This window comes from Argiope bruennichi, chromosome 9 (assembly GCF_947563725.1).
Source record: "Argiope bruennichi chromosome 9, qqArgBrue1.1, whole genome shotgun sequence".
Lineage (NCBI taxonomy): Eukaryota > Metazoa > Arthropoda > Arachnida > Araneae > Araneidae > Argiope > Argiope bruennichi.
In genome coordinates this window covers 38,526,408-38,814,765 of record NC_079159.1, presented here as the reverse complement: position 1 = coordinate 38,814,765, position 288,358 = coordinate 38,526,408, and the positions used below count along the sequence as shown (strand labels likewise).

Below are 288,358 nucleotides of genomic sequence, written 5' to 3'. Positions count from 1 at the left end.
TTCATTCGCTTGCACAACCCCTTTTTACAGGAGGGCACATTCACACATCTCACAGATAGAACAACAGAAGAACAACCATGCCCAAACCGGGACGCCCAGATCACGGGGAAGACGCGCTACCCCTATGCCAGGACGCCGGCAAATCAAATAAAAAAAGTAATGAATGTGTAAATGCACTTTGAAGCGTTCCAAGGTTGGGGGTATTTATACACTAAATAAGTCAATAATACTGAATGGAAAAATTTCAAAATGATAACAATAAAGTAAGGCAAAACCGAAAACCATTGTCGTTTATATAGATATTTCGTATGTTTAGCTGTCGCTGATTAAAATACATGGAAGCATCTAATATTTGGAAGTGATGTTAAAGAAGTAATAAAAAAAAATTAAGTCAATTCCTACTTTTGCAAGAATTGAACTCGCATTCGTCACCTTCACGTGAAATATACTGTAATCCTTTCATTTTACCCATTGAACCACGTCCTGCTGATTTCAATTTTCATTACAAACTGCTAAAACTCTATTTAAAGCATTACAAATTAATTAAAATTAATAATTAATGAATTAATATTTGAAAAAAACTGCATTAACATCGTCATTCACTACAAGCTTAAAAAAAAATGTATTTGAATTTGAGAGCATGAATAAAAAGTATTTTATTAACGATTGAAAATTTGAACAGGATGCATAAATTGTAAAGTCACGATCCAATAACAGGTAGCGTTATGATCAAATTCTTTATTTACAGCTTTATTACATAAAAACAACTCTTTCTAATCTAGGTTAAATGAATGATGCTATTTACAACACGAAAATTAAACAAGAATAGTTCCTCGAACAATTTCGAAGGAAACAACTTTACAAGAACAGTTAACAGGCTGTTGGCGTCTTAGGCTACTCCAGGGGTCGCTCTCGGAATCCACCGAATTTGCTTCGGGTGGAATTTTACTCAGAAGTCCGATTCACACGAAGCTTCTCTCCTCTCATCTTCCGAAAAATCTCACCTTTTATTTTCCTCTCAGACTCCCTGTTACCCAATCACCGTTCAGAACAACCTGAATCGTCTCTGGTCGTCCGTGGGAAATGTCCATTGATGATCCACCCTCCACAATGGGAAAAATGAAGGACATCTGGAGTGTTTGACACTCTCGCCTTTCTAAGACACGGTTTATTTCCCTGGGAAACGCACGTGTGGTTCCTTATCTGGATTAGTACTAATTGGCCAGATGACCGTACTTAAAAGGAGGGTCTTCCATTTGGCAATCTGGAGGCACTTACCACTGTGGGAGTTTCGTTGATGAAGAATGGCCCGGAATGTAAATTATCGAGTGTGGGAAAAAGGAATGTCACAGTGGTCACCCAGGAAGAAGCTGAATCATTACAAAATATATATAGGGAGAGGGTGAACTAATAGTAGGAATTGAAAAAAGACTTTTAAACTGTAATTTGTTTCAAAAGTTCCGCGGAAAATCAAAAAATAAATTAATAAATAGTAAATAAAATAAATTTTCAAAAACATTATCAATAAGAACATACATTACTGTATCAAGCATGCCCTAAATTACAATTTCAAATAACACAGTAATCTATAATTTTATCATACTAAAGGCTTTTGAAAGCAAATTTAACTAGGAAACAAACATTGAATTCAAATAATGCAACACATGATACGTTTTTAAGCACATGAACCCATTTCAAACAACTCTCAACGCTATAAATATAATATTTTTCTTTCTTTAAAGTATATTAAACAATTAAAGATTCATTCTGCTTTTCATCACCTGCCTCATGAATCAGATTAAATTGGTTGAAATCTTTTACAACACTTTCGCGCCGCGGTGGCCTGATGGTAAGACCTTGGTTTGAAACCGGGAAGTTTCAAGTTGGAGACCTGATTCTACCGAAGAACCGTCGTGTAAGTGGGCTTAATGCTTGCTAAATCAGTCCAGGCCAAACGTCCTTCCGCTGGTATGGTGTGGTGTGGAGAGGGGGGTGCCAGCGCAGGCGTCGTCCTCGTCATATGACCGCGGTTCAAAATTACGTGGTACATCCCAAAATAGCCCTAGTGTTGCTTTGAAACTGGACGTTAATATTATTAAACTGAACTTCAACTCCTTCTTTCTCACCAATTTACCTTCAATTTTTTTAACCAATGAGTTTTATCTCAAAAAGAGTATAACGCCATTGATGCCGAATAAAAAAGTCTCTTTAATGATACTGTACTAATAATTTAGGTACTAACTTACTTTTGAAAAAAGTATGTTCATAACAAAAACAATATATAGGATTGCTTTTCGTAACGTCATCACTGTAGGGTCATGTGTTTTTGATTTCTTCATTTTATTTCGTCTGGGTGCCAAAAATGAGCGAAACGTTGGGGCGGAAACATTAGATCAGACGACACTGAAGAAGAAAATTACTCTCACTTCCGCTTGTTTTCTTTCCCTCTTTCTCTTTTTACTTTCTCGTATACGTAGTATAGAAAAAGTATAGAAATCGTCAAAAAATTCGAACTCGATGGACCAAACCATGCTTTTCTAACATTGCTTTTCTTGATTACTACATTGAACGTTATTTCTAAACGATATTTTTTGTCGTATCGATTGGTGTTATTGCTCCATTAAAACCTAGCATGCTGTGTCTGAAGTTTTCTAATAAATATTGAGAGAAGTTCTAATAAATATTGGGTAATGTTGGAAACAAGAACTGAAATATCATTTTCTTATTCTCCAAGATATAAGATCATTTGAGTTCAGGTACGTTGGAACATTGAAAAGTCCGAATTTATCTTTCAAAGGAAAAAAAAATCCTTACCCCACTAAAAAAAAACAGAAATTACGTCCCATATGCTTCAGGAATAGGCATCTAAAAGGAGGCCTGCCTGAGCTGACGACTATAAATTAAATGTACTCGAACATCTTCTGATAATTCTCAGAAAACTTTTCTATCTCCTGAATCTATCTGGACGAGCATTTCTAACGAAGAAAGCTCATACCATGGGTATTTCAATCCCATCAGACTTAAAGAAAGATGGAGGAAATTTCACAATGATACGAAGGCATCTCGGGCATCGGCCGTAGATTCGTTGGATGGGCGTTTGGTGTCTTTCGGTACTGATAAAGCCTGAAACTTGGGAATTTAATAAAATAATTGCTTTTATTACAGACTAAATTATGTTATTTGCTATTTACAGGTAGTTCAGGTAGCTTGGAAAACTGAAAAGTACGAGTTTCTCTTTCAAAGAAAAAAATTCCTTATCCCACTCAAAAACAGCAATGACATACCATATTTTTAAGGGATTGACATTCAAAAGAGTTCATGTCTCACCTGATGACTATAAAGTAAATTCACTGGGATATTCTCAGAATTCTCATAAAACCTTCCTAACCCCCAAACCCATTTGGGAGAGCATCTCTAACTTAAAAAGCTCATGCCATAGGTACTGCAATAATCACACTTAACAAAATGCAGAAAAAATTTCATAGGGATATCTGGCTGGACGCCTGCCATCGTTTCGTTGATGGGCTTTCTTATCTTCCGATATTGATAAAGAATGAAACGTGGAAATTTAGTAAAATAATTTTTCTTATTGTAGGCTGAATTGTGTTATTTGCTAATTACAAAAATATAAATATGTATAATAGTTTTTGTGCAATAATTATTACATATATGTACAGACATGTTCACTCTGGCTCGAAAAACAGGCCTCTCCTAACCGGATTATATATCAAATCAAATATCTCTCACAGGTCCTAGTGTTGACCCGGTTGAGATGAATGCTTAGAGATGGCTCATTTTACAAAAATCACACACTATATGATAACAAACGAATTTAATGAAATGGACGAGCTGCTGGGTCGTTTTTACATAGACGAACGCTATTACACGACTGAAATACAGAGTTCTATTGGAGGGAATCAGATTACTCCGTATTGGCTGTTGAGTTACGACGCAAGCTGCGCCAGGAAGACACTCCGGACGCCACATATATGCTATTATTTTACCAACTTTGTTTCACTTTATTAGGCAAAAATGAAAGCAGATGTTTTTATCTGATAAATAACATTCATTTTACTCACAATTTTCATAATATCACTCTGACAAATAATATTATTTATATAATTATGTCTATATAATTAATAGCCTGAAGTTTTCCATATATGGTTGAAGTAAAAGCTTCCTGTACAATGTTTTCTTTACAGTCTAGAAAGGAAACCCTTCACATTATAGGTTTAATATTAAGTCTAGACATTGAGAAGTCTGAATAAATCAGTCAGAAACGCAATTAGATAAAGCAGATTTTAAGAAGTAAGAAACATAATTATCTGATTTTTAAAGGAGAGTTTAAAGCCATTTAAGATATAGCATATTAATAATTAGAGAAAAAAAAAATCAGAATAATAAAAGTTGATCTCCATTTCCTATTAAACAATTTCAGGATATGAAATATGATACACAACTGAGTGGAAAATATTGCAGATGATAATTTGTTTCTAAAGCAATCTGATAGACGCCCACGATATTCTGCAAATAACATCATTTTTTAATGTTGTAACAAAATAGGAATTTCAAATTATAGGCAACTTTTTGACTGAATACGGATTTTTTCATAAATATATAAAAAGATATTTATAAACTTTTGAAAAATGTCTATTAATAATAAAAAGTCGATATATATGTCGAATATCTACAGTAAATCAGTTATTCTCTGAAGTCATTCATTTAGAAGACCAAACAATCATTAATTTCTTTGGATTCGATATATTCTTCGTACTTTCTTTCTATTTATGTGAAACAATTGAATTCAAATTCTAATGTGCAGTTACTTTGTATTGCTCGTTTCCTTTTTGTTTTCTAAAGCAAATAAAGTTTTCAGTTGACCAAGAATTAAGGAAAAATGTACGATTTAAAGTAGTTGACTTAATAATTTCAATGCAATAAATTAGGTGGATGAATCAACTAGGCACTGAATTTTCTAGTTTCAAACATTCAATAAAAAGCATTTGGGAAGGCTTTCATAAACCAACGAGAGTGGTCTACCAGAGGCTTTCTTACATACTCTCTAATAAAGATATTATCCCAGAGATCGGCTTGCATGGGATTGGTGCGCATTAGTTACGAAATATTAACATTTGGAGTGAATACAGCATTTTTACTGAATCTATCGTATCATCCTTGGCGAGTTTTTTGGCGATTAATTCCTGGCATGTGGTTGATAAATAAAATGTGTGTCTTAGATGCGATTATAAGCTATTAAAATAAAAATCTGATGTAGAGCAACAATTGTAATCCCAAAATTCCCAATCCAAATTTGATATATTTATGTCATTGTGTCTTTGAGTGTCACATTTAAATGTTTCTGAAAGCACAGACCGATAAATCCCATGCTGGATTTGGCACAAAATTTTAAAAATGTCTTGACTATAGATGTAAATTCTGTGCATCGAATTTTCTTCTATCTATCCCTCTTCGTTTTGTAATTATCTTGTTAAATTCTATTCAAACAGCCGGACATACAAATTACCTCTGAGCAGATTTTGCTCAAAATTTCATAGAAATCTACAAATTTGGTATAAATACTAAATTTCATCCATCTAGAACAAAAAAATTTTTAGTTATTTTTGTCACAGGCAGATAGATGGACGGGCATTTTCCAAAAATATATTTTTCGAATTCATTAAGATCAAAAACGTAGAGATTCGTCGAAATCTCGAGTCCGAATTTTTTAACTATAAATATGCTTTGTTTATACTACGCATACGAGAGAGTAAAAACTAACAACACACTTGGTGAAAATTATCACAAAATGTTTTTGAAAGCACAAAAGCTATTCAAATACCTTATTTTAATCCAAATAAATGCAACGGGAAAGGTTCCAATCGAAGAATTATAATGTCACTTATCGTTCTGAGTTTTCTTAAAGGAACAAAGCCAGGAAAAAATCGATTATTCAAATCTGGATAAAATGGCTCCACAAACTTTCTAACCCAATTAATTCAGATATTCATCACATGTGGAAGCTGCTGTTATCCATTATTATTGCAGCTGTTGTCAAAGACATTATGTTGCATTGCCTAGAAACTATTATACTGACTTCACGGTGAATATTCGTAATCAGAGTTATCTGGTTTTGATATGAAATCCTTTAAAATTGGCTTTATATTAAAATGGCAAATACGCCATTTTGGTAGTAAATTGTAATAAGGTATATGGTTCTGATAAGAAATCCTTTAAAATTGGCTTCATATGAAAATGCCAAACACGCCGTTTTGGTGGTAATTTGTAATCAGAGTACTCATGTTTAGATTAGAAATCCTTTAACATTGGCTACATTTGAAAATGCCAAACATACCATTTAGGTGGTGAATTCGTAATCAGAGTTAGCTCATTTTGATAAGAAATCTTTAAAAATTGGTCTAATTTGAAAATTCCAAATTTGGCATTTTCAAACACATAAGAGATTTTACGTTTGGTTAAATTACAATTGGGGATTGAAAAGATTCTTTCCAATTAGTTAGAGTGGCACTGATTGTTTCACTAGATAGTTCTGCAGTGTTTTGTGTGGTCAGTTAATTCTTCTAGAATATAGATTGCATTCAGTTTCAAATAAATCTCTTTTATTCATAACTTAATATTTATAGTTTTTTTTAAGTATTTTTAACTTAAAATGGAAATTTCAGCACCGTTAATCAAATCCCCTTACACCTGTTCCGCTCTTTGTGTACATAATCATCGGTGGGTGGTAACTAACTGCATTACCTTAAGTGATAATGCTATAATTCTATTTCCTTATATGTTGTTCGTTCCAACATTAAAATTGGTTCGTGTTAATTGTATCAAGTAAATAGATTCAACAGGAAGTTAAACGGATTGAAGAATGCTGATAAAAGAAACGTGCAATGTAAACGTGTGGAAAAACTACTTGTTTATTTTTAAGGTCGTTACAATAAATCGCCAAAAAATTTTAACCGTTACCAACTTAGCCATATTCAACTCGCCATTTGCCTCATCAGTAAAACATGGGAATGTAATCATCTTGGGCATTTTATCTCTAATGGAGTTTGCCGAACTTGGTGTAATATGAGTGTCGCCAAATAAACCCATGATCTTCTCGCTTTAGGCTTAATCATCTGAAAATCGGCCAAGTAATGCAAAGAATGCATTCGTTTTGGCGAAATTTGCCAGCAAAGCAGCAGCAATCACAAGCATACTACGACGATAATATTTTCACCTTTATAATTTGTAGACATAAAAGGTTTTGCTTGTGGGATAATTTATTAAAAATTAATGCTCTGCAACTATAAATGTCAATTTATGAGTTAAAAAATTAAGATTATTACTAGAATCTTTAATTCAATGGCAAACATTAATTGAAATCTGATAGCCAGTCAAAAAGTTCCCGAGTTTCTGCTTCGGAGGACTATACATACAGATATCATTAAATCTCAACTAAATCATAGGCTGCGTCTATGTTAACTTTATCCTAATATGTCACAAACTTTGTCACATTTAAGTCTCATCATATAAGTCACATCACATATGTCACATGAAAGTCTCATCATATAAGTCACATCACATATGTCACATGAAAGTTTGAAGATGGGCCTTAACAGCTTACATTTCGTCCTAGTAATGTGCTTTCATTTTTCAAAATTATGAGGGATATTCTAAAGTAGGTACCTTCTATAAACGAGAGATTAATATAATTAAAACCAAAAAAAAATTCTAGCTTCACATTTGTATTTAATTAATTAAATTTTTAAAGATGTAATTTCTGACCGTATTTTGATTCATTTCCTGGGTTGCAGTTTCAATTCTATAATCTCATGGACAATACAATTTAATAATATTTTAGAACTTAATTATTAGTTAATATATTTATATAATTAAATTTTTATTTTATGCAAGTATCAACTCCTGAAGATAATTTCAGAAAAGAATTATATTCAGAGTTTGATTATATTTACAATATCTTGTTTCAAAGTAAAAACTGGAAAAAGTAATTAAAACAAAAAAAAAACAAAAAAAATCTTTAAGTTAGGCCTCTTTTAAGAATATTTTTATTTGGTTGATTTTACAATTAAAACATTCTCTGCATTTCATACTGCGATATAACTAATCTTTCTCATATATTAAATGTAATTTTAAAATCTTTTTCGCAGCAAAACAAATATTTAAACTAGTAGCATCACTTATATAAGATGCTTCATAGATAATTTTAAAAATAATGGAATAGACGTTTTGCTTTATCAAGATTTAGTATCCATTTACTTACCAGTGCTTCTCTTTCTCATCCTGGGCTTTAGAGATTTCTTCAAAGCTTTCTGAGTGCAAAATGTCCGCCATTAGATGTCTTCAGCTTCGGTGCTCAAGTTTTTATAGTAAAAACAATTCTATCCGCATGGAATAAATCATCATTATCCTCTAAGAATCTTTTATGGGTATTTTTGTTTGGCAGAGAGCATCCGTAAATACAGACAAGCATTTCTGGTATTTAATCTTGTTTTACTGAAAGCAGTGAAGACTTTCATCAGCTTACAAGTGAACAGAAATCATTTCTCACATGTTGAAAAAGCACATAATGAGAAAAGGGATTTTAATTTTTATTTATTGACACTCTTATTTTAAAACGTAAATATCAGTTTTTTTTTTTTTTTTTGCATAATACAACAGCTTTACAGATGCATAGTGAATCCAAATGTTAAATTCTCTGAAATTAGTAATCTCAAAAAAGTTAACACTATGAAACACACAATGGGTCAAAGTAAGGATTTCTAGAATTTTTTTAAAAAAAGAACAATTTTGGATAAGGAAGTAATGAAGGATTAACTTGTAGAAATCAGAAGCATGCTTTCAAAAATAATATGCAATACACTCCCGAATATCCGGTTCTCTCCAGCTTCCGTACTATCCGACCTAGTTTTCTTTTATCACAATTAATTGAGGAAGGCAAGGCATTGGAAGCGGGCATTTGCCACGATCGTCCTACGTGTCATGCGCAAAATACAAGTTGTGACAGAAAAAGAGCAGCGTTCTGCTCGTTGTTCATTGTCATCTATTAAGGACTTTTTCAAAAACTGAAGACTAAGTTTTGACTCTTATCTTAGGGTTACCTTTTCATATTTGTGCAATCATTTATCAGTATCAAAGAAAACCAGTTTGGTCTATTTTCTTAAGAATTAGATCTACGATTTACGTTGATGTTTTGTTTACGTTTCCTGCATTTAAGGCATTACAAAATTTATGTTAAAGTGTGAACAATTAATATCTTTTGATTTACTTTTTCTCTAATAAGTTCTTAAAATGTGCAGTGCAGTATATTAACATATATAAACTACCAGGACAGAGTCTTCTTACCTTAACAAGACACATTACCGGCAGCTGCTTCTATAATTCAACTTGCGCGGTCGCTTTCACATTCTACTTGGCTTGAGATAAATGAAAGGCTTAGTGCTTAATAAAAAGTGAGAAAATACGTATTAAAACAGTTAGTTATGATATAAAAAATATGTCTTCTAGTATTGGCGGATAAATAAATGAGCTCATAGAATTCCGGCCTATCCGATTTTTTTGTTATCCGGCCTGCCCTTCCGCCACATTAGGCCGGATACTCGAGAGTATACCGTATTTTAGATTCATCGCATCTTTAATTACATAAACGAATATTTCACGGATGATGAATTTTAAAAATGCCACCAATAAAGGAGAATAAATGATAAATGCCACCTCAATAGAAACACAATGACCTAGAAGATCCAAGTAGAGATTCCTAAAAAAAGGCAATATCTTTAGAAATAGAAGTAATAAAGAACATCTAGTTATAATTATAGAAGTATTCTAAAATATTATATATTTTATTTTCAACATTTCACTAGTTCTATAAATGGATATTTCATGGCTAAAGGACCACAAAAACCCAATATTAAAAGCGCAATGACATAACATATCGAAAAGGAGATTCTTTAATAAGAAAAAATAGTGCAGTATCAGAAAAAACAAAAAAAGAATCATTTTGTAAAAATGAGAAGCATGTTCAAAGTATTAAACATTTTTCTTTCAATGCATCAGCAGTTACATAAATGGATATTTCACTAGTAATAAAAAAAAATCATTAAGAGGCATCAAGTGATTTTACACTTCAAAATAATGATTCTTAAAGGAGGAAGAAGAATTTGGAGATCGAAAGCAACGAATGTAATTCAATTAACAGTTCACGGCAAATTCCAAAGTAAAATATATCTTGCTTTAAGTATGTTATTTGCTATACAAAAGAAAAATTACCTAGCTGTTCATATACGGAAGGCTCAATATTTGATATTTTAGGCTGCCAAAGATACGCACACCAACATGCTCGCAATAGATTAATTGATACTATTCTCCGAAGTAAGTTTTAAAAAATCTCTTCTCCCTGCCCTAAAAAATACTTTTACCGTTAGATTCACAAAATTGGTCGAAATGAAGCTTTGAAAGTCCAAGCGTTTGGGGATTAAATCAGCACAGTAATTAAAGCTTGTCAAAAATGTTTTGCAGACGCATGACATTTCGAAACTCACTTCGAAGTAATTTTGACATATAATTTTAAAAATTATGATATGATTTACGTTTATTGTGATAGTTCTAATACCAGTTAAGTTGGTGTGACAATCATTTATGACTCAAAGGTTTTAAGAAAGAGCCGTGTTTGTTCCTTTAATAAGAATCTATGTAATAATCTATTTCATTTAGATGCGAATAGATTTGCCTTACAGAAGAATGTTGAAAAAGTAATATTTTGTATTCTTAATTGGAAAAAAATTGTCAATTCCTCAATATCCAGCCCAATCACATGACTGAAATGCACATTATTCAATAATTTTTTAATAAATCAGGTCAGGAGTATAATCAGCGTATAAAAACAAGATTCTCCTTTCTCCAGTTCATACATGGCGTATCACATTCATTCGTTGGCTAATTATTTCGTTTCTAATTATAATAATGCGGTTTCCCACCTCATTTTTGAATAATCTATTAATTAGAATAAAAATATTACAATATAAAATAAGCAGTTCTTTGGAAGTAGTTAGACTGACAGATAATAATAGATAATTTCATGTCTCTAATTTAAAAACATAATGATTTAAAAAACTAAGATAAAAAGAGTTAAAGGACTTAAGAAAAAAAAATCTTTTAGTTCGTCACTATTTTTGTTTTTATTTAAATTGCATCGCTTATAATAAATTATGTTTCACAATTTCCAAGGTATAAGTTATCATTTACAGTAAGCTATGATATGGTTGGCTTAGGAGTTATTCTACAATTTTAGAAAATGTAACTGGTAAGACGAGTATGTCTCCATCATCTGATAAAACCAGCAAGAATGGAATTTATTTCCCTTATCTAGAAATAAATTTGAAATATTATTATAAACAAACAGCCCTTAACAGAAAGCTGGATGAACGAAATATTTACTGTGTTTATTTGTAATCAGAACTTAACTGGATATCATGATTCCCCAGTTAAGTTACAGATATTTAAACATTGTTTTTTTTAAGATCTTTACATAAGTTCTATTTATTGTGCATATGAATATTCCTAGTGGAGTCAAGTCCCACGACATCATAGTGCAGTTAAAAATGTAATTTGGTAATGTCGTCATGTAACTAAATATAATGTCCTCACGTATGTCCTATTTATTGTACACACCAAAATTCTTAGTGCAGATAAGTTGTATAGCATCATAATGCAGTTAAAAATAATAATGTCATCATGTAACTAAATGTAATGTCCTCACGTATGTTTTATTTATTGTACACATCAATGTTCCTAATGGAGTCAAGTCCTACGACATCATAGTGCAGTTAAAAATGTAACTTAGTAATACCCTCATGTAACTAAATATAATGTCCTCACATATGGTCTGTTTACTGTGCACAGCGGAGACAAGTTCTATAGTATCATAGTGCAGTTAAAAATTATAATGTCCTCATGTAACTAAATGTAATGTCCTCACATATGTTTTATTTATTGTACACATCAATGTTCCTAATGGAGATAAGTCCCACGACATCATAGTGCAGTTAAAAATGTAATTTGGTAATGTCGTCATGTAACTAAATATAATGTCCTCACATATGGTCTGTTTACTGTGCACAGCGGAGATAAGTTCTATAGTATCATAGTGCAGTTAAAAATTATAATGTCCTCATGTAACTAAATGTAATGTCCTCACATATGTTTTATTTATTGTACACATCAATGTTCCTAATGGAGATAAGTCCCACGACATCATAGTGCAGTTAAAAATGTAATTTGGTAATGTCGTCATGTAACTAAATATAATGTCCTCACATATGGTCTGTTTACTGTGCACAGCGGAGATAAGTTCTATAGTATCATAGTGCAGTTAAAAATTATAATGTCCTCATGTAACTAAATGTAATGTCCTCACATATGTTTTATTTATTGTACACATCAATGTTCCTAATGGAGATAAGTCCTACGACATCATAGTGCAGTTAAAAATGTAATTTGGTAATGTCGTCATGTAACTAAATATAATGTCCTCACATATGGTCTGTTTACTGTGCACAGCGGAGATAAGTTCTATAGTATCATAGTGCAGTTAAAAATTATAATGTCCTCATGTAACTAAATGTAATGTCCTCACATATGTTTTATTTATTGTACACATCAATGTTCCTAATGGAGATAAGTCCTACGACATCATAGTGCAGTTAAAAATGTAACTTAGTAATACCCTCATGTAACTAAATATAATGTCCTCTTATATGTTCTGTTTATTCTACACATCGATATTCCTAGTGGAGATAAGTCCCATGACATGAAAGTTCAGTGAAAAATATAATTGCCTATCTTACCTGCTTTCTAATTCCACATCACTTTCGTAGTACTTTAATTGAACTTTTTTATCCTTCATCTAAATCACATGCAGATGCCAGTCTTTCTTCCGAAATTTTCAATGATGGAAGTAAATGGCAAAAATATGATATTGAATTTGCTTATTTAATTTCAAAAAAATCAGCAGCTAAAGTTACGCATGAATATTTTGCAGATTTCCCACTCTTTTTCAAATAAATTTGAATCCATTGAAATGATGATGAATAGCATTCCACTGATCTTGATACACTCATAAATGTAATAAAAATATTAATGTATCTTTTTTTACTTGTTTTATATTGCGCAGAGATAGAATTTTATATTTCCTTATCACATTTTTATCTGATTTTCTTATTTTATTATTTCAGTTTCAAAGACATATAAAGATCTGATTTTTGTAATACGGATCTCTGATCTTTAATGCATGGAATACATTTAAAATTTTATTTAAAGAGAAACAGAAAAAAAAATTAAATTTTTCTATTACATTTTTCAACTTATTTTATTCCTTTGAAGTCCTAATATTTAATTCACACTTAGATTCGTAAGAATATTTTGAAAAATAACTGAACATTTTGTTTACAATTAGATGTTTAATTTAATTTAACCAACAATCAAAAACACTGGAAGCGAGTTATTCTCGGAAACTGGTTGACAGAAATACCACGAAGACAACAGCAAGCGTACTACTTTTGCAAAATAAAGAGAAAAAAAAAGCGTACTTTATATTTGCCTTAAATTCATGTTTCTAATAGTGTTTATACATATCTCGTAAATTAAAATTCCTATTTTTAGAAATAAATTTTGAAAATTCGGACTCGAAGCATTTCTTTTACTGTTATTGCCTTTCTTAGTGACGTGAATCAAATAAGCCATTCCGTTCGAAAATGAAATCTTGTAACAGAAAATTGGAAAATATGTTGGCATGTTTGTATTTACATTTAAAACGAAAATTATTTTTAATACTCGAGGCTAATACAAAGTATGAGTGGTATTTTTAAGAGATGCTAAAAGATGAAATGTTTCCATACAAATAGAGATTTCTGTTGAATAAAGAATTAATTGGACAGCCAAATAAATTTAATATAAATATGGAGAAAGGATAGTCATTCCTGTTTCTTTTTTTTTTTATTCTATTCTATATTTTATTTCTTAATACTTGACATTTTCAGGGTGTATTAACATTTTTTATCCAATATGCAATTTCGTTTACATATTTCTTTCTGAAAAGAGCAGTATCTGAATAAGAAATTTTTCTCCAAAATATTCCGATTTTGACACATATGTCATTCAGTTATTAAAATATGAAATAAGATGCAAGCATGCAGAAAAATAAAAAAAATAAAAAATTCGAAAATAACATAGTAGTTTCAAGCAATCGATAGAACTATTCACTGCATTGTAAGTTATTTTTGTTTTGCTTTGGCTGACTTGTGTGTCAAATTTTCGAACTCTTATATCTGAGATACAGATTTATAAAGAAATTGTATTGCTTGTAGTTCATTACTATAAAGCAGCATAAAAAAAACTGCAGATATCTCTACTATGACATCTCTTCTTCCTGACATTTTCTGTAATAAATATTCCAAGGAGTTGTTGCCGTTATTTTCGCAAATTTCCCGAATATTCTCTATATTCTGTGAAAGAATAGAATAAGTATAAGAACAATACTCTGTCGAAAGGCGTTGATTGCACGGATGAATAGCAATAAGATTTGTTTTTATGAAGACAAAAACTGTCAATTTATTGGTTCATATATTAGACAAATACTTTTCTTCAATATTCCGAACGATTATTAAAAAAAATATCTCTATATATGAGACCATAAATATCATAGCATTCACAAAAACGGAAAAAAATTTAGTTTCAAGGTATTTTGAGAAATCATATGAAAAGTAACAAATAAGTGAAACAATCAATACAGATAAGTACAGTGAATACAGATAACTAAAATACAAATAAGTAAAACAGGGTACAGTGAAAAAAATTCAAAACTTTCAAATGGCAACACCAATGTTTTTTATTTGAATATGTTCTTCATAGCAAAGAAACAATAAATAGCTTTGGAACGGTACCTGTAGCACGCAAATCATCAGCCCTAGACACAGTAAGAAGAAAAGAAAGTACAATGGAAGTATGCCTTCCAGAGACATGAAGTTCAACAGATTCCTTTCGGCATGGTACGTGCTTTGGTTCTAGGTACCATCTGCCGCATTCAAATTGCTATTGTAATTGAAGTAGCTGACTTGGAAAACTTGAGAAATATAATAAAATGTTTTGCTTCCTGTTGCTTCAATGCTATTATTGGTTGTTTTCTCTTTTCTTCTTATTCTGTCTATTGATGGTGATTTTCGTTCTGCAGGTACTGTTGTAACGCTATTGATTGTTTCTTTTGATGCGGAGGAGCACATTCTAATGAATAGAATGGTTTTGCTATTTGAAATTTTTGAAATTATGTCACTATAATCGTAAGTGTTACAGTTTAACATTGTTTCTCATAAGATTCTTGAACCAAAATTGTATTCCGTTCTTGTGAATAGTATATAATTACAATCTCATATGTCGATATAACATTTTTAATATCACCTGGTATAAATAATGGTATAAATCATAATAGCGCATTTTGCTGTGTATTTGATATTTTGGTAAAAAATATTTATTGGTTTAAATAAGTGAAGAGATAAATTTGGCAAACTTTAATTTACCTACTGTTAAAAGAACACAATTTTTTACCATAGAATAGTTAAGAAATAATATAATTATAACTCAGTAGTTATTTTCATACATGCCATATACTATGAAAGACAAAGTATGTAGATATAATGTAGCTTAAATTCTCCTTCTAAATTTTGCCCATAGATTGTGCCCTATATTAACAGTAGAAGACGGAATAAAAAGACAAAAAAATACCAGAAAGCTACTGCTTGGAGTCACAGTGGCCTGGTCATTAGGTTTCTAAGCTGGAAAAAGGCCAATTCTAATAAATTTCCATCAAGTATACTTTTAATTTGATTTCGATGGTCAAATGGCCTCTCTTTGGTATAGCATGGAAATATAAAGAAGAAGTAGTGCTATTCTAGACATTCCTTTATTGTTTCTAATAGCCTTAATATATGACTAGACTCATGAATAAATCAATGAAAATATGGTTTAAATCGCAATATTTTTTTAAATTTAAAATTCTAATTAGTAATATTTTGAAACTAAATTACATATTCATCAATATCTTTCATCATACCATCATCACCACCAGTGGATTAAAGATTTGTCCCAAAGATGGACCTACTAGTAATGACCTTGCAAATATTTATCATCATAATTATGAAAAAGATTTAATCGTCTGTACATCAGATGTTATATGTATGTATAATGCTATTCTAATATTTTTTAAAAAGAATTTATTTTAGGCTCACAATTAATTTCAATCCTGATTATCATCATCTACTTACTAAAAATAGTATTCCTTTAATTACGCTAAATTTAACAATAAGATTCAAATAGATTTTTAAAAATTAGTACTTTATATTATTACCCCAAATTGTTTTGATTATTTTATTTGAATTTAAAATTATATATTTTGTACACGGAATATTACTCTTATACCTTTCGCACTTCATCTTTAACGAAACAAATTTGTCAAAATTTTAAATATATTAATTTTACCTATGCAGAATCTGTGACAGCAGTGGACTTTGTTGTCGTGAAAATCATGCAAAGACTAAGTGTAATAAACCATTTTATTCCAATTTTTAATATCAACTCTTTTCCTAACTATTTCAAACAAAAAAAAGCTTTCTTTCAGCTGCATGATGTGTTAGTTTTTCTCATGAATCTCAGAAGCTTATGGTTGCAATGTCAACTGCCTAATTTTGAGCTGCCGTATCAAGTAAAATCATGTCTAAAAGAAATGTATAGTCAAGTTGGTTCTGGAAAAACACCCGTGTCGAAAACGCAGAACACGTTTCCACTATTTATTTTCTATCATTGATATAGGTATTGCTTTGCTGCGAGATTTCATGGCGTAAGACTCCATGTTGGCTAAATTGCACCAAGAGTATAGTAAAAAAAATCAAATCAAATTAAAAATAAATAATTTCATTTTGTGCAAAGCTTCCATTATAACTCAGAATTAAATTTAAAAGAGTTCAATAGGTAATTTAAATCAAAACAGTAAAAGCAATTAGAAAGTGTTTCAATAATATGGAATTAAAAATGCAATGGTTTGCAAAAATGTAAAATATGTAGGTGGAAATTTCTTCCAGAAGAACGCAAATTAAATTTCAATTACTCGATTTAAATCATGAGAACAATAAGATATTTATGGCATAATATATACAGGATACAGGTGAGTATTGCTCACTAAATAAAAAGTGTTTATGAGTAAAACTGGTAATAATGCGTTTGATATCCGTGTTGTGGTACATTCAACATGTTCTTTGTCATGGCTCGGCACATAAAATTAGACATCTAAAATTTGAAAACTTTCCCTGAATATAAAAAAGAAAAAGAAAGATATTTTAAAGATAAATTTATAGATAAAGATTAACTCTCTTGCTCATATAAGCACGTATTTCATGTAAAGGGCCATTTATAGGTTTCTCATTTATCCATTGTTTCATCCAAGTTCCGGTTCCATAACTACCCTGGTAACGACAAGTTAACTAGTTTATGCGATGTATAACTTCAGTTATACATCGTTTTTCCCGCTCATTTTGATATCACTTTCAGGGATTTTATAAGCTATGATAGTAGTAGCTTGACTTTAGAATTATTCATAGTTATTTAGTTATTGGATTAATAAATGGTAAAATGCATGATATTAATTTAAGCAATGATAAAAAAAGTTATTTCGCTTTCCTTGAAATAGGCAATGGTCTCCTTTGCAAAACTTGAATGAAAAGGATAAATTAGTCCTAAATTTGCTATGTTGAACTTTCTATGACTGAAGTCATAAAATTCCGATATCGATCCTTTATAACAGAATTAATCTTTAGTATTGCTTCATATAACACAACTATCTATTTGTTGATCCAATGTATTTTCATAAATATAATAGGAAAGGAAATGGCTTTCTGTTTTCGAAATTTCTTACCAATTTCCTAACTTCAACATTTGCTGTACAGATGCTTGCGTCAACAAGAATTAAAGCTCCAGATGAAGGATTCGTACAAAATAATTTTTCCTTCCACTATTCCAAAGAAGGGAGCCAGAAGAGAATTAATTCACATGACATAACACAAAGCGTTGCTCTGCAACTGAAATATAGATTACAAAATCGCTTCGAGAATTTCTATCAAAATAAAGGCATTGAGACCTTCTTATCATCGAAATGTCTTTTATATTTGTTTATACCGTGTGGTTTGTGTGTTTGGAAAAGGTGGAAATGAAAACATCTGAGAAATAAGAAATGTTTATAAAAGAGTTTGTTACATCATGTTTGGCAAAATGATGCATTATTAGTTCACAACTCTGTTCTGAATTTCTTCATAAAAAGAAACCAATGTGAAGGATTTTGTACAACTTTCTCATATGATCTCTAGTTAAAGTAAATTTATGTTTTTGCTGTGTTTTATCCAAACTGATTAAATCCAAAATTTGACGCAGAATCACTATTATAATCACCAAATCACATGGCAAATTTTATTTATTTAAGTCACTGTGTTTTTGTGTTATCATGTTCACATGATTCTAAAAGTACAGACTGACAGACGGTCAATCATTTTTGAATTCGGCTCAAAATTATAAATGTATCCAATGCAATTCTTAAGTCTGTGTCCAAATTTTATCCATCTAAACCTCTTCGTTTCATAATTATAGTACTAACTTATATTGAAACAGAGAGACAAACAGACTTCCTCTGAATACAGTTTCCTCATGATTTGCTAGAAATATGCGAATTTGGGGTAAAGACCATATTGTAACATTCCCCGTTTCCCCGTACTGATAAGACATTTACAGCCAGTTGTGTTGGCGCTGTTAATGACTAAACTCCTCGAGATAGCCAGATGGAGGATCTTTTCACCTGCGTGGTCTGTTCATTAGCTACTACAGTGAAAGACCACATGTGGTATTCCTCGTCCAAGAGGTATTGATAGTACCTTCAAAGAGAAAGGGATGTCCAAACATCTGGATGCTAGATGTTTCTCATTGTGAAAGGACCTTCCCACGACCCACTGGCGCCGCTGAGAGAGCATATTGCTGAACTAATATTGCAAAAACTTCTTAAATGTAAAAGGAAGTTATACCTTCTGTTTAATAATTTTTCACTTCATCTTATAACTTTTGTATTATACTTTCCTCTGTTGATAATACGTGCACTATGTGTTAAAATCATAACTATTAAGGAAGTTTGGTGAGGACCAAATTCTTAACATTAGGGTTCATAGCCGAGTAACATGACCACTAGACAAAAGTGCACACACATGTCAAGAACTAGTTATCTGGCTTATAAGCTTCACCACACTATTGTATGGTGTTTCTAATATGTATATATCTCATTTTTAATTATTTAATACATGTCTAATTTTTCTAGAAAGATCTGACGATGATTCCGGTGATGTTTGAAATTAAAATTCGCTTAATTTTTAATACTTGTTGATATTATTGCAGCACATTTGAAATAAATCATGAGAGCATATCGATTAACTATACTAATTAGCTGGATTTGGTCTGGACTCAAATAATGCATGCAGATGCAAAATGAATGATCACCAAAGACAATTTCGCTTTACATCTTGCAAGTCCTGGTTAAAACGGACACCGGCCAGAATCAACCTGCCAGCACAAAACTTGTATGGTTGGATTATGCCAGATCAGTGATCAGAAGGATAAAATCAACAGAATATAAACATTTTTTCTCATAATTACCCGAAATAATTGTCAAACATTTTAATATTTGACTAATCTTTCGTGGCAGATCTAGATTACATTTAACTAACCCTCATAATTTTCTGTTAAATACTCTCCATTTTAATCTTAGCTAATTTATAGGCTTCACTTTTAATTTAAATTATATTCATTTTTAATATCTTAATTCTGTGATTCTTACGCTTTATTAAAACAACATGTTATTTCTTTCCGCTTTCTTTTCAAATACAAAGCATTTATAAACCGTATTTGCATTAAATACATTAAGAGTTTTTGAATAAAAGACATTTAAATATTTATTGAAAGATCAAAAGAATTTATTGTCCATTAAATCACATAAATTTATCGCTTTAAGTATTTTTCCATGTCTTTCGAGCCTTTTTTCTGCTGAATCCATTGAGTCGTAAGTGCTTACATAAACTTTTAATGGATATTCACTTGTAATATGTCTAGAAAATGCACGCACTTTATAATAAATGGGTCACTAAGTAATATGTTTTTCTATAAATAAACTAACTACCATTTTATTTAAAGCAAAAGTGTATTCAAGATGGTAAATGATAATAAATATACTCATGTTGTATTTATATACATGAAATTTTATTTTATTTTCAATTTTTTTGTGTCTACTTTTTAACACATCAACGTCAGTGTGATATGATTTTTAAGAGGTAGTCATTCTCTTGCTATTTGTGTATTATAATTATAAAAACTAAGTCAAAAAACATTTCTGATCTCTATTATTGGTTTTCAATATCTCTAATCTCTAGTAATAATAAGTGTCTGATAACATTCCAAATCAAAGTATTAGGAATACCAAATGTTCAGTCTAATTGTTTATCTAGGAAAAATTGTTTGACATAGAATTACCAAATTCGGCATTTTGTGCAATTTGCAGCTTTCTTTTAAATTTCAGCTTATTAAAAATGAAACCGGATTTCAATATTTTTGGTGTTATAACTTCCGATTATATTCGTGAAAAAACGCTGAACAATATTTTTACAGCTTTGAAAAATTAAAAAACATTGGCTTTTTAATAATATCACGTTTTGAGAAAAAAAAATGAAGAAATAATTAATTTTAGGATAAAAACTGTTAATAAAAACCTCTTATGTAAAACATCACTGAGCAATTTTTTGTCCGATTTTGACAAGTTTTAAAAAATAATTCTTTCTGTAATTTTTGACAATACATTTCACGAATGCTTTAAAATTTAAACCGCTTTCATTCTTTCACAAATCACTGAATTGTTTTTTTTCTTCCGTAGTTCAAGCTAAGAAAGACTGGTTCTGTTCAATATCCAAGTAAAAAAGTGAAGTTACAGTGCCAAAAAAGAAAACATGCAATGTAACCTTCCTGTATATTCTAATAGAATTACTAGAAGGTTACGTTTTTAATAATAGTGTGATGTTGAGGGACTAGATTAAATGGTTCTTATAAACAATGAATAAAACAGATATGACTATTAAAATTATACGGCTTTTTTATTTATCACAATTGATGTTTAAATCGAAATTGTCGAAATTATAACTATTATTTATAAGTGATTTAATTAAATTCGACAAGGGACTAAAGGACAGCTAATGTCTTGTATAATGAGGCATTATTATAGCGTCTTTTATCAAACTTTGTAATCCTGATAAAAACACTCTTTAATCAGATCCAGAGGTATATTGAATCAATCAACTTTCTTATGAATTTTCACAGTATTCTCTTCATTTTAACTGAATGAAACAAACATTTGTAAATGTCTGCAAGTTTTGAATAACTCGACTAGCCAAAATCAATTATTTGTTTTGAATTGTTAGTTTAAATTATCTTTAAGTATCCAACTGTATTCGTTAAATATATTTCAAGTATTAATTTCGATAAAAAAATTCCCTAATTCTGCACATTACTTATATAAAATGCAAGGAAGAATTACATGTCTAGAAAGTTTTCTTATACGGTGGTGGTATAAAATTTATACTGTATTTTCATGAAAAGAAATGCCCTGTGTTTTTTGTCTACCTTCACAATGTTCCGCGGGTTGTTGTTTTTTTTTTTTGTTTGTTTGTTTGTTTTTGCAATTTTACATGCGACAATTAATGTTTTAGAAATCAAATTGCTGAATTATATCTTTTTTTAGATATCCTGTGAAGCTTTCTTATTACTTTCAGAATGTTTTGCACTAACCAATTTTCTAGCGAGACTAAGTAAATATAAATTAATAACTTCACATTCAAATTGTAAACTGATTCCCAGGCTAAACAATCCAAAAACTATTATAATTAACTAGTAACGGAACTGGAATTTCGATTAGAAATCTCTAATGCATTAATTCAATTAGCAAAGGCCTTAAGTCGAAGCTTACTTGCAGTTGTTCTCGAAATTCAATATTCCAAGGAAGAAGAAAAAAATTGTTTTTCATTTGCTCATCAACGTAATCTTATCCGCGCGCCATTTTCTTTCTCCGTCGTTGTTTTCAGAGTAACAGAATACAGTGAAATATTAAAATTACATTCTTGCTGTCTGACGTCATAAGCTACCGGATTACATTCTACACCAATCAAAGTTAGGGGAAACTTGCAATGAAAAGGCTTTGGTGTAATTAAAGTGCTTTAATCAAATAAAGAAAAGTTATTTAAAATTATTTACTCAACTGTCCTTAAATTAACATGGCATCATTGTACTGAAAATGCACTTATTTGAAATACGTGCTCTGTCTTTGGCTATTTTGTTTTAAATTATGATTTTCTATAAATCAACGGGTGTAGTTAACAATTTTAAGATTGTTTCGTAATAAGGGTGATGTCTCCCCCTCCCCCTCCCATCCTAAAATTATGTAGCTTGAATGAAACTATGAATGCCATGAATGCTCAAATTTTATAATCATATTTTCGGATATGATATGATATATCATATTTCCGGTTTTGCGCTTCGTAGTATAGTAAAGAAAACCATTATATATTTTGGATGGAATTTTTTTATATAAATGAAAATCAGCATAAGGCACAGAGCTACGACTTTAGTTCGCATATCACATATTAAATTTCATTTATCGTTATCGCATTTTCGCGTTATAGCGTTTGATTGTGAAACGATAAACCGACAAATGATCAAAACTTAAACATATGTGATTCAATATTTGATAAAGATATTTGCTTAAATAGTTAAATTTGTGTTCCATATTTCATTTATCCAAGTGGTTCTGCTCATGAATTATTAGCTTTAAATTTGCGTGAATGTACAGAACAATAAATGATAACCCTTTTTATGAATTTCATTTAAAATCTAATATGAAAGTAGATATAAACTTAAGTTGTGCAACAAATTTTATATACTAGCCTTTTACATTTTGTAATAATTAGGTTCACCTACACTTGGATAAGCAGCTACACAAATTTTCTATGAATCTATTTCAAATTTTTAAAATATTATACACTTTTACAAATTTCATGTAAAATTGAAATATCAAATTTCATCTTTGCTCATAATTTCAAAATAAGTTTTTTTTAGATTCAGAGAAGTCTAAAATGTAGATACATAGAAATCTCAAGTTCGCATTTCTTGACTACAAAAATTTTATCTTTTATACTTCGTATATGTGAAAGTCAAAATAAATAGAAATAAATGCTGCATTGGTCAAATACAAAAAAGTTTTACAGAAAAAATTGTTTCTGTAATATATTCTAAATAGTAAGAGTTAGAAACATTAGCAATTACTACTAACAAAACAGGTGGTAGTTGGGCAAATGCACTTGCTCTTAGAGCAACTTTTCTGTTATCACATTACTGGTAACTTTTTTTTGCGCCCTGTTGGCACATTACAATTCTAAAAAGCCACGATCAATATTCATAAACGGATGACATTTGTGAATTTTTCACGAACTTTTACAGAAACCGATATCTTTCAGGATTCGCAGATATTATTCCAAGATTTTATAGCAAAAGAAGACACGAAAATTGAAATCAAGGCTATGATAAATGCAATTGAATGATATTTTCCAGAATTTAAGATATGAGCATGAAATCCTCTTGGCAATCAAACGAAATTTTGAATATAATTTGAGCAAATCCAAAAAATTTGCCTTTTACTCATTGAGGAAAAGCAAAATAATAAAGAAATAATTTAAAATAAGCATTTAAAAATAGCATGGTTGTAAGACTGTCAGAAATAGCAAAAATAGGAATACTATCAAAAACAAGTCAATTACAATTAAAAATACTCCTCTGGGCAAATTTGAACTGAGTTACTATCTGGCAACATAAAGTGGTGATGTGAGAAACAGTCAATATTAGAGTTTGAAAATAACTTTCCAGCCCCTAACTGAAAAGATATTACAGCTATTGAAAACTTTAAAATACGAAATTTGTTCACCTCAATGAGGCAGTCATTTGGTTAATTGGGTTTATTTTTCTATCTTCAATATTAAGAAAGTTATAGCGCAATGAAAATTTCACCCACACACCATTTCCACTCTTATTATCCTGTTCACAATTAGAGCTCACCGTTTTGATTTCATTTCTACTGCGGAATTCCTCCTATAAATTAATAATTGCTTTGTTCTCCATTTATACCATATAATTGCATTGATATTTTATAATGTTTATTTCAAGACATTGGCTTACCTTTTCCTAATACGTTCTTAAAAAGAAACAGTTCGTTTCTTTCCTGTGACGCTTTGTCAATCACCATTAATTGGGAATATTCACGATTCTACCCTATTAGCTCAAAATAGCCAATAGCATTGTTACGATATCTTCACACCATTGCCATTCGGAATATCGAAATACCTAACAAAGATCTCATACAATACTTTGTGCAAGATGGGTAGGGGCAGGGGCATACAATAGTGAAATTCAAGTCATCGGCTTAAATTCCTTAATGGAAGAAGAATGGAAGAACAGAAGCAAATTTATATGGATTCGTCTTTTAATATGTGTTTGAAATGTATCATTGTGTATTCATTTATATTTTAAATGCCAAAAATAATCAACATTGATTTAATAATAAACAAGATATCTTATTTCCATCAAGCAAGGAACTTTAGAACGTTTTAGATTCCTAACTATTTGGAATAGATTTTAAAAATACTCTCTTAACTAGCCACCATTGGCGATTGGCTAGTTTATCTGGATTAATAATTGCTAAAATTTCCAATTTTACGTTTCATGCAATTTTTCTTTGATAAATAACTCATTAAAATTATTTTAAACTTAAAATTTAATAAACATGTGATAGTATAGTATAACATGAAAAGTATTTTAAAAACCTTGCATCGTTTTGTTCATTGTGCGATACACCAGTAAAATTTTCTATATTCTTACTTTAAATGGAAACATTAATTTTAAAAACGGAAATATTTAAACTTCCGCTGATACAAAAACTTATTAAAATGAATGGCTTCTATTTAAAATATAAGTATAGGCAGTAAAATTATTTAGCATTAATGTTTTATGTATATTACAGAATATTTTTCATAAATTGCAGTAGAAAATGGTCATAAAATTATGTTTATTTAAATAAGAAAGCAATTTTTGAACAATAAAAAATGATAATATACTATTATGTATCCAATTACATTAAAACGAAGCATTGCTTAAAAATGGATACACATCAAAAAATTTAATCATTTTTAGTAATGAAATTGAGCAATGCAACAAATTCAAAAAGTACAACAAATTTCAAAAAGTTTATTGAAAACATATTTTGAATAGAAACATATTTATTATAATCATAATTTATATCTTCAACAAGGGAAAAAAATACCAAGATTATTACCAAAGAAACATTAGTAGCAACAATGAAGACGATTTCAATTTCTCTTTGAACTTTAAAAATATTTTAAGCAAATTTTTACAAAATAGGCTTAAAATTTTAAAAAAAATTGATTTGAAATAAGAAAAAAAAATATACCACCAAACAACTCATATTGTAGAAAATATAAATTTTGAATTTTATGATTTTCTAAATTTCCTTTTTACATTTTTTGTGTTGTAATAATTTCAGAGATTATTTTATAAAACCGCCAAAATATCGTTTAATTATTAATTAATTAAAATTTCAAAAAATAATTAAGACATGCACCCTTCAAAGAATATGTAAGCCATATTTGTTAGTTCTTTGTCAAGCAATTTTACAGATAGAATTCCAAACTATACGCAGGTTATCCTTCAATTTTCGTAAAGTATATTAATGTATATTGAAAAAGTTATTTTTTCAACAATTTTTTCATTTTTTTTTTCTATTTTATACCTTTCTACTCCGAAAACATGGGGAAATGAAGGCATGCTGGGTTATTCAATAAAATGCATTTGAAATATCACTCAATAATTCCTGAAAGGTCAAAGCAAAATTCTTTTGTGAAAAAAAGTCATATTATTTTGCCCTTCACTCTCCGTCATCTGTCTGTCTGTCTCTAAACCAGATTACCCCCTCCCAGTTTAAAAGAACTGACGAAACAATGATATCTTTTAAATAAATCCAAAATGATAAAACTTCTTAAAAAATACAAATAATGATCCTTTGTCCAAAATGAGCTATGACTATTGAAATACATTCTCTTTTCGTAAGTTTTAGTCAAAACATTTGAAAACGAAACCCATTCTGCAATTGTCTATAGGGCTATGTATTTGACATGCTGCACTATCTTTGTCAAAAACATCTGTTGCCGCCAATACCTGGATTTGAGCTTTATGTTATACAAACTGCGTCAGTAAAACGGTTCGAAATCCAAAGGTTAAAGGGAAAAATTCTTTTTCCATCTTTGAGTCCGTCGTAGACGGTTTGCGTTCTTTTTGTATAACTGATCAAAGGAATTCCCTCACCGAGTTGTATTGAATACTTACTTCTTTTTAAAATATTTTGCATCCAACTGCGCACACAGGAGGGAGATGGGATTCTAAACTATCATTCTAGAAATGATATATTTGACTTATTTTTCGATAAATTGGTTTCAATTCAGTTCTTTTGCGAAAAAATTCAGAAGTCATATAATAGTCGTCATCTTTCTTCTTTTTTTTTTTTTCAAGCAAATCAACAGTTTTAAGATTGTAAACACCGATTGTTAAAAGCTGCTTTATGATGATTTAATTAAAAATTTGAAAAATTAAAGAAGTTATTAGTTATCTCTCATACGTAAGTAATATCAGATAAATAGAGTTGTGTTATTTTGTAGTGTTGTTGGAGCTGTATTCTGTGTTTGTAATATTCGAATACACATATATATTATTGTATATAGTATTTTAAATTCAAAGGAATACCATTAACCATTATAGTAATATTATATAATAGATAGAAATATTTCTTAGAATAAAAAATATTACATAAATGATCATTCAATTCACTCTGGATGCAACGGAAGGGCGGAGGTACCCGTTTTATGATTTGAGGTTACTCAATAACTATTACAAAATTGTTAATTGCAGTATTATTCCATCATTCAGAAAATAAAATCAAGTAATTTAAAGCAATTCAACTTTTTACAAATTTTAATGCACGTTTATAATGTTAATACCAAGATTATCTAATATATAAAATGAATTTTTGTTTGTTCGTATTTTATGTGCTGCCGTACCGTAACTTATAGCTTGCACTTACACGAAGATTATATCCATAGTACAATAATTATATATAAAGTGAAAAAATAATAGAATAAATAATAGAAATAATAGAATAAATATTATTTATACTTCTTCTTTATATATCGTTCAATTTCAATGAATGTATTCATTATCGACAAGAAAATAAATTCATTATTTCTGTCCTTCCTAATTAAACAAGATAGTTATTTTAAATTTGAAACGATATTTCCAAAATTGCTTCTTCTGCGGCAGCAACGAGCAGGGCACCAACCAGTATATTATATTTTATTCATTTACTTTAATGCATTAATATATCATCATGTTTACGTAGTTAAAAATAGATTCATGAAAGGATAATGCTATATCTCGGGTATCTCTCCGATAATGCATCTTATCGGATGTAGATTGCAGCTATACGTGTACATAATTTAAGGGAAAATTTCATACACTCAAATCCACCCATTTAACTTCTCCTTTAACCCTTTCTAAGGCCATGGAAAGTATGCTTCCCACCAAATTTATCAATCTTTGTATGAAATTATGTAGGTTGGCATAAGTTTTGACAAATTTTTTTAGAAAGACAGAAACGTAGATGCTTCAGTTCTTTATCTCACACAAAATGATGTGTCTTGGTTTGTCACATTTCACATTCACAATTAATAATTTAATTAACCAAATTAATTGATTAATCAAATTAAATTTATCTTATAACTAAATGAATCCCTTTTCTTATTCCAATTTCAAGCCTAAAAATATTTTAACATAATATGACTAGAAAAAAATGGCCCTTTAACGGATTAAAGTATCAATCTTCTCATAGATTTGATCCTAAATTCGTTGTCTATAATTCTAGTGAAATGAGCTATATACCAAATTGCATCCAAATTACATCCATTCAAATTGAATCCAAATTGCATCCATTCAAATACGAAAAGAAATGATGTTTTCATCATTTCTTTAAGAAAAAGAAACGATGTTTCTTGAAGGAAACAATTCATTTTAATTTTTTGATAATCGAATCTCGTATTTTTCTATGAAGTATTGATAAATATTTTTTTTCTAGAAGATATTAATATTTGGTGTCTACAGATTCTTAAATGTATTGATCTCATTTCGTGTTGACTTTCGATGTAACTTCCGATTAAATCATCATTACTTGCGAGGTTATTTACGTCTACGAATTTCATTACTAAATGAATAAATCCGTAGGTAAAACGACCTTCAAAAGCATATTACTTCTCTTTCGAGAAATATTAGACAAGAGCTGTTTCTCTAATTTCTTCTGTTTCAGAATCCTATAATGTTCTGTTGATTCACTAGATCAACTGGATCACCTCATTCTTATTAGACCATTCGATTATACCCTTGTAACTTAATACCGGAAATGCATCGAGGAAAATCTACTTTGGAAAATCAGATTTCTCTCAAGGAAATGTTAGAAAAGCAGTCTTACATTTCTTGGCAATTCCAGAATTTAATATTTTCATTTGCTCAGGTAATGCATTCAAAATAGAAGACGTCTTAACTGATTGAATTTCGTGCTTATTTTGTTATTATCGTGTCCTTCCAAATTTTCAAGAGACCACACAGATGAAGAATTTTGTTTCTTATGAATAATTTTCAGCATCAAATTTCTGACTTGATTACAGAAATGAAAGTAAAAATTCACAAATAGTTGAATTGTGCAGATCAGAAATTCGAATGGATTCTTAAAATTTTTGAAATAATTTTAATGAACGTTACATCATAATTAATTAAAAAGTTAATAATTTAATTTGAAATATATTTCAATATGCAAAAAAAATGCATTATACTTTGGAATTGCAATTCCTATAGATTTAAAATATTTAAATATTAAATCATTTTATTTACTTATTTCAAGGTGGCCACTAGCAATATTTAATTAATTTTAATATCACTATTTAAAATTCTTTACAATTTGTAAAATAAATTAATTTTTGATCTTTTTTAAAAATTATTTGCATACCACAACTAGTTCTAGAAGAAATTTAAAAAACATTTTGTTCAAAAGATAGTTTAATTTTAATTAAAGCAGAAGTTTGCTGATGATAAGTAGTATCTTGTAATAAAACCGAAAAAGGCATACAAGAGGAAAAATTTACATTATTTTTGAAACTTTGGACAGATAATTCTTTGACCTTCAAGAATTGAGAATTTAAGTTCCCCACCTCTCGGGGGAAGGGGCTATCCCTCTTACTCCTCCTTGGAAATTCGGAAAAAACAGATAGTAAAAAAGAAACAAGATATCAGATAGTAAAAAAGAAACAAGATATCAAATAATAAAAAGGAAACAAAATATCAGATAGTAAAACAAGTTATATCTAAGATTTTTAGAAAATATAGATAATTAATTATTCTACATGTTATTACATTAAATTTAAAAAATTGTTACAGTTTTTCTGTTATAATGTATTTTACATAAAAAATATCAGTATGATATAAAATTTTCTATGATAATTTTTGTATTTAAGTTTAATTAAGTCGAATAAAGAACTAATTGAACTTTGAAGCTTGAAATATGAAAAATATAAATACTATTTAGTTAAATATTCAAAATTCTGTGCTGTTTCATGTTTTATTTTACTTGTGATGTTCTTAGAAGCCTAAATTTGTTAACAATTTTTTAAAATTATTTTTGTGTACTTCAGTTTGGAAGAGAAAATCCATAAGATAATTTAAAATCGAACCTCTCTTTACACCAATCAAAGCAAAACCTTTCGTAAACAAAAAAATGGATCACATTTTTTAAAATTAAGAATTTATAACTATTATAAATATGAAAATACGTTACATTGCACCTCAATATAATTTTTTTTATTTAAAAATACTGTAATCATTAATTTTTTTTTTCTCTTTGGATAATTTAGAATAATTTTACTGTTACTGTTCTGACTATGCCATTTCGATATTTGAACAACTGTATTCTCATAGTTCTCAAAGAACCTGATACAGCGCAGATCTTCTTTCAGACACCTATGTTTATTCCCAAAATTTTATTGCATTTACAGGTATTACAGATATTACTTTAGTTGTTTCTGACCTTTTAATAGCTTATCTGAGTGTCAATGTTCTGTACATTAACTTCCATTTTCAGGCTGATGGATTAAAACTTTGTCCTTACCATGATTGTATTTGATAGGTTCTATGACAAAAATGTCGCTATTGTTTTAAAGGAGCAACAATAGCATTCATTTGACCTACAAGTTTATTAAAATATTCATATATTATAGCATTATTCCTTTCTCCGTAGTGTGCAATGCAAGGAAGAGCTTCTTTTTTTTCTCGTTCGAAGTCATTATGAAAAATAATAATTATTATAGATCTCAGTAATATCTTGCAGGTATTCTAGATAAACAATTTTCTTTTTCCTTAGAACCCTAAAATTGTATCACAAAAACTAATTACATAAAGGAAAAGAATTGAAATTTTGTTAATCGCTTATAATATTAAAATGCTATTGACCTTAAGAGTTAAAAAAAATTTACTTTGTTACCAACTATATATTTTTTTGTATATGTGTGTATGGATGCGAATATTAATGTTGTTCGGATTAAAGGCAGAAGACAAAATAAAAAGAAAATTATCTTTACCAACCACAACCTATTTTTTTTTTATTTGCCTCATATGTTTCTTTTGCAACATTTACAATAGGTACATTAGCATTTTCTGTTATTTTATACATGTGATAGCCAGGTTAGTCAGCAGGTTGCAAAAGAGAACTCTCCATATGGGCAAGATTGCTTCAAAGTTTTCTGTGAACGAATGAGAATGTGAAAACATTGAAAAGATTTTGTCTTTAAATTCGCTTCATCTGGCTCCTCTCTAATTTTGCAGTTCATTGATAAAATTATATATCCATCATCGTAAGATTCTTAATGTAAGATGTATACAAATGTTGTCGATACGATCAGTGGTCTCTTGCTTTGGATTTACTGCTGGATGAATACATAGTGTGTGTGAGCCGCTATTAAGGACAAATTATAGATTTTCAATGCTACCAAATGAGAATTCTAGAATTGTGCTCCAACTTCTTAAAATGCTTCTTTTTATCTTTTTCATAACGCCACTATTCTTAAATAAAATCATGGATATTATTGCTAGCTCGAATAAGTCATCACAAGCAAACTCTTGTAAACTGTCAAGTGAATAAACAATACTCAGTATTCTTTAAAAATGCTGCGTTACACTGAGTGTTACTGTACTGATTGAGAAAGAACCTTACTGGTTGAATTTTAGCCATGTCAACTGTTTTTGGCTTGAGAAAATCAAATTTTATAGTATCAGTTAAGTTTCTTTGCAAAGACTTTTAAAGATACAACTTTGGAGTAATTGATATCATCTTTATGCAACTGCGCCAAATGCCTAATAGACTTTTACAGATAAAACTTCGTAGTAATTGATATCATCGTATGCAACTGTGCCAAATGCCTAATAGACTTCTACAGATACAACATTGGAGTAATTGATATCATTGTTATGCAACTATACCATATGCCAATAAGACTTCTATAGATGCAACTTTGTAATAATTGACATCATCGTATGCACCTACACTAGATGCCAATCAGGACAGATCTTACATAACAATAAAAGTGAGCCGTATTGCAATATTACTCCAAATTTCTTACGGTGTATTTCACTAAATTTCACTTCTTAATTCAACATGTCCATTGCTACTTATTGAGAACATGCAGATGATTTCTTTATATTTGCCACCCAAACATTTTAGTTATGAACTACAAAATCATCTATTAAGAAAGTTATCATAGAAACCTCTCTCATGTAAAATGCCTCTATCACTTTTAAGATTTTTCATTAGTAATTCATCACCATGCCAGAGCCAAACTATACCTGTAAAAATTTAAACACAATTTGCGGAAAAGCTGCCCTGAGTAATTTATAAATTACTCAGGGCAGCTGAGTAATTTATAAATTACTCAATATTTCTTTTCAAGTGCACACATATCTTGCAAGAATAATTGGCAAGTCTTGTTTTAAACAAAATGTCCTGTTGCAAGAAATATTTGAAAAATTTCTCTAATGCTTCCATAAATAAGGTGGAATGTAAAGTTACTAATTCAAAATACTGTAACTATGATTGAGATATTGCCTTTTATTTATTGAATCTATTTTAACGAAAAAACTACATATTTTCCATTTTTGAAGGCGTTGGATTTTTTCCATATAATCAATAACGCCTGGGTTTAAGTCAAAATTGCAGAAAATAATAACCGTCTGCGCTTGAAGTGTCTATTTTATCTATTATTATTACAGAAATAGACCTTAAAGTAGTGAAATGTACGTAGATATTTCTTCCATAAGTGACGTGTCCTTTAAGCATGTAGAGGATTGATTCTTAGGGTATGCATTTTTTCATGACTCAGAAATTCCGCTGTTGTGCATTAAAATGTGGATCGATCCAACATGCAAAGTAGAAGATCCGACAGTCGAAAACCTCCCAATCAAATATAGAAACGAATGTATTCGAAGGCATTTCATTTTCACTGCTGCATAATTTTCGTTGCACTGTTAAGTGAAAAAATTGCCGAAGCCAAAATGATACTCTATATTACCACAGCAAAACGCATTGAAGAAGAAAATAATGATGTTACACAATAAGGCCAAAACAATTTCGTCATTCTTAATTAACTTTACAGGAACATTTTAATGACTACAGTAATTTTAAAAAATTCTTTCATTGATGAGCAATGTAAACTTTTTTTCATGCTTATGATAGAAATGAATTCTTATTTAAAAGGCTATGTTCCAGATTTTACATATACAAAAGATTATTCTTTTCTTAGTGATTAAAAAGCTTTGATTTTAATCTTTCGTACGTCTTTCCTCTTTCAAAATGAAAACACACATTTTTAAAAAAATAAAATGGCTAAGAAGGCATAGGCTTTTAAACGCATCACTAAGGTCTAAAATTCGAATATTTAACCATATTATCTATTTTTTTATTCATAACTATATATTCACTTTTAACTGTATTTTTATATTCTAAGTTTCACACTTCAATTAAAATTTCATTTAATAAAAAAATCTCAGAAAAATTATATTTTCCTATAAAATATATTATTACAGAAACGCTATCCCAGAATAAGTTGACATACAATGTAATAGAATATGGAATATGTAAATAACAATATTTAAATCAAAAATAATAGTTGTAATTCGTTTTATAAATAGTTTACAATGTGTGTGTGCTTTGTTGCTCTCGACAGACCAGACCATTTGATTTACAGCTATTAAATTTGGCGCACTAATATGGACTTCGCAGTGATTTTTTTAAAATTTTAATTGATTGAAAATTAAGATGAATATTGGCTTTTTTCGCAATAAATTCAGAAAATATTATTGCATGAAAATAAATTAGATACTATATCAAAATTTAAAAAATTATCTTTCTAATTATACCAATTTAATAGTCCCTCCATTTTTTTTAATTTTGACATTTTTTTTAATATATTTTATTTTTTAATTTTCAACATCAGATTACATTGTTGCCCTGAAATTTAAGTCATTTTCATTTTTTTATCCAACATTTAGTGCCGTAATTTTTTCCACTGCTGAAAACTAAAGAAGATTTATTCTAGATAATATCTGTGTTGTTTATAAGACAAATAAAAAGATGAATTTACAATACCACCAAATAAAGAGAATAAGAGAATTGAACATTTATGATTTTAATAGTGTTGTGATGCCATGGTCCTGATTCCCTTCAAAAAGATTCATATACTCAGTGAAGAGTATATATGTAAAACAATTAAAATAATATGGCTATGACATGTAACAATTTGGCCGATTCATGACAATGAAAATATATCCAAATGATTTAAATAGAATTGAATATAACCAATATGTCATTTTGTAATTATGTACTAGTCGCCAAACACGATTAGTACATAGTATAATATAACTTTCTCGAATATTATGTACGAAGTCATAATCTTACAGCATGAAGTCATAATCAGCATCTATGAAATTTTAGAACGTGATGTAAATATAATCTTTGTTATGTTATATCTATTTTCTGCGCAAAGATCCCTTTAAGTTTTTCTCACTAATAATTAGCTATAAAGAACATTGTAGAAAAACTTTTGTGGTTATTATTTAAAATATTTAATTTTTTAAGTAAGGAACTAGTTTCTTAATTGAAAACATTTACAAACTTCGTTCCGACACATGTTTGGAATATTCACCACATTAAAATGTGTGAACTGTCTGTGTGTTCTTTTTCAAAGAAGAAATGGAGTAACAGTTTGGGCAAATGAAGCACAGTTTACTTTATAGAGTTGAATTATAATTAATAGAATTTTTTTATTTAAATTTATAAATATAAAATATACAATTAATCCTCCAGCTACTTAACCCGCGATTTCCGCATCTGGTCAATGATTCCATTTTCTGTTGCATATTACGCTTTTTGCAGTTTAGAGCGTTTATTTTTATGATTACAGAATTCTATTATATCATATTATTATTGTGTAACGTATAGTATCAGTTCACTTTGTTTGAAAAATATTTGAACTTATTTGGAAGCATCGCATCTAAATAGGGATTTTTAAAAACTACGCAGTGAGAGGGTTAAAATCGCATTTTCTTCCAGGTTTCAATTTATCTTTAGATTTAAATATTAGAAAAATGTATCACTTATTGAATTTAAATTTTCCCGTTTACTTTCTAAATAATTAAAATTTGAAAGTAAAATTTTTCAATTCAATTTATGACTGTGTTAAAATTTCAGCACCAATATGTAATAATAATCTATTTTATAAAATAGGATTCCTAGAAATTAAACTTTATTGCTGTTGAAATAAAAGAGAGTTTTTTTAGGATTTATAAAATTTTATACTGTTATTTACAGTTTCTTTGAACTGCTCGCAAAACATGTAAAGAACTTAAGAATTATTAGCTTCATTGTTTCAGTCAATAAAAGCGTAACAGAAAAAAAACAATAGTCTAAAATTTCATATGTTCTTCTAATCTTTTAACCATGCATAATAAAATATTTTTCACATAATAGCGAGTAGAAAAGATATCAAAAATCTGCTAGGAAAACTAACAGAATTTGAAGCTTTTATTTCTCTTATTTGAAACCAATCAAAGACTTCCTCGAGCAAATACTTCTCGTTGATTGGAGGAAAAAGGCGTGAAGGTCACTGAAATGTTCTAATATAGCGATATTCAAAGTTTCATAATTCCGTTAATTTTAGTCGGTGAAAAGTAAAACCTTGTGTCATTTCTTTATTAAATATTTTATTAAGCATGAATAACATAAAAGGCGAGTATAAAGTTTTAAATTTCATAACATTTTACATTTATTGTAGCATATTTATTAACCCCGATAACAAAAAATTTAATTCTGTACTTCATTTAAAGCTTTTCTCCAATTCCAAAAATATACCTATCTTTCATGATTTAGAAATTAATTATTAGACTACAAATAGATTGGAACATCCATGTTAAAATAACAGTTAAAAATTTCAAATTTTTTTAATCCTTTTTTTCCTTTGAACAATCTGTGCAATTAGAGCCTGAAAAAGAATTTCATGCAGAATTAATCTGAAAGAAATGGATGCATAATTCTTCCAAAAAGTACGACAACCCATTTTTTTTCTTTAAATTTGCATTTTATTAATATTGTGCTTATCTGATTTTTATTTATTTTAATTTTTAAAAAATGTAATTCCAAAGACCAATCGTCTCCCTAATTATCGAACTTCTGGATTTCAACATTTTTAAAATACTAAATTTTTAAAAAATCGTTTTATCTCTGCGATGTTAGAAATTAAAAATATATCGCACAACTAGTCCACAAATCATTTGCTTTTAATGAATAGCTTATTAATCCAAAAGCTCAAGAAGTTAAATAAGAGCTTTAAATATTCGCTATTTCGTCTGACAGTAATTAAAGCTTGTTTATTCTTTCGCTGAAATTAAAAAATAGCAAATAGAACTTCTTTTATTCCTATTCAAATATTAATCTTATCTTTTGAATGCAAAAATAATTATAAAATACTTTCTAATTTATTTAATTTTTTTACATTTAAGGCATAAAAAAACTTATCAAAATTTAAAATGTTTTCCCATTTGTTAGAAAATGTTTTTTATTATTGTCTTTATTTTTTATTTTATTTTTTTGTCAAACTCTCTTAAATATTATCGGAATATATATATATATATATATATATATATATATATATATATATATATATATATATATATATATATATATATATATATATATATATATATATATATATATATATATATATATATATATACAAAAGTATTAAAATCAAGTTAATAGGAAAATCAAAAAAAAAAAAAAAAACCCAAAAAAAATTAAACCAAAAAAAATATAAAAAAGAATCCGGCCTGAAGACTTTTTCAAGGGTCACCCTCAGGCAGGGATTCAAAGAAAGGGATTTTTTCTGTAAAGGAAATGCAGACCTAGTCTAATAATGATTCTCAGCAGACCAGTTGGTCGTCAAGTACAGCTATTAATGAAAAATGGAATTTGGGAAAAGAAAGTAGTTACAAAAACCTTACATACATATACATTAAAAACATTACATACATAAATATTGTATACAAAAAATAAATACATAAAAGTATAAGAGACAAACATGTTTTCTCTAAAAATTCAACATCGGTTATAATTTGTCTCCTTAAATGTCAGAAAGGATTAAAGAGGCTAATTAAAGAAAATCACGAATAGAAGAGGCAAATTATTGGCTTTGTTGGATTAGGAATATTTTCCATGCAAATGTGAATACTTACATACATAAAGATTTAATACGCGAAAAAGCTTAGAAAGGGAATATTCAAAATTTCCATTAGTTAATAAACCATTTTGTTTCAAGAAACAGCAGAAAGTTAAAAGAAGCTTAATTGTACTTTAAGCCATTTGGGATCTTGGTTTGAATAGTTAAAAATAATCAACGTTGCAAAATGCTTAGCATCGTTAAAGAAGATTTTAAAACATTTTCCATTACGAGGAATGAAATATTCTTATTGAATATTCGAATGATGTTCTTTATTCTTTCAATTTGGGTTACTGCGCAATTAGAATGCATTTATTTGATCAAAAGTAATATTAGAAGGTTAATGATGCAAAGGATTCTTTGAGAAGATAAAGTTTATCGCTTATTTTGATTTTTCAATCATTTTTATATCGAGAAATAATATTAAAAGATTTTATTCAAAATTTCTACTTTATTTCTTTGTACCTTTTAAGCTTCACTGTATGAGTTGGAGTGTACAAAGAAATAAAGTAGAAATTATAACTACTTTAAGTGTTTGTTTTATTTATATTCTCCATATTCATCATGATATTCATGTAATGTTTTGATATTAGGAAAAAATGCTTTTGCTCAGTATTTAATATTATACAAAATATTGTATTTATAACGAAATCATGTTATATTCCTCAAGAGATTTTATACTTGTATTTTCTCCCATACATCATCCATGTTACTTTTATATCAAAATATGATTTTATAATATAAATTTAATAGTAAATAATAAATATTATTTTTATAATATAAATTTAATAATGAATAATAAATATCAATTTTATAATATATAACAAATTTAAACCTAGCTATTTAAGCGAGAATAAAGAAAATAGTAGCAAACGATTCTTTAAAAATCTTTAGTTGTGATAAAATGTACTACGTCATTGTTGATTGGCATAACTAAATCATTCTTATTAATAGTTTTACTAGCTTGTTTTTATTATTATTATCTTAAAGATAGTACAGGGAAAAAAATAACACAGTTATGTGGGCCAATTCTGATAAAATATACTAGGCACGTTCAAAAAGAAAGCTACACTCACACATTTTGGTCATAAATACTTTATTTACAAGTCCGCTACAATGCAATATGATACACATACTAGCACACTATTTTTTTACATAATCTCCCAGTCGCTGGAGACATTTGTCGGAACACAGCACTAATCATTCGATACCCTAACTATAGAAAATCACTCCTTCCCCATCAGAATAAGGAACCCATCGTGAACACAATTTGCGATAATCCAGTTGGTGACAGACGATGGAATAGGCGTTGCCAACAGATATTCCCAAGTCATGTGCAATGTGTGAGATTGCTGAGAATAATGTCTTCCATCAGCTGCACCGTATCTGATGTGCTCACCGTTGCTGGCCTTCTTTGCCGTTCCACATCGGTTAAGTCTGTGCGCCCGTCTTCGAACTGCTGGCACCATTTCACAATGGTTGAACGTGACGTTGCATGTGGCCCACACTCCAAATATTTCACAATGAATCTCTGTACTCGTTAAAAGTTTTGCCCACAAAATACGTACTGTTCCACGTACTTCAACATTGAAATAAGTTTCCAGTTGACGCGCCATTTTTTTTCTCGTACTACTCAGCAACGGTTTTAACTATCCGAATGAAATTGCTGCAGTTGCAAGTCGTGGAACTCAATTATCGTCTGCGCAAACTTAACTTTTGTTTCGCCATGATGCCATCTGTGGGGGGAACAAGTGTAACCTACTTTTTGAATGCCCTTTGTATCTTATCAAAACAAAAGAAAATGCTATTTTTAATTACAATTGTGTAATAATGGTACAGCATTCTTTGTTAGCTGCGCTTGAAAACATACTAGAAATATCTAGCGACGAAAATTGGCGAAATCGGTTCAGTTATTGAGTTTAGAGAACCTCATTTTATTTTGCAATATCTCTCAAAGATGAAGGCGGCGGGATAGATTATCTTTACTGCAGCATCTAGAACTCGTCAGAATTCATGTGAAATAAAAATTGATTAAATTCATATATTAGACATTTATTTAATGATTGGAAATTGGAACTTTCTCAAGATTTTTTTTTCATGAGCATATACAGTGAAATAATGTGTTTTGAGATTATTCTCCTAATGGATGGTAGTCGAGCAAAAAATGAATGGTGGGTACTATCTATAAATCATCGATTTTCATATGAATTAGAAATTGGCGAACTCAATTCAGGGGCTGTGATGTAATAATTAGTTCTTTGATTTTGTCAATTATATTAAATACATACAGCTTATTGACGAAAGCAGTTGATTGTTTAGTTTAATTATATTGACCCTTTAACGGGCATAAGTCATTTTCTTTCAAAATTCACATTTTACAGTATAATTAGAGAAAAAAAGTTCATTTATGACCAAAAAAAGTATTTTTTAAATTTTTTTGTTGTGGCTTATAACGGTGGGGGGGGGTAATATATTTACCACCACCCAATACAAGCAATAACATACTACTGGCTTATTCAATAGAAAAAATATGAAATACAAATAATTTCACAAATAAATATGCATTTTTGCAAAACCATATATTATTAGTTATTTCAAAATTTAAAATATATTAATTACAAATGAAACAAGTGGTAGAAAACCAAATACAATATAAATTATCAAATGCATTATTTTTAATTATTCTGGTGAAACAACATAAATCAAGGAGCTGCACACAAGGGAACATTAGATGTTGAACATGACGCTTTTGTCCGTTTTTGGTTAGATTTTGTGCTACAATGTTTGCAAGATATTTTAAAGCGGTGGTAAGATATTTACCACCACCTTAAAAAGGGTTAACGTCTCGTTTTAAAGCAACACTATGACTATTTTGTGATGGAACTCGTAATTTTGAGCCACTGTCAGATGACGAGGTCGATACCTGAGCTGACATCTCCCCTCTCCAAATTTCCACACCACACCAGCGGAAGGACGTTTTGCCTCTACAGATTTAACGTGCACCAGACCCGCCTACTCGACGGTCTTTCGGTGGAATCGGGTCTCAAAAACCCTCCGGTTCCGAAGCCGGGACCTTACCACCAGGTCACCGCAGAAGTCTAGAAATCAAAAAATAGAGAAGTATTAGTTAGCAGGTAATGGCAAATAATAGATAATCAAAGTACGAAGAACAGTAAAAAAATTAAGAGATGTTTGCAATTTCTCTTTCCAGGATTTGATAACACTGCTAGTATCCAGCTTTGAATAAGTGTAATTTACAACACTTCTATGCAACCAGTTATTCTTATTCCTGCGTTAATCATTGCCGTTAAATTAGGGCAATGATTTGCTGTTTATTTGCGGAAGTGTTAAACTTGCGGAAATTATTCTTCGAATGCAAACTCAGTATGGAGAGAGCTTTTGATCACGAAGCAGGATCTACGAATGGGTAGAGCGCTTCAAACAAGAAAGACCTTCTTTAAGTGACGATGACAGTTCGGGCAAACCATCGGCTCTAGGCTGCAACACCCGCCATACAGTTCAGACCTGGCTTCGAGTGATTTTCATATGTTTGGACCATTGAAAAACCCATTAAGGGGAAGAAGATTTGCAACCGATGAAGAAGTTCTTGATAGGGAACAAAACTGGTTACGGATAAAGCCGGAAAACTCTTTTGCCCAAGCAATCAAAAAGCATGTAAAACGTTGGGAAAAAGTGCGTTGAAGTCCAGAGTAGTTATGTAGAAATATAATGTATAATGTATATTTCAGTTTTTTCAGCCTTAGAATAAATTCATTTTACTTTTTGACTATCGTAGTATCATGAGACATAGTTTTTGACATTCCATTTTGAAGCAACAGGAGAAATTTGGGGGATGGAACGCTTGCCTTTGAGCATTTGCCTATAATAAAAACCGAGGCAGCATTCTGACTTTAAACTTCCACAACAAAACAACAGGAGAACATTTAACACGTTATTACGTTATTAAATGCAACCTGAGTTCCTAAATATAATAGGGTTGTGTTTGGAAAGAGATGTCATTAGAATAATTGCGATCGGATGGTTCGAACCAGAATCATCGAAAAAGAACTTGAAATCTTAGATTGCTTAAAATTGCTTTTCTGGAACTGAGCTTTCAAATTTTATATGACATTCATTGTGCAAAAGTATATGTAAAATTCACGAAGAAAACACCGTCAAATTTTAAAATTTAACACATTTTCAACGTCTCTTTACTTTAATATAAGATCAATAATAGTCAAAAATAGGAAACACTTTCAGATTCTGCTACATCTCAAGATATTTTCACTTGTGGTATCAAAGCAAATGTCTTATTTTCCGTCATGTTTATTTCATCTGTCTTCTTTCATGATTATTTCATGCATTCTTTGAATGGGATTTGAAAATTTGCTGGTAAAATTTCGATGCCTGAATATTGCAGCGATCCAGTAATGTTTCCACAAATAGAAATATAAGGCTTCTTTTTTCTCAGGTTTGTTTGTGTAGGCAATTTACTGTATACTAAAATCTTAAATTTATGAAGTATCCATGAGTCCGTTTTTTTTAAATATTCACTCACGTTAATAAATATTGCAGGAGTACATTTGTTAAAGTTTCAAAGCAGACGCTGGTTGTTGAAAAGAAATAGGAAATTTTAAATATTAATAGAAAGGATAAATAAAGTCTTGGTTTTTAAGCGAACATAGGGAAAAAAAAAGAAATACAATATCAGAGTAATACTGAAACCAGTTTAAAGAAGGGAATAATGAAATTCATGCCGGCGTCCTGGCATAGGGGTAACGCGTCTTCCCCGTGATCTGGGGTCCCGTGTTCGAGTCCCGATTTGGGCATGGTAGTTCTTCCGTTGTTTTATCTGTGAGATGTGCGAATGTGCCCTCCTGCAAAAAGGGGTTGTGCAAGCGAATGAGTGATGCGTGAGTAGCAAAGTTGTACTCTAGGCCCTAGTTGGCGCTACTATAAAAACAAGAGACGCTCCGAACCGGCGTAAATCGACTGTCTTCGTAACAGCGGGCTTGTCCATGACAAGTGCCATAAGAAACAACGACAACATCATGAGATCCATTTTCAAGACGTATGAAAAATAATAAATTTATGTTAACTTTAATTCTAATTCGGAACTTCTGATAAGTACGAGTCGTTATCTCTTCTATTCACCTAAACATCTTCGAAGCATAGGTGACATCCGAAATACAGAAATCTGATTTAGTTTCAGTATGTTGAATTAAATTAAAATGTCGAATAATTTTCTAAGATAAACGCATGAACCTTTTTGATAAGGCTAGGAGAGGGAGAAAAAACAACAGGAGAGCCTCTAGAAGTTAAAACAACACTAGTGAAGAGTTTGTTGTTAAAAGCAATTAAAATATAGATTTAATTATTTAATTTTTTATTTTATTCTTTGCTTTATGTTAATTGCCGATGCTTTATCAGCTTTACACTATGTGATCAAAAGTAATCGGATAATTTTGAGTTGATAAATTTTCTCTCATTTTATCAGAAAGGCTGCATGAACGGCTTTTAAATTTTCATCATTAAAAAATATGCTTGAAAGCCCACATTTTTTTCAAAGATTCGTTCATAAGGGTATTTATAGAACTCAAGAAATTCTGATGAAGATGGAAAGAATTTGTGCTCATCACTTTTCTTGACAAACTAATAATGATTTAAAATTTGTTTAATCGTTTGCTTGTTTTGCCCAATAAGCATAAGCATCTTTGCAAAAACAATATGTACTTTCGGGAAAAAGTAAAGTTTTTTTTAATTCCAAATTGTTCCACATATTTTTACTTTACAGCATGCATAGTTTTACCTAGTTAAATGGAATTTAAAAAAACTTATAGAATATGTTACAATTCTGAATTCAAGAAAGATCCGTTCATGGCTGTATTTGCGAACTTCATCTATCTTAATAAGGGATAACGTTGCTTTATTACAACAATGCTTTTTGAGCAAGAATACATCATAGCAAAAAATAGCCGAAGAGTACACATGAACAGTACAGCATATAAAAAAACAGCTGAAAACAAGTATCAAATCTGTAATAAACATAGTACAAAACACCCAGAGAGAAATCACAGAAGATCAGCACTCCAAGCAGCGGCTTCGTATAACTACTCTTTTTAATTGAATTCAACTGATACACTATTCTCATCTGGAATCTCATCATTTTAGAACCGCCGTGACAGTGCATCGAATGTTTTAAAACAAAAGCTTTCATAGAATTATCGCCAAGATTCTATAAGATTCTGGATACTTCATTTTTGTGTAAATTCAGCACCAAATGGTCGCTAAAGGCGGATATCTTTGATTCGACATCTTTTCAGCATCCATTAAAGCTAACTTTAAAACTACCGTTCTTACAAGAAGACAAACTGCGAAGGTAAACAATATTACGAATTCGTAGCAATACAAAGAAGTATATTAAATTTGAATTAAATGTTTTGAATATTTGAGGAGAAATGAGTATTTTTAGCAAATAATTTCACAACAAAATAAAGGCACATGAGGAAAAAAGCCGCTATTGGAACATGAGAAAATTAGTATCGCAATTCCATTAAGATTTCCAGAGGACGGCTGGCGACACTTTCCCAAGGGTCAGATTATTTGCTAAGTATATGAAAATAATCAACTTTGGAAACTTGATCAGTCCACCCAGAATGCATTCATTTTGAAATCAAAAGGCATGTTTGTGAAAATAATGGGAATGCGAGGAATGAGCACATCTTCATAATTCGACTTTCCAATAAGAATAATTGCCTCAATTCTTACCGCGTGTTGATCTTCTGATTCTGATACGCGTGATACGTTCACACATAAACGTTGCCTTTCGGTTCTTGCCGCATGTTGATCTTGAGATTCTGAAGCACGTAAATTTACTATTCTTCAACGATCTACTTCATTGCTCGCTTGTCGTTCTTCGTGTCTTTGAGAAGTTTATTTCTACATGCTGCTTTGATGGATCTCTAAGTGATGAAATTTTGAGAGGTATATTTTTTGATAAAGCAATTAACACGATATACGCATGTATAACCGAAATATCGTTTGTGAATTCATTGAATAAATTGAAAAATTGATGTTTGCATTGGAAGATTTCCATTATATATAACTTACATTTTTCTTCATCGGTAATAATAATTCTATTTGGTGTGTATGAGATAAACTCTGAATAATATGTGCGATTCGCCGCAGCCTAAATAGTGTGCACATTGAATGACAATATCTTGTGCAGATGATTATTCATTAACGAAAAGAAAAACTAAATATTGTTACGAATCTGTGATGCGGCTTCCCAGCAAAGTTGGTTCCATAGGAGGTCCCGGAGCTTGGCGACAATTTGACGACTTGGCGACGAATTTGGAGACTTTGGCGCCAAATTAGATTATACTCGAAACATAGAGAATTTTCCCGATCCGTCAAGTAGGAACTGAGTTACTCCTCGAACGTTCCTGATTGGTTGAGAGGCTTCTAGCCTCGCCTCCTGAGACCTATAAAAGGAAGCAGCCGCAGCTACCGAGTGATGGTGAACCAGAGAGTAGTCGAAGAGTTGTCGGAAGCGACCGTGCGGAGTCGTCGTGAACCAGATCGGAGAGTTGTAGTCGGAAGCGACAGAATGAAGAGTAGTCGGAATCGACGGTGAAGAACTCGTCTTCCAGGGACTAGTGGAGCAGCGACGGAGTAGAGCTGCTGTGTATACTGTTGTATGCTGCACGTCTCGGCTGAAGATAATAGTCTTCTGTGCTGTATATAGTTGCCGTCTTTGTGCTGTCCTGTGTGTCTTCGTGTAAATAAACGTCGTTGTTTTATTTTCTACTGCCGCCTGGTGATTGAGCGTTCTTCACACCATATAACTCCCGCTATCCAAACGAACCCCGGAAATTTCGTAACAATATTTTCGATTTCATTTCACTCACATTGATTAGCATCGGTGATAATAATTTTATTTTGTTTGATATATGTGATATATGTACAATTAACACCGAATAACATGTGTTGTTTGCCTTTTACTGTTTTTCTTTTCTCGATTGCCAATTGTCAATTTTAAAATAATGTTGAATCATAAAAATGTATGAAGCGATTTGTTTGTAAATTTTATTGTGCTCAAAATAAGTGCTAATAATTTTACTGTAACTATAACCCTCGCGCAAACACCAACAATAAGTTGGCAAAGTATTATCGCAATCGGATGAACAGTATAGTAGCGCATAAAATGCGAATTAACAAAAATTCATTTTTATGTATTAGATTATGCCCATTTAAATGATATAAGCCAAGCCCTTGTAAGGGAAACCCGAAATCCCGGAAACTATTGAAAAAATTGTTTTCGGTGATTCAACTCAGTATATGCTGTTAACTGACACAAAGAACTTTGAATAGGCATTTGATTGAGATAAAAAAAATAGCTCTTTTATCATCAAAGGCAGAATAAAAACTTTTTTTTCTTTACCTAAGAATGTTTGATTCTGAATGCAACAACTTTCACAAACGTTCAGTTGTCGTTTTTTTTTTTTTTTTTTTTTTCCCATCTGACCTTGTGATAAGTTACCTTCGAATTGAAATTCAACAAAGGTGTCCAGACGGAAACTGGTCGATTCCAGAACGCCACCGAGACACTGCTTTAATTAACAATCAGGAATGTCACAAATGGGTTTTTGAAATTCTCTGGAAGTCAAAGCGCGAGAAGGAATAAATAAACTTGAAGTAAAATAAGATATCCCATTGCACCAGTAGACGATCTACTTTCGATTGAGAATTGTTCTTTTCTTCGCATAAATTCTTATGATATTAAGATAAAAGACAGACGAAATGAAAAGAATGTGTGACATGAGGTACTTCAAGAAATAGGATTTCGATTCGCAGAATAAATCTGTGCAGAATAAATGTCAATCTTTGTTACGAATGATTTCTGGAAAGCCAAAAACCAATTCCATTTTTGGAGGTATTTCAGTATTATTATTTTTTTTATAAGCCCTTTCGAGAATTTCACACATCTGAAATATCAGTAAAATAAGACGCGCCATTGCCTAAGTGGATGAAATGCGTCAAGGAATGATTGGGGTTTTTTTTTTCCCTCGTTTAAATTCTTACAGCATTCAAAGAGAAAGGAGCGAAATGGTAAGCATGTATGACATGAGGTGCTTCTGGAAATAAGATTTCGGTTTACAGAATAAAACCACGCTGGATGAACGACAGTCTTTATTTGGAATGATTTCTGGTAAGGTGAAAACCAATTTTTTTTACTTATATATATATTTTTATTAACAGATCAAGGCGAAAATTTCGAACATCGAACCTATCTCCTACACTAACAAAAATCGTTTTAATCTTTTCTTGGATTGTTAAAATTAAATATTCCGCAAATTGTATATGTTGCTGGTCATGTTTAAAACATCGGCATTCTAGAAAGGCCTAGTATTCTTATGCAAAGTATGAAATATGAAAATGTTTTCATTGAAACAATAAAATGTATAATTTCAAATCCTGTATAAAAATATTTTTAAAAGCTTGTAAAAAGCAAAGAGTAATCGACAGTTAAATTCATATCACTAAAAGTATAATATTTGTAGTTTAAAATGGTGTGTGCAGAATGTTGGGATATTTTTACCAAAAAAACATTCCAAAATTTCGTCGAAGTGAATATAATGTTTTAGAAAATGTTGCTGTAGGATTCACAACCCATCTCTTTCAAATGTGTTTGTGTCAAATATGGAAATTAAGAAACAAATGCCTTTCTCTTTTAAATATCAGCTCTGATACTAGAGTAGAAATTCATTTTAATTAGTTGAAATAAATAAATCTATTTGATAGAAAAGAAATCACTAAAAAAAGAAACACTTATGATTAAACCAGAAGAGAGTATTATTGCTTGCTACGTATTACTTATTTCACATATTAGTATGGACATGTTGGACAATACTAGTTGTATGGGACCCGTATTGTTAATTGAAACTCAGTTTTCTTCATTATGTATTTAAATAAAACACTAAATATTCCAAGTAGAGGGAATACACACACAAAAAAATTGAATTAGGAACATTCTCATATAAAGAGTGTTCCAAAATTAACGCAAGATTTGAATTTGCCACCATTCTTGCAGTAAAGTATTGGCAACTATATTTAAAAAAAAAACATTCGACATAATTGGTGTTAGTAAAAATGGAGCGTTATACTATAGGACTACGTGTTAACAGAAGATATGAATTCAATTAAAAAAGTTTTTTCTCTTAATTGTTATATTTATATTGAATCGAAAAGTACACACATTAGGATTATGAATAGAATAACATAGGGTAAAAAACTCCACGCCTTTGTTGGCACATATGCACTCTTTTGTCGAAATTCTCCACGACCATTTTACATAAATGTGGCTGAATTTCATTAATACAGATTTTGCATTTCCTCCTTTAATGCACGCGTGCTTGTAGGCTTGTTGGCATAGACCTTTGACTTCAAATAACCCCATAAAATGAAATCCAATGGTGTTAAATCATACGATCTAAGAGCCAATTCTCAAATTTTTTGAATTGTGGCCGCCGAACTTTCGTTATTTTTGAAATATTGCTCAACAATGGAAACACGTTGTTCTATCTTGTAATATCACATTTTTACTTTAAACTATCAACTGCCAAATGTTTTTAATAAGATTTTCAACACTTTACTGCACGAATGGTGGCAATTTCAAAACTTTTCTTTGATTTTGGGACACCATTTATTTCCAAATGATCTAACGAATTAATATGATATTACTTCTCTAATTCTTAATATTCTGGCTTCTAAAAAAATGGAATTGTTGGAACTGTACTTGCAGTATCCCTATGAGCAGAGCAAATTCTTCGAAAGGAAATTGGTTTCAATTTGGAAAAATGGAATAATTTGTCAATAATTTCAACCTTCCTTACAGATTAAATTAAATGTGTATATTTTAACTGTATTTGTAACAAAAAAAAATCATTCCATTTTTTTCCAACTTTTCTGGAATTTCTCTTATTTTGAAAGCTGGAATGTCAGATAATTATAGCCAAACATTCCCTTGTTTTTAATACAAAAATGATCGACATTTCGTAAATGGAAAATATAAAATAGAAGGGTACAATTTTAAAACAAAATAGATAGCTGCCGTTTGAAAGAAGTAAATGTTATTGCATTATCCGTATGCAATATCTTTAGAAAAGTGAATGTTTCAAACTTGAAATTGTATGCACTTGATTCAAAAAGATATTAAATGGATTCTTTTGTCTTTAAAAATTTTCATGACTTACTTTTTATTTTTAACCCTTCCGTCTTACTGTATTATTGATACATTTGAATAGTTTTATACAATAAATCTGAATAAATAGAAGGAACAACTGGTTGTTTGAAGTCAAAGTACAACGAATAGATTCTATAATATTTAAATTTTTTAAAACCAAAGATACTTGAATGGAACACTAGATTCCAGAGAAATGTATGTTTCTACTCTGATGGATAAAAAAAACTAAATCTGAATTGCATAGGAATATTTAAACAAATATATATTGTGTCTTAAGATTAATATTTGTGTTCTAAAACTTTCAAACATAAATTTTTTGTGAAAGTTTCCAGATTTTTGAAATATATTTTGGATTTGAGCTGCGACATTTACTCCTAACAAAAATTTGGCAAATGTATAAATGTCTTAGAACTATAAGCAACTTTTAAGTCCTGTTTGCATGGCCAATAGCCAACTTTATTTGAATTTAAACAATATTTTGAGATTATCTAATGGTAAAATTTATTAAAAACGACATCACGACAAGCGATAGAAATTGAAACTGAAATACCTTGAACCAATGATAATGACTTCTCGATTTTGTCATTGCGTTTTTGTGGCATCGTATTTATGTTGTTGTTGTTGTTTCTAATGGCACTTGCCATGGAGAAGCACACTGACGAAATCAGCGATTTTAAGCCGAGGGTGCGTCTCTTGTTTTTTAGTAACGCCAACTAGGGCCAAGAGTAAGTCTTAGCTACTCACGCATCACATTCGCTTGCACAGCCCCTTTTTATTGGGGGGGCGCATTCACACATCTCACAGATAGAACAGATGAAGAACAACCATGCCCGAACCGAGACTCGAATCCACGACGCGCAGATCAGGGGAAAGACGTACTACTCCTATGCCAGGACGTTGCATCGTATTTATAAATTTGTGAAAGAACAAACTGACAAAAAGTTTCATTACGATGGTTCATGAACTCAAAAAAATAAACAAAATATGTGTAACGTTATTAAAATAACACGACTTCATCTTCTATCACAATTTGGTGCTGAAAGTTACTTTTTTTTAGGGAATGATAACCATCGAGTTTAATTTTCTAATCCAATGCGTAATTCACATTTTTTTCTTTTACTACAATCATAGCTTAACAACGTGTATTTAAATACTGGGAAACATGTGCAGCAAGGTTCTTATGATAATTGCATGAAAGACTCCACTATAGAGCTTTTTTGCTAGTTTATATTCGACTAACTCCACCAAATATATTTTAATCTTAAAAGAATAAATAAAATAAAATTGACGAAATAAAAATAAATAAATAAAATCATCGAAATTTCACCAGATTCTGAAATACTGTAATGATTACATTTCGATGAATATCTATTAAGAATCGCATAAAAAATGCTTGCGTAGAAAGTAATTAACGAATGTTTTTAAAAAATAATTCTCTCCTTGTTCCATTAAAGTTATAAAAGGAAAGTACTCATTAAATTCAGACTAAAGAATTAAAGAATAGGGGATAGCAGTTTCCAAAGAAATCTTAATTTTTAAGAAAACTACAAGCTAATTTAACTTATTATCGTTTTAATTAGTAGTAGACGTTGTGGAGTAATGTTGATGCATTAAAGTTGGTCCCTAAAACTTATACTTTCTCATTCTACAAGTATTTTTATTCAAAATATTCGGCAAATTGTTTTGATTTCATCATTAAGACAGAAATTAGTATAAATTTAAAAGAATACTTAATTGATTATCGGTGTGTGCGTTTGAAAACTTATTTTCGGTTTCCTCTAGTTAATATTCATTGCTTGACCCGATTTTATTTTGAAACGAAACCTTATTTTAAAGTTTTAAAATATGTCTCTCATAATAGCAAATGTGCAAGGAAAATGCATTATTTGTATTTAGAGCAATTCTTTTTCCCTTGATGTATTGAGATAATAATTATGCGGATAAATGAAAAAAAGAAAAGAAAATGAAATCTACGATCGCAAATTTCAAGTTATGACGTGAGAACATTATTATTTTAAGTCATTACTTGCCTTAATTAATTTAAGCCATTAACCAGTTTAAACCGGTTTGAAACAATCACGAGACTTCTCTGTCGGTCTCTCTCTCTCTCTATGTATATATAATGATAATTTTTTAAACTTTGTTATAGCAATTAAAATTAAGATTTAGGAAATTTTTATCTTTATTTTCTTTTTATATATTCGTTATGCAATTATAATATTTTATACTCTAAATTCATATTATATTTTGTGGAAAGTAATTTAAAATAGCTCATTAACATTTTATAAAATGTTTAGATTATTCTATGGATTTTATATAATGCTATGGGAAAATGAAAACTATAAACTGATATTTATCTATGTTGTATTTTTGTTTTTATATTATTTTTTGAAACACTAAGGCTATTTTTATGAATTGAAAAAGAAGAGCGATAAATTTTTGATAATTTTTTTTGTGTCCCACATTAAAAAAATGATAAATCAACAGTATGAAGAAATGTATATTAATTTTTATATTGTTTATTATAAGGTACGACAAAAAATATTTGTAAAAATTTTTTTTTTAACATTGGGATTTTAAGAATTAAAAAAAAAATTAATTTCTGAAACATTTTATAATAAATCGAAAATTTTAGTTAGGGATCGTTATAGAATATTAACTTAAATAAAAAAAAAACAAGTATAATCTGACTCCAAATATTAAAATTTAAAAAAAAAATGCTTAAATGCTACCCTATCGCTTGAAAATATCTTTTGATGATTAAATTTGGGAAACTCTTATGAGTTTATTTTAATTTTGGTCCGATCTCCGGCATTTTTTTCACATTTAGGAAAAAGGATTTAGTTTAATCTTCAGACAGTTATGAATATTTTTATCCTTAAATGGCTGCAATGCACTTCAAAATGTAAAAATCCGTTCTATTATATTTTTATTTAATATTACCAATTTTCTTTTATAAGTAATTAATCATAGTAAAAATGTAATTGAGTAATCTGTAAGTAAACTTTAAATTGTATTGATTTAATTGTAGAATAACTTTGTAAAAAATGTAGCAGCCCAATTTAGCGTGCTTATCAATTAGATATTGCAAATAGCAGAAAATTAATTAAGTCAACATCTAATTTCAAGGTGCGAAAGAAGATGGAACGATCCTCGTTCCACATAAAAACACGTATAAAGGTAATAAGGTCTGCACTTCAATCAGCGTCTCACTCTGGAGACTTCTAAGCCACATTTACCATTTACTTAACTATGGTTCTTTGGGAAATGATAAAAGTAAGTTACATAGTAAGTAGTGAGTCACTTAGTTAATATCTAAAGAAAGAAAATGTCTATCATAGCTGTAACATTGTTAGATGTACACGGATGAAAGGTATTAAAAAACAATCAATCACTTCGAATTTCATTACAACGATAAATTGTTACAAACTGCGCTTAAAATTAGTTTTGAAAATTCATTAGGATTTATAAAAGACGTTACACGGTAGTAAAATTAATGCATTATTGAAAGATATTTTTTTTAAATTCTAAAATGGAAAAGAATTATTTTTTGTAATGACATAGTATGAAATTATTTAAAAAAACATTAAAAATGGGAAAATATCAGAATAACTGGTTGCCAAATTTTGTCGATCAATGTCCAATGATCTGCGCTAGGAATAAGTTTTCTTTTCGATTGTAAAACATTTTTTTTTTTTTTTGTCTATGCCGAAATTTATAGAAAATATGTCAGCTTAAAATCATGTGAAAAGTAAAAAACATATTTAATATCAACTACTATAAGATACATGAATCATATTCATACTTTAATTTCTGCATGTTGTTTATTAAATTAAATAACATTTTTATTTGTTTTTTAATTTCTTACATTAGTAACTTTTTTAAAATTATTGCTCAAATTCTTTTATCATTAAGAAATAGAACATTGTGCTCTCTCAGACATGCTTATCACTTTCTTAAATGAAAAAGAAAATTGTAATTTTTATTTTTAAATTTTATAATGACTATTTCAGCCATTTTGGCTATCAGGTGATTATGTTTTACTGGTATGGAAAATTGTTTATTATTAAAAGTTAAGTATTTAAATTCTATCATAAATATAAATAATATAAACGGAAACCGTCTAAGAAGTAAATCCTTTCTGCCGTTCCGTTTTTGGAAATAAATTTACATTTTTTAATTGAAACAATATATTCTTTTTTCCAAAAATATCTTAAAAATAATTTTTCGCAATGTTTTAAGGCAAAGCATTGGCATTTTGATTCCATTTTCGACAAATCTATACATGAGTTCCACACAATACTTAATTTACCTTTTTGGCTAAATTCTGAAATACTCTTAAACTTCCGTTCAGTAATATATCATTATATCACATATAAAAAATATAATTCCGAATTTCGTTAAATTCATTTATTTATTTTATTCTTGATCTTTTGAAAAATCTGACTATTTTATAATTCACTTCTATCTGAGAATATTTTAAGTGAATTCTAAAATTTTGAACAGAAAAAATAAGGTGATAATTAATGAAAATTAAAAAGTAAAATTTATTGAAATCTAAAAAAAATAATTATAATTTAATTTTTAAACTATATTTTTATGCTTTTTATTTATAAATAATTGAAATCACAGCATAATTTTTAGATCCTTATTTTTTTAGATCAAAACTTACTGATTTAGATGACAATTGCATTTAATAAAAATGTTATAAATGAAGAATTCTTTATTTTAATCAAGCAAAAAAAAATCAAGCAATTTATTGTAGAAAGTAGATTTGAAAGCAAAATTAAATAATTTAGAATACAAAGTGAAAACACAAGATTACATTTTATCTCATTGTTTAACTTGTGAATGATTGACATTTGGAATATTTGATATTTTGGAATATTTTGTATTTTCTGCTTTTCTCAAGAAGTATTAGCCGAATAAAAAAAAGGCTCAAACTTGTATTTTCGATTTATTCAATTTTCAAGGGGGAAAAAAAGAACAAAGCAAAACATCTCCGTCAGATTCAAAACCGACGTTTTGTGGACATACTTTCCATCCTTCGAACAGTCCAATTTGTTTTCAAAGATTGTCTGGCACTTTATTTGTTGAGCTACGAGAAACATCCTCTTGCTCCGAAGTAACATTCTTTTTCGCCGTGTCTAGAAACTGAAAGAATATTTTGTTGTAGTTGTTGATGATGATAACATGCGGGTTATTCCGCTGACAGAAAAAATGTGAAGTGTGGTGACACTTTTCCAACAATTTCCCCGGAAACATCACTTGTAGCTTTCTTTTTTCGGTTTTTAAATGTTCTGAGAAATATTGTGTTTTATATAGATTTAGATAAAAGCTTTGTGGCTGTAATACTTTATTCCCAGCATAGAGCCTTGGTAAGGCCTTGGCTTTGGAGCCTGAGGGCTTCAGGTTTGAGACCTGATTCCACAGAAGAACCATCGTATAAGCGGGTTTTGTGCATGTTAAATCCTTCAGAGACAAACGTCCTCTTGCTGGTATGGTGCTGGCTTGGAAAGGGGACTGCTAGCTCAGATGACTTCCTCATCATCTGACCGTGGTTCAAAATTACGAGGTCCTTCCCAGCCCTAGTGCTGCTTTAACAACTGGATGTTAACGTAACTAAAACAAAACAAAGCAAATTATTCCTAACATAATAAATTATATAGAAATAGATGATGGTTTAGACGAGATAAGAAAGAATAATTTATACTGGTTAGAGGTGAAATGATAGCATTTCGTTTAGATTAAATTTCTTAAACATAACTTCACGTTCAGGATTCCTTGATAAAGTTTTTTCACACACCAGATTGTGAAATCTTACACTGGCCGTATTCATTTTGCAATTGAACTTTGTAGCGGTTACATAACTGTACTGCTTTCTCTTTTGATACAACAGATGGCGTTACCTTATTAACATCAAAGTATAGTTCCCATGATCCTTCTTGGGGGTCATTATTAGATTGTATTCTAATTGAGTGTCTTGTGTTTTCGTACTTGTTTTGTCTTGTGAATTGTGGAACTTAGTAAATAATTAAATAACTGTTCCTGAAACTCGTCTGTTATTTTCATCTAACTCATAATGAAGTTTTAAAGAGTCTCGTCTCTCAACACTTTCCTCACGTTTGTGAATCATAGTATCAATAGAAAACGAAATACATGAGGCCCGGAATTCTCTTTCATGCCCTTTCCAGAGAGTTAATTTCATTTTCTAATTCTTCACATTCACTAAGCAAATAATTGGCAAAATCTTTTCTTTATAAGTTGAAAAAAATTCTAGCGTTTTAGTATATGATGGAAACATAAAAAAAGTTTGAATTTTGGTAACACTAATGATATCTACAATCGAGAATTATACTATTATATATTTTTTTTAAAAAATTCTTAATATTCAAATTTAATTTAATTTAACATAATTTTGTCGACATAAGTAAAATGACATTTTTTTAAATCTTAAAATATCGTAAAAACGTTTTTGGGACATTATTTGTGGGATTCATCGCGACGGAAACGGGGTGCAGTAGCTTCTGAGGATAAAGACCACTGAACACCCGAGGGCAGAAGTCTGACTTCAAGCTCATGAAACACGCACATTCTCTTGCACAACCCCTTTTTACAGGGGAGGGGGGCACATTCATACATCTCCCAGATAGAACTCAGATGAAGAATAACCATGCCCGAACTGGGATTCGAACCCAGGACGACCACATCACGAGGAAGACGCGCTCCCCCTATGCCAGGATTTCATCGCGATTCATCGCCAAAATGGCGTTTGATTCTCAGTCTATAAAAATTCTAATACAAATTTTAAAAACATCATTCTGAGATGAACAATTCTGTGCTGTAAAGTACATATGTGCAAAATTTTGTAGCCCTAGCCATAAATTATTTATTCTGTGGAGTGCAAAGCTTTCTGTCTTATAACGGATACACATTCTATTGTATAATTATAAGGACAACACAAAACGCATCTCAGAAGATAGGGTTTCTTTAGGAAAAAATTGCAGGAAAAACTCTCAAGTACCTTTTTTTAAATCATTTAAGACTACGGGACATTGTTTAAGAGAATTTGAAATTCTAATTCGAAATTATTCCAAACTCGAAACCCCGGTTCCACACAAGTGAAGCAATATTCGCTGGTCTAACATTTAATTATTTTAATTGTTAGGGCTTGGCACTTCATAGGACAAAACATATCGAATATCAAATTTGGCTCAAACGGACTTGCAAAGTAAAAATATGTACTTCAGAGCAAAAATTGAGCAAAATTTTATAGTTTTTATCATGTTAACGTCTAAATTGTTATATCATTAAAAGGATTTTAATACTTTATTGAAATTAAAAAGTTTATTTAATACCAGTTTAATGAATTGTAGAAATTAATAATTTAACAATTATTTAATGTCTACTATTATTTTAGTTTCATCACACACGTTTCCCTCCAGTGTAAATATTGTTATCTATCTTTCACAGCAGCATTTTTTCATCGTTATGCCGAAATTAAATTTGTTCACATTGTTGCCATAAATATTTTATATCGGAATTTTTTTTCATTATATATTAAGAAGCATAAGAATTTTACAATTTTTCTAGAATTATTTCTTTTTAAAATTAATTTTAAATTTTAAAAATGGATTTTTTGAATTATGTGATAATTATAATTAAAATTTATTTTAGAAGTTAGCGATAATGAAGTTTTATTTTTCTAAAATCGAAAAATTCTTTGTTAGAGAAATCGTTAGGAGCATAAAGTTTAATTGAAATTTTTCGAACTAATAAGCTAAGAAAAATAAATCAGCTTTTGAAAAAAAAATCAGCGCATTGGGAATAATAAAGACAATATTTTGCCGTGATTTGTAAAAAACAGAATCATCGTATAAAACAAATATATGCTCCAAAAGTAAACAAATAAAAGGAAAAACAATTATTTGCTTTTCATTTAATTGTATCTGAATGTTTTATAACATTTACTCAGATATTTACTCACCTGTAAAATGTATCTTCAATATCACAAAAAAACGATTTAGAACAATACCTTGTGTATATTTATATGTTATTAATATTATATCACATGTTATTTTATCTTACATATTTACGCAATTTTTTTAATAATTCTAATGATGGTGCCACATTTGAATATTTATTTTCTAAATATATCATAAGCAATAAAATCTAAAAAATAATTATATTTGATTGAAATGTCATAAAAAAAGTTTTATTTCTAAAATCTTTTGTGAGTTAAATCATTAAAGCTTTATGCTCTTGAGATTATTTTACGCATTCGGTGTGTTATTCTAGAGAGATTAAGCTAGTTTATTAATTTCTGATCTGTGTCCCAAACTCTTATTTGTACAAATTTATCGCAAAAAAAAAAAAAAATCGCAACAAAGGTGTATGAATGAAAAAAAAATGCATTTTTTTTAAATCTGCATTTGCTATCTTTTAACTTTATATAATGGAATGACATTTCGTATTATTTGTATTGCATAACAAAGATAATATTTTTATTGTGAAACAAAATAAGATACATTCTCGTTTCATTAAGAGACTTCAATGTTTCATTTTTCTTAGGCTTGATTAATTTATTAGCCATATTCGATGATCACTTGTTTCCCCACCATATTATTAGCGTTTATTATGTAATAGCAACCACCTTTGATGAATGAATCCTAAAAATAGAGAGTAAAATCTTAAATTATAATTGTACAGTAAACAGGGAAGATTCCGATTTGATTGTTATGAACGTAAATTCGGGAAATTAACTAGCAAACTCGGTTTAGTTGCTGAGATTGAGAATTACATAGCAAAATTTTATTTTGCTGTAGCCCTTAAAAATGGGGAATGGTGATGAGAAGTTATTCATTTATATATTTAAACTTTAATTTTGAATCTCATAAAAATTTCAAACGAAATAAAAGTTGACTAATTCAGTACAATGGATTTTTCTCAAAAAAAAAAAAAAAAAGGATGGAGAACAACCTACTAATTATGATATATTTAATGGAATAAAAATTGTTGAAATCCTTACTGTAGTTGTGGCTGGAGTACTCTATTGTGATTTGCTTCCACAGAGATGAAAAGTAATGCTCCGACATTTCTACCAAAAGTGAGAAAAGGCGAAAGACTCTTGATCTAAATGTCACGAATCTAAAGGTCATAGGCTTTTATATGAAATAAAAATTGGCGAAATTGAAGCAATGCATAGGATTGAGGTATTAATTCTTTCGCGTTTTTTTTATCAATGTAAATATATAAGCTGCATTTTTGCATACACAGTGTGAGAAATTTTCACATTTCAAATCATGAATTTAGTTTCCTTTTATGGAACATTGATACTTTTAATCTCACTTCCAAGTATATATGTACAGTTCCGGGACATTCCATATGCTAAATTTATATAGAGATTTTGCTCTTCACTAATATTTTAAATTAGAATCACTTTAATATAAAATACGTATTTTATTAAAAAAATATGTTAATGTCATTAAACTTTGTTTCAATCCAGCCTAAATGTCGTTTGTTTCTTTTAACACATTCACGGATAGTGTGATTATATCCACGAATTTCATATATGTGACGTAATTCATTAATTAAAAAATATATAAAAATATGATTTTTTAATAGTCACACCAACTAGGGTATTGCCCTATAAATATTTAGAATATAAAAATATGACTATACTAGATCTCCCCACACTTCCACGCTGTCCGTGATTTCCTCAAATTACTGTTTTATTAAATGTAATTACTGTTGTTAATGTGTTAACGAATGTATTAAGTTACTGTTTTATTAAATGTAATTACAGTTGTTAATGCAGTAGCGAATGTATTTAATTACCGTTTTATTAAATGCAATTACCGCTGTTAATGTATTACTGAAAATGTTAAATTACTGTTCTATTAAATGTAATAACCGTAGTTAATGTGGTAAATTACCGTTTTATTAAATGTAGTACCGAGGTGACGATATCATAATTTTGGATTCTAGAAATTCCAGATACCATACCTATCTCTATAAAAGGTTCTCATTTATATGAGGCTTGCGCATGTAAAGTGAAGCGTAAACATCAAATATCCACCTTCTAATGCGTGGAAGTTTTCAGAATACAGAACCAGCTCATGCACTGTCCTCATTATCTCAACATGGTAAACATTAAAGGTCAATCTCAAAAGGACTCTCATGCAGTTTAAGGGCGCGTTACTAATCTAACTAATCTAAATTAATAAATTACATCTATTTTTCTTCTTATTTGATCTTTGATCCTATACATATACTTAAGACAGCTTGTATTAATGTCTGAAAGCTGAATTGAAATTATTTTCTAACCTTTAACGAGCAACTAGGCAAATTTTCTCAATCCCTTCCCCCCTTCTTTTTTTTATCGAAATTTACCAACAAAAGATATTTTTCAACTTATGTTTATTGATATTATTTATTTATAAATATGGTATAAGTTTTCGCTTAAGAATGATTAATTAGTTGCGTCATTATATTTGTTGATCTCCAGTTTTATTGAAATAATTTTCCTTTATTTTGTTTCTTAGGATTCTTCTGATAAATAAATAAAAAAAAATTAATGGAATAGCACTCTAAAAAAATCTATGTAAGCCAAGAAAATGCAATGGTTAGTATTAATTTATTAATTAAAATATAATTTTTTATTCTATTAAAAACATTCCATAATAAACTTTCTATTGTCACTCTTTGATTCTCATTAATCAACATTTATTTGAAAAACTACACTTTAAATTTGCTGCGACAATATAATGTCCTACGTAAATATTTATTAAAAATATTAAAATTATTTCAACAAAGAAGATCATTAATGATAATGTATAATTAATGAGAAAAAATAACAAATATCATAAGTATCTTTTCATTCAAAATGTTGCTGAAGCCTGTATTTGAAGTTTCTCCGTCATCTTTATTAATTTTTCTTGTTATATAATATTACAAAAGAGCGCAGACTATGCGTCTGGTTTATACAAAAGATCTCATAAGATATTTCCCGTTGCAGAATAGTTTGTTACAGCAGAAAGAAATCAGCCTAATGGACCATAGCTGCCAAAATAAATTGTTAGTGTCAAGCAATTTTTAATTTTTGGATACACAATTTTCTATACAAAGAATAATTTTATCTATTATCGTTCATTTAAGTTCGCTCATAAGGCGATAAGAAACACCTGATAGCATCATTACATGAAATTACATTTTAAATTAAAAAACTTTGTTTAAAAGAGTTTGTTGGAAAAAAATTATTTGCTCAGAAAATGCTACTGTGTTCCAATTAGTTCAAGGATATTTTTTTTTTAATTACGGAAAATGAAAAACTGCAAAAAAAAAAAAAAAAAAACACCCGCTTTGGCTTATGCTCGAAGTAAGGTGAATGGCCGTCGCACTGTCGGGGGAAATATGGTCCTACGGTGGAAATCCTCAAGGCCATTACCAGTATCGGTAATGGAGGTAACTTGACCTCGCTTCATTAGCCACCAGAAAAGCGAGAACCAATTTCCATGCCAAAAGCTTCTCACTCCCATTTTGGGTGCCCCTTTGGGGTAACGAGAAAGGATGAGAGGAAGAACAAAAGAAGCACCAGTATATTCTTCGAAGTCACGAAGATATAAAACTATAGAATTTTATTACAATTCATGCAATGTTGAATACGGCTTGTAATATTTTGTAATTATATTCCCCTGAGTTTTATTTGTTGCTCTTTTTCGGAACTTAAAAATCTCTATCACTTCTTCATTCGGCAAAAAAGTCACATGGAGCTAAATCAGGAAAGTAATTTGATTGTTTAAGTTCTAGAATGTGATACTTTGACTCATACCTTGCGCGTATGACTTAGCTTAGCAGAGATCATACTTATGCTCTCTCTGAATCATGCAAACATTTAATAATTTTAACGTATTTTTTAGTAGCTGAAAGGTCATAGTTATTCCTGATGTAAAACCGATCATCGAAATTTTTCTTCGATATTTCAATTACAATTTAATAAAATCTTCTTAAGAATTATTTAATTCTTAAAATTAAAAAAAATGTTTTACTTAAATTAAATAAAACATTTTTTTTAATTAATCACTTGATACTCATCACTTGTTCTACAAAAAAATGATAATATTCATTTACCTTTAAAAAATATTTTTTTATAATAGGGAGCTTTTTGGACGTAATTGTATAATGAATCCTTAAATTTTCCTGCATAAATTTCAGAATTTCTCTTAGAAGTCTGGTTAACAATAAGTTGCATAATAAAATGATTTTTTGTCTAAACCCATTTGATAATGGAATCGTTTGCATAAATAATGTTGCAACCCAATGGGCGAAACAATTCGCTTGCTATTTGTCGTTTCATAAAAGAATCATACCAAAACAAAATTGTGGAGATTCGTTAAAGACAAAAAGGATTCTTTCTTCCTATCGGTTGTATGGTTAAATGAGTCAAGCAACTTAAACTGTTCCTTGGATATTGTTAATAATATATCATTTTTGAGATGATTTTTAAATGGCGTATTTTTAAAAAAATCTACCATATTTATTGGAGATTTTCCTTGGTCAAAGTCAATATCTCCTTGATCTTAACATTTGTAAAATCTTACATACTCACCGTATCTATTCGAAACCTTTCTTGACTACTGTCTAAATTCACATCAGTCTGCTCTGGATTATTTGTTTGACGTTTCTACCCTTTTCTCTCTAACACTATTTTTTGCCATCTTTCTGTATTTCTATTTTTTTTTTTTTTTTTTTTTTTTTTGTCTTATGTGATTTTAGCATGAGTTTGCATTTCCAATCATTTTTCTTACGTGATTTTTTACGTTATGTCGCCTTTCACAAACCATTTTTTTCTTACGGGATTTTAGATACATTTTACATTTCCATCTTTCTCTATTGATTTTTGCAAGGAAGTATTACACCAGTTTATATAAAATATAGTAATATACAGCAATACAGCAATACACCAGAAGTCTTTTTAAGACCTTTTAATCAATCATTTAGATGATATTTTAAGGCACATTGATGATTTTTTGTCACTACATGTAGTTGTCGCTGAAAAAAGAATGCAAATGATATTCCGTAAATATTAAATTTTAGATTCCCTGCCTTTCGTCTGAAGAAGGCTGACAGAATAAGAAAGAATTTGGAGGAATCCTAGTTTCGTATGCGTTTCAATTTTTAGAATGGATGAAAAAAATTGTTTAGCTGAATTTCAAGCTGAGGTGTTTACAGGACGGATTCTGATCCTCTTGAAATGTCCAATTTCTTTCCGAAGGACGGCTGGAATTTTATTCACAGAGTGTGAAGAAACAGCTTTTTACATCAAAGTAGCTTTTCTGTGAGAAGAAATTGAAAAAAATGTATTCGTTCTATCAATAGATGCTGAAATAATATTGTTTTTGTTTTGTAAATTTCAGAGAGGCTGCAATAAGGAATTTCGAGATGTCTGTATAAAAAAAAATCCAAAACAAGGCTGTTCTTGTTATTTTTTTGTCAGAGTCAAATTTTGTTAGGAAATACTGGATTGTATTGATCCAAGAGTAATCCAAGTAATAAGAACAAAACTTTTTGTATTTAATATCATATGCCTTTTGATTTAGGCTAAGTTCATTACAATATGCTTAAACTTTAATCGCGGTCAAATAATTTCCATATTTAAAGTTATAAAATCCCTTCTAATATTTCAAAATCAATCATGGAAGAGCTTTTGACAAAAACAATGTAGTTTTATTTCTAATATTGAAGTTGCTGATAATGTTTATGTATTTTTTTAATTCATTGTTGTTGCCAAGAAAATGGCATTTTTTAATTATAAAATCGCTTCTAATGCTTCAAAATCAATCTTGGAGGAACTGTTGATAAAAATAAGGTCATTTCATTTCTAATCTTGAAATTGCACATGATGTTATCTTAATTGTTAAATTCACCGATGTTACCAAGAAAAATGGTATTTTACAAATAATACAGCTTAAAAAATTGAAACAAAATTTTGAAAAAGTCCTGTTAGTGCAACATGTAGATAATTTCTATTAGTAGACAGCTGAAATTTCAAACCTCTGTCAAAATAAATGCAATTTTAAAAGGACATTACCCTAAATGGTCATGTTTTGGTAGCTTTCGTTTGTATCACAAATGTGAAGTCCAATAGGTATGAGAACTACCACTGGAAATTTATGGCATAAACTGTTTTTTTTTTTTACTTTAAAATTTAAACTACATTAAAAATGCTTGTCCAACGCTGACACTTGAATGACCGGCTTACATGCACAGATATTCAAAGCACCGGCTAAATAAATACATTTCGTGTTTTCATTTAAGGAGTCTACTCGTTGTTGAGTAACTATTGGGAATTAACCATAAATTTTTCAATTATTAGCACGCAGACTTTTAATAATTGTACTCGAAGAGGCCTTGTTAAGATTGATTGTAAGAATCGTCATTCATTGAACTCTTCGTCAAGCAATTGGAAAGTCATCCATCTGACTCTCCGACCCGCCACGATTTAAACCATAAAACTGAATGACCTGACCGCCGCAACAGCAACACTGGCGGGAACTGTGGTTGACTCCTAAGAGCCATCACCGGTCACGGTACAACCCTCCCCGAAGGAAGTACGTCCCGTCATCGATGGGAGGAGTCAGATCCCCCACCTATTTGTGTACCCTCCAGGATGGCTAGATCCAACCACCATGCCGGAAGCATCTCATCCTCATTTCGAGGTGCCCCAACCGGGGGTTAAGCAATTGGAAAGAAGGTAATCCATCCCATTCAACTTTTAGCCCATCTATTTAGTACAGGAGCTCATAACTGTATCCCGCTACACTCTCAAATTTCTCGATGAATGCCATACTAGAATACACTCAAGTCTCAGTGCATCCCAAACTCCTCAGCCAGTACTTGCATTTCTCGCTTTGGAATTATGGACAATGAAAATAATTGAATTTCTATCATTCCGTTCCACACCAATTCAAATATGATCAGATTCCATAGTGATTCTGGATCGGATTAATAGGATTTCTAAGGCGTTCAGTGCTTGTTAATGAGAAGGTTTAAAGAGAGCAGACATGTAAATTAAAGTAGAAAATTTCGTTTTCCTTCTTGAACTCCGCTGCATAGCATGTATTTAAAATATTGACGCATTCTTTTGGAAATGCATGGTGGAATGTTGACTTTCCCAAATTGTTTTGCCATTGATAAAAGCTATTTTAACAAATCCTGTCTTTTATCGTTATACGTAGACATTTCAGCTGAAGTATTAATATGGAAAGTATTAATTTTTTTAGAATTTTGAACCGCGTATTTTCATTTGATGTGCCGAAAATCACATGATTTTCTCTCTCTCTCTCTCTCTCTCTCTCTCTCTCTCTTTTTTGTGTAGTTTGAAATTTCCACAATAATAATTTTTTGATATTTTCGCTAACTCACTAAGATGAATAGTATCCAAATGCAATGAATAAATTATATAAAGGATATCACACTATTTCATATTGGAGATGTTACGTACTTTTTTTTACAAGTGGTTGGTAGGCATGTCTACAGGGCTCCCAGTTTTTATTCCGAATAACAACAGTAAATGTATTCTTGCCTGCTCCGCGGATGTGGTTTAGTGTTCAAATGCGATTCCGTTTATGAATTTCCAGAAATAATTATAGAAAATTATAAATTCGAAACTTAACGACATATTTTAAAAATAAGTAGAACAATCCTAATTTATATAAGCAATTAAATATAATTTAAAAATGTTTTAAATACATTTTTGTTATATACTAACGAGAAGTTTTAAACAACTAATTTTCAATTCTTAATTATGAAATATGTTGCTTCACAAATGATTCATTGCTAGAATACGGAATTAAATTTGCCATTTCTTTAATAGTTAATTGATAACTAACAGAGAAAAGGAACAAAACAGTATACTAATTACAAAATAAGCAATTGTACAACATTTCAATTCGATAGAAAATCAGGAAGTAAACAGAAATTCATTACAAAATACCGTCTTCTCAAATATGAAACTAATCGAGATAAGCAAAATTGCTTAAAAATATCTGCGATATTAGTAAACAATGAAAAGCTGCATTTAGACTTAAATCAAATATCATATTTGTTTGAAATTTCAATTACCAAAACTAAACTTCAGTCATTTAAATATTTTTGATTCTTTATAGCTATATCGCTCATAAAAAGTTTTGAAAGATTTTTTTTTTTTTATGAATATTAAAAAAGTTCAACACATTTAGATTCAAATTCTCGTCTGTAATTTGAATCTAAAATTTCCTCAAGCGATGATTGTTAGAAATAATGGTTTTCCTTACGGATCTAATCACTATCGTATGAAAAACTTTTTGAAAATCAAATAAAAATTTGTCTTGCTCATTAAAATTTTTCAAAGATTGTTTAAAATATTTCCATCAAAAAACATGCTTAAAGACATTCGTTTTAATTTCAGATTGCTATTTTTTTCGTTAAAATATGTCAAGAGGTTTTCTTGTTAAATCTGATTTTAATCATCAGAAAGTCACAGCAACAGAGAAACAAAATTATTCTATAACAAATGTTTTCTGAAAAAAAAAATTATTTCTTCATTTTTCTTTAACTGTTTCTTTTCGGAAAAATGTCATCGTTTCCCTCAGTTCAACTTCTTTATGAGAAAAAAGGAATATTTCTTTTAATATCTTTCTTTTCTTTCCTTGCAGAAAAACGAGGCCACTTACTATTTTTTTTTCTTTGTTTATTATTGAATAGCTGCCTCACTTCTTATACAGAAATCCTCGTTTTATTTTTTTGCCTCGGAGAAATGGCACACGACGCTGTTTCTGTTTGCTTCCAAAAATAACAATATAAAAATCCATTAGTTGAACATTTAGTTGCTATAAAAGAATGGAAATACTTAAAGGAAGCTGAAAGCATCCATACATTATTTAACGTGATTGCAAAACGGAGATGACTCCAAAAACTAAATTGCAGTTTCCTATTGAAATCAAAAAGTACTTTATCAGCAACTTTCTTTTTAACATTTCTTTGATATACGCGTTTTCATTGGAGGTCAGCTGGTTCACCTAAAATATTACTGTGTTTAATTTGCATTAAATTACATATGCAAAACTTGATACGCAAAATTACTCCAACAAAAATATATCAGACATTTAAGCAGTCTTATTTTAATAAACTTACACTTGTTTTGTTTATTATGTTCAGGAATATTCTTGATGGCGTAAATCTATTAATACACTAAGGGAAGTCGGTACCCTGAGGAATTTACGAAAAATCGAAAAATGTTTCCAATTTTGAGTGAAAAGTGGTGCTTGCACCATTGACTTATTAATCTGAAATTTTCAAGTATTGAGTGAGATATGGAATTTTTTTGTCTAAGGCGATCTCAGAGCCACGCTCACTTTCAGTGTTTACATTAAATATATTTCATGTGCAAGTAGCCAAACTGCTTAATTTTTTCCATGAAATAAAAAGTAGGATAGTTTTTGATATTGTAACTGTTAAATCATTGTTTGTTTATAGTTTTACTTTTTTTGCCTTTCGTTTCGGTTGAATTTCTGATTGATGAAGATGATGTCGTGTCCGCGTTATCACGGAAAGGGGGTGCAGTAGCTTGTATGTCTTGCAATATGTCTTGTTTTTGGACAAACTTGTACATGTATTTTTACATGGACTTGTACATAGATGCGCAACACGAGAAAACTCGTGAGTGTTCCTTAATGTGTTAAAAACTTAAGAATCCGGATAATCTATTTTAAACTGCACACTGACTTTTACGGTTATGTATTACCTCTTTCTTAATCCTCGTGTAAACTGTAATGGCAAACCAGCGGGAATACCCCCCCCCCAAAAAAAAAAAACTTTCTCTCATACTCTCTAATAAACGAGTCATGTCAGAGAAAGCTTTAGATGGGTTTGGCGTACAATATTTATATCTACCAAATATTAACTTTTGGTATTAATTTAGCCTTTTTACTGAATCTATCATGTCATCCTTGGCATACGTTAATAGTATCTAAAATCGAATTTATGTTAGACAAGTTTTTCTCAACTGATTAAAACAAAACAGTTGTGACTAAACTGCACTTGTAGTCACCGAATGTAATACCAACTTTGATATACAGGGTGTTCATTAATTATTGTCGGGGTTTCCGTACCTCATAACTTTCGAATAAAAAATATTACGCAAAAACCGATTACGTATTCGTAAATTACAACTCAAAGAATTTTACGTGGCAACAATGCGATCTTAACGCATTTGCAGTCTGGGTAATTATGACGTCATAAATAAAAATGGTGACCGTTCAAGAAAAAGCAATGTGTGTGTGTGTGTTTTTCGAAACTAAATCAGTCATAACTACTCAACGTCGCTTCAGGACCACGTACAAGAAAGATCCTCATTCGGATAATTCTATCAGACGCTGGTTAACACAATTTCAGGAAACTGGTAGTGTTCTACACCGAAAGGGAGCGGGAAGACCGAGCACTTCGCAGGAAAATGTTGATCGTATCCAAGAAACGTTTACTCGCACTCCACGAAGATCAACGAGACAAGCAGCTGTGCAGTTACATATGCCGCATACGACGATATGGAACGTTCTCCATAACCGCCTTCATCTGAATGCCTACAAAGTGCAAATTGTGCACGCTTTACACCCGAATGATAAACGCGTCGTTTTGAGTTCGCTGAACAAATTTCGACTCGAATTGAGGATGATAAAAATTACCTTCGAAAATGGTTCTTCAGTGACGAATCTACTTTTCATGTGTCAGAAAAAGTGAATAAGCATAACTGTAGAATATGGGGCTTGGAGAACCCGCACGATTATCGAGAATTGGAAAGAGATAGCCCAAAGGTGAATGTTTGGTGCGCTTTATCACATACTGAAGTTATTGGACCTTTCTTCTTTGCTGAAACAACAATAAACTCCGTAACATACCTTGATACGCTGGAGATGTATGCGGTTCCTCAGATGCAGCAACATCAGCCAGATGTGATATTTCAACAGGATGGTGCACCCCCACATTGGGGAATGATTGTACGTGACTTTTCAGACGAGAACATTCCCGATAAATAGGGTGGAAGAGGTGGACCAATCTTATGGCCTCCGAGATCACCAGATATAACACATCTGGACTTCTTTCTATGTGGGTTTGTCAAGAACATTGTGTACAAGACCCCTGTGCCTTCCCTTGATAAAGTGAAGAGCAGAATTGTTACTCCGATCCAAAATGTTACCCCGCAAATGCTGGAGAGCACTTGGAGGGAAATCGAATTTCGTCCCGATGTGTTACGAGCCACGAAGGGCAGCCACGTGCAAATTCATTAACCTTTTTATTACCATTAATAAAATTCTTTGAGTTGTAATTTACGAATACATAATCGCTTTCAGCTGAATGCCTACAAAGTGCAAATTGTGCAAGTTTTACACTTTAATATCATTAATAAAATTCTTTGAGTAGTAATTTACGAATACGTAATCGGTTTTTGCGTAATATTTTTTATTCGAAAGTTATGAGGTACGGAAATCCCGACAATAATTAATGAACACCCTGTATATAAGTGATTGCGTTTTTGCATTATCACGTTTACATCTTTCTGAAAGTACAGACCGACAGATGATCAACATTTCTTTGGATTTGGCTCAAAATTTGATAAGTATCTACAAAATAGATTTTAAACTTGTGTACTGAATTTTATCCATCTAGCTCTCTTTGTTCTCTAATTACGGTGTTAACTTATATTCGAACAATCGGATAGAAAGGATTCCTCTAAATAGAATTTACACAAAATTTGATAGAAATCAGTAACTTTGGTGTAACGTCTGTATACCAGATTTCAACCGGCTAGCTTAAAGCGTTTTTCAGTTATCTTTGTCACAGACAGACAAGGAGATATTTTCGAAAACTGTGCTTTTCGAACTCAGAGAGGACTAAAACATGGAGATTCGTCAAAATCTTGAGCTCAAATTTTTTGAAGATTACTAATCTATACTACGTATATAAGAAAGTGAGAATAACAATAAAGCTTTCTTCCTTAGGTTTCAACAATTGAATGAAGTTGTGGGATTAAATATTTGAAGGAATTTATAAAAAAATTTATTGAAGTTGAGGTAAAAATATATTTTTTTTAAAAAGCAAGCAAAAAATTGCAATTTTGGAAAATGTATAATTAAATAGGCGATTTATAAATTTCAAAATAGTATAAATATCTTATTTGTAGAATTGTCTTTTGGGATTTATCATTTTCCTTGCCTAGTTTTTATTTGAAATTTCACAAACAAATCTCGATAATACACGAGGTGTATATCTTCACTCACTAAAGTGTATCTGTGCCAAATTTGGTAGCGTTAAGTTGATCACTCTGTAATACATATATATTTTCCTTTATTATAAGCAAAGGTTAACATAATTGTTTTAAATCCAGACTATTCCTCTTGTCACGTATTATTTCTACCTTTTTTGAAGCAATAATTTACCTTCATTTATTTAGTGAAAAAGAATTTATAGGAATTTAATTGATGAATTAAATGAAAACTCCTATCTCATCTTTTTATCGAATTAGAATTTTATTGAAATAATACTGAATAAGGAGAAAATACTGTTTTATAAAATTTTCATATTATGAAATTCCAAAATTTTTTTTCTTGAATTCAAAAGAGACTAAATATTTGGATATTCATCAAAATTTAATCGAATTTCAAATAGTCTAAATTTTTAATGACACCAATGTCTTTTTTTTATCCTATACAAAAAGATTTAAAAAATATTCAATTAATTAACTAAATTAAAACTCTTGTCTGATTTTTGGTAGAATTGGAATTTTATTTAAATAGTACTGAATGTGAAAAAAATTACTGTTTTCTTGATTTAGATAGTTAAATTGCAAATTTTTTTTTCATGATCAAATATTCAAATATTCATTAAAATCTAATAATCGCTCTATGTATACTTTGTATTAAATATTTTTTTAAAAAAAATTAAAAATTGGAAAATAAGCTGCAATATATTTTAATTCATTAGCAGTAAATGTGAAAAAATTAAAAAACAAAAATATAATGGGTGGTTTTCGATATTTTTGAAAAAGTTAAACGAAATGTTGAAATAAGAAATAATACTCACATGAATATTGACTGTCAGACTACTCATTATAAGCATATTACGTTATCTCAATAATAAAGTACGTAAAAATAGAGGTTTATAATTATCTTTTCATTACATTATTGCAAAAACAGGTATAATTCAAAAATTGGTTTTTTAATGTAAAACACTAGTGAATACAAGCTTGAAGAAATAATATCAAAAGTAGTTGCTTTCATTAACTAAGCCCTTGATGTGGAACTGAAGTCTAGAGAAGGTGGAGCTAACTCAGGTATTATCATTAACTTCTGACAAGTTTAATAGTATGAGGTTCATCGCAAAATAGCTCCTTTAGTAATGCTTCGAAATGGGATGAAAATATAACTAAATTAAAATAAAGAAGAGAAATTTGAATAAATCTATTATTTTAAGAGATTGCATTGGGAACTTTATTTTTTCTAAGGTTACTCTTAAAAAGATGAAATAAATTTTTTTTTAGATTTTTTCGTATTTATAATATTCGAATTTGATATTACTATTCATTTTTAATCATTGCTTTTATTCTTATGACTTTACAAGTGTATTTTTCAATATGACAAATAGGAATATTAATAACTATAAAATTTTATACTCTCTTTTTCCCATTTTTTTCATGCAGTAAATAAAAAAAACACTTTACTGAAAACTTTTAAATTGATTTTTTTATATGAGTAACTGAACTTTTTGATATAAGTATCTCTTTTATAAGAGCGACTGAACTTTTTGATAAAAGTATATCTATTTTATAAAAGTAAATGAACTTTTTGACAAAAGTATTTCTTTTATAAGAGCAGCTAAACTATTTGATAAAAGTATCTCTTTTATAAGAGTAACTGAACGTTTTGATAAAAACGTCTCTTTTATAAGAGTAACTGAACATTTTGATAAAAATGTCTCTTTTATAAGAGTAACTGAACATTTGATAAAAGTACCTCTTTTATAAGAGTAACTGAACTTTTTGATAAAAGTGCCTCTTAATAACAGAAACTGGCTTTCTCTTTCACATTCGAAATACAAAGTGTGATTTGTGAAATAAAAAAGAAAAATATTAATTGCTAAACTTAAAAGATAAAGTTTATATCAAATGGCAGATATACCAAGACAAATGAATTGTTACTGTTTCTTAATAAATATAAATAAGAAAATTTATAAGAAAATTTTGAAAATTCAGTGGTGCAGATATGATCAAGCTATAAAGCTTCAGTTACTATCAATACATTTATTTATCCATGCCAATTTAATTTCAATGCTTTAAAACTGTGTTTTATTAAAAAAACATATCAACAATGTAAACCAATAGAGAGAAATTATAAGAATTAATATCTATTCAAATGAAATCATGTTGAAAACAAATCTTCTGTTGGAAGAAAAGGTTATTATTCCTTGTTTTATTAAACAGAAGTAAAATTCATAATGGAATCAAATATTTGATGCTGCAAAACAAAGGACTATTTGAAAACAAATTACTTCTACTCAACAAATTTTAAAGTATGAAGTTAATGAAACAAATGAAACTAAATCATGGCGAAGCACAAATATTTCCTATTATTTTTCTTTCCAAAAAGAAATTCATGCTATTTTTTAAACGAATTTCCCTTGAAGGAATTTATTTGTTTTGAATTAGTGCAGCAGAATATCAATCCTTACTTTTATGTGTTAGTACAAAAAAGTGAAAATAAATATGAAATAACGTAATATAATGGAAATAGCACTAAATTCTTAAATATTCTTTAAACATAACAAGGCTTGAATCTTAATAAATATATGTTTGGTATTTTGTATATTTCTGCCTTCTTTTCAGTGAAGCGTTTTTCTCTTAATAATGCGGAATCATGGCGTGTTTTTTCTTTCTCTATAATTCAAAAAACTTATAAAAATAAAAAAAATATTAAATTCTAAAGCGAAAAAATTCCAAGTCTCATGATGAGTTATTAATGATTGTTTCATATGCAAAAGCAACTTTTAACATGAGTGCAATAGACCATTCACTGGAAACTAATTTTCAAAATTTATTTTATAAAGAAAAACCGTTTTAAAATGTCCAAATTCAAAAATAAATGTAAAGCTATATTTATTTTTATTTTAATGGAAGAATGCAGAGAAAAAAGAAATAAACATCAGAATTTAATATTTTTATCTTAATATTTCCATAAAAAGTGGCTGAAGGCATTATAATGGAATGAGTTAATATGTTTTGTTTTAAATCTAAGATAAATATTTTAATTCTTGGTAAATAATTTCAAACCTTTATAAAATCTTGACAAAAAATTGTTTATTCTTTTGTAAGTTATTTCTTTAGATTAAAAATTATTTTTAAAGAAATCCTTTGAAAATTCATCTCATTTTTTAATTCCTCCAAATTATTTTATTGCCTAAAATCAGTATCATTCTCCCAATATAAAGCTATTAAACTAATCTAATTTACTAAAGCAGCGTTTCTCAACCTTTCAGTATTCGTGGCCCAGTTTTCAATCATAATTTTCATCGCCTCCCCCCCCCCCGCTTACAATAAAATATATACAACAATAATGTAAACTGAGTATTTTGGATTCTGTTTTTAAATTATTTTTAACTAACTGCCAAAACAAGAGTAAAAGTGAGCCGCCAACTTAGGCGAGAAACCACATCTTGCAATTTGGACAAGCGGGCGGTTAACAGATGAAGCGAATGAAAGCGGAAAAAATTTAAATATTATATTTGAAATGAACGCCAAACAGGGAGATAATGTTAAAAAAATATTAAAGTAGAAAAATTCGTTTTTGAAAGTTAAACTAGACGGGGTGAGCTAGGAATACATTTTTTCGAATAATTAAAGAAATAAAATTTACTAAATGACTAAACAAAAGAGAAAAAAAAATAAGTAATGTTTGTGGAAGGGAATCCACACGACCGATGCCGTCTCGAGCATGCGCGGAGCAAATGTTTTTTCATGGGAAGAAGGAAAATGTTCGATAATGCAAATTTCAATTCCAGCCAGTCTCATTCGAGTCAATCCTTTTATCGCTATCGAATCTATAGTGAATGTGTATGTTATATATGTTTTCGTGTTAATTTCAATTCACCATATTAAATATACACAGCAGCAGATTTATGCAGACTCATGAATACATTTTTAAGCGGAAGTAAGCAAGCATTAGACGATAGTCAAGCATCAACAAGTCCGCAGACGAACGTGATTCCAAAAATAAAATCAAGGAAATATTCTCAAGAATACTTAAATTTTGGGTTTACCAGTACTGAAGTAAATGAAGAAGAAAGGCCCCTGAGTATCATTTGCTTAAAAATGTTGGCCTAAGACAGCACAGTTGGCCTAAGATCTAATAAACTTAAACGCTTCATAGTGAGTACGTCAACAAACCCAGAAAATTCTTCGAATTAAAATTAAAATCATATAGAAAGCAAAAATCATTTTTTAAAGAAACTTTGTCTGTGAATAAAAAAAGCTTTAATTGCATCTTACAAAATTCATATAAATTAGCCAGATGTAAAAAGCCTCACACCATTGGTGTAGAGCTTATTTTGCCAGCAGCAATTGAGATTGTAGAAACTATGTTTGGAGATAATTTTTCAAAATAATTGTAGTCCATTCCTCTTTCAAATGATACTGTTGCTTGTCGAATTGGCGATATAGCTGAAGATGTACAGTGTCAGCTTTTCTCGAAGTTGCGTGACAAATTGTTTTCCATACAGCTTGACGAAGCAACCGATAGTAATAAAGATTCTCATTTAATTGCCTATGTTCGAATTTGTGATATGTCAGTAGTAGAAGAACTAGTTTTCTGCAAGCCAATAGAACTCAAAACACCCGAGCTCGCATTATTTGCTATTTTAAATGATTTTATGAATGAGGCAAACATAGAAGCGGAAAATTGCGTTGGAATATGCACTGATGGTACTCGTTAAATGTCCGGAAGATTCCAAGGTATACAAGCACTTGTAAAACAAAAATCGCCTCAGTGCACACATTTTTTGCGATGGTTTATTTCTGATGAAATTGAGGTACTTGGTCGACATATTCGAGAAATTAAATAACTTGAATCTTCAACTCCAAGAAGCAAATACACATATGTTGGATACGAATTATAAAGTTAATGCTTTTTGTAGAAAATTGGAATTGTTGAACAGAAATTTAAAGCAAAAAACCTAATAATGTTTGCAAATGTGAATGATTGTACTAAAACTTATAAGGCTGAAGAAGAACATGTAAAAGTTGTTTGTGTACCCATTGAAAATCATTTAGCCATGCTGGCAAAGAATTTTAAAAAAGTATTTTCATGCTGACGACAAACTGATAGCAAGTTACGAGTGGATTAGGGATCCCTTTCATGAGACCCGAAGGACTCTCAACTGAGGAGGAAGAAAAATTCATAGACTTCACGACAAGAGGCGAAACTAAAAGACAATTTAGTAATAAATCACTATTTGAATTTTGGGCAGGAGTAAGGATGATTTTTCTGCCCTAAAAACAAGGACATTTCACATTCTATTACCATTCAACATCCTATATTTGTGAAACTGGATTTTCTGCTGTGGCGTCTTTGAAAACAAAATACAGAAACAGAATTGAGAGTGGCTATTTCTAATACTAATTTTCCTCCGAAAAACTTTGCTCTCCAAGACGGGCCCAAGAAAGTCACTAATAATTATTAAATTTGTTTTTAATTTAGTATGTTTTGATTAAGTAAGTTGTTTTACTTTAATAATTTCTTAAATATGCCGAAATGTATTTTGCTTTCTATGTGTATGTGTGCTTTCCTTTCAGTCAGTTAATCAATTTTTTAAAATATTTTTTCTTCGATAATCTCGTGCCCCCCTTCTAGTGTGCTCATGCCCCCCAAGGGGGGCGCGCCCCACAGGTTGAGAATCGCTGTACTAAAGTATATATATTTTATGTACACCTACTTTATTCTATGATGTACTTTAATATATTAGATATGAATGGAAATTAATAATTATATTTTATCTAAGAATAATATTTTAATTCCTGGTAAATAATTTCAAATCTTTATCAAATCCTGACAAAAAGAATTGTTTATTTTTTTATAAATAGTTATTTCTGTAAATTAAATATTATTTTTAAAGAAATTCTTTTCAAATTCCTCTAATTTTTAATTCATCGAAATATTTTTTTATTGATTCAAATTCCCAATTATCATTCACCCAATGTAAAATTATTGAGTCAATCTAATATATTAAAGTATATCTGTTTTATGAATATAGATGTGCTTTAATATATTAGATATGAATTGAAATTAATAATTATATTTTTATTTAAGATAAGTTGGTTGGTTGGTTGAGTGAGTTTTACTGGCGCAAGAGCCAAATTTGGCCATACTGCGCCAAACTTATAGTGGATAATTTATCTAAGATAAATATTTTAAGCCTTGTTAAAAAATTTCAAACCTTTATAAAATCCTAACAAAACCGTTTGTCCTTTAGTAAACACTTATTTCTTTAAGTTAAAAATTATTTTTAAAGAAATTTTTTTTTAATTCATCTCATTTTTAATTTATTTTAATAATTTTTACTGTCTAAAATTAGTAATTATCATTCTTATCATATCTTTCAACTATTGAACTAATTAAATATATTAAAGTACCTCTATTTTATGACGCGAATAGGAATTGAAATTAATAATTATTATAGTTAATAATTATTATTAATCGGAATTATCTTCTCTTATTGTCCTATTAAATATTTTTAGAAAAATATTTTAGACATATTGACATGTCAAATTAGAATTTTTCTATTCTTCAACGAGCAAATTGGACCGTGTTAATAATCTTTTAATATCAATGTTTTAAAAGAATTTAAACCATTTCATTGGCTGCTCCATGTAAGATCATCCAATCAATGGACTCCATTTCCTTGAAGCGGCAATTGATTGGTCAGATATAATTAAATTCAAAGCTCTTTGCCTTGGTCAATTTTGGCTGCAGAAGAGCAGATTTTTTTTTCTTTAAAAGATTAGTCTGTTAAAAATATTTTTCAAAATATAAATACAATTGAGATGGTCATGTAAGCAATACCCCGACCCAGCTAGAGGTCATGCGGGGAACTTGCTGTGACAGCCGAAGAGCACCCCCACCTAGCACGAAGGAACAAATGATCCTTGATGATGATGGACTCTTGTAAACAACAGAGGACCCTCTAGAAAGAACGCATATTGGTCGTTAGGAGGAAACTAAAGACAAGAGCTTTGACAAAATGTCCCTAATAGAAGATTTAATGACTGGAATTTTTAAGACTTCTTCGACATCAAGAGACATTCAATTTTTTGGCTATCTGGGTTTGTGTTCTTGCTATAGTGCACAGGCTTTGGTCACGTGATTTATAGAGTCTTCTTCGGTGCCACTCTGACAAGTCGAACTTTCGTCAAAGAAACGGCTTCGATATACAGAATATACACCATGGCCAGTATATACTTGGTTAAGATAAAAACCACCTTCAATTCGGTTAACAGAAACCTTTTTAAAATGTTGATAGGTTGTTCGCCCCTTGATGGAGTTATTCCATCTCTCCTGCTAATCCATAATTATTATTTAATTATTGAGTGAATCATATCGAAATTTGGATTTTGTAATTGCTGCAGTTTTACATTCGTTGATTGAAACAACCTACATTATAATTATTTACGTTGTTGACAGCATTCTTTTACGTACAAAGGGTAGGCTTTTCTCTAAAAGTTTTAAAAGTTAAGCATTGGACCACAATTATAGTAATCCCCTAATAATTCTTATGGAATGAAAATCATTAACACAATTTTAAAAAGACATCTTTCATAGTGTTCTTTGATTCTGATTAAAACGGCATGTTACTCCTCCTTTTCAGTATTATGAACGAGAACCAAAAAGACAATTATTCTTCGCTTTCAGGCATTGCTACAAAAGTATTCGAAATAAAATAGTCATATGTCTATTTAGAAGCCCATCCACGTCAGTTAGAATCTATTCACACAGAACTTCCGCTATCCATGCATGACATTTTGTGTCGGAGTCATTAATTTTCAAAACAACTCGCACCATGTCTTGTAAGAAATGAATGACTATTTCTAAGATACTGAAACGTTGTTCACCTTCTGGAAATGATTAGATGAATTATCTTTAAAGAAACTTATTCCTTGGATCTCACAGAAATGTATAACTAAAGTATGAAATTATTCCATATATTTAGTAATTTGTATAATTTGTAAATATCCAAAGAATGTTTAAAGTTATTTGCGATACATTTCCAGAATATGTTGAGGGCATTGCTTTTGTCTGTATTCCTATTACTCCGAGTATCTGAATCAAAAATGAATAACTTTGTCCTCGGTTCTGTTTTTCGAAATGACATATTAAAATGTGAATGTACTAATACTTACGTCCTTTGGCAAATGACTGGTCGTAATTCTTTAATGAAGGTTTTATTGTCTCAATAATACCGTTATGCGTGTTTAAATTGTTATTTTTATGAATATATATATATATATATATATATATATATATATATATATATATATATATATATATATATATATATATATATGAAGGAACGGAATCAGGATTTCAATAGCTTTCTGGTGATCACAAAACATGGTCCTATTCGCGAACTTTCCAGTACAAGTACTCCCATTCCTTTCAAAAACAATCGAATCTGGTCTGAAAATTCCAATCATTCATTTCACATCCTCAATCAAAGATGCTGATCGTCCTGATTGGCTCAGTGAACAAAAGTTGGTTACGAAAAAAAGAAAAAATTTCCAAGTCCCTCAATTTACTCAATATTTGAATATTCATGCAGTAAAATCTATTAAAAAACATTTGGCAGCTGATAGTTTAGGGTTAGTAAAACTGGAGCGTTGCACGATGGAACAAAGCGTTAACGCAAGATTTGAATTAAATAAAAAACACAATTTTTTTCCTATAATTTTTTATAGTTTTACTGAATCGTAAAATACACAGGATAGGTTTATGTATGGAATAACACATATGGAGCAAATGGCCTCCAAGGCTTTGTTGGCAAATACGCACTCTTTTGTCGAAATTTTCCATGACCCTTTTGCATAAATGCGGCTGAATTTCATTAATTCAGCTTTGAATTTATTCCTTCAATGCATGCGTGTCTGTAGGCTTGTTAGCATAGATCTTTGACTTTTAATAACCCAATAAAAAGAAACACAATGGTGTTAAATCACACAATCTAGGGGGCCAATTCTCAAATTTTCGAATTGTGGCTGTCAGATTTTCATTATTTTTGAAATATTGTTCAACAATGAAAACACGTTGCTCTATTGTATAACTCTCCATTTTTACTAACCCTAATTATCATCTTCCAAATGGTTTTTAATAGGGTTGCCAACACTTCATTGCAATAAGGGTGGCAAATTCAAATTTTGCTTTAATTTTGGGACACATTTTCTAAAAGAACTGACAGAAAAATGCTGAATGTATTGATTTGTGGCAAATAAAATATTGGTGAAACAGCATGGAATGTTTTTATATATCGATAATCATCGTCTGACATGCAATAGTTTGGACTATTCTAAATTATGTCATCCACAGTGGCCAGGTATTCCCAAAAGGGCTCTCTAGATTAAGTACCATGACTTCGATCGCGCATACCTATAAAGAGACAATATTTAGAGAGGTTGTTGTGAAAAAGGGGTATTACTGATCAAATGCACTGAATCCAATAGAAAGTTCTCACCTGTTATTACCTTGTCATTTTTGCATCTTCATGTATCCTGTACTTCATTCATGTGATATAACCGGTCGTACAATTCTATGTCATCCTTACTTGTTTTTCTATTTCCTATTATCCCAAATGTTAATATGGTGAATTTTGAATCAAATTGCATTTAGATTTTTTTTTCTTATAATAGTCATATTTTAAGATACGAAAGTTATGTAGATATAGATATAGAATCAAACAGCTCACACAATAATGCAAAAATGTTCCGATGTTATTGTGTTTTTGTTCGTTTTCCTTTAGTTAACAAACAAAACGATTAACGAGTGAGTTGCCGATATAATATACTAATATATCTAAGACTAACTCTGGAAAAACTTGGAAACCACATTTTTTTTCTTTCTATCTACTCAGCAGCAAACTGAAACGATTAAGACCGGGAACTACCTTGCAGTGATAAGTGTTCCAACTCAGAAACGGTATTACTACAAACAACCAAAATTCCTTTCAAAATGTCCTCTTTTGTTAATGGACATCGTAAGGCATAGATGCAACTCGAGTTTTCCCAGTAGAATACGTCACGCAGAGGGCATCGCATAGTTCCTCCAAGTCGTAAAACTTGGAGTTCGGACCTAACTTGCGGATTGATGGTCCTTCCACTATTTAAACCCTCGTTGTAACGATCTTATAGCGTGAGGAATAGTCCAACAGATTGGAATTCGTCGTCTCGAGGGGATCTCCTAACATCGTTAATCGTTTAAGATGGAGAAATGTAACGTGATTTGCCAAATCAAAAGGTCGTTTCACGAATATTGTTGCTTGTTGAACCTCCCTAGCGCTATTTTCCTTTAGTTGTAAGACTTTGCAGAAACTGCGATCAAAATTATCCTTTCTTTGTGTTTTGCTCAGAATGTTCCTAACATCTTAATAGCACGCCACTCTATCATCTCTAGTGCTCGCACAGCTGTGTTCATAATGTGTTTTGCAGTTACTTGACAGTGTTCATGACAGCGAAGAAAAGTTTTATATCTAGGACATCAAAGGGAATCAAATTACAAAGACATCAGAAAGATGTGACCAAAAGACAGAACAAAAGTTATTAGTTCGATATTTTATAAATTTAGAAAATTATAGATGAAGCACGATGGAGTAAATTAAACCAAAGTTTGAACTTCTCAATTTAATGCAGAAATGTAATTCGGATGAAAACGACACGAGTTTATATTTAATTACGTTTGAACGTTTAGCCAAACAAGCTGGTATGATAGAAATTATGTACATGACTCATTTATGACAATACAGAGAAGTTTTAGATTTAGAAAGTCAAAAGGAATCATATTACAAAGAGATCTGAAAGATGTGGCAAAAAGGCAGAACAAAAATTATAAATACTATATTTTATAAATTTAAAGAATTATAGATGGAGCACTATGTAATAAATTAAGCCAAAGTTTAAACCAAAAATTTAGTTTCGACGAAAATGAGATACGTTTTATTTCATTACGTTTAAACGTTTAGCTAAACAAGCTGATATACTTGGAAGATCAGGGATTATTCATTCATATCAACGTAGAAAAGTTTTAAATCTAAAATGTCAGAAGGAATCAAATTACAAAGAAAGCAGGAAGATGTATCAAAACGACAGAACAAAAGCTATTAGTTAGATATTTTATAAATTTAAAGAATTATAAAAGAAGCACGATGAAGTAAATCAAGCCAAGAGGATGTTAGAACTTCATCATTTAATGCAGAAATGTAGTTCGGATGAAAACGATGCAAGTTTATATTTAATTACGTTTGAACGTTTAGCCAAACAAGCTGATATACTAAAAAGTACTTGAGTTACTTATTCATAACATCATAGCAAAGTTTTAACCACTTAACGCTTAAACCGGAGTACGATTCGGGTACGAGTTATTGTCAAATTTGTGCAAGCCCGAGTTCAGCTCGGGCGTTTAAAATTTTATGGTTACTCTTCTATGCAGCAACGAGCGTGAAAAAAACGTTTCGTGTTCCAAAGTTTTCGTGAAAAAAATGCGAGTTAAAGGGTTAAATCTTGAATGGCAGAAAAAGCCAAATTACAAAGACAGTTGCAAGATGTGACAAAATGACCGAATAAAATTTGCTAATTCGATATTTTATACATTGAGATAATTATACATGGAAAACGATGTTGAAAATTAAGTCAAAATTAGAACTTTACCATTTAATGCAAAAATAAAGTTCGAACGAAAAGAATATACTTAATAACATTTGAACGTTAAGCTAAACAAGCTGAAATTCCAGAAAGAACGTGGGTTACTCCTTCATGACAACGTAGGAAAATTTTAAATCTAGGAAGTCAGAAGACATCAGATTACAAAGATATGATAAAAATACAGGAACAAAGCTTCGATTAGTTCGATATTTTATAAATCCAGAGAATTGTAAAGGGAGAACGATGATACAAATTAAACCAAATTAGAATTTCAGCATTTAATGCCAACATTTAATTTGGATGAAAACGATGCAAGTTTATATTTAATTACGTTTGAACGTTTAGCCAAACAAGATGATATATTAGAAAATATGTGGATTACTTATTTATGACGAAGCAGAAAAGTTTTAAATCTAGAACGTCAGATCATCTAATATTTTAGCAAGTATGACAAAAAAGACAGGAAGTAATATTTTATTAGTTCCCTAGTTTATAAATTTAGAAAATAATAAATGGATCATGATTGCTAAAACCCAACGCACGCAATTTTGCATCACGTATACCTATTTATGAAGAAAACTTTTATATTTTAGAAAAGTTATTTATAATTAATTAATTGAACGCGAAAGCGTATTAACACTTTTTTTTATTTCAGTAAATTATATGGACATTAAAACAGGGCTAAAGTTTCATTTAAACTTTAAAGTTGCCTAAAAAAGCTAATTATTTTCCAATACTAAAATTTAGCTAAATTTAAATATTTTTATGGTTGTCGGATAAGAATAAAGCCAATTAGGAAAGATACTTCAAAACGTTTTTTAAAAACATGAGATCGATTGAAATAGTTAAGGAAAATAGCATTATTAGTTTGTTTACGAACATATTAATTAAAAGTTATGTTAATATATAATAAAATTTATTTTTATGAAAAACTTAAATCATAGCTATTCTCAATCCTGAATTTCACTAATTAAAAGATTAAATGCTTTAGAGTTCAGAAACCTTACGTTTACTTGAAACATTTTTGTACTTGTCTTTTATTAAAATGTCTTTCTATCGTCGTTAAAATTTTAGAGCTTTTTGAAGAAATATGTTAAGGACGAAAAATGATAAAATTGCTTTTATTCTGTTTAGAGCATTCAATGGTCTTTTTAAATAAATCCACAGTATCAAAGAAAATTTTCTTCGGGTAAATTATTTGCAAAAATATTTCAAACGCTTCTGCATACTATTGTGTTGCTCGGCAACCTATAAATAATGTTTTGTTGGGAAGAATCTGATCCAATTTAAAAAATGGTTCTTCTCATTGAAATTTATTAGTTTCAAAATGTTTTAATGAATAAAGCCAAGCTGTATCAAAAACATGAAAATCTAAAAGCTTCAGTTCTTTTAAGAAGTATCAAGAATTTTTTTATTTCTCTTTTATTAATAAATAACCATAGAGCCAGTCAATCGAATTTTGTAGCAACTTTGTTACAAACTAGAAGTTCTGTAAACTTTTACAAGAACGTCAGAACTCTTTCGTTGAAAAACATCAAAGCTGTAAGTACTTGATAGATTGTAGTTTCCAAACTTTAATTTATCTTCAAGATTTTTATAATCTTTTTTTTAAGTAATTAAACTTTCTAAATATAGTTGCATATTTTGTTCATCACTGATGCATTGATCCGCAATGTGTAATTAAATATATTAATAATAACTCTGTATTAATAATAAATAATAAATGAAATGCATTAATACTAACAATTTTTGTCTCATTTAATTGTATTTCTATGATTCTGAAGGCGAGAAATTTAATTGAAAATAGGAGTCTTAATACTACATTCCACATAAGTCCAAATTCATACCTATTCTTGTAATAACATTAAGATATTTTTTTTATTCTAAAAATAATTATTTTGAATATGCAAATAATGCAATGAATATGTCAGAAAAGAAATTATCCATTATAATTTGAGTTATGTATATAAAAAATTTATGAATATCCATTCCAATCTTTTCATAAACCAAAGAATGCTGATTTTTTTATGCATATAATTTACGAATTAAATTTCTAAATGAAAAAAAAATCTTCCCCGGCAGCATTTTAGTGTTTTGAAGAGATCCTTTAGTTTTCTGTATTTTAACAACAATCAGAATAATTAGAAACTCTGTCGATACAAAGACCCAGAATAATTATTTTACTAAATGAAGTTAGGAAAGAAAAGGAAATAATTTCTTCAATAATGATGGCAGTTGATAAAAGAGGCAGTCGACTCTCTATGGCCGAATGGTCATAGCACTGGTCTTTTAATCAAAAGATCGTGAGTTCGAATCCCGATAGAAGCAATATAGATATAGATACAGAGATGATAGATAGATATTTAATTCCTTGTTTTTATGTTTCCCTTTATTCCATGTTCCAGAACAATTCTGGACATTTCTTTAGTTTACCAGACAAGTGTTCTGAACTTTTCTTACTGTCTCCAGAAAAGTATTCTGGAACTTTCCCTTCTAGTATAAAAGCAGAAGATCTGGCAGTCACTGTGTTCTGAATTCAGAGTTGAGTAAATAAATTGGTTTAGCTCTACTTCTTGTGTGTGTCATTGAGTTCCATACAAAAGTACCTACGTGACAATATCTTTTACCTCTATTATATAATGTATGAAATATACAAAAAAAGTGTTCTGATATGTATTTTAGTAAATTGCCACGTTTCTCTACTGTCTGAATTTAAACGAACATATTTTTGAAATTGTGCGTATTCATCAGTCCATCTAACGTCTGCATATACATAAATACCATACTTCCAAAACATAACAAATTAAACTGATGAAAGGGCAAATGAATATTTTACATAGACGAACATATGTTTGAATTATATTTATTCATCAATTTGTCTAACATCTGTATGTACATGAATACCATACGTCCAAAACATGACAAACTAAATTGATGAAACCGTAAGTGATTTTTTTTTTGCCATTAATTCATAGGTCTGCATTAATTTTTTGAAAAAAAAAGTAAAAGTCAGTTTGTTTTTCCTTGTGCATTTAATCCCCGGGGGGCACCTCGAAATGAGGATGAGATGCTTCTGGAAAGGTGGTTGGATCTCGCCACCCTGGAGGGTACACAAATAGGTGGGGGATCTGACTCCTCCCATCGATGACGGGACGTACTTCCTTCGGGGAGGGTTGTACCGTGGCCGGTGATGGCCCTTAGCTCAACAGTTCCCGCCAGTGTTGCTGTTGCGGCGGTCATTCAGTTTTATGGTTTAAATCCGTGTGCCTTCATGGCGGGTCGGAGAGTTAGATGGCTGACTTTCCTTGTGCATTTGATTAGGACATATTAAAAATATGATGAATTATATTAATAAAATTTGCTATGTGTCATCCGGCTCACTCTACCAATCTATGCCAAACTTTGAGTGGGATTTCTCATCAAAAGGATGTATATTTCCTAAAATAAGCCTGAATTTTCTTCACCATGATAAATCAAGAAATAAACCAAAGGGAGCTAGCTGTCTCCCTGATACTTTCTCGCATATTCTGAAATAAAAGTGTTCTACTTCCTCTCCTCCCCCCCCCCCCTTCACCATGTAAAATGGTTGACTTCCAAAAAGGTCTAAACGCAATGAATGTTAAGTTTTTTATTTTCAAACTGCCGCTCAAATTCTTTGTAAAATAGTTTAGAAAACCGAATTGCATTTTAGAGGTCTTTTTATTTACTAATTAAAACCGAAATGCATACAAAACCACAAATTTAGTGACACGAATGTATATCGAATTTCACTTATTCAAATGATTGCATTATTGAGATATACAGGCATGCGAAAATGCAGAGCCTTTACGCCTTTAATGGATTTTACTCAAAATTTGACGATCCTAAAACTGTCTATTAAATCATATTTATTCAAATTATCCTATTAATCTCGTAAGTATAAAAAATACCGATGGATGGACGATCAACACTTTATTGAAATTCATTCAAACTTCCAGCGCTTGTCATTAAATTTTAACTCCCGGAATGGTTTTCAAAAATGAAACATTACTGTGCTGTGTTCCTTATGTCTAATATATTCTTATATTTAACTATAAGTATTTTTATTGACTTTATTTGATTTAAATTCAACATTCATTTTTAAAAATGAACAAAAACTGTTGACGCTATCGGAAGTTCCAAAATTCAGAGTCTTCCTGTTAATTATTTAATGCATATTTTGACCCTTTTTTTTTTAGGTATTCATTATTTGAATACTATGATATTTTAGTTTATTTCGTAGCGCAAAACTTGGTTAAAATGTTATTAATAAAGTTTCATCAGACTGCAACAGTTTTATTTTTATGCAATGTAGCAATCCGCCTAGTCATCCTATCAAATGCAAAATGAATCTCAAACTTTAATGCAAGACATTGCTGAATTTGAATTTCGAGAAATACCATAATTAAGTGATAAACATATTTACCAACGAACATTCGATAATATTTTTAACCTTAAAGCTCACTGGTAAATATGTTTACTAGTTCCCCCTAAAGGATCTAAGGTACTTATATTTACCACCCTTTATTTCATATATTAAACGTCAAATGAAAACTTTGGATTTTTGATCATCAATTTTTCATGATATAACCCCCAAAAATTTATTTTTTGGATTTATACAGTATAAAGGGTTTTCTTAAAGATGCCAGAATTTCGAAGAATTCCTAAGAATGACCCTGTTCAAAACTGACAGTCTTTCAATAACTGAAACGAAAATAAATTGAGTTTTGTCGAGAGCGAATCAAAATGAATATATTAAATTAATTGAGCTTTACCGAGAATATTAAATCCCAAACATATTCTAAATGAGTATAAAAGCGCTGCATAACGAACACGGCATGAATGCTGATGATATGCAACATCAAAGAAAGCGCACATTTTTCACCAGTGGAATCGATCCTGCGAAAGTGAGCGTCCATTTCCATATTACAACTATTACAGTGTAATCCAGCGATCCAGCAATCCAAAAGCAATCTTCTCCAGGAAAATATTTTGAATCCTTTTTTAGTTATCAAAACAGTAAATTGAATGCTTCTCTATGACCATTATATGTGAAAAAATACAATCACAGAGCTGAGAAAAATACGCAGTTATTGTGTCACCCACACTTCGTTGCATTGTAAGGGAACGAAAAGTAGTTACTGGAGAAAGAAGAGTTATTCTTTTGGCTGTCGTAATTACCTTGATAGTAATGCTTCATGTAGCTATCTATTACCTTGTCAAAGAGGCTTTGTTCTACCCCATGTAATCACTTTCTCTCATTTTTCTGATATCTGAGAGATTTCTTGTTCTGGTAGAAATTCGGTAGTAGAAATTGTAATAGAAATTCATGAGACTCGTAGAAAAATTGCTATGTAACTGTGAAATTAATTATTTCACGTTCTTGAAACCGAATGTAAACTATATTTTAATAATAAATAGAACATTATTAATGTTTAATCGTTAATCAATATAATGTAAATGTTTTAGAATGATTATCAGGGTTATGTGAATCATATTTTATTGGTAATTGACAAAAGCAGGATAATTTTATTTTTATTGTTGTTAGCGAAAGAGTTTATATAGTCGAATGGCAACAGCCAGATGTTTTGGAACTAAGAATACTAATACTGTGGTATTCAAGTTAGGATGAGTACTTTAAGTTGCGAGTGTGTTTTTTTAAATAGCTAATAAATGTTTAGTTTTGTCCTTCTTTAAGAAGAAAGGACAAAGTTATTTGATTAAAATAATTTAATTAAATAACTGAATGTAGTAAATATATGTCAACAAAAATTACAAGGAGATTTTTTGAAACATTCACTAAAAACCGACTTTTTTCAAGTAAATAACATGGAAAAAAAGTTTGCATTACAAGGTATGTTTCAGTGATTTATTAGTATAATATATTTAGAATATAATTCAATTTTATCCTACGAAGAATTTCTCACTTATTTAAAGTTAAAATACATTTAGAATATCGGTAACATTCATCAAAATGTAATTAAAAAATGCCAGAACAGTTATAAAAATGATCGTCTGCTTTATAACTCCAATAATAAATCATCTATTTAGAAGCTCAAAATAAATAAATAATTATTTCAATATGCACTAGAATGTCTTATTTAGGTAAAGCAAAAAAGCGTGCTTTAAAATTATTAGCTGAATAACTGGGCAAAGATGTTAGATTTTCACAGAATGAATGATTTAAAAAAGATTATTTTGGCAAGTAAAGAATAAAACAAAGAATGCGCAAAAAATAGCTGAACAAAATAATAAATGAAAGAAAATAACTTGAAGAATGTAGACTAAATTAAGAAATGGAATTTCATCTGAAAAATTACGCACTGAAGCAGAAGATAAACATGCAAATTCAGTCGCCAGTCTTAATATTGAGAATACGTAAATTAAGCTTAAGTTAGAGCTTCATCATTTGATGCAGAAATTTAGTTCGAACGAAAGCGGTATATGTTCATATTTAATTACGTTGGAACGTATAGCCAAACAACTTGATATGCTAGAAAATAAGTGTGTTTCTCATTTAATTTGTTTTTTACCACATGATATTGCTTAGTTAATCTCCAGAGAAAAGAATGAATTTGCAATCTATCATAAAAAAGTTAAGATGATTTCAAAAAATTAGTATGCAAATTAAGATCAGAAACATTTCTAAAAGTATTTGTTACATTGCAGGCAATTTATGTAAATATTATTCATATGAATTAAGAAATTTCTTTAATAACGGTGTTAAATGGTGGTTTCTAATAAATGGTGTTAAAATGGATGGAAAGTTGAATGGCCTTATTATAGGGTATCAAATAAGGCCTAAAGTATTCATAACATTTACAGAAATATGCATATTTTTTAAATTTACATGAGCAATCATAAATTTAATTTTAAAAAATTATTTCAGGAAAACAAATTTATTCAATGCAGAAAACTCTCATATGAAAACATTTGTCTAGTAGTACATCATTTAATCGTCTTGACTTGGAAACAATTTGCTAATCTCGCATAATGTTGCTCACTTATCAGTTGACAGTTGCAACTGCAACTTTATAAGAAAGGAAATAGATACTGAAAAAATGAGTATTGCAGATATCCTAGGAAAGTACTGAATTACAGAATAAGAATATAAAATTCCTTTTTCGCAATTGGGAATTTAATAATGAGAGACAATTTAATTCAGTAAGTAACATAATACTGACCTAAAAATTGAAACAGAGTTTTTTGAATTCAATACATTCTTCTAGAATAGTTTAGTGTTAAAAACTACAGGATTCTTACTTTCCCAGGGAGGAAATAGATATATCATGGATTATACAAATGATAAAGCGATTGACATTTTGACTTATTGTTCAAGTTACCCTCATGCTGGAAAACGATCAGTCAATTCAAAGTTCAAGATTACAAAAATGATAGCGTAAAGAATATTTCTTAATAACTAGCATCTATAGAGTTTTCGTGAAATCAAGGGATTATTACAACAATTACATGAACAGCTATCTATCAGATTCTAAAATCTTACAATTGAGTTCTAATTCAGGTAAAATCGAATCCTTCTTTTCTGTAAAATGTAATTTGGACAGAAGAATCGAGGAAGGAACATTCATCTTCAAACCGATCTGTTTTGGAGATGGCGAAAATTTATTTTTACAAGAAGTTCATCACAAGTAGCACTTTTCTATAAATGTGTGGTGCGGTATTTTTAGGGTCTTATTATTGGTCCCATTTTGTATAATAATAGTGAATGGTTAACTATTTATTTAATTAATTTTTATTGTTATTATATCTGAATTAAAAGATAATTGCCTCTGTAGATCTTTGGAGACAAATTCAAACAGATTATTTTTATGTCACAAGTGATCAACTAGATAGAGTATACATGAAGTATTGTTAAAAGAATGCAACTTGGTGCAAATATCAAAATGTGTTGTTGTTTTTGTTTCTGGCCTTAATAATATTTCATGATACGCATATTATATTTCAAAATTATGGCGGAAGTATTGCTGAGAGATACTGAAAAATGGTTTAATTCAACATATTTTCCTTTTAATATCTCAGAAAAGTTTACAGAAACGAAGCATGACACTTTTTGTTCTTTTAGGTGAGTGTAAGAAAATACTCCACTCATTCAATATTTTTCGCTGTGGGAGCCATATAAAATTTTATTTTTTGTAACTTTTGATTTTTACATTCTAATAAAGCTGAAATATTTCTACATATTTTGTTGCCTTATTTGACATAACTTTGCAATTGTATGTGTAATTGCATTAAGTAAGAAAATAATACCCACTATACATATATGCATATATATATTTCATTCTAAATGAGTAGATATATGTATTTCAAATATTAAATTTCAACAATCGTAAGAAGATAATCATTGAGGTGAATTCCATGCATTTGATATTTATTACAAATTGCATATTAAGTTCGATTTAGAACTTTAAGTATTAATATGAATACAATAGACTCTTTTCAATAGACTTTATATTAACAGGAATAATTTTTGTAATACTTTCCAGCAGTTTCGATGCCAAGAGGGTTCGATTCTTAAATATATCAAATGAACTTTTACTATTTATTTTATACTGTTCTTTTTATAATTGTATTTTAATCTTTCTTTCTGAAGTTCTGTTTATATAACATAAAAATCATCTCATTTTTTCTCTCTAAGTGTACACAAGAAATTGAATTTCTTAATGAAATGAGAATTTTTCTAATCAAATTTGGAGACAGAAGGTTAAAGTAAATATAAATAATCCTTTAAAAGAAAAAAAACTTTTTTGCTGTTTTATATTTGGTATGCAAATATGTCAATATTTGCATCTCAAATGCGTTAAATTATTATTTTTCTCTTTCGATTGTTATTTTTTCCTTTTCGATTGTTGTTTTCCTTCTTGTATGGAATTTGAAAACAGCCGACAATGAAACTATTTTTATAATTTTTTCTTGTTGGGTTACATTGTTTCATTTTTACATTGTACAATTCAGATTTTTTCCAAACATTAGTATATACTACTAAATTTCAAATCAATATAAATCCTACTTTTTATAGAATTTCTTAAGTCTGAAGTCCAGGATTTTTTAAATAGTTATATATCATCTGACAATCTCATTTATTATTACAAAGGAACTTTTGAAAACTTTTTCGTCTGTCTTAAACGTATAAATAATTAGATTCTAATTATTCTATTGTATATTGCATTTGCGAATAGTTTTGTACTACTAAGAAAACATTTTTACTTTGCCATACATAAAAAAACACTTAAGATTTAATATGTTTTTTTTTCAAAATTAAAGCAGTGAAGGTATTTCAATTTTTCTTACTGAAGGGATATTTTTTTATACTTTTGTAAAATAAATAATATTATTTCCTATTCAACTATTTTGACATAGTTTGTAAATAGGATTAAAAATAAAAATTGGGAGTCTCAATATTTATGTTATGGGAGGGTGAAATCTTAAAATATCCTTTTAAAATGAGGAATCTTAGGGAGAAATACGAGAGTCGTGTGTCCTCTCTGTCATTTTTCAGGTGATAAAATAATAATATTGGCTTTTCTTTCGATTACCTTTTCCCAAATAGTGCAAAGTTATACAAATTTCCTTTGCCGTCTTTGGCGACTCACTGGTTCACCGTCAAATTTCAATAACAGAATGTGCTAACTGAGACGCTTTTGTTGGCCAACTGATTTGAATATAATATCTTCTTATTATTATTATTTCAATTAAAACTCGAGTACATTAGGATGGCCTCAATTATTTTTATACATCAAATGATGGTAAGAATTTAAGTTACAATATTTCACAGCCATTGTGGTGAGTCCGAATTTTTCATGTGCTAATGATTCAGCCGATAGAAAAGAGAAGACGAAAATGCCTTTCTTCCCTTCGCCGCCATGAATAATTGTACGATGGAATTGATAGAACTGATATCTGACTTTGGTGTAATACTGATACTCCATTTACCTGCTACTTTTGTCCAATACAGTTGGTAAACGAATCTTTTTTTGTCGGAAAGAAATTGGGTAATCAACGGGTATTGAATCTCGCACCGGCGCCGAGACTGGTACTGATTCTGATGCGAATATGTTATTGGATTTCAAATTAGGATTTCCCTTTTCACGATGTGATTTTAACATATAGGCGAAAAGAAATAAAGAAAGGTTTTGATGGTATGGTTAGTGTAAGAAGAGACAGATATACTTCAGTGGTATCTGATTGTTACGCAGTATAAAGAACAATAATGGCCAAGAATGAAGTATCTACACTACAGTCAAAAACGAAATATATTACATATTTAAAGCGACGCTGAGGCAGGCTCTATCAACCTAATAATTTGTATCAGATTGATACAATATCATAAGATTCAAGTATTTTGTATCAGATCAACCTAATACTTTGTATCAAATTGATAAATATCATTCGATTGGATCATGAGATTATCACCCGAATGAAGTGAATGAAATCAAGAAGGCTATCGAGTCAATCAATCGAATCCAAAAACTGATACCAAGTACCTAATACACTTTGTCTGCATCAATTTTGTGTATCTGATACAGTGTCATATGAACGAGTTCATGCGAATTAAATTGATATTAAAAATCAGCATGAATCATCAATTCTGATGATAAATGTTTAAGAGAGTATTATAATAGTAGCACAATAACTTAAACGTAATGGCTATTATTTTGCTGTAGCATTTGGCTTGTTCTACTTATTACATGCATGAGCATTCCTAGTAGAACTGATTCCCATGACATCATTATAGCCATGCCGAAGTCATTTACCTTCTAATTACATATTATTCGCAGTGCTAGAACTTCACTTTCTTAATTTGTATATAAATTGTGTGGATCGTAAACAGGATCTTTCTTCTTTAGATTTTAAAATGGAAGCAAATCATGTAGAATGAAATTGAGGACAATGGAAGAAAATGTGATAAAACAATAAAAAATAATGGGTTAAACATATCACTGAAAATTATGATAAAAAATAATATAACTATCTTTCAAAATTTAGGAATAAAGGAAATATTCAATAATACAATTAATTAATTTTAAAAATTAATATATTAAAAAGTTGATTCATTTTGATTAAAAAGAATGTTTTAAATTTGAAAATGATGGCAAATTCATTTTTACGATAGTATTTTCGAAAGTTTTCGCTGAAAAATACCAAAATTTCACTTACATTTTTATTAATAAAAATTTTGAGAAGTGATACATATTTAAATGATCTAAAAAGTTTTTATTCTAAATGTTGCAATCCTATATTCTACTGTCAAAACTGTTAGTTAGAAACAATAGAATGCCAGCAAATAAAAGAGAGTATGCACTCATACATTCTCTTTTGTTAGTAGTATATCCACAATATTTTAGAAAACTGTAACACTGTTTTTGATTATATTGGGCAGCATTGTTTAGATCAGGTCATTCATTCTTCCCTACTTTACTTTATGAACCGTAACAGTCCATATCCATAGAAAACTTTGTACTAATACAGTGTCTGCATTACCTTGAAATAAAAATTTGGGGTATTGAAAGTTTCATATTATTTTTTAAATGGAATGTCTTGCCATAAAAATTGCGAATTTCAACGGTTATAACATCTGTACTTTTTCTACAAAAGAAGTTAAGTCAAATGAGAATTTTGCATGCAATATTTTTTAATGAAAACTTACACTGGTACAATATGTGTATAGCCTACACTGAAGAGATTTGAAAGAAATGAAAATCGGACATCAGAAAAAAAATGGAATAACTTAGTTAAAAAAATTAAAAATTATATTGCTACAACATTTGTTCAGATATCTCTTAAAGAAACAGTGTGTGTGTGTGTGTGTGTGTGTGTGTGTGTGTGTGTGTGTGTGTGTGTGTGTGTGTGTGTGTGTGTGTGTGTGTGTGTGTGTGTGTGTGTGTGTGTGTGTGTGTGTGTGTGTGTGTGTGTGTGTGTGTGCGTGTTTGTGTGTGTGTATGTGCGTGTGTGTGTGTGAAATTTTATACTAGTGTAGCATGTTTACCATTCTGAAAGAAGCGTTTCAAGCATACGAGCATATTAAAAATAGAATGATTTTGCACAAAAATTTGGAAAAAAAAGTGCTGCTGATATTAGTCCACCCTTCAACAAAAATTCAAATTGTCGAAAAATTCGTATACTGTTTTTTTAATGAAAAAAAGTTGGATGATTTATTTACAAAAAACTTCAAAACATTCCGTATGTCTAGAACATTTGCAATCTCTACTTGAACATTAATAGGTATGAAAAACTATAATTTTAATTTGAAAAAATTCTACTCCATAACATACATGACCAAATAAAAGGTGAAATCAAAGCTAATTTTCGATTCGATTTCTTGAAAAAAAAGTAATCATATATCATCTTAAGAATAAGCCTTTCTCATAAAACAAAGCCTTTGAATTTCAAATCCTCACTTCTAGCGCATTATTTCTCATCAAATATATTTAATTAAACATAAAATGCAACGTGACGCTTCAACACCAGAATGCTGATACCTCCATTTATTCCATTAAATAGAAAATGGCCACGCTTTTCGCATTCTCGCATTTCGTTTAGCAGGGTATCAGGCAATCGCTGGGAGAATTTATCTATTTATTTTAAGAGTGGAATTTGGTCCTTTAAAATCAGAAGGTGTTGCGAATTTGAGATGGCTTTATAGGTCATTTTATGAGGTGATTGAAGTTAATGATTTTTAACTCAATATAAATTCTCTCTGAAGGTAATTGGAAATAAATTACTCATTAAACAAGTCTCATTTTAAATTAGCAGGTGAAATGGAATCGGAGTTGTGATTAAAAGTACGTTTTCGATATTTAATAAATGCGTAGAGAGACAATAAAATGTCATACAAGCTTCTGGGCAATGTCTTAGATCAATACCCCATTGAAATATAATGGCGAACAATTCACCGATATTATTATTCTTTGAAAACAATTTGAGAATAAAGTCTTTATTTCTTTGCCAATATATGAATTTTATTTGCTATAGATTTCAATCCATTTAGATTTAAATAAATTATTTTACGAAAATTACCATTATTAATGGCCAACCAATTTGAAAATGCGAATTAATAGCATATCTGGCAACAAACTTTCTATCATATCGTTTATTTATAATTAAACTCACTAGTGCTTATTGCAAATTGTTCAGTTAACTTATAATTACTTTTAATTCAGTGTCTTTTTATTCTCTTATGATGTTTATTTAAGATTCCCTTCGATTTTTTTCGTTCTGTCTTAAAGATTTATTTGTGAAATTGAAATTGCTGACTTGAAAAATGATTTTGAACTTTGTTTTTACATTATTAAATAACCATGATTGATAATTACGCAAATAAATAATGCACTTTTTATAATTTTTTATTATATGTTGCGAAAACAATGAATTATTATCTATTTTCTAACCTTAATTTACAGAATAAAAATTGCCATTTTGCCTTTGAAATAACTTGACGTTTAGTATGAGGATAAATATAGTGGTCAGTGCAATTACTTCACTTATAATTTTTTATGTACACTGGTGAGCAAAAGCAACAAGTGCTTTTTTGCCATAACTCCACGAGAAATCATCTGAAAGACAAGAAATTCGGAAATAAGAAATAGCATTTTTCACTTAAATGATGACGAATGAATAAATGAATATAATGAATATAATGTATTAGTATGGAATCAAACAACAAAAGGCTTGATTGAATTCATAGTATCGTTGCACATGATTGACAGTCCAAAAGGAAGAACAACCTCAACCCATTTCTCAATTAGCACCTCTTTCAGTTGTCAGGTGTTCTCCGGAGGATGTAAAGGTGCCAAAAGGCGTCTTCCCAAATCATCCCACACATGTTCCATGGGTTTTAAATAAAGAGAGAATGCTGGCCAATCCCTTCGAGTTGCTGCGGAACATCAGAAGTCCGGTGTGGCCTCGCATTGTCATCCATAAAAACGAAGTCTGGTCCAATAGCACCTCAGAACAGACGCACAAGGGGAAGGATCATCTCCTTACAATAGCGATCTTCGGTTACAGAATCTCTGTCGAATGCATGGAACACATTCCGTCCGTTCAGCATAATGCCTCCCCGACGATAACTCCAGGACCATAGTAGCGGTCTCTTTCCGTGATGTCACTGGGATGAAACCGTGTCCCGAATTCTCTCTAAATCAACTGGCTTTGAGAATCACTTGTGGCACTGAAACGACTCTCATCCGTAAAGAGGACACGACTCCATTGATGAGATGTCCAGTTTTTATGCTCCTTGCACCACTCTAAACGGTGATACAGATGGCCACCTTTCAAAGTGATGCAGCGTTCAGGACGGTGTCAGAATAGGCCACTTTTGTGAAGGCGTCGGCGTCTGTCTACAGTAAACCGCGACACTTGTCGCTCTGTTGTTGCATACAGTTGCTGAGCAGTGGCGCTTGCTGACCAGTATCTGGCCCTTTTTGCCTGCTGAACGCTATATCGGTCATCCATTGCAGTTGTTTTCCTAAGGCGGCCGGCACCACTCTTTCTAAAAGCTGTACCTATAGTTTAAAAGGCTTTCCAAACGACACTTTTGTTGATTCCGAACTCTTCAGCTACACTGCCCAAACTGAGCCCCTCCTCCAGCTTTCCGATCATTCTTTCACATGTGAAGTCATCCAGGTAATTTCCTCTAACCATATTTCTCAAAAGAACTCACTTGTACTTGCAGCGAATGTCTTTAATTGCACCTCTATTCTTCCTTTCCTTGTAGTCTTGAGCTGTACGCGTTTTGCGTACACTCACGTCGTCTATGATGTTTTCTTCTTGACATTTGCAGACGCATCAGCTTTCTACTGAATTGAGTGTTCATTTTATTGATCACCATAACCCCTTTTCTGAAATTTCGTGGCTATCTGCTTAAAATTTACATTGTTGCTTAAGTTTTGCACACCAGTGTACATGATATTATAAATTTTAACTGGCGATATAATATTGTTAAGAAGATAATTTGATCTATTTGCAATACGTTGTATCATTTTTATATGTTATTACATAATCCTATTGTATTTGTTTCAACACTAGATTATATCGGAGTCGTGTTCGACAACGCTATCTGGTTAAAAATTCTTTCATATAGATACAAGTGTTTTCTTCATACAAGATTTCAATACACATTGATGCAGCTCAATCCAGCTTGTGACGTCACGACATCTCCTCGCCAATCGCTCAGCGAATCACTTTTTAACATTTTGATTTGCTCGTATGCGAATCACTTGTTATGCTAGTTAAGCTTAGTTTGACTCTGTTTTTAAATGGCAAACTAAGAGTGATATTTAAGAATATTATTTTAGTAGTCTTATATATTTTAAACTTATAGTGTTCATACGCATCCTTAATAGAACTCAAATTAAATCTCATATAAGTCTCTAGGTATCTTATTTTTAAATTGATCATTATCTTCCACCACAACTTATCTTCTTTATTCATCTGTAATATCTTTGTAATATCTTTGCTGCTTATGCATATTCTTTGTGGGCTAGCTGGAATCAATGGGGTGAGGGGGGGGGTCGTGCCGCATTTATAACTTTATATAATAGTCGCATTGTCAAACTATTATATAAAGTGTCATTGTAAAACCATTGTCCCAACAACGAAAACTATTTGAGTTCCATTGCAACAATAAAAATACTGTTACAAGATAAATTTCAAAAATATTTAAAAAAAATTTAAAATTAGAAAGAAAATTGCTGCACTTAACTGATAAAACAATTCGGAAGTTTTAAAAACAGAATGTTTTTTTTTTTAAAATTGTGTGCTTTTATATTTTTGATATGATTGTGAAAGTATTTTAAAATTTCACTTAATTTTTAAATTCAAAAAAAAATTTATTCAGTTTTTTTATATACTTTTTAAATTATTTTTTTTAAAAAATATGTAAAAAAAAATACTCCATGTTCCAAAATATGTCAACGCCAAATATGTTGTGTCCTTTCATTGGCCGATACTGCGGCACGACCTCCCCCTCACCCCATTGATTCCAGCTAGCCCACAAAGAATACGCATAAGCAGCAAAGATATTACAGATTAGCTGAATAATGAACTAAAGCTAGTTTTTTACGAAGATGACAAGATATAAATGCTTGCTACATATTGCGAATGATGAATTAAACTAACAGTTCGAAAAACGAAGAAAATAGATAACGAACACTTTCTCGAAATATATTTTTATTGGGTAACGTAAATCTGAAAAAAAAGTCGAAGAAACGACGCTATTCGTAAAATTTGCAAACTGCGTCGATCAATAACGAATTCTCGAGGCTAACAGATGAGAATAAAAATAGAAAAAGGAGAAAAAAAATACATGTTTGAGATTCTGATGATAAAACACATAATCTTTTTATTCGTTAAATAATAGATCCTATTTTTATTTTTTTTTTGAATTTTTTATAAATGTTTTTTTTTTATTTCAAGTTCTATAAATGGCAATATTTTGAACCCAAAAATGTGGAGTGCCTTGAACTCTTTTCACCGCAGATATGAAACACTAAACACGTATTAATTATTTTTCATGAAATTAAACATGGCAAGAAGTGCCATAAATTCTTTCCACTATAGAAATGAAACACTAAACACGTTTTAAAATTTTTTCATGTAATTAAACATGGTAAGAAGTATCATAATTCTTTTCACCACAGAGATGAAGCACTAAACACGTATTAATTATTTTTCATGAAATTAAACATGGCAAGAAGTGCCATGAATTTTTTCCACCAAGAAATGAAGCACTAAATACGTATTAATAATTTTTTTCATGTAATTAAACATTAAACAAAAGTGTCATAATTCTTTTTATCACAGGAACGAAGCACTAAACACGTATTAATTATTTTTTCATGTAATTAAACATTGTAAGAAGTGCCATGAATATTTTCCACCGAAGAAATGAAGCACTAAACACGCATTAATTATTTTTCATGGAATTAAAAATGGCATGAAATGCCATGAATTCTTTTCAACACAGAAATGAAGCACTAAACACGTATTAATTATTTTTCATGGAATTAAACATGGCAAGAAGTACCATAAATTCTTTCCACCATAGAAATGGAGCACTAAACACGTATTAATAATTTTTTTTCATGTAATTATACATGGTAAGAAGTGTCATAATTCTTTTCACCACAGGAATAAAGCACTAAACACGAATTAATTATTTGTTTATGCAATTAAACATTGTAAGAATTGCCATGAATTCTTTTCTCCACAGAAATGAAGCACTAAAAACGTATTAATATTTTTTTATATAATTAAACATGGTAAAAAGAAACATAACACTCAATGTTTTAAAGGATAGAGCATTATTTAAAAATTTGAAAATGTAATTATCATCTAATCGATAACCTGAATGAAATTTTGATTAAATTTCTTTTTTAAGTTAATTTTTTTCTTGCGGATGGCAGCATCATGGAAAGGATTTTATAAAACGTATTCCAAAAAGTCATAATCTTTACAATAATCAATTATTAAGTAAAGATTTGAAAAATAGGAAGTAAAAGACACTTTTAAGAAAATGTACTTTATAGTAAGGAACTATAAATCAAAGACTAAAAGTAGAAAATAAATAAACTTTCAAAAAATTATTTTTAAGTGCTGTAAATAAAGTATGTTTGTGAAAATTGCTTTGGCTTCAACCTCAACAAAAGATCAATAACCACGAAAAATTATTTAGCTTTCATTTTAGTAGCCCCCATATGTAAAATATTCACCAGCATTCCGCAACACAAACTTTAGTAAACAGTTTCAATATTGGTTTTTACAAATTTTTCTTTCGCAAAAGAAATGACTAATGCTCAATGGAAAGTAAGTTCAGTTTGGGATATCAATAGCCTTCAGAGGATCTAAAAAACCGTCCTTTTGCTGCACTTTCACAAATGTCTTCTTTTAAGATATTCACCAAATATCATTATTTTTACCAAGGATTTCCTTACTTTATTGCTTTCGATTTCCACATAAATTTTTGACTCATCTTAAATATTCTATATTCATGTTTATGCTGGTGACATTTGAAGGACAACACTGAATAACATTTTTGAATATGCATGCTATCTAATGCACAGTATGCAGTGAAATCTTTTTGAGAAAATTTTATTTAACCTAATTATTGCCTAATGTATTCGGGGTTTTCAGCTTTTTTCCAGCTAAATTCTAAGGATGAAATAAATAAATTCTTATTCAATAAATATGAATATATTAAATTTCAATTCTTTAAAGATTAATAAATGAAACACTTTTTTTAACGAATGCAGTAATTATGCTTTACACATTTAAATAAGTTTTATAATATTGCAAACACCACATAGACCTTCTTGCTTTCCAGTAATATGGGATTCATCTGCCATTTAGCGTGTAGGAGACCAACTAACATGATGTAGCAGTTCTAACCATCCGACAAAAATAAAGAAAGTAATGAAGTTTACTGTTGTTATGATATGTTTCATTGTTGCTATTAAGAAAAAATTATATATATGTAATGATATTTTAATTCTAATTTCAATTTAATTAATTTTCAAGATTTTATCTTAATTTAGCCTAAAGTAACTTCATTCTAAAATATTCTATTTCGTGATCCAGTTTCACTTTCAGTTTAATTAGTTCCTCTGTAAAACTAATGAGCCGTCAGTACTACGTCTCAAATGAAAGTGATCCCTTCGGTGCCCTTGAAAAGGTGTCAAAGGTCACCACGTGTATTGAATTAGCGCGTGGTCAGAAATCCTATGTTATATAAGACTAGTGATCATTTGTTTCGCGCTTCTTCTCTACTTCTGCTTTTGTGTCGCGCTGCATCTACTTGTAAATAATTACGCTTTCACGAAATAGATATTAAAATGAATTTAAAAATATAACATGTATCTTCAACGTCAAACCAATGGAAGTGATCTTCCCGAAACTTTCTCGCATAAGGATATATTTCAGAAAACGTCTTCTCAAACAATAGTTACGAAATATTAACCTTTTGCGTAAATTTAGCATTTTCACTGAATTGGCGAGTTCTTTTTCTTAGAGAGGTGATCGCTTAATCCTGGGTATGCGGCTAATATTTTCCGAAAATGGAATTTGTATATTTGACACGTTTTTCCCAATCGCTTGAACCAAAAGTTTGACATAAATGTACATATGTAGTCACAAAATCGTATATCATTAATTTTTAATATATTCAAATCATTGTGTTTTTTGAGGTATAACGTTTTTCATGCATCTGAAAGTACAGATAGACAGACAGGCCAACAACTTCGTTGGATGTGGCTCAAAATTTGACAGGCTTATATATAGATGTTAAATGTGGGCACTGAATTGTATCTATCCAGCTCTCTTCATTTTGTAGTTATGGTGTTAATTTATATTCGAATAACTGCGCAAATACCTTTTTCTGAGAGGATTTAACTCAAAATGTGATAGAAATCTACACATTTGGTTGAAGACCATATGCCAAATTTCATAAGTGTAGCTCAAAGCTTTTTAAAGTTATCTTTGTCACAGACAGACTAATGTTTTTCAAATATGTGTTTTTCGAAATTATAAAGGTATAAAAAGAGGAGATTCGCGAAAATATCGAGTTCGGAATTTTTGACGACTTTCTCTATGTTGACTTTCTCTTTTTTCATTTACTTTCTTTCTATATTGACTTGACTTTCTCTATATTACATATAAAAAAAAGTAAAAAGTAAAAAGTTATGAAATCTTAAGATGCGAAAAGCTACTAAATTTCAAATTAAATATGACCCTGAAATAATTTAAACAAAAAAAAACGTTCCGTTCTTCAGCGACTAAAACTGATCGACTTATTAAAATCACTATTTCAGACAATTAATTTCGTATCTCAAGTTAGGTCATAAGAGTTGTTTTCTAATTGAAATTATACATCGTTGTGTTACTTTTTCAAATTGTTTCAAAAAATAAATTTGCGCACGCTTCCTATTTATGTCAAATAACTACAATGCTGTCAGTTTTTGTCATAAAAAGATGGAATTTTTTTTTGTCTTATATTTTAAATTGTCGATAAACTTTTACTAAATATTTCTAATAGATAGACACAGTGTTTCACACCATATTTTTTTCATGAAGGCACACTGTTCTGTTTTGGAACAAATGGGATATTATATCTCAGTATATCCCCAGGAGAACAGATTTTATATGAAAACACATCATCTGCTTGTTCAAGTAATAATGCATGTAAGGGTTTTTATATAATTTCTAATATTCTTCAGGTTTTTAAAGGTATTATAATTAAAAAAATGTTTATTATAATAGTTTGTAGTTAATGATTACTAAAGTTTCAAAGTAAATATTTCATAAATAGTGATTATTTTAATTTTCCGCTATGCAATGTACTTTGAGACACTTGCAAGAATGCGCAAATAATATCCATAAAATGCATCACCATATATGCGCCATAATATGTATAAACATATGTCCTACATATGTTAATATCCATACATTTGAAATATATCTCCCATATCTCCAAACTCCTCTCTCTCTAAATATGTTATGACCAAGTTTGGTCAATGTTAATAGAGCCTATTTAACTCATTTTTACGAAAAAGGACTCAGACAAAAAAAGCCTAAAAATGTACCAAAATAAAAAAGGATGGTATAAATGTTAAGACATTAGTATACTTTTAATCAGCCAAAAGACCTGAACAAAGATATGCAAATATCTTTGTTGAGGCCTTATGAATTTCATAAGGCCTCAATTAGTCCAAGCTAACTCAACAAGCTCACTAATTAGTCCAAGCAGCAGTTTCAAACTGAAATATAATAATATCGATAAAAAAAATTGCAAACTTTTATAATTTATCAAATTAGCGGTTGTTTTTGAAACAGGATCTCTATTTAATGAGACAAAACAAGTTTCTCAACACATTGTAATATGTCACAGATGAGGTGCTTAACATGTTCAGTGTGTTCGCACAGTCAGTTTTTTTGTCAGTATTTTGAAATTCCCAAAAAGAGTGAAGTTCATTGTATAAACACTTGGTTAAAAATAAATGATCAGGGCTTCATATTAAAACCTGCAGTCAACATTGAAAACTTATGTTTTGGTAAGCACTGCCACCTTCCAAAGTCTAGACCATCTTATATTTAGTCAGCCTATAAAAAATACGGTTCACTATAAAGATAGGTTCTGCGTCCATAATACACTGCTTTAAAAAAGGTAATGACCAAATATAATGTGCCAGAAGCATATCCTAACGAATCATTCAGAAATAAAAGTGTCATCTCGTACTGAAACTGACTATAACCCAACTTTTATTACTAGAAAATGTAAGAAAACCGCATTAAAAAAACTTTTACGGTTCTTCGCTACTAAACGGTTTCATTATTTTAGTCTTTTTCGAAGTTGTGAAAAATTACAGGATTGCTTGCAGTTGATAAAGAATTTTATGCTTTCACTCCATTTTTTTTATAAGCTGGAGCATGATTTAACAAGTAAGTTTTAAAATTATATAAGTTTTTAAATCTAATGAAAGTTTTTGCTTTGGTATCAACAGGGTGCATAGATTATAAAAGTATGTAAAACTTTTAAAGAATAATTGGACTTCTTACTACAAAATAATTAATAAGTCCGGTAAAAATTTAAAACGGGCGAAACGAGTGAAAATAAGACGTTTCATTTGCACAAAATGAATATAAATGAAACTGTACATTTTTAACCCTAAAATTAGAATGTATTGCCAGTAACGCTTACAAATTTACATCAGAAAATTAGTCTGTAACTATCAAATCGACATCTTAGTTAGAATAAAAAATAGTTGTTTACCTTTAGGGCCCCGAGTTTGCTTAGCAATTTTCAGGTTACATCAAGCTCCACAAGATCTTTATACATAAGGCAACCATCTTGGCGATATAATCCTGCTATTTTGCGATAAAACCCGAGGGCCGTGAAAATAAATAAGTACCGAATAAGACAATGAGTGAGGCCAAGTGCGTTGGCCTTCTCTCGTAGACACGATTTTAGACAAGGAATCACATTTTCCCTAGCGTCAAGCATCGAAGAGTCTCCTGGTGCCGGTGTCCAAGCCTAGGGGTACCGCGTCTTCTCCGGGATCTGGGACCTGTATGGTTGTTCTTAACCTTGTGTTCTATTTGTGAGATGTGTGAAAGAGCCCTCCTGTAAAAAGGGGTTGTGCAAGTGAGTGTGTGAGTGTCATCTTCATATGAGCTGGAAGTCAGACTTCTGCCCTCAGGTGCTCAGGGACCTTTACCCTCAGAAGCTACTGCACAAAATCGGCTTAAATCACTGACTTCGTCAGCGGGCTTGTCTATGGCAAATGCCATAAGTAACAACAACAACAGTCTCCTAGTGTTATAACAAAAATGAATAAAAGAAATTTTATTTGTTGCAGTGTAAAAATATTTTTTGTTACATGACAACAAGATCCTGATAGAAACAACACGCACTGAATATTAGTAACGTTTATTTTCAATACAGCATGCCTTTCCAACATTCGTAAAATCATTTGGTGATATAAATTACTATCTGTGTAATTAATAAATTCTAGATTCATGCCAAAAATGATTTCTACTTTAATTCCATGCGAAAAGATGATTTTGAAATGTGTATCATACCGCAGTTCCACCTTGGTATTACTAAAATGAGAGAAACATAAATGTATTAATCACATTTTGATATTATCTACCAGATATTTCTTTGTCTTAAGAGAAACAAAACACGATTGTTTTTTCAATATAAGTATCAATGACCAAAACTCAAATTTAATTTAGCAACATGAATGCATTTGACTAGAAAACAGTGTTAGCATAACTGACAGAAGTTTTTTGTGTGAGACACTCTTAAATATAATTAAAAGAAGTAAAATTAACACATCATCATGTGTATTCGATGGAGTTTTCAGGGAATTTAGACTCGAACGAGTGATCCACTGATTCCAAAGCCAAAATTTCTTTCATATAGTCACAATGATACAAGAAAATTTAGAAGAAACACAGTAATTTTCAAAAGTATTACAAGTATATTAAAATACTTTTCAATGTTACCTGCATTATTTAACTATGCTATAATACACTTTCATTTGATTTCACTTATTTCCGTTATGAAGATAAATTTTATGATAGGTTTTTCACACACTTCCTAATGCTCTAAAGCTTTCATTTTTTTTCACTTGTGTATTCTCGATGGTTATGCACTATTTAAATATTTTTAGAATTTCATTGTCAATTAATCTAATAATTTTATTGATTGTTCATTCTTTAAGAATAACATCAAAGTTTTTAAAAAATTGAATTTTTATTCTATAATATTTATAAAAATGCATTGCAGTTTAAATATTTAAAAAATATTGAGAATGATAAAAATAAAGAAATTTCCACCATTTAGTCTGCTAATAAAAGCGTACTTTTCAAAAATGCTTTTATTCGATTACTAATGACTTCTCAGACTCGATTTTACATATCAATCTAAAACACTATCTTTTATTCCGCTGAAATATTATTCATATATCTCTTAGATAAACAAAATGCTCGAGTCTCAAATTTTATTAAGAAGATGTAAACGAAGTTAGAAAATCAATTATAAATGGATAAAATAAACAAAGATATAATTAAGTGAAAACAACTAATATATATTTACTGTTTTAAATTAATTTAATGAATATGTGATAAACTTGAAATTAAAGCAAAGTATAAACAATTTCATTAATTATTTTATGTTTTCTAATAAACTTGAGGCGAAAGTCTTTTATATTCATTATTTTAAGACATTTTATATTATGCGATGGGAAATACCTGACGTAAATATTTCAGAAGATAACTGTTTTAGCATAATTTAATAAAAAAAAAATAGCACTGGTGTCGATGTTTTTTCAAAATTAACCATTGCATGATAAATAATTTATTGTGTAACAATTATGGAGGGTTCTGTTTTATTTATAAAACTGAATAAATTTAGATATTTTTGCAATAAATAAATAAAATGATAATTAATTGCATAATTCCATCTATTTTTGCAGTTGAGAAAAATAATTAGAAATTGGGTTAGAGCAATTGTTTTCGAACTTTCTAATCATAAATATGTGTTAGCTGTTTTCTTTTTTTCTTCTGATTTCTATAAACTATATAAATAAAACTGTTTTTGTTTACTTATTTTATGCTATTTAAAAGTACTCTCTGAACTTTCTAATATAACATATCTCGTAATTCCATAACAAGATTCGGAATCCAAATTATAGTGCGCATTTTGCTATACATCTAAATTTTAACCTAAATTTTACATAATAATATTACAAAACAGATGGCTTCTTTTTTTAACTTTTTCGTAAATTTAGCTCAGAGAAATTATTGTAATCGTCAAAAAATTCGAACTCGGGATTTTGACGAATCTGCACGTTTCAGTTCTCCCAGAGTTCGAATAACACATTTTTGAAAAATGTCTGTCTGTTTTTCTGTGACAAATATAACTCAGAAATGCTTATCTAGACAGATGAAATTTGGTATCCGACCTTTACACCGAATTTGTGGATTTTTGTCCGATTTCGAGTAAAATCCTTTCAGAGGAAGTCTGTCTGTCCGATTGTCCGAATATAAGTTATCGCGATAATTATAAAACGAAGAGAGCTAAGTGAATAAAATTCGGTATGAGGAATTAACATTTGCAATCTATACACCTATCAAATTTTGAGCCAAATCCCACAAGGAGTTTGTCTGTCGGTCTATAACGCGATAATTCAAAAACGAAATTCTTTAAATACATCAAATTTGGCATGGGATTTTGTGACAGTAAACGTATTTGTGGGCCAAATTTTTGTTTCTATCAGGTAGGAAAACGTATCTGACGCAGACATTTGATTTTTGGATGCTATTAAAAGCATGCCGGGAATTAATTACAAAATATCTCGCCAAGGATGACACGATAAATTCAGTAAAAATGCTAAATTCACACCAAAAGTTAATATTTCGTAACTGTTGTAAGCCAATGCCATGAAAGGCGTTCTCGAGATTACGCCCTTATTACGAGAAAGGGTTTGGAATACCACTACCGCTGGTATTTCATCTGGAGACTAGATTGTAAAGCACAGTACAAAATATAAATACCAAAAAGACTCTTTAAAAGTAGAAAAAAGTGAAAGTTGGAATTCAAATTAATAAATTTCAAACTTTTCAAAAAAATTTTCGAATATTAAATCATTAAAAATCAAACTTAAATCGATGAAGATCAAGATATATCAACCTACAATAATTTGTAAATTCTGATGTGCATCCTTCTGAAATAGCAAATCTTTTTCTCTTAAATTGGATCTTTGAAATATTATTTATAAATCAATACTTACTCGGAATTTTCTTGCTTATTTTCTTAGAATTCGCTGTCTATCGCGTTGTTAAAGTTTAATGAGTTAAAATTCTAAATTAACACGAGTGATACCAAATCTCTGCCAACAGAATTTCCCAATTATTTTGCACTTCCATTATAAAGATAAAAGATTTTGCTTATTAAACTTTTGTGTTTAAGACTTCGTGTTAAGAGCTCATCCTGTGTTATTTATAGAATCATTTGAAAAGTATTAAAAGGATCAAGTATAATTCTCTAGAAAGTAAAAATGAAATATGGAGGAAGCCTTTCAATTTTCAGTCATCTTCGGCCAATATTTTATTAATATATGCATGTTATTTGAGATTTTATTTGAGGTTTGATTATTTAATCAGAAGTTTCCAAAAGTAAGATCAAATTGGATATCAAATTCCAGAAACTTCTGAATTCATATGGAATTTCTTAGAAAAGGATAAGTTAATTTTAATGCAAAGGCATGGCTTCTTTCTCTCTCAAATTTTGAATATTAATTTTTGTGAAGGGGATTATCATCATTTTTAGAGCTTTTCGATGCACATGATATTTTATTAAAATTCATAAATAATTGAACAATAGAAATTGAAAATGCGGGAGGATGAGTGAATTCAGAGCCAATTTTAACTAAAATCTAGAAATATTAACAATGAAATAAAAATGAAAGAATAAATTCTGTATTCACATTTCTTGTTAAACAAACAGGAAAGTAACACTCATTTTCAACATTATTATTATTAAAATCTGTCCGGTGAGTGTATGCTGAAAATAGAAATCCAAGAACCTCGTTAACGGATGATGGCGCTTCATTGCACAACAAAGAAGAAAAACACTAAACAGTAAAAGACGGCTGAAACGTAACAAAGACGGCACTTGGAGAAGTCAACAGCATACACATAACAACAAATCATTAATTATATAAAAAAAATGATAACACGCTAATTAGAGAATTGAGTCCTCGTGTGATGGCTTTCTTGCCCTCCTCAAAAGTATATGGAATTTTCTAGAAGAATCTACAGATCATGTGTTCTAATAAAGATATTGTCATTATTCTTGTATTTTATAAATCCATCATTTGTGATGCCAAAGCCTCACCAGTGTACGGGGTCACTGACGTGTCATTCCGTTAATAATATCTGCAAACGATAATACTAATATTACAGCAAAGCAATATTAAAGATTCATAACAATACATTTTTGTTTGAAGTAAATGATTATACTTATCTATTTATTCACTCATATAATTTAATAAATAGTGTGAAAACTGATTTTCAATCACTGCAATGAGTGACTCTAAACAATTCCTTTTTTTCAGTTCAAAGACATCAAGAATTAAAACTTTATTAAATCGAGAATTAAATTGACTTTTGGCTTGCAGCAATTTATGCGCCTTCACGCTGCATGTTCTAAAATAATATTTCGCTAAAGAGCCCATTCTCATCATTAAAGAGAAAACAATCAATGCTTGGACTTTCCCCGAGATTGATTGTCTAAAACAATGAAATTGTTGATTATCCTGAAATAATAATGCTCAAAGCTTTATAACTCGGTCAGGTTTGATCGCAGAAGATTGAAACATTAAATTATCCAGATAATTTTACTGAATGAGATATATAGGATCGAAGGACTGTATAAAATTTAGGCTTCATTATTGTTTTCAGAAGTACATTCATTGATTGAAATAAAATAAAATATTATTTACTCCATTTAAACCTTTGAAGGTAAAACTGAATGTTATGATGAATAAGAGAAATTATTCTTTAAAATATTAGATAAATTATAAAAAGGCATTCAGTGATACACATATGATATATTTTAAAGGCTGCTTTTAAAATGTTTTAAAAATAAAATAATTTGGTTTCAGCAAAAAAGTTTTCGTATTTTTTTAATGTTTTTTCCTCTGCGATTTCAAAATTAAATTTAAATCTTACAGCAGCGGACAGCAAATTATATATATGAGATCGAGGTACTTAAGTATTTGATTGAAAATTTTAGATAGCATAAATGCCGAACCAGGGTTCGCCTAAGTCGATATGTATTTAAATAAAGTCAATTCAATTCATTTCACTTAGTTGATTTTCTGAAATAAATGGTAGAGCTTCGTATATGTGAAGCATAATCGATATGAAGCATGCATGTCTACGGCTAATTATAAAAATTGGAAATTAATGCAGGTACAGTGCAGACGTACAGTAAGCATACCGTGACAGACATCAAGACATTAATATTAACTGGCAATATTTATAATCCTTCAATAACTTTAAGTGCATATTATTTATAAAGAACTCTTAAAATGAATTTAAAATGAATTCGGTATAGAATTCTTAGAATGCCTGTAATAGACCCAGCTCCTTTGATGTTTCAAAGGGAACGGACTTCCATTTAAAAAGAGAGAAAATTAGATAGTAAAAGCCTGTAGTGAATAGCTTATAAGCCAGTTAACAGCTACGTTACACGAGCAGTTGCTTTTGGATTGTGGTCATGTTACTCGGCTGCGAACCACAAAGTTCTAGGTTCTATCCTCGCTCAATTCAAATCGCCAGATTGGTGACCTCGGAAGATGAACCTTCAACCTTCGTACAGCTTTTGTGGCGCCATCTACCCACAGCAAACCAAAGTTGTCAGATTTACTTGACGCAGCAACAAGCCATTCACTAAAAGCCGATTTACAGGAAGTTAGACGGAGTGCTTGAAGTCAAGTTTCTTAACCTCTGAATTGCATAGAGAAACGGTTTAGCAATAATATTACTTTGCTAGATAATGTACTCAATAAATTCAAATGTACTTAATTGATATTAAATCTGATTAGTAAAGAGGTAAAATAGCGAAAGCCATGGAGTGGGTTTTTTTTCAAGGTTATTTGAATGTCAAAAAATAATCAAAGAAACTTAATTCTGGGAATATGTATGCGAAATTGTCGACAGACAACCAATCCTTGGATATATTTGAAAAAAATCTACGCTTCAGATGCAAACACCATTAACTAAATTTTATTTATCTTTCTTTTTTTACGTTTTAAAGTTATCGTGCTTTGTATTTCAAACAACCAAAAATTCTGTGAATTGATTTCGTTTAAAACTTGACAGCTGTCTTCAAATCTGATGCAATTTCTTAGCAGATTTGATTGCTATGCTTATCACATTTCATCCGTCAATCTCAAAGCTGTTTTTATTTATCATATTTATAGACAAACGGCGTGACAGATAGACAGACGATATTCCAGAAACGTGTTTTTCGGACTCAAGAAGATCTGGAACGTGAAGAATCGTCAAAACCTCGAAGTAGAAAGTTTTGACAGTTGCAATACTTTCTCTTTCCCTTTATATACTTTTTATGCGAGAAAGTAAAAACAGAAGTTTTCATTCCCAGTTATTTTTCAATACCCATGTAACTTTAAATATACAGTTCACTCCCTAGTATCCGGTTCGCGACTATCCGGCATTACCAACATTGACAAGGCATTGGAAGCGGGCATCTGCTTCGATTCTCTTATGTGACGTGTGCAAAATATATGTTGTGACAAAAAAAAGAACAGCGTTCTTCCCGTTTTTCATCATTTCGTTAGTGTGTAACGTACCTCAATTGTTGCCACTGTTCCTCATTATAACTGCACAGTACGTACAGGATTTGTAAATTGTTTTAATGTTTTTTTTTAAGTATACTACAAAATGAAATAACTAAGACCCAAAGAACCTGCATTCTCCAATGGATTCCGGCATACGTCGATATCGAGGGAAATGAGAAGGCTGATATCCTAGCCAAGGAGGCTCGAGAAAACCCTCAACTTTCTTACAGCCTAACCCTGACTGATGCTGATGCAATAGCCAGCCGCAGACTACTGCCTGCTTCTTTTCAGAAGCACTCCATCTCTGCCCTAAATTATGATCGTACTACATCCACAACCATTGCTAGATTGAGGACTAAACACTTCAGGGAAATGAAAATATCTTCCGATGGCCATAGAAGCTACATAAGTTGTCCTCATTGCATTGATACTGAACTCTCCCTCGTTTGGTTGCCCAACCATTCTGGCGAAGCTCTTCAAGATCCATCTCGATTCACCGCATCAACTCCTCTACTCTACTGAGGTTATTGATGTGGCCAAAGCCGTTTTAGACACTTTTGGACAGATCTAATCCTATTGCACTACTGGACAAGACAACAACAACAAGTATACTACAATGAAGTGTGCAGAATTCATGTTGAAATGTGAACAGTTTATATACTTTAGCTTAATTTTTCCCTAATAAATTCTTGCAGTGCAGTATATAAACTACCAGTACAGGGCCTTCTATTTTAACTCAGCACTATTACCGGCAATTGCTTCCATGTTTTTCCTGGCCACGACCGCATTCACATTCTACGTGGCTTGAGATGAATGGATGGCTTAGTACTTCAATAAGAAGTTAGAAAATGCGTATTTTAACTGTGAGTTTTGATATAAAAACCTTTCTAGTATTGGTGGGCAAAGAAATGAGCTCATAAAATTCCGGCTTATCCGGCTATTTTGTTATCTAACCTGTCCTCCCTCCACATTAGACCGGATACTAGGGAATGTACTGTATAAAATATTAAATTTTTAAAATATTATAAATATATTAAATATTAATTTTCAAATTTTTCAGATTAATAGATGTGTAATAAAATTTAAATAATTCAAAATATTTAAAATAACTCAAATGTTATGTATCGCATTGTCAACAGTAATATCAGTTGTTATAGATATCTTTTTAAAATTTTATTTAAAAATCTTTCACTTCGACGAAAACGCAAAACAATTTCTTAAAATCCGTTAAGTCTGAATCCGTTACATGTCATAAATAAAAAGCACTTAGTTACAGTCAAAAAGAAATTCCACCTTTCAAATCAATTCTAGCAAAAAAAAAATTAAATAAAATGCCATAATACCATTTCAATCTTAAATTCCAAACTTATTAAAAAAAATAATACAAAAACAGGAAGGAAAAGGGGAAGATAAAGGGCGGAAGTAAAAAAAAATATATTAAAAAGGGAAGTTTAATCGGACGGAATACATTATTCAGAATCTTTTTCCTAATAAATTCAATTTACCAATGATGGTTTCCGAACTCATATTGAATTCATATTAGCTGAGATTTTTCCATGATAGCGAATAAAATCGTCAGTGACGTTGGAATTTTTTTAATATCCCTGCTTCCTTTTCTCAAGGACACCTATTGAAATCATATCCTTGTTCATTTAGAAGCAATTTTTTCGACGTGGTCCTTTTATTATTTGTGTTCCTCTTTTCAACTGCGGACAGTAGAGAGTACTCAATTCTGAATGGCGAAATATTAGTGGACGAACAACAGAATGAAAATTAAATTTTGAGTATGACAGCTTGAAGTTTGAATGTTTAAATCATATTGCCTCATTCTTTAACCCTTCTTATTTTGTTGAGTCTGTTAATTTTGAGTATGACAGCTTGAAGTTTGAATGTTTAAATCATATTGCCTCATTCTTTAACCCTTCTTATTTTGTTGGAGCTTTATATTCATAAATCCTGTCATTTAAGAGAATGTTTATATCACTGAATTTATTGCTTTTGACATCTTGATAAAAAATTTTAAAGTTTTTTACAAAATAGGACTTTGATGGACAGAGATGATAGATATAGATCATATTTTGCATCTTTTGTTGAAATTGTATTGATTTTTCTATTACTGTTGTTGATAAAATGTTTCAAAAATCGTTAGTCTTTGGAATTTATAAATATGCAATATTATGCATTCATTCAAAGCACTTTCAAGTCCATTTATTGAAAGAATTTTATATTTCTTAAATCCCGTTTTTAAACGAGTATTTACATTTATGTGTTTATTGCGTTTGGTGTTTTGATGAAAATTGTTTAAAGAATTATTTCAAAATGGGAAATAGTAATAATACTTTAGAAAAGAGTTAGATTGTAAAATAAATCTCAAGAAAAGAGTTAGATTGTAGATAGATCAAAAACTCTGGTCTTTAAAAATATATTTATGCCACTGCATTTATTACTATTAATATTTGACATATTTATTTTATTATGTTATGCAGACGATTTTGAAATAAATAAATTTATAGATATTCCATTGCGAGACAATGGTAATACGTAGAATTATGCCGGGTTTACACTCGGCCAATGATAAGACGGGAAGTAGGCAGCGCATGCGTAGGAAGCAATTAATTTTTCAGACGGGACAATTAGATGCCAATGTACTGAATTTTTTCTTACTGCGCATGCGTTTATAGAATTTGGCGGGTTTTTTTGGCGTGAAAAAATTGATCACTAATTGTATATTAATTCCGATATTTTTTTATCTTTATTCTTTCTGATGCGAGGTTGTGTTCTTTTTTTTCATTTTAAATGCCATTTCTTTCCTACAGTTTTCCAAATTTAGGTATGTTGACCTTTTTTTTTATTTTACCTTATTTCTTTGTGTAAATATCCGTCGTTTTAACACGATACACAGTAAAAAAAAAATGCCAAGGCTGCCAAAATGACAATTTATAGCCAAACATTGAATGCCTGAATCTATCTTATGAAATTGCGGAAAACATAAATCAGTCCCTTTCTGCGCATGCGCTGCCTACTGACCGTCTTATAACTGGCCGAGTGTAAACCCAGCATTACTTTGCCTTTATTTTTTGATATTCCTATTTTATTTTTTAAATATTTTTACAACATATTTTTTATTGATTTTCAAAGATAGAATTAAATTTCAGATAAAAAAAATTACAGCCGAGTGAAATATGTTGAAAATATTACCATAAAATAGGGTCCTTCAGAATAGAAAAGTGTAAAAAAAAAGTTGATTCACTAATATATCATAAAGTGTGTGAAATTCGATTTAAATATTTCATTCTATCAAATGAATCGATGAAGAGCAAAATAAATAATTTATTTTATTCCTTCCGCTATCTCTGAAATTGCATATCGTGTTTTGTCATTAATCTGTTTTCATTTTTGAATCTATAAAGAGATAAATCATAATTCTACATATATCATGTCCAATCTCTTTTCATGAAATTTTTCAGCATTCAAATTCTACTCTTAGATTAACAAGAAAACTTCGATTTTATCGTATTAATTTCTGAAACTGCCATTGTAAAATACGTCATTTCTACCAATTCATGTTTAGAAAGTATATAAAAAATTAAATTCCAGAGCTTAAGTTTCTTTACAAGCTGCTTTAATTTATAACGTACAACAACTATGTAAATACCCACATTAATCCTATATCTAATGGCTATTTTTAAGATTGACTTTAATTAAAAATAATCGTCGCTTCAAATAAAATTCCTTGACTAAATTTCATACGAGATTATATTTAAATGAAAGTTTCTAAAAATATTTTGTATGAGGTTTAAGGATATTTATTTAAAGAGCCGTGTTTTAGCAGTTGATAAATTAATTGAAATAAATTTTATTTTGAAGTTTAAATTATCATCGTCATAATCTAAAATAGACTCTATTAATTATCTAAGGAATTAATTTAATTCCTAGGATTAAAATAGGCAAAGTAATATGATGAATGCAAATAACTGAAATTGATGCGGAGAGCAAATATTCATCGTAATTTGAGAATTTTTGGATTTTTTTAGCGATATTAATTCTGCAAAATAATTGTGTGAATTTGCCGTTTCTTTAAAAGCCTGTTAAACAGTTTTTAGGTTCGGAATATATATACTTTGTAGAGGGAGATTTACAATTCGAGAGAAACGTTAGATTTTTTTTATAAAAAATTTTTTGTATTGATTAAAAATTAAGGAGAATGAATGTATTAAGAAAATATTATCAGATTTCGGGATCATACAAAAAATAATTTTAATATTCGAAAAAAAATCTTTTTGGTGATATTAATGAAGTTTTCGAAAATGGGTTCTTTAAACTTGTCTATATTTAGAAAAGAATTTTTAATGTAAATTATAACAGCAGTTTTTAATGGTACAAAGAATTCAAATCGCGCATATTATATTTTTATAATTGTTTTTAGATATATTTTATAGGAATATTTTTAAATGTAGAAATTTTTATTAAGTTTTTAATGTTTCATATTTAATCAAATGCTCTTATTTTCTTCCATTATTAAAATATAAAGTTTTGAAATAATATTTATTTTTATTCTTTTCTATATGGATCTATTTTTATTAAGAAGCAGAGGTTTTAAAATAGAAATAAAGGGTGTCCCAAAATTAACACAAGATTTGTTGTCACCACTCATGCAGTAAAATCTTGGCAATCCTATTAAAAAAATCATTTGACAGCTGATAATTTAGGGATGGCAAAAATGAAGCGTTACGCGATAGAACAACATGATTGAATTCTTGAACAATATTTCAAAAATAAAGAAAGTATGGCGGCCACAATTCGAAAATTTGAGAACTGACCACCGGGACAACATGATCCTCCAGAATCTACTGTATTGGGCCATCTATGAATTTCGCCTCAAATTCACATCAGGCCGTGACGTTTGGGAAATGTAGTGATTGTTCTTGCACAGCTTGAAGATTGGTAGAATCCTATATGCAGTAGTTTTATGCGTTCACAGCACCATATAAGTGGAAATGAATATAATCAATCCATAGCATATGCGAGTCTAGTGAGAACGCAAAGCATGCGGAGAAATTTTGAGGTTTCACTTGTTGCATGAAATGCATCGTGTAAGAGTATAATCCCTGAATTTTGCTTAAGATCATATTCGAGGTTGCCCACGGAATACTCTGTGCTCGTGCTATTGAGCAGACACTTGCAGTAGCATTTGAAGAACTTGTAATTGCTTCAGCTGTTACAATTTCAATTTCTTCTAAAATTGTCGACTCTCTTGCACGTCTTCCCCTTCTAGTTGCAACATCTTTGACTGTATTTTCCTTTTAACTGCATCATACCTTCAACTGCAATTTCCGACTTGAAATCTTTCCTTAAATTTTTCATCCTCTGGTAAATAAAGACTATTGCTGAAGCATAGCTCGCATTCTGATACAATAGTTCTACCATCAATGCGTATTCTTTCTTGGTCAGAATCATATTTACTGCGGGCAAACGATTTCTTTTAAACATATGTATCGCTTTTATAGCAAAATTAAAATAGTTACTCATTAGTATATGCTTTAAGTAGTACCGATCCATCAATTGGTAAAATTACAAGCATTTTTTTCCGATCGGAACCTTTTTTCCACGTCTGAGTAACTAATGTTTGAAATTTCATTCAGATCCTTTCTGTAGAAACAGAGCAACGAGTCTCTTGGTACACTCAATTTAATTTTAACTATCCTGTACTTTAAAGGTCAAGATCAAATTAAGGTGAAACCATAGACCATGATTAAGAAGTTGCGTAAGTTCACTAAACAGAAATGGTATAATAAAGTCTTTAAAATAACATGAATTGTTAAACAAGATTTAAAGTTATATACAAAGTTGTATATATTGTTAAACTCAAGCGGGTCTTCAACAAAACCGAATATTAATCATAATAATATACAGACAAAGTTTCGAAACAACTTTTCCATAAGAGTTAATGCATTCTCCGAAAATAATGCATTCTACAAAGTTTCCTGCAACTTTTTATTTCTTTTATAAAAATTCATCCCTTTAGAGTTGATTAAAAAGTTAGAGAAAGAGTAGACAATAAGTCTGGTTTATATAAAAAAACGTCTCTAAACAAATTTAGTGCTACTTCATAAAGTTTATGACACATGAAGAAAGAAAATAGGAACGCGGCACATAAAAGCCAACATTTTCCCCCTACCTTAGACAACAATTTTTATCATATTATTAAAGTTCACAGAGAACGGTTCCATACCAATCTCTATGGGGTTTTTTTATATACACATCAAGGGAATAAGGAAAGTATAGCGCATCTATATAAAAAAAAAAAATTCCTTCTTTAATCTTCTGTTAGGTGGTTCCATTATGTACATCATACTGAATTCAGTAGTCTCTTGGATTACATATTCTTTTTTCATTTGCCATGCCTTAATTTTTAATGTTTTAAATAACCATAGATTTATTTCTTTTTTATATCTTTTTTTATTCCTATTATACTGTAAAAGAACTGCCATATTTCTTTTAAATTTTCTGTTGTTGTTGTTTCTTATTGCACTTGCCACAGGCAAGCCCGCTGTTCGAAGGCAGCTGATTTAAGCCTGGGGGGAGCGCCTTTTGTTTCTATAGTAGCGCCATCTAGGGCCAAGAGAACGACTATAGCTACACACACGTTGCAACCCTTTTTACGGGGCAGACATCTTTCACGCATTTTATTCACTCACTCATCCACAATTCGTAATTTAGACCTGAATCAGAAAACGATCGCCCCTGATCCAGTACCCCCAGTGGTATTACTCTCGACATGGAGGACTTTGTGACCACGACAGATTTATACGCACGCGGGGAATCTTCGGCCGGCGGGGTTCGAACTCGCAATCGGAGGGACGCGAATCCGACGCTCTACCAACCAGACTATCCCGGCCGTAAATTTAAATTTTCTAACTACTAGGAATATACTTTTCAGAAGTCAACATAAAATTGTAAAAAAATATATATAGTAACATAAATCGCGCCACATTTAGATAATCAATCAATAATTTTTATAGAAAATTCAGTCACATCCTCGAATTTATTAAGTATTATATAATAACATTGAGAAGAAAATAAAAAGAATTGCGACTTGTAAGCAATCCAAGAGATCGGAATTGCTTTTTCCCACCTTCGGTAACGGTGAATTAAACGTTTTTGCAACTCCATTCCTCGAAAATCTATGAAAGTAGCTAAAAGAATATGAAGTCGTTTAATTACCAAGAAATGTTGAATGAATCCAAAAATATATATTATATAAAGTCATTTCATGAGTCGCATCAGCCGTACATCACACGAAAATAAATTATCTCTAATGTAACATTCTGATATTCAGTATTGACCATTCATAAGGTATTCTAAAATTCATCATAGAGATGAATTCTGCGTCATTTGTGCTATAAATGCAGTGTGACAACTGACAACCTGAATCGCCATCTGGGCCGATTCTGATCTGCAAATCAGAAAATTATGGGACTCATTGAAATGACTCATGTGATAATTAAGTTGTTTTTTAGGCTGTGTTTCCTGTGGCATCGATTGAAAATTCAGAACTGTAACGTTCAAAACTTCACCATTTTTAATATATTGCTCAGCAATTAAACCTTGTTGTTATTTCGTGTAGCGCTCTATTTTTAACAAACTTAAACTGTCAGCTGTCAAGATGTCATTCTTTTTTTCATTATTTTCTCGCACAAATGATGTAAAATTCAAATCTTGCATGAATTTTGGACACCCTATATTAAACTATAGCATGCCTTGTTTGCTCTTTATAATGCTTGCCTTTGAAGACATGTTTTTTGAGGACAACACACGTTGAACATATACCAAGATTTATAATATGGGAATCAATTTTCTTTGGTAGTATAACTACTCTACACACCATGAATATTTTTCTCTAATGTTGTGTAAAAACTTCGTTAAACTAACTTATACAGTGTATCACAAAAGGCCATTGACTATTAAGATTAACTATTAAGATTAGTTCTGAAATAAATCATTGTTAAGATAAACTATCGGAACCAAAGTGTGATCATTAGAATGGAATCTTTGCCTATTAATTAAGAAAAGAAAAGACCGCTCGTAATAAAATTTGCAACATTGATTTTAAGAAATACGAATTTTTAACAATACTGCTACTTGTATGTAGCGAAACAAATCCAATGATAAGTAACATACAGTATCAACGACAAGCCTTTGTTCTTGATACTGGGACGTACTTATAGTTACATTAATTTCCAGTTTGAGCGACACATGAGGCTATTATGAGTAGGAATTCCTCATTTTGAATCCCATCAAAAGACAAGAACGATATTTAATTTGACGTCCCATGAAACTTTCGTTAAAAACCATTAAGAGAGTATTTGGAATAGAACATCGGATTTAACTTGCATCAGGCCTACATACACGGCGAGTTTTCAGTATAAACAAATTCCCTAATAAGAGCACCTCAATTCCGAAGGCCATAATAGCTTACAACTAGGACATAGAACTCTTTCTGTGTTTTGATAGTAAAAGTTCATAGAAACTACTTCAGAAACGATACATGTTTTATTCATATAATTGATACTGTTGTGTTATTGTGAATTTATATTTCATTAAACGTGAGTTGTACGTTGTAGCTCATGTATTGTCATCTATTGTTTCTGTTAATGCCAAAGAATCTCATGTAGTGGCCACTCTTACCGCTTATAATCTCAAGTTTTAATGTAAAAAATATTATGTTTCTTTTTAATTTATAGATTTTTAACGTTTTCAAACAGGATTTTCGGAACAAGCTATAATTAACTTTTATTTCTCCCTTTAGTTGCTTCTCGTAAGATGAAAAGATATTTTGTAATTCAGGCTATATATTCAAGACTTAAAATAGCTTTCCTTACTAAACATACATCGTTAAAAGAGAAGATATGTTGTGTTATTTATTGGCATTTTCGTTTTATTTTTCATCCTTTAATTTTTTCATCCTCTATTTATGATTTTTTTTTATTATTATGTTTCATTTTATACTGGATTCTCCTTTCTTTACTAAACATACATCGTTAAAAGAGAAGATATATTGTATTATTTATTGGCATTTTCGTTTTATTTTTCATCCTTTAATTTTTTTATCCTCTATTTATGATTTTTTTTTATTATTATGTTTCATTTTATACTGGATTCTCCTTTCTTTACTAAACATACATCGTTAAAAGAAAAGATATATTGTGTTATTTATTGGCATTTTCGTTTTATTTTTCATCCTTTAATTTTTTTTTTATCCTCTATTTATGATTTTTTTTATTATTATTATGTTTCATTTTATACTGGATTCTCCTTCCTGACAGAAAGCGGACAAATATAACTATCAATCCAAAGAATACAATTTAACTTGTATTATAATAAAACCTAATTTTTATTATTATATTATTATTTAATGTTATTTATTTATAGATTTTAGTTTATTTTTTCTTAACAAATTTAATCTTTTTTGATAGACAAAAAATCTATACATAAATCTTTCTTTAAACAATTTCAAACTCTTTATATCGCATACATCATCAAATTCATTCTTTTCTATATTTTCTACAAACTTATTGCCGTCCTATATCATAACACAGCTAATATATCTGCAGTTCTTGAGATTGATGGCATTCAAATTCGACTGATGACACATCCGACAATGAACAGAGTTATTTTCTACGACATCCTTAACTGCTGCTGTTTTCAACAGCTGTCTTCGATGGCTGCTAATCAAAATCTCATTTGCATGAATTCGGAGTCTTTCACTGGAACTGATTAGTCAACTATCCTGGGAATTGATTCCCATGAAACTGGAAAAGGATTCGCCGATGTCAATGTAAACGGGCGCTGCAAAAATAAACCTAATTAATTTGACGAGAGGAAATAATGAGCCTGGTAATGTAAAGATAAGATTGTTTACACCTACCCAAGAGCTTCCTAATTAGTATGAAATATTTAGGAATTATTATCATCATTCGTCTAATTAATAGATATGTTTATCCTGTAGCAAGTCGATGTATTCACCTAGGAATTCGGAATCTCGAATTAAACGATGTGTATTTATTAAAATTGGATTGTTATGCGAAAATGAGAAATGGTCATTAGTTTAATGGAAATCTGAAAATTTTACAGTATATACTGTAGGGATTAGTTAATTTTTGGAATTAATATTTTTAATCCCGATGTTACATCAAGCTCTGAAAAAAATGCACTTATTTTTATATATTTACTGTAACATTCTTTCGAAATCCTTGTATAGGTCACGCAACAGTATAAATATTCAATAATTTTTACTGTGATTCTTTTAATAAAAAGAACATTTTAATTAATTTTTGTTTACTTGTATATATAAAGGGTGATCAAGAAATAACAGATGTTTGGAGCCCATTAGCGTGTTATGTACTGGAAGAAATATAACAAAAATTTGGCCACCATACAATTAAAGTATGCGGTTTTGATTTATGAAGAAAAAAATTAGTACCAAAAAACGCCGATAGGTCAAATCTTGGCCCTGCAAGCGCATAATATGTAAAAAAAGAATACATAACTGCCAATGGAAGCAGTAATTAGCAACACACCAAATATCAATGAAGAACGTTTATTATAGCAACTTACAAATTTGGCGATATACGAGGTTTTCGACGGTGGTTCGCAGCATATCGGCATTTATTCGTCTGACATGTAACGTTATTTAATATTTTAAAGTAGGAATGTCAGGAACATGTCCTTGACATACAACGCCTTTCAAGTGAACCAGAACCGTCTCACAACCGGAAATTACCAAGATTCAGACCAGTGTCATCAGTTAATGGGTGTTACCTTATACGGATAAAATTTCGGGATCTTACGCTATATCTTCTGCATCGTCAAGAATGGGATATCTGTCGTGATATTGAACGTGCAATGCTGATAACCTGCTTATTAGCTATTGCCTCATCCATAACGGCAATTGCAGCTTCTTCAACTTGTTCCTGCTTGATAACTTTACGTCCTCGGCCTGGTTGCACACCAAGAATTCCCGTTGTTTCAAATCTTTTAACCATTCTTCGTAAGTTAGTTATAGTCATCGGTCCTCTACGTAACTGTTTTAACTGCCGGTATTCACGAAGAGCAGCACTGGCATTTTCATCCCGCTGATAAAAATGCTTGATTAATAAGGCGCGTTCACGTAGTGACAACACAATCGACGGGCGAATTCTTTCAGAATGACATAAATTCTTCCTTCCTTTTAGGCAACCCTTCTTTTTATCTTCGATGTCATGTCATAAAGTATAAACAAATTACATAATAAAAATTTCGATCGCAGCGCCAGAAGTTCCCTATCGGCGTTTTTTGGTACTAATATTTTTTCTTGATAAATCGATACCGCATACTTTAATGTGTATGGTGGCCAAATTGTGTTATATTTCTTCCAGTGCATAACACGCTACAGGGCTCCGAACACCTCCTGTTACTTCTCGATCACCTTGTATATATGATATGTATTTACTAGAACTGAATTGATAAGCAAAAGTCAAAGAATTTTTATGGCAATCTGTAAATATTTCCTTAGATGTTGCACGGACTGGCTTATTTTTAGAATTAATGTTTTAAATCTTGGTGGTACACCATACTCAGAATAAAACTTTTTTATAGTGACATTATTTTGAAATCCTTGTATAGATCACGTAGCTGTACAAATGTTCAGTAATATTTATTGTGAATCGCCGAATAAAAAGAAGAATATTTTAATGAATTGATACTTATATGTAACGTCTATTTACTAGAACTGGATTCATATGCAAGAGTCAAAGAATTTTTATAGCAGTCTGAAAATATTTTCCTATATATTGCAGGGATTGCTTCATTCAATTCTTACTATTAGTCCACACTCTCCCTATATATATTTATGCGAGTATCTTGTTCAAATTTTCAATCGTTAATAAAATACTTGTATTTATCCACTCAAGTTCAAATACATTTTTTAAAACTTGTAGTGGATGACACTTGATGTTAATACAGATTTTTCAAATATTAATTCATTAGTTATTAAATTTAATAAATTTTTAATACTTTAAATAGAGTTTTAGCCGTTTGTTATGAAGTTTGAAATCAGCAGGCAGTAGCTCAATTGGTAAAATGCAAGGCTTTCGGCATTTTTCACGTGAAGGTGAAGAATGCGAGTTAAATTCTTGCGAAAGTAGGAATTGACTTTAATTTTTTTATATATATATATTACTTGTTTTTAAAATTTATATTTCGAATTTTTATATTACAACATACTATGGATAAAAATTAAATGTTATGTATTTTAATATTCTTTTGAAGTTCGTTCAAAATCCTAAGTCATGCAATATTACAAATAAAATATTTTTTTATTGTGAAAAACCCGGATGAAGAATTTACTGTTTAAAAAGAAGACATTTTAATGATTTTATGTAAGTGCTATAATATGAATTTACTAGAACTTATTAGATTTGCAAGAATCAGAGAAATTCATAATCATAATATCAATCTAAAAATGTGACAGTATATACAGCAAAGATTAGTTCATTTTTAGAATTAATTGAATTAATTAATTTTAAATTTTGAATTATTTAATGGTGAATCTTGCTTTTATAGTATACTCTAAACAAAAATACTGTTTATTGTGGCATTCTTTTCTAAACACGTTTAAAATCTTTTCAACAGTCACACGATGGTAGGTACAAATAGAGTTAAATTTTTTGTATTGTGAATCACTGATTAGAAAGGAAACATTTTAATGAGTTATGAATTTATGAATGAGCATGATATTTATTTACTAGAACTGGATTGCTATTCAAGAAACAAGAATTGTAGATATTTCACTGATATTGGGGAAATTAAACGATATATATTGTAGATATTTCACTGATATTGGGGAAATTAAACGATTTATATTGTAGATATTTCACTGATATTGGGGAAATTAAACGATATATATTGTAGATATTTCACTGATATTGGGGAAATTAAACGATATATATTGTAGATATTTCACTGATATTGGGAAAATTAAACGATATATATTATAGATATTGATTTATTTTGCAAATCCATATTTTGAATCTTGAAAATCTGTGCAACAACACACTCTGAACGACGATTAAAAATTATATGAAAGTGATAAGGTGAAAGTAAGATTTTTAAAGCAATTAATTAATCACGATATTAAGATGGAAATATTAATAAAGCTCGAAATATCAGTACAGTATTAGTAAATATTGTAATAATGAAGCATTTTAGATTGAATAGCACTTGCAATTATCCTGATTTCAAAAAATGGTAAAAACTAGCAAAATGAATTTCAGTATATAATCTTCATTTCAAAATTGTAGATCTAAAAGATTTATTAAAAAAATATCTGCTTTTTATCCATTGAAAATACTCGAATCAATTACAACTATCATACCATAATAGTCTTAAAATAATATCCTTAGGATGCCATATTTTTCTGCTAGAAGCATCACTGGAACACTTCTTTTGGGATTAATAATAAAATTTAGTTAATATCAAAAATACTTTTTGCTGGAAGAAAAGCGAAAAGTTACATGTCGAAATAGTAAAGAGCTTCACGAAGTCCAAGTATGTTCTTTCAAGCCAAGAAACTCTATAATACATTCTGGTAGGTTATTATTAATTTTGGCGCGAACGTGGCACAGATTTTTCTGAAAATCAAATCCAAAAAGATAAAAATGCAGATTTTCATCTCAGTTCAGTTCTCTGATTCTATTTAGGTCCTCACTTGGGCAATTATCTCTTCATGCCTGGAAGTTGATTGCCAACTAATTGAACTCCAGTCAGTTAAACATTCTAATATGCTGTCACTTTTAAAGGGGTTGCAACTATTTGTTGAAACCAGCAGATCATTTCCTACTTGAAAATTGTCTAGCTTTGCACAAAATTTAGAACAGTTGCGTGATCAACTTTTTCCAAGTTTGTTTATTTTTTCAAAACTGAAAATTAATTTGTACTTACTTAATTGATTAACAGCTGTAGAAGTACTGAAAAATTCCTTCATATTTATATCAAACATCTAGCTTAGTTTGTTTACGCACAAAGCATTATGGCCGGTACTTTATATCGGTTTATACTTTATACCGGTATCCAAAATATAAACTAAATAAATATTGCAGTTAAACGATAATTGCATTATCAAACTTCTAACAACAGGTTTCTTACACTACGCTGTGGCGTCACTACCTTTTCCGCTCTCTACAAGCGAGATTGATTTCAAAATTAAAACCTTCCGCTCGCTTTATGTGAATCGAGCAATCAAACCGTTTATTATCCGTCCTACCTAGATATCTAGATTCCTAGAATGGTAATCATTGAAGCAGCTCTGAGACGAAAACTAACGGTGAATCATAAGGACCATCACCGGCTACGATCTAATCCCTCCTGTAGGAGATGCACGCTGCCCTTGCTGTGGAGATAGCTCAACTTTGCAATATTACTGCGCCCAATGGGAAAAACTTGAACCTGCTAATTATCCGGCAACTTCTCATCCTCGTTGTGTCTGCCTGTGAGGGATTTCATTCGAGTAAGCAAGAATTTATTTTATTTCAAAAATGAATGGAATAGGCACTAACCTTATCAACCCCATAAAATTCTAAACTTTATCATGAAAGGAATATTACAAGCTTCATTGTTTCATTTTTTGTTGCTTATCCCCCCTTGGATTGAATTCCAATTGAAAGAGGGGTGCAATAGTTTCTGAGGGTAAAGAGCCCTGAACACCCGAGGGCAGAAGTCTGACTTTAGCTCACAAGAAGATGACGTTCACTCACTGGCACAGCCACTTCTCACAGGGTGCTCTTTCACATACTTCACAGACCGACCGAACACAGGGTAGTAAACAACCATGTCCGAACAAGGGCTCGAACCTGGGATGTCCATATCACGGGGATTACGCTTTATCCCTAGGCCAGGACGCCGGCCTTTGTTTGTAACATACATAAATAAAAATTTTGTATCAAAAATAGAATATGGCTTCCAGCATTGAATATTTAAACCACAGGGAAAAGATTAGAAGCTTTAGACTTGAAACGTTTTTAGAGTCGCCAGAATATCCTTGTGTTAAGAGAAGAAAAAAAAACTTCTTTTTTTAACAGGAGGGACAATGTTTAAAATACAATGTCTCTCAAATAAAAATTTTTTATTCAAGTAATTTAAATTTATTGTCATATATGTATTGATAGTGTCTCCCAATTCAAATAAAAAGGACTGTATATTAAAAATCGTAAATTTTTAACAAAGAATGGTTTATATATCAAAATTATCATGTTTGAAAAAACTTATTTAGTATAATTTTGAATTCATATTGAAAAAACAACTTAAATTTTGTACGTATACCGTTGTTCCTTCTCAAATATCAAAGAAAGAGTTTATAAGTTCATACTCGATTATTAGTTCTAATCATCTTTTATTTTTATTCTTCTTTGTCTGAATACAAAAGCAAATTATCGTCTGTTTATTTAGACACGTTGCCATGAAAAAGATGAATAAAGACGTATAAAAATCTAATTATTTAGGTTCCATGGAAATCATGTGCTTAATTTTATTATTTTGTTCATAGATAAATAAAAAATTTCAATTATATTAAACACTAATTATGATTTTGATTCTTTTTCTGAAGAAAGTTGTTATAAATAAAAAAATCTCAGCACTTATGTTTGCATAGTTTTGTTTCATCAGATACCATTTGCTTCGTTTTATTGTTAAAATTGTGAATGAATACAAATTTCGATTTAAAAAAAATACTTGTTATAATTCTGAAAACGATAATTGCGTTTTCTATTGATATCTTTTGCGAAACAATGTATAGTGTGAAAACATTCAGAAATAATTTTTTTGAATTTTGATTTTATTCATAAAATGAAAAAGTTTCTTAGTTAAAAAGATTTTTTTTAACTTGTTAGGTACGTTTGTATTGAATTTTATTGTTGCGATACTTCTATTTTTGACATCTATATTCAGTAATTTTATTTCACAGTATGAGTATATTGAATGCGCTGGTCTATCATTCTGAAAGTCAAGCAAATTTCTTTCAAAATTCATTTTCTGATGATACAGAGATTCCCAAAAAGCATTAATGGATTTGAAAATCGATAAAAAAAATAAAAATAAGGACAGAATGCTACAGAAATGTGTTGTTTGAGTTCTTAACGCTTAAGGAATCAGAAAATTCTATCCCACTAAATAGCAAATTTCATTAACATTGCTACCAACAGGTGGCGCTGCAGGCGATTCAGTTAAAACGAAGTATTTGAGATAAGGAAATGTTTCCACGTTGTTTCTGCAAACTGCTATTATATTGAAAACATTCCATTTTTTGCAAAAATCCTTGCGACATTTTCAAACCGGTTTTTATTTTTTCTATTTTGCAATGCCCCCTGTCGGTGGCAATGTTCACTAACTTTATAATTTGGTCAGATAAAATTCCTTCATTTTCCAAGCGTACGATACAATTCTTTTGCGTTCTTTTTTTTATTATTATTAATTTTCAAATCCATCAGCTATTTTTGAAACACCTTGTAATTAAAGTTAGAGGTAAAACCTGAAGAATTAATGTAAAACTGATAAAGAATTCCATTGGAAAGCTAGACATTTTTTAAATTGTTTAGAGATAAGTCTTCAAAAATTGTTAAATTCCTCATTTTATTAAATGCTTTCTGTATGTTGGTTCTAAACTTCTATTTATTTATTAATTGATACTGTTAAATTTAGTAATAGATTCCACTGCAAACTGATCATGAGTTTATCTTAGTCAATGTTTCTTCAAAACTTCATGTCTTATTTTTATGGGCGCAACATAAATTTAGGATAAATATGTCCAGAAAGAGAGATCCAAGGACTAATGGAAATAAAATGCAGTGGACAGGATATTTTTTGCCAATTGAAGAGTATTTTAAACATAATAAAATAACTGCCATCCATATAGAGATAAAGCAATAGACATCAATTTTAAAGCAATAGACCTCTATCGAAAAATGATGCACAATATTATCTTCTTAAAAACTCTTTCCAAAGAAAAAAGATATGAAAATCAAATAGGATGATGTTTCAGCTGTAACAAGGATAAGCGAATATTTAATATCAAAATTTTTGAAAATCATTGATTGATTGTCATTGTACAAGGAGGTCGCGGTAATGTCCCTTTTCTTAAGCATTGTCACAATCCAGTACAAAACATCTACACTACTGTCTACCTTGGTGTAATATCTTTGCCTAGCAAATGGTTTGAACTGACCAGCGTCCATAAGCATTCTTACTATTTAAAAGCAACTGAAAGACGAATTACCAACAGAACTTCTTTCTACATAATATTTGTATTGCATTACTTATAATTACTTTAAATTTTTTTAAATTCCTTTCTGCAAACCAAAAGTACAAAACATCTACACTATTGTCTGCCTTGGTTTAATATCTTTGCCTAGCAAATGGTTTGAACTGACCAGCGTCCATAAGCATTCTTACTATTTAAAAGCAACTGAAAGACGAATTATCAACAGAACTTCTTTCTACATAATATTTGTATTGCATTACTTATAATTACTTTAAAATTTTTTAAATTCCTTTCTGGAAACCAAAAGTACAAAACATCTACACTACTGTCTACCTTGGTGTAATATTTTTGCCTAGCAGATGGTTTGAACTGACCAGTGACCATGCGCATTCTTTCTATTTAAGAGCAACTGAAAGACGAATTATCAACAGAACTTCTTTCTACATAATATTTGTATTGCATTACTTATAATTGCTTTAAAAAATTTTTTAATTCCTTTCTGCAAACCAAAAGGCAAGGAAGTTTCCTTTTTGTCTAATTAAGTGAAGTATATTATTCTTACACATAAAATATCGTTCATGGAATTAAACTGTGAATCCGTGTCTCTAGCGTCAAGTTTAGACACGATTTTCTACCTCGAAGTCACCGTAAAGTAGGCTAACTCAGAACAACAATACATAAACTTACATAAATTGTGTTTTTATTCTAATAATAAGAATGCCGCCTTTAAATTTAAGAAAAAGCAGATATTTAAAAAAATTTAGTATGAAAATAGTTTTATTGTGATAAAGTAAATATTTAACAAACTTGAATAATTTTTCTATCTTTATCAACTAAGCAGTTTTAAGGAAATGGAAATTTCACGAAAAGACTATTTCATAATTGACTCCTCTTTTGAACAGGATAACCAATTATAAACTTGTCCATGATTTTAACCCTCTAAAAAACCATATGATCTTTTTGATACGTGATCGAATTCTTAAAAAAAATTATGTATCAATACAAACGAGATGTTGGTAAAAATGAAATGAGGACTTTCTCTTACATTATTATCATTTTATATTGAAAAAACTAATATCTTATATTTAACTTATCAGTGCTAAAAGGCCCTAAACGCCCATTCAACAAAATAATGATGGATGTCCTAGACATTCGGCCATCGATACGAGATTTTCTTTCCCTTTCTTTACGTATGCTTGACTACATACACGATACTCCTATTTTGCACGTTAGAGATGGATTTGAAGGACAGAAAAAGATTCTGGGAACTCTGATAGGATGACCGAGAATATATTTGCTTAATAGCTATCTGCTAAGTAGAGAGCTTTTTATATTAACCTCTTAAGAAGCCATTATGGTTTGTAAGGTGGATAAAGATTTTTTTTTTCTTCTCTGTGCAAGAAACACTCGGACTACCAGTATTCTAAAACACCTGAATTCGAATAATTTTAAGAATGAGAGACTTAATGCTCAGTAAAATTATCAAATATCTCAATTCTAGTTAACAACAAATGAAGAATTTTCTTAGGCACTAAAGGACAAAGTATTTATTATTTTCGATAATAAATACTAATTTGTCATCCAATTGTCCTAATTATTTTTGAAATAAAAATTGTTCCATATTCAGTAAGCATTTTTCAACTATAGAACTCATCATAGCACACACACTCAATGGAGAAAAGAAAATTTTCTATCGCTATCTGATCTTACATGCAACCGGCGGAATCATGGTTTGATTCACAAATGAGATAATCTGTCCATTTTCCAATTGAAGATTATCTCTTGACTAAGATTTCACGGTTTTTCAAACCCGATTTTAAAAAAAAGATTTTTAAAATAAGTTTGTCACGTTTGAAAACCGGTTTTTAAATTAAGGAAACCGGTTTTCCGGAACGCCTGGATATTCCTCTTCTTTAATAAAAATAAACAAATATTTTGAATTTTATCGGTTGGGACTGATTCGTCTAGCAGCTGAAGGCTTAGGGCGAGGAGATGCCAATTTATTAACAAGTAAAGCTATATTTCAATTTCTGTTAAATGCACTAAAAAATTTAAACACTGAAATAAGTTTGAAATTATCATATGCTTCAGAAGAACGAATTCAAGAAAGAAGACAAGTAGAATTAGCAACTATTTAGCTGTATTTTCAAAATACACAAAACATTTCTAGTTCAACGAAGAAATCTAGTGTACTTTCTTTAGCTCCAAAAACCGAAATTATCAAGCTATCTGGAGAGATATTGTCTAGAATATTTCCGAATTCTTATGTGGAAACCGATTTTGATGAAGAGCAAATCGAAGAAACTACTCATCAGAGTAATGCTTTTGTAAAAGAAGCCATATAAAAATCAATTCATAAGTTTCTTCAAGACCATGAAAGAAAACTTACAAATCCAAAGGCACTGAAAGCTGAATTTTCATTATTTGAAGCATAGAATAAAAGAACAAAACACTTAGATTTGTTATTTGATGCCCTGAAAGCTATAAAACCAAGCCCAGTAGCTAGTAAACGAATATTTTCAATTTCAGGCAATATTGTGCCAAAATAAGAACAAGACTTAGCCACCATTCAGTGGATATTTTATGTTTTTTGAAATCCTGTTTTCTTGAGAGAAAATAAAATTAGTGAAATAATATAAATATTATTTGAAATTTTTGTTTGAGTTTTCGTTATTTTGTGCAAGTAATATATAAATATGAATCCTTAACTTTTTTTTTATATTTTGACTTTAACTTTGATATTGATTTCGTTTTTAATTATTTTATATAAATTAAATTAAATATTTTTCCCTAATCTAGTTTTTTTTTTTTTTGACAAAAATTTGAAAACCAGCTAATACCAGGTTCTTTGAAATATTGAATTCGAAAACTCGGTTTTTGTATAAACCCTACTCTTGACGTATGTATGTACGAAGATGCCTGTTAAAATCGAACAGTAAATGAATTCAATTTTACAAATATTTCGAAAGTAATATTTTTTTAAAAATTGCATGTGTGCACAAAAAGATATAAAATAACCTCATTCTCTCGTTTTTCTGTAAAAACATGTGAAAAATCAGTAGCATTACTAGGATTTACAAGTGACGGTCGAATAGGAATAAAATATCTCTGCAGTATACGTACAGTATACCGTATACTGTACTGTAATTTTTGATGGATTTCCACATGTTATGGCTGTAAGATAAAAAATTCAATAAATATTTTTTGGGGTTTAGTGCCATCTGTTGTCGAATTTTGAAAATGATTTTGAATTTTGTAAGATTTACTATAGGGAAATTTGTTAGAGGTGTGGAAAAGAATATTTGTCCTTCGATGCATTTTAAACATTATATTTGGACTAAGCAGATATTAATAAGATCTTGAAATTCGGGGAGAAATATTTTAGCAAAAAATAGGCGATTATTTAATTTTTTTAAAAAATCTGTGTAGAATTTAACAAAAATTAGATTAGCTATATTTGTGACTTTTTCGAAGTAACGCGAGAACTACTTCTGTATGAACCTTGAGATTGTAAACTCTGTATGAACCTTGAGATCGTATGACACTGAGGCCAGCACCAGTTTCCCTCCACCATATTTTCTCACCACACCAACGGAGTATGTTGGTCTCTCGATATTAGGTTCAGTATGAGCCTGACTTGCATGCATGACTTAGATGAAATCAGGTTTCAAATTTAGGAACCTCCAGTCTAATAGCCCATGCCAATAATAATCATTAATTGATCTGTATAATATTTTTCATCTAATGCTAACTTGACATTCGAGAGGTTGTGTCAATTTATTTTACTATGTTACTATGAAGCTTTGCTCAATTAATAATTCTATTACTTATATCCACATGTTTTTATTTATATATAAGAAAACTTTTGTCAAGTTTATGTGTAAAACGAAATAAAGTAATATGAAAGAAATAAGAAATGAATTTTACGCTAAAGATAAACTGCAAACGATTCTATTTATTTTCGATTTAGTTTTATTCGAGGTTTAAATTCTAAATAAAATTTTCAGAAATCATTTGAAATTTATTCTCCTATTCTGTACTACAAGATTCCATTCCATTTTTCAAAAAAGTGGATTCTAAAAAATCAGCAGGCGTTAGAAACACATAAATAAATATAAGTTTTAAAAGCCTAAAATGGCTTAAGAGAAAAGATTTTATAAATTTTGTTGAGTTTGAACTTTGGAAAAACTTTTACTTCTATCAGAGATACAAAATATTGAATTTTAAAAGAGTCTCTTAACATCGGGCTGTCGATTTTAATCATATCGTACGGGCTATGTACAAGTTTCTAGCCTATTGCTTATGACGCCGTTGTTAATATTTAAACTTTCTTTAACAGCTAAAAGTGTTTAAAGAATATTTTCCTGGGGGAAGGAAGAAAATTTGCTGTTTCACTTATGCATATTTGGAAATTGTCGAAAATAGACCTAGGTTAAATAAAGTCAGCATTAATATTTAATGTCTGAATTTTTACTTTATTGTCTAGATGAAAGATTACGTCCTCGTGGCTATGGTGATAATGAATATACTATCGTTTGCTTTTTACAGCTGAACTTTCAAAAATGTTCGTTATTCTGTGTATAACGATTGTAATGCAATAGATTTTGATTTTAAAAGCTCTTTTCTAAATGCTGTGAACAGGAGCGTTTGCAAATAATTATTAGCTAGGATATCTAAAAATTATTTCACTTAGATATTAATTGTTCGTATAGGATGTTGATAATAAGAATCATTAAAAATTTCGTTCAGTTTTAAATTTTTTTTCTTGCTGAACTTCCATGTAAAAAAAAGTTATATTTATTTGTCATTTTAAGCACAGACAAATAAAAATCCGTATTCCTTAAATATAAATTCTTGGGAATCTATGGAATCATAAGCAAAATTCCTTAAAAGGAACCATAAATGACTGCCACCTCCCTATTTGCCTGCTCATGCGTATTTTGAACTACAGGATCATAGCGCCGATAACACGGATATTGCTCTTCTATGAAGCCATCTTTTATAAGAAGTACATACCGTCATCGGAATAGCTACCATTATAATTACGTCCCATTGTTACACCCGTAACGGAAGCAAGAATTTTCTCAGTTTCCTAGCATTCTCACATTTAAAGCACCCCCAGTAATGATTCCATTAAAGATAAGTTTGTTTATTTGTACAACTGTGTATTAATACGATAACTCGAATCATAAGCTCAGTACATGAAATGTGGTATATAATTTTTCTACTAAAATCTTAGATTTGTATTTTGGACTGAATCCCCTTATGGATTCACTGATTATCGATTTGTTTTTTTCATGTATATGTTACCACTGAAGTGCAGAAATCAGTTAATCCACTTATTATCAGCTAATCTGCACATTAATAAGGTGATCCGTTAAAGTGCGGAAAATTGTTTCATTTCTCAAATTACCTAGGTAATCTGCGAATTAATTGTTAACCTGCATATTATCTACTAGACACTCTTTAATCTGCACATTATCTACAATACACTCGTTAAAGTGAAAGTAAGATCTTTGCTGGAACAACAACTTTTCTGTAATAGGACAACTTTTCTTTAAGCTTAAATTCAATGGTTATTTATTTTCGATATCTATAGAATCAAGTTAATACAATCGAGCAATCAACACATTTGTTGATAAAATCAATCATCAATCAATTGTAAAAACTTCAATGAAAAATAACAACGGAAATTCACTCGCTAACAGGCAGAAAACGAATTTGAAAACAGAATTAGCTATGCTACGCACTGGCAGCCGACACAAATTATGAGAAATAAAAGCAATCGTCGGTGACCAGCCGCTTGGCGAAACCAAATTAAAAGGGGTGGAAGAAGAGGAAGGGGTAGAAAAAAGAAATGAGAGAAACTTTTGAACTTTAACTATACGGAAGCCGCTAATTTACACATTACCTAGTTCAAATGTGGGAAAACTCGTAGCAAACGGAGCAAATCAATTAATCTGCAAATTATCTAAGTTTGCGAAATTCAACGGTAACATATATATTGTTACAAATCTGTAATTTTGCTACCCGGCATGAATAGTGTCATCGTAAGAAAGACCGTTGTACGATCTGTCCTGGGCATGCTGAGCGGGTGCCGCGATAATGACTTCTGAGCTTGGCGACAAACTCGGCGAGCATTTGGCGGCTTGGCGATGAATTTGGCGGCTTGGCGATGAATTTGGCGACTTTGGCGGCAAAATGAATCATACTGGAAAGTTCGAGAAGTTTCACGATCCATCCAGTAGGGACCAAGATACACTCAGATACGCATTGATTGGTCTGGACGATTCTAGCCCCGCCTCCCGGAACTATAAAAGACAGGCAATCTGAAGCTGCGGTGAGGAAGTCATGTGAATCGTCAGAAGTTGTGTGTGAGAGGAGTCGCTGACAAGTAAAGAAACTGGAGGATTAGACAGCAAGCAAGCTGCTGAACTATAGCGATTAAATGCGTTACTTTATTATGATTGATCAACGGTATTTTGTTGTAGGAAATTTTTTGTAACAATATAAACTTAATAGTTCCAAAGCTCATTTATGTCGATGGATGAATTCTGGCTTACGGTTATATTACCAGCAATGCAGAGTTGCATCAGATTATAAACCAAATCGGCCTTTGTTAAATTGTTTGTATATGTTAGATTGTTGTATTGGTTGTATGTCCATGCATATTTGAAAATACCTACTCGAAAACACATCGAATTAGACAAATGAGACTTCGTATGATGTTTATAACAAAATTAAAGACGAGTATTAAATTTGGAATAGAATAATCAACAAAAATACTCGCCTGGTTTTCTTTGCAATAGAACAAATCAAAACACAAATTGTACCACATTGTGTTCATAAACAATGAACACAATGTGGCACAGAAAAGGAAAACGAAAACACTTTACTTGTTTTGATTTCATTATTTGTTTTCTGTTTAACTACATTATTTACTTTCTAACTTTTCTTTACTAAAGTACTAATGCAAAGTCAAATTACAGCACATTGTGCTTATATACAAGAAAATGAAAACGAAAGACACTCTGTCTCTAATGATTTAAATATTTGTTTTCGATTTAATTTTTTATTTATTTTCTGAGTAATTCGCTTTACTATAGAGCGAAATCGAACACAAATTGTACTACATTGTGCAATTATATGAGAAAATATAAACGAAAAACACTCTCGCAGTTGTGATTTTATTAGTTGTTTACTATTTAATTGCATTTTATAATTGTTTTATTGTAAGTTGTTTACTTCTTATTTAGTTAAAAATAATTTAATTTCTTTTTTATTGCTTTTATAATTATTTTTTGTATATTATTTTCAATAAATTCTGCCGTAGTCTCCGTTTTTTTTGTGGTTGACACATAAAGTTCCTCAACTGAATTCAGGATGCTAAGTCAAACGAATGATTTAATTTTACCATCTAGTTTCCGCACTTCTGGAATTTAATTTATTTAACTTTTTTATTCTTATAATTATTTATAAAATATTATTTTCAACAAATGCTTCACTAATCTGTGTCTGATCGCTGTTCAAGCATAAAGTTTTCATTAAACGATTTCGAGATATTAATATGTGGTATAATTTAATTTTGCCATCTAATATCCGCAGTTTTGGAATTTTGTTAGTTAATTTTTTTTATCATGTGAGAACATGATGTTGTTTTGGTTAGCGGGTTTTGGAGCTCGAATTCGCGTAGGCAATGAATATTGAAGCTCAAAATCTCGTAGGCAGTGAATAAAGCAAAAGTGGCAATTTTCGTCATCATCTTTTTATCGCATATATTTTCTACCTGCTTTTACCAGCATTGCATTATTATTATTATTATGTTTGCTTCTTTGAAAGCAGATGCGTTTTTAAAAGGGTGACCTGCTTTTACCAGTACTGCTTTATTATTATGTGTGCTTCTTTGACAGCAGATAAGTTCTTAAAAGGTTGATATAGAACTTTGAAATCATAGCTGTTATTTCATCTCAAAATCGGTTCTCCAAAACTTTGTTTGCCAGCTAGAAAAATTGAAAATGAAGGTTTAATAAAATTTTCATTATATATATATATATATATATATATATAGAGAGAGAGAGAGAAAGAGAGAGAGAGGGATAGAGACCGAAAGAGAAGTCTCGTGATTGTTTCAAACCGGTTTAAAATGACTAATGACATAAATTAGTTAAGACAAATAATGACTTAAAAATAATAATGTTCTCACATGGTAACTTCAAATTTGCAATCGTAGATTTAATTCTAATTTTTCTCCAGTTTTTATTACTTTTTACTTTTTTTAAATTTTTCTCTCCCTGACCTTCGGTAAGGGATCTTAATTTTCTTCAAAGTGTTGACCGAGATAACCATATCTAAGGAAGAAATAGGCTCTCTAAGCTTCTATTTACCTCCTATTTGGAGTTTGAAATTTTATGGGTATACTAGATGTAAACAGCGCGCACATATGAAAAAATCTTGAGTAGACATTTTCTTACTAAATCATGGTAGTTCTAAAAGAAGAATATATTTTCACCCTCACTTCTAAGACGAAACCAGTTAAATAAATGAAATCTCGTAAACGATCTTGTTATTAGATAGTAACTTTGAATATAGTTGTTTAAAAGAATGAATCCAAAATCTTTTCTCAATTTTCTTGATATCAAGATAGACACATTTTGAACCCAATGGTTTAAAAGAATGAGACCCATTTCTTTACTCAGTTTTCTTTATTATATCATTAAGCTTAACAAAAGACAGTCGATAGAAATTCGTTCATAGAACACGTCGGCAAAATATGAATTCATTTCAAAATAATATAAGTGTTTACCTTTAAGGACATCATTTGAATAACGATTAACCTCTTTGAAAGTCATAGTAGGTGTCTTTCCTTGACGGAGTAAAAATTACAGATTTATCGTATCTTTCACTTCTTATTATATCGCTTCTCAAAATTAACTAGAAAAATACCAAACTTAACCAAAACCTTTCAAGTTTAGTTTAGTTATATTAACATCCCGTTCGAAAGCAACACTAGGGGTATATTGGTACGGACCTCGAAATTTTGAATCGTGGTCAGATGACGAGGACGAAGCCTGAGCTGGCTCACCAAGCTTCCACACTACACCAGCGGGAGGATATTTGGTCGCAACGAATTTAACGTGCACCAAGCCCGCTACAGGGTGGTTCTTTCATGGTTTTCGAGCCTGAAATATTCCGGCTCCGGAGCTGAGACTGTATTACCAAGCCACCGTGGCCCCCAAAATCGACCAAAGCTGGAATTAAATAATTAAAAGACGCTGTAATTTATGTAAGACGCACAAGAATTTATTCATAATAATAGAACATTTTAAATTTTCTACGAATTCAATCGAATCAGTAAGACAGGACATGTTTTAAGAAAAAGTTATCATCTAATTCGATAGTAAAAAGGACAAAATAGTTAGTGAAATTTTTTAAGAATAATAGATGGATAAATTTTAAAAAATTAAAAGATATAATATGATATTTATCATCATATCATACCAAATAACCAGGAGGAGTAGTCTCCATAAACCTTTCTTGCATATTCTCTAATAAGCTTGTCATGCTAGAGAACGCCTTACATGGCATTGCCGTACAATAGTTAACTATGAGCATGAATTTAGCATTTCACTGAATCTATAGTGTCAACTTTGTCTAATTATTTGGCGATTAATCCCTGGTTTGAGTTAATAGTATCCAAAAATTGAATTTGTGTTTTAAGCACAATTTTTCAAAAATGATTTAATAGTGAAAGCTTATAAGCCAGTTAACAGCTACACTACCCGAGCAATTGCTTTTGTATTGTGATTATATTCCTGAACTGCGAACCACAAGGTCCCAGATTCTATCCTCACTCATCCCAGTCAGCTGCATTGGTGACCTCGGACGATGAACCTTCAACCTTCGTACAGCTGTTGTGGCGCCATCTACCCACAGCAACCCAAAGTCGTCAGATTCACTTGACGCAGAAACACAAAAAGACCGCAGCAACCCAAAGTCGTCAGACTCACTTGACGCAGCAACAGCATCAGCAACCACTCACACACGCTCACCATAACGCTTGGCGCTACTCAAATGGGTACAGGCGCATTAGAATCAACAGCTAATACATCACCACTCAACAGCCATATCGTTCGTCTCACCTCCAGCTCACTGGAGGGAGAGTCTGTGGTGAAAGCTTATAAGCCAGTTAACAGCTGCGCTAGCCGGGCAATTGCTTTTGTATTGTGGTCATGTTATTCGGCTGCGACCCACAAGGTCCCAAGTTCTATCTTCGATCATTCCACTTCCAAACAAAAAATTAGACACAAATTGCATTTGTAGTCACAAAATTCCATATCAAGTTCGATATTTTTAAGTCATGGCGTTTTTGAGTAATTGTGTTTATATATATCAGAGAATACAGACCGACAAACAGTCAATCATTTTGGGGGGTGAGGAAGCGGGAATTTATCTTAGAATTTAGTAGGTGTTTATATTAAAGATGTTAAATCCGTGTGCTGAATTTTATCCATCTAGCGCTCTTCGTTCTGTCGTTATCGTGCTAATTTTTATTCGAACAGTCGAACAGCCAGAATTCCACAGAATAGATTTTGCTCGCAAATTGTCAGAAATCCGCAAATTTGATTTTGACCCACTATACCGAATTTCATCCATTTAGCTCAAAGTTTATTTGAGTTATGTTTGTCACAGACAGACAGGCAGGAGGACAGTTTCCAAAAATGTGTTTTTCGAATTCAGAGAAGTTTAAAACATGGAGATTCGTCAAAGTCCCGTTTTCGAATTCTTTGACGATTATTAAACTTCGTATACGAGAAAGTAAAAAGGCAAAATGGTTGGTTAAACTTTCCAAAAATAATAGATAGATTAATTTGAAAAATCAATTGATATAATATGATATTTAATTATAAGAAATAAAAATGTAAGGGTCAAATAATATTTCAAAATGAACCCAACAGTTTTAACAGGTAAACAAAACTTATGCATCGGCTATTGAACATTAATAAATAAGTCTGTTTTCTATAGCAGACCAAATCATAACTTTCTTACTTGTATTATTATCAAAACTAGATATTTTTGGTGTCCTTACTAGTTCTATATCTCATTTATGTCTTGTTATTACACACCTAACCTACAAGCATCATTCCGTATGTGATCACTCATCGTGTGGTTATAAATGGGAGCGTGTCAAAACCAAATCAAACTAGTTTGTGGACGTCCGCAATAACTTGTTTCGGGCGGTTTGATATCTATCCTTGGATGGACTTTACTCATTTATAAGTACTCGCTATTTCTAACACAGTATAAAAAGACGATAAATAAAGGCATTTTCTTTTTATTACGAGATCAATTATTTAATTACTCGGAATATGACTTCAGAAAATGGAATTCATTCATATTCCCATGATGAATATAGAACACGTTGCACGAACTTATATTTGGGACACATAACTCATTGCAATTTGCTGCTAATAATAATAAAAAACATTTATTTATTCATTTGAAATAATCGTTTTGTTCTTGTTTTATTTTATTCGTAATATAAATTTAATTCTTGCTTGAAAACAGTTTGGTTTTTATATTAGTTCTTACACTGGTGAGATTGTTTTAGCGTTTTCTTCTATTTAAATAAAATCTTTATATGTGTGTAAGAATTATTAATGTAAATCTGATTTAAAACATATTAAATTTTTTTATTTACAATATTATTAATATTTTGTTTGAACGAAATTTATTCAGAGGAAATCTATCTATCTGGCTGTTCAAGTACGAGAAAATTCGATAGCTAAAAAAATGTAAAGATAAAATTAAACAAATTTGGCAAAGAAATTTAGCATTTAAAATGCAGGTTTTTATAAAATTTTGAAACAAATCTGCCTTAAGTTTGACCATCTGTCTATCTGTACTTCCGCATGCAAGTAAACAGAATAAATCATAAATGCAACAGCTTAAATCAATGAAATTCAGCATGTGATCTTGTGATTACAACTGTAATTCCTTGTCAAATTTTGGTTTCAACCGATCGGAAAAAGGCTTCAATAATGCATATTTGCATTATAGATTCATTGAAAATGTTAAATTCAAAGTGAATTTTGATTTCAATTTACGAAATAGTGTCAAAGATCACTATTTCGTAGCTACTTTTCACCAATGTCATGCAAAACATTCACCGCCTCTCACAAAAATCCAAAATTTTATGCGAGAAAGAGGATATAAGACCTTTATTGGACAGTATACGAGACAGTTTCCAGGAAACCAATCAAGTTGGTTAAGGGGTGAGGGATTCTTCTTCTCTAACCTTCAATAACAGAAGAAAATTAAGCTTCTAAATGTTTGATGAAACAATGAAAAAAAAATTAAATTCATTGCAACAAAAAATGTAATTTAAAATTATGAAAAAATTTGTATTTAAATTTAATTTAAATTCAAAATTGTTCAATTTAAATTTAATGTTTTAATTTGATTTCTTAAAATCCTTTAAAAATCAATCACTGATGTTTTAGTACTATAAAAAATGTCTTTATTTTAATTTTAAGTGAAATAAAATTCATTTTTGCGATGTAATATTTTCGAAGCTTATTGAGAGAAATTGTGAGGACTAATTAATTAAAATTTCAAAAAAAAAAAATCTTTTTAAGATAACTTTTTTTGTAAATAAAAGAAATATACATTATAAATGGCAAATTACATAATTATAAATTTGTTTATTTCTATACAAATGGAGGCGCGCTGTTCTTTCATTTATACTGATTCCTATAAAAAAAATTTTCTCTTGTTTTGCATTACGAATAAGATATTCGAGACCAAATTATGCCCGTTAAATGAGATTCAATTGTGTTGCGTTTTACTCCTTATTGGCGGTTCAAGAATTTTATTTCTAATAATATTCATTCCTATTTTATTTCTCTACCTTTTACTTGATTTCTCCAATTTTCTACTTGATTTCTCTTTATGGTTTTTATTTATTTATTTATTTGGTTTTAGCACATCTTAAATTTGGGTTTTATTTCATTTTATTTATAATTAATTTTCTATTATTCTGCTCAGTCTCTAACATATTTCTTTAATTATTGCCTGATTATCGCCGGCGTCCTTGCATAGGGGTAGCGCATCTTCCACATGATCTGGGTGTCCCGGGTTCGAATCCCGGTTCGAGCATCGTTGTTCTTCATCTTTGTTCCATCTGTGAGGTGTGTGAATGTGTCCCCCTGTAAAAAAGGGTTGTGCAAGCAAATGTGTGAGTTTCATCTGCATATGAGCTAGAAGTCAGACTTCTGCCCTCGGGTGCCTGGGGTCTTTACCCTCAGAAGCTACTGCACCCCCTTTCCGTGATAACGCGGACACGACGTTATTATCTGATTATCAATATTTCTTTCAATAAAAATATGAAATACTGAACAGATGGCATTCTTTCATATGTATTCTAAATATAACTAAAAACAATTAAAGATTATATTCAAATATTGGGTTCTCTAACAGAATACACACTTGCAGTACAAAGCTTTAAAAATCCAATCCATCTGAAAGTGAATCCATTTTTATATTTTTTTAATCCTGAAAACTTTATTTATGCATAAAAAAGTTTCAAAATCTGTTTAGGCTGATTCATGAAAAGATTCGAGGAAGTCACGGAAAGCGAATATAGGACAATTTATTTCCTAATATGAAAAATCAAAATTATTCCCCCCCCCAAAAAAATTATTTTATTTTTATTTCCTCTAAAATAAAATCCAAAAAACGTGCTACCAAAGGAAAATTTCAACTCCACGAATGCTTTACATGAAATGGGAGGTGTTAACTTCATTAACCATTTAAAACATTTCTACTGATGATGACCAACTGTAGGAGTAAATTCTGCAATTCTGTCTCTGTTTCATTTTCTAGTTCTCGATATCACAGTTTTTATGAAAATCGATGCGAGAAACATATCAGAAGCTAACCTGTCTCAAAATATAATGGTCTGATTTCGACGTTAATCTTCTGACTGTCTGCGGCTTTAATGATCTTCTGCTACAAGCGAATGCGATCGTGATTTTTAGTCAAGGTACTAGTTTCCGAGATCTCGTGATCCATTTTCATTTTTTAATGGTTAAGGACGAAGAAGAATTTATCAAACCGTTGTAAGACTTAGAGCAACTACTCTGGTTTGAGGAAGTCACGGAAAGCGAAAAGTTTTCGAAATGGTTCTTGTTTTTAACATTTAGAAAAAGGGATTATGGATTAAGCGATACGGAATAATATGGTAGTGAAATTCACTGTCCATTCAAACTCCCACGTAGGAGAATATGGAAATAAATACAGTACACTCTCGAGTATCCGGTTCACGACTATCCAGCTTCAGTACTATCCGGCCTGTGTTTTTTCAAAAGCCAAAATCTGTAAGTTTTGACTCTTATCTTAGAGTTGCCTTTTCATATCTTTGTATCATTTATCGGCGAAAAATAAAATCAATTGGGGACAGTTTTCATGAGAATGAGGCCTACGATATACGTCAATGTTTTGTTTATGTTTCCAGCATTTAAGTTAGGCATTACAGAATTTACGTTAAAATGTGAACAGTTTATATCCTTTAACTTATTTTTTCTCTAATAAAATCTTCAAATGTGCAGTGCAGTATATAAACATATATAAACTACCAATACAGAGCCGGCGTCCTGGCATAGGGGTAGCGCGTCTTCCCCGTGATCTGGGCGTTCCGGGTTCGAATCCCGGTTTGGGCATGGTTGTTCTTCTGTTGTTCTATCTGTGAGATGTGTGAATGTGCCCTCCTGTAAAAAGGGGTTGTGCAAGCGAATGAATGATGCGTGAGTGGCAAAGTCGTACTCTTGGCCCTAGTTGGCGCTGCTATAAAAAATAAGAGACGTTCCCCTCAGGTTTAAATCGCTGTCTTCGTAACAGCGGGCTTGTCAGTGGCAAGTGCCATAAGAAACAAACAAACCAATACAGAGCTTTCTATTTTAACTGGCTCTGGCAACGACTTCTACGATTCACTGAGCCTCGGCAGCGTTCCCTTTCTTGAGATAAATGGAGGGCTTAGTACTCAATAAGAAGTGAGAAAATTCGTATTATAACAGCGATTTTTGGTATAAAAACTCTGTCTTCGGATATTGGGGAGCAAAGAAATAAGTTCAGAGAACACCGGCTAATCTGGCTTTTTTGTTATCCGTCCCACCGTACTGCCTCATTAGGCCGGATATTCGGAAGTGTACTGTACGCTGATACCCCGTAGGCATGTAATAGGTGGATCTATTGAAAGAACTGTGCATATAATCACTAAGTAAATTCAATAAAGTGTAGCAAAAGTCATTAAAAACGGGTGTTTGGAAGAACAGCTAATATGTATGCAATAAAACCAGTGGGAGTGGTCTTCTCAAACTTTCTCGCATACTTTCTAATAAAGATGTTATCCGCGAGAATTGCCGACGTCCTGGCATCTTCCCCGTGATCTGGACGTCCCGGTTCGGGCATGGTTGTTCTTCATCTGTGTTCTATCTCTGAGGTGTGTGAATGTGCCCTCCTGTAGAAAGGGGTTGTGCAAGCGAATGTGTGTGTGTCATTTTCGTATGAGCTAGAAGTCAGACTTCTGCCCTCGGCTGCTCAGGGGTCTTTACCCTCAGAAGCTACTGCACCCCCTTTCCATGGTAAAGCGGACAACACGTCATCATCATCCGTGAGAACTCTTAAATAGCATTGGTGTACAGAAGTTAATAATACAATAATAATTGGTGTACAATCTATTTCTTGTTATTATTTTTCAAGCAAGCCAAAAAAACCTTTCATGCCTGTAACTTCCATTTACTGTTCCGTGAATCTAGGTTTGAAATATTATCCCCTGTTGTAGTGATTTGTAAATGTATTTCTGCATCATATTCGTAATATCACTTAAATGAACTTACAAGTTGTAGTTGCAGGAGAATGTAGTAGTGTTTTATTGTGCTAAAATGCCATTTAGGAAATTACAAGGTCCTGCTTAAAAGTAAAGTTGCTTTTATGTTTTCTTGTATACAAAGTATTGTAGCGGATTGTGATGCGCGAGGATTGAACCTGGGACCTTGTGGTTCGCATTGCAGTAACATGACCACGATACAAAAGCAATTGCTCGTGCAGCGTAGTTGTTAACTGGCTTATATGCTATTCACTACAGACTCTCCCTCCAATGAGTTGGAGGTGAGACGAACGATATGGCTGTTGAGTGATGATGTATTTAGCTGTTGTCTAATGGGCCTGTACCCATTTGAGTAACGCCAAGCGTTATGGTAAGCATGTGTGGGTGAGTGTTTGCTGATGTGCTGCATCAAGTGAGTCTGAAGACTTTGGGTTGCTGTGGATAGCTGGCGCCACAACAGCTGTACGAAGGTTGACAATTCATTGTCCGAGGTCACCAATGTGGCGGATTGACAATGAGCGAGGATAGAACTTGGGACCTTGCGGTTCGCAGTTCAGTAACATTATCATGATACAAAAACAATTGCTTGGGTAGCATAGTTGTTTACTGGCTTATATGCTATTCACTACAGTATAGAGAAAATATTATAATTGTCAATACTTATCAATGAATCTCGAGATTTCGAATCTCCAAGTTTCAGATCTCTCTGAGTCCGAAGAAAACCCTTTTAGGAATTATGTCCGTCTATCTGCCTGTAAACGCGACAACTTAAAAACCTTTTGAGCTAAGTGGGTGAAATTGTTATATGGACTTAACTACAAATTTGAGTATTTCTAGCAAGTTTCGATCAATATCCTTCAAAGAAATTTTGTCCATCTGTCTGTTGAAGAACAAGTGAATTTGACCATTACAATACAAAAAGCGCTACATAAATAAAATTAAGTGCACAGCTTTAGCTTCAAAAATGTAAATAATCAAATTTTGATCTAAATCTGTAAAAGGGTTGGTTTGAACTTTTGAATGCATGCAAACTCAACAATTCATAAACGCAGTGTCTTAAATCAATGAAATACGGTTTGTGGTCTTATAACTACAACAACAGTTTTGTGACACGTTTTGGCTTCAATCAGATGGAAAATAGATGTCCAAGATATGTATTCGCTGATCGATGTTACAAATAAAATGTAAAATGTAATAAATGTAAAATGCAAGATCTAAGCCAAAGATCTATATTTTATAACTATTGTTCGTCAAAACTAAGCAAGACATTTGCGACCTTGCCCAAGGTCATAATTTAATACGGAATAAGAGGGGGGGGGCAAAACTTTATTGAAATCTATCGAGAAAGCTTTAGGAAAGTTTTTTTTAAAAAAATATTTCAGTTATTTCTGGTTGCTTTTTAACAGCATTGCTTGTTTTTAAGCTCCCAGCCCGCCATTTTATACTATACATAATATCTCCCCCACAGTTCTCGTGAAGTTTTTAACTTGCACTTTAATTTAACTCATCAGAATATTAGATAGTGTGTATATTTGTTCGCAAGCATCCCACTTATCATAAGGTTAAGAAAATCATTTATTGTTTAATTGATTTTTAAAATATCATTCATTCGATTAGACGAAATATTATTATGGTGATAACATTGCCAAAAAAATGCTTTAAATCGGATGGACAATCAGAAATGTAATGTTTCGCTTACTTTTAGTATAGGTTAACATAAAGCGGCTAGAATTTCGTATTTTAATAAAAACGCTTAAAATAGAATCAAAAATAGGGTTGCACTTCTGTGGGTTTATTCTGAAAATAACATGTTTTGATCCAATTTAGTTTTAGGTGTAGCATAAAATAAATTTTACATTGAAAGGCTTGAGAATAGCTTGAAGCAGTGTGTTGATATTATATTCACTTGGGTCAGGACTTTGCAACGTTAAAGATGAAATTTCATGATAAAGAATATATTTTGGGATTGCTATGAAGAGAATACATAAAACTGGTATATTGTGATCTTTGAAGTTTCTGAATTATAATAAAATAGCCGAAATGTTCAGCTTTGTTCAATATAAAATTCTGATATTTTTTTGAACTAATGAAACTTTTACAGATTAATTAATTCATTAAAAAAGCTTCATTACAAATATCATGCTTTTACTTGAATATTTGTGATCAACATTTTTAATTAAGCGTCATAGGAGAAAATATTAAGATTATTATAAATGAAAATTAAATAATATTATAATAAATATTGATTAAGAATTAATACTAATGAAGTCCCAATACGATTTTACGTAAGCGATTTTTAAAGAATAATTTTCTTCTACTGAAACTCTTTTTTTTTCTTTGCATTTTCTCTAATAAAAGTATTACATCCCTACCCCCACCCTTCTTACAACATGAAATTGTGGACCTTGGGCAAAGTTATAGATGCAACGAGTATTCAGAAAAGTTACAGATGAAAGGATAAAATTTCAGTTAAATTCTAATTTGAATTTTTAATCACATTTTGCTATTTCAAATATTGTTTGTATTTTTGCCTTATCCTAAATAATGTTTACAAAATTTAGTGGAAACGGCGTTTAGGAGAACATACGTGCCACAATGACAATTATTTATATTAAGATTATCCTATTTGAAATAATAAATTACTCTAAGATAATGATATTTTCATTAACAAAAGCCATAAATATTATCAGATCACATTACTTCCTATATTAAAGCACTATTTTTTCCCGCTCACTTTATGATAAGAAAAGGTCAGCCTATAAACCAAAACAAAAAAACAAAGGCGAATAAATTCCATAAACAAGATTCTTTAATAATTTAACGAGTTTCGACCGTTATGAATAACGTTCATTTTATATGTATATATATATATATATATATATATATAGATAGATAGATAGATAGATAGACAGATAGATAGATAGATATAGATAGATAGATAGATTTACCAAATGTACAAACAGAAATAACTGACCATTAAAAAATTAAAGTTCGAGATTTTGTTTAGTCTCCACGCTTCAGAATTATTTTATTTTAAAAGCACATTTTTGAGAATTATGTCTGTCTTTCTGCGAAAACGGTGAATTAAAAAACCCTTCTAGCTAGAAAGATGAAATTTGGCATCTTATATTTATACCGAATTTGTAGATTTCTGTCAAATTTTTAATGAAATCGATTCAGAGAAAGGTTGTGTGTCTGTCCGAATGTAAGGAAACAAAATAACAAAACGTAAAAAGCTAGATAGATAAAATTTCATATACAGTCAGACTAAAATACGGATCCATTTCAAATTCGAAAATCAAATTCTTCCAGGAATTATTCATTTATCGATCTGTTAATTTGTTTGTAACAAAAGAAACAATGACTCAGAATAATGAAATTTGGTATACGCTAGTATTACCAAAATTGTAGCTCTATGCCAAATTTAGGTTTTATTCTTTCGAAAACAAAACGAACCAAAATTCATACTTGTTTTTATTCACTATGTTATGATCACAAAGCGCTCATGTGTAGCACTCTGAAAATAAAAATCTGAGCACTAATGACCTTCCCGGCCATTCTTAAGATTTACAATTTTTATTTAGGTGAAGGGTAATGACACCATTATTAGGTAGTCTGTGAGAAAGTTTCTGAGAAACCACTCCTATTATTATTTCAAGCTGAATTTCTAATTAAACTTTTAACATAAAATTGATAATATAAATTTTTTTCAAAGCTTATATAATACAGCATGTCTATAACTGTAATCTCGAGACATTATAAAATTCTGTATGCTAGAAATATTGGTGAAATAATTATTTTAGATGTCAATTTAAATTCGAACGATGGTCTTTCACCTATTAATTCAAACTGATCTTAGATAGAAACTTTCGAGTTAGTTTAGGGTTTGTGGTCTTACGGGAGCCTTTCTGTAAATGTTCGAATACCAACTAACTTTCCCCACAGTTTTCAGTTCCACTGTCTTCTAATTTAGTTTCCAATTTCTGTTTAAACTAGTCAAATTGAATTTTGTGTGGTTGTTTTGAGAGCGGTAAATCAAACATTGCTCTGAAAGCAAAAGTTTCTGAATAATCAAGATAGTTTAATATGTTCTTCTACCAATTGTAGCATTTACGATTTATTGGCTATTAACTTGAATGATAAATGACTTATAATTTGTAAATCCTTTCGGTTTGTAGGAATAGTTTGTAAATCTTAAGCCGTATTAATGGAAATTTAGAGTTCTCAATTAAGTTCGTTTCGCCAGATAAATTTATAATGCAGTGACAAAAAAAATTGGGGACTATTTTTACTTTCTTGTATACAAAGTATAGAAAAGGTATAAGAATCGTCAAAAAAATTCGAACTCGAAATTTTGGCGAATCTCCGATGTTTGACCTACAAGACATCCATGAACACATTTTTGGAAAATGTCTATCTGTCTGTGACAAAGTCAGTCATATCATTCACTCTCCGACCCGCCCGAAGGCACACGGATAAAGAATACTGAATGACCGGACCGCCGCAGCAGCAAAATTGGCGGGAACTGTGTTTAAGACCTAAGGGCCATCACCGGCCACGGTACAACCCTTCCCGAAGGAAGTATGTCCCGTCATCGATGGGGGGAGTCAGATCCCCCACCTATTTATGTACCCTCCAGGGTGGCAAGATCTAACCACCATACCGGAAGTATCTCGTCCTCATTCGAGGTGCCCCCCGGGAGTCTGTCTGTGACAAAGGTAACTCAAAAACATTTTGAGCTAGACTGATGAAAGGTGGTATACAGGCGTAAAAATAAATTTGTAAATTTCTATCCCATTTTGAGCAACATCCATTTAGAGTAAATCTTCTGTCTGACAGTTCGAATATAAGTTAGCAAGGTAATCAGTAAACAAAGAGATCTAGGCAGCTAAAATTCGGTACACAAATTTAACATCTTTAGTATAGACACCTACCAAATTTTGAGATATTTTATAGCAAATTACTTGATTCTGAAATGACGAACTCTCGTTTTATACGATATATTAAGCTTATTCAATCTTATATATCAAATGATTGACTGTCTTTCGGTATATACTCTCAGAAATATGTTAATGCTATAACTCGAAAACGTAATGACTTAAACATATCAAATTTGGTATTATTATTATTTCTTTTAACCTTAAGTGTAATTTTATGTCAAATTTTCTTTCAATCGGTTGGGAAAAACGCGTTTAAAGCCCAAATTCTTTTTTTCAGATACTATTAACCGCATGCCAGGGATTCATAGCCAAGAATTACACCATAGATGCCGTAAAAATGTTAAACTCACGCCGAAGGTTAATATCGTAATTGTCATACGCCAGCGCCGTGCAAGGCGTTCGCTAAGACGACATCTGTATCAGTGAGTATGCGAGACATTTTTAGGGTGACCACTCCAGCTGGTTTTATTTACAAAATACCTTGAAATTTTACCTTTCATTCAAATTAAATCGCTCAGGATTGTGCATTTCGTTGTGATTAATAATTCGAAAAGGTTCTAATTTATAACTAGTTCCATTTTCTCGAACACTTCAATCAGAGGTCGCGGTGACCTGGTGGTAAGGGTCTCGGCTTTTGGGCCATAGGGTTTCAGGTTCTAGACCCAGTTCCACCGAAGAACTATCGTGTAAGGGGGTCTGTTGCACGTTAAATCTATCATGCCAAACATCCTACCGCTGGTGTAGTGTGAAGAGGGGGGTGCCAGCTCAGATCTAGTCCTCGTCATCTGACCGAGATTCAAAATTCCGAGGTCCGTCCCGGAATAACCCTAGTGTTGCTTTATAACGGAACGTTAATAAAACGAAAACTAAACTAAACTAACTCTTTAAACAAATCATTAAATACAAGAACATATTGTTGGGATTCGAGGTTAGGACTCGATAAAGGTCAATTAAAGCCATTATGGTAATACCTGCCATTTCCTTACTACATAACATCAGGAACTTAATGTCAATACATAATGGAATATACATTAAAAGAAGAGGGGAGGTCCGATATTAGAATGTTTCCAATTTTGTATCTTCGATTTTAACTAAATCTAAAGAAAACGATCGCTGCAAAAAATTACAACTATACAGTAAAGAAACTATGCAATGCTCATATCGAAACCCATAAAAGTAACACATCGATCTCATCTTTCTAGCAAAATTATTTCTCTTTTTCTCTCTCTATCTTTTCTATCCTCTCATGCTAAATATTTTGCACCATCTACATTTCCTACCATTCAAATCCAATTCAAATAAATGATCATTACAGTACGTATTAAATTTCAATCTAAATTAGATTAATTATTATACATTTCAATTCTAAAAACTCCATTTATTGAAATTGAAATGTCATAATGCGCCATAAATGCAATACCTAAAGAATGTCACATAAAGAAGGGCCACATTTTTAATATTAAATGATACAACAACAGAAATCAACATTGGAATGAAACTAACATTGTATCTGTTTGATATGTTTTTACTGAAATTTCAAGTTTAATTACAAATGCTACCGATAGATGGTACTGTGGAACTATAAATGCAGATAGTTCCGTTAAAAAGTGTTCTAAAATATTTTTGCAAGAGAGTCTCATTCTTTTAATGAGATCTAATTAAAAGAATGTTGCGAATTCGAGAAAATTTATCGCCACCACATAGACATTAGATAAGTGGTCAATCATTTCTTGGTTTAAACAATATGGAGACAAACTACATCGCAGGCAAGCGGTTATTATATTTTTTGAAAAGTATTTCAAGAATAACTTTGAACTATCCAATGTTTACTGAACAGATAAGAAATAACTTCCATGCTCATTCAATTTTACCTCCTGTGATTACTTTTTGCGGAGAATATATTGGATCAATCTTGCATTACTGAACGAACTGACTAAACATCTCATTTTTCATATGTGCCATTTGTAGCTTCTATTTTTCATTTTTTTTCTGATGTTTAAGTGTTTTCGAAATTTTCGTATTTGGTTACTATCAATGCAAAAATTATACTTTAAAATTTTTAAAGCTTAATAGTAATTTAATCGATTTATTTCAATTTAATTTTGTAATCATATCAGATGCGCCATCTAATAACGTGTTTGAGAAATCCATTAAAATGTCCTATAATATTTAGGCACATTACGAAATAGGTTGAACATTAAAAGAATGGAAATATTTTTTTAAAGTTTAAAAACGCTTTTAACATGTGTGTTAAAAGTTACAAACAATATTTTACTGAAACTATGGAGGTTAAAATAAAATCGTAATAGCATTAGCCTCTAAAAATAGTAAAATATTAGGAAACAAGCAAAATTAATAACTTAAGCAAGAAATCTCATACATATTTGTTAAAATATTGAAATGTACTATAAATTGTTTAAAATGCCAATTTATTTGTAGTTGTGACTTTGGTTTCCAAATATTATGTTTGATAAAAAAAAAAAAATTGTATCAAAAGCACATATTGTTTCGTTTTATAGCACTTTCACTGTCTGTCATTTCCTATTAAAACAGAATAATAAGCGAAAGCTTTGAACGTGGCGATGGGAACTCATTGTGCTTTTAAATCTAACGGACATTTTTAATATTTAACATGATATTATTTTTAGAATTTATATTTTTCATATTATTTCATTTAGTTTTTCAAAGTTTCATTTTCTTCTCTACAATATGTTTAAAGACGTAAATATTTTGTAGCTTTTTTTTCTTTGATTCTCACTTTGGCCATGCACAAATATTTAACTCAAAATAGCATTAAGATGATTTATTTCAAAAACAGACGCAACGTATTTCATTCCCGTCCCTTTCATACTGCATCTCCCCGATCGGCAGGAAAGATCGAAATACTGAATAAAAGCATAATTCCCTGCAAGGCCTATCCACTTGTATTCCTTTTATACTTTATAATCTATTATCGGAAATTTTAATTTCCATTGTTGTGATTAGCTTCCCTTCCTAACCCCAGATGGCAGCGTATTCCTGTTGTCTTGATACTTATGCAGAAAAGATTTCTTGTTTGCTTAGTAATCAAGAAAAGTAGACGTTCACGTGGAGTGTGAGCGATCAGTAGCTCGCAAGGAAAAGCAAAGCAAATTTATTTTAACGATCACGCAGAAACCCGGCGATTGTCTTATGAGATTAACAGTTTACGAAGAAAATAATTTTTATTGTCTTTAAGAAATATTTGTAACTGTGATATGAAATTGCTTATCAGAAATTGTATAAAAATAAGGAGTGGCTCGATATGAATAAAAGGGTTGACCAGTCAAAAAAACTGTTTCCTGATTTTTTCTAGCGTAGAATCTTCTATTTTTGGCAAACAGGAGCATAAGGTATGTGCTCACGAACAGTACAGAAATATTTCATTGGAGAAATGTCCCTGCATTCGATATCCATTGAATTCATATTTTTTTAGGTGACAACAAAGGTAAAATTTTAAGTAATTGCTCACTTTCTGATGATATCTTAAGAACCTGGAATGAAACTTTCAACAGTTAAATGTACTTACCAAATATAGAAAAACAAACTTCTGTGGTTAAATGTAAATTAAATTTTATAATTTATAAGTTAAAGCGAAAGATCGATAAATTTAAAGCTTTAAAATAAAATTATCTTTCAAGTTTAATTCAGACATTAAAATTGTTGCACAATGTATGCTAACTGCATCTTCTGCATAGTTAAACTGAAAGGAAAATTCAAGAGAAAAGTTAAACATTAAAATTAAATTACGCTGTTCATTTCAAGGACATATTTGGGAAACCTTCTCTTTATTTGCGAGTTAAGTTATTTGGAATCTAGCAGTTTGCTTGAGAAGAGTACCTGGAGTAATGTGTAATCCTGTTAACTGCGTATTCAGCTAAGTGAATTTCTTTCGAGTCATTAGAGTCACAAAAGCTTTTTAGTACATAGTCGGAAATCATTCTAATTTTTTTTAATAATCCGACGGAGAGCACTGAATATAACGAAAAACCCCATTTCAAAAGTAAGAAGATGAAAAACTTTAAAAAACATAAGGATATTTAAATTTTATTTTCTGTATGGTGACACTTTTTTATTTTTAGATGATCAATTTTTCAGCGCTATAGGATGAATAAAAACACATGGCAGATATGTTGTTGTTGTTTCTAATGGCACTTAGATAGACAAGCCCACTGATTTTAGAAGTCAGTGATTTTAAGAAAAGGATGCGTCTCTTGTTTTTTCAGTAGCGCCATCTAGAGCCAAGAGTACGACTTAGCTACACACAAGTCAAACCCTTCTTACGGGGCGGACTTCATTCATGCATTTCATTCACTCATCCACAGATCGTAATTTAGACTTGAATCATGGAACTATCATTCCTAACCCAGTGCCCCCAGTAGTATTGCTCTCGACATGGAGGACTTTGTGGCCATGACAGATATATACGTGCGCCAGCTAACACACACACGGAGAATCTACGGCCGGCGGGGGTTCGACTCGCAACCATAGGGACAAGAATCCCACGCCCTACCAACCAGGCTACCCCCGGCCTACATGACATATATTGATTAATTTGATTCATTTTGTTGAAATTATATTGTTTAAAACGGACAAAGTAACATTGAAGCAAAACTGTATAACGCCCATGTAATATTCACAAGAAAATATTAATGCATCGAATATTTTTCCTACAACATGCCCTGGCCACATTTATTTTCGTTTTTTTTTCCTACAATTATCGTCAATTATCTATAAAGTCATTTAATTTAAATGATCTTAGTGATAATTGATTCAAATTATGTGTCATCTTTATTAGTCATTTAATTTAAAGGACTTTGGTCATTAGTCAAGGTAACGATAGATATATTTATAATTTTTATTATTAAAATTGCTTCTTAAGTATCTTACAAATAAAGAAGCTTTTATATATCTCATTACGTATTACCAGTGAGATAAATAAAACAGGAGAAAGTACGCCACTGATTGGTACCTCTGCATATTGAATCAAAATTTCAGTAATTAGTATATTACAAGAACCAATAGGTACTAAGGCTCTTCACACATTTGATTCAAGAAGCCAATATTATGTGTGAACAAGATGGTCGTCAAAGGCGGCTTACGTACTATAAATATATTCAGAACTAACAAATCCGTTATTTAATTATTTCAATTTAAACGTAATTAAATGCATTTAGGCTTGTACTGCATTTTCTTTTCTTAGAAAAGATATGTTAGTGGTTTAGTAGTAGAAAAGATATGTTAGTAGATACGTTGCTAGTAGATAAATTAGTAGTTCTAACTTATCTACTAGTACATAAATCAGTAGTATCAGTAGTAGATATGTTTTAGTAGTTTAGCAGTTAGTAGTAGTAGAAAAAATATGTTAGTAGTTAGTAGTAGTAGAAAAGATATGTTAGTAGATACGTTGCTAGTAGATAAATTAGTAGTTCTAACTTATCTACTAGTACATAAATCAGTAGTATCAGTAGTAGATATGTTTTAGTAGTTTAGCAGTTAGTAGTAGTAGAAAAAATATGTTAGTAGTTAGTAATAGTAGAAAAGATATGTTAGTAGTTAGTAGAGGTCTAGGAAAGAATTAAGAAAAAATTCATTTTACTCATTTATTTTTCCTTTATCCGACACTGATAAATTTTAGATAAATTTAAACTTTGAAGCTTTATTTGTTATATTTTAATTACTGCACTACTAACACATTTAATTAGAAATCTTTTTTAATGTTCATACAGTTTGAATCTAATTGCATGCTATCTCTGTTAATAGTAGATATGTCTTTAGTAGTTTAGCAGTTAGTAGTAGTAGAAAAAATATGTTAGTAGTTAGTAATAGTAGAAAAGATATGTTAGTAGTTAGTAGAGGTCTAGGAAAGAATTAAGAAAAAATTCATTTTACTCATTTATTTTTCCTTTATCCGACACTGATAAATTTTAGATAAATTTAAACTTTGAAGCTTTATTTGTTATATTTTAATTACTGCACTACTAACACATTTAATTAGAAATCTTTTTTAATGTTCATACCGTTTGAATCTAATTGCATGCTATCTCTGTTAATAGTAGATATGTCTTTAGTAGTTTAGCAGTTAGTAGTAGTAGAAAAAATATGTTAGTAGTTAGTAATAGTAGAAAAGATATGTTAGTAGTTAGTAGAGGTCTAGGAAAGAATTAAGAAAAAATTCATTTTACTCATTTATTTTTCCTTTATCCGACACTGATAAATTTTAGATAAATTTAAACTTTGAAGCTTTATTTGTTATATTTTAATTACTGCACTACTAACACATTTAATTAGAAAGCTTTTTTAATGTTCATACAGTTTGAATCTAATTGCATGCTATCTCTGTTAATAGTAGATATGTCTTTAGTAGTTTAGCAGTTAGTAGTAGTAGAAAAAATATGTTAGTAGTTAGTAATAGTAGAAAAGATATGTTAGTAGTTAGTAGAGGTCTAGGAAAGAATTAAGAAAAAATTCATTTTACTCATTTATTTTTCCTTTATCCGACACTGATAAATTTTAGATAAATTTAAACTTTGAAGCTTTATTTGTTATATTTTAATTACTGCACTACTAACACATTTAATTAGAAAGCTTTTTTAATGTTCATACAGTTTGAATCTAATTGCATGCTATCTCTGTTAATAGTAGATATGTCTTTAGTAGTTTAGCAGTTAGTAGTAGTAGAAAAAATATGTTAGTAGTTAGTAATAGTAGAAAAGATATGTTAGTAGTTAGTAGAGGTCTAGGAAAGAATTAAGAAAAAATTCATTTTACTCATTTATTTTTCCTTTATCCGACACTGATAAATTTTAGATAAATTTAAACTTTGAAGCTTTATTTGTTATATTTTAATTACTGCACTACTAACACATTTAATTAGAAAGCTTTTTTAATGTTCATACAGTTTGAATCTAATTGCATGCTATCTCTGTTAATAGTAGATATGTCTTTAGTAGTTTAGCAGTTAGTAGTAGTAGAAAAAATATGTTAGTAGTTAGTAATAGTAGAAAAGATATGTTAGTAGTTAGTAGAGGTCTAGGAAAGAATTAAGAAAAAATTCATTTTACTCATTTATTTTTCCTTTATCCGACACTGATAAATTTTAGATAAATTTAAACTTTGAAGCTTTATTTGTTATATTTTAATTACTGCACTACTAACACATTTAATTAGAAAGCTTTTTTAATGTTCATACCGTTTGAATCTAATTGCATGCTATCTCTGTTAATAGTAGATATGTCTTTAGTAGTTTAGCAGTTAGTAGTAGTAGAAAAAATATGTTAATAGTTAGTAATAGTAGAAAAGATATGTTAGTAGTTAGTAGAGGTCTAGGAAAGAATTAAGAAAAAATTCATTTTACTCATTTATTTTTCCTTTATCCGACACTGATAAATTTTAGATAAATTTAAACTTTGAAGCTTTATTTGTTATATTTTAATTACTGCACTACTAACACATTTAATTAGAAAGCTTTTTTAATGTTCATACAGTTTGAATCTAATTGCATGCTATCTCTGTTAATAGTAGATATGTCTTTAGTAGTTTAGCAGTTAGTAGTAGTAGAAAAAATATGTTAGTAGTTAGTAATAGTAGAAAAGATATGTTAGTAGTTAGTAGAGGTCTAGGAAAGAATTAAGAAAAAATTCATTTTACTCATTTATTTTTCCTTTATCCGACACTGATAAATTTTAGATAAATTTAAACTTTGAAGCTTTATTTGTTATATTTTAATTACTGCACTACTAACACATTTAATTAGAAAGCTTTTTTAATGTTCATACAGTTTGAATCTAATTGCATGCTATCTCTGTTAATAGTAGATATGTCTTTAGTAGTTTAGCAGTTAGTAGTAGTAGAAAAAATATGTTAGTAGTTAGTAATAGTAGAAAAGATATGTTAGTAGTTAGTAGAGGTCTAGGAAAGAATTAAGAAAAAATTCATTTTACTCATTTATTTTTCCTTTATCCGACACTGATAAATTTTAGATAAATTTAAACTTTGAAGCTTTATTTGTTATATTTTAATTACTGCACTACTAACACATTTAATTAGAAAGCTTTTTTAATGTTCATACCGTTTGAATCTAATTGCATGCTATCTCTGTTAATAGTAGATATGTCTTTAGTAGTTTAGCAGTTAGTAGTAGTAGAAAAAATATGTTAGTAGTTAGTAATAGTAGAAAAGATATGTTAGTAGTTAGTAGAGGTCTAGGAAAGAATTAAGAAAAAATTCATTTTACTCATTTATTTTTCCTTTATCCGACACTGATAAATTTTAGATAAATTTAAACTTTGAAGCTTTATTTGTTATATTTTAATTACTGCACTACTAACACATTTAATTAGAAATCTTTTTTAATGTTCATACCGTTTGAATCTAATTGCATGCTATCTCTGTTAATAGTAGATATGTCTTTAGTAGTTTAGCAGTTAGTAGTAGTAGAAAAAATATGTTAGTAGTTAGTAATAGTAGAAAAGATATGTTAGTAGTTAGTAGAGGTCTAGGAAAGAATTAAGAAAAAATTCATTTTACTCATTTATTTTTCCTTTATCCGACACTGATAAATTTTAGATAAATTTAAACTTTGAAGCTTTATTTGTTATATTTTAATTACTGCACTACTAACACATTTAATTAGAAAGCTTTTTTAATGTTCATACAGTTTGAATCTAATTGCATGCTATCTCTGTTGGCTCCTTAATTAATCGAAGAAAACCGAAAGCGGTAAACTATTGGGATTCACATAACTATACTAAAGAAGCTTAACTAATTAAATTTTTCAAATTGTTTTGAGCAGAATAAACTTCTTTTGTATAGCAACTTTCCCTAAAATAATTATCATATATAATAATTTAATTTAGAATTCCAGTACAGTACAACTTTCATTCACAATGATGTATTTTAACTAATGTAATACAGTTTAATGATGTCCGATGTATCGTCTGTAGCATACTCAAACAATGATACTGTTTGTAATAATGAAATTTATAGTATAAATGATATTGTAAGAATAATTATTTCTGCTCTGCATGGAAATAATAATTTCAAAACAATGTTGTATCAGGTAATAGACATGGGGAATCTTAATTAATGTTGGGAAACGTATAATAGTAAAATTCTGAAAATAAAGTTGTAACCTTCTATTAATGAATCGTTTTCACAAGAATATTTGAATATTTTTCAACAAGTTTCAGCTTCTTTCTACACATTAAAAATGCGCTACAAAAGGAAATGCGGAATGTTGCTGAATTCTATGCATAAAAGAAAAATTCTGATGTGACGAATTGATTTAATATCTGAGGCTAGAGTCGCAATCAAGTTATTCTGCCGGAAAGGGGCATTTTAATACAGAATTGATTGAACGAAGCGCTTTTGATTTAATTTTTCAGAAATGATTCGGGGGTTTTCTTTTTTTTTTTTTTTTTTTACAAAATTTATATGACAGTTTATATTAATTTTGCTCTCTCTGCTACCTCATGGATTAATAACTTCTCTTTTGGAAATATTTTATCACATTTACTAGAAAATTACAATGTCCAAACATTCCATGCAATATTTTATCAATTACAGTATCTATGAATGAATTCATTTTAGCTTATCTGTATATTTGAAATAATTGCAAAATCGAAGTACCAGGCCATAGTCCTGTCCATTTGACCCATTCAGCCAAAGTGTCAAAGGATTCATTTTTTATGAAAGTTTGTGATCTCCAGATGCGCCAATAACAGATATTTGAAATCTGTCGATCTCCATATCGGAGATATATCTTAAAAACAATATTTCACTGTACATTCTCTATGATGAAGGAACCTACACAGGGACCTCCAGCCCCCAACTATTGTACTGATTTTCCTGAATGTAATTTTAAACAGTCCGCTTTTGGCGACTAGATGGTTCATCGTGATATTGTTATATTCAAATTCAATTGAATCGTTTAGATTTAACTTCATGCCCATGGTACTTCGAATTACCAGACATTAAAACTGCGTTACTTTAACTGACTGATTTAAGCTCCGTTTATCGTTTACATGAATATTTCTAATGGGGACCAATACCATGATATAATAGTGCTGTTAAAAATGGTATGATGTTATGTGCTTCATCTATCTCCTAAATTTCACGTAGCTGCAACTTCACTTATTTTCTTCTTCTTGCAAACTGTACAAATATTAAACAGAATCTTTCTTCCTTAATTCTAAACAATGAAAGAAAATCACGCGATTAAATATTTCAAGGTGCAGTGAAAATTGTATGCATTTTAGGGTAATACTACAAATAGTTAGACAAAAAATTTTAGTATTGCCGAAATTCATTAAAAAATGTGCATGACTTTTAAATTGATTTCATTAAAATTACAATCTTTAAATTTTGAAATGGTATAAAATTCATTTTTGGGCGATAATATTTTCAGAAGTTATCATGAGAAAAAAATCGCAAAATTGAATCGCACATTTCAGCTTTTTAATTAATTAAAAAAATTTAAAAATCACTCCAATGTTTATATTCGCACCCTCCAAAGTATATATATGTCAAATTTTATAACTATAAATCAAACGGTCTGGCCTTTAAAACGTTAAACACAAACACACAGACAGGTACACACACATTTATCTTTATTATTAGTAGATGTGAAGATGCATTATCTCTCAATATATCATCAATGGTAGCCTGCGCCCATCTTCCAATGTTATGATGATAAAAATGAGCATTTTTTAGAAGTCCCAGCTTAAGCAGCTGTACAGATTTCACAATTCCTTTCGCCATTTTGAAACTATTCAAAGATTGACTCGTCCGAATAGGTTAGTCTAATGATTTGAGGCTGTGAGTTTGATTCTTTGTTTTTATCACTATATCTCAAATATATAGATTGGCTTGTAACTATATCAGTTTTATGATAATAATTATTTCTAAATTTTAATGAACCTTTAAAATTTGACTTTATAACATAATTTTTAACATAATCTTCACCCGCGGTAATTCTATTTTGTATGATGGTCAAACAATCCGGTCATTCAGAAATAGTTAGTAAATTAAAAAAGTAAGATAATTGAATATATTTATGCCAACGAGTATTTAAATTCATTCGATTATTTTAGTAAGGATGCATAATCTGTTGTATATGCCGAAGAGCACGGGCGATTAAAGGGTCATTGAATGACGATTTCTTTACAAGCATGAGTTTAGTTTAGTTTAGTTTAGTTTAGTTATATTAACGTCCCGTTGTAAAACAATACTAATGCTATTTTGGGACGGACTTCGTAATTTGGAACCGTGGTCAGATGACGAGGACGACACCTGAGCGGCACCCCCCTCTCCACCCACCCCCCTCTTTACAAGCATGAAACAACCAAACAAAGCCTATTATATAACTGCCAAACCAGTCATAAATTAATTTAGTTATTTAACTATCAAAATCAAATGAGGATTTGTCGCATCAATCATATAGATATACTTAGCATATCTCGTCTATAGCAATAACCGTTATTGTTGTTAGAGGTTTCAGACATTCAAAAATTCTGTCGCATTATAATATTTTGAGGAGATTTTAAAATAAATAATAGTTTTAAACAAGGAAAGGGTGGAGATTAAATTTTAGATCTATCACTCCCAATCTACTAACAGTGATATGTGTCGTTTCAAATTTTCCCTTTCTTCACAATCCATCTTTCGTTCGATTTAACTACGCCGCAACATATTTTCTCGCCACTATTTAATCAGATATATTTTTCTTCTATTCTGACTGTGTTAAAATTGTTTAACATGACATATGTTATCATGGGTACTTGGGATGTTCTATATAGGAATATTTTAGTTATTAAAGAAAAGGGCGTGTGACTTAAACTTTATAAAAAATTACTAGTATTATCTGGTAAAACGTCTATGAAATAAGTGACAGGCCATTAAACAAGATTGTAATACATGAAATATAACGTGGCGCTAATTTTCAAACAGCTTTTTTAACTTTCATAATATGTAGATTAAAAGTGTAAAACAGTAAATTGAAAAAAAGAAAAAATATCTGATATTATATTTCTAAAACATATATGAAATGTGGTTTCAGTCTTTACGTCTAAATTTTTCTTATTAAGAGTGTATGTTTTTCTTGTGTCGATCTATCGAAAAAAATTTCCTTTAAAACTCTGGATAAATATTTACATTACTTAAAGCATTTTATAAAAGCAAACAAAATTTATTTTTTAAAAAACATGAAAATTTTTAAAATATTTGCATTTTGACCGTTGCTAAATAGGAAAAAAAAATTCTAAAACGATTTCCTCATTTCATCATCATTTATTTTATACTTGAAAGATGATCGATCGTACGTCAGAATAAATCTTCTAAGTTTTCAAATTACATTTTCTTTGCAAAAATAAGACATGGTGAAAGAAGATGGGCATGCCATAAAATGAGAATATTTCTTAGAATAAATGACAAAATTGCTGATTACAGTACAAAAATTGAGTTTCTCAGATTTTTTTTTCTTTTTGCAAAAATGTGAAATTCTTTGTACATTTTCCAAACAAAAAATTATTTATATATATAACGATAATAATTTTGGAATTAAAAACCTTCATATTCTTCTTGTATATGCATGAAGCTCTGATTTTTATCATTGCTAATGATGGTGATGTCGTGTCCGCGTTACAACGGAAAGAGGGGTGCAGTAGTTTCTGAGGGTAAAGACCCCTGAGCACTCGAGGGCAGAAGTCTGACTTCTAGCTCATATGAAGATGACACTCACACACTCGCTTGCACAACCTCTTTTTACATGGGGGGTTCTTTCACGCACTTCACAGATAGTACACAGGGTGGAGAACAACCATGCCCAAAGCAGGACTCGAACTCGGGACGCCCTGGTCAAGGAGAAGACACGCTACTCCTACACCAGGAGGTCGGCTTGCCCGTGTTACCACGGAAAGGGGATGCAATAGCTTCTAAGGATAAAGACCCCTGTGCAGAAGTCTGACTTCTAGATCATATCATTGCTAATTATAAAAGAATATCTTTTTGTGTATTATGTGTGCCTGTCCATGAGTTCTTTAACATATAATTCTACTAAACTTTAAAGCTTTTATACAGTAAATGAAATCTTATTATAATATTTCTTTTTGCAAATATTAAAAAAAAATGAGTTAAATAGAAGAGCGCAATAAAACAGTGTGTTTACTGACAAAGGATGATTCTCTCCACAAAGAAAATATAATAATTCTGAAACGAAACACTTCTACATTCTTCTTGGAGATACATTAAACTATGGTTTTCTTCATTTCTAAAGAAAAACAATCATCCTAAAAGAATTTATCTTGGCAAGCTGGAAGGCAAAGGTAGATTCCTCTACATTTATCTGGCAACATAAATTGATGTTATAAACAATAAAAATTAGAGCTTGAAAATCCATTTTCAGCCTCTAATTTCTAAGATATTGTCGAAACACCTTAAATAAACAGTTGATCACCTAAACGAGGTGCTAATTTGGCTAATTGGATTTATTTTCCTATATATATATATATATATATATATATATATATATATATATATATATATATATCATGAGCAAAGTGTTTATATTATATATATATATATATATATATAGGAATCTACCTAACATAATGTCCTTTGTGTGTGGGTGTGTATATGCTTGTTCTTTAACATACTATTGTATTCAGAGCTTTCGCACATTAATTGATGTTTTATTATAAAACTTCTTTTTTTTTTTACAAATATGAGAAAAATGACCTTAAATAGATTAAGGCAAAAATTATTTGGTTATTGGCATTCGTAATTTTCATAAATAACAATTCTGTTTTTAATTTTAAAGAACGATGAAAAACGTTTCATGTCATTTCATATTCTTTTGCATCCGGTTTTTTCCTTCAAAAGCAATCTATAATTAAGATCAATAAATCATATTTTTTTTTTTAAATCCTCCTAAGTAATTTCAAGCATCTTATGTTCCAGCAACAAAAAATAATTTTTGTATTTATCTAACAACAGGCACAAAGCTTTTTTATTTTTTTATTTTGACCTTATTTAGTTTCTAATTAACCGGTAAAGGATAAAAAGGGGATTCAGACTCAATAAAAGAACATAAAAGAATCCGAGTTCTTACTAATTAGTGATCCTTTCAAAGAAATTATTGAACTGAAATGATCATGCATGACTTCAACGAGTTCATAAATAGTTAAATAAAATAAATAAATGATATCCATGGCGTTTTCTTTCTTTTAAATTTATTTATAAGAATAATCCCGTTTTTATAACTTGGTACACATATATATAATCATGTGTACTATGTGATTTTATGTTGAATTTGTTAGCATAAAAAACTTCAAGCAAGCCTCTCTTCTGTCATCAAGTGCATTTAATTAAGTAATCACCCTTTTTCACCAAAATATTTCACAAACATAATTAATGATATGATTAAGAGAGTATATTTTACTTAACTGATTAATGTAAATATGAATACTAATTGATGGTTTTTCATTTTTGTTATTATTTCCTGAAAAGTAAAATTCTTTCATTCAAGAAATAAATAATTTTATTTTTATTATGAATATTGTTGCCTTTCAAAAAAAAATTGAGGAAGACTTAAAGAATGAAATAACAAATATATATATATATATATATATATATATATATATATATATATATATATATATATATATATATATATATATATATATATATATATATATATATATATATATATATATATTTGAGCGTCTCCAGTTTTTGTGGCTTGTACTTGAATTTAATATCTTCAAAACATTCGATTAGAGATTTTCATTCATTTCCTCGTTCCATCTTTGAGCAAGAAAACATACCTTGAATTATGGACCCCCCGGGGGGGGCACCTTGAAATGAGGATGAGATGCTTCCGGCATGGTGGTTGGATCTCGCCACCCTGGAGGGTACACTAATAGGTGGGGGATCTGACTCCTCCCATCGATGACGGGACGTACTTCCTTCGGGGAGGGTTGTACCGTGGCCGGTAACGGCCCTTAGGACTCAACCACAGTTCCCGCCACTGTTGCTGTCGTGGCGGTCCGGTCATTCAGTTTTATGGTTTAAATCCGTGTGCCTTCGTGGCGGGTCGGAGAGTTAGATGGTTGGCTTGATACCTTGAATTATGATTGTCTGCCTTTCAATAGAGAGGTTGATGTTTCAATAAAAACAGAAATAAACGAATAAAACTTTTTAGTCAGATTTTGATGAAATCTTTCAGTATCTTCTTGGCCTGTCGTTCTTTGTTATTCTGATGTGTATGTGATGTGAGAGCTTAGAAAAACATGAAACTTGGCGGTTAAATTTTAGCCCATTATATAACTCTAATTTTTGGATCAAATCTATCAAAAGTGGATTTCAGTGTTTCTAGTCCATGAGATGTGAAGATACGATAACTCAAAAGGTAGGCGATCACAATCAAATCAACAACGTGCTATGGTTTTTAGGCAATAAAGACATGCGAAAAGGTCTTAGCCTCGCAACTTTACAAGACTTCCACAAGAAACTGTCCAAGCCCTTCATTGAAAAAAATTGAAAAAGTGATAACATCACATTTCAAGAAATTGAAATATACTACCATCACTTACAAAGAATGCTAAGCGACCTCGCTATCTCTTATATCACCATGGCTTTACTACCGACTTGATTCTATACCGAATTTGCCGAAATTAATTCATGTAATTTTTTCTACTTTTTGTATATTATTTCTCTTTTGATTTATGAATTAATTTGTTATCTAATAAATAAATCCTCAATTTATCTTGCACAACCACTTACTAATTAATCTCACTGGCATAGAATTACTCTCTTCACTTGTCATGACCGGAGGTGAAGAGATTTGAATTCAAGAACTCCGAGAGAACTCCTCAAATCAAATCGGCAAACTCAAAAAGATCGCAATTAAAGGTCTTATTATGTGGTATCTGCACTTAAATTGTAATCCTGTATAACAGAATCAGACGAAAAGAAGAGATACTTCTACTGATATTATTACCTCCACTTTCTAACGAAACAAGGAGCCAAGAATCCGGCATAAACCCAAGCAAAGTATTGTGTACAAAGTATGTGTTCTATTCCATACAACACATCCCTCTTCCCCTCCCTTCTCAATGTAATGTACTCTCCTCCTCCACTTGAACCATAATATATGCTTATTCTTGACGGAATATATGCTTGTCATATGACGAAATAAGGGGAGCAGAAAACCGAGTTGGCAATGTACTAACACACTGACCCCACATACCTAAAATAGAGTTTACATTCAGACTGCTACAATCTATCCAGTAAGATCACGCATATAATGAAACTGTACATTAGCCAGTAATTGTTGCGTCGAGATTGCACTTGCTTTGTCAGCTATTAAGGCGAGTGTACATTCAGAGTATTTGTTACTGTACAGTTTCTGCTCCCGCCTTTCCCATGTAGCGGCACAGAAAGAGGGTGTTGATATGGTTTCCCCAAATCAAATGGTGTCTTAAAATGGGAATTAAGAGAAGAAATAAAGCTGCAATGGTTTGACAGATGGTATATGTCCAAAAACGGAAGAGCAAATTTCGATTTTATTCCTAATCCAGAAATAAAAATAAGAAGATAGCATCCACTGATAATTGAAATTATATCAGGACGTGGGAGATTTCCTGCATATTTCCAAAGATTTGGAAGAATGCAGGACAATAAATGCATTTGTGGAGGAATCGGTACAGTGTACCACTATTTAAAGGAATATATTGAAGTCTCGGAGTTAAGAAAAAATCTGAAAATTATAAATAATGACTTTAGCACAGTACTGATGGTACCAGGTAATCTTAAAACTCTGAAGGACATGATGTCAAAAATAGTCAGTTTTTTACCAACTATTTGAGAGTTTGTAGATAAGGAAGAAGGACAGTAATTGACCACTTTGTGGCAAATTACCTCGAAGAGAATGTCGGTTTGACAATCCGGTCGATGCAAGGATTGACAATGCTAAAGATAGCAGTCAGCCACAACAAATCCTGTCGATACTGCTACGTTCAGTGGTGGCGGGGTAGTCGGCTGTACGCAAAAAGAAGAAGCCTTTCCCATGTACTGTACCGTTTCCTTTACAGATATGGTCGTAAATCTGCCAACTGACCCATTGTAAGAGCACTCATGCCTGTGGACGTCGATCGGAAATTTCCCGCAAACTGTCGGTAAAATGAACAGATATCAAAATGAAAAATCACAAGTGAGGGGAAAGAAGACAAAATGCGCCGGATTCAAGGCGCGCACGGGCCATCGGAACAGGGCTTAAGGGGATTTAGCACTCCCTTCTGTCTAAGGACCTAAGTGAAGCTAAATATATAACCTACCATACTGCGAAAAAAAATTTGAAAAATTGTAGGGAAATAGCCGCTGATTCAAAATTTCCTCCACTTAATAAACGTTAAATCCTTGGATAAATCAACAAAAAATTAGGGAAAAAATTTCACGTTCCCAATTTTTGCTCAGTCAGATATCTCGAATGACTTTTTCGAGTTATAAATCTTGTTAAACATAAATGATTCTTTCGAAATCTAACTAAAGCAACAGTACAATTTATTTAGTTAAACTTTATTTTATGCCAGGAGAGGTAAAGGTCATTTAGTAATATGATAGTTCTCCTAATAAAAACGGTACTAGGGGGAGGGGGGGGATGATCAGCTTTTTTCTCTATTTATTCCTCAGAGGTCAGAGGTTTCCCCGTAATGAATCAAGTTGGGAACAAATTCTTTCCTGTTTTATCTCATTTCCCTCCTACTTTTTCCCTCTCTCTTCGCTTCGATTACTTTTTTACTGCAGAATAAACTATGGCGAGCTTTTTCTCTCCTTCTCGTATAGAAGATCGTTTTTTCTTTCTTACTATTAATTCCAGACGATATTGCAGACTGGCAGAGTAAGTATTTGGCGTTCCTCTGCCTTTTTCTTGTCAAAAATCTTATGGGAGAGGGAACATTGTTATATAAAAAACATACCATTAGTCTATATAAATATTTCTCCTTTGTGGCTCCGCAAAAAAGCATTATTTAACGACTCGATTTGGCAACATCTGCAGTAATTGATTGATCACGTGATTGTATGATATAAACGTAAAATATCAGGAAGGATATAGTTTGAATTAAATAAGAATTTAGCCGTTCTGTTAAATATTATCAAAAGAATGGAAGAAAACGAGCTCAGCGTGCGGAGATGAATCAATGGAAAGAAGTCTCGAAATGCTTTCAGGAAGAAGAAACAATTTATTTCAAATCGTTCAGTTTGTTTATATAATCATTAGCCGCCTTTGGCGACCAGTTCGTTCGACAAATTATTGAATTTTTAGGCTGTTAATTGTTAATATTGTGGTGAATAGCATATAAGCCAGTAACAACGCTTCTAAACGAACAGCTGTTTTGGTAAAATGGTTTAGTTACTGGACTGCTAACCAGAAAGTCCCAGGTTCTATCCGCGCATCTCCCTCACCGCTAAATTGGTGACCTCGGACGATGAATCGTCAACCTTCGTACAGCTGTTGTGGCGCCATCTACCCGCAACTAAAGACTCACTTGACTCAGCAACCCAAAGCCGTCAAACTCACTTGGCGCATCAGCACCCACAAAACGCTCGCCATAACGCTTGGCGCTATTCAAAATAAGGTACAGGCCCATTAAGACAACAGCTACTCAATATATCACCACTCACCGCCATATCGTTCGTCTCACCTCCGACTCACTGGAGGGAGAGTACTGTGGAGAATTGCTTATAAGCCAGTAACAGCGCGTCTACCCGAACAGCTGTTTTGGTAAAATGGTTTAGTTACTGGACTGCTAACAACAAGGTCCCAGGTTCTATCCTGCGCGCTTTCACTTACCGCCTCAATATGGGATGCATTTCTTTAAAAAACATTTCATCTTATAATTTGAGACGACTTAAACACATGAATTCAATTGAATTAGCTTACTGCAAATTAAAAAGTGTCAATATTACAAAAAAAAGGGAAAGTGAAAATCCTACTGTGGAATGAATGAATGGCAGAAACATGTGATTGAATGTTTTGATAGATGAATTCTAGCATGGCATTTACAATCATTGCTGCACTTAATGTATCAAACTCAATGAAAAATATTTTTGAAATTAAATGAAAAATTGTACGGAAATGAAATTTATATAATTAAAAAAATAATTTTATAATCTTAATACAAAAAGTATTTTTATAATACAGTTGTTTTAAAAGATTTGAGTATTAATTTCCACAGGCAAGTCATAACGATTACGGTTAAGATTAATATACGAGGGCCAAAATTGAAACATTTTGTAGCCATTTCTCGCCAAATATAAACGTGAATATTTTTTATTACAACTATATAAACCTTTTGTTAGCATTTTCGGCATACACCCAGGATTGCACACTTTTAAAGAGTTTTTGACGAATGACACGATTTTGAGTGTTTGGTGAAAAACGTACATTAATCTTAAATCTTTCCGCGATTACTTATCTGGCAATGGTTAAACCTATTTTTCACTTGATTGTACTTTTTGTTTGAAGCCTATTTCTTGATTTCTTTTATATCTTCTTTCCTCTGACTGAATGCCCTGTTTGATGACATGGGGAACTAGCCCTATAACGTTTCTAATTATATTTTGCAGCTCCATTTATAGTTAAGCGAAGCATTTGATTCAATACAGGTGCAAACATTTCAGTGGAAATAGTCTGGAATACGTATGATGTTTTGTTTACATTTGACTATTGCCATTCGACAATTAGTAATAATCTCAATTTCTGTGCTACGTACGTTAGCGTTTTATATAGAGAGATATTTAGAGAGATTTATTGCAAATCGGATTTACGTACTGGGCTAACTCATAAAAGTTATATTGTCCAATGTAACTTTATGAGAAAGCTCAGTACGTAATTTACTTCTCAATTTGTGACTATATTAATTTTTAACGTATACTAGTGGATATATCAAAATTGCTCAGAATAAAGATCTTTCCATGAGCAATGTTTTTAATACAGAAACTCTTTTTTATATAAAATATTTTAATATTCAATTCCGATTCAAAACATAATACTGAAATGAAAAAAAAAAAAATTTAAATAATGTTAGAAACAATGGTAATGATATAGTTCAAAGCCTTAACGTATCCAGTAAAAGAGTATTTAAACACAAATTTCCAACTCTCGAAATCGTCTGCCTTACATTTTCCAAAGAATTATTGATAATTTCTACAAACATTACCCAAAATTGGAATTGGTATTGTTGAAAAGGTAAAATTTTTAATTTTCTAACGGTGCAGTTTATTTTGGTTAATTTCTTTCAAAATTTCTGAGGAAGAAAGGAAAATATTGGTAAATTTATTACAGTCTGAAGCGACTGTAATCGACATGCGTCTACTTCATTTGCTTAAAAAGTATTTCTAGGCTTCTCTTCAGCGAAAGCCTTATGCCTACATTTAGGAATTATAAAACCAATACGTTTAAACAAATGAAAAATTGTCAAAAAGGTATGTATTACAGTAAAACAGAAATTAAAATACAATGGTAAAGTATTTTTAAATTATTATAAATTTTAAGACATTTTTTTTAATTAATAGCAATGGAAAAAAATAGCTTAATAAGATGAAATGAATATTGTTAAAATTGTTACATTCTGAATTTTAAGATGTTATTAAAATATTTCTTTTAAAATCATTTTTTCGAACTTATTGCAAAAAAAATTTCCGATTCAATTTCTAATTAACTGCGTATTTCAATTTGCTTTAGCACTTAAAATTTGGCAGTAATTTTTATCTTGTATTAACTAATAAATGTTCGAAGTTGGGTTAAAACTGGCTCAGTCGTTTAGGAACCGCCAGTCTTAAACATTCTGAAAAGTTAGTGGAGCTGATTTTGAGACTATTTATCAGAAAAGCATCATTCTCAAATTCATAATACTCACATTCTCTCATAAATCAGGCTTTCATGCATCAACTTAAGAAAAGAAAAATTAAAATGCGATCCAAATCAGCGAAAGTAGTTTCCTCGAAACTTTCTTACATACTCTCAAATTATAGTCTTAATCTCCAACCACCCACATTCGCCTTAAATTATGGATCTTGAATAAGGTCTGAATGCTTTGCATGGCATAACTGAACAATAGTCACGAAATGTAGATCTTTAACTTCAATTAATGAATAATAGTCGCGAAATATAGATCTTTAACTTCAATTAGTGAACATTAGTCACGAAATATAGATCAATTAGTGAACAGTAGTTACGAAATATAGATCTTTAACTTCAATTAGTGAACAATTGTTACGAAATATAGATCTTTAACTTCAATTAGTGAACAGTAGTCACGCAATATAGATTTTTAACTTCAATTAGTGAACAGTAGTCACGAAATATAGATATTTAACTTCAATTAGTGAACAATAGTCACGAAATATAGATCAATTAGTGAACAGTAGTTACGAAATATAGATCTTTAACTTCAATTAGTGAACAATTGTTACGAAATATAGATCTTTAACTTCAATTAGTGAACAGTAGTCACGAAATATAGATCTTTAACTTCAATTAGTGAACAGTAGTCATGAAATATAGATCTTTAACTTCAATTAGTGAACAATAGTCACGAAATATAGATCAATTAGTGAACAGTAGTTACGAAATATAGATCTTTAACTTCAATTAGTGAACAATTGTTACGAAATATAGATCTTTAACGTCTATAGAACATTTTTATTGAATCTATACTGTGAATATGTATTTTGAAGGCATTTTTACCGACGGAATGAAACCAAAATTTGTCACAGAATTACAGTTGTAAAGAAAAGAAGCGATTAATTTAAATCATTCCATTTCTGCATTTCATTGTATGATAAGTACAGAACCTATAGGCAGCCAACTCTTTGGCAGATGTGGTTAAAAATTTGATAAGAATCTACATTTTTGTTGTTTTACCTATGTACTAAATTTTATCTATCTAGGCTCTTTGTGTTTTGGATTTATAGAATAAACATGTAATCGGACAATCAGACAAATAGATTTCCTATCAATGGATTTCTTTTAAAGTTTGTTAAAAGCTTGGTCATACATCTATACATCAAACTTCATCCATCAAAGTGTTTTTGAGTCACCGTGTTCTCAGACCGATAAATTGACAGACATAATGCCAAAAAATTGTTTTCCGATCTCTGATAGCTTAGAAACATGGAGATTCGTCAAATTTTCAATTCTGAATTCTTTGACGATTACAATATTCCGGCTAATATAGGAAGTAAAAATGCGACAGATTTAAAGAAACCTTATAAGATGAAATATACGTTCAAATATTAATTTTTGCTACTTTATGCAGTTATCCTATTTGTTTTTAATTACAAAGAATACTTAATTTGAATTATAATAATAAGAACTTTAGTTGTTTCGAAATTATGAAATTTGAAAAGAATTTCGCATACGCATGACAAACAGTCTTTCTAAAGCAAAAATTCGAGTCCTTTTATCAAGGCTTCTCGAATTCTGTTAGCTTTCAACCCTTCAATGTCTGTTCCTTAAACGTCTTGGAAAAGTAAAATTTTAGAAACTGTCAATCTCAGAAAAAATGCTTTATAAAAAGTATCGAATTATAATATTTGCTTGTTGAATCAAGATTTTGCCCTATGGTGCATCGGTATTGCTTTTTTCAGGAAGCATATTTCTGCTTTTTGAGCGAAACCTTAAAAAATATGAAAAATAAAATAAAAAATATAAAGAAAATCACGCTTGCACATCAAAATTCTAATAATATGCACAGTAAATACTGAATCTAGATTTTCAATAAAGCTTTAGAACTCAGAACTAGATGTCTAAGTAGACTACCTTCTGCTTCCGTGCGGGAAAAGTATATATATATATAAATGTAGTAGTCACAACTGTGACATAAGAGTAACATACGAATGTGCTATATTAAAAAAAGAAATGAAGCATGTTCTAAATATATCTCGAAAAATTTGATAATCTTTCTCGTTTTTATAGGAACTGCGTTCATTTGAAATAATTGTGAAAATGACATGCCTTATTTTTAAGAAGACGCTAATATATGCGATTATAAAAACACCATAATGGAATTGGTCAACATGTTATTAATCTTTTATTTATTTAAATGCATTCATTTTATTTGTACATGCGTAACCAGCAAGAGTCTTTTTTTCTTCTGTTATCGTAAATGTACATTTTTGTATTTAGGTTCTTTATTTAGTGAGAAAAATCGAATATACATCTTGAAATAGTATCATTTTTTGGCATACTGAGACTAAAATTACGTACAGATGTGTAAATAGAGTGTGAAAATCAAATACTAAAATTCAACTGTCTAATCTGTTGCTTGTATTAGTTGTTGCGTTTACAAATATATAATAAGCACACAGACATTAAACCTAATAATCGATTTGGCCCAAAATTCGATGTATATCTGGAACATGCCGACAATAACAAGCGTCAAATTTACATAAAAAATCACCGATGCACGTTTAACTGTGTTTTATCAAAGAGAAACCTGAAAACAGAACAGTCTTGTAAAAAAGAGCACTAACACTTGAAATTTAGAATGGCATTTTAAAAAACTTACTGACAATTCTTTCATCAACATATAATAATTCCAGAGCTAACTTATGAACCTCATTATAGAATATTTTTTCTAATAATTATCCTAACAAAATGCTGATAAAAAGTATTCATATAATTAGAATACATGTGTTTAGCAAATGTGATGGTTACCAGCAATTACTAATTTTTTTTTAATCTGAAGTTTAGCTTCTGCTTCCGATAAAACAGTTAGAAACAACAAATCATTTCTAAATGTCCTCCAAAAAGCAGAAGCCAAAATAATTATAAATTTTGTTAATATAAATAATATATGTGTATAAGTATAAAAAAAATTGATATACCATCTCATACAAGAATTTTTTTACTTATTTTTAAATTATCTGTATAGATGTAAATTATCTGCAATAACTTATCAATTATTCATAGATGTAATAAATAATCTAAAATGTTAAACTGATATTTAAAATTTATTCTTCTGACAACTTATTTCTAATTACAAACTTTGCTTTACATTTTACAGCCAAAAATGAATTTAAAATGGTTATAAACATTAAACAAGGAAGCAGAGGCTTTCATAACATAATTAGACTTATTTACGTCATTAAATATTTATTTATTGTGTATTATAATAGTTTATTATTTATGTCATTAAGTACAAACTTTACAATAATAAAGTGTTGAGGGTGTTAAAGCAATCTATAAAGCTTCTCAAACAATTCTACCGTTTTCAGAAAATATCGCGAGGTTATAATATATCTCCGATGGTTTTGATAGCTTTTTCAGACTTTTGACTGTCGACTTTTGGCGAGTTTGAAAATTTTGAAACTAGTTTGGCATCACAATGATTGCAGACTTGCTTCCTTTATGATGTCTGATCTTACATTTCCAAAATTTAATTCTTGGATGAATAGTATAACATGAAGTCATATTTTGGCATTGTTGTTAAGTACCTACTAATCAAAAATTGGCTGGAGTCCTGGCCTAGGGGTAGCACGTCTTCCCCGTGATCTAAGCGTTCCGGGTTCGAGTCCTGGTTCGGACAGGGTTGTTCTCTCTGTGAGGTGCGTGAATGAGCCCCCATGTAAAAAGGGGTTGTGCAAACGAGTGTGTGTGTGGTATCTTCATTTGAGCTAGAAGTCAGACATCTGCCCTCGGGTGCTCAGGGGTCTTTACCCTCAGAAGCTACTGGGCAAAATTGCTTTAAAATAGTCACACGAGAAGAAAAAAAATCAAAAATTGTGTTTCTTAAGAGAGTTTGTAAAAACTTAAAATCAAATGTGACTAATTCAAATTTACAATTTACAGCATCATCCAATAGGCTTTAAAGTCTCAAAATTTGTTTATATATGAAGGTATAACATGTCAATAAACTTAGAATATTGGTAACCCATTATAAACCATCAAAAAATTTCTGCAAGATTGCATTATTTAAAACAAAAATTAGTTCTTAAAATTGTAATCATTTTTCCAAAAAAATCCTTTAATTTTAGAATGTAAACATGGAATCAACTTGATTCGTATTCTGATTCATCCAATTTGGTATTTTTGAAGCATTTTATGACTTTTTCTGACATTTAGTGCGAATGATTTTTATAGATTAATGGATTAAAATACTTCTGTAGGATTTCATCCATGTTTTTAACTTTATTAATATAATATTTCCTTTTCCGGAATTGCACCAGCTTGAATAAGTGTACTGATTTTATAATCATTTGTGTTTTGTATATGCATTAAAACGCAAGCATTACATTGAATAATTACTATATATTCTGTAGCTTCAAAAGTGAGTATCGACTAGTCTGAAATTCTGTTATTCCGGTTATTCTTTCACAATTTATAAAAGTTTAGTTTTATATGTTTTCTGCTACATAATCTTATTGTCAAAAAAAATTATTCAGCATAGGTGAAAAATATATACAAATATATTAAGTAAAAAGGATCAAAGGATGAATCATTTGAAGCCTTTATGAAGAGAGCAAAAGCTCTCTAAGAGTATTAATTCCTTCTATCTTCTTAAGTTAAGAAGATAAGAGAACAGCTTCACTTTCTTTGAACTTGTGTTTTCGAAAAGTCTGAGAAGTCTTACCATAGAATGAAGCACCATTTCTGGTTTTAATATTGTATCTTTGCGATTAATCCTAGTATCCGTTACGAGGACGATTTGGCGAATTGGCGAGATTTAGGAGAGCGATAAAGTTTGCAATTTGTAGTTGTTTACTATTACTTATTTACAACCTGGCAACAGGCGTTGGCGACATTTTTCAAAATCGCGCCAATCGTGTAACGGATACTAGGATTTGACCCGGACGACTTCAAAATGTACGAAACCACTTATAAACCTTGTTGCTGGGTGTTTTTTTTTTTTTTGCTTTTTATTTAAATGCAATTCAATTACCTTGTTGGTTGCTAACAACCATCTGAACTATAACAAGTAATTTTTTTAAAAATTTTAAGTCAATTCCTACTTTCGCAATAACTGAACTCGCATTCTTCACCTTCATGTGAAATATACTGTAATCCTTGCATTTTACCAATTGAGCTTCTGCCTGTTGATATCAATTTTCAATATAAACTGCTAAAACTCTATTTAAAGAATTAAAAATTAATTAAATTTAATAATTAATGAATTTATATTTGAAAAAACTGTATTAACATCAAATGTCATCCACTACAAGTTTAAAAAATGTATTTGAACTTGAGTGGATGAATAAAAAGTATTTTATTAACAACTGAAAATTTGAACAAGATATATAAATATATTAGCCGCCTTTGGCGACCAGCCGGTTCGCCAATCTTAATGTTCGTTAAAATTTTAATAATTAAATATTTTATGCAATTCCTACTTTAATAGCTTCTTCATCAAAATATTTTAAAACTTCAAATTTTGATAGTCATATAATTCTCTCAAAATATTATAAACGCCTTCAGTCATAACGTAATATGTATCTCTATAATTTTCTGTTAGTTCCCGTAGAATTTATACTATAAATTAAAGTGGAAAGGATTAATCTGCAATTAATATAATAATATTTTTTTACTGAAACAAAGCATTTTTTTTAATATGATTACTGAAAACAGTCACAGAGCGTTTAAACTTGATGGGCACTAAAGAATATCTTTCTTAATTTATGTAATATTTCAAGAATTTGTCAACAAATTTTTCTCAGATTTATCATGACCAGATCGATTAATTAACAATGTTTCATTTTAAATGCATCAAACACTACGAAAATAAAACGAATCGTTTAAAATAATCGGTTGAAAACAGGTTTAAAAAAAACTACTTAAAAAACGATGCAGTTAAAATTATAAGCATATGCAAAAAATATGTAACTAACATAAATGCAATTTAATTACAAAAACATGCAACTAACCTAAAAATAATTTAAATCATCCGTTGATAATGGTTGTCATGTCAACAATCAGAACACAATGCGCATGCGTTTTCAACGCCAGTTACGGTAACGCAAATGCGTGAGTTTTTCTACGCCAGTTGGGGTAACGCTATGCAGATTAGAAATTTTTAATTTCCTTTATTCTGTTTTATTTTAATTCAAAAGTACTTAAGAATGAATCTGAAAGATCGATTCATTAACAATGCTTAATTTTAAATGCATCAAACATTAAGAAAATAAATAGAATCGTTTCAAATAATCAGTCGAAAAATCTTAAGCCTAGCCTCATGACTGTTGGGGAAAAAAACTGAAGCCGTACTCATTTGGCGGTGGGGAAAATGAAAAGATTTTTTTGGCGGGAAAGTTAGCTTTTAATTAATAATTAAAATTCTAATTAAAAATTCAAAAAAAGGGCTATCCTATCTTTTAAGTTAGATCAAACTGCACACGGTGTGCAAATTTGATTAAAATCGGTTAAGTAGTTTAGGAGTCCATCGCGGACAAACAACGTGACATGTAATTTATATATATTAAGATGTAGGGAGAGTGTGAACTAATAGTAGGAATTGAAAAATGGATCGAAATTGTGAACAGCCAAATCTTGAAAGTATTTTGGAGATTTTATGGCAACTGAAACATTGAGAAAACATTATTGATCCTTTCTGAGTGTATTTTTCCTGTTGAGTGGCTTTTGCTGAGAGTAATTTACAAAATATTAAGAGACATAAAGAATTTCTACAGTTAGATAAACAAGATGTCTCCCTCAAAAATGTTCTGGGTAAAATAACTGCAAACAAGACCAATCTGCAAGTTTCTCTTCGAGCTATGTAGCATTTCAATATCTACTAACTTTATTGACCAAACTGTTGAAACTTTTTTGAGACTCTTTTATCACCATTCCGTGTTGCGGAAACTGTCCGCCTTATTGTACCTTTTCTTTTTATTGGAACTTTAGAATCTCGACTATGGACTAAATCACATCGTCGGAACTGCTTTGTTACTGTTAACTGATTGAAACTTCATCTGGAAACATTGGATAACATTGTTGCTATAAATCAAAATCTCCTACTTCTTCCAAGTTTCATAAAGATTTAATAACTGAAGTATTTTCTTACAAGTCCTTTAATATTTGTTACTTTTTATATCCGTGTCATTCGTTAGCAGATAATATTACCTTTGAAACTTAGTTTTACTGTATTTCAATTAATAAAAATGTAAATATTGTTATTCGTTTGACCTATGTGGTTCTGTTTGCAATACAGATAAATTGATCTATCATTAATCGTTGTCAAAATGATGCGTCACGATTACTAGGATCTAAAAATACATTTTCTCATGATTACTTTTTTGTCTTCCTTGATACTTCTCGTCACACAATGTACAACCGGGAGATATTGATCGATTCTGATATCAGAATTTTTATTTTCTCGAAATTGATCACTTAACAACTAAAATTATGGTAAATATTAAGAAATTTGAAAATTCACAAAATTTATCGAAATAATCCATTTTCATCTCTTTTTATAACATGTAAGGCTCCTGTGTAAGATATCTGTCTATCAGTTTCTTTGTCATTTTATTTCTCAGCAGTATGTAACTTTTCCATGGCGTAATGACTTAAAAGGAAATTTCTTGGTCCCATTAGAATACAACCAATGTGATACAAAATGCTAAAAATAAAGTAAAACAATAAATAGTATAGTTTACAAAAATGCGAGAGTGGAGGTGTCAGTTGAGAAATTGCATCCCATGATAAACATAAAATAAATCGCCTCTTTTCAAACTGCGTTTCAAACAGCCTCAATCTTTGTGGGTAACATAGTTAGAAAGCATTGTTTTCCCTCTTTCTGTGTAGGTAAAGTCTCAATTGAAGTTAAATAGTTTGGAGTCATCATGACTTCATGTTTTCTGATTCACATTTGGCTTAATGTCTTTGTCCATGAGAGCTCGGAAGGACGAATTTCATTCTTTCTCTATTGGTGAGCTCGTAATTGGACATTTGTATTAGTGAATTCACATTGTATGTAGAGGCATCATCACATTTTCTGATTCACATTTGGCTTAATGTCTTTGTCCATGAGAGCTCGGAAGGACGAATTTCATTCTCTCTCTATTGGTGAGTTCGTAATTGGACATTTGTATTAGTGAATTCACATTGGATGTAGAGGCATCATCACATTTTCTGATTCACATTTGGCTTAAAGTCTTTGTCCATGAGAACTCGGAAGGACGAATTTCATTCTTTCTCTATTGGTGAGTTCGCAATCGGACATTTGTATTAGTGAATTCACATTGTATGTAGAGGCATCATCACATTTTCTGATTCACATTTGGCTTAAAGTCTTTGTTCATGAGAGCTCGGAAGGACGAATTTTATTCTTTCTCCATTGCTGAGTTCCAATTGAACATCTGTATTGGTGAAATCACATTGGAAGTAGAACCATTATGACTCTACGTTTTCTAATTCATATTTGATTGAAGGTCTTTGTCTATGAGAGCTCTGAAGGATGGATTTCATTTTTTCTCCATTGGCGAGTTCACAATTGGACATCTGTATTGATGAATTCACATTGGAAATAGAGGCATCATGACTCCATTCTTCCAATTTGTTTAATCATAAATATGATATCTGTTACAGTCGATAGGTCATTCTTAAAAATAAACGACTAATTATATTGACAATTACACATCCTTAGAAAAGATATACCATGTGTTTTGTTTTGAAATGTCATTAAATGCTAATCATACAGATTTTTCAAATTCATCTGATCGGAAAAGCAGTTTTTATAATCCATGAAATTATTGAAAAATATTGGCACCAAGAATAAAAGCATTTATAAATAAGCTTAGAATAATAATTGAAAGAAATTCTTCAATTGATATTTATAGTCGATTTCTACCTCTTTTTATGATCAAAATGTTTTGACATGTTAGCTGAGAATAAAGCTTGCCAATACAATCATTACATGTAAAAATTTAATTACATAAAACATCATTTCCAATCATTTTAATTCTGAAAGTAGTGCGATCAAAAAATAAAGAATATTCGAGGATTCTGATGTCGGTTAGATTAACTAAATTTGTTTTCCTGTTGTATTTACAAATGAAGATTACGTGAGCCTCTTTTAACGAATCAAATAGAAATTGAAAAATCAAATCATTACCTCAGATTCAAGTAAACGCTCTATCACATGAATGCATCTGTTTGAGAAAGACATTGCCTTGTAAGCCGATGTTAAGCACTAAAGCTTTGTCACGCAATAAGAACTATTGAAGCATTCCACCACAGTCATCAAAGATAAAGCAAGCATAACTTTTGTCCGTTATTTTTTTTATTTTACTGATATTTCATGAAGGCAAGATCATGAAAGAAAGTATTTAACTAGCGCATTTAGCTTCAGTACATTCAAACGTTTGTCTGACAGCGCATCGAATAGTAAATTGTTTTATTAAGCATTCAATTAAGTCAAGGTAAGAATTAAAATACAACCAGCGAGAAGGGTCTTCCCTAAACTCCCCCCCCCCCCCTTTTCTCTGAAAAAAAAGATTATTCCTTTTATTCATCATAAAATTGAGGACCTTTTTCGCAAGACGTGAAGGCTGCAAGTGCTCAGATTTTTATTTTCAAAGAATTTTATGCTTTGTAGTACAATAAAAAAAAGTCGAAATGCAATTAAGATTACTTGCTTTCTAGCAATAGAAGCCGGATTTGACGCATAACTAACCTTTTAATAACAGCATCACATTAAAAAATTATTTATTTAAGTCATTACGTTTTTGAGTTATCGCGTTTATACGCAAGCTTTGGCGTAAAATTAGCATTTTCGCCAAATCGTCTCATCCTTGGCGAGGGTTGTTTTTTTTTTTTTTTTGATTAATTCCTAGCATGCGGTGGTTAATAATATCCGAAAATAGAATTTGTGTTATAGGCTCGGTTTTCCCAACTGATTAACACAAAAATTTGACATAAGACTACAATTGTAGCCACAAAATACCATTCCAAATTTGATGTAATTAAATTATAGCATTCTTGAGCTATCGCGATTACATGTTTTTGAAAGTACAAACCGATAAATGTTCACCCCTTGGCGTAATTGACCAAACTTTTGACAAGTATCTACACTATAGAAGTTAGATCTGTTTAACGTATTTTAACTATCTAGCTCTTTTTGTTTTGTAGTCATCGCATTAAATTATATTTGAATAGCCGTAAAGACAGATTTCTTCTGGATGGATTTTGCTCAAACTTTGATAGAAAGACAAAGAGTTTTTTATTATTATTATTATTTATCTTTGTCACAGGCAGGCAGGCACTTTCCAAAATTGGGTTTTGCGAATTCAAGGAGATCTGAAACATGGAACATTTCTGTACTAAGTATACGAGAAACTAATAAATGTAACACCGTTAAAGATTTCATTAAAATATGCTCACTGTTGTAGAAATTAGAAACAAATCATCGTGTTTCAATCAAATTGAGACACCATGTGTTTATGACATGTACCATATACACACAATTTGGAATCACACTGTATTTATATTTACATGACGTGTACCATGACATGTACCATATACCATGAATTTGGAATCACACTGTATTTATATTTACATGACATGTACCATGACATGTATGACATATACCATATACCATGAATTTGGAATCACACTGTATTTATATTTACATGACATGTACCATGACATGTATGACATATACCATATACCATGAATTTGGAATCACACTGTATTTATATTTACATGACATGTACCATGACATGTATGACATATACCATATACCATGAATTTGGAATCACACTGTATTTATATTTACATGACATGTATGACATGCACCATATACCATGAATTTGGAATCACACTGTATTTATATTTACATGACATGTATGACATGTACCATATACCATGAATTTGGAATCACACTGTATTTATATTTACATGACATGTACCATGACATGTATGACATATACCATATACCATGAATTTGGAATCACACTGTATTTATATTTACATGGCATGTATGACATGCACCATATACCATGAATTTGGAATCACACTGTATTTATATTTACATGACATGTATGACATGTACCATATACCATGAATTTGGAATCACACTGTATTTATATTTACATGACATGTACCATGACATGTATGACATATACCATATACCATGAATTTGGAATCACACTGTATTTATATTTACATGACATGTATGACATGCACCATATACCATGAATTTGGAATCACACTGTATTTATATTTACATGACATGTATGACATGTACCATATACCATGAATTTGGAATCACACTGTATTTATATTTACATGACATGTACCATGACATGTATGACATATACCATATACCATGAATTTGGAATCACACTGTATTTATATTTACATGACATGTACCATGACATGTATGACATGTTCCATATACCATGAATTTGGAATCACACTGTATTTATATTTACATGACATGTACCATGACATGTATGACATGTTCCATATTACATGAATTTGGAATCACACTGTATTTATATTTTCATAACATGTACTATGACATGTATGACATATACCATATACCATGAATTTGGAATCACACTGTATTTATATTTACATGACATGTATGACATGCACCATATACCATGAATTTGGAATCACACTGTATTTATATTTACATGACATGTATGACATGTACCATATACCATGAATTTGGAATCACACTGTATTTATATTTGTCAATTTATAATTATTAATTTCCCAAAAGTTAGTTTTTAAGCTAATTTTGAGATGTTTCCCATTTTTTTTATATGCAAAGAACACAAAGATAAAATACAGTAATCCACAAAAAAAGTATTCGACTTTGGGATTTCAATAAATCTTCCTGAATTAGAATAAATTATTTTTTGGGATGATGCCTGTTTTATGCCATCTGGACAATAACATAAAAACAGAAAGGGCAGGATGGTTGAAGTTTTATACACCGGATGTCTTTACATCCAAATTGCTGATACATATTAAAATTTGGACGAAATCCATGAACAAAAGTTCTTTTGTTCTTTAATGGTTACTTATATGTGAATATCATTCCTCGAAAATACAATATGCTATAAAAGTGAAATTAGCATATGCTTTTACTAGTCGATTTGTCAACGAGCTTCTTTGTCTATTTATTGCTTTGCAATATGTTAGCTTTTAATGCAAAATGCATGACTATTTAAAATTGCGTTTCTGTTTCTTAGTAAGTCTGAAAACTTTGAATTTAAAGAAAATTACAATTAACGGAGAAATGAGTTACAACTTTTTTGTTTCCTCTTTAGAAATAAATCTTATTGCATCAAAAAAAGTGATCGATCTTAATAGTGGTTAAATCTAATGACAAATTTGTTATTGGTTGCTTTAAAAATTTATCGGGAATAATTTCGCTGCCATGCTCTGCTGTTTAATTTGACAAAAATGTTACTTAAAAAAAGTTAATTGTCAGAATTTTCAAAATTATAAATAAGGAAAAAAAAACTCTTCTTTTCATATTTTTCTTAATCAAAATATTAAATAGAAAAGGAAACCTGAATAATAATAATTGCTAAACTGAAAGAAAACTAAAATTTTATTAATTAGGAAGCAATGCAAAAATTAAATGTCCGTCATCGCATTATTAAAAGTATCCTTTTGTAAATTGCAGACTTATCAAATGAAATAAAAATAAATTCTTTGAATGAATTTCAATTGATAGTTAAATTTTTAACGGGTAAATAAAATTTTCTTTGTGGCTTATTTACAATTGGCAGAAGAAATTCGAAGACGTATACTTAAATCTCTTCACATTATGATAAATAAAACTTTGTTGCCATTTTTTAACACTTTTGCAAAAATGAATTAATTTTGAGCATTAAATTTTCTTCGTGACAATAATATCATCTGGTGAACAAATAACTCAAACTAAGTGCTTTAAAATTAAGAGCGAAATAGAAAGAGAGTTTGCTCAAAATGGTCCCATTTGAATTTAAATTAATTTGGCTGCTTGCCAAGTAAGCGAAAAAGTACTTCCTTCAGCTGATCGCGTGTTCTGCTACAAATCAGTGAAAGAAATCTTTGATCTCAGAAGGATTAACTAAACAATTATCTAAAAGTCAACAGAAATAAAATATTTTTTTGATCATTTATGTTTTATGTTAGGGGCTAAAATTCGAAAAAATGACTCCAAAATTTTGAAAATGATAATAGATTTGTAATGCAGAATGCAGAAATTTTAATATTTAATTTTCCAAGAAAAGTAATTATTTTTTTCAAAAAATTCTCAATATTCATTAAGTTTAGCAGAATTAAAAATGAATTTCTTTAGAATGACAATTATTTGTTCTGTTTAATAATAAACGGTTTTTTTTTTTTTTTTTTTTTTTTTTTTTACTTAAAGATTATTAGAAACTATACAAGGCGCAAATATCTGCAAAAAATTAAAAACATCCGAAACAACATTAAATATTAAATAAAAAAATTCTGCTTTAAAGTAAATTGAATTACTAATATTATTACCTGAGTGCCGAATTTCATGGGTATAATCGCTACAGATTTGTCTAGAAGTAATAGACATGTATATATAAGCACAAGCTTTTCTATTCGAGGTTAGTAATTTTTCACATGACATAAAGAAGCTGTTTCTCGTTTTTATCTAAAAAAACGTTTCGGAGCGTTTTCTTAATTCTATAACCTTTATTTTTTAGTATCTTGTTACTAAAACTAAATAAACCAGCATCCAACTTAAATTTCAGAAATAAATTCCATAGAGATGTGAGATTCATATTTCAAGGATAACATTTTTCTCGTATTGCGAGGCATTTCATCTTTCAAGGTTTCATATATACGAAACATTTTTCTAATTATATCCAGTAGGTTATTTTAAGCTTTTCCATAAACCTAGTTTCTTGCAGATAGTATATTTTCTCAGTTATTAAATGCAGAGGATATTGTAACATTTGCCTAAATTGTAATGGCAATTAATATTCTCGGGAAATTGTTGCTTCAAATAGATTGCTAGATTGGTATGACAGTATACAGTCTTGAAACATATTTGGAGCAACAATACATCAGTTTGTTGGAAAAAGAATTTGTTAGATGTTTTTGCTATATACGCTGATTTAAGATACCACTAAAGGATAAAAGAAAATTGACTATTAAACAATCGTTGTCTATATATTTTTTCATTTATTTACTTTTTATTTAGGCATGTATTTATTAATTAATTATTTTATCGTTTAATAAGAAAATTAATAAAGTGGCTTTTGGATGGGCAGTTTTCTTTTAGATAATGATTTATGTTATTAATTAACACTTAGAAATACAATCCCATTTTTTGAGATAAAACATGGAAATGTTAAGATATTTCACGTTTTCTTAAATTTCGATTAATAAATCAATTTATAAATTTAAAGTAATTAATTTATAAATTCAAATAATATTTAAAATTATTTCAAGTGTTGCTTACAAGTACTATGATGCATAATAAGCAAACAGCATGGTAACACCCATGATTTGATAGAAAATTATATTTAAAAACATATATATATATATATATATATATATATATATATATTTGTCTGCCTTTTTGGGGGGATAATGAGTTTCGTACATAACATTTACATAAACAAAGAAATGTATCGCACGTGCATACCACAGCTCTTGCTATTTGCGCATGCGCAGCTTGAGGTTTTCGCACATGCGTGGATAAGTGCAAAAAAGATATTGCTGTTTTATGCATGCGCAAATCGTAGTAGGAAAATAATTAAAATAACAATTATAAAACTCTTTTTATTTTTATTTTGATAGGACTTCAATATACTAAAACTTTTCTTAATAAATGCTCTACTAAATGGTATAAATATATCTAATATCAGTTAAGTATTTCTCGAGTTTTTCTCTTTCAAACATAAAGACGCTTTCAGGGGACTTCATTTTATACTATGTATAGATATCAACAACAGTGCTATGATCACATGATACTGCACATAATATGACTGTATGGTATAATGTTGTAAGCTACGACTGATATTTATACTTGTCATTTTTTTTTATTTTTTGTAAAAGGATATTTGATTTTTGTATGAAAAATAATGTACTGTTATTATCACTGATTAAGAAAGAATTACTTAGTTGAAGTCACGTGTCAGTAAATTGGGTAATAAGTTCGCTTAACATTTCATAAACAAAGATAGTTACAAAGCCAACACGAAAATCTTTGCTCCCTATTCTTATATTTAATTCAAAATTTGAAGAAATATATCTATCTATCTAAGATTGGTAAAACTGTTGGGTTCATGCAATGAGCAACATCCAACAGTTCTTGGGCACTCCGCCAAACTCTGTCATTTGATGCACATTTTGGCCAACACGTTAAGAGGTATACCCTTAGCATTGCTCTTTTTTTCCTCCTTTAGTGCTATATAATCTTCTTTTAATTTCTTCACATAGTACCACCAATTTTATCTTATTTTGATTCCTTCTAAAATTGGTTTGTTACAGCACTTGAACTGAAAAGATTTTTTTTTTCATTCTATTGTCCGATACTGTTTGTATGATTCCTATTTAAGTTGTCTACATTATTCCTTTTAAGCGGTCAGCGTTGATTTCATCCTCTAATAACGCCACTCATGATCCGATTGCATTGTACATCTGTTATTGTGTGTGTGTGTGTGTGTGTGTGTGTGTGTGTGTGTGTGTGTGTGTGTGTGTGTGTGTGTGTGTGTGTGTGTGTGTGTGTGTGTGTGTGTGTGTGTGTGTGTGTGTGTGTGTGCGTGTGTGTGTCATTTCTAAATCTCATTGCATTGAAACTAACAATGTGTGCATTTACTACCTAAATTTCATTTATCACGTATGTGTACAAATTTTTATGTACATGTATTTACATAGTCATTTTTCTTTATATTAGTCTTATGCAAATATATTTAAGTTCTTTTTACATTTTTTTTCTTTTTTTTTCCTGTTCCTTAGATAGGTGCAGTTTATAGCTAAAGAATTCCTTATTCTCAATGATTAGTGTTGATCTTCGCACCCTTTGTGTAAGGCGGATCAGTGTTGTAAGAAATATGAAAATCAAAAAATCACAGATAAATACACAATACAAAATTAAATTTTAACAACGTTTTCCATACGTCACATAAACCTCATTACTTGTAGATTCTTCTTTAACTACAGTTCAATAAGATTAAAAAGAATTCGTTTTTCCTACATTTAAAAATTAATATGACCATACAATACATAAGGTATCTTGCTGAGTATAAAATAAGGATCAATAAAAAGCAAACTTCAAAAAGATGCTCAGCTAAACAGAATTACTTTAGATCAGACATCAATGAAAATTTTCATTTTGATTCGAAGGAAGCATAATTAAATCCTTGCAAAATTAAATTTATTTGATGTAGTTTTCTCTTCACATTGATCATCTTCTGTTTTCAAATAGCTTATCAAACATTCAGAAATAAACTCAATTCTTTCCATTCCTCTGATATTAGTAAAATGTGATTTACTTAAAAAAAGCTTTTGAAAAATTAATTAAGTTACGAATTCAAATATATTTTCATTGATGTTAGACGTGAAGAAGTTGTGTTTTCTTATCGGATATCTGAGAAATCTCATTTGAATGCTTAGATTTTTCTATTCCCTCGGGTATAATTCAATTCTTTCTGTTTGATATGTTCTAAGAAATATAATTTTAAAAAGTGCTTTCTTTATTCGAAAAAATTTTCTTAAACACTGAAGTTAATTTTCCTACAAATATGTAAAACATTCTTTCGCTGTTCCTTTATATATATATATACATACATATTAGACATTTTACATTTTTAAATTCTTTTTAATATCCGTCGGGAAAGCATAATTATTTACAAGCAGAGCGCGGCACAAAAGCAGAAGTTGAAAAAGACCAACACCCTCGTTTTATATAACCTGAGATTTTGATAGGGAAAATATTTCTTCATAGTGCTAATATATTAATAAGATTCTAATGGGGATTTCTGACGCATGTCAATCACAAGTAAGGGAAACAAGGGGATCTTTTAAAAAGAATGTACTTACTGGACATATTTCTACCACTTCACGCAGAGTGTGGGAAAGTTAGGCTTTTAGCCAATTCAGCAATTTTATAAAGCTACTGTTGAAATAATTAAGTAGAGACAGTGGAATTAGATCAAGAAATAAGAGAATATTTTAGAATAAAGTTGCTATGGGCTAAATTAAGATAAAATCTTGGAAATTAATTAAATTGAAATTAAGAGTTTAAAATTTCATTATATATATATAATTCTGAAAGCAAGCCTGTAAACGTGCATGCATTGTGTCATACAGGCGCCGAATGTCACTTTATGGTATGGAGTTCCCTGCTTTTTCATTTGTTCTGTCAATACTGGAACGGTCAATGCTTTCTGTGGATGATGCTGGAGTTGTCGTCCAACGATATCCCATACGTGCTCAATTGGAGACAGATCTGATGATCTCGAAGTCAAATTAACATGTTGCCACTCTGTAGAGGACGTTGCGTTACAACGGCAGTATGAGGGCGAGCATTATACTGTTGGAAAATCTGCTTTGAATGTTGTTGATGAATGGCAGAACTACAGATTGAATTACCAGAGTGACGTACAAATTTTCAGTCAATGTGTTTGGGATAACCACGAGAGTGCAACTGCTGTATAGGAAATTTCACCCCAATCATGACTCCACGTGTAGGTCCAGGGTGTCTAGGCCGCAGACAGTTTGGTTGCAGGCTTTCCCCTAGCCTCCTTCTAACCAACACACTGTCATCACTAGCACCAAGGCAGTGCTTTCATCAGAGAACACAACAGACTTCCACTGCGTCCTCCAGTGAGCTCTGGCTTGAAACCACTGGCGTCACAAACGGCAATGGCTTGGAGTCAATGGAATGCACGCTATAGGGTGCCTGGCTCGGAGCTGTCCTTGAAGTAATCGATTTCTAACAGTTCGTTGTGCTACTGTGGTACCAACTACAGCTCGAATTTCTGCCGCAGACGCAGTACGATGCGCCACAGCCGTACATCGAATACGGCGGAGGCGCATCGTACTTCCCTATCACTAGTGTCACGCGACAGCCCGTAACCCGGTCTTCTTGAGGCATTACCATCCCTTGACCACTGCTCCTAACAATCATGCACGGTGGATACATTTCGGCCAAGTCTTTCTGTAATATCGCGGCAACAAAATTCACCCTCTCGTAGGCCTATTACACGACCTCGTTCAAACTTGGAGAGCTGTTGATAATGGCTTCTTCGTCTTCTTAAAGGTATTCTTGGCTAACATCAACTCAATACATCAAATTTCAAAAATAAATAATGCTCATGAACTTTACAGCACGCATTTAAAGCAAACTTTATTTGCAAGTTCTTAGTTGTGCTGTATAGCCTTAGCGCTGTTCTTAGTTGCGCTGTAGCTTGCCACACGTATGCGCGAAGCTCGAAATTTGAATCGATGTCATCTTTCAGATATATAAACACGTCCACCAATATATATATATATATATATATATATGTATATACATTCAAGCAATTTGATAAATTAATTTACGAAGTTTTAGCTCCTTCTTTCAAAATATGCTGCATTTAGTATAACACCAAATAAACCCCATGCATTTTTCACTGAAGTAAAGATGAAGTCATATCATGACCAAAAGTATAAAATAGAATTTTATTTAAATTAATCGATTTACTGAAATCGAAGCTCTAAGAATATTACAGTAATGCCATCATAATTTTATACTTGTCATCGATAATGTACAAGTATAGAAAATTTCAAAACATTAGCCTATTAAAAAGTGCGTGATGAAAAAGAGTACAAAGTCCCATCTTTACAAGTGTGATGGAAGTTAAATGAAAGTGTTTAATAAAAATAGCGATATTGATTGACAACAAATCGACGAGACGTTAAATCTTGATTTAAAACATTGGATTTCTTTATTTTATGATAAACAAAATAGCTCATACCTCAGTCCGAATAATCAACAGTATTCTACTAACTACGAAAGGAAAATACAACAAAAATGTCTTCATAATAATGCAATCAATGCGTCGTGGCGTCATAATTAAATGGTAAGCATAACTCAAGTGTCAATTAAATGCGAATTATCTAACAGATTTGCAGTATGTCACGTCTTTCATTTCCTACTTAGATAAACTGGATTATATTAATTAAATCACTTCTTCCTAAATTCATAGAAATAGAGATTTAGAATTTAATTATTATTGATGGTTCCGAAAGTCTGGTTATTTTATTAATATAAAATGTGTCTGAATAGACTAAAGAAATGTAATCGCCTATATAACCATTCTTTTATAAGCTTTTACCATTTCATGCAATATATGCAGTCGAAATGAATAATTGAATTTTCTTAGTTAAGTTCTTTTGCCATTTCTGCAATTGCTTTTATTTCCTGACCTTTAACTATCTTATGCAATTACGACTACTTTTTCTTGTAGAAGCAATTAGAAGAAACTATTGTTAATGATGAAAAAGAAAACAAGCGTTCCACTCGTTAATTACTCAAATTCTTTGTAAATAGTCTGGCTGACTTTGAAGGTAAATAGAATTCTATTGGTGCATTTGCTTTCTTGCAACTAAAGGAGGACAGTAGAGTCTTATCAGTTTTAACAATAAATGCTATTAGTCTTGTATTTGATTTTATGATTTTAATTCGACTTCTTTTTCGTTTAGTTTAGTTTGATCTTTTTCTTAGTCTCTCCTTCAAAAAATAGAAAAAAGAAAGCAGCATTAACATTTTTATAATTGTTAAAAAGATTCACTTTGAAACTTTAATGAGACAATCAATATTTTTCAAATTTCTAGTGTTTAAAAATATCATATGGAAGATGTCAGTTTGTGCGCATAAAAAAAAGAAGCTAGACATGTGACATTTTAAACGTGGTCTTGAAGCTAAAATGATAGGTTTGCACCATATTTTAGACGAAATCCATTAATAGAAAGTCTGTATATCTACATGTGAACGCAGTAATTCAAAAATTCAATTAATTTATTGAATTAAATTTAAAGTGTAGTTTTATCTTTAAAATTTCAGATCTGTGTCAAAATTTATAACAATTCCCTCTGTGAGTTGACTGTGTGTTAGAACTTGTTCTTATGTTCATCTGACGGCAAATTCAAAAATGCAACAAGCTAAAGGCATGAATTTCCGTATCTGTATATTACATCAAAATTTTAGATCAGCATTTCATTTCGAACTGAATACGCCTAAACGTGAGTTGTCTGTCTATTTTTGTTTAACTTCTTGTATTCGAAGTATGGAAAACGTTTCACGTTTTAGACCTCCCTGAGTTCACATTTTTGGAAAATGTTCGCCCATCTGTGTGTGACAAAGATAACAAAACTGATTTGAGCTATACAGTTGAAATTTGGTATACGGTATTTATACCAAATTTGCTTATTTCTATCAAATTTTGAGTAAAATCATTTTATGGGAATTTCACCTGCTCTTCTGTTCGAATATAAGTTAACACGATAACTGCAAAACGGAGAGAGCTAGATAGATAAGATTCGGTATTCAGATTCATCATCTATAGTGAAGACACCTGCCAAATTTTAAGCCAAACCCTACAAAGAGATAGCTATCTATAGGTGACTACTTTCAGAAACTTGTAAACGCCATAATTCAAAAACGCAGTGACTTAAATACAGGGTGTTTATAAAGTCCCGGACCCATCTTGATGTTTAATAACTCATAAAATAATAAAGATATAAACACACTTATGGCATTTATTGATGGAATAACTCATATATTTTCCTTTTCAGGTTTGAATATTTTTACTTTTGTAAATATCGTCTGCACGTGTGGTTAATTTCAGATAATTTCATTTTCCAGTCTAAATATCTGTACTTTTCTAAATATTGTCTGCTTATTAATTGCATTTTTCTCTCTTTTGTTTTTGTCAACTATTGCAATGTTATGTTTACTTTTGATGTGTTTGTTCTATGTAGCACTTTTGTATGTGATGTTTTAATAATTCGAGCGGATATTAAGGAGAATGCATACACCACAAGAGAAAGCACAGATTTTATGGTGGTTCATAGAAATGAAATCGATAGTGCAAGCGCAGAGAAATTTCAGAAGAATTTACCAAAAGGATCCTCCATCCAAAAACAGCGCCTTGCGGTGGAAAAAGAATTTTCTAGAAATTGGAAGTATCGAAGATAAGAAAAGTTCCAGACGTCCTTGCACAAGTGATTTTGATGTTGAGCGTGTCAGAGAGACATTTTTACACAATCCTAGAATATCTGTGAGATCAGCGGCAACAGAATTGGATATGCCAATTTCGACGGTGTACAAGGTTATTAAGAAAAAATTAAGACTGCATGCATACAAAGTTCAAATTGTTCAAGTTTTGGAACCGAACGATAGACCTAGGAGGATGGCCTTTGCAACAGATATGCTAAGGAGGATAGAAGATGCTGCTGATTTTCTGAAGAGCATAATGTTCTCCGATGAAGCATCCTTTCATGTTTCTGGCATTGTTAATCACCATAAAGTGCGCAAATTTCTCTGTGGATGCCGACATGCTTGTTGTTACCTGGCGTGAAATTGACTATCGACTTGATATTCTCCGCGCGACGAAGGGGGCACACGTGGAAGTTCATTGACAAGGGTCATGAAACTTTTTGAGTCTATTTAACCATTTATGTTATTAATTTAAATCTATCTTTTATTTTATGAGTTATTAAACATCAAAATGGGTCCGGGACTTTATAAACACCCTGTATATCAAATGAGACGAGATATTTTGTGGTTAAAAGTGCAGCTTTGTGTCAAATCTTTGTTTCAATCGATTGTGAAAAACCTGTCTAAAACAGAAATTCGATTTTTGGATACTATTAATCCATGCCAGGGATAAATCGCCAAATATCTCGCCAAGGATTCACGATAGTTTCTGGTATGGCAAGTTTATTAGAAAATATGCGAGAAAGTTTGGGGAGACCACTTCTGCTGATTCTATTTGTATATGTGAACAAAGTAACAGAAAAACATTATAAGTAGAATAACTGAAATTCGTCATTCGAATTACATATAAAAATAATTTATCTGCATCAAATTTGGAGCTCAATGAATCGAATAAAATGCATACTTCATTCTCATCGCCTTTCGACAAACCTAAGCACAAAACTTTTTAATTACTTTTTAATTTCTTTTTATTACATAAAATTAAATATGCTAATTAGCCATTACAAAATAATAAGCGTAATGTCTACATAAATTTATATTATGACATTTAAAATGAACTATTTAAATTTAACTTGATACTCAATTTGAGACAATGTTCACATGATGAAATTCAAACTAATATTTATTAACCAGTCAGTGTCCTACTGTTTCCAGTGTAAAGATCAAAATAAGAATTTCTTTCTTTCATGTTAATTCCGAAGTAGGATTTTTACTTCTTTCTTTTAATTAAAGTATGTGCTTTTTTTTTTCGTGAACTTAATTTGTTGTAAAAATTTCTTTAAATTCATATTTTTTAGTCCTGTGAATTAAGAAAGTCCCATAAATTTCAAATAAATTTGAAATACCTGCATGCTATGTTCATGGTTAAACAGCAAGGAAGGCGATGCGAATGAATATTCCCGGCAATCAAATTGATTATATATATATATGAAAATGCTGCAAGAACCTCATTTGTTGGAATAAACAATTATCTTGTTATCAGAACGTGAGGAAAATAAGTCTTCCTAATCCTATTATCTTATTTCACGTCTCTAGTTCGGATCCATTTTTTGTCTTTATAAAATAATTAATATTATATTTACATAAAAGATGCATTAAGACATTTCATATCATCTTGCCTTTTCTAATAGGATTACTGACTATCACAATAATTCTCAGAATACGAATGCTGAAATTTTCTACCCAGTTTCTCTGATCATGATTATTCGAAATAACTATTGGAGTAATTATGATTAGAATTAAAAGGGCGTGGTATAAGTTGTAAGAAAGATAAAGTCGGAATCGAGGTAATAGAAGGACCATAAGGAAGTTTAAATAATGAGGGAGCGATATTTTTATTTCTCTTACCTCAGTCCCACCAAAACGCACCTCAGATATGAGGATGGGAAGCTCCCGGTACGTTGATTGGTTCCCGGCATTTTGATAGGTATAGTATAATGGGATAAAGTTTTCCCCTGTTGGAAGTGCCTCCTACGGGAAGAGTTGTACCTTGGCCGATAATGACCCTTAGGAAGAACCATCATTCCTACCTGTTTTTGTCGTGTGCCATCAGGTGAGTTATGTATGAGTTCAGTAGCTTAGTTATGATTCCCCTTAACTGAATTATGACTAAGATGCATAGAGAATTTAAATTAGACAAATTGTCATTTCTTTGAAACAAACAACATTTGTATCAAAGGCTTTTTTATATTGTAGCGGATTGGTATGCGCGAGCATAGAACCTGAGACCTTGAGGTTCGCAGCCGAGTAACATGACCACAATACAAAACTAACAGCCCGTGTAGCGTAGCTATTAACTGGCTTATAAGCTTCCACCACAATAATAATCCCTTAGAAGACAAGGAATTAAAAATTACTTTCAAAATAAATTTAACTTCCTGTCGTTGAAACAATGAAATATATTGTTAAAAATTGTGAAAAAAAATTTAACTGTCAAAGTTTAAAAAAAAAAAACTCTTACAGATAAATAATGTGATATCATTAAGAAGATTGTTTTTGAATTTTAAAATGGTATAAAAGTAATTTTCGTTTAATATTGGTCTTAGAAATTATCACGGAGAAATTTCAAAGCTCCACTTAAATTTAATTACTTAAAACAAATTAAATTTCTTAAAAATTACTTCAAGATGACATTCCTACCCTCCAAAGTAAGTTTGTATCATATTTGATAGCTTTATGTCAAATTTTATGATTTGTAAGAAACTAAACACAGAGAGAAACACAATCTCCCTTTTTAATAATAAAGATTATACGCATGGTAATTTCTTTAAAATTTGTTTTTATTTCATTCTGTGAACAATTATTTTATCTAAATTACCAGAAATACTGTTTTGAAATCTGTCTGAAACACAAAAAGGGAAAAATAACAAAGATGTTAAACATTAAGGATTAAATGAATGAACTATTAAGTTCTTTCCTATTGCAAAAAGAAAAATGAATGGCCTCCCTGTAATAAGAAAAAACTTTTTGTTTCTTATTTATAAAGAGATATATTTAAGTCATATTAAAACGTCGCTATTATAAATTCCGAAGGATAAAATTTGTTGTCTTTATTAAAGAAAATGGAAATATAAAGGAATATAATTGCAAAAGATTTATATATATATATATATATATATATATATATATATATATATATATATATATATATATATATATATATATATATATATATATATATATATATATATATATATATATATATATATATATATATATATATATATATATATATATATATATATATATATATATTCCTAATCTTGGAACTCAATTTCAAACTTAATTTAAATGTTTGGAATTGCCCTGCTTCTTCATTTATAACAATTTCAGTAATGGGATTCTGTACATTCCTGTTTGATAAGAATTATATATTAAAATTTCGATATTATTGCCTCAAAAAGTAAAAACATATAAATATTTTAACATTTATTTCATATCATTCAAAGATTTATTATTCAAGAAAGTTTTTATTGCCATTAATACAAATTACTTTTTACAATAAAGGTTTTTTTGTTGTGATTGGCGTTTTTTTTTTTTTTTTTTTTTTTTTACTTTTTCAAATACAAAGTATAGATAGAGAAAATACAGTAATTATTAAAAAATTCTATATCAAAAATTTGTTGACTATCTGAATTTGAAAAATTCGTTTCTGGAATTAAAGATCTGTATAAGTAAACACAATAAATGCATATTAAATTCAAAAATTTAACAACCTAATTGGAAAAAATGGACATTTTTTTAATTATAAGAATTTAAAAATAACGGTGGCAATCAAAATAGTATTTACTATCAATTTAATAAATTCAAATAAAATTTTATTTGGTGCATACGTAATCTAGTCAAGAGTAGAGTAATAATAAAAATTTGTTCGAAAAAATTATTTCAAAATCAATATATGAACAATAATCTATACTTATAATAAAGCTCAATGTGTGTGTGTGTGTTGGCGCTCTACAGGCCAGACCGTTTGACCTACAGCTACCAAATTTGGTACATGTATACCTTGGAGGTTGGGAATGTGCACCTGAGGTTCCTTTTTTCGAATTTTTAATTAGAATTTTAATTATTAATTAAAAACTAACTTTCCCGCCAAAAAAATCTTCCATTTTCCCCACCGCCAAATGAGTAAGGCTTCAGCAATTTTTTCCCAACAGTAATGAGGCTTAGGCTTAACATTTTTCCGCCGATTATTTCAAACGAACGATTCTGTTTATTTTCTTAATGTTTGATGCATTTAAAATTAAACATTGTTAATTAATCGATCTTTCAGATTCATTCTGAAGTACTTTTGAATTCAAATAAAACAGAATAAAAAAAATTAAAAATTTCTAATCCGCATAGCGTTACCCCAACTGGCGTAGAAAAAATCACGTATTTGCGTTACTTAACTGGCGAAGAAAATTCACGCATGCGCATTCTGTTATGATTGTTGCCATGACAACCGTTATCAATGGATGATTTAAATTATTTTTGAGTTAGTTGCATGCTTTTGTAAGTAAATTGTATTTATGTTAGTTATATATTTTTGTATATGCTTATAGTTTTAAGTACATCGTTTTTTAAGCAGTTTTTTTTAAAACTGTTTTCAACCGTTTATTTTAAACGATTCGTTTTATTTTCTTAGTGCTTGATGCATTTAAAAGGAAACATTGTTAATTAATCGATCATAATGAATCTGAGAAAATTTTGTTGACAAACTCTTGAGATATTACATAAATTAAAAACGACATTCTTTAGTGCCCATAAAGTTTAAACGCTGAGTGACTCTATTTTCAGTAATCAGATTATAAAAAAAAATGCTTCGTTTCAGTAAAAAATATTATTATATTAATTGAAGATTAATTCTTTCCACTTTAATTTAAAGCATAAATTCTACGGGTGCTAACAGAAAATGAGAGAGATACATATTACGTTATGACTGAAGGCCTTTATAATATTATGAATGAATTATATGACAATCAAAATTTGAAGTTTTAAAATATTTTGATGAAGAAGCTATTAAAGTAGGAATTGCATAAAATATTTAATTATTAAAATTTTAACGAACATTAAGATTGGCGAACCGGCTGGTCGCCAAAGGCGGCTAGTAAATACATAAATCTAGATGTAAATAAACAGTTTTCAACAGCGTGCTGGGTTGTAAGTACTTTTTCTATACATTATTCGATTCTCTTATTCTCATCAATAAAGAAACTAATTAAATCAATGCAGAATTCAATTCTTTGGTTTATATTTAATATCTATTTCTATTTATAATCTAGTATTTGCAAAAGTTCATTCTCACCGCTTCTTTATGCTATTTGCAAACGATTTATTAAAAAAAAAAAACTTTTGAAATTGTAATTAACTCATGAATCCAAATTTGTTTTCGCCGAAGTTAGACATCATTTGTTTTGAAGAATTTTATTGTATTTTCTCATTTCCCGGATATTTAAAACAGCAAAGGAATTAAATGGAACACTTCCAGTTTTATTTCTCTTCTCGTACCAAGTTCTTCGAAATAAAGATTAGTTCCTTATATTCAAATAAAAATTGCCAATGTATGAAAATAATTATTATCATAAAAAATGATTATTATTCTTGAAGAAAATCATTATTATTTTCAAAAAGAATTCTTTTTAAAAAGCTAACGGTAATTTTCTGCAGATATCAAAGTTTAATTGGTATTTCCGTTTCCAAAATTTTATTTTGAACTGCAAGCAATTTAATCAGCTGATTAAAAAAACATTTAATTCCTTATTCCAAAACATAATGAAGGTATAGCGATAACTCCGAGGGGAAACATCCCACGTAGTGCTGAAGAGGAAATGAAGAAGATTATGCATTTCCTGTAAGCATTTCTGTATAAGAAATATCGAATTATAATCGAAATTTCAACTATTTAACACTAAGAGAAAGGTTACGCCATCTTGTTGATAATATAGCTTGGTAAAAAAGTTTTTGTATTAATCTATTTCTTTTAGCTCGATTAAATTTATCTTACTTTTATAAATATTTGAATTTACGCTAACAAAGGTAATATTTATTGAAAGTGAAGAATATACATATTTTTGTTATTTGGAATAAGTACTTGTGTTTCGTATTTTAAATAGAATAAATTTAAAAACATGGAAGTATTTATTTTTGGTACAAGACCATGTGTAGAAAAAATAACTTTTATTTTCAGAAAAAATAACTTAAATGAGAATTAGATAATATGGAAATGTATTTGTGTACAGGTAATCAATAATTCAGTAAATTGAGGGATAAAACGGAATTTAAAAATATTCGATTTTCTAAGTACCAATGGGTTTTCTTGCCATAATTACCATAAAGAATATTAATAAGATACTAAAAATACTCGTTCTTATAGAATGAATTATCATGGCAATTTTCTCCTTTTAATGAAAAGGATTAACATACATATTTAATTGGAAGTTGCTATGGCTTCAGTTAAAAAATAGCTTTTTCTGTCTTGAAATCTAAATAAAAAGAGTATAACAGTTTAACTAATGTTATTTACTATATTTTTTTATTTATTATAATAAAAGAATTCGAACAGCATTTTCTGAATTGGATAATCTAAGAACACCAAAATTATAAATTCGAAAAGTGGCAATGGCAGAACATGAATAGAAACAAAATTCTTATAATTGTTTCCATTTTTAGAGTAATTTGTAATATTATGCAAAATTGAGTTGCATAACTAGCGATGCTAAGCAGACATTATTTTGAAATTTTTAAATGAAAACACAATATTGTATTTATTTCAAATTTGAAGCACTAGAAATATAATATTTGACACAAGTAGGCTTACGAGGATCTAAATGTTCATCTCAAAGTAACTTTCATTTTTAAATTTGAATAAATCATTTCAGCGATTTCAAATATCTTATCTCATAATTTGCTCTGAATTTAGGTGAGGTTTTTAATAAGTACTTTTTTGCATGATTTTCAACAATAGTTTTCAATGAGCCAATCCCAAATATTTCCCAATATTTCTCAAATATTTAATTGTAAGAAAGATGAGGAAAGAAGATTCTTCATATTAAATAATTACCTAGCCGGTTTACATGAGAATAAGAAATTAAATTACTACTGCAAAAAGCAACGTACAATTCTAAGATTAATAGGTCACACAATTTCGTTTTTAATGGTTCTGTGATGTCATGGGACTTGATTCCATTAAGAAAGCTCATTCACACAATAAACAGAATAAATTTTAGGTTCTTAAATAAGCCTATCATTATTTGATACTTAATACTATTTTATTCAGGAAATGATGAACGTCAAATAATGCATACGAAATTGAACTGAAAATAAACATAACCCACATTCTCGACAAATTAGTTGTCCCGAAAGGGGTTTGTTCTATAATAAAGATGTTTGTGTGGGAAGGCTGTCGAAGAATACTAATCAGAGAAAAGCTATTTTCTGTAATTTCATTTGTATCTTGTGTTGATATTAAATAAATAATGAAATTGTTAAGCTATTCCGTTTCTATGTTTACTAAGTGTCTCTAGGCACTTAACGTTTTTATACTATTATTGTTCTATTTACACTGTTTTATTCTATTACTGTAAATCTAAATGAAGAGACTAATTGGACTTTTGTTAATAATGAAATATCTAGCAAATACAAATGCAAATTGCAAGAGGAATGGGAAGAATTTTGTGAGATTCAGAAAAAAAATATAAATGCGTTCTACAGCTGTATTGAAATTTCACGTTCCATACCTTCTAAAATATAATTACACATAGAAAAAGTATTGTATCGTTAAAAAAATTCATCGCTAGATTGTGATGAATTGTTTCACTTATCCTATAATCCTAGAAGAACATAATTGAAATTATGTCGGCCTTTGTACAAAAACACAGTAATTCACAAACACAATAAACGAATTGAATGAAATTTTGCATGCAGAATTTACTTGCACATCTTCACAACTAAAAAACTCCAAAAAAATATTCTTCTTTTTGGAATCGGATTGGCTTAAAGAACCAAATTTCATTAAAACCTCTTCGTTGAATTTTTTAATCATTACGATACCTTTTTCATCTTTAATTTGCATACAAATAAGTAAAATGGCAAAATTTATTTTAAAAAAAGATTTAATGGAATTTGGTTTAAAAAATATTATATCCAACGCAAAAGTGCAATAGTAATTCCAATAATATTTTGATATGACGAGGTTATCATTTTAACTGAACTGCTATTCTCTTTTCAAAACTTCAAATCCATGCCAACAATAAAGTTTTGTCGTCAAAGAGTACAACAGACTCAACTTTTGCACATTTTTGTTTAACTTAATTATTTCATGTTTATAAAAATGAAATATTTTTAATGACTTTTCACTCAAATCCTTATCTGCTAGTTTTCAAGTGCCACGCACTTGAGTGTTATCGATGAATATAAGCTATTTTAATAACTTCAGAACTTGTCTTTTAATTAATTGATTGATTTAATTAAATTTCGGTTTAATAAGTGTGGCTTATCTAACAGGGGATTAGAGAAATAATCGTTTCAAGATTCCATAGTAATAATAATATGATTTGTAATTAAATAGATAAAAAATTTATAATTAAAAAATATTTAATTTCTACAGAATTTCTATTATTTTACAGTGGCGAATATCAGCAATAAACAATATACATTAGAAAGCCCTCTTTTAATAATCTTAAAGATTTAGTTTCACATTTCAACTCAGTTTTAATATGTTACTGGTTTATTTTATACTAATCTTTTTTTAATCTATTAACTCTGCATTTTTTTTTATCTCCAAACTACCCGGCATCGAAGTTTGCCCGCAATTTTATCGAAGCTGATTTTTGGTATTATAAATGTTCTAAGTAAAAGAACAAAATGAAACATCCAGGAACCTAGCAAATTGTATTTCATGAAATATTAATACTCTCCACTATACTATATTACAGTTACTATAATTTATTGAATATTTTTTTTACAAATTTATTTATTTAAGAACTTGGAAAATAAAGTCATTTTAATCGATCGTCTTGCTGTCCCTCCTCAATCTATAGGCTCTAAGCAACTGTCTTGTAAAAAATCAGTCATTGATTTTTAATGAGCACTTAAAAGTGTGTTTTTTGGTATTATTAATGTCTCAATAACTAAAGAACAAAGTGAAACATATCCAATTATATTTGATGAAATGTTAATATTATCCATATAGTTTTATAATTCATTGGATATTTATGTTTTTCACAAATTTATTAATTTGGGAATTAGGAAAGTAGAATATTTTAATCGATTCCTTTGTCTCTTGTCAATCTACAGACTCTAGGCAGCTACCTAGCAAGAAATCTGCCATCATTTGTAATACAATACACACGCAAAAGTGTCTTTTAAAATTGTATTTATTTTAAAAGCAAATGAATTTTTACTAAATTATGTCATACTGCAAGCTAAATTATATAGCTGAATTAATATTAAACAATAAAGAAATAAAAATTAAAAAATTAAAGTATTTCATATTACTTAAAATGTTAATTCATTTTTTGTAAACTATCTTTCTTCGTCTGTTTTACATAATAAAAAAATTATAGTAAATATTTAATTTTTGGAATGTTCCATTTAGAAAAGTAACTTTCCTTCTCACGCGTTGAGCATTTTGACATTTTCTCATAATATATTCGAAGTTAATTCAACGCTTTTCCTTATTTTGTTCTCATCCTTTCATTGAATATTGCCCTAATGGATCTTTGCATGAAACTTAAATGACAGAATAACCGTGCAAAACTTTTTTTACTTGAGATGAATAGATTTCCGGTTTGGTGGATTCTTTTTCGGATGTCTCCTTAAAATAGTAGGCCTCGTGTCACGCTTTCCGGAAAATTTCTACATTTTTCTTGAGCCCAATCAAATCTCGTTCAAGATAATTCTCATAATTATATGTGTACACTGCATAATAATTCTACATAATAAATATTAAAATAGTGAAAATTATTGGCAGAATAAAAGAATAATAAGTAAGACCTAATTTTAGAAAAATACGATAATATATTTCGGTAAAACTAAAGTACACGATATCACTTCCCCTCAGTTTCAGCTATATCGTGCTTAACTTCAAAACTCGCCAAAATCCAGCCATCTTGAAACCAGGGTTTTCCATCTGAAACCAAGATCTTGGGTTACGAAAAAATAGGTTATTATCGCCATAGAAAAATTCTAGTTTGGGGACGATACCTTAATGTTGCGGGACTTAAGTACCGTTTTAATTTACTTTTATGCACCTTTGCAAGACCTTTGCCTTTGACTTTTATTGTTGTTAGATTTGTTAGACTACACAGCCAGAGGAAAAATATTGCACTTAATACATTTAGTGATGTTAGCAAAAATAGGATGCTCGTTTCATATTGGGTTTTCTTTCCATCCGAATGCGTGTACACAAACTGTTGATGATTCAAACCCCGTTCGCAACGATTTATCACATGAAGTGAAATGATGCTTCCAATTATTTATGCAAGATGTTATTTGACGGTTTTATGCAAATGTTTTTTCACTCTATACAAGAGCGGAAGCACTCGTGCGCGCTTACTTAGACGTAGATTCAGATTCTTTATTTTTTCACTTGTGTTCGTAGTCTGTGTCGGTGTAATATATGATATTATTATAATGTATTAAATGTTTGTTTGTCGCAAGAAATAAAAGTCTGTATTTTTAAGAAGTCTTCTCGACCTGCAACATTTTATAAGCACCAGTCACATGCATTTTTCACTGCTATTATTAGAACATTTTACTCTGCGGGCTTTACAGACGATTGATCTTGACAATTACATGGTTTGAACCCAAATATCGTCTGGCAAGTGAAACGTCAGAATAGTTCAAAGTTCCTATATCAGCAGAAGAAAACACCCAACATCACTACTGAAGCAAATCAAACATTTCTAACTACTTTAAATTAAACCAATAGAACTGATCAAGTATATCCAAATGGCCATGAATCAGCGACTTTTCAAATGGCGTTTATAGCTTATTTGATAAAAATAAATCAGTACAAAATTTAGTTGAAATCTATTTGAATGTTCTTTTGTCGCCAACTATGCTAATTCGCCAAGAAAGGTAGCTACTACTCAAACAATGCAGTGAAGCATTCACCGAAGGGTTGCTAGCGTAACTATTCCTCTTCATAGTTTGTATTGCCAAATTGGCAATGAAAATTCCCATGCTACGATGCTTTGAACTAGAATTTCGAATATTCTATAAGTTTTTGTATATTCTTTTCGAACATTTTAGGTTTGTATATAAAACATCAGGTTTATTTAGTACAATGAATTAATAATCAAAAATTAATTTTTAAATCAATTTCAGAGGAGAATAATGCGATTGTTTAAATGTTCGATAATTGATTCATTTCTAAGTGATTCCATTTGATTGAAAAATTTAAATCCAATTGATGACGAATAATTCGAATGATTATTTAAAATCTGGTCATTTTCTATCTTGTGAGAAAAGTGTCTGTGTGATTTTTCCAATAGGAGACTGAATTCATATTGCAATGCTAAAGCGAAGAATCCATCGTCTTATTAACTTTAGTCTATTCTGTTCTAAAATGTGTCTTGAAAGTGACATTTAAAGTATCCCGAGCGCATTTTTGATTACTTTTACTTCGAGACATGAAGTTATTTTTCTTTAAAGGAGGGCATATAAATATACAGGCAGCTGAATAATTTCTAAACATAATACGTATATCCACCAGATGACAAACAGTACTATTCTAACTTTTAAAAGGTTCAAATAATTTCAAAATGGTTTCGTATTGAGGATTATTTTTGTTTCTATTCCTTGTATTGTTCGAGCATTCTAAAGCGAGTATCATAAACTGAATTTAGTAAATGAGAAATCAATAATTCATGTCTAGTTTTTTTAAATTTAATCGGCATAGATGATTCCTATTGCTTAAGCTATAAAAATTATTTTGTTTCCTTAATTATACACTCGTTTTCTGCAATAAAATTTAAAAGCTTCATATTTCATAGAATTCTCAGCATTTGTTAGTGAAGGGAAACGATAGATAATATATAAGCATGTAATATGTGAATAATAATGTGATTTTAAGAGAACACATAGAAGTATTTTTCTAATTACCATTCCATTTTTAAAGGAATTAATAGGAGTAAATTTCAGAGTATTATTCTTAGCAGTATTATTCTTCATAGTATAATATTTAAAAAATCCGTTCAAATACATAAAATGAGAAAATAACATTAATAACATATGTTTAAATGCATAAAATGACTTAATAATATTAATAGTATCTGTTCAAATGCATAAAATGAGTAAATATCATTAATAACATCCATTCAAATGCATAAAATGACTTAATAATATGAACAGTGTCGGTTCAAATGCATAAAATGAGAAAATATCATTAATAACATCCGTCCAAATGTACAAAATGAGTAAATATCATTAATAACATCCGTTCAAATGCATAACATGAGTAAATAACATTAAATGTTGCATAATTTATATAGTCCATCTCAAAAATATATACAAGTTTTTAAGAAATTTATAACAAGAAGAGCCAAAATGAACATGGGACTGTGGTTCTAGAATAGGAATTTTGAGATTTCTACGACAGATGAAGATGCATGTCAGAAAAAATCTGGCCTGAAGTCATTTTTTTAAGAATTGCCGCTCAATTAATTTTAAATGATCAAGCAATTATTTTTTTATTACAAATTCATCTAAAGTAATCTCATTTCTGTCAGCAGGAGGTGTAACTAGAACTGACATTCAATGATGAATTTGTATGCGACCGAACTTGTATTGCAGATATTGCTTTGCAATTGTAATATATATTGCAGCTTTATGATGATTCAAAAATTTTTACTTTAATAATTAATAGGATTGGCATGCGAGCAATAAAAACTATTGGATAAAAAGTTCTATTTAAAATTCTGATAAAAATTTATTTAGTGATAATTTTCTTGATAAACTTGGCATTTTTTGATCCAGAAATCTGCTGGGTTAAGTGTTTTGACCGATTTTTGCACTAAGCATGTCATATGACACAAGTTATGGATAGTATTTACTATCAAATTAAAAGTGATTTGAACCGCTTTTTTCAAAATTTCGGGGAATGGTAACACATTAAGTATGATTTATTTAACTTACTTTAATGCACATAAAAAATACATTCAATATCATTACAATGCATGCGAGTATAGATCCTGCAAGTGAAACATTGAGTATTCTTGTGAAATGTGATTAAAAGGATAATTTTTTTAATAAATTATTCAAATTAAGCAAAAAAATTGTGAGAAGATAAAATTGATGTCACAGAAAAAATAATATTTTAATTTTAAATGGCGCAGAAATGTTTCATACTGATATATTCCGAAATTACTGTATATAAACTTTAAAATATAGATTAGTTTTTAATTTAAAATTTTATTTAAATAAATTTTATCTTATTGCCACTTACATAAAAAAATACTTCCCAAATTAGCTTTAGTAACAAATACTTTTGTAGAACGTTTAAAACTATTTTTTTTTCTGTATGATGTCACAAGCTATAAATCGTTTGGCAGCCAATAAATATTTCTCTGCTAAAAATAAACTGTATGCAAATCGAAACTTCGGCAGCGTGTATCAGTAAGTTGTTTATAGAAGTAAAAAAAAAAAGGTAAAATTAATTTAAAATTTTTCTCAAACACATTTTTTTAAAAAGAAAACAGATGATGAACCATTTTTTTTTCAACTTCACCACACATGCGCATTGCCTCTTTTAGAAAACGCTTTAATTAAAAATTTCGAAACAGATTCATAAACATATACATTTTTAAAGACGACATAACCGTTTTCAAGATTACATCACGCTAAACAAGAAAAACATCGTCTTACATTAAGTTTTTCAAAAAACTGCCTTTCAAATTAATTTTCTATAGGCATTTACAGCAGAAATAAATCATGAAAAGCCGTACTGATTAATTTTTTCTACTAAGATTCTTTTTAAACCTTTTGCTGACAGGTGCAAGGCTTTCTTCCTCTTATTTATTTTTCCTTTTCTTAAAAATGGCTCAACTGATTTCGGCACTCAATCGCTGTAAACATAAAAAATTAATAAGAAGCCAATCTGAAAATGAAGATTCGTTCCTGAGGCAACAGCAGAAATTGTGGAATATAGGACATCCATTTTTTATTTAAGTTGGAAGTTATTTCCGACAAATAATCTGTTGACTGTACTTGCGAGGTTTAATTCCAGTCAAAGAGTTTTAATCAAAAATTCATCAATGGAGTAATTTGTGTCGAGCTTTTTTTTAAGCTTAGAAGTGTGAGAAGATTGTTGTGGTTCGTTTTGAGCTTAGAAATTGCTAAGCAGCTTATTAAATTCCGCGATGTGTTTAAGAAATGAATTATTCTTGGCAGGTAAATTGAGTTCGAGATTATTTTAATTTACTCAAAGCTACTATGTTGATATTTTTGTATTCTTTTCATCTGTAAAACAGAAAATACGAAACATTTTATTATTAAAATTATTTTATCATATCTCGAGATTTCTAGCAAGGAATTTATAATCAATTTTAAGACAAGTGAAATATTACTTCCTTCAAAACTATCAAATATGGTTTGAAACAAAATTATCAAGCATTTTTAACCAATTCGAAATAGTTATATTTAAGTGCTAATAGTTTTATATGCTAATAGTTGATATAGGGCACAGCAATGCTAATAGTTATATTTAAATTAAAAATAGTTATATATAAAAAAATTAAAACAGTTTCAATTTCATTGCATTAATAAAATTTCAATGCTTAAAAAAAGAAAAAAATATTTTTGAAAAATTGTGGAAATTTAAAAAAAAATTCATAATTAGTATCACTAAAAAGACAATTTTCAAATATAAAGACATGTAAAATCTTTATATTTGATAATTTTATTTATTTTGTAAAATAATATTTTCAGAACAATGTGATCTCTCTTAATTTTTAATTAATTAAATTTCAAAACATCCACATCTAAAACACTTCACTCTCTGAAGAATATTGTACCAACTTTGATAAGTCTATGTCAAATATTTTGACCTACAGAATGCCAGCCTACACAAACATTTTCCTTTATTATTGGTAGAGATAAACTGTAAAAATAATAAACAGAATAATTTTAGACTTTCAATAACAAAAACAAATCACGCTATTAAAAATGTGATGAAACAAGATAAACGATTTGAATTTCAATATAACAATGTAATCTATGTTGAAAATTAGATTGCAAAAAAATCTAAAAACAATCTAATCAAAGCAAAAAACATCTAAAAACCTCTCAAAATTCAGATAAAATTTGCATGGCAATTAAATTGGCCTCAATAAAAGGATAAACTTTAAACTTTAAAAAGTATAAAAATCACTTTCTCGCTATAACATTTTCGAAAGTTACCGCTCCAAAGTCCAAAATTTTGTCTCATTTTTAATTAATGAAAGTTGCAAAGAAATGACGCCAAGGTATACATTTCCATTTTGCAAAATATATCAATCTGTCCTAAATTTAGTTACACTCGGTCAAGCAATCTGCCCTGTACAACTCCAACACATAATGACAAAAAAATTCTCATTTTATTACTTTTAATATTAGCTAAGACTACTTTCATAACATAAGTGACTGAACAACGATGGGTTCCATAAAGCCATACGAAAAAATTCAGACATTATCAACTTCGAATGCTACATGTATTTCTATAATGAAAATTTCATTCAAAGTATGCCTAATATAAGCAAAAATGAATTATTTAACCATATATTAATATTCCTTTAAAACAATTTCATAAAAGAATAACTTTCCGCAAAAAGAAAGAATATTTTTCAAATAATCTTTATTGATTTGGTAGAATACGATTTACCTTTCAACAAACAATTTTAGTTCTAATAAATTATGAACAATATTATCGACTAGTATTTCCAAGAACAGGTAATTTTTTTTTTCTTTTTTACTTTCTTAAAAAGGTGCGGAGTATTTTTTTTTGTCCTAAATTTACTATGCTTTCTTTTCCTCAAAATTTAGTCAAGTAATTAAGGCTCTCAGTGGTCACAGAACAAAAGTAATTAATAACAAACCAATCAGAGGTTCGAATTTTACTCCTGAGGCAACAGAAATACGGGATATCCATTTTTTTATTTAAGTCGCGATTTATTTTTTCGTCAAATTACCTGCTGAAAGTAAATCAACTTTTTGGGAAGTTAAATTCCAATCAAAGAATTTTAATCAAAAATTTATCGGCACAGTTATTTTTTTGCATTTTATTTCTGCTATCTTAGAAAAGTCTGCGAGAATCGTCTGGTTTTTACACTTTTCTTCCTATTTTAAACAGCATTTAAAATCTTCTATGGACAAAGATTAAAAATAAGAGTATTTTAATGAATTGATTCATACTTTTTTGCTATCGAAAAATATTTGTTTTAATTTCTTTATACATTGAACAAATATTTTCTGGTTTAAAGTATGAATTAGGGAATTAGACTGGGTCTTTTATCATTATTTCAATTCTATTAAATATTTGGACAGTATAATAGATATGCATCTATGTAATTGTGGTTTGTGAAATCATTTACATGATAAAGCGCTAAGTAGCTATAATTAGTAAATACGTTTTTACATTCAGATATCAATTTAGATTTCATCAACACTTTTAACACTGTTTTGAAATAAATAGCAATATATGTTAACGTACCTTACAGAGATAACATTCATAGCTAGAAATTACTAAAATAGTTTAAGACAATATTGAGAAGACAAATTGATTACAATGCTTTCGGTGGAAGCGGGTCTCGAACTTAAAGCCCTCCACTTCCGAAACTGAGACCTTACCATCAGCTCACAGCGGCCGAATGGTTGTCTTGGAAAAAATCAACAAAGTTGACATTCTTCTCATTAAAAACAAATTTAGTTTCAGGTGGTAATATAAAAATCACATTCAGAGTATTGTCAAACATTTATGTAAAAAGTGAAATTTTATGGTACTTATATAGTTTACAATAAACAAATATTTTTTGGGCAGCGATTTATTATTTTTGATTTCTCTCATCCAGGTATGACAGCCATTGGTACTCTAGCCGCCATCGCCATCGACCGCTACATCATTATATCCCGTTCGTTCCATGGTCAGAATCTAACAGGTGTCTCTGCGTCAGTCACGATCGCCCTCATCTGGGTGTACTCCCTGTCACAAGCTGTGCCACCGCTATTCGGCTGGAACAGATACGTTGTAGAACACCCCGGCATCGCATGTTCTTTGGACTGGCAGACTCCAGACGTAACACATACGTCCTTCATAGTTTATATATTCGTCCTTGGGTACGTCTTGCCTGTTCTTATCATGAGCTTCTGTTACTGGAAAGTGATATGGATTATCAAGCGCGTAAGTATGCTGTTTTAAACTTATTTTCAATAATTTGTCTAATTACGTCGAAAAATTTATGTATGTATGGGCATTTTAAATCGTTGATGTGATTTTGAATAGTTATTTTTTGAGTAAGTTTAATTAGATGTGAGAATTTTTGGCACGAGATAAAATATTATCCATAGTGAGCGGAATAAGAATTTGTGTTTCACTGAGATTTAAAATAAGAAAGGGGGAAAAGCATACTTTAAGAGAAATTAATCAACCTATGTTTGTTTTTTTAAAAGTCTTAAATGAAAAATTTATAGTAGTTCCATTTTCAGTCAACGGTAAAATGGAAATAAATATTCTTGAAAATAGTCCATGTTATAATGTATTACATAGGAAAATAAATATTTAGTTAACTTAGATTTGACACATGGATTTTACTAATTTTTTTTATTTTCAAATCGAAATATTACTTCAGTTTCTTTTCTATCTCATCGTTTTTTTACTACATAGGGTACCCTCCAATTTTTTCAAGAAATAAATATACATAATGATTTGCATAATGGAAAATAATGGAGGCATAATTTACCCGAATATATTCTGTTTACAACTAACTATATGGATTATTTTTTAAACTTCCGGTTGTCTATAAAGGAAGACCTATTGTCTTTATAGAATAAAATGAATTTACTGCCAAACAGCTACGCTACCCGAGCAATTTCTTTTGTATCGTGGTCATGTTACTGGGCTGCAAACCACAAGGTCTCAGGTTCTATCCTCTCTAATCACAATCCACCACATTGGTGATCTCGGACGATGATTGCACAGCTATTGTGGCGCCATCTACCCACAGCAAACCAAAGTCGTCAGATTCACGTGACGCAGCAAACCAAAGTCGTCAGACTCACTTCACTCAGCAACAACTCACCCACACACGCTCGCCATAACGCTTGGCATTACTCAAATGGGTGCAAGCGCATTAGAATCAACAGCTAATACATCACCACTCAACAGCCATATCGTTCGTCTCACCTCCAACTCACTGGAGGGAGAGTCCGTGGTGAAAGCTTATAAGCCAGCTAGCAGCTACTCTACCCGAGAAGTTGCTTTTATATCGTGGTCATGTTACTCGGCTGCAAACCACAAGGTCCCAGGTTCTATACTCGCTCATCACAATCCACGACAATCCCTTTCCATTACAATTTGGATATGCTGATCGATCTGCCCGTCGTCTAGATATCTAGCATAACCATGTAATCAATTTGTTGAGGAAGATCTTTTTCAGCAGACATGCGTCCTTGTCCCCCTTCATCAAGAACGCTGTTTAGAGATGAGTGATTTCCATACAAGTTCTGCAGACAAACGGTGAACTTCAAAGAGGCGGTATGCTCGTCATACACCACAAATGAAAAGTTCTTCGAAAAGAGAATCAAAAATTTGGTCCACCGATATGACAGATGTCTGAATCTTAACGACATTTACGTTGAAAAGTAAAGATAATTGATCATAGCTTTTGATAACAAATTTATTTTGTTCTCTAATCTTGACTTGTTTATTATCCATAGACAAATATCATAGATGGACATATCATAGCTGGAATAAAAAGCGATCCACGTCGAATCAATTTTTTTAAAGATAAAATTGAAAAAATGCTAGAGTTTTAAAGGATTACTATAGTATAATAAAAGTATTCTTTAATGTGGAAATTGGGAAATTAAAGTAATATTTGGCGTTTTGCATGAAATTACAACATTCGGTAGATACATCCATTAAAAGTTAAATACTGCTTTTGAAATTCGAGATATTTCTATAATAATTATTTACAGGTTCTTTCAAATGAACTTTACTATGATATCTAATCGAACTTTATTATTCTGAGGCTTCAGTAGGAAGAAAATGTGTTCAGGCAGAAGTGAGAATAAAAAATGAAATCACGGGATGATCAAGAATAAAGGGGTAAACATGGGATTTCAATGATTAGAAAGGCCACTTCTTTCCTTTGTCGATTCTTTACTGAAAAAGGATAAAAAATAATCACATTGATTACTAAGTACATTTAGATGCCATTAAGTATATAAAAAAACACAGTTAAATTCGCAATTTTTGCATTCAAACTCTAGATTAATTACAGGTCAAAAAAATCATTTTATGTTTCTTTAAAAAAAACTTAAATATTAAAATCCAAATTTTTTCTTCAAAATATAAATTAAACTTCGAATGAGAAAATAAACCAAGGCGGCAGCAAATTGAGAACAATTTTTTTAAAATAATGTTCCTCAAAGTCTGATTTCAAAGACAGAAAGATTTAGAATAAAAAATAAATAAGATAAATTAGATAATAAGATAAAATAGATAAAATTAAAATTAAGAAAATATTTTCTTAAAACTGTTATGTATTCAGAAGGGAAATATTATTGATAGGCAATTAATAGGTAATGAAAATAAAATGAAAATCAGTTAATGAAGTAAACATTTTTGATCTATGAAATTAAAAGTGAAAAGAACATCGTTTCCTTTAAATGCTAAAAACAGCTATCTCTATTTTCTCATATCAACTACCAATCATTAATGCGGAATTCTTAATATTATTATATTTTTATGAGCGAGACTTACTGATTTCTGAATTATTTATAAATATTTTTGCATTAAACTATTTTTAGCAATGTAGACTCTATGATAATAAAGCAGCTTCGAAAATTAATATTTGATGTTGGGTGCTATCATTAGTATTAACCAATAAAAACAAAAATGAAAAACAATTATTAAATCTAAGTGATAAATATTACTTTTTAGGGGAAAATAAATTAAAATCAGTTCAAAAAATCTGAAAAACCTAGCAAAAACATACTAAAAATCTGAATAAAAAGAAAGTATTTATATATAGGAGAAGTACGTTTAAACATTAGCTGACTCATATTTTAATAAAAATATCCAAAAGTAGTCATTAGTTTTTCATTTATAAATACAAATTAACTGAATAAATATTTTAATATTTAAGAAAGCATAAATAATTTTTTAGGATTTTTTTAACAACAAAAAATATCAAAGTAACGTCATAACTATTTAACCTTTGGCTAAATATTAAGCAAAAAAACATTTTTAATTTAAGAATTCATACCTTTAAATTTAATTCATAAATCTTATGAGTTCTTCTATTTTTTACTGTGTTTAATTAAAGAGCTATATTTCAGCTTAATACATCCAGCGAAAAAAAAATCCCCCAAAAAATGCAGATGTTTTTAAGCTTTTTTTCATTTAAAATGCAAAACAATTCACAGAAATTTCATTTCATTTTTTTTTGTAAGTTAGATGAACAATTAACTGTGTATTCAAAAATTTCTTTTAAATTATATTTAATACAAGCGAAAACATGAAATTTTAATTTCCAGATCCAGTATCTCTTAAAAACACATTAAATTAAACTTACTATTTTGAGATTGCTAGATTGTTGCATGAAATAAAATGTAGCAATTATTTCTCTAATTGCTTTGTGGATTCAGCGCTTTTAAATATACTTAAATTTAAAACTCGCTGTAATTTTGGAAATAACGCTTCGTCTCAATGTTTCTCTTATTGAGAAACAGGTTGATATTATCTTACAAATTACTAATAAAATAAATAATTTCACTGATAATTATTTTAATGGATACATCGGCATAAACGAAAAATAGAACAATAATGAATTCTATCCAATTATTGAATTAAATAATTTCAAAATAGCAATTTTCAAATTGCGGAGATGCATTCATTACCATCAAAATTGTTTTAAATTGTAGCCATTTTAAACTTTACATTAAAACAATTTACTTATTTAAAGTAGCGAGTTTCAACGAAATTACTTGACCATTTATCGGATTCTTCGAATTTGTTTATTCGATTATTTTAAAACATTTTGAGGAATTAAATAGGAATTACGATTTCAGCTAAAAATGAATACTTTTTAGTTGACACACCTTGATATTTATTTTTGTAGAATTTGTATGAGATCTGTATAAAGTTTATAACATTCAGCACTTTTCATATTCGGGAGCACTTATATTCCAATCATGATTTCACATCACTAGATCATGAAGAAAAAAGTAGTACTTGTCCTGAATTTTTTTAAAGTAGATAATCGAAAACTTTTATAAATCTAACACCTTTAAGCTATTTATTTTAAATAATTTCTATTATCACGCGATTTCAATAATCTTGAAGTATAGTACATTTATGATTTCTAATATAGTTGGTATATATAAACTCCTCAATATTGTCATGAGTCCTCCCTCCTTCCGAACTTCAGAAAGAGGAGATGCAGACATAAAAGAGATGTCTGGGTATGGTAGTGTTTTTACATTTTTAAAGATTGAGATAGCTTACATGTTTTGGCGTAAAATTTGAATTCCGAATTTAGTACACTTATTTTTAGTACACTATTTCTAAATCACACAAAATACAAAAATAAAATCAATTACACAATCGTAAAGCATTATCCATTTAGTATGAAAAAAATTAAACTTTAATTAAACCTTCACATTCATACTAAAGAAAGGTTTCGTAAAATGGATATTTTTATGGTAAAGATTTTTCAAAATTCCGACGCCTCGATGAAAAAAGGAAACGGGAAAAAAAATGGGCTTTTCAATTATTACTAAGCTGAATTTCTTCATTTCAGTAAAATCACTTTTCATCGGCACTTAGGAATTAAAACAATAGCATGATATCTACGAAATCGGATATTACATTCTGCATTAGTATCCAAGTATTGCACTCTCATTACTGTGACTTCGCTGAAAATTCCACAATCAGAATGAATCCGCCAGTATTTGAATTTGATGTTTGGCAGCACATACGAAATTTTCTATTATCCGGTAATAGATATTGTACATTTCCTTATATGAAAAGTTGCCTCATCCAACCCTGTTACGCTTATAAAATCTATTTGTTAAATTCTGAGTGGTTTATAGTTTCACCATATGTAACTTGTATCAATATTCCGTGTTTGTAGAGTCTAAAAAATTGTCGGCGAGTACAGATAACATATTTTTGAAAAACCCAACCAAATAATGGTAATTTTAGTACTTTCCGCTATTAGCATTATTGTGTACGAGATATTTTTCCGTACTTATTCAACTGTTCTACAGTTTGCAATTTTTCCGTATTTTGCATTGTTTGCATTGGTGTGTGTGTGTGTGTGTGTTTGTGTGTGTGTGTGTGTGTGTGTGTGTGTGTGTGTGTGTGTGTGTGTGTGTGTGTGTGTGTGTGTGTGTGTGTGTGTGTGTGTGTGTGTGTGTGTGTGTGTGTGTGTGTGTGTGTGTGTGTGTGTTTGCATTGTTCAAGACAAAGAAAACCAACTTTGAATTTTGCCGCTATAGGTTCTATTACGGTATAAAGCGTATCAATGAATCGTCGACTGAAACTCGACTCAGAAATAGAAAAAAAGAGTCGAGGGACCGGTGGACTGTATTAAGAACTTTTGAGAAATTCTTTGCTTTTATTTGGGGTTATGGAAATTTGTATGAATATGTATTAAAACAAAAATTTGTCAAAAAAAATTAAAAAGTATATATTTTTTAAATTTTTATATTATTTCAGGCGATTTAATTTTTAATTTTTTTTCCCTTCTACCCTATATAAATTTATTTGAAAAATAAAGTGTATGATTTTGTAATTCAAATTATATGCTAATTTCGTAGAAATATTTATATGCACGCATACTGAATTTCCATAAGAATTTTATACTTTTGTGAGCCGGCATCCTGGCATAGGGGTAGCGCGTCTTCCTCGTGATTTGGGCTTTCAGTGTTCGAGTCCCGGTTCGGGCTTGGTTATTCTTCCTCTGTTATATCTGTGAGTTGTGAGAATGTACCCTCCTTTAAAAAGGGGTTGTGCAAGCAAAGGAGTGATGCGTGAGTGGCAAAGTCGCACTCTTGGCCCTAGTTGGCGCTACTAAAGCAAGAGACGCACCTCCATCTGCTTAAATCGCTGTCTTCGTAACACGGGCTTGTCTAAGTGCCATAAGAAACAACAGCATATTTTTCTGAACTAAAATTTAATTTTTAACTATTTAAAAAACTCGAAATGTAAAGTTCCTATTATATTTGCTTTTAATATTTGACCGAAATCTTTATTGTCAATTTTATTTCCTTTCTTCAAAAATTAAAATACCTAGAACATTTAAATGATAATTTAACATAATTATGATGTCATTTTGAGAAGTCATTAAAATGTACTTTTTACACCGGGCCCTTCAAATATTTATTTTATTGAACAAGACATTTTGTAACATTAATTTAGTTGAATGTAAACAAAATAACGTTATACAGTGATAAATCGATAAAATAAAATTCCATATTTTCATTCCTTTTTGTTTATTTCAAAGTCCACTGTTCCTTCGACAGGAAAGAGGAAAGGATTTTAATGGGCTCCCTATATGGCCATCCACAATGAATGTCCAAGAAGACAGGAAATTTCCTCAAGTGCAGAGCTATTTGTCTTTAGCCATTCACATACATTTGCAAGAATTGATAGAGTGCTTGATATAAAGGTTTGAATGGACTTCCATTGAGGACTTCATCTCTCAAATATTTTCATTGCAACTGTACAAATATCAGAAAGGTGTGCCATGTTTGAAATTATGAGCCAAACATTCTCTTGATGTTGTTAGTCATTTTATTGTCGTTGGATCTGATTCTGAGATTTATTTAAATAAATTGTATAAAAGCACCTATCAAAGACGTCGTAATTAAACAATATATGTTTTTATGTGTATTGATTGTATCTGTCTCAGTATGTTACTCTTGCTCATGGATTTCTTTACTAACAAAGATACCTTTATTGCAATGTACACTACTATCTCTCAAATTTTTTATCTCTTGAATTCTAAAACACTGCGCTATATATTCTCAGCTGAGAGCAATAGATTCAAAAAGATTAGAAACTTTTTTTCTCACATCGATATGGCAGTTATAATGAATCACAACGAATCCCCATTGAATCAGAAAATAATTTCAGGCGAAAAAATCAGAAATAAAAGGATGCAATCAAGCAGGAAAAATTAACTGACATTTATCAGCTTGTGCCAACACAGTATTATTTTGTGAATGAAGGCTGTAGAGATTACAATTATGCATAGATAATAAATGAAATATCGGGGTGCTTATCACATTCTAGGGATATTCTTTACATCTATCTGACAAAGTTCCAATTTTCCCTTCCGAATATAAATCGGAACCATTTTGTATAAAAGCCAGAAATTAAATAATTAGCTTGCTTTCTGTTGTTGTGTTGTGACTTATAGCACTTTATAAGGCAGCTGACAGTTATCTGTCAGTGATTTAAGCCGAGTGAGTGTCTCTTGTTTTTTCAGTAGCACCAACTAGGGCTAAGAGTACGACTTAGCTACTTCATACATCACATTCGCTTGCACAACTCTTTTTTACAGAGAGGCACATTCACACACCTCACAGATAGTACACAGGGTGGAAAACAACCACGCCCGAACTGGGACTCGAACCCGGGACGCCAGATAATACATTATAATGCAAAGCATTAAAATTAAAAAGTACGATATGAATGTTGGCGTTTTCAAAAATCTGTTTCACGAAGTGAGCTCGCTCATACAGATATACTTTTTAATACTGTAGAGATTTTTTATTCTATAAAAGTACTCTCTTCTTAGCTACAAAACTAATAAAATTTATTGAGGCCAATCTGCCTTTTGTGGAGTGACTATTTCATCGGAAACTCCATATTATGACTCACAATAATATTTCTACACTGTTATCAGTAAATTACCTCGTGTGACATGAAAATTAAATCCTGAAAATAAAATCTTTCAAAACATTTTTACAGCTTGATTTTGGATCTAGACCTACCAAATTTAGCAAGTATTTACTTTTTGAATAGTCAAGAAATCATTCTTCAAAATTTTATTTAGATTTCTTTTATCTAAAATTAATCAAAATTTAGGTTCTTTTCCTCTATAATTTCAATTTATATGATTTCACAAAAATTATTTTAAAATCACATTAAAATTTGAAAAATAATTTACTTAGTGATATAAATTTTAATATCATACAAAACTTAACCATCAAAAAATTAATTTTTTCAACATTGTTTTTCGTTACTTTTAGTCATTGGATTTGTACTCACGCGTCATTGCGTAGTTATTATATATATTATTTCTGCGTAGATTATTATGGTTATAAAATTAAAATTAAATTTTGTAAGCAAAATAAAGATAGGCGAATTAGCCATAAAACATTATTATTCTCTAACATTTCGGATCGAAGGTTAGAATCATCTTTAATCTTAAGCATGCAAAGAATTTCTTATGGGAAGTAGCCAAACAGAAAATATAACGATTAAAAAATTCGATTTCCAGATTTTGACAAATTTTCTCGGTTCAAACTCCCATCAGTCCAAAAAAACACATTTTTACAATTATGTCTGTTTGCCTCTTTGTGTACGTGTTATGTGTAAACTGCTTTGACCTAGATGGATAAAATTCAGTATGTGATCTTTATACCAAATTTATAGATTTCTGTCAAATTTTGAACGAAATCCATTCACAGAAAGTTGTCCGTTTGTCTGGAAGCAAGTAAAATCGATAAATACAAAATGTAAAGCTAGTTGGATAAAATTTAGTATACAGTTTCAGCATCTAAAGTATAATTCTTATCAAATTTTGAACCAAAATGCCAAAGGGTTGACCGTCTGTCGGTTTGCAACTTCGCATGTAACCGAGATGGAACTTAGTTAAATGAAATTTCATGTGTGATCTTATTACCGGTATTGTGTTTCTTTGTCAATGTCTCGTTTCAATCGGTAGTGAAAAAATGTCAAAAATGCATATACTGTTTTCTTAAATATATACCACGCACAAAATGCTCATGTGCAGACTATGAAAATACTCCTGAAGAGTGTATGGTCTTGCTGAAGATCCACGATTTTTATGCGGTGGATACCATTTTTAGTATGATGTAGTGCGATAAAACCTCGGAGAACTACTCCTATTGGTATAATTAATTGGTATAATTCCCATTGGTATAATTTCTATTGGTATAATTAATTTGGTAGAGAACTATTCCCATTGGTAACTTAATTAATTAATTGGTAGAGAACTATTCCCATTGGTAACTTAATTAATTAATTGGTAGAGAACTATTCCCATTGGTAACTTAATTAATTAATTGGTAGAGAACTATTCCCATTGGTATAATTAATTTGGTAGAGAACTATTCCCATTGGTAACTTAATTAATTAATTTGGTAGAGAACTATTCCCATTGGTAACTTAATTAATTAATTGGTATAATTAATTCCCATTGGTATAATAGGTATTCTTCTTATAAATTTATGAAGCCGAAAATTCCCAATAAGAATTGACCTAAGAGGCGTTTTTGTCGATAAATCATGCAAGGCTGTTGTGAAATTGTTTTCTTTTCGCGGGTTCCCTCAATCTCAATCAATTGTAAAACATTCCACCGAGAACTGCAGTCGCGTGCGGCTGCGAAATTTATTATCAAAGCGTGTTCGACACGATGAGGCGTCATAAATTGTCTTTCAACTAAAAAAAAACATATATTCTTGGATTCCTGAAAGATCGATAGAATTACGAGTTTTTTCTTCCTACTAACTTCTAGCCTCTTTTGTTGTTGTTGTTGTTCTTGTCTTTCCTTATTTATTTCAGAAATTTTATTTACGGTATTATCTATGAAGTATAAATTTTTAATATATTTTTTATGGCTTTGGACATTATTTGTATTTTATCCGCATTAATGTGTAAAAGACAAACAAATCGATGATACATTCGGAAAGAATATTAAATACAGCTAAAGAAAGCACTTCTTAAAATTCTCAGTGCTACGTTTATAAAGACTTATATCGAGCTAACTATTGTAATATAGTCGACGTTACTCAGGATAAAAATATTTTATTTAAATCAAAATACTTATTACACTTTAAATTTCATATAAAAATTTCTTTTCATTGTACAATCTTCACTAATTTTTTTCGTTCCCTCCTGTGCCCTTTGACCCTTCTGCCAATAACTAAACTCTCTCTTCTCTTAACTTATGTTCTTTGAAACACTTGGTATGAGTCCAGCAATCAATGGGATTTATTTTCCCCTCTTCTCCATTGTCCGGTGACAACAGAAGTCCCTTCATATTTGTTCTTTGTTGTCATAACCGAATACCTGTAATAACCATCTGTTCTTACAAGTATTCTTGTATCTAGGGAAGAAAATATCACATAGTGTTCTTCCTTTTTTCTTGTTGCCAATCTTCCTTCGGTAAAAACTTGAGTCAGTGTATGAATGACCTTCAGTACTGATAAAAATCATTTAAAATGTATGAAAATTAAATGAGATATCACGCAGTAATTAAATCATTATCATTGAAAAGATTATTGCTTGCTCTTTAAAATGATATATAAGTAACTAGCCACATTTAACGACCAGCTTTCTCGCCTGGATTATTGACTTTTTAGGCAACCATTAATATGGAATGCCTTTTTTAAATGTCAAGTTTATTTGATAGCGCTTAAAAATATGAATTTAATTGAATTAATTTGTAACAAAATATTGTGGATTCAAATTAAAAATGTATATGCTACAAAGTAAAATCGGAAGTAAAGAAATGAAGTAAATCAAGTGAAATTGTTGAAAGAAATTAAGTAAATCAAATCAAAGTAAAATCGGAAATCATACTCGTATTTCGGAATTAATGTCCAAGAAATAGAATTTTATCTTATTTAAAAAGAAATCTTAATTTTAACATTGAAAAAGCATGCGTTTGAATATTTTGATGGATATTTAATTTCATAACATTAAAAGAATCCTAACATTGTAATTTAAGAATTTAATAAAAATAAAGAAAAAAACTGTACAGAAATGAAATCGATATCATTAAAAAGAATAAGTTTTAAGGTAGTGCAGAATCTTTTGAAATTAATAGTTTTGAAAGGTATGCCACTTGAAATGACACTAGATATGTCATATCAAGTGTCTATCTATCTACAGATAGATAGATAGATAGATATAGATAGATTTTTGCATCAAAAATAATACTGAGCAAAAGCGCTGCAATTTTGTTTAATTTCTTTCATTTACTTTAATGAGGTTCAATTAATTTTGAAAATGGCGCAGTTGACCGATAAATGAGCCCCAGAATGCGAACCCAGATTTCAAATTGAATGAAATTTTGAATCGATACTCTTCAACATTTAAGACGGTTCTTGCATCCGAACATATTTACCATAATATATATACATTCATAAAGTAATAAATTTCTAAGGAAATGTCTATTCTTTGGGATTAGGAACAGAAAATTAGCATTCCATCCTTAATAGCAGAGTCTCTGAAACGGTCACAGTTGATATGATCTCGAAGTATGTTCTAAAGTAATCCAGATATACTATTTACTTCCACTTTATTTTTGTCCTTGAGATCGTCTGCATTTTCCGAAGAGAGCAATAAATTGTATTGGAAATCTCCATTAATTTCTTTTCTAAGAAAACAATAAGAAAAATTCATGCGAATTAAAATTAATAGAAAGTCACACCACAATCTAATCAATTATGATAAAACTAGTGTCGAGAATAGAAATACAGTTGCAGGTATGTAAATAATGTTACTTATAATTAATTAATTAAATAATTACGCTGCGATAATTTTACCCCCAAAATAAATACTCTTTAATGTATGTTTTGAAGTCTTTATGTATGTAATGTATGTAATGCAGTCTTTAATGTATGTTTTTTTAAATTTTACCTACCCGATATAAGTTTTATGTAATGTTGCTTATTTTTAAACAAATCCCATAATGTTTAAAAATATCTTCGAAGAACTGTTTTATCTGTGTTTTTGAGTTTCGAAGACAAGAAGGTTTCTCTGAATAAAGCGTGTTTAAAACTAAAAAAGTAGCTTATATAAGAGCCGCGAAATTTAGAGCAAAGGTTGTTTTGTTGATAATACATTGAGTCTACGTAAATAAACTGACGTGTTTTCTAGCTTTCGTCACCTAGCGGGAAAAGCTATGATTAAAAGTTGCGTTACATTTGAAAACAGTTCCTGTTTAACTTTCAGTAATAAACTTAGTGGATTCATCTTTAAAAAAAATTCCTAAAAAATAGAATTACTATTTTATTTAAATCAAATTAAATCTTAATAAAATTTTAATTTTTTAGCACTAAATGATTAAAATTATTTTATAACAATAAAACGATTTGTAAGCTAAATTTTTCCATAATAAAAAAAATCAATATTTTTAGAGTTAATAAAAAACAATGTCTGCGATTTTTCTAAAAACCACAATACTGATTTTGCTAATTAAATTGAATATATATATATATCTATATTATAACTGATAAAGTGATTTCATTTAGTTGTTTCTAACAAGCAGAAAATGAATTATATGCACATAATTCGCTATAATAAAAGTGAGCTTCGGTTATTCCGATTCCTTTAAAGCAATAGAAAGATTTGAAATGTAATTTTTTTTCAAAATAAAATAAAAGGGAGCAGATAGGTCGCTTTCGTTGTAAAATCTTCCAGAGAAAAAGTAATCTACGTCCTTGTCCGCTTTGTATTAAAACTTACAGCAGCCACTCTGTGAAAAGAAAAACAATGCTTATGTTGTGCAATAAATATATAATTTTAAAGTACGAAATGAAAGAAGGAAAATATGCTGAATTTCACAAAAAATGGAATATCTACTAAAAAAAAGTTGCAACAGCATGATGTTAAAATATTAACTTCACTTAACGTTATTTTTAAAGATGCGTCTAAAAAAGTCAATACTGACAGTAAAATTCTCCACGCAAAAAATGAGTAAATCTATGCTTAAATTAATAAAATTATAAATGTTATAGAGTTCCGATCATAACGTCGCCCACTAAATGAAACCAACAAAGAAGAATAAAAAGCATTTATTTCATTATTATATTTACAGATAACAAATCAGAACCAGCTGGTGTGGTTTAACTAAAAATTTCTCATACATTCTCTAATAAAGATGTTATCCCAGAAAACGCCTTCCATGAAACTGGCGAACAAATTGGTACGAAATATTAACCACTGGCGTGAATTTAGGCTTTTTACAAGGATCTATCGTGTCATCATCCTTGGCGGCCTCTTGGCGATTATTCTCTGGCATGCTGTTAAAAGTATACGAAAATTGTGTTTTTGAAAAGTTTTTCCCAAACGATTTAAAACAAAACTTTGACACAAATTTCACTTGTAATCGCAAAACCCTATACCGAATTTGATATATTTAAGTCATTGTTTTTTTTAATTATTGCGTTTTTATGTTTCTGAAAGTAAAGACCGACAAACGGTTAAACTCTTATGGGTTTGATTCAAAATTTGACAGGTATCTACAGTATAGATGCTAAGTTCAATCTCTGAACCGAATTGTATCCATCTAGCTCTCTTCATTTGTTATCTATCATTTACGGAGAGACAGAGTTCCTCTGAATGGATTTAGCTCAAAGTTTTTTACATATCCACAACTTTGGTGTAAATACCGTATACTGAATTTCATCTGTAAAGTTCAAGGCTTTTTTTTAGTTATCTTTGTCACAGACGCACGGACGGACATTTTCCAAAAATTAAAAGGTCTAAAACGTCAAAATTTGTCAAAATCTCAAGTTCGATTTTTTTTAATGAATTACAATACTTTCTCTATGCTATGTATACGAGAAAGTAATAAAAATCGGTGATAGACTTAAAGTAATTTTACTTTGGGTCTTGAGTATACAGACTTTGAGAGAAGAATCATATCTCAAAATCACTTCTACCACTAAGATTAGTTTATGCACTTAAGACCAATAACAGACATTTTTTCCCTCAGTCTTAATTGTTACATTAGCTATTATATATAAATAACACATCAGACACACTAAGTTTGTTTGAAAATAAGATGAACAATTAAAAACGATGACAAAAAGATGAATAACCATTCCAGATGATGATGCTACACTTCTTGTTCATCCTCCTCCATCGGCAACACTAGATTTGACTACTCATGTACATTAGATTTTAAACTAATTCTTTGAACCGTTATCGAGTTTTCGGACAATTATCATGTATAGTTATTTTTAAAAACTTTTTAAACGATTACAAATTTAAAAATTATATTCCCTATCGCCAAGCCCATTCCGATCCTTTTCGCCAAATTTTTATCAAGATCCGGTCACCAACTGCTGGATTTAAAAATTAATAAATAAAGTTTTATTTTTTTAAAAAAAATTTATTCATATAACCCAAAACAAATCAGTCGTTTATCCACTGCACCATAAAAAGATCAAACAGAAAGATAAATAATCATATGAAAAATATATTGTGAACGATATGGATTTTAACAAGATTTTAATGACCTTGAAAAATGTCTGTCTTACATCCTTAACAGGGTGTGTTATACTAGAAATTAGAGGTAGGCTCATTATGAATAGTAATTTTAACACAATATTACAATACCCTGTAAATTTAAAAATATTTTTAAAAATGTTGGAAAAAATGTCTAGCCTTTTACAAACAGTTTGAAGATTCTTTGACTTTTTGTTGATCGTTGTTTTCTTATTGAAAAGTTGGGAAGTTAATGAGAATAACAGCCAGTCACAACAATCTCTGTTTATATGGCTTAGTTCTGTGGTAACAGGGTGAACTGCAATAAAAAAAGGAGGTTACTATAGCAGCTTGAGAGGAAAAGACCATTTTATGACAAAACAAACTATTCTACTCGTCAACTTTGTTTATTACCATAAAAAATATTTATTGGCAACATGCGACCGCTTGAGATAGCGATTTATTAGGATTAAAGAGATGGTCAGGTTGGTGACAGAAACTCCTTGCCTAATCCCCGCAATTGCCTTATTATAATTCAAACGTGTAATGCAACTTGAACGATCTCTTACCCTATTAAAATATCGTTCCTCCTGGGAAATGTATTTATCTTGGCGATAAAATTACATGTAAATATGTCAATGCATAACTTCTAGGAGATTTTTGATATCAGAGACTGAATTTCCAAAATTTCTCTCATAGTAAACATCTCCAAATTTCAAATTCCTGTTTTTAGATTATTCATATTGAGTCGGTCAGTGAGCTTGCAAAAACAGGTGAGAGTCATATCATTAAGCATTTCTGGATGAACTGCGACATAAAAATCAATCTCATAAGTTGAAATTTTATTCATTTATGAATAAGTTTTTCTCGTTTCAATACCTTAAAAAAATTCTCTACGGAAAGAAATTTGAAATTTCATATTTTCTTATGTGTTACCCTAGCAGCTTTCAGTAAAGGTTTAATTAATTTAATATTTTTTAACTCCTTCTTTGTTCAGGAAACTTTTGCCTATTCTCTTCCTTGTGCTGATGCACAGGGCTAATTATAGATTTTAATTTCATTAAATAACACAAAATGTGAAAATAAAAATTATGCAGGTTTCAATATCTGAGTTGAAGCTTGTTCCATGAAAAAAATAGATGCGTATTTCATAACCTAATTTTAATGATGTAATTTTGTTTATAAATGATTTATAATTTTTTAAAAATTTAAATTAACTACAATAAAATGGTAAAAAATAAAGCTGAAATTATGTTAAAAAAATATGCAAGTTTCAATACCTTATTTGAAGCTTGTTCCATAAAAACAATACATGTATGTTTCATAACCTAATCAGAATTTTAATGATGTTTATAAATGAAATTTTTAAAAAAATATATAAATTAATTGTAATAAAAAGGCAAAAAAATGAAGCTGAAAGAATGATGGTAAATTTTCAGACATCATTTTATATAATTAATAAGGAAAAAACGAAAATGTTTAGGAATGGTCAGATTACAGTAAGTTGTTCTGTTTGAAAATAGCTTTAGTACGTTTGCTTTTCTTCGCCAAGAAAATCAAATTACCTCATTACCATTACAATTACAATGAATTGGCTGCTAATGAAGTCATGTTTTTTTTAAAGTTAAATCTTCATTGTAATTACATCAATGCAAAAACCCAAAAAATTTATTATTCTTAAAAACAAGTGACTGAAAGCTAACTAACTCAATAACAAGTTAACCGTCGCTAAGTTCGTGACACTTCTGTTAATCTTTAAGATAACGACAAATTTTAGATGTAAACGCTCTTAAATATACTTGTAATGCTGTCGAATTACCGCTTGAAAAATTATTTAGCAGCAGTATTTCCCTCTGGAATATAGCCAACTTTTCAATGAATATAAAAAGTTAATCCTTTCTGTCAGTATAAAAAATATATTAAAAAAGCATTTTCATGCCTGAAAATGAGAGATTAAATACTTCACAAAAAGAAGGAAAATCAGTTGAGATTACATAGTTGTAAAGAAAAGTTATGAAAGTAAAAAAGTAATGAATTTGTTGAAATGGGTGCAAAAATATTTGGAGGTTAATGTTCACAGGTTTTTAAAAATATTCCTTTGAAGCAGTAAAATTTATCGTCTGAAAAAAAATTCTTAAAACGCAGATAAATTAAAAAGGCTTATGATACATATTGAATTTATTAAAATTTAATGTTACTATAATAGGAAACAAAATTTACCATTTAAAGCAAAAATAATTAATAGGAAAACCAACCATTTTTAAAGAAATATCTGAAAAGCATATTATTATGCATGGACATAAAAAATTAAATAAAAGGGTGCAAAGTAAAAGCAGAAATGAAATCGACTTCGAAATCGAGTTAATACTCAGAAATATGTTTTTCCATAATTTTAACTGAAGCAAAAGTACATGATTAAAATATTTGAAAAAAATAGTAACACAATAATAAAAATTACTGCTATAAATTATGTTTGAAAACGTTTTTAAAAATTCACACTAACCCTATTAATGCATGAGAAACAAGCTGATGTATAGAAAAATTAATTTTTTTGAATTTTTAAGATTGTGTAAAAATAATTTTAGCTATAATATTCTTCATAGTTACAATGAAAAATTTAACAATGAAATTTTTATTAATTTCAGCTAAAATTTCGAAGAATCAGGTCTTAGAATTTTTTCTTCGTACTACTTAAGAAACAACTATTCGAAAAATTTCCTGTAGCTTAGGCTGTGTATTGATACGTCAGTCAAGGAAACTTCTTTTATATATAAAAAAATGATAAAATCGACTATTGAAATTGATTACAAATAACAATTAAACACTTAAATCTTCAAGAAAATTTTACAAATTCTTCATAATGCGATGGGGCCTGGTGGTAAGTTCTCGGCTTCAGTACTGGAGGATTTCGGGTTCGAAACCTCATTCAACAAGAGAACCATCGTGTAAGCGGAACTGGTACGCGTTAAGTCCATCGGGACCAAACGTCCTCCTGATGGTGTGATGTAGAAGTTTACCAGAGGGTGCCAGCTCAAATGCCGTCCTCGTCATCTGACCGCTCATCAAAATCCCGAGGTCCGTCCCAAAATAGCGCTAGTGTTGCTTTGAAACGGAATGTTAACATAACTAAACTAAGAGATGAAAGTGTTAGGTGTTATGCTTATCTATTGTTCATCCAAAATAGCGCATGCGTAGATTCCAAATGGGACAGTAATCTAAATTTCAAATATTTTAACATAATTTCTTAAAATTTAATTTTGAGTATCAAAGTATACGGTATTGGGTTTTTCGTATTTTTTTATTCGTCTTCGTTATTTCATCTTTGGAAATATGGAACACATTTAGAAAAGAATGCAAAAAATACATAATTATAGGATGAAACAGGAAAATATTACGATCAACGCCGAATAGAATGTTAAGATTTTTATGTTCACTCAATTAATCAAACTTATTCTTTAGAAATTTGAATGAAAAAAACTTTAGGCATTCCAAACATCCATTACCGTCATAAAGCATTTCCTGATTTTGAAGGAAATGTCTTAGTTTGAAACGTGCTCTGCTTTCCGCAATTATTCTTCCCAAATCCTCTTTTTGATAAAAATAAAAATGCCTTGAAAAAAATCAATACTTATAAAAGAAAATACTTGCCTGCTTGTGGTTCACTGTGTCTGCGATATTCAGACGAATTTATTGCACTTTTAGATATAAAATTTGAATTCAACTAGATGTTATGGTAACTTAATGAGTCTCGAAACTCAAATTTCATTTTTTTAACTATTTTGGATTGTTTTGGGTGATTTTTTGTCCTATTTGCTGATAATATCGTTTCTCAATACCTTAGAAAAAAAATCGAAATTGCACCAAATAATAAAAAGGGTTATCGTTTCAATAAAATTTGTTTTGAATATCTAAAGCAATTTATTAACTGTTGAGAAATTTTTGCAAAATCGTTACTTTTTCGAAAGCTTTTAAGAATAAAACTTTTACTTTTCAAGATAATTATTATCTTAAACTTTTTAAAGTAATAATTATTACACTTCCTCTAGTTAAATAAATAAAAACAATCAAAATCTAACTAATTTTTTTAAATTAATTTTTATTTTTAATTTTTTTAATTAATTTTTTAACTAATTTTTTCTAATAAATTTTTCGAAGATTCCGGGTACAAAAAGAGAATTTCCTTCTTCATAACATTTGTATAGAGCCTATCGTATATCTTGGCAAAGAATCAAGTAAAAATTATTATATTCGAAGATTTGAAAAATTATTTAAAAATAGAAACAAATGAGTGAATTATTTTTCCATCGCTTACAGGAAACGCTCTAATTAATTAGCTGTCCATTTTTTATCATTTCTGAAATTTCGCTTATTTGTTTTTATTTCAAAGCGTTGCAATACAGCAAATTGTATCATTGTCACGAAAAATTAATATGCAAATTCAAAATAATTTTTTTTTCATTACATCTACGTAACATTAACTTATGCTGTAGAAGTTTTATAGAGGATTATGCATAGGATTCAAACGCTGGTGAAGTAAAACCAAACTAAAATAAGACGCTGAGAAAATAAACAATTGATATTTCGGATTAGACTTTCGAAATTTAAACATTTCAACATTACAATAGTCGTTTTCAACGTTGATGCAGATACGTCGTCATTTGCAACTAACGAGAAAAAAACGCTGAGGAATGAAATGCAAACTTACATCAACCCCTAATAACAATAACACCGCATGCAAGAAAACAGCAAACACTTAAATAATCACTGCAATGATTTTCATATAAATTAGCAGAAATAAAAATTTTACTTTCCAGTTCTTTATTTTATATCTCATTCTTTAGATATCGGTAAATTGTATAATTTTATTTCTTTTTAGTGATGTTATTATATGTTGTGTGTGTGCGTGCGTGCGTGTGTCTCTGTGTGATAGCTCTTGATTCTAGATCTTGTGGCATTAAGCTTACAAGTGTGTGCATTTATTATCTGAGTTTTATTTTCTTTGGGAATCTTAGCAATGTAAAAAAGGATATCGGGTCGGAGTAGTTCTGTCTTTTTTGTGGTGGACTTTAACGATTTAATAAGGTTTCAGAATTTTATCGCGATGACTATTAATCAAATTCCTCGGATATTTAGACAGTGCTGGTGTAACTCTTTGAACTTAAGGTTATCATTATTGAGTTATCACTTTTCGGAACCATGTGTGAAAACAAAGGGGGGGGGTGAATAAGAAAGATGTTACATAAGGCTATAAGAAGAAAAAATTATTATTCTATAGAAGGACTATGTAATAAGAAGAATGTATATGTAGATTCTCTCTTTTCCTGTTGATTTGCTGGCAGTTTGGGATCGATTTTTGTCCAGTCTGATGATGGAACGTATCTCCTGGCAAAGGATTTCGGTCATAGCTTTTAGGGACAGTGCTCTTAGAACTCAATCGCTGTTCCCATGTTAACAACCGTGAAGACTATCATTCATTTCATTCAAAAAACTTGGGAAAAGGGGAGAATTACCACAAATATGTATTTTTGATAACCTAAATAGTTAAAAAAAATCTTTCAATGTAATATATTATTTAATATTAGTGTTTCAAACAGTGGGAAGTTTTCTCTTTTTGTCTTTCACTTATACTTGCAAAATGGGAACCCTTTTATGTTTAATATCGTACATAGAAAAGAGAAAATAAAAATCCCTAGATAACTAGATTCTTTAAAAAAATTGGATACAGATTTGATATTTTTATATCAAGACAATTACAAAAATTCATGTATTTTGTGCATTTGAGTCATCACATTCCAAAAAAACACACACACACACAAAACTAAATAGACTAACAAATGGCAATCAACCAATTGATTGTTTTGAACCAAAATTTGACACAGATCTAAAAGTTTAGATAAAAGATCACTTTCAGAAATTCATCAATCTTCATTGTTGTATTTTTGAATAGTTGCTGTTACACACGAACAGAGAAACAAGCAACAGCATTCGATCCAAAATTTTAATAAGTTTTAACTTTTTTTAAATAAACCAATATGTAAGTAAATTAACAAAATATATTAGATAAGCACAATATATCTAAGTCACCATATTTGAATTATAGTAAAACCGAAGTATAGTACAAATATATACAAATAGTATAGTACAAGTACGTACAAATAGGATAGTACAAATTATACAAGTTAGTATAGTTACAAACCGAAAAATTTCAGTTAACAGATTTCACCCAAAATTTAATAAAAATTTATAACTTTAGTGATTAGACAACATACCAAATTTCATTCTTCCAATTTGCTCCGTTTCAAAATTTTAAATTAGATTACTCCCGTATAGATAGACGTGAATCCAAAAATGAATTTTCGGTTGGGTTTAAAAGATGCACAGATTTATCGAAGTCTTCAGATCAAATTTTTTGACATGAAATAATTTCTACGTATTTCTATAATAATTTCTATGCATTTCTGTAATAATTTCTACTTATCAAATAAAGAAGGAAAATTGTATCTTGAATTTTAAAATGCATCGCAATTATTTAAAAGGAAACACGATTTAAAATTGGACAGTTAGTTTTTTATCACGACAACATACTAATTTCCATTCTTCCAATTAGCTCCGTTTTAGCTTCCGTGTAGACAGACTTGAATCCAAAAATGCTTTTTTCGTTTAGGTTTAAAAGATAAACAGATTTGTCAAAGTCTTGCGGTCAAATTTTTTGATAACTACAATAATTTCTACGTATCAAACACAAAAAAGAAAAATTCTATCTTGAGTTTGATAACTACAATAATTCTATATATCAAATACAAGAGAAGAAAAATTCCATCTTGAATTTTAAAATGCATCACATATAGCATCCATTATCAGAGAAAATATCTAAATGAGGAAATGCGATTCAAAATTTGACAGTAAATTTTGTATTAAGACAGCGTACCAATTTCCATTCTTCCAATTAATTTTGTTTTAGCTTCCATATAGAGTGAGAGCTTCCATAATACATTTGATTCCAAAAACGACTTTTCCTGTTAGATTCAAAAGATACGCAGATTTGTCAAAGTCTTGATGTCAAATTTTTTGACTACTACAATAATTTCTACCTATCAAATACAAGAAAGAAAATTGTTATCTTGAATTTTAAAATGCATCGCATGTAACAACCATTATCAGAGAAAAATATCTAAACAAGAAAACACGATTCAAAATTTGACAGTAAATTCGTATCAACTGTTAAAATTCCTTTCGTAAAATAGATTAAAATTTAAAAATTAGGATAAAATGGCACTAGTCACGAGAGTTAAAATATCATTTGTTCCTGGAATATTTATGTGCATTCGCGAGGCGGTGATAAAAAGGCAGCACTTCGAAGACAATCTTAAAGTCAACCATGACTAAACCTCGTAACTCAAATGCAGTTAATTAGGCTTTTTGAAAGTTGCGTAAAAATGCGTGACTTGCAGCACCAAAAAGTCTTTACTATAAATGTCCCGCTTAACTATTCCATACATGTTTATAGTAGAGTGCAAAAAAAATCTTTTCGGTTTTATATACTGGAACAAAGTCAGATGGGGTGATTGCCTGTGTCTTTCAACCTTTCTGTGAAATATTTTCATCATTTTGGAACTTTCTTATATTTTTTTTTTAGTTTAATTGCTTCCGATCATTTTACTTAGTATATATAATTAGAAACTAAATTTAAGATTCTGTGTGGGTAACATATTATTCCTTGAAAATGCTTACCATATATTTTCTTTTTTAGTAAGCTCTATCTTAGTATTCGCAAAGTATTAACAGTTGTCCATTCATTTCTTATCAAAACTTTATAGGACAAAGGAAAAGATAAATCTATTTCAAAAACATGTATGGCATTATTTTAACGATAATCGTCATGCGGAGAACGAAGATAAATGCCTTTGGATTTTTTCAAGTACAATATTATAGTTTCTTCTATTAATTCATAGAAGCTTTTCTGCACGAAATTGGTATTACAAATTCTAGTTCATCTTTTAACAGTAACAATAATAATATATAAATATAGTGTAATGCATTATTTTAGTATTTAAAAACAATATATTTGTAGTAAACTTTTATCATTTGATTTATCTAAATTTTAGCAGCATATTTTTAAAGAATGTAATCATTAAAATCTTTTTTAACTTCAAATTTCAACATGCTTTGCTCATTTTTATGCGTTTTTAATATCTATCGCTGGTGTTTGAATATTTGTAAATACTTACTGAAATGGTATAGGACTTATTAAATTGAACTATGCAACCCGGAATAAATTAAAATTTAATCGATTTCGGAATCGTTATTGTAAATAACACCTTAATCTCTAAAACTTGCTATGCGAAACTTAGTGGATTAAATTCTTGGAAAAAAATTTACCATCAAATAATTAATATTGAACAAACGCAGCGTTTAATTTATATTTCCTAATTCTTTTATACAATTTCCTCTCAAAATGCATTATTTTGTGTTATTTCAATATGTTATGATTACACCCAATTAAAATTTGTTCGAAAAACGTTAAATTATCGAAACGAAAAGGAATCTGGGCAATTAACATACAAATTCAGAAATCTAATATAAACATATCCAAAACAAATTTTAAATTTAATATATTTATCTAAAATATTATTCCATGGGGGAAAACAGATGTAGTCTTATTTCGTCGTGAAACATCATTCAATTTAATATTTATTTTTTGGTTATTTAATAATTAAAAGAATTAATTGAATTATTCGGTGTACCTTATTTATTTTAGCCATCCGCATTTGTTTCTAAATAAATAGTTTTCCTATTTGAACAACGAGGTAAATTTGGAAATAAAGATTGAAATAGATGCATCTTATGTCGTATTTCTAATTTTTCAAAAATAATTGATATGTAAAAATGTATTTTGAAATTTTTATCGAAGTATCATAGATGGAAAATTAAATTTCGATAATTTGATACAATCATTAAAAAAGAAAAAATTACGAATAAGGATTCCAAATACTTCAAGATTATCTTTGTAATAATAGTACAGATTTTGTTTGTTTGTTTTTTAATTCATGTTTCTTTTTTTTTATTGTATGAGTAATAGATAGTCATTTCGTTTGATTGTAATTTAATTTATTATGTTCTGTCAATAATTAACGAGACAAAGGATTTTCCATGATAATTATTTGATGAAACTTAAAAATATTGTCTGCAGTTGTTTAGATGTTTATATTATTGTAAATGCTACTCCCAAAATACAATGCACATAAAGATCTATTGGCTATTGTTTGAATCAATTACGCCGAGGCTCTTTGGCTTTATCGTCTGATTTAAACCGTTGCCTCCACTATGTTATATGTATTCATTTTCTTTTTTAATAAATGCAGACGTGCGATTCTTGATGAATATATTTTATTTCTTCATAATGATGATAGAAAGAGTTTAATTTTGAACTGATATCAAGGTTTCTTTATTTGAGACTACCTTAAAGGGAATTTAGCTGAATTTAGCAGCATTTTGGATTCCGCAAGTGTTAGACTGAAAAAGAGTTGGCTTGTATTAGAATACGAAGCGAATAATTAGAAAATAACTATTGTTAGAATGCGAATAAAATGAAATTTGCACAAAGACTATTCGAAGTATGCAATATGTTGTATTGTATGTGTGTGCGTGTGAGTGCGTGTATTGAAGTTAATACGATTAGCTGATTATTATTAATAACAATAAATGGTAAAAGTGATTAAAATTATGTATCATACTGATCGGTTATTCATTCTGATTAATCACGTTGACTATACATATCACATTATAATAAAAAGTAGAAGTCACATTGGGACAGATACGAACTATGGTGTGGGGTTACTGAGAATTCTCTTCTGAATTTCTGCTTTTTTTTAAACCTCGGCTGCTTGTAATCTTTAGTCATTGTAAAATCAAGAAGTTTTAAAACCATGACGTTTCAATTCGATTCCCATATGTACCTCATTAACCTTTCATGATACCACTGAGCATTGGCCATTAATACATGCTCCAATAATTCGATGAGGACCGGTTTTTTGTGATCGAAAAAGAACGAAAGAAGAATCTTGTAGACTCTAGAGTGGACGGTTTTGAAATTTTTTGGGTGTAATCTGAGTACTTTAATGGGAGATTTTGACATTTAAATTTGCTTTAAAAAAGAGTGACATCAATTTTCATCACTCTGGTTGGAAAGTTGCCTTTGCAATCCTTGTAGCACTGCAAATTCCCCGTTATTTATTATTTATTAACTATGCCTGATAATTAGGGAAAAATCAATGCATAAAAGAGATTTTCATAAAACAATGTAACCATTTTTCTGCTTTTGAATGATTCTTAAGTAAAAATCAGAGTGGAATTTAGCTTACGTTTTGATTATTATCTTACATAAAATATTGCAAAAATTTTAGTTTCAAATTGAGAATACTTATTTGTTAGAAACAAAAATGCTCTTTCAAAATACCTATAAAGAAATGAGACCTCTAATCAGATTTTGTAAACGACCACGATGTCCTATGTTCAGATATAAGAATTAGAGATTATCGTGAGTTGAAGTTCTTGTTCCTTCTAAGACCCACCTATATGTTGGCTTGATCAATATTACCGATCACATCCTACATGATTTAAATGTCTTTCATCTACGTAAAACGGCACTGAAATATAGTATAGAGCTGATTCAGGTGCCGCCCTTGTTACATGGTCTTAGTTCAAACCAAGCAGCAGATAAATTTAAAATGATATGTCAATGCATGAGAATCAAGTTTTAAAAGAACTCACTGAATGTAGTTATAAAACTCGCAAGAAAAAAAAGAAATTTGATTATTAATTAAAGTGGAAAAAGTTATATAGTTTTATTTCTTTTAAATATGGACTATGGTACATAGGGACTTTTTTCATGACTGCATTGTTACAGAGCTAATTATTTTATCGCATTATTTAATAATAGTCGCGTTTAGAGTATTGGTTATATTTAGCTATATTAAGATTCTCAGATTTAATTTCATTCTCATGATAACGTTTACAATGAACTTTTAAGTTTTATATTATGATAGACATAGAGCTATACTATTTTTTAAATCTTGAAGTGGATTTGTTTGTTTTATATTGGAGAATTTCTGATCGTGTTAAGTCTTATGATTGGATAGTTCTGACAAAAAAAAAACATTTGGTGCGGGAATTTTTCTTCAAATTGCACATTAACTTTCGTTGAATTGTTATTTCACTTTCTTTTTCGTCATTTAAACTGTTCTGATAATAAACAGGAGATTTGTTCTTTAGTTTCTCGATTGTGTAAGCAAATAAAACGACTGCAATAAAAATGCTTTGAATTTCATAGGAGCAATGAAGAGTAAAGTTGAAAAAAGTGCAAAAAAAAATTTCAAAAAATTGTCAAAGTTCAGTAATAGCTTCGTGGGAATGAAACTTGCATTAGCGAAAAAAACTACTTTTTACTTTTAAAAATTGTTCAAAAATTTTTTTTTGCTCTATTTTTGGAAATTATCTTGAAAAAGAGCGAAAATTTCTCAATATTTGATTAAGTAGAATTATAAATAAAATATCTTCTGGTTGTATATTCTCACTCTCTTAATAATATTTATGTCAAATTTGTAGCTCTAAGTGATATATAGAGGACCGAAAACCACATACTCCTTTGTTATTAATCGAGATAAAGATACTTGTACATTATTGGATCATTATATTATAACAGACTAGAATAGTTTAAATTTCTCTATTAATATTAAATTGGAAAGAGATTCAATTCTTTTTTTCTTTCTCTTTTACTTTTCGCAGTCCCCCAAGCCAACCGGTCGCAGCTCTACAGCGAAAGCCGAGCAGAAAGTCACCATCATGGCCACCATGATGCTGGTATGCACCCTCGCAGCCTGGACACCATACGCCGTCGTCTCTCTCATGGTCTCCCTAGGATATGACCACCTGCTGGGACCAGTTTCATCTGTCTGTCCAGCCATTTTTGCCAAGACCAGCGTAGTTTACAACCCCATCGTCTACTTCTTCTTCAATACACAAGTAAAACCCGATTTCTTTATAAAAATCATAGGTGATAAGAAATGGAAGTCATTTTCTCAGAATTCTAACTGTTCTTGTTAGTTTGAATCAGTTGGGTCTTTTACTTCCGTTCTCCAAAAATTCATATTTAAATTAACTTCTTAAAAATGCGTTTTGTAATTTTTGAAAAAATTCATAAAATTGCCTTTGGGGGGGGGCTTATTTTCTTCATATCATGGCTATATCTTCACGTAAATTTATTCCATTAATAAGTAGTATAAAATTTTATTCAGACCTTTTAACAGAAAAAAGGAACTTAAAAGAAAAATAGTCAAAAAATATGGAACGTAACTTTAAAAACAATTAACCTATTTTTTTATTACTGTACATTGTTTATTCTTTTTCGATACAATAATTTCCTTCAGAAACTCTAAACAAGATGAAAAAACATCGTTCAACAATTTCATAAGATATTCCGAATAGTTTTCATAAAGAAATTCAGGGTACTCTTTTAATAAAATTGCATCTCATTAAATAATCTGAAAGTAAGAAGCGGGACGAAAATCTGATTCTCATGATCTACGTAGGCATCACTGAACTGCTTACATCTTTTCAACTGTAGCGAGGATAAAACCCGGGGTCTTGTGGTTCGCAGCCCAGTAACACGACCACAATACAAAAGCAATTGCTCATGTAGCGTAGCTGTTAACTGGCTTATAAGCTTTCACCACAGACTCTTCCCTCCACCAGATATGGCATGACTAAAGCGAAACTGAAGAAGTCGTGCTGTCATACATTTGGTGTGTGCTTGTTAAAGTAATTCAATCCAAAGTAAGACGACATACATTTTTAATATTTACCTTTAATTTACATTTAAAACGTTTAAATATAACGATCGTAGGGGGGGGGATGAGTACTGTGGTGCAACGAAGAAGCAGAAAAACATTTTATTATTGAACTTAGAAGTTGTGTAACAACTCAACTCTACCTTGTTTATTGGCTCGTATTAAAAAGTATTGAAATATGCATTAGCGCTACCTCTGTTAATCTATGATCGTTATATTTAAACGTTTTAAATGTAAATTAAATGTAAATATTAAATGTTTATGTCGTCTTACTTTGGATTGAATTACTTTAACAAGAACACACCAAATGTATGACAGCACGACTTCTTCAGTTTCGTTTTAGTCATGCCATACAATCATTTAGTTTGCATCATTGTATTCTTTTTATACCCATTTCTATTTTTCCCACTACATTAATTTCAGTGTCAGCTTTTCTTTACTACACCCTTATAATGCACTATATTTCAATATGTACTGTTAATAAGATTGCTTTTTATTATAAATTATATTTATTTATTAACTGATATTAATCTGATATTCAAAATGGATTAATTAATTTGTTCAGCCAAATAATCGTATATTTCAAGAAATCCGTATAATTGTTCAAATCGGCCTTTTTAGGTCGAGCGAGATGTCCACTTGGTAACATTCGGACATAGGTAGCATAGCATTCAAGATACATTTTATATTGGATCCTGATGCATACTGAAGTTACAGCATATATCCAGCTTCCTCGAATTGATGTGATGTTAAGTTTATATCCCGGAGTAACGATTCAGTTATCTTCGTCATCTGAGGAAGGTTCGAACTTGTGCTCTTTTATAGATTTGCGAAAAGAAAGGTTGAACTTTCTAGAAATGTCCCATATCTCGAGGACTAAGCTTCGCCAAGCCTCAAAACCTTGTATTTCCTAAATAAGCATATGGCAACAGGTTTTCATCAAAAAGTCACCAAAAATTTCACCAAATAGACCTCTCTGCAAAACTGCTTCCCTCTTCTAAGACTGCACACCCCGTACAATCATTTTAAAATAAAGTTGAAGACGCACTTCCATAGAATTGTGCTAGTCTGGGAGAATGGAGCTAATTTTAAACTTCGTAGTTGGCGATTTTAAAATTTCCAATCAAGCATTTTTCAACTTCTTAATAATAGCATATGGATTTTTCCGACATTGCTATAACTTTGAATCCTCGGAGTCGGATTGGATAGACAATCAAACTCGATCTCCTTCTTTATATAGTTCTTCCGCTGATCTTCGGAAGTGCATCTTCATTCTGTCATTCTCTAGAATGGTCCTTTTTAGATGAACTGATGCACACTTTTCCAAACGTTCCTTCCGAATCTCGAGTATATTGGTCAGGCGAGAAAATCTGTCTGATAAGGGGTCTACCGGACACCATTTCTAAAGAAGTTCACCCGATTGCTTCGTGCTTCTGTAGTTCTGGAGAATAATCGGTAGATGAGTGAATGCCTCAATCTGTCTGATTATTGATACAGACATTATGTTTTGCAGTCATAGAATTTTTACATCATTTCTTGGCATCGGTACATCGCACATGATCGCAGTAGAATCGTTCTCTAACCTTGTTTAATGCTTCTATCTCATTGAAATGTCCTCTACTAGAACTATTGTGGTTCTCTTTCAGGAGTTCTAGAATTCTGGATCGCTTAGAGTAAACCAGGTGTGTTTTTTCATTGTCATTCTCTCACTTGTAGTAAAAATACCATAATGACAAATATCAGTTTACCGTAGACTCCGAGACATTCATCATTTATACAGACATTGAGTTTTGTCTGACAACATGTATGACTTTAAACATTCATGAGCCGTTTAATGAAAGCAAATCATATTAAACGTGATGTTGCTCAAAATCTAACTCTATTATGATTCTACAAGATATCTATTGGAACTCGGAACCAAACAGTATATACAACATTCCTACTCGTGCACAGCAATCAAACATTGTATTAGCCATTTTATGATTGCAGGTGGTAGCAGATAATGCTAATCATCAAAGAGCAGATTTTATCCGAATTAAAAGTATATATTATTAGTTCCTGTTATATATTTTGTATAAGCATGCCATCTGTGTATGGTTTTTGGAACTAATTACTCTTATTCTGGAGGAATAAGTTCCTTCGCCTCCTGCAAAGCTCCACAATTATATTAGATAATTTTTGCCATAATACTCTTTGAAACGGATTGTTTAATTTGAGACTACCTGCATTAAATATTTGAACGATTTATTAAAATAACAATGATTAAAATTTTAAGCGCAATGTATATACTTATTATATAAAGGTATATTTCTTTCTGGGAAAGGTGTTCATACTTATTATATAAAGGTTTTTCTTACTAAGAAAAAAACATTTAATTTTAAAAAAATATCGTAGTATTACGTACAGTTTATTTCTAGCTCATAATTCTAGTAAAAAGTAAATATTTATAAAACCTCATTCCAAGGTCATTCTGTGCTATTTTTAGAAAAAGAAATCGAGCGAAACTGCACTTAAATACTCCAAAATTGATTTACTTTTTTAAACTTCGCGATAAGTTTGGAAAACGAGACTTTAATGACAGTGCACCTTACTCTGTTCTATTAAAACTATACATAAAGTCTTAACCACCCAAGTAAAATTGCTAAGAACTTCATTTAACACCCCATTAGTGGAGGAAAAGACAAGAAATTACAAAGATGTCGAGATCAAAATTCAAGCATCATTATTAAAAAGCTACTTGAAGATTCTCACGCGTCAATGATTATGTTGCCACGATCATGTTTTCCTTTTACAAAATAAAAAATTCTAAAAAAAAATTTTAGAGGTCGTTTTAATTAAAATAAATTACTTAATAATTTCTTAGAGAAACATTGAAAGTGCTTTTATGTTAACGGAATATATAATAAATTTTAAGTGAAGCCATTATTAATTCTTTAAATTTATTGTTTTCTTTCTTCAAGGTATTTCGGATTTCTCGGAAAGGAATCACTTTTTTTCTTTTTTGGCTCATAAAGGAAATGTAATATGATTTACATACGGAAAATGTTATCACTATTTCTGTGCTCTAAAGATTTTAATGAATTTCGATACCTTTAACTCCTCTGACTCAGAAAAAAAACTATATTTTTAATTATATCTGTGTTAGTACGAATGAGATTATTCATAAGTGTAAGAAGCTAGAGGAATGTAATTTAAAATATGATTAATGCATAAAAATTGTTAATCTGAGGTCAATTCTTCCAAATTCTTCGACACTGAGAGATATTTTTAGAAATACGTACTGTTTTCACATTCTCAATTCCCATACTACGAAGCAAACCAGAAGCCATGGTCTCCCCAAACTTTCTCGTATTTTCTCTAATAAAGGCGCTATTTCCTCTTCCCGACCCCATATCAAATTTTAGATTTTAAGCAATTTCGTGAACGTCTGGAGGGATCTGATTTTAATTTTCAGAAACATACATATGAGAATTTTGTGCTCCGTGGTATAGAAAAACACTGAATATACATTATGGGCGGGTTTCTTCGATCGATTAAAATTACAACTTGACGCAGAACTCGATTTTTTTTAAAAAATACACGATATCATTCCACATTTGATTTATTTAAATCACTGAATTTTTGGGATATCACGTTTATACGCATGCGAAAGTGCAGACCGACAGACAGTCAATTCTTGGACAAATTTAATCCAAAATTTGCTAAAATCTATATTTTAGTTGCTAAATCTATTTCGATTTGATTTATCTTGTTTACATGCATACGAATACACAGACAAGCAGATTATCAACCATTTGACTCATTTGATTCAAAATTTTAATGATATACACTTTATATGTTATATCTAGGTAGCAATCTGTATTTATGCAGTTCCTTATTTTCTAGCTATCCTTTTCACTTGTTCTCGAATAGCTGGACAGACAGACTTTGTGTATAGGAATTTTATTTTCTTCTTTCCCTCTTTTCCTTCTTGGTTACATAAGAAAAATAGATCTGATTCATGGATTTTATAGAAATCAATCAATTTGGTGTAAGGACCATATAAAAATTTTATCCCTCTAACTCAAAGTATTCACAAACAAACATATTTTCAAAAAAAAATTTATTTTTTAGCTTCATGGATGTCTAAAATATTGAAACTCCTCAAAATATCCGATTTCATTTTTCAACTGTTTACAGTTCTTTTTTTGGCATACTTCATATACCAGAAAGTACTTAAATGTACTTTAAAGTACTTAAATGCATTTTAAACTTTTAAAACATTTTTCACTCATTTGTAACGAAAACATTAGTCTTCACATTACAATTCTGTTCGATGAAAATAATAAACACACTTATTTGAATTAAAGTTCACAAAAATATAAAAATGAATTTATTATTATAAAATTAAGAAGGAAGTTCTAGTCATAAATGTAACCATAAAATGTCAAATCCCTGGCAGCAAACAAAAAAATGAAAGGGGACTCCATTTAAAGTACACTACTCCTTATATAAAATATATATTCCATATAAAGTGTATTATAAAGTATACACGACAGTTTCTCCATGGAATTTAGTATCTGAAACCTCCAATTATTCAGTCTCGAGGAAAATAAACCGTTTACGAATAGGGTTTTCCGCGTTTAAATTCTACAGTGACAGATATCAAAAATTTATATTATTATGAGAGGTAAAAAAATATTAAATAGTGGTAATATTAATATAAAAATTTTAATATTATTATTATTATCATTTAAAAAAAAATAATAATTATCATTATTTGTTTAGTTTTTATAAGCTTTCTGTCTTAAATAACTATTGATTTAAGGAGATATGAAAATTTCAACCCGTCATACATTCTATCCCCACTTTGAGCTGGGTGACCCACCTATGGAATCGTTCGAAATTTTCCAAAACACTTATTACGAGAACGATTGTAATAGATAGACATTCAGAAAAGAATTTATGGAATATACATGCCAGGAGCTTTTAATAGAAATAATTTTCGTTAGTTAGATTCTGAAATAACATTAAGGTCAATATTTCAAATTAGCAGTATATCTTAGCTTTTTGCTAATTGAAACAGCAAATCTATAACAATTTGGCGGAATTTTAAAAACGTTAGTTGAGTTCATTTCTTCTTTTTATATCTTATATATTCTTTTTTTCATTCCAATAGATTAATATAAGCCAAAACTGCAATGTAATTTAATTAATTTTACTAAAAATTATCCTTTTAAAAACGCCAACCTAAGTAGAAGATAGAACGAAATACTTTTTCTGAATTCAACGTCCCTTTAAAATAAAAAAAATAAAAGCTATCCTCTGATGTGCTGCAAAATATGCAATTCATTCAACGGGTGATAAGCAGATAAAAATGAGTGTTCTGCTATCTTTGTTAATTTAAATACGTTTCCAATATAATTTTTAATAAAGTTGTAAAAGGCATATAACTACATTATTAGTCCCTTACAATTATTTTTATACCTTAAATTTGAAAACAAATAATACCAATTTTTTTTATTTCTATTTACTCCATATTATTAACATAAAAAAACATTTCTCGTTTCTCATACGCAAAAGAAATATCTTTATAAAGGATTGAAAAAATACATGCAGTTTCAATTCTGGGTGGGCGTAATTAATATTTTTCAAGAGAATATGAAAATAATCGTGCTAAACGTGATTCTTTTACGGAATTATTCCAACAAAAATTAATTTTAACGATAATTTTGAAACTATTCAAAAAATATTTTTACTAAACTTATTGATAAACTCGATTATTGTTGTAACTGCTTTAATTAGTATGCATGTCCGGAAGACCGAGCTTCGTTCGACAATTTTTTTTTTAGTAAAATCGATTTCTTTTTTTTTTTTTTTTTTTAGGAAAAACTATTTAGATATGAATCATATACTGATTACATATGAATATTTTTCAATCTTACCTGCATATAAACTGGTTATTTAATTTAAAAAAATTATGATTGCACTTAGTTTAACATGTTATTTGAAACACTCTGCTACATTACAGTATTCCTTTTATAGCTTATCTATCATTACTTATATTCTTGAACTTGTACTCAGTTTGACCATGGTTAAATAGGGTCCGAGATGGCTCTAAAGGGCATTGTCAGCATGAGAGCAGATAGAAAAGGGCTTTAATAATTAGTTTTAAAAATATTTGTGTACACTCGCGTTGTTGTTTTTTCAGAAAAAACACCTATATAGATAAACTTAAAAAGCAAAAATAGTAAATATAAGTAAAAAATTAAGCATAAAACGTGTCTCGAACCGAGGACATACGTCATTCATAATGTTTTCACCTCTTTACTGCACTGGCTACACTTCGAAGTCGAAGTTAAATATACTTATTCCAATAGTTAATTATAAAAAAAGCGTGAATAAAATCGCTTTCTTTTTTTTCAGGAAAGACTCCTATATAGATAAACTTAAAAAAGCAAAACCTTCTATAAATATAAAATTTGATCCAAATTGTTAAGGACGTTTCTGAGGTACACGAAATAAATTTAAACAAAAATTGCACGTTCAAAGTTATAAGATGTGATATACTTCCCGAATGAGCCACATAGATTTAATTCTGAAATCCAATGCGTAACTTTCTTTTGTGGCATTTTATTATTCCGTCAGAGCACTACGCAAAAGAACAATAACTTTTAACAGGTTAGATAATATGCATAAATGCATTCCTTTCCCTGTTTGAAAAATGGATGCTTATTACAGTCGACAGGATCTTTCATTCTTTACCTATGAAATTTACAGAATAATAAATACATTTATTATACAGCTATTTATTTCTAAATCAGTTGAATTGTTGTGATTCTTTCATAAACAAACTTTTCATTCAAATGTGTAATCATTTTCCTATTGATTTTGTTTGTTTTACCCCAACATGTTGACATGATCTAAATTGATGATATAAATTTAAACCCAAAAAAATATGGGAAGGTTTATGTATACGGAAAAAAAGTCATCTGCATGATTTCATCTGTGATGGATGGACAATTTAAACATAAAACGGAAATTCTGAAACCTACAGAAGGCAGAAAAATATTAGGGATAAAAATATTTTTTTATCGAACATTTTTTTTTATCTTTGAATAACTGGGTATGAATTTTTCATCTTTCCAGAATTCTTGTTCGAATCAAGTTGAGTACTTTTTACATCCATCTATGCAAGAAAGAATCACAAAAAAATAAATTATTTACTTTATTTCCTGTTCCTGAGTCAAGAAAGAAAATTTTACCATTTCCGTCATGGATCAGAATACATGACAAAAAATTTTACATTCGCTTATATCATTCATTCTGTCTAATATTCTTATTTCACTCTTACTTTTTATGTACACATAATATTTTTAATGAAAAGGAGAAAAAATTTTCATAAAATTTAAAAGGCAAAAATGTTTAATTATTTTTAGCCGAATAGATTTTTAATCTTATTAAGTACCATTTCAATGATAAATTTATAACTGAAATATATTTGTGCATTAAATTTAAAAAAATGAATAAAAAGTGAACTCAAAGATAGAAAATTCTGATTATATATCAAATGTCTTCAAAGTATGAGATTTTTTACATTTACTTATGATAAACATATGAAAAGGAAAAATAATATTCTGAGTGTTTTATTAGAAAAATGAATCAACGAAAATGGCTAACAACTTTTCTCTTAAGTAATGTAAGTTATCTTTTTAGTATGAATCACTATATGTAAAAATGAATCTTTCTCTTTTTGCATTCTTGCAAAAAGGATGCTTTGACGTCTTTCTATAATGTAAAGGATCAAACTGCGTCTCTAGATACTGGGTGATCATGATTAATAGTTTTAAAAAAGTATGTTCTAAAATATATTATCTTTTTACATTTATTGTTTTTTTTTTATTTTTTATTATTTATTTATTGTTTTTCTTTGTTTCTAAAGGTATGTGACTACGTTCGGGATCAATTTTTTGAAAAACGTTTGAACGCTCGAAAATTGTTATATTTTTGAATATGTGGACCAAAAGTTTTTTAAAAATTGGAAAATGGGCTTTTTTTCTAAATGAAATATAAAAAAATCGTCTAATTTAGAATTTTATCAAATAATTTTGCTTAAAATTTTGCAGATAGTTTAAGGAATATATTACCTAGTTCCTGAATAAGCTTTATTTCTATATATTCTTTAAATATTAGCATTTGACTGATAAACAACACGAAATTTTCACTTTTTTTCACATTTTGAAGCACTAATAAGCAAGTATAAAATATTTCTAAATGAATAGATTACTTATTCTCTGCTTCAGAAACTGAAAAATTATTCAAAGAATTGATAAATTATTATTCCAAATTTATACAAAAAATATGAGTTATATTTATGAAGTTTTTCGTAAGAAAATTCTATCATATTCTATATTTAAAAAAATAGCATCTAAAAATGTAAAATAGCATTAAAATATATATCAATGTAAAAAATCGATGCAACTTTCTAAACAAATAGACTTAGAAACAAAATTCTAATGGTTTTAAAGAAACCTACTCAAACATTAAGAACATTAAATAATAAAAAAAAAATCATAGTTTCTCAAAACATCGACTTTTTAACGTTATTATTATTATTACAAACTCGATTTATCATACACCAAAGATAAAAACCATTAAAACTTTAAATATCAGACAAAAGGATAATAAAAAATATTTAGCTGAGACGGAAATTGATTTACATGATCATTTTCATCTTTAAATCTATTGGTCGAATAAACTATATTGTCTTCTAAAACCCATTAGAAATTATTTTAAATCATAGTTAAAATTTATGATAATATTTAATACAGAACCCTTGAATAAAAGGCAGTATCAAAAATGCTATAATTTAATGTTACTTTACAATTTGTTTCGGCAATTGCAATGCAAAAATCAATTTTTTATTTTTAAAACTCAACAAATTCAGGGGATTCCACTGGGAGTGCTTGAAAAATGTTTCTGAAAACTTGCTTTCGTCCCTCTTTCCCATTTTGATATTTTGTATACGTTTTGAGAATGTAAAATTATTGCTCAGATTTCTAATTAAAAGGTAACAAAAGACTTACTTCGGCAGAAAATACTTATTTCCTACTCCCATCAAAACGTTAATTACTTAGCATTTGAAATGACAATTTGCTACTTATTTCTTCATGTTTCCTTTTCTCGTCTTTAGGATGTGAGTCTAATGGCGTAGTTCTGCCACTGATATGTGAATTGAATAAATTAAATAAATTTGCACAAGTGAAAGAATAAAAGAAATGTAAGACACAAAATCTGAGGTAATAAAAATAATGCAGTTAATGTTATGTAAAGAGTTTCATATGATTTAAATTTACTAGATTCTGTAAAATTGCTAAATTCACGATAAAGGATAATATTTCATAACTATTTTTACACCGATGCCATGCAAAACGTTGTATGCCTTTTCCCGAAATCCACGAGTTTTTCTGAGGTTTGGGAATAATACCCTTATTAGAGATTATATGAGAGAGTTTTGGAAGAACCACTCGCGCTGATTTTCACTTATCATAATCTCATATCAAATTGACCCCTACGTTATATGAATAAGTATATTTAGAATAATATATCTAGAAAACAATTTCGGGGGAAGAATAATAAGGTCAAACTAATACTCCAGATTAAACAATACCAAAATTGAATCAAAGCATATAAACAAAAGAAAAATAATTATTAAGAATAAATTTCTTCTATCCGAAAAAAACAATTAATCCTAATAAATGGATTCTTTTTTTTGGTATGTTTTACACTTTTCTGATGCTGTTTACCTATAATTTTCTAGCTTGGTTAAACTTATACAAGTTTAATGCTATTTAAAATCATTTATCGTGAAGAAAATAACTTGTTGCTTGTCTTCTTTTAAGTTAAAACTCTAAGAAACAGTTATTTCCTATTATTTATGATTTAACTAAGCCCGGTGGCATTTGAAAATGTGTTCTCTCATTTTTATCATATATAGTTAGAAAAGTTTATCCTTTGTTTGAACTATTACAAACTAGGAGAAAATAGGCTTAATTGGTAACATATTGCGTTATTTTATTTTAATTCAGAATTTTGTTTTTCACTAGATACGTGAAGCTATATTGGCGAAAATTCCAAAGAGATTCAAAAGGAGAAGCACCGAATCAGGTGCCGAAATCAGCCTGGAGACAAAAAGAGGCCTCACCATCGTCAACACTGTGATATCGAACCATGTGATGGCCAACTGCAACGAGAGCGCCACCACTCTCAATCTTTGAAAACATGAATTGCAACGCACAACGCTAATAGCAATGGAGATTTTTTGAGAACTTATGATGTATTTATTCATAAATCTCAGACAAGAATTATTTGAGTACATGTACTTAAATTTTAATTTTTAACCTTCTTCAAGGACTTACTTGAGAATATCGGTATATTTTGCATCGATGTGGTTTCCATTTAAATTTTAAGAATAACTCGTTTTGTAGTTGTAGAAATGTTATACTAATGTAGTTAAGTGGTGTTATATGATTTAAAAAGCGTTTATTAGTCAATAATTTAAATGCTAATATTTCTTCTTTTATTTTAAGAAAACATTCCATTAGAGACGCGTGATTGCTCAATGGAATATCGATCAAAATTTCCTACTTTTTATGCCTCAGAAGATTTAGAATTCTTTTGGAATTTTTCAGTCAACTCACTTCAAAATTAGAAATTATATTTTAAAATAGTGATTTATAAAAGATATTCATTGGTGCTAAAATTATTAAAATATTTTTATTTTTACAAAGATTAATTTTGTTTTTATATTATGGTATAACTTTTTTTTCTATTTAATTGTGTATATCTGTAAATAATAACAGATTTGCTTTTCAAGTATTTTTTTAATTTTTTAATCTTTTTCTTTTTTTTTTTTGTATCTTAAAACTTTTAATCTCGTGATTCAATTCCTTAAGAAAGATTAAATATATTATTATAAAATATTTCGCCAGATTAAATATATTATTATAAAATAAAAATATTATTATAAAAATAATAATTAAAAAAATGTCAAGCTTTTTTAAAATTATTATTTTCAAAAAATAGGTATTATACTTAATTCCTTAAAAAAATATTTTTAAATTTGTAATTAAATTTCTAAAAATTAAACTTGTTTAAATTAGCATTAATTGTATGATTAATAAAATTATATAATTTTTCTGTTCTTAAAAAGTGATAGGATAATGCATTAAATGCAGACTTTGTGATGCTGCATAAAAAAATAATAAATCCAAAAATAAATACATTAAAAATTAAAAATTTGCAAGTTCTTCAAACGAATAATAGTACTTAAATCCTTAAATATTTTTGCATATTAAAATTCTTCTTGTGAACTCATATAAAATCCTATTATATGAATTCTGAGTAAGGGACTCTGCATATTTTAAACCTAATTAAAAAGTCTACATTATTTTATAACAAAATATTAAGTAAAAGCAATTAAAACTGTTAAGTAAAACAATTAAAATAATCTCCAAAAGTATATTCTGAAGATAGAATATAATTTTTAATCCACATAATATGTAATTTTTACACTAACATTACGTCACTTTATTATACATTTAGGTTTTGAATATTTAAAATTCAATACCAATTATTCCATTTTATTTTAGATTCATATTAGTTATATGTATTTATTTTATTTACTATGCTGCATTTCTGAAAACTAAACAACAAAACTGTTACTACTTTGCTTCTATTGAGGTTGACTAATATAAGGCATTGATTTAAACTTTATGTAATGAATATTTTGAATAAGAATAATCGAGGTATTATAAAGAATATTGACTTTCAACTTCGAGAATTCAAGTATAAATGTAATCATTACGGAACACTGTTGCTATGCGTTTTTCACAACTACAAATGTCCAAGATCTATTTCTGCGGAAATATTCTACAGGCCATTTCATTTATCACTATAGACTGGATTAGAAATATCCATGTTTTAAAACCATCTACAAATACCATGGTACAGTGAAATATGACAAATTATAGTTCTTGTTAGAAAACAAAAGAATGATGGAAAATCCATTAGATACTATTTTAACATAATAATTATATAATATTTATCATATAATATCAATGTAATCTCCCAAAGTAATTATGAGAATTATGTATATTTTCTGCCTATCAGAACTGTCTTAGACAGACCGTCTCATATCACCTGTTGTCATGAAAATTAATATAAACTCGATCGTTATAGATAATTATCTGAAAAAATGAATTACTCGGATGCATTTAAATTGATATCAAAGTGAAAATAATATTTCTGAAATATTACTTCACATATTTGCGAATGTAAAATAAAACTTCATGTGTAAGACAGTTCTTTTGATAGACAAGTGTGAATTATTTCTCTAAGGCTTTTAAAATGTCTGTTGTTTGTTCACGTGTGAACTATTTCTCTAAGACTCTTAAATAAATGCTGTTTCTGAGATTGATGTATGTGCCAATAAGCGATCAGAACGCTAGAAAATGTCAACAGCGTTCATTTAACAATTGTGGTTTATGTCATGTGTGATTCATTGTAATATGGATACATATTTATATATATTGTATATTAAAAATAATTGCATATGTTCGTGATGCATATTACAAAGCGATATTATATATATAATGTCCGACTGACTTAATGTGGATTTTAACATATTTTACTAAAACGATTGTGTGATATCGTTCCCATATACAAACTATGTCAATCATGTCGTTGAATGTATTACTTTGTGAGAGCTTTCTATAATGTATCTCTTAATTAAATGTAGAATTAGAAAACATGATTTTTGTGTGTTTTATATTGCTTCCCCGTCCTCATGCTAAGCCTAATCGTTAAGTGGAATGTGTTGATGTACCTGTTTTAAGATGAAGTTTAGATGTGTATTCATCTTCTGATACAAAATATGCTGTTCATTAAATATTCTGAATGATTTCATTTTATTGTTTTAGTTCTATAAATAATAGAAATTCACTTGAATTTAGTTTTGTTATTACAAAGTAAGTTGTTTTATATCAACAAACGAAAAACAATTTATAAAAATTCATTTCTAAATTAAGTTTCCATTTACAGTCTTTGAAATTAGACATTCTATTAAATTAAAATGACTTTACTATTGAGTAAGGTCATTTTAAGATTATTATTTATTTTAATTAACAATTTTCGAACCTATTATTTTCCACAAAAATGTTTCTCCCATAGCATCCATATGTTGTAGCTGCTATAAATAATGTAAATCCATAGATGGTGAAAAAAGGTCACTTATTTATTGTTTAAATTAGATTAGAATATTTTAGAGAAGCTGCTTTGTTTTTTTGTTACCGTTTCTATTTCTTTTATTTATTTTTTCAGTGTTGCACCTTATATTATCTAAAAAAATATTTTTTACTTTTTCTATATTTATAATTATTATTCTGAGAATAAATAATAAAATAATGTATATTAATATCAAATATAATGGTTAGCTATAAGCAATGTGATTAATTTGCATTATCTTGCATTACTTCTAACATGTAAATTGGAATAAGATATATTTGAAATGATATCATTCGATAAATGGTAAAATAGCACACACAAGTTAGATATAAACTACCAAATTAAAAGCAAAAATAAGCTATATCTAGCCAAATTCGACAAAAAGGAAAATTGTTTTACAACCATTAAACCTTTGGTTTTTGTAGCATTCCAAGATGGCAGCTAATACATTAATCAAAGCATTGGAAATTGCCAATAAAATAGTATTGTACGAGGAATGATCCAAAAAAAGTTTACAAGGCAAAGGAAAAATCTTTAGTAACAATAGACACAGGATACAAATGGTAATTAAGAGACATATGTGGTGGTCACTTCTCTACATAATCACCAGACCTGTTGAGGCATTTATCACGTCGCTGGACCAATTTGTTTAACCCGTCTTGGTAACAACAGGTCTCTGGTTATTGATCCAGTTCTCAGCACCTTTTTGAACATCTGAAATGAACTTTGTTTCGGATAAGTTTTTCTTCAATACCGGGAAAAGGAAATAGTCACTGGGAGCCAAATCGAGGCTGTATGATGGGTGGCTCCAGACCTCCCACCTAACGTTTCCAACAATCTCTCTGCCCGCTTCAAAAGAACACCATTTCGCCCCTGTTGTCTACTCATTGCTTCGACCCCCGTACAGTTCAACGATTTGTCTGTGGGGACACATTCTTGGTCTATAGAAATCGTATCACGGCTGGCACCTCTGTGCGAGATCACTTCTCTATATGTCTTGCCATTACTGTCGCTGTTTCAGGTCTCAGTGTCTGCTCGAGCGACCGGTCTAAGACAACTAGCGCCATCTGTCTCCACTCTGGGTAACAATATTCCCATCCACAATTTCTACTTTCCAAATACTGCTGCTTGTAAACTTTTTTTTGGATCAGCCACGTATATTCAAATCTGTTCCTCGCACAGATCAAATAGAATTTTTTTTTTTAAGTTTTATATCCCATCAATCAGCATTCAATTTTAATGTGATCAATATACAGAATTTCAAAATGCTTCTTTGAATTTTGGTCGCGCGTTAAAAACAAAATAACAGAAATGAAGATAAATCATTCTTTACAGGTAATCATTGCAGAGATTTTTCATCAACAAAATCGTAATTTCTTGTTAAACCTTGTCATTATGTTTGATGCTAGACTTTTTTATTTTTCGTTTTGAAAACAAAAATTATTCTATAACATTTATTAATCTAATGTTGTCACCATGCTCCTTAATAATCGATAAAATATTTCAACAATCTTTTTTTAAAAAGTTTTGTCAGTATTTGTCCTCAATTCGATCCGAAGATGCCCACAGCTCGATTGAAAAAAAAAGTTAAAAGAAGAAAAAAAATTATTAAAAATAATTTTCAGCTTTAATAGGACTTTATTATTATTTACCATGATATCATAATAATTAAATAATAATGTAACAATCTGTAAGTTTCCTTAAAATAATTTCATTGACTACAGTTGATTGTACTTCCTTATTAATAATGATGGGGCTAAATTTTAACATATATAAAAGTTTCACATTTTATTTGCATATCTAATAATTCGCTTATGAAAATTTATTAAGTCATATAGTCAGCATTCGTGCTTCCATGAGGTTAAGTTATATAGTCAGCATTCGTGCTACCATGAGGTTAAGTCATATAGTCAGCATTCGGGCTATCATGAGGTTAAGTCATATAGTCAGCATTCGTGCTTTCATGAGGTTAAGTTATATAGTCAGCATTCGTGTTACCATGAGGTTAAGTCATATAGTCAGCATTCGGGCTATCATGAGGTTAAGTCATATAGTCAGCATTCGTGCTTTCATGAGGTTAAGTTATATAGTCAGCATTCGTGTTACCATGAGGTTAAGTCATATAGTCAGCATTCGTGCTACCATGAGGTTAAGTCATATAGTCAGCATTCGTGCTATCATGAGGTTATCTACTCTTATGCACAAAGAAGGCGCTATGACATATTTCAGATGCTATGACAAATTTTGATAAAATGGAAACATCAGAATAAATTTCAGAAAATTTAGTTAGTCCACACTTGTTACTATAGAACGTACAATGTTTGCGAAAATAATCTCACTATCTGGCATGAAATAGATTACCGCATGGATGTTTCTTATGCGACTTTAAAAGTCACATGGGACAATTATTACGTATGGAAATAAAATTCAAAGCTGGCTTCTTTTTTTTAGCGTGTTTCAAATTTTAATTCTAAAATTTATAATAAAAAAAACATAAAATTAAGAAAGAATTTTTTTTTCTTTTATTTATGCATTGGTATCAACATTTATAAGTTTAAAAGCTACCAGTAATGCAAGGCGCTTTTTAAATTCAGTTAGTGCTTGAAAATTGATTTTTTTTCCTTACCTCAAAATCTAATTGTAGAGAAATATAATTAAGTAAATAAATTTTACTTTCATCAGATCAAAATGTTGATGATCTTCTGCTTCCATCGTTAAAATAGTTTTCTTCTATTTAACTATCTTTAAACTGAATTGATTAACTTAATATTCATAGTTAGTATTTATTAGTATTATATTCCTCAAACTTAGCCAGAATTTTTGTGTCAACTACAAATTAAAACTTGGATTTTTTACAATAATTAATGAAACATTATTTATGGGTAAATAATTTAAAATTCAGAAACGTTTTGGCCGTACATTTTTCCTGATCCTTCTGTATCTGATTTTTAAAATATATAAAAGCAGCTTCCACAAAATTTCGAATCAAGTGTATTTAAATATAGCGAAAATATGCATAAAAAACATTTAAACTCATTTTACATTAACTTTTTCTAGATTTAAATCACTTTTTAAAATAAAGTATTAATATTATGAGAAAAGTGTATCAAATTTGCATCGTATCATAATCTTTAAGTCACGGTTCATTTTTTTAACTGCTTCGTCCTTCAAATACATCAAATCAGCAAATTTGAAATATCAAATTATACGACCGTATCACATATCACAAGAAAATAAGTAAAATAATTAAGATAATTACTAATTCGTCTAAAATTATTGCGATAATTTATTGTCGAAGGAAATCAACTAATTCGAACTTCAGAACTCTTGTACATGAGAAAGTGAGAGAAAAATCTTTTGCAAAATTCCATTCTTGTAACCATGAATCGTACTAAATTATATAAAAATGTATGATAGAAAAAGAATGTAATATTTTTCTTCCAGCTACAAAACAGTTAGAATTTGTTATAAGCTTCAAAAATTAAATGTAGTTTTTACCTCAGTTAATACCATATCTGCAGTTTTTTTAGTAAATATTATCTGATAGACATAATGGACTTCATATTTCCGATGTAGACAGGGATAGGAATAGTGATATTAAACATAACTTGACTATTTTTTATGTTATTTTTATTAACAAGGAGCTATTCTTCTAAAAATTTCTAGTGCCAAATGAGTGTCATAAACTGCATTAAAGTAAAAATTATCTATCCATCATTTAAATCTGTTACTGCAAACGATAAAAATGAAAGGATTTTATTTCCAAATGTTCTCTAAAAGACGGTAGAAAAACATTTGATCCCATTGATTCAATTTATTAACTTATAACCGTTTTTTAACATTTATTAATTTTAACTAATAGTACCACTATGTTTTTTTCTAAATAATCTCAACCACAGAGCACAGCAATTATTAAATGGCTGAAATTCACAAACTGCTTTTCAACATTCTTTTTGCTCTTTTACATCAAAAGGGTTATGGAACAAATAAAATAGCATGAGTTACATTATCAGGATTTACAGCATGAAATAATTGAAATTTAAGAATTCACTTTTTTTCACTTTAAAATTCCACTTCTTTTAATGAAAAACATAATGATGGCAAATTTTATTGTTTTATGTAGATTTTCAATTAAAGCTTGAATAGAAACGATTTATTATTTTTCAATTATTTATTATTTTCTTTATTTTTCAATTCCACGCTATTTTTTTAAAAAAAAGACATTTATAACTTTTTTATAAGTAGGGTAGGTAATCTTTTCATTCTTTATTTCTAAACATGCCAGAATTCTTCATTTTTTTTATAAGATCAGTTTATGAGTTAGTTAAACTCTGATTAATATTCTCTTCTTAATTTTGTTTGTAGACATTATATAAAACTTTTATTTTTTCATAATATAAACATTATATAAAACTTTTATTTTTTCATAATATAAACATTATATAAAACTTTTATTTAAATCATATTCAAGGCTTTTAAAATTCTGACGGTTTTTTTTTTTTTTTTTTTTTTTTTGATAAAAATGCTCTTAAAAGTTTGCAACTGAATTTCCAATTATCATAAATATATCGTATGGTTTGTTATTGTTGTTTTTTTTTTGTAATTATTATGAGTTTTTATGACTATCTGTTAATTGCCCTATAAAATGCTTATATTTAATATCTATATTTTTGTTATATATTTTTTAAAAAATTTTCTTATATTTTTTATATAAAATATTTTAAATATAGCAATTCCATTAGAAATCTAACTAAGCACTGTTCTCTAACGCAACTTGAATCTTTAACAGTTTGACGTATTTCAAAGCCATCTCCACTTTTTATATTTTAGAATAGCAACCATTTAAATTTATACATATTAAAAAATAGTTTTCAGAAAGAGAAATCAATTTCTTATATCCCAATCTATCCAACCCTCCTTGCTTATCAACGCTCCCTGTATGCTCTACTTCAGCCACCCACATAATCTAAATACTTTAAACATGTTTTAAAATGAAACATTTCCTTCTGAGATAATCATCACTATGTTTAGCGCCACAATGGAACAGGATTTTGCTTTTGTCGTCAAATCCACAGGGGTGTTTATGATGATAATACGAAAATCAGTCTCTTTTAAGAAGGGAAATATTCCTAATGAGCAATTGTGAAACTAGGAAGTTTCAAAATGACGGCCACTTTTGAAAACATGAATAATTTCCGGCTTTAAAAATGCTGAATTTAGTAAAATGATCCGTAGGTTCAAGTCTTACATATTGTGACTTAAAATATCGTGATCTGTTATAATCCCTAACACTTAAAGCTTATCTCTACGAAATATTTTACCCATATCTGCATTTATAACTTCAAGAATGACATAGGTCAAGCTGTATTTGTTTGTGACTCAGAAACTGAGTGTAACTCTTAAGTTATAACAGCTAAATTATGAAATATGAAGTTTTATATTTCTTCGACATTTGGCTTCGATTATTTTCATGTGTTAAATTTTCTACTCCCATGGCGTAGAATTTACTGTCCGAATTTTCTTTACATATGAATCAAAAGTACTCAAACTTTAATAGCTATAATATTATATTAAATAATATCAAACATTGAAGTACAAATTATTTCATTATTAATGAAATTTTTAGGATTCTTCAAAACACGTTGAGTTTTTTTCTTGTGTTATTTAATTTTGAAAAAAAAACGCGATAAAAGATAAATTTATTAAATTAATTTCCAAATGTTATATTTCACAGAACAAGTTAGAAAGTAATCTCTGGGTACAAGAAAATACCATTTGCTACCTTTATGTTCCAACGTGTTACATTTTGATAGATTTATTCATTTTTCATTCATTCATGTAAATCTAATATTGAAATTGAATTTATATTCATAGAAACATTTTGAGTTTGATTATTACAGCATTTTTCGAAGTAAAGATATTATATGCTAATGAATTAATTAATTACAACGAAGGAATACAGCAGATAGAGTATCAAGAAAATCGAGCTTCTGGTATGGTGGTTGATTCTCGCCGCTATGATAAGTAAAAAATGGTGTTGGGTCAGCTATCCCCTATCGATGATGGCACTTGTTTCCTGCGGAAGGAGTTGTACAATAGCCGGTGATGGTACTTAGGAATCAACCTTAGTTCCCGGCTATGCGAAGTCCAGACATTCATATTTACCTATTTGCCTTCGGGTGGTACGGAATAATTATTTATGATATGTTTATATAATGTTAAGAAATGTTTTAACGGAAGGAAATTATATTCTCAACTTTTCCATTAAGTATAAATTTGCATAACAAATCAATACCCTCTAAAAAAACACCATAATGCATATTTTTCAAATCAGTATTGCAGTTTTATATTTAATGATTTATTAATAATATTGCATAAAAAAGTCAGTAAACTTATTTGCGATTTATTTGATTTTAAAAAAATTATAAGGACGCAAACGTTATAACTATTGGCATATTTATTCCTTTACATACGACTCTGAGAAAATTGCATTTATTTTCTGTTTTCAGATAAAACCAAATTTTTATTATAGAAATATCATTAAAAGCAAATAAATAACTAAAAATTTTATCTCGACTGTTGCTTAAAATTTTCAGTCGTTTGGTCCGATCATTAAGAATATTTTAAATTTATTTTTAATATAACTTGCTTCAACAACATTTAAAATTAAAATTAGTTTACATTGTAAGAGGAAAATATAGTATTTTTCATTCAAAAATGTGACTTCCTACAAAAAAATATTGATAGAAAAAAAATTTTTTTAAAAATTTAACGCTTGCAAGAGGAATAATAATTATGCTGAAACATTTTGCATTCAAATTTCATGTCAAAATCTTATGTACTTATACACCGAAGAAAGCTTAGTACAAAAACAATCAGGACTTTGCTTCATATCTCACTTTATTTTTCTTACCTTACCTGAAAACATAGAATTTAAAAAGAAAAAAATTGTCAAAAGAAAGTAATATAGTTTTGAAAAAAAAAACATTTTTTTTTAATCTTTTGATTGAAAATTTTCTCTTTCACTATTAATTATTCTCTGTAGTCCAACTTCATCCATTTTCACCTAAATTACATCATATTGAATATTGTTATACTGAAAGAGAACCATTCTTATCTCCCTTCATATTAAATCTAAAAAAACGTGTAAAACTAAATAATTTCTTAATTGCTATTCTGTTTCTATTATTAAAATTCTTAAACATAAAAACTTTTATGCGTGAGAGTGTCCCTCTTTGTAAATCAAATCTAAAACCTTTCTATATTAATTTCTGTCCGTTATCTTGCCTTAATTCGATGCTTTTTCTCGATTTTAAGCTTCAAAATATATCCAGATCATCTAAACAGCTTGCAGCTGAGCTCGAATCAGTGCGGGTATCAAATAATTATTTATTTCACTTTTCCCATCTCAGATGTACGATGATCATTAGTTACAAAAACTAAAGACTTGCATTCCATTATTTGATCCCTTTCTTCAGATATGATGATGCCCTGTCCGCGTTACCACGGACAGGGGCTGCAGTAGTTTCTGAGGGTAAAGACCCCTGAGCACCCGAGGGCAGAAGTCTGACTTCTAGCTCATATGAAGATGAAACTCACACATTCGCTTGCACAACCCCTTTTTACAGGGGGGGGGGGATGGCACATTCACACACCTCACAGATAGAACACAGATGAAGAACAACCATGTCCGAACTGGAATTCGTACCCGAGACGCCCAGATCAAGGGGAAGATGCGCTACCCCTATGCAAGGACGCCGGCTTCTTCACACATGATAGAAATAATAGAAACCTTTCATACGAACTATTCTAGAGAGAAAATTATTTTTTTATTTCGAAAATGCAGATACCGAAAAATTCAAAATTCGGCTGGAGATCACTTTTCATTTGAAATCTCTAAATAATCTAGTAAATGCAATTAGTAATATATATGCATAAATTTAATAACTATAATGAAGCACAATTCTTTCCATAATAATTATTCTTTTATTATGGTAATTATACTGTTTTTAGTTATTCCTTTTGCCTAAAAATAAAAAAAAAATCTTATGACGATTTCTTTGATATACGACTTCGTATGAAATTGCACGAGGCTGACGATTGGCGGATAAATAATTAAGTTGCATGATCATATTGCAAGTGCGACCCTTTGAGCCAACACCTCGAATTTTCACATCACAATTGATATTCTGTTGATAAATTGATTGATTATAACAGAATTAACGTACGTTAAAATGCCATACATGTACGATTTTCTCCGAAATTAGGATTTAGTGTCATTGTCTTTCCTCTACGAAATAAACTTTCTATACAATTTTAGTTCAATAAACCAGTTCCTTTTATATAACTCTTTGTAACAGGATTTTTAAAACAGTTTAAAGCATTGTTTGTGATTTTTTTTTTATTCATTAGTAGCTTTTCCGTTTATTAGAAATTTCAGTCATCGAAAAATTCTTGATAGTTATATTTGTCCTGTGTTAAAAGTTTTATAAGTTACAGAACGCTTTTTGATTTCACCATAAACCATGCCATGGTTGCCATGACAAAGTGATAGTTTACAGTTGCGTCCTGCATTTCGTTTTTTTCATTATTATTAATGTTACAAAAAAGCAACATAAATCAAAATGAGAGACAACGACTTCGCCTAAATTATGCTGTAGTCATATAAATATGATTATTTCGTCAAAAGTCTGTAATAATGCTAAAAAAATGCCTGTTTAATCCATAAAATACAATTTGGCCGTGCCAAATTGCTTTCATTAAAAAAATTAAGAAGCGCTTTTACTTATTCTTCTCTATTTGATATTTCTAGTATTTTAACTTTTTGAAAAAGTTACCATGGCAACCTTTTCGAAGTATTTTCAAAAAAATGTTTTTTATCAGTCATTTAATCCATCCATAACTATACATTAAGTAAAATCCCATTACATGTTTTCATATAATGAATGAAAAATAGTCTGCAAAAAACATTATTTTGTAAAGACCTATAAAAAGTTAATATCGAATATTGTTTGTTTTCATAAAACTGCCCCTAATTTTCTTACATACAAATTAATTATGATTTTTAGTAACCCTTTTATTTCATTTTTCAGGTTAAATTTTAGGTTTTTATCAAATTTACGTAATAGTTTTTGGAATAAATAAATATAATTTAATAAATGATAATTTAAACTACTATGTCCATTTTGAAATTTATATCCGAGCTAAACATGGGGGAATGGGGATTTAAATGCTGCACTGAAATAATTTCTTCTTTTTCTATATATTATTAAAACTAATGATTTTTGCATCCAAAAAATAAATAGTTTCAGATTGAAAAAAAATTAACTATCATAAGTTAGTATAATATTTGAGATAAACAATTTTTAAGAAGAATATTCTAGCAAAACATTTTAGGAGATTTTCTTTATATATATTCACAAACATTACAAATTTAATGCTTTATCACAAAATCACTGTTGGAAAGATTGCCAAAAACTTTTTTAAATTATCTTTAATTTAGTATTCTAGTATCCGTATTTCTAGTGGTAAAATGATTTATCATATTGAGCTGGCTTTGAAATACGTATGATGAATATGCAGATTTCGAAATGATGTTTCGTTAGTCAATTCTTTTGTGAATAATGGTTCTAATTCTTAGTAATGTATAAAATAACATGAAAATATGCATCTTTAAAATGAAAACTAAAAAATATATCAAATAAGTGGAAAATCATTAAACTGAAATACTTTTCCCGTTTTCAAAGAATTTAAGTAATAGAGAAATTCCTGTTTGAATATTCATAAATTTAGTCATTGTATTGCTGAAATGCCATGAGAAATATCTAGAAATGCTGCACTCATAAGTTTTTCAATAAAAACAAAAAAAATTCAAAAATATCGGGATTTTTTACAATTAGTTCCGCTAAATTCTTCGCCTATTTTTTAGTGTTCAATTATTGTTCTAAAACTGGCCAAAATTATTTCATTCATCACAAACTTATTACATTTCATTGCTTCTAATTCATGAAAATATTTTTCTAAAAATTACAAAAAAACAAATGAATTACAACAACGAAAATAAAAACCTTAAATCAAACAACTACTCCATAAATGTGTACCTGCTTAGCAAAACCAATAAATTTAATAACTTACAATGCAATTTCCATAATTTTTATATATCTTTAATAACCCGTTCTCTAAAGCTCAGTTTGTATTAAGATAAAATCATATGAATATCATCACCACCAATATGCTGGAATGTTATAGCTCTATGGTGTGATTAAAAGACAATGAATTAGTAGAAACGCATGATCTCCGAAATGGGTGTATTATTATCCCAATATAAATTCTATTCCTTACTCTGTCTTTTTAAAAAATGTCAATTTCTTTTTTTCATAGCTTTAATTCAATAATTAAGAAGAAGTTGTCTATTTATTCGCACAAAAATTCTTCGTTAGAAAGGTAAATGATTGGGTATTTGAAGCCTATATATTATTTTTCAGTTACAGAAAAGTTTAATATTTGCAATACAAAAATCTCATATTTCACTCGAACTAAAATTTTTCGAAAATACACCAAGACTCACTTATTTTAAAATCTTTTCTGGGGCATTTCTACATGGAATAATAATACAAGCATATTCATCCTTGAAACTGAAAATCCCTTTGAAAAATTAACAAATTTGAATACTCATTAGCCAAAGATTTCCAACATAAATTACTCCGAAATTTAGTAATTACTTCCTTATCTTTGCTTGATGTGAAATTATTCATGTAAGAGCATTCACTAGAAGTGTTTCGTTCTGAAACTTAAAGATATTGGGTGATTTTTAAATAAATTATAAAATTTTCCCCTTCCTTTTTTTAGCTAATTATTAATATTTTATGAACAGCTATTCTTTTTAAGACTAAACTGCACAATTCATTCTTTTTCAATCCTACATGCGTGAATCTATACAAACGTACTTAAAGAATAAAGGAATTATTATTCTGAAAAAGTAATCCTAATTTTCAATTTTTAACTAAAATTTATTATTTAAAGAGTAAAACAATAAATTGAAAACTGCAGCTATTTATTTAGTTTCTATTTTTTTTAAAAAAAGTAATTGTTTTATTTCTTACATGCTGAATTTTGTAACTGAAATATGAAATTTTGAAAATAAGTAAGACGCATTTTGTAACTGTGATGTGAAACTGCGCATTTCATATTATACATCATAATATATATTATAATTAATGCAGTAAAAGTATTACAATTTAATTTACGAATTTAATTTTAATGCCTTTAATATACTGTGGCTAATAACATTATTTAGCTTCAACAAATGCAAAAAAAATCCTTTTTCTATTTTTGGAAACATTAATTAATATTCACAGTTTTAATTCTACAGAAAAAGAATTAAATAGGAAAACTAAGCAAAAAATATGTTTTTTAAATTTAATTATGGCTGCAATAAAAGACAATTTACAGTTTTTATGTTATTTCAATTCTTTGAAATCTCCAAATCAATTCTTCGATAAAATGAAATTACTTTAAAGTCGAATCATGATTAAATTGCATTTCAAAAAATTTACATTTTAGGCTAACACAAAAATGGGCCATGTTTAAATTATTACCTAGCAAAAATACCTGAAAAAAGAAATTGTAATCGTAAATCTCCTCTATATATATAAAGAATTTTACTTTATTATAAAAGAATTGTAAGCATAATTAAATATCGAATATAAAATTATCTCAAGAGTCTAATAAAGTAAATAAATTTCTTACCGGAAAAATTCAGATCGTATTGAAGTTATTATAGTCTATATTGTAAACAGAGAATTAAATACTGTCATTCATATGGTAAATCACATTACATTTGAAATTGTCCATAGATTCCATTCAGAAATCAGAGCTTAAAATTTAAAGATCAACTGTTCTAAACAGTTTTGAAATATTTTTCATTAGAATTCACTATGATGCCAACTAAACAAACTAATGTGTTGATAAATTAATAAAATACATAAAACTTCCAAACAAAAAATAAAATTGCTAAGTGATTGATAAATTGTTACATGAAAAATATAAATAAATTTTAAGCATAAATGTATCCTTGTATCATTTATACATAAAATATATCCAACAATTATTACCATCAAATGAATTGCGAATAATTCATTAATTATTTGTCATCAGAATTACATCTCGTGTTCTGATGCAAACGATTCTTCTTTTTTGTCTGCGATGATGTCACATTTATTTAGAGAAGAGCAAAAGAATGGAAGCAGGAATTTCTACATTTTGTCAAAAGTGAATGCATATTTAATTAAGCATAAATTGTATTCGTCTTTTCCAATGCTTGATTTATTTTAGCATATCATGGATAAATGTGCTATAAATATTTTCTGTTCCAGATACTATGTATGTAAGGTTATGTTTAAATAGTAAAATAAAAAATAAGAAAAAAATTTTCATTTTAAATAATAAAAATTACTTTAATTTATATTTTTTAAAATATTAGTAATTTCTTAATATCTCTCAAACGAATTTGCATGTTTCGCATTTATAACTAACTATTCGTAGTAATTGAATACAACATACGAATAAAAAAATTTTTAAAAAGTAATATAATCAATACTCTTGAAAAGAATAACTACACATGTAATTTAATATACGCAAGGCCCATTCTATTATATTTAATACTTTACAGTTCTTAAAATATAAATAATATAAGAACATAAAAGACTTAAAATGTAAAGATCAACTATTTTAAATATTTTTTAATATTTAAAAGGGTTATTAACGAAATGAAGAAAATGTATTGAACATTAAATCCTTTATTTCATATTTAAAATACATTCTCTTCTATACTTTCTTATTATTCCAAAATACTTACTTTTATTATGCATAAATATTTAACATTTTCTATCAGCAGCTTCAATTTTTTTTTAATTGTTATCTTTTTTCAAACTAAGCAGTTTGCTTTTCAAAAATTCATTTATTGTGTTATTCTATTTTATTATAATACTTCGACAGCATTCATCTTCAGGACAAAAGCGCACCATCTGAACCAATTTCTTTCATGTAAACGAAAAGACATCCAGTATCCGGAATATCGTGTAAAAATTCAGAATTGTATCATTCGAAACCTATTCTACTTTTCTGGATATTCTCGAAAATTTATGATTACTTTATTCTTGGGAGGCACTGAATTCGAACAGCCCTGAAAGTCTGTCACCTTCTTATCACTTACCGCATTTCAGAAATAGGTGTCGAAAAGGATACAATATAATACTAGAATTGAGTTCTGACGTTGGATGTTGAATATGTTTTATTCAAAAAATATAAAGGACAAATAAAAATTTAATTCATCGTTGTAACTATGCAAATGAAAAATGTATAAAGCCGATTTTTGCAAACATGATCTTTGAATAATATATTAAATTTGAAAATGTCTATCAAAAGAATAAGTTGCTATATTTCGTACAAAATGAAAAGAATCTTTTGTAAAATAAATTCCGCTATTTTATTATTTGTTGTTTTCTTTATGTTATACAAGTCAACAAAGTCTGTGCAAATGCTTCATTTATTATTTACTAGCCGCCTTTGGCGACCAGCCGGTTCGCCAATCTTAATGTTCGTTAAAATTTTAATAATTAAATATTTTATGCAATTCCAACTTTAATAGATTCTTCAGCAAAATATTTTAAAACTTCAAATTTTGATAGTCATATAATTCACTCATAATATTATAAAGGCCTTCAGTCATAACGTGATATGTATCACTCTAATTTTCTGTTACCCCTCGTAGAATTTATGCTTTAAATTAAAGTGTAAAGGATTAATCTGCAATTAATATAATAATATTTTTTAACTGAAACAAAGCATTTTTTTAATAATATGATTACTGATAATAGAGTCATTGAGCGTTTAAACTTTATGGGCACTAAAGAATATCTTTCTTAATTTATGTAATATCTCAAGAATTTGTCAACAAAATTTTCTCAGATTCATCATGAACGGATCGATTCATTAACAATGTTTCATTTTAAATGCATCAAACACTAAGAAAATAAAATGAATCGTTTAAAATAATCGGTCGAAAACAGGTTTAAAAAAACTACTTAAAAAACGATGTACTTAAAACTATAAGCATATATAAAAAAATATATAACTAACATAAATACAATTTAATTACAAAAGTATGCAACTAACCTAAAAATAATTTAAATCGTCCATTGATAATGGTTGCCATGAAAACAATCAGAACACAGTGCGCATGCGTGAATTTTCTTCGCCTTTTACGGTAACGCAAATGCTTGAATTCTTCTACGCCAGTTGGGGTAACGCTATGCAGATTAAAAATTTTTAATTTCCTTTATTCTGTGTTATTTTAATTCAAAAGTACTTCAGAATGAATCTGAAAGATCGATTAATTAACAATGTTTAATTTTAAATGCATAAAACATTAAGAAAATAAACAGAATCGTTTGAAATAATCCGCCGTAAAATGTTAAACCTAGCCTTATTACTGTTGGGAGAAAAAAACAACTAAAGCCTTACTCATTTGGCGGTGGGGAAAATGGAAGATTTTTTTGGCGGAAAAGTTGGCGGTGGGGAAAATGGAAGATTTTTTTGGCGGGAAAGTTAGTTTTTAATTAATAATTAAAATTTCAAAAAAAGGGACCCCAGGTGCACATTCCCGACCTCTAAGGTATACATGTACCAAATTTGATAGCTTTATGTCAAATGACCTGGCCTGTAGAGCGCCAACACACACACACACATTGAGCTTTATTATAAGTATAGATTAATATGTTACTGCAAACGATTTATTTTTCTGTTTTATTTTATATATTTAATATAAGTTGTAACATTGTTTAGAGTTTTTGTAAGAGATATACTTGCATTTTACAACTTTAAAAACTGGAGAAAATTAATTTTTTAAGTTGTAAAAAGTAAGAAACTTCAGCCATTTTAATAATGCATGCATCAACAGTATAAGATATAATAGAAAAAGGTCATGTTTATAATGTGTGAGAATTAAATATTTTACTTAAAAAATTGGTACCGAAATACCTAGAATTTTCAACAGCAGAGAAAACATTTCAAAATTGGTAATTTAATAAGAATAAATTCATTTCCTTCACTTGATAATATTCTGTTCATATATAATTGCTCATTTTGTGCAAAAAAGCCCCAATTCTTCCCATTTTTTTAATGAAAATTAAAAATTCATTAACTGAATCTTTAAAAATTAAGATTTAACTGATAACTTAATTAATAATTTAACTAAATTTTTTTCCACATTTTATAATTTTTTCTCAGTTTATATAATTACATCTATGAGAAGTCAAAAAGTATTTTCTTATTATCTATTTTTTAGCTATTTTAAGCTAAAATTTTTTACCAAAGCCTGTAGCTCCTTACAATCTTGTAATTTTTTTTCTTTAATGTCTGGGGAAATTTTTAATTTTTCAATTTTTTTCATTGTAAAGAATGAATATTAATGTATCTCATTTTCATATGAACTAATGACATTATATGTGTTTGTGTGTATTTTAAATTGAAATCAAAAGTCAATATATGAACTTTTTAAATATCATAGAACTGCTTAATAAACCACTTAGTTTAGTAAATTTCAATGTGAACACCCTTGGTAGCTCGAGGAATATCGAGATGGTATTCCAATTCTTGCTGCATATTCTTTAAAACATTTCGCTTGTCACATTTCATACAGCATCTGTGATTTTAACTTTGAGTGTATCAATATCTTAAACTACCGTTGGAAATACCCTATACCTTATTCAACCCCAAAAGAAAAAAAATCTTTTGGAGTAGTATCAGATGCTCATGCGCATTATTGATGCCATTTTGATATGAATCGAATGTAAAATCGCTATTTGTACATTAGTTTAATATCTGGTGGACTAAAAAAATTTTAAGAACACGACTATTCCATTATAAAAGTCTTTCAGCATTATATTCAATGATTCTTTCATAATAGATGTAGAATTATAAATTATTTCTCATTTTCAGACAAGTGAGAAAGCTTTCGACAGGCGAGACCTCATCAGTTGTCTCATAAGTACAATTTTGAAAAAATATGTAAATAATAATGGTGGAAATATGTGCCCATATAAATGTTATTACTGACTTGTATCCTCAAAAACATGCATTTTGCATTGTTTTTCGACAATTTCTACTTGTGCCATCGTATCTTTACTCGCATGATAATGGAAAATTACTTTTCCTTTGAAGATAGCTTGTTTCATCCATTAATTTATTGACAGCTGTGTTAATTCCATTTTGATCATGAATTAAATAAAATAGAATCAATGTAGGACAAAAGATGTGGTAAATGTAATAAATTCCCAAAATGACAATATTGGGAAGTTTAGGGAAAAAATTGTTTAATCAAATGGGACTTTCATTCTAGTGACTTCTTTTGAAATACTTCAAGGTCTACTAGACATTTTTTTATGTTAACCACATTGTAAATCATTGTTCATTTGGCAATTGGATATAGATTAACAAAGTTTAGATTTTTTTTAAATTGAATTTATATTTTTCACCGCTTATAAGATTCAATTTTTCTACATGTGTTTTAGCATTTTAAATTCTTAGCATTGAATTATAATTTTGTGAACAACTCACAGTTGATTTTACTGAATTATATATATATATATATATATATATATATATATATATATATATATATATATATATATATATATATATATATATGCATACCATAAATGAGTTGATTGTGAACATTTTAAGGATACCGATGAATTTATATCAGATTATTAATTAATGATTCAAGGCTTTTTTACTTTGTAAATAATAATTATATATTTGTGATGTGTGGGCCTTGTGAAATGAATTAATTGTGTGAGAATAAATTATTTTGTGTCCGTCTTGATCATTTTTCTCCATTTATTAAATAACACTAAATCCTTTCATTCTCATATTTCAAAAAGTCTTTTATCTACCATCCAGTTAAACTAACATTAAACGTGCAATGGAAAAAGGAACGTTTTATGACATTTTTGATTTGCAAAATGTGGGTGAAAAGGAAACAAGATTAATAATAGCTATAATCGAAAACTGATCGTTAAATTTGTTTTGGATTCTGGACATTCTTAGTTCAAACATTTCTTTTTCTGCTAATATTAGAGGTTTTTATGTGTACCGACATTTTCTCGCTAACTTGCACTATTTTCAAAATAGAATAACTACCTACAAAATTGTCTGCTAAGTGACGCTGTAAGCATAAAGCTGTTCGGTTCCACCTAGACACCACTTTCATGACACAGACGCCATCATTCAGAAGTTAGAGGATGGAAAGTGTAAGGAATTTAAATGAGCACCTAATATATAAAGCAATAGATTGTGTGTGCGTGTGTGTGCGTGCGTGCGTGTGTATCTCTCTCTCTCTCTGTGAGTTTGTGTGTGTGTATGTATCTATATGTATTATGATAAAAATAACATTATTTTAATAACATTATTCAGAGTCTATCTACACATTTGGGAATCCGTCTGATGCATTATTTTGATCTGATAACTTTTTCCCGGGAATCAAATTTCTGCTCTTAATTGAGTTGTTTCTTATTTGACTCTTTGCTCCGAAGACGAACTGTTATCTCATTATGCGTGCCCGAAATGTAATTAAAAAGGAATATCTGGTAAGTAAGAATATTTCTGAATGCTAATTAAAAATGGGAACTAGGTAAACAACTGTAAATTCCAAAGCTAATTAAAGATGACTGCCTGGCAAGCAATTAAGAATCATGAGCGACTTCGGCGAATGCAGTCTTCCTAGAACAGAATATGGAAAAAAGGAAGATTCCTTTTCAGAAATGAAACTATGAAAGTAGCATCGAAAGTAACTCATTATATTTCATTGTTATTGCGTGCGGTTATCTTTAAAACAAATGCAGAAATTAAAGATTTATAGAATATTTTCATTTGAAGTGTGTCAAAAAGCTTGAAGAAAAAAAGATTTAAATATGGACTCAAAAACCTATTATGCTATAGATTTCGAGTTCACTTTTAAAAAGTATATGTGTCTAATAACTGCCTCTAAATATGCTAAAATTGCAATTCGTTGTAAAGCAGAATCCTAATTCAATCCAATCAAAAATTTTGGGAAATGTGAATTTCTAAATGTTTTCATTTAGGTTTAATGAAGACAGCTGTATCACATAAACTATAATTTGCAGTCCATCCTATGCCCGTAAAGTATAATTTTAATCCATCCATTTTTTTGGCTTGATTTCTCTTTTTTTTTTTTTTTTTTTTCTTTTTTTTTTCTACTTTTTCGTGTACTAAGTTTACAAAAAAAAAGTAGTGAAATTGTCGAAAAATTCGAACGACAGATTTTGATGAATCCCTACGTTTCAGTTCTTCAGTTCGAGAAGCAAATTTCTCTCAATAAATCCGTCTCTCTGTCTGTGAACAAAATAACTCAAAACTGCTTTCAGCTAAATTGATGAAATTTAGTATACAGTCATTACACCCAGCAAATTTCTAGCAAATTTGAAGAAAATTCATTCTGAAGTTATCAGTCTGACCGCCAATCCAAATGCAAGGTAACTCGATTAATGGGAAGAATTAGATGGATCAAATTTGGTATATTTGATTAGACTTAGCATCTAATAGTAGGTGAAAATGGAGTTTTTAATTAAATGCATAATTTGTGCAATTTGTGATACCCTTATATGATTTTAATTTAAATACCATAATTGTATTTCAATGTGCTAGAAAATAAACGAATTCAAATATTTTTGAAATAGTCAGGGAGTCCATTACAATTATATGCACAAGCAGTTCCTTCATTCTTTTTTATAAATACTGCCTATATCGAGTGTGTGGTGAATAACTTATAAGCCAGTTAACAGGTACGCTACACGAGCAATTGCTTTTGTATCCTGGTCATGTTACTGGCTTGTGAACCACAAGGTCCCAGATTCTATCCTCGCGCATTTCAATCCCCTAAATTGGTGACCTCGGACGATGAACCTTCAACCTTCGTACAGCTGTTGTGGCGCCATCTACCCGCAACCAAAGTCGTCAGACTCACTTGATGCAGCAACCCAAACACGCTCGCCATAACGCTTGGCGCTACTCAAATGGGTACAGGCGCATTTGAATTAACAGCTAATACATCACCACTCAACAGCCATATCGTTCGTCTCACCTCCGACTCCTTGGAGGGTGAGTCTGTGGTGAATAGCTTATAAGCCAGTTAACAACTAAACATACCCGAGCAATTGCTTTTTTATCCTGGTCATGTTACTGGACTTCGAATCACAAGGTCCCAGGTTCTATCCTCGCTCAATTCGATCCGCTACAAGGGCTTTATCAGTTTGAACTTTCAAATATTCTGGGATTTCCATTGGGAGAGAAAGAACAGAATCTAAACAGATTTTGTTAACAGTTTTGTAGAATTTATCTACTGTGTGTTTTGGCCTTGTTCTTGGCTTCTTCATGGGCAAAATAATTTAAATTAAACTGTGTTTCAAGGCAATCAGCCAAACGGTTTGTTTCCTCAAAGTTTGTTTGTGCAATATTTACATTTTTGTGAATAGTTAAGGATTGGAATTTATTGATTTTTTTTTCTTTATAAAAGTTTTCACACAACCCCATAAGTTTCCATGTTTTATGTTAAAGTTTATAAATTTCTTTATGAGGCTACTCAAATGACAATAAGTTCAGGCCTGAATTCACAGATCAAATTGAGTTATAAATTATTGCCCCAGGAAAACCTACTAGATACAGTGTTGCAACCCATAAACGCCAAAGATATCGTAATAGAAAAAGCTTTTTAATTCCCTTAGGAAATTAAATCACCTCTTGAAATTAGTTCTGATCTTTACTCAGACTTTTTAAAATTTATACTTTAAATGCACTCTGTCTGATTTAAAAGGGAAAACTAAAAGTAACTGGAAAAAATTTTAAAATTAAATATTGAACACGTGAATAGATATAAATTTAATCAAAATTAATAACCTTAATGAAGTTGAATAGAATTTCTAAATATCTGGAAAATTAAATCATTAGCGAAAAAAAATGAATAACACTTCAATCATTAAAAATTAAATTTATATAGACTCGCAAACTTAAATGTAGAATGAAATGACATTAGGAAGCTGTTTCAAAGAATGCATAACCCTGCAGCTTAAAGGACTAGACAAACTGATTTAAAAACTCGACCGAGGATCTGAGAATAGCACGTGAGTCTTCTTGCTTTTATAGCAATGTCTCTATGGTTACAGCGCGGTAGTGTCCTCTTGACAACATTAATCGACGCAACTTCCCTTTTAGTTTATTTTTTTTTCTTACTTCTATCTTAATTCATCAAAACACGTTTTAATTTATCAGAAATTAAGACTTTAATTGAATTTACACAAGCAACATTAAAAATGTGATCAATTTTTAAAGAAATTTTTCCTAAAAATAAAAAAAATAAAAGCATAAAATAAGGTAAACTAATTTATCGTTTGCAGTAAGGATACGAATACATTTGCATTTATATTACATCAAAAAATTTGTAATTAACTACCCAAGTTTATCATAATTGGATTCTATATTTCTTTAATTTAGAAGAAAATGATAAACCAAGTGACTTAAGGAGTGCATGATTATAATGAAATAATTTTTCACATATAAATTAACTTATTTTTTGAAAAGATCTCGGTATAACTGCAGATTTTTCTGTCCCACAAAAAAAAATGGCAACTAACTTAAGCCGTTAAGTCCGAGACTATCAAAGATCAATACAGATAATCTATCTTGCAACTGAAAAAGTAATCTTTGGAGTTCCCTCCCCTTTTTTATTTTTCAAGCTCGTATGAATTTTTCATCGACATAACGTTACATTGAAACGCTTTTACCAAAATTACATTCATGGATTTTGTTGTTACATAGTTTGCTCTGTGAAATTGTTTCAAAGATAATGCATTATTCTTTTATATATGCATTATCTCTGTAACAGTATTTATTGTTGATAGCATTTCTAACTACATATTTACTTTTTAAAATATTAAGTTTTTGCATTCATAAATTTCTTAAATTCGTTTGGTCTCTTTCAAAAAAAAAATATTAAAGCAGTATCAAAGAAGATTTGTTTCCATTAATATTCGTGACAACTTTAGAAATGGATATAGCTCTCTAGTGGATATATTCATATTACATATTTTAAGATATAGATGTTGTCGCGAAACATTATGGAATACATTCTTGGACTGCATTTCATCGATATTAATTAACAATCTGTTATGTAACACATTAGCCACGGATGAATTTTGCATAACAAATTGCTCATATTAAGTTAGGGGTTCAGATAATGAACTGGCGATATCCATAAAGCGACGAGGATTTATTTCCTGTTGCGTAACTAAGTTGAAATCCCTGTAGGAAATTAATAGGAACAACCATATAATTATACCGATACGACATTTGTAATAGCTTGAAAGATTCGCTATTCTTCGGTTTAATTATCCATGTTGTATAAAACTTGTAAAGTAATAGAACACTAATTCTACTAAGAATTCGGCTGAAGCTGTTGCTTTAAGAATTTCTAAAACTACCCCAGTGATGAATTAATGCTTATTTCTGTGGAATCAATCATAATCGCTTGTATTTAATTTGGAATAGAGGAAATACGAGTTAAAATATGCACAAAAAGTCATTTTCGATTTACTACCGAACTATTCCAAAAATCTTTAAAACAACTGGCTTCTCTACTCGCGGAAGTGGCACTATTTTAAGAATTCTATAACTTCCAAATCTAGAAAGAAGTTATACACAAATCTAGTGACTATATCAAAAGATTATAAACATTTAGTACTATTATCAAAATTACATAATTGTAATTACGAATTTGTTATTATTGAGTACTCAAAACATCTTTTCTCGAGATGGTATGTGATTCCATTTGAGAAATAATTAAATTGAAAAATTTAAAAAGAAGAAAATGCATTACTGCATTAATTTTTCTGACGTAATTTAATCCAGCATGGTGGTTGGTTCTCGCCACCCCTTTGGGCACACGAAAAGGTAGAAGGCTGTCTCCCCCAATCGAGGAAGTACTTCCATAGGGAAGGGTTGTGTCGTGGCTGGTGATGGCTCTTCGGACAGTTCACGACAGTGTTGCTGTCACGACGGTCCGGTCATCCAAGTGTTTCTGTGTGTCTTCCGGTGGGTCGGAGTAGCCAGTTTGTGATTTACTTTCTTTAATTTAAAAGAAAGTATTGTAATCGTCAAAAGATTAGAATTCGACATTTACAGAAATCTCCACGTTAAGAAACCGTTACAGATTCCGAAAAATACATTTTTGGATGCTTGTCTGTCTGTCTGTGATGATGACACTCAAAAACACTTTGAGATAGATTGATGAAATTTGTAGATTTCTCTCAAATTTTGAAAAAAACACTTTCATCCAAATATAAGTTGATACGATAAAACGGACAGTTATAAAAATAAAGATACACAGATTTATTATCTAAATTGTAAATATAAATCAAATGTGTGATGAAATACGTTAAGGGTTGATTGTCTGTCGGTCTGTAGTTTCATAAGCATGTAAACATGATAACTTAAATACATGGAATTTTATATGCATGTTTTTGACTACAGCTATATTTCTGTGTCAAATTTTCGTTTAAATCGATTCGGAAAAAAAGGTGTTGAAAATAAACAGTTGATTTTCTGGTTCCTTTTTGTTAACCACATTTCAGCGATCAATCGCCAAAGATCGCACTCTGATAGGCTGTTTAGTAACTATTGTACACAATACACAGGTACATTTATTAGAATGTAAGCGAGAATGGTTTGGAGAAAAATAACTAACTTAGATTCCGGTTATACTCAAGCCATAAGTTATTTTGAAACAGATTTGTAAAGATTTTAAGAATTCACTTTTTAACTATCCGGACAAAAGAAATGCCACAGGCTACATTTGGACAATAAAATAGAAAAAAAAAACTAGCAAGAACGGTCCCCAAAACGCCTTTCTCACATACTTTCTAATAAAAATATTATTCCTGAGAACGCTTTGCCTAGCTTCGGTAGTATAGTTGCATAGCTTCATACAGTAGTTATGAAATATTAACCTTTGCCGTGAATTGAACATTTTTAATGAATCTATAATGTCATTCTAGGCGAATTATTTGGCGATTCATCTCTGATATGTGGTTAATAATGTTTAAAAATCGAATTTGTATCTCAGATGAGTTTATCCCAGCAGATTGAAATAAAAATTTGCACTCACAAAATGACATAACAAATTTGATATATTTAGGTAATGGTATGTTTGAGTTATCGCTTTTATATGTTTCTAAAAGTGCAGACGATTGGATGGTAAAAGTGTGGATTTGGCTCACACTATTGATACGATTCTAGACTACAGATGTTGATTCTGTGTATCCAATTTTATGTGACTTTCTTCGTTTTGTAGTAATCGTTCTAAATTATATTTGAATAACCGCACAGACAAACTTCTTTGAAAGGAGTTTGCTGAAAATTTGATAGAAATCTTCAAATGTGCAATAAAGGCCATATAACAAATTTCATCCATTTAGACAAAAGTGTTTTTGAATTATCTTTGTCTCAGACAGACGAACATTTTCCAAAAATATGTTTTTCGGACTCAGGGGAGGTCTGAAACGTGGAGATTTGTCAAAATCTCGAGTTCAAATTTTCTGATGATTACTAAACTTTCTCTACACTATGTTTATGAGAAAGTAAAACCTAAATGAAGAGACGTTTCATGTATTTGTTTTTAATTAAATGGACATTTTAACACAAAATATAATCGTTTATTTATTCCATTTCCAATTTGTTTTTTGCAATAAACGTTGTGTGATTTTAAATTATACTAACTTTAGTTCCCCTAATCTTAATCCTTCGATTGTGAAGTTCTTTGAGTATACTCTGCAATTGTGAATGTCTTAGTCGAATTATACAGTGCAATGAAATAGCGCAGTACTTCTCAATATACAAATTCATAGAGACATCATGTATTCTACTCATAATGGAGCCGTTTTCAGAATAACAATGGAACAATTTGTTCAAAAGAAATACATTAAATACATTTTATGAGATAAATTATGCAATTAAAGTAGCAAATTTATAAAAAATAAGTTCTAAATTGTTTAAATGTTTTCACCCTCTTAGGGGCGGTTGTCGCAAAAGAGGACATCAATTTAAAAAATTTTTGTAAAAAAACTATTGGTTTTAAAAATCAAAAAAAAAATTGTTGGAAAAGTGCAATTGGTTTCTTTTCTAATGAATATATGGCAGCCGGAGAAATTTAATATTGTTTTTTTGGTATTAGTTTTATGTTAAAAAAGCTTCAATTTTTTTTTTTTTTTTTTTTTTTTTTTGCCTTAAATGTGAGATTTTTTTTTTTTTTTTTTTGAGTTTTTAAGAATTGGAATTTTATTAAAATCAGTCACTCCCTTTTTTACAATATTCATGAGGTTTTAAATCATAATTCTTTTGAAGCTTCTAATTAATTTAAGAACGAACCAAAGTGATTTATTTCTGGGTGGTGTCATTTGGGGACACCGCCCGAATAGAACATCTGTTTTTTTTCTATCGCTCATTTTCTGTTTTGTCGCCTCTCGTATCCGTGGGAAAGCTATAACTTGATATTTTTCAGAGAAGCGTGCGATGCAGATTTTGTGTTCGCTGGGGGAGGGTTATATTGTATTCGGTGAAAGACCATCCATATTTGAAACCAGAAAACATTTCACATTTCAGATTTGCCTTTCGTTCCAAATGGTTTCTTATTTTTAACGCTCATACTCTGCTTAGTTTTTTCCGATTTTTTTTTTCCTGTAAATTTCCACGTTTATATAGCCTTATTTTTTATTTAAACGTTTTTTCGTAATTATTACTATTGTATATTGTCGTCAGAAATGATAACATCCCGTGCGTAAAATTGAAAGATCGGAGGTTCGTCCACATCCTTTCGACAATGGAAAATTCAATGAATGGATGTAAAATTCAAAGATGTGTCAGGAAAAGAAGTTTCTTTACCGCAGTCTGTACCATAATAAAAAATATGGAGTTTGTAGATCATTTTGATCATCTTAAAAGTCAATGCGAAATAGACCGTAAAAGTCGGAAGTGATGACACAGGCTTTTTCTCCATTTTTTTAGATGCATGTGTTATTAATGCGCTTATTTTACAAATTACTGTAAACACCCAGAAGTGAAAACACTGAAGGAGTTTAGAATATAATTAATTTTAGATTTGATGTTGATAGGGGAAGAAACGTCAGTTTCGAAACGGCGCAGCACCTCATCGCCATCCATAACAATAAAAAGGAACAAACCATCTGTGCCAGAAGAAACTAGATTCAAAAATGCTCATCACATGTCATCAAGTGTTCCCTCGCAAATGTGCTTTGTGCCGTTCCAAAAAAATGTGCATAAAACACGAATAATGCGCAAGACATGCAATGTGAAATTGTGTGTTAGACAAAAAGGCACTCCTCCATGTTTCGAAAGATTTCATGCCAAATAATGAGTTATTCTTAATTTTTTTTTTTTTTACTTTCTATTTGATATTTATTAAATTTAATTGTAAATATTTATTTTTAGCATTTTAGTTAAATAGTTCTTATTCTTAATTGATATTTTGTATTAAATTGCAACGTTTTCTATTTTTTATTATTTATATATATATGAGGTATAATTTAGAAATTTTGTAATAAATATGTCATAAATTGTATTTTTAATATTATAAATGTTTCAGATTACCTGAAACATAAATAAAAATGTTTATTAACTTAAAATATTCATAATTACTGCTATTATTATTATAATTATTTCGAAAGTTTTTCTTACCCAGAGATTGCTCTAGACGGGCGGTGTCCTCAAATGAGAACACTATAACCTGTAGAAGGAGGGATATTAAAAAAATTTTGATTGCAAAATCTATGTCTATGTCACCGTGAATGACCGAAATCAGAGAATGTCGACATTCACCGGTGAATGTCGACAAACACCAAATACGTCGGTGAAAGATCGAATATTTCATTACATTCTTGTACATTCGGACCCTCACCGGTGTATGTCGACAATCACAGGTATGATCTGGTGGAGATCGAAAAGAGAGGAGCCGACAAAGAGGCGACTGGCTGTTTCTCGCCAAATCCTTTGTTCCGGTGGAGTCTCCCGCCAAATCCTGGCGAATAGTTTAAGTTGTTGCAATAAATAAGATTTGATTCATATAATTCAGTAAGTTTTCTATTACTATTATTTTATCTTCTCATTTAGAACGTACTGTATAATTAAGTAAGTTTTTTACTTCTATTATTGTCCTTTCTCATTTTGAAAGTACTGTGTGTTTTAAGTTCTTAGTTATTCCTCTCAGAAAGAGAGGCGAAAAATTTATCGCGACTGAATTACGGAGAAAAAATATAAATCTCGGACATGTTCAACATTCACCATTAGTGCATGGTGAATGTCGACATTCACCGGTGAAAGTCAGAAATAAGGGTATTTAGCAAATATTTCGGACATACACCAAGCGACTATGTGTTTGTCGACATTCTCCAGATTTCGGTGTTTCACCGTAACATCTACACAAATTATTAAATACATTGATTAGAATTTTTTTTTCATCATATTTCAAAAATTTTAATCGCGCACCCCTGAAAAGGTTAAATAAAATATAATAGCCTAAAATTTGCTTTCTGTATTAAAATGTTCATTTCATTTTAATCCACTACAGGAAATATTCTTTTATTTAGTTTTTATGCCTATTTTCTTCCCAAATTTAGCAGCCCAATTTTTCCCCATGGTATAAATAGGATTCAAGTTTTGCACTTGATAAACCAATTTCCATTGGGCTAAATAGCGTACGGATGAAATGGAGAACCATTTGATCCAGCAATTCCGACTCTAATAAAAGCTATACTTTAATTATGAATAAAAACTATGTTTATCACTCAGTCATTTTCATTCCAAAAGTTTCAACCTGTCATATAAAACAAACGGTGTGTGTGTGTGTGTGTGTGTGTGTGTGTGTGTGTGTGTGTGTGTGTGCGTGTGTGCGTGCGTGCGTGTGTTTGTCTATTCGTTCATCACCAAAATTCCTGCAAAAGAGCAGCGATAGAAAAATGACATAAAAAGTGGGAATCTATTTCTAGGTCATTTGTATTAATATCAAATTTTCAAAAATATTTATTTAACTAAGTAAGAAAATATTACAAAAAAACTCTTTAAAAAGTCTATTTATATCAGCTCAACTGAATAATATTCTCTCGCATAGAATGTACATCGAAAGTTAGATCTCCAATTATACTGATGCACAATTTTGACCAACCGAAACTGTACACTAAGTTTAAAGTGAAACTGTAGGCTTTACATGCTCATATCATCGGAGCAACCACTTTAACAGTGCCGTTTTGTGGGAGAACTTGGCCTAATTCCTACGATTCTACTCATTTCGGGCGACTGACTGTTTTCGCTTTCAAACAAATGCAATTTCCCGCTCGGCTTGCATTCGGAACCATTATCAATTAAGCGGAAGTTGAACCGCTCTCAGTCACAAGCGTGATTTTCACCGATGATTGCTTCTCGCATGAACAATTGTAAGTGGAAATGTAAAGCCCGAAGGAATTGTAAGCGTTGTTCGCCATTCTCCAAATAAATTTGTAATAAATGGACTAATAAAAATTAGTTATAAACAATGAATTTGTAACATTGTAGATAAAGAATGGAGAGAATAAAGTACAAAGGAAGAAAAGAGGAATAAGAAAAAAAGAGGAGACGAATTAAGAATAAGATTATGGAATATCGTCGATTATTTTCAGAATGTCGTCAAGGGAATAATGAGCTTTAATAAATTATTCTACAATAATCACAGAAAATACAAGTTACAGATATATTTCACTAATGAAAACAATTAAGAAATATAAAGTAACCTTCCCATGAACTCTAATAAAGGTATTTATTGCACTAAATATTACGAAATATTAAATTTTGGCGTGAATTTGGCACTTTCACTGAATCAATTGAGTAATTCTTGGCATATTTTTGGCGATTAATCTCTGTATGAGTTAAAAGTATTCCAAAATCGAATTCGTGTTCTAGACGTATGTTCCCAAACCGAAATTTGACACAAAACTACACTTGTAGTAGCAAAATCTCATACAAAATTTGACATATTTAAGTTATTGGATCATTCAGATTTTGAATTATCACTTTTACATGTTTCTGAAACTACATACCGACAGACAGTCAACCCTTTTTTTGGATTTGGCCCAAATTTTGATAGGTGTCTATATTAAAGATGTTTAATCTGTGTACTGAATTTTATATATCTATCTATCTTCGATTTTTCGATGAAGTGGTTATCTGCTAATTTATATTCAAACAATAGAACGGACAGACTTCCTATGAAAGAATTTTACTCAAAAATTTGATAGAAATCTACAAATTTGGTTTGAAGACAATAAACTGAATTTCATCCATCTAGCTCAGAGAATTTTTGAATGTGTCACAGACAAACCAATAGATAGACGGAAATGTTCCAAAAATGTGTTTTTCGAACTCCGGGTGATCTAGAATGTGGGGAATCATCAAAATCTCGTGTTTGGATGTTTTGACGTTTACAATACTTTCTCTATATTTCGTATACGAGGAAGTAAAAAGCATTTTCCTCCAATTTTAGAAGCAAATGCAAGATTTTAGATATATAATTTGTTTTATTCTTGAATATTTGATTACCATGCTGAGGGAAATACATCAGAAACTGGACAACGCAAAATACTATATTTTTAAAGATGCTTGTTATAATAATTCTGAAATTGCACGAAAAATGCATTAATCAAAGTTGCAGTTCATTTATTTCTCGTCAATTTCAAGCTAAACAAAACAAGAAGATCGATGATAATTTTTTTAATGGCTAAAAAAGACAGAAAGGTGAGATGGCACATATAGTTGTTTAAACTTTGTCTGTAAACATTTAATAGCTAGCACTAACTGGAATGATGTATTTTTTTAATGGAAAAGTTATATTTCAGATTTACCTGCATAAAGAACAAGCCCCAGTTTGAGATCAATCTTCCATGGTATGGACTACAATTGCAGTTTACAGTGCAATTGAAATTGTTTCAATCAGAAACAAAGTGGATTCCTTGTTACATTACAACATGTATGCTTATAGTTTGTTATCAGTTGTTTCTCTGATCGGGCAATCTATACTCCAACAAGACAACAAGACAGTACTGTGCAAATTAATTGGGACAAACACAAAAATTTTCACAAATGTTTTTTAATTAGTATAGGTTAACTTACATGCCCAGTATAGCAATCAAATACAAAATTTGTCCTCCTCTAGCCTGAATGAGATCCTGTACACGGTTTGGCATGGATTCCACTAAATTAGAACATAAATTTTTGATCTCATCATCATGAAACCAAACTTTTATAGCATTCTCAATCATTATTTTCTTTGTTGAGCAGTCCATTTTACTTAGATGTCTCTTTATAATGCTCTACAAATTTTCGATGGGATTTACATCAGGAGAATTACCAAGCCAATCAAAAACCATTATTTTCTATTTTTGAAAAAAATCCGTTGTTAGCTTAGAAGGATGGCATGGAGCAAGATCTTGTTGAAAGATACCAACACTACCAGCGAACGTTTGCAACATAAGCACTTTCTATTATAGAAATGTATTGTTTAGAGTTCATCATTCCTTCAACTAGTATTAAGCTGACAGGTCTTTCAGAAGTAAAATAACAGTAAAACATCTGTTTCTGAGGGTGCTTAACTGTTTGAATAAGATGTTGTTCCCTGATGGATTCTCCACCACTTCGTCTGACAAATCTTGGTCAAAACCCTTGCACAAGAAAATGCGTTTTGTCGCTGAATACAAACTTCTTACAATCTTGTGCAGTCCAGGATTGATATTTCCTATCCCAATCCAAATGTTTTTCCGTCATTGCAGGTGTTAATGACAGTTTTTCTATTGGTTTTCTTGCAAATCTCCCAGCTTCACTAAGCCTTCATCGAACTGTCGATGAATCCACGCTCACACCAGTAGCTAATAATTCTCTCTGAAGATCTCTACTTGTTTTGTAAGGATGCATTGTACTATTTCGTACAAGAAATTTGTCTGTTCGAAGTGTGGTCTTGCGTTTGAGTCCACATTTACTCTTTCATTTTGGAGACACTGCCCCAAAATTCTTTTGCTGACTAATAATCCTAGAAACATTGGATTTTCCAACTCCAATTACTGCGGCAATATCCCTCACGGCCATAGAAGTATACTGATTAAGGGTAACAATTCTAGTCCTTTTCCTGGGAGTTGTATCCATTTTTTTAATACACGTCAGAAGGAAACAATTCACACAAGCGACCACTTTTTACAGCAACTGAAGGGAATAATTTTCGACATGTCATGATCACGTGGTCATATTGGTTTAGAATAGTCAAGGGCAGTCACACGTTCTAAGAAAATGCAGTTGAAAACGGTTTGAGGCAGAAAATCCCCAAGAAAGGAACAATTTTCTTAAAAAAATCTGTTTGTCCCAATTAATTTGCACAGTACTGTACATCCACGCATATTTCCAATTCTTGGAAATATGCGTGGATATTGGTAGTATAAAAATAAATGGTAGTATAAAAAGGTTCAACTCTACAAACGATTCAATGACTACTTCGGTCTAAATAAATATAAAGCCATTGTGACATTTTAGCTGAAGATCTTTTCAAGAATCGACGATAGTACAGACACAAGTCTGATCTTAAAAGTACATTTAGAAATCACTGAACAAACTGGCCCTGAAACAAGGTTGCAAGGTTTCCTGTTTCCATGAAACGATGATTACTACGATAACAGAAATAAAGAAGTTTCCATATTATTAATAAATAATGAATCATATCAATTCTGATATCTTTTTCGACTTGAATACTTCAATTGCATAATAATCTCTTTAACTTCTACAAAAATTTATATAATGTAACTAAATTTAAATTTACTTTTCTGTGATATTATTATTCATTAGATCATATATGTATACTATATAATGAATAATAAAATCACATAAAAGTAAATTGTAATATATATATATATATAGTCTGAATGTTATTTATCTTTACTACATAATTATCCAAACATCTATATGTTGTTAGAAGTTCCATAGAAATGGATATATCTCTTATATAAAGACATTAGAACGTATTTGAATTCTGAAAACGAAGTTTATCGTTCTACGACGATTCATAAATTACTAAAAGAGACGTTTATTTCATGAAAAATATAATTTCTTCTCAAATATCAGAAGATATTGAGGAAGTTTTGTGGCACTTGGGTCTTATATAAAAGATATTAAATAAATTCTTTATATAAGATTATATAGAGATTCTCTATAGATTGTTATGAATTATATATTTTTATGAAATTATAGGACTTCGTATTTCCAGCAATGTCATGGATGCAACTAATTTAATGTCTTTAAATATAAGATACCCATTTTCTGATTCATATATCATAATGAATTTGATTTGTTAAACTATATGGCTTACCACTGAGAATTCTTTATATGCAAATAATGTCGAGACACTTTGGAGCCCAAAGGTAATAATGATAATATGAATTGAAGATATTTGCTATAAATATATAATCTATTTATTAGATTGTAAATTGGAGTATCTGTGTACATTTGACTGAGAACTTCATTAATATGGATTAGGATTTCAAAGATATTTTATGATAATTAAAACCGAAGGTGCACTTCTGTATAAATAAATCTAGATCTCTCTGTCTGAAAAATTGGAAAATGGTTCTTAAAATGAAATTTTTCAAACGATGATTCTTCCTCTAACACTAGAAATTAAATACTTCGAAAATTTCTCAATGATTAATACTTAATAATATTAATTATTTATAAAATAAAGTATAATAGTATTATAGTATCATGAAAATACACTTTTGTAAAACTTAACTCTACTCTGTTCTAAAATAATTGGAAATTAGGACATAAAATGAGATTTTTGAAACGAAGATTCTTCTTCCAATTCTAATATTAATTATTATAAAATTTCTTAATAATTAATACTTTGTAATATTAAAAAATTATTAAGGTGTATTAAAGTTTCTTTAATCAAATTAAGTGTCGTACTGTTGTATTTTGTCCTCTAAAAGAAATGATAGCATTGGTGATTGCTATTGCCTAATCGTTGTTAATAGCTTTGAACAAGGGAACTTCAATAAGGCCGAGCATGTGAAATGGTATTTTGGCTCATTATTTTTAAATGTTTACACTCAACTTCTCGACTACAGTGGCTCCCAAAAGTGTTCGTACACCAACAAGAATCAATTATAAACCTCATTATTTACCATTATATATTCTTATTTTTACATGAAAATTTTTTCATAGCATATTTTTACAGTTCTTAATAAAGCAGCGAAGAATAAATTTTAATTACGATGCAAATTATTTTTTTAAAATGACAATAAATAAAATGGCACAAAAATAGGACACAAAAGTGATCATACACTTTAAAAAAACATCACTAAATATGAAATGTTCTAAATTCTTATAAATGTTTCGTATTTAGTAGGATATCCTTTATTCTTTATAACAGCTTTTAAACGTTTGGGCATAGATTTAACTAAACGGTCGATTACTTCTGGACCGATCTTGTTCCATTCTTCGATCATTACTGCTTTCAGTTGAATTTTCGATTTAATGTCGTGACTTCTTATTCTCACCTCTAATTCTTTCCAAATATGTTCTATAAGGTTTAAATCCGGTGATTGAGCTGGTGTTTTAAGGATTTGAGGGCAATGATAGAGGCAAAAAAAGACGAACATTCAGGGCCGTGTGCTTAGGATCGTTGTCTTGGTAATACACAAAGTTGTTTAAAATGCCCAATTTTTGTGCTGACACTTTTAAATTATTATTGAGAATATTTATATAAACTCTATGATCCATTATACCATCAATAAATACTAAATTGCCTACTCCAGCCGCTGACATACACCCCCAAACCATGACACCTCCACCGCCATGTTTTACTGTTCCAACTAAATTCTTGGGATTAAGTTCTTCGTTTTTTTTTTTTTTCTCCATACAAGGATTCTCCCATCGGACCCAAAGATGTTAAACTTACTTTCATCTGCAAATAAGACACGATTCCAATAGCTCTCTGGCTGGTTTATCATAGATTTGGCAAATTTAAGCCTAGCAATTCTGTTCTTCTGACTTACAAAGAATTTTCTTCGTGCAGAGCGGCCATGTATACCAGCATTCCGAAGAATTCTACGAATAGTTTCACAGGAAATAGAAGTTCCATTTGATTCATTATATTGTGAAGTAAACTTTATTGCACTCAGACGTGGATTTTTTAGAAATTTATTCACAATATTTGTTTGACTTCTAGCTGACAGAATTTGAGGGCGACCATTACTAGGCCTGTTTACAATCCTTTTTCCCTCTCTGTAACATTTTATTATGCTTTGCACCGTCGAATGAGGTAGATTAGTTATAGTTGCAATGCCTCTAATTGATTTGCCAGCTTTAAAATGAAATATAATTAATTTTCGTACGTCTAAACTCGTTTCTTTACAAATGCGCGTTATATCTAAGAATAAAGTAAATAGAATAAATAATTGTGATATTAAATACCTGAAATCAAACGATTTTAGTGTATTTTTCAATTAGAAGAAAAATAAGCCGCAAAAGACATTTTTTTGATGAATTTAAATAAATAATGTTTGGATGTACGAAGACTTTTGTGTTCTAATTTTGCGACATTTTTTATTTATTTATTTTTTAGAACAATACTACTTGATTTTTTATAAAAATATTTGTTCAGTTTTATGAAGAACTATTTAAAGATGCTAATTAAAAAAAACTAATAAAATGCTTTATTAAGAAGTATAGAACACAATTTCTGCAAATTTCTTTAGTGTACGAACACTTTTGGGAGCCACTGTATATCTACTTTAAAGTTATAAAGGTTATGTTCAGCTGTCTGCGCAAAAATAATCCGTTTTAAGGACAGAGGAAACTGAAGCTTCTTTTCTTCGCACTAGCCATTTTAGGCTTCACAACTCGAGCTAATCCCTTCTTTATTACTTAATAAAGGATTAACTTAATCCATTTTTATTACTTATGTGTTAAATACTTAAGTTATAAAACTTAGATGTTTTGAATTGAAAGTGCATACTTTCAATTAAAAAATGCTCAAAATGGTGCAAGGAAATTCGTTGTATCATCCTGGGTGATAGAAAAACATTAATGAGTTGCCACAAGATTTTTAGCTATTTTTTATTCTAGATATACACAGAGGAACAAGACTCACAGGTCCCAGCACAGAAGCACAGATATTTATATTATAAAAGTTTAAAAAAATGGTTTCGAGAAATAATCCAAAATCCATCCGTCTGTTGAATAGTGAAAGGTCCAGCTGGCGAATAACAAATAATAACGCTTTATCCTACAGGAAATCCCGAATTCAGAATAGTAAAACACAGATGAAGTGAGCACAAAACAATACTTTCAATAAACAGCAGCAAATCGGTAATAAATAACGATAGCAGCATAAAGCGCTAAAAAAGAGTTCGCAGGAGAAAGCCTTTACTCAACTACCTGTGTCTCCCAAATCGTTTGCTGCTTTCAACCGAGTTACTGCTTCTCTCCGTAACTCGGATTATTGTAGCCACCGTGATAAATTTCGAAGCCTTTAGAAGGATATCGTATCTTAACACCTAATCGATATATAGCCAAAATTCCAACTGCTTCGGAAACTTTTGCCAAAGTCGCCAAATTTGTCCAAAACTTTTCGCCAAGAAAGGAGGTCATTCATTCGACAACCATTCACCATCTATCAGATCTATCAGTAAAACTATCTTCCTTACCGGGACTAGCTGTGCTAGAAAACAATGCTACAAATTTGCAACAGTGTGCATTTATAAATAATCCGAGCGAAACATGCTGTGGAAAACATCATTTTGGCGGATGCCACACAGCCAAAAAAAAAGACAATCACCGCATTCGTCCTCTCATTAAAAAACAAAGTCATTTTATTTTTTTCTTGTCAGATGGCGCAGTTGCTAACATATTTTATGCTTTTTATCTAATTAGTTTAATTCTCAAAAAAATTAAGTAGTCTAAATTTTATTAAGGTATCCTAACTTTATTAATTACTAGCCGCCTTTGGCGACCAGCCGGTTCGCCAATCTTAATGTTCATTAAAATTTTAATAATTAAATATTTTATGCAATTCCAACTTTAATAGATTCTTCAGCAAAATATTTTAAAACTTCAAATTTTGATAGTCATATAATTCACTCATAATATTATAAAGGCCTTCAGTCATAACGTGATATGTATCTCTCTAATTTTCTGTTACCCCTCGTAGAATTTATGCTTTAAATTAAAGTGTAAAGGATTAATATGCAATTAATATAATAATATTTTTTACTGAAACAAAGCATTTTTTTTAATAATATGATTACTGATAATACAGTCACTGAGCGTTTAAACTTTATGGGCACTAAAGAATATCTTTCTTAATTTACATAATATCTCAAGAATTTGTCAACAAAATTTTCTCAGATTCATCATGAACGGATCGATTCATTAACAATGTTTCATTTTAAATGCATCAAACACTAAGAAAATAAAATGAATCGTTTAAAATAATCGGTCGAAAACAGGTTTAAAAAAACTACTTAAAAAACGATGTACTTAAAACTATAAGCATATATCAAAAAATATATAACTAACATAAATACAATTTAATTACAAAAGCATGCAATTAGCCTAAAAATAATTTAAATCATTGAAAACAGGTTAAAAAAAACTACTTAAAAAACGATGTACTTAAAACTATAAGCATATACAAAAAAATATATAACTAACATAAATACAATTTACTTACAAAAGCATACAACTAACCTAAAAGTAATTTAAATCGTCCGTTGTTAATGGTTGCCATGCCAACAATCAGAACACAGTGCGCATGCGTGAATTTTCTTCGCCTTTTACGGTAACGCAAATGCGTGAATTTTTCTACGCCAGTTGGGGTAACGCTATGCAGATTATACATTTTTAATTTCCTTTATTCTGTGTTATTTTAATTCAAAAGTACTTCAGAATGAATCTGAAACATGGATTAATTAACAATGTTTCATTTTAAATGCATAAAACATTAAGAAAATAAACAGAATCGTTTGAAATAATCCGCCGAAAAATCTTAACCCTAGCCTCATTACTGTTGGGAGAAAAAAAGAACTAAAGCCTAAATCATTTGGCGTTGGGGAAAATAGAAGATTATTTTGGCGGAAAAGTTGGCGGTGGGGAAAATGGAAGATTTTTTTGGCGGGAAAGTTAGTTTTTAATTAATAATTAAAATTCTAATTAAAATTTCAAAAAAAGGGACCCCAGGTGCACATTCCCGACCTCTAAGGTATACATGTACCAAATTTGGTAGCTGTATGTCAAATGACCTGGCTTGTAGAGCGCCAACACACACACACACACATACACACACATTGAGCTTTATTATAAGTATAGATATTTGATGAAATATTCTAGATACACTAAAATTTTAAACAAAAAAAACACTTCTGCAATTAAAACTGGCTGAAACCGAAACTTTAAATTTCGTTATTTTAAGCCAATTGTGAACTGATTAGAGAAATTGCTGTGTTGATTAATGGTTTTTCCAAAAAGTGGCCATTGAAATCAATGGTCTAAATAGTCAAACTCTGGCTTCAGAATTCAGTCTGCCTTGATCACAGCAAATAATCACTTTTATTTTTGTATAAAATGTTAATATATCAAGAAAATTCTATAGAATATGTATATTTGAACAAGAGTGTTGTATAAAATTCGGAATTGGTAATTTTTTTCAACGGCTTAACGGCCCAAGCAACATAAATTATTTCAGGACTGTTGGAAGCACAAACCTATCTAACGATTTCGAAAACAATCCGTTGATACCTAGCGTCCCTTTGTGGGTTAGTGCTAGTTTCAATTACCTAACCTACAAATTTGACTGCCTAATTAAAATATGCTAGAGCTAAGAAAACAAGATTTAAGTTAAAGAAAATTTAATTACAACATATTTATAAGACTTTGTACAATTGCGAGATTAGTGAAAAAACGCTTAAAGATTCAGTCAGAATCGTTCCGTTCGCTACAGCGGTTTTTTTTCCTTTTCTTTTCTTTTTTCTCTTCTTGCTTCTCGAGCTTAAGCGTGTAGAGAGCGTGCGCATGAGACTGAAGGAGTCGTTAACTTGCATACTTGCCGAGATCAAAAATAACCACAAAGCGGCAATATTAATTTGATTTGAACCTCGTGGCAAATGTCAGTTTTTAGTTGCACGTTGTAGTACCGCTACAGGGACTCCCCCTCCAGTGTCAACGTAGATTTTTTGGATCAATTCGAAAGCGAACCTTTCTGCCAAACCTAGTGGTTGTTATTACTGGTTCTTGCTTCTTACCAACTGCTGTCGGTGGCTCGTGTTCCGATGCGAGGAATGCTGGCTTCAGTCGATCTACATTGATAAAAGATGATTTTCCATTCATAAGCAACTTAAAAAGTTTGTCTGACTTCGACAAAACTTTGTAGGGGCCTTGATATGGCGATTGTAGGCTACGGCGAACTCCGTCGTGCCGAACAAAGACATGAGATGAATTGGGTAGATCTTTATGAATAAAAACATTTTCACGGTTGTGCGATGATGCCGGAACTGGTCTGAGCTTGTGCATAAGGTGTTGTAGTTTACCAACAAAAGTTGTCTGGTCAATCCTGGATTTGTTTTCCACGAAAAATTCACCTGGCAACCTGATGTTAGTTCCGTAAGTTAGTTGTGCAGGAGTAGCTTCGAGGTCTTCTCTGGAAGTTGCTCTCCATCCCATTAATACCGTAGGAAGTGCATCCGCCCATCCTTGGTCTGCATGGCATCTTATTGAGGACTTTAGATTTCGGTGAATCCGCTCGATAATTCCATTTGTGGATGGTCGATATGGTGAGGTCCGAATGGTTTCAGTTCCCAAAAGTGCAGCTAAGGACTTGAATAGATGAGATTCAAACTGCTTTCCTTGGTCGGTTGTTATCTTTGATGGGGCTCCAAAGCGGCAAATCCAATTTTCGTATAACGTACGGGCAACTGTTTCTGCAGTGATGTCTTGGATTGGAAAAGCTTCGGGCCATCTTGTAAAGCGGTCGATGCAAGTGAGGCAGTATGGTTATCCTCTCGAAGGTGGCAGTCTTCCAACAATATCAACGTGGATGTGTTCGAACCTTGCAGAAGGAAGTTGATAAGATCCTAGAGGTGATCTTATGTGCCTTGAGACTTTATTGCGCTGGCATTCTAAGCAGGATCGAGCCAATATTGCGATATCTTTCTTCATGAAAGGCCAAACAACTTTTGTGCTCAGAAGCCTCTGTGTAGATCTGATTCCGGGATGAGATATTCCATGGAATGAGTTGAAAATGATCTTGCGGAAACGTCTAGGCACGAATGGTCGAAGAATCCCTAAAGAAGTGTCACAGTATAGATTCGAATCTTGATAATACATGGGTTGGAGTTTTAGATTAGTCTTGTCAGGATAAGATAGTAATTCCTGAAACTCTGCATCAGTTTTTTGCTCTTCAGCCATCTTGTTGTAGTTAATAGGAGATGGTGTATCGATAGTTGTAATCCTTGATAGGGTATCCGCTACAACATTTTCTGCTCCTTTAATGTATTGGATGTTGGTCGAAAATTGACCAATGTAATCAAGGTGTCTGAGTTGTCTAGGGCTTGCTTTCTCCGGCTTTTGTCGGAAAGCATAGATGAGAGGCTTGTGGTCTGTAAAAATTATAAACTGACGTCCTTCCAGCATGTGACGAAAATACCTAACGGGTGCGTATACTGCAAGTAGTTCTCTGTCATAAGCACTGTACTTTTTTTTCTGCCGTCGATAGTTTTCTTAAGAAAAAGGCAAGTGGTTGATAGCCGTCTGAAGAGCTTTGTTGTAGAACTCCTCCGATGGCTGTGTCGGGTGCATCAACGGTTAAGGAAATACTAGCATTTGATGATGGGTGAACCAAAGTTGCAGCATTTGCCAAATCATTTTTGCACTGTTGGAAGGCTTTCTCAGCTTCAACTCTCCAAACTATAGGTCTTTTGTCTTTTTTCTTTGCACCTTTCAGGTAATAAAACAATGGAGCTTGGGTGGATGCGGCATGCGGGATAAAACGTCTGTAAAAATTCATCATCGCCAAAAACCGTCTCATCTCCTGTACAGTTGAGGGTTTGGGGAAATTGACGATTGAGGAAACTTTGTCTTCCATTGGTTGTATTCCCTTTTCGGTAATCTTGTATCCAAGGAAGTTTACTTGAGATTTTCCAAAATTACACTTTGAAGGGTTGATTCGAATTCCTTGGTCTTGAAAACGCTTAAAAAGGATACGGATGGCTGATGTGTTCCTCTTCGTTTTTCGATGCTACCAAGACGTCATCGATGTAGGGGATGCAAAAGTCTAGATCTTGCAAAATGCTGTGGATAAATCTTTGGAATGTCTGCGCAGCGTTACATAAGCCAAAGCTCATAAAGGGAAATTCGAAAAGTCCAAAAGGCGTGATGACTGCTGTTTTCGGTATGTCTTCTTCTCTCACCGGAATTCGATGGTAAGCTCGAAAAAGGTCGATAGTTGAAAAAAAGGTGTTTTCTTCTAGTAGAAGAGCCACGTCATGGATATGAGGTATCGGGTATTTGTCAGACTTTGTAACTGCATTCAGTCTTCTGTAATCGCCGCAAGGTCTCCAATCTCTATTCTTTTTCGGTACTATATGCAATGGTGATGCCCAACTGCTTTTGGATGGTCTGCAAATGCCTTGATCAATCATGTATTGGAATTCTCGTTTGGCTATGATTAGCTTCTAAGGTGGAAGTCTTCTTGCCCTTGAAAATACCGGAGGTCCAGTCGTTTCAATGTGGTGTTCCACTTGATGTTTCACTTTAGCCTTTGCTTCCACTCGAGTAATTTCGGGAAACTCCGTCAAAAGTTCTTTGTAAGGAGAGTCTTCAGCAAGAAGAGTGATTTTTTCCTTCAGACGAGGCTATCATTTGAACTGAAATCTTCCTTCCAGTGCTCGTGTCGATGAGGCGGTTATTTTTCATATCGACCAGCAAACCGAAGGTTTTAATAAATTCGGCTCCAATGATGGGGTGGGATACAGATGCTATTATGAATGGTCACCGGAACACTCTTCGAAGGTTTAGGTCCAATGTAAGAAATTTTTCGCCAAAAGTTGAAATAGTAGTTCCATTTGCTGCAAATAGTTTGAGTTTAGAGGCAGTGCAATTCTTTTCTTGGATAGTTGTTGGTGGAATGACGGAGGCTTCGGCACCTGTGTCGATTAAAAATCGGAATCCAGTTGATTTGTCGGCCAAAAACATTCTTTTAGATTGGCCTTATACGCTTGTGGCCTCAAGCAATGGCCTTTCTAGTTTTCCTGATTGTAATTGCAAGGTTTTTTGCAATTTCTGGCCGTGCTTCCATATTTATGATGAAACCAACAAATTCCAGCACTGGGGTCGAATCTTCGTGAACTAGAATGGCTTCTCGAAAATCTTCCACGAGCTGGACTTCGGGATTGTCTTCTCCATTTTGTTCTGGTATCCTGGAGATCTTTGACCGATTTAGAGAGCTCTTCGATTTGCCTTCGAAGTGTGTGGCAGTCCTTGCATCCGCTATTCAGGCCTTCGACCAAGTGGATGGATGACGAGTCAGTAACTTCCAAGACCTTGTCTGCCATCTTTGCACAGGAGTTGAGTCGGACAATCGTCCCCAAGTTGCAGCTCTTGTAGAAGCAATTTAAGCCAGTGAGTCTCTGAATCTGCAAATTGCTCAATCAGGCACTCCTTTAAAGCTTCATACATTAGTTCCTCAGGTGAGTTCAAAATTATGTCGCTGAATTGTGCTATCACATCTGTTTCAATGGCAGCTACAACATGATGGTACTTGGTTTCGTCTTTTGTAATTCCAGCAATGGCGAACTGGCTTTCAATCTGTGCAAAATATAATTTGGGATTCTGTTTCCAAAATGGTGGTGCCTTG

The 288,358-nt window shown here is 30.1% G+C and overlaps 3 protein-coding genes across 3 annotated transcripts in view; 1 reads left to right on the top strand and 2 right to left on the bottom strand.

Moving 5' to 3' along the window:
- The first annotated feature begins 46,232 nt into the window (after positions 1-46,232).
- Positions 46,233-244,470, top strand: LOC129984497 (rhodopsin-like). The gene is made up of 4 exons (XM_056094389.1): positions 46,233-46,314; positions 206,568-206,896; positions 232,979-233,215; positions 244,125-244,470. Exons 1-4 carry the CDS (start codon positions 46,305-46,307, stop codon positions 244,293-244,295), a joined length of 747 nt encoding a protein of 248 aa, XP_055950364.1. The 5' UTR covers positions 46,233-46,304; the 3' UTR covers positions 244,296-244,470.
- A 40,197-nt stretch (positions 244,471-284,667) lies between these two features.
- LOC129984926 (uncharacterized) lies at positions 284,668-285,168 on the bottom strand. Its single transcript, XM_056094874.1, has one exon. It carries the CDS (start codon positions 285,166-285,168, stop codon positions 284,668-284,670), a length of 501 nt encoding a protein of 166 aa, XP_055950849.1.
- A 2,859-nt stretch (positions 285,169-288,027) lies between these two features.
- LOC129984925 (uncharacterized) overlaps positions 288,028-288,358 on the bottom strand; it is a 417-nt gene continuing 86 nt past the window's right edge. The window contains exon 1 of the mRNA XM_056094873.1: positions 288,028-288,358. This exon is cut by the window's right edge and continues 86 nt beyond it. Coding sequence (XP_055950848.1) covers positions 288,028-288,358 — 331 coding nt within the window.

Bases quoted from the DNA above. Each gene is read 5' to 3' on its own strand.
- LOC129984497 (XM_056094389.1), top strand. The intron at 206,897-232,978 runs GTAAGTATGCTG...TACTTTTCGCAG, and splicing joins TGATATGGATTATCAAGCGC to TCCCCCAAGCCAACCGGTCG. The intron at 233,216-244,124 runs GTAAAACCCGAT...GTTTTTCACTAG, and splicing joins ACTTCTTCTTCAATACACAA to ATACGTGAAGCTATATTGGC.
- LOC129984926 (XM_056094874.1), bottom strand. From the start codon at position 285,168: ATGGGATGGAGAGCAACTTCCAGAGAAGACCTCGAAGCTACTCCTGCA.